At 44.9% G+C, this 288,358-nt stretch overlaps 2 protein-coding genes across 2 annotated transcripts; both read left to right on the top strand.

Moving 5' to 3' along the window:
* The first annotated feature begins 34,644 nt into the window (after window positions 1-34,644).
* Window positions 34,645-49,004, top strand: NPM1 (nucleophosmin 1). Its single transcript, XM_035110149.2, has 11 exons — window positions 34,645-34,894; window positions 36,275-36,354; window positions 36,988-37,107; window positions 40,082-40,175; window positions 40,317-40,420; window positions 40,837-40,904; window positions 42,040-42,094; window positions 45,734-45,817; window positions 46,290-46,391; window positions 47,618-47,692; window positions 48,667-49,004. The coding sequence occupies exons 1-11, from the start codon at window positions 34,831-34,833 to the stop codon at window positions 48,703-48,705; spliced, it is 885 nt and encodes a 294-aa protein (XP_034966040.1). The 5' UTR covers window positions 34,645-34,830; the 3' UTR covers window positions 48,706-49,004.
* A 21,410-nt stretch (window positions 49,005-70,414) lies between these two features.
* On the top strand, window positions 70,415-187,658 carry LOC118082516 (fibroblast growth factor 18). The gene is given in 6 exon segments (XM_035110150.2): window positions 70,415-70,883; window positions 70,885-70,926; window positions 71,236-71,272; window positions 129,006-129,186; window positions 164,144-164,250; window positions 186,602-187,658. Coding segments are annotated over 6 exon segments (870 nt in total). The 5' UTR covers window positions 70,415-70,647; the 3' UTR covers window positions 186,869-187,658.
* Window positions 187,659-288,358: the final 100,700 nt, after the last annotated feature.

The following is a 288,358-nucleotide window of genomic DNA, read 5'->3' as shown; positions in this document are numbered from 1 at the left end:
AGTGAGCACATCAGTGTTGAGGGGGTAGCTAGTGGGCAAGGACCCTACGCCCACTGTTGGTGCAATGTGAACAATTGGGTTAAATTACACAGTGCTTGGCTCATGTCTTGAGGAGCACATCCTCCACGTCTGGATGTCCTGAGATAAAGGATGCCAGGTGCACCGGGTTGCCATAGCAACACCAGCAAGTTCAAATTTATGATTTGCTGAGTCATCCATCCTCCCCATAGGTTCAGGAAATATGTCTACATGTAGAGATGGATATCATATTCTCTAGGGCATGGCTTTCGTTATGTCTTTTCTGGGCTGCATCAATAGGAGTATAGCATCTAGATCAAGGGAAGTAATAGTACCACTGTATCAGACCTCACCTGGAGTACTGTGTCCAGTTCTGGGCCCCACAGTTCAAGAAGGATACTGACAAGCTGGAACATGTCCAGAGGAGGGCAACCAAAATGGTCAAAGGCCTGCAAACAATGCCTTATGAGGAATGGCTTAGGGAGCTGGGTATGTTTAGCCTGGAGAAGAGAAGGTTAAGGGGTGATATGATAGCCATGTTCAAATATATAAAAGGATGTCATATAGAGGAGGGAGAAAGGTTGTTTTCTGCTGCTCCAGAGAAGCGGACACGGAGCAATGGATTCAAACTACAAGAAAGAAGATTCCACCTAAAGATTAGGAAGAACTTCCTGACAGTAAGAGCTGTTTGGCAGTGGAATTTGCTGCCAAGGAGTGTGGTGGAGTCTCCTTCTTTGGAGGTTTTTAAGCAGAGGCTTGACAGGCATATGTCAAGAATGCTTTGATGGTGTTTCCTGCTTGGCAGGGGGTTGGACTGAATGGCCCTTGTGGTCTCTTCCAACTCTATGATTCTATCCTGCCCTGTTTGCTGTCAGGTATCTGAATCTGTAAGAGTCAGGGGAAGAGGTTGTGGGTTTTATAGAGCAGCGTTTGCTAGCATGGCGATAGTGTTAGTGGATCTCTCTGTATATATGTGTGTGTGTGTGTATATATATATATATATATATATATATATATATATATATATATATATATATATATATATACCGTGTTTCTCATATTATAAGACATGTCTTATATTTATTTTTTCCTCAAAAAAACACACTATGGCTTATTTTCAAGGGATGTCTTATTTTTTTCCTCCTCCTCCTGCCGCGGCCGGCATTGCTGCTGCGCCTATCACTATGTCTTATTTTCGGGGTATGGCTTATATTCCTTGAATGCTTAAAAATCCTGCTATGGCTTATTTTATGGGTATGTCTTAAAATATGAGAAACAGGGTATATATATATATATATATATATATATATATATATATATATATGTATGTATCTTTACTTCAAAGAGCAGAGAACTGTATGTACAGTTGTCCTTTGGAAGTAGAATGGAATCTGTTCTGGAAGTTACTTTGACTTCCAACACGTTCGAAAACCAAATCGTGGCTTCTGATTGGCTGCGGAAGCCCCGTCAGACGTCCGGGTTCCGAAAGAACGTTTGCAAACCGGAACAATCACTTCTGGGTTTGCGGCATTCGGGAGCCAAAACGTCCGAGTTCCAGGGCATTCGACAACCAAGGTACGACTGTACCCGGTAGTAGATAGCAGTGTTTAGCTTTGTTTTGTGTCTGGAGATGGTAAACCCTTTGTTACTTTGAATTGTGTGGGAGAGGATTCTCCCCCATAACTTGGGGACTCTTGGAAGAAGCTGAAAACAGGAAATCCCTGAAGATTCTGCTGGGGCTCCTCATGCTCTGCTGACACATCGCTCTGGTTGAGGTGTGGTGAACTACGAAATGACTTCCACAAGTCACCAACATGCCCTGCTTCATGAACGCATGGAGCAGAACACGGTTTGTACTGAATCAGACCAGTATGGTCCATCTAGCTCGTAATTGTCTCCACTGACTGGCAGTGGCTATCTAGAATTTCAGGGAGGTTCTCGCATTCCCGGAGATGCTGGGGATGGAAACTGGGACCTTCTGCATGCAAAGCAGATGGTTTATCGCTGAGCCGCAGCCCTTCTCCCATGAAGGGAGCTTTATCTGCTGCACATGCCTAATGCTTACCTCCATTCCATGAAAAGTTTCATTCTGCAAATCACGCTAAGAAGTTAACAAGGGTCCTAAGAACAGGTCCATTCTGGCAGTTCCATCGTTCCATTCTGAAGGAAATCAGCCCTGAGTGCTCACTGGAAGGACAGATCGTGAAGCTGAGGCTCCAATACTTTGGCCACCTCATGAGAAGAGAAGACTCCCTGGAAAAGACCCTGATGTTGGGAAAGATGGAGGGCACTAGGAGAAGGGGACGACAGAGGACGAGATGGTTGGACAGTGTTCTCGAAGCTACGAACATGAGTTTGACCAAACTGCGGGAGGCAGTGGAAGACAGGAGTGCCTGGCGTGCTATGGTCCATGGGGTCACGAAGAGTCGGACACGACTAAACAACAACACAACAACACAACAAGAACAGGTCAGGCGGCATTTCTTCTCCTAGACAGCTGGCAATTCTAGTCCTGGTATGTGTCTCCTTTTATTGGTCAACCATGGAAACTGAGATGAAACTGGGCTGTTTATATAAAGTACTTGGAAATTCTCGAGATTTGCCAGTAATTGTCAGAACTGATTGTGCACCAGTGACCTTATTATGGACCTCCTTACAATAAACATTATCATTTACCAGCAACCATCCAAGTGCAGAAAGAAATTTGCTTAAGTATCATTTAGCCAAAGGCGCTTGATGCCGTTTATGATGTGTTGATAATGGTGAGGATTTTCTGTTATTTCCCACTGGCTTCCTGAAATGTTAACAGTTATCAGTGAAATCGGAGTTTTGTACAATGTTGAACGGGGCTGTTGGCAGTGCAATATCACCTGCAAATTCTGCTTTTCCACCACAACCTTCTAGGTTACTTCATAATGCTATGAGGAATCAGTGCACTCTAAAGGGTTTTTGATGAGATAATAAGATGTAGGAATGGGTTGGCATGGGTTGATACAAGAACGTCAGGGGAGACAGTATCCATCTATCTGCTCATCCGTTCTCTCCCATACATGTGACAAATAAGAGCAAGACTTTTTGTTCTCTGAAAAGCTGAGAGCAGCAAGGGAAAGCACATACCTGGTCAGAAATGTAGTGGTGAGACCATTGCCATGTGAGCAGCAGTCGCTGCTGGTGACTGGGAGTGGCCGCCGCCGAGACCATATAACACCAGTCCTGAAAGACCTACATTGGCTCCCAGTGCGTTTCTGGGCACAATTCAAAGTGTTGGTGCTGATAGCCTTGGCCCAGTGTACCTGAAGGAGCGTCTCCACTCCCATCGTTCAACTTGGACACTGAGGTCCAGCGCCGAGGGCCTTCTGGTGGTTCCCTCACTGCGAGAAGTGAGGTTACAGGGAACCAGGCAGAGGGCCTTCTCGGTAGTGGTACCCTGTGGAATGCCCTCCCATCAGATGTCAAGGAAATAAACAACTACTCTGGGCAACAGGAAGTGTTGTATTTGACTGCTTCAGTGATGATACATCCCACAGAATGGAGGATAGAGAGCAGGTGTGTGGAAGTCTGCATAAACTAGGCTACTGGGCAAAGGCAAAATTTGCATTAGTTGCTCTGTCTGCTTTTGCCGCTGAAGTGGCCCACCGACAGCATGTGGCCTCCAGAAGGTTGCCCGGAGTGGAATGTGGCCCCCTGTGTGAAAATGTTCACCCCCACCCCTGCCTACAAATGTGCATGGATTGAGGTGTGTGTGTGTGTGTGTGTCATTCCCATCACTGTGCTTTTATTTCAGGAGGAACGAAAACAAAACAGAATATCTGAAGGGGGAGAGAACAGCAAGATGACAGCTCAACACTCTCACCTGGGCGTCCCTTTGGCCCTTTAAATGACTTATCAATCCCATTTTAGAGACGAATGGGATGGACCCACACTTAAAGATGTGGTCCAAATGTCACCATGATCACATGCACTTGGAGCCTGAGGTCTGAATTTGTTGGCTGTCCTGATCTGATGTGCCTAGTGCTGGTTTTACTCCTCTTGTGATTTGTGCTAACAAGATGAGTGAAAAATACTTCTTGGGTTCGCCTCCATTTTGATAAGGATTTTATTGTTTTCTGCGGATAGTAAATAATGGATAGAAAAGCCTCTCTCCCTAATTAAAATGGATGCCCCTTGCCAGACACAGCTGATAGCTCTCCCAGTAACAAGAAGCCTAAGACACATGGAAAGCCAGGATCACGACCATTCATCTTTGGGGAAGCTGCAGTGCTGCATACAGATGGGCAGAAAGAGCAAACACAATAAAACTTCGGAGAGCTGAGCCCACGGAATAGGCCAAGTTTTTATGCTGTGTGATGAGTGTGATAAAAGGAAGTTTTTTTTTAAAAGAAAAGCATTGAATGAAGCCTCCACACCTTTCATGGTTGAATAGAACAGGGGGATGTGTGTGTGGGGTGGGGGGAACCTGCTGGGTTCCAGATTTTGCTGGACTTCAACTCCCATCAGCCTCAGCCAGCGTGGGCAGTGGTCAGGGATGATGGGAGCTGTAGTTAGGCAGCATCTGTAGGTTGTGCCTTTAATAATTACCTTGAGGAGGAATTCCCAAGCTATCTGAAGGACTGTGTTATCCCATACAAACCTACCTGGGCTCTGAGATCTTCTGGGGGAGGCCCTTCTTTCAGCCCTGCCTTCTTCCCAGGAATGCTTGGCAGGGATGTGAGACAAGGCCTTCTTGGTGGCTGCTCCCAGGCTTTCAAACTCTAAATTTGCTCTCTCCTGCTGGCAGGAGAATACTTTCTTGTCCCAATAGGCTTCTGGGAACTGACTGCTTTTAAGCAAATAATATGCTGTGCTGCTTTTGTTTTGTTTCTTACTATCTGTATTTTATTACATTTTTAAAACATTGCTTTAATTCCGTAGGTGCTTTAATTACTTTTGAGCAATAACCCTTTTATGTGTTTTTTAGCTGTGTGTGCGCTTTATCTGTATCTGTTTTAATTTTTTGTGAGCTGCTTTGGTCTGGTTCTGGTCGGGTTAGAAATAAAGAAAATTCCAGAGGTGGAGCTCTAATCACAGTCTACCGCAGTGATGGGCAATCTGCGGCTCCCAGATGTTGTTGGACTTCGATTTGCTTCAGCCTCAACCTGCATGGCCAATGTTCAGGGGTGATGGGCATTGAAATCCAGCAGTAACTGGAGGGCCGCCAGTTAATCAGCCCATAAAGAAGGGAGAGAAATGGCAACTTATCACGTGTTTGTGGTACAAGGGAGAGACAAGAACACTGAACCGCCAAAACATCAAATGAAAGGATGTGACTCTCCAAAGAATAAAGTGATGTCTAAAATGTAAAAGGTAAAGGTAAAGGGGCCCCTGACCATCAGGTCCAGTCGTGTCCGACTCTGGGATTGCGGCGCTCATCTCGCTCTATAGGCCGAGGGAGCCAGCGTTTGTCCGCAGACAGCTTCCGGGTCATGTGGCCAGCATGACAAAGCTGCTTCTGGAGAACCAGAGCAGCGCACGGAAACGCCGTTTACCTTCCCGCCAGAGCGGTCCCTATTTATCTACTTGCACTTTGATGTGCTTTCGAACTGCTAGGTGGGCAGGAGCTGGGACCGAGCAACAGGAGCTCATCCCGTCGTGGGGATTCGAACCGCCAACCTTCTGATCAGCAAGCCATAGACTCTGTAGTTTAACCCACAGCGCCACCTGGGTCTAAAATGTATAAGTTGCTATTAGAGTGGGAGACAAAAGACGAACAAGTGAAATCATCAATGATACATTGGGCAATAGATATTGGTCACAATATAGAAATGGAGGCATGGGAACGATTGTGGAATATAGATATTAAATTTACAGCATGTTACGGTTTAAGAGAATTTTTTTTTAATGAAAATGCTATATAGATGGTATCTAACACCTACCAAATTGGCAAAAATGTATAAATTGAAATTGAATAAGTGTTGGGAATGCAAAGAGAAAGAAGGTAACTTTTTTCATATGTGGTGGCCTTGCATTAAAGCTAAAGCCCACTGGGAAATGATATATAATGAATTGAAAAAGATGTTTAAAATAACTTGTGTAAAAAAACAAAACCCAGAAGCTTTTCTTTTGGGAATTATGGGATCAGAGGTACCTAAACAATAGAGAAATTTATTTATGTATGCAACAACTGCGAGAATGGTATTTGCCCCGAGATGGAAAGAAGAAGTCCTGACGAGACAAGAATGGCTACAGATATTAAAGGACTATGCAGAAATGGCAAAACTTACCGGAAGAATAAGAAACCAAGACAACAAACTCTTTAATAGGGAATGGAAATCTTTTATTGAATATTTGCAAACAAATTGCAAACAAATTAAGACATTAGCAGGATTATTGTAAAAACATGCAGTTGCTAAAACTTAGATGAGAAAAAGCGTAAATAGATTTAATTGGGAAATGCAGGGGAAAAGAGTGTAAAGTTAAGGAACCGCAGAAAGAGGTTTAAAATGTAACAATGACTTTCTTATTGTTAGAAATGTCTTTTCGTTATAAATGAAAATGATAAATAAAAGAATAAAGTGATGTGAACCACCTCAACAGCAGAGAACATTTGCTATGTGCGACGTGTTTTCTGAACCAAATGCAATTTCTAATCAGAGGCAGTAATGCAGGGTAGCGGCTGAGATTATCTCTCTCTCTTTCTTCTGTTTTTGGTCCAGCCGGAACATAGAGGAGGAGTCAGGCTCTGAAACCGATGCAACATGACTAGCTATAAGCAGAAAGCTGCTTTGACAGGGGGGCAGGATGCTGTTTTTCTCCCCCCCATCTGTCCCCCATGGTACATGCTCCCTTCAGTCTGGCCTTGGCTGGATGTTAAAGAAAGGAAGAAAGGATATTTTTATCTTGCTCTCCTATGTCTGAAAAATTGAGGGAATTTGTTCGAACAGACACATCATTAGGTTTCATTAAGACCGTATTGTTGAAATTTCATTATTTACATAAAGGTCTTCTGGGGAGAGAACAGTGAATGGAACACATTTGCTCTCTTTGGAAACAGAAGCACCAATAAGAATGCAGGTCTGCCTGTCTAGTACGCTTTGGAACCCAGGAAGGTAAGGAAAGCTGGAAGCTGGGGGGGGGGGGACGACGACGACGACGACGACTATTCGCCCTTATCATTGCAATATGAAAACTGGTGCTTAATTTTGAAAGCTCGTGAGGTGTAGAGTGAATTAATTTTGTTCAATTATTACGTGTACACCCCACTTTCCCCGCAAGGACCTGAAGATGGCGTACGTCAGGGGTCAGCAAACTTTTTCAGCAGGGGGCCGGTCCACTGTCCCTCAGACCTTGTGGGGGGCCGGACTATATGTTGGAAAAAAATATGAATGAATTCCTATGGCCCACAAATAACCCAGAGGTGCATTTTAAATAAAAACACACATTCTACTCATGTAAAAACACCAGGCAGGCCCCATAAATAACCCAGAGATTCATTTTAAATAAAAGGACACATTCTACTCATGTAAAAACATGCTGATTCCCGGACCTTTCGCGGGCCGGATTTAGAAGGTGATTGGGCCACATCTGGCCCCGGGCCTTAGTTTGGGAACCCCTGGCGTACGTGGTTCTCTTCCATTTTGTCATCACAACGACCTTGTGAGGTTGGTTGAGAGGCAATGACTGGCTCAAGGTCACCAAGCGAGGTTCATTTCAGGTCCTCATCCAACACACTAACCACTGCACAAAACCAAATATTACCCTAATGTTTGGAAAGATTCGTGTTGTTCATCCTTTGGCTGCAGTCCTAAATATACTTACCTGGGAGTAAGCCCTGTTGGCTCTAGAGGGGCTTAATTCTGATTAAACATGTGCTGGATTGGGCTATAATCTACACTTAAGACAAGCATGGTTTTGGAAATCCATATCCGTAAATAAGACAGTCATAGTAATTTCCAGTTTCACTAATAGGAATATGATTCTCTGTTTGCTGACTTTCCCCCCTCTGTTCCTTTCTTTCCAAGGCCCCCCACCCCGTGAGGTCCAAAGAGCAAATTAGTGTTAGAGGTGAATAATCTGTCGAGTTCAACAAGAATTCTCTCTAACACAGGCTAGCAGAAATCAATTTTTATGTATTTTTGACTGCTCTTCGGAATAGCCTGTAGAGATGACTATCCCTCTGTGCCAGCTTGCTGGATATTTTCTTCGTTCTTTGTGATCTACAGGTTATAACACTGTCATAGTGATTTTTTGATACTGCCAGGCTGGGAATGACAATTTCAAGATCTTTTGCTGTGTTTTCGACTCCATCACCTAACACTTCTCAGTTTTTTTTAGATGATCTCATTCTGGACAAGCACTAACATGCTTTTATCAGTTCCAGGGCACTATACAAAATGCGGGTTTTCATGTCATGATTTTTCTGAGGCAATGCTTGGGATCTTAAAGTCTCCCCCCACTGCCTAAACTAACCAAGCTTTAAACATGACAGGATCTCTCTTCCTTATTTTCAAGAGACCCTTTGCAGTACAGTGGTACCTCGGTTTATGAACACAATTGGTTCCGGAAGTCTGTTCATAAACTGAAGCGTTCATAAACTGAAGCGAACTTTCCCATTGAAAGTAATGGAAAGTGGATTACAGTGGAACCTCGGTTTATGAACACCTCGGTTTACGAATTTTCGGTTTACGAACGCCGCGGACCCGTCTGGAACGGATTAATCCACTTTCCATTACTTTCAATGGGAAAGCTCGCTTCAGTTTATGAACGCTTCAGTTTATGAACAGACTTCTGGAACCAATTGTGTTCATAAACCGAGGTACCACTGTAATCTGTTCCAGATGGGTCCATGGAGTACTCAACCTGAAGCGTACTTAACCCGAAGCATGGGTGTAATTGGTTCTGGAAGTCTGTTCATAAACTGAAGCGTTCATAAACTGAAGCGAACTTTCCCATTGAAAGTAATGGAAAGTGAATTAATCCGTTCCAGATGGGTCCATGGCGTTCGTAAACCGAAAATTCGTAAACCAAGGTGTTCGTAAACCGAGGTTCCACTGTATAGGCTAATGTTTCATCAGAGTACTTGTTACAGATCAAACGCAGTCAAAACAAAATAAATCATTTACAATCCAGGATTGCTACTGGAAGGATTTTTTTATTTTGTTTCATCAGAGGTTTGTGTTTCCACAACAGTGATGTCGGTAGAACATGAGACATGAGACTCTTAATCTAAGGGTCATGGGTTCGAGCCCCACATTGGGCAAAATACTCCTGAACTACAGGGAGTTGGACTCGATCAGTGTTTCCCAAACTTGGGTCGCCAGCTGTTGTTGGACTACAACTCCCATCATCCCTGACCACTGGTCCTGCTAGATGGGGATGTTGGAGTTGTAGATGGGGATATCGGAGTTGTAGTCCAAAAACAACTGGAGATCCAAGTTTGGGAAACACTAGACTAGATAGATTCCAACTCTACAGATATAGGATTCTAGGTATCTGGTGTTCAAGCAGAAGAACCTCTCCCTGTAAGACCAATTTTCCACGTCACCCCATTGCGTTTAAGTGCCTTTAGGGAAAGATGGGAAGTCAACGTTGAAAGAGAAATGTATAACAAATTTGGAATCTGTAATTTATATGCAAAGATTTTAAATTTTAATTGAAACCAAAAAAATGTAAAACTGCTGAGGCAATTTTAAAAATGTTCCTTGACATTAAAGGTGAAGGTAAAGGGATCCCTGACCATTAGGTCCAGTTGTGACCAACTCTGGGGTTGCGGCGCTCATCTCGCATTATTGGCCGAGGGAGCCGGCGTACAGCTTCCAGGTCATGTGGCCAGCATGACAAAGCCGCTTCTGGCGAACCAGAGCAGCACACGGAAACACTGTTTACCTTCCCTATTTATCTACTTGCACTTTGATGTGCTTTCGAACTGCTAGGTTGGCAGGAGCTGGGACCGAGCAACAGGAGCTCACCCCGTCGCAGGGATTTGAACCGCCAACCTTCTGATCAGCAAGCTCTAGGCTCTGTAGTTTAACCCACAGCGCCACCTTGACATTAGGACATGTTATAAGGCATGCCGCTCCAAGCGGGAAGGTAAACGGTGTTTCTGGAAGCTGTACGCCGGCTCCCTCGGCCAATAACGCGAGATGAGTGCGCAACCCCAGAGTCGGTCACGACTGGACCTAATGATCAGGGGTCCCTTTACCTTTACCTTTACGGGATACAGCAGTCTACATATAGGGCAAGCAAGTCATCTGTCTCAAAGCCAGCCTTGTCAAATGTTCATTCTTAAAGGGAGCTTGACAACTGCATTAGCATTATTGATGCAGATTTGCAAACACATCCGCTCCGCACATTTAAAGCTGCACTTCCTAGCACTCCTAAAAAACTACAGTTCCTAGATTTCTTTGAAGGAAGTCATAAAACCTGCTTTAAACATATGGTATTGCTGCGGCTGTTTAAACGTGCTTGAATGATCAAGTCAAACAAGCATTTAGCATTTTGTTCTTCTGTATGGAGACACCCCTAAGGATATAGCATACCCTCCAGCATTTCTCCGATGAAAATGGGGACGTCCCATTCCATAGTGATAATTATATTACTTATATCCCACACATCTTACTGGTTGCCCCAGCCACTCTGGGTGGCTTCCAACATATGTAAAAACATAATAAAACATAATACATTAAAAAGTCTTCCCTATTCAGGATTGCCTTCAGACGGCTCGGGGGCCAGATAACTCCACACCCTCCAACATTTCTCCAATGAAAATAGGGATGTCCTAAGGAAAAGTGGGACATTCCGGGATCAAACCAGAAACCGGGACGGCTTCTCTAAATCAGGGATGTCCCTGGAAAATAGGGACACTTGGAGGGTCTGACATGGCTTAAATGTTTCATTTTTCTTTTCACAGTATTACATGAGTAGACTAAGTTGCTTTAGTTGGGTACATACTTAAGGCACCATAACAGAAACTTCGTTTAAGTGCGTCTCACCCGAGCAATGAGTAGTCCAGAGAGGGCACTTTAATTCTGGATGAAATCTCAGAATTAGGCCCATGACATTCTAATCAATGCAGCAAGTTCCATAACACTACCTTCCCTCATTGGTTCACTTATGTGATTGTTTGTCTCAGAACTTCTATAGGAAAATGTAATAAATCATTCTGGTGAATTTCTATATAATTTGTTGACAATGTGTTATGCTCTGAAAACGCAGCTTTTGGTGAGGAACGCGCACGAGAAATTTCATTAAACTATTTTGTTGTCTTTTGGGGGGGGAATTGTAATTTTTTTGCAGGAACCTCCAAGTTCATTTTAAGATTATCTGGGCTGTGAGCCTATGAACCCCTTTGGGTAAATTACAATTGCTTGCTCATGCTCAACGGGGCTTGTAAAGTCTTACTCTCCCATTAACAGCAAGCCATTTTTCAAATTCTGCTGACTTTCGAAACTGGCTTATCAAACATTGCAGGGATTTCTACCAAGACTGGGGAGCCTTTGGCCTACCAGATGTGGCTGGACTCCAATTTCTTGGTGTTTTTAAGTGTCAGGTGTAACTTCAGCCTGAACACAGCAGAGTTTGCGCAGGTTTTTCCGGAAGCTTCTGGCGGTAACTTAAATGACTAGACGTCTGGACGCAGAATAAACTATATACAGGATTTATTAAAATAAAAGAAATCCAGAGTTTCTATGTACAACTTTAGAACTCAAAAACAAAGTAAAACAAATCCTTTCCTCTCTCTCTCTCTCTCTCTCTCTCTCTCTCTCTCTCTCTCTCTCTCACAACCGATACAGCACCTCTCCTCCTACACTGACCACACTCACCACACCACGTACTGTGCTAGCTTTCTCTGATAACAGGACTCAGTGCTGATCTCAACCAATGAGAGCACAGTTACTATGGCAGAAGTAGACCTTGGCTTTCTGCCCAGTGTTAATTGCTTGTCCTAGAGTTGATTGTGTGAAGAAGCAATCTGATGGTTTCTCATGCTACCAATTTTGCAAAACCCGAACACAATTCCCATCAGTCCCCACCAGGTTGGTCTGAGGAGTAGGAAATGAGTGACAGGTGCCTGAAGAGATGAGATTCACACACAACAACAACAACAACAACAACAACAACGTAAAGGTACCACAAAGCAAGTGTGTTTTCATCTCAGAAGTGTTCATCGGCCACACAGGTGTATACAGAGACTATACAGGTATATGACTTATCTGCCCTCGGTGCCCAAAGAGGATATTTTGCATTGCCTTTTACTAATGAAGCTATATTGATTCATGTCATAAAACATAGTTTATATCCTGGGAGCTTGAGACATTGTGGACATCCACAGCTGTATATTTACATTGATTCTATATTGCATTATCTCTTCATTACAACAATACATTTATGCAATGAATACCTGAGCAGCATCCACTGGAAGCAAGAGTGGCCCTGTTAGCTTAGGAACAGCCTTCTCCAGCCCGGTGCCTCCCAGAAGTTGCTGGATTTCAACTCCCATCAGCCCCAAGCAGCATGGCCAATGGCCAATGGTAATGGGAGCTGTGGCCCAATGACGTCTGAAGGGCACCAGGTTGAGGAAGGACGATACCGCACAATATACAAAGTCTGTTGCAGGCATGCAAGTAAAGCTGTTAATGGGTGGAAGTACTGGCACACAAGGGTTTGACACAGTATTGTGTGAGCTGTTTTAGATTTCTTTTTTTTAAAAAAAGCAATTTATTAAAATTTCCAATTAAACACATTTAAACAAAAACAAACCATACAACCACAAACACAACAACACATAATAAACACAAAATTTTTCTTCTTAGCATCTTATCAATTATTACAATTTTCTTTGCTCTGCCGAGCTTTGACTTCCCTCCTTCCCCCCATTCGGTTTTCTTGTCCACTCATATCTCGCAGTTCCTTCATTTCATCTACTTAAAGTCAATTCGTAGGATTTATTTCAGTCCTGCAAGTGTCTTTAAACTTCTACAGTTCTTCTCCATATAGTCCACAAATTTACTCCAGTCTTTTTGGAACCTTGACTCTCCCTGGTTTCGGATCCTGCTAGTCAGTCTTGCTAATTCCACATAGTCCATCATTTTCGTCTGCCACTCTTCAATCGTCGGTAACTCCTGAATTTTCCATTTTTGGGCTAACAAAGTCCTAGCCGCAGTTGTCACATACATAAATAATACTTGATCTCCTTTCATTATCTCTTGTCCTGAGCTTTTTTTAGATTTCAATGAGAAGGCAGTGTTTTCTCTACATGCACACAAATCTTGTGGGTCTTGAATGGATTCCCTTGCACATCACAATACCTTCTTGACACCTAGAGGGGATCTGAACATCCGGTGTAGGAACGATTTTAGGATCGTGTTGGCAAACCACACAAAAGCATAATTAATAGTATAGCACTGGCAGGCCATGAAATACATTAATATAAAAGTACAGGTTTCTGGAAAGAGGTTGAAGGGACATAGCAGGGCAGGAGGTCATGACAGATCCAGGGATAGCTGAGTCGGACCTGTCAGATCTGGAAGAAACGGGTTTGAGCAAGAGAAGCAGGACAGAACCAGAGGGGTCATGCCCAAGTCAGAGGGAGAACAAGGGAAAGGTGGAAAAACACCAAGAGTCACAAGATGGAGAGGAGGAGAATGTTTAAGGAGTAGGTATGTGACAGGGAGAGGTCTGAGGAGTATGTGAGGACCAGGCCCTTCCTCTATGGCGGAGTTTTAGGGTGTTGGCAGGATGTGACATACCCAGGAACACCACCCCTCTCGGAGTTGTCCAGCTGTCATTGGATGAAGGTTGTGCTGCCTGTTAATCATTAACTTTGTGACAAATTCTTAATAAAAGGGAGCTTCCGTCTCATTTTGGGGTCGCCTTCCGCAATTTCATCTCGTCATCACGGTTGCGTGGTTATTGCTAGTGTAGCACCCGCTGCTACATCTGGACAGCCATTGATGGGAGAGGGCCCGATGCTAGCCCAAGATATGTAGTTGCTTGACGTGGAACCCAAATGCTCCCCCCTGCTTGCCATAAAAGCCAATGTGTTATAAAGGCTTGTTGCACCATTTAGACCTCTTTCTCTGTCCCTGTGGTGTGTGGTCAGTGGACACAAGTGGGGGTGGTGAACTTCTGAAATGGAGACGTGGGTGGCGCTGTGGTCTAAAAACCACAGAGCCTAGGGCTTGCTGATCGGAAGGTCGGCGGTTCGAATCCCCGCGAAGGGGTGAGCTCCCGTTGCTCGGTCCCAGCTCCTGCCCACCTAGCAGTTCGAAAGCACATCAAGTGCAAGTAGACAAATAGGTACTGCTCCGGCGGGAAGGTCAACGGTGCTTCCATGCGCTGCTCTGGTTTGCCAGAAGCAGCTTTGTCATGCTGGGCACATGACCTGGAAGCTCCCTCGGCCTGTAAAGCGAGATGAGCGCCGCAACCCCAGAGTCGACCGTGGCTGGATCTAATGGTCAGGGTTCCCTTTACCTTTACCTTACACCAACCCTGCAACAAGGTAAAGGGGCCCCTGACCTTCAGGTCCAGTCGTGTCCGACTGGAGTTGCAGCGCTCATCTCGCTCTATAGGCCGAGGGAGCCGGCGTTTGTCCGCAGACAGCTTCCGGGTCATGTGGCTAGCATGACAAAGCTGCTTCTGGAGAACCAGAGCAGCACACGGAAACGCCGTTTACCTTCCCGCTGGAGTGGTCCCTATTTATCAATTTGCACTTTAATGTGCTTTCGAACTGCTAGGTGGGCAGGAGCTGGGACCGAGCAATGGGAGCTCACCCCGTTGCAGGGATTCGAACCGCCGACCTTCTGATCAGCAAGCCCTAGGCTCTGTGGTTTAACCCACAGCGCCACCTGGGTCCCGGCAACAGGGCGTACCCCCACTTAACTTTTTGGCCCCTGTCTTTCCAGGTGCAGGTCCACACTTAAAAGCTCTGTGTCTGAGCATGCGGGCTATTTTTAATTTTTTTATTGCCTGGGAGCTTTCCCCATGAAAACCTGCTCTTTAGCACTCAATTGGAGCAAGCCCCATTTAGAATTGTTGCTTGTAGCGACTAAACAAAAGGTTGCTCTTGTATAGCAGAAAGTTAATAAAATCTCTCCCCATCGCTTACCCATCATTTCTTACGTGGAAGGTTCCTATTAGCAGTCTATAGCACCCTCTGCTGCTTCTGTTTCAAAACTGCTTCTTCAAAAGAGAAGCTAGGCAAAACCAAAAGCATGTCTTAACAACAAGAAAGGGAGGCAAACAGATTGCGCTTTCTACTTACAGTGTCAGGAAACGTTACTTGTACAATCAAAAGTCAACGTTTAGGAAGCCTCCGTTCACCAAAGAAGAGTCTGTTTCGAAACGGTTTTCATTTACGCAGTGCTTTTGATATCCCTGTGAAGAATGGCTTGTTGTGATTGCACAGTAATGGGTAGTAGAGGCAGACACATCTCGACGGCTATCAATCAAGGCCAGTTAAAAACATCCCATCGCACTTTAGAGTGATGAAGAGGCAGAAGCCAGAACGGACCCATGCAGCGATGCAGATGAAAAGACCGGCCTGATTCTTAATAGCTGGGGTCACCAGGGGCAGGAAGCAGGTTTAAGTGGTTGGTGGGTTGTGTGTTGCTCCTGATGTTTCTTACGGATCATCACTCAGTCATTCTCAGTCACCTCAACAGACATCTGCAAGAGAAAGGCTTTTTCCGTTTAACCGTTTGGCGATAGCCCCTAAAGACTACCCTGAAATAATTTGTGGAGAGTCTCCGAAGGCTTCCATGAAGCATTCCAATTGACAGTCAGAAATGGGGTGCATTCCTACAGTCATTTGGAAGGAATGGGTGCTATTCCACAGCTATTCAGCATCACACTTGAGGGATGGAAGACCAGCAGCCCTCTGGACGACGTTGTTGGACTCCAGCTCCCATCAGACCCAGCTAGCACACCCAATGGTCAAGCATGATGGGAGTTCTAGTCCAGCAACACCTGGAGCAGAGATCCCCAAACTAAGGCCCGGGGCCCGGATGCGGCCCAATTGCCTTCTAAATCCGGCCCGTGGATGGTCCGGGAATCAGCATGTTTTTACATGAGTAGAATGTGTCCTTTTATTTAAAATGCATCTCTAGGTTATTTGTGGGGCATAGGAATTCATTCATATTTTTTTCCAAAATATAGTCCGGCCCCCCACAAGGTCTGAAGGACAGTGGAGCGGCCCCCTGCTGAAAAAGTTTGCTGACCCCTGACCTAGAGGAATGTTTTCTCATTAGAATCATAGAGTTGGAAGAGACCACAAGGGCCATCCAGTCCAACCCCCTGCCAAGCAGGAAACACCATCAAAGCATTCCTGACAGATGGCTGTCAAGCCTCTGCTTAAAGACCTCCAAAGAAGGAGACTCCACCACACCCCTTGGCAGCAAATTCCACTGCCAAACAGCTCTTACTGTCAGGAAGTTCTTCCTAATGTTTAGGTGGAATCTTCTTTCTTGTAGTTTGAATCCATTGCTCCGTGTCCGCTTCTCTGGAGCAGCAGAAAACAACCTTTCACCCTCTTCTATATGACATCCTTTTATATATTTGAACATGGCTATCATATTACCCCCTTAACCTTCTCTTCTCCAGGCTAAACATACCCAGCTCCCTAAGCCGTTCCTCATGAGGCATTGTTTCCAGGCCTTTGACCATTTCGGTTGCCCTCCTCTGGCCACGTTCCAGCTTGTCAGTATCTTTCTTGAACTGTGGTGCCCAGAACTGGACACAGTACTCCAGGTGAGGTCTGACCAGAGCGGAATACAGTGGTACTATTACTTCCCTTGATCTAGACGCTATACTCCTATTGATGCAGCCCAGAATTGCATTGGCTTTTTTAGCTGCTGCATCACACTGTTGACTCATATCAGGTTTGTGGTCTGAAGACAGGGATCCTTAGCATGAGCTCCTGAAAATCTGAAAGGCAGCTTTGCCTTTTCTTCCTGTCCTTGAAACATCTACACTCTGTCCCTTCCTATACTTGTGTCTTTCTGACTGCCTACATGAGTTTTGCTGTCCATGTGCTACCTAGATTCTTCCTGAATCTTTTCTTTTACATTAAGATGTACCTCACTCTGTAGCAGCAAAACCTGTCAGCCGAAGCTGCTATGTTTTAATACTCCACTATGTCTATTTTTGAACAGGACACTCAGAGTTTACCCCCCTGTTTCTCTTTCTCTTCCAGGGGTGTTTCTAGACAGGTGATACTTTTTTCTTCTGTAAGCTACCAGTCACCGTTGCTGTTACCTTTCCACAATGAGTGTGGGTGAGTGACAGCAACACAGCACTTGTCCCTGTGTGTACATCCCACTATAGGCTCCTCCAGGCAAGCTGCTTGTGAAGCATTCATTCTGATTTGCTAGCAAGAAGCTTACACAGAGGTTGGATCACAGCCAGTTTTCACTGAACATTCATTCTCATTTGTCTATGAGGAGGTTATATGGCAGCAAGTATTCATCCTGCATTTGTCCTGATCTACTTGTGCCGCGGTTATATGTCCTCCTATTAATCACCACCACACTTTTTCAATACACTTTCCTAATCACAAAAGTCCTTTTTTTTTAAAAGTCACCCAGGACAACAGAACATTTTAATTACACAAGCCTAAATTATTATTATTATTATTATTATTATTATTATTATTATTATTTGTTGTTGTTGTTGTTGTTGTTGTTGTTGTTGTTGTTGTATGTGATTGAATCTCTTCTGTGAAATAATGACAGTCTGGAAAGCAACCCAAGTTCCATCCTGGGTGTGCAACCATTTGGACAAGGAGGGTACAAGTGATTTGAGCAACTGTTTAGTCTTATTTATTTTGCTTTGGAGCTAGTAATACAGGCAACTCTAGATTTACACAGGGTTTAAATCTTGTTGTGGGGGAGGAAGGGAAAGGAGAATGCTAGCCAATTTGAGACTCCTTCGGGTAGTGATAAAGCGGGATATCAAATCCAAACTCCTCCTCCTCCTCCTCCTCTTCTTCTTCTTCTTCTGATAGCGTGTAAAGCCAGAATTGCGTATAGTCAAAACACATTGGATTAAATGACGGGTGGGATTGTCCATGTCTATTTTTCCTGTATGACTGCCCCCTTTCTGGCCCTTTTAATTATTGTTGTTGTTATTTGCTAAGCAGGGATCCAGGTGGCGCTGTGGTTAAACCACAGAGTCTAGGGCTTGCTGATCAGAATGTCGGCGGTTCGAATCCCTGCAATGGGGTGAGCTTAGACCTAGCAGTTCGAAAGCACGTCAAAGTGCAAGTAGATAAATAGGGACCGCTCTAGGCTCTGTAGTTTAACCCACAGCGCCACCTTGACATTAGGACATGTTATAAGGCATGCCGCTCCAAGCGGGGAGGTAAATGGCATTTCCGTGTGCTGCTCTGGTTTGCCAGAAGCAGCTTTGTCATGCTGGCCACATGACCCGGAAGCTGTCTGTGGACAAATGCCGGCTCCCTCGGCCTATAGAGTTGGATGAGCACTGCCACCCCAGAGTCGGACACGACTGGACCTGATGGTCAGGGGCCTCTTTACCTTTACCTCTATTTGCTAAGCACGGAAAAGTGAATTAAATGCACATGTTGTGAATTACCTGTAGTTTATTCTTTTGGATTCTTCTATTTCTACTTAGGTAAACAACCCAGTCCAAGATCTATTTCCAGTCTTTTGGTTAGAAAAATCTGGTTGGGTTAGAGAGCCCAGAGTCTGGTTAATTCCTGCCCTAAGCACTGGGACTGGGTTGTTCGAAATGAATGACAATATAGCACTGATGCCATATTCCACGCCCACCTTTCTTCCTCAAGCACGTTTCCAAAAAAAAAAAAAAAAAAAAGAGCCAGTGTGAGAGGTTGATGCCAAGATGGCACTTAATTTAGCCAGGTAAGGAAGAAACACAAGAGACCTTTCTTTGAAGTCGCTAGCGTCCTTCACTGTCAGTTTGATCAATCGACTGAAACCAATTACTGGTAAGTCTAAGAGGCTAATGCTCTTACCTCTCTAAATTTAGCGTGACTGGAATTGCTGGGTGGGAAATCTGACATGGAAAGCCGTTCTCACTCCCTGTAGCAGAGTTGGTAAATTCTGACAAAAATGTAGAAAGCTCATATAAGACTGGGTCACTTTTTGACCCTTATACTATTATGCCTTCCACAAGGCAAAGCAAGAGCATGGGGACAGAGAGACTTGCCTTATTCTGATTCAGACCTTATTCTGATTCATTGGTCTCCCTCCAGCTCTACACCAGGTGTGGGGAACCTTTGCCCCCCCCCCCAGATATGGCTGAATTACAGTTCCTATAATTGCTGGTCATTGGGCAGGCTTACTAGGGCTGATGGGAGTTGTGTTTCATTATTATTATTTTTAAAAAAACCATTTTATTGAATTTCTTGTAACATTTTGCAAAAAAATGTTTAATCAAATTTTACATTTTTCAATCTTCCCCCTCCCCATTGACTTCCCTCATCTTCCCCTCCTGCTTTGTTATGATTTTTTTTTGTTATCATCTGCATGTTAATATACATAAAATGCTATTGCATTTTCTCCATATTTTAATTAAATAAAATTGTGAATGTTTATTCAAAACCTGCCAACGAGTCCAGCTCTTGTTGTTGTTTCTGTAGATAAGTTGTGAAAGGTTCCCAGTCTTTTTTAAAGTCACTATTGTCCTTTTCATGTAATTTGTCTGTTAATTTTGCTAATTCTGCATAGCTCATCAGTTTTTATTGCCATCGTTATTTCGTTGGTACTTCTCCAGTCTTCCAACCTTGAGCTAATAGAATTCTCGCCGCTGTTGTAGCATACATAGAAATTTTCCATTTTTCTATCGGCAATTCTTGGCCTGAAATACCTAGTAAAAAGGCTTCTGTTTTTTTCTGTTCTTCTTCTTCTTCTTTTTTTTACAAATGTCATTTTAAACATCCCCCGCCCCAATTCATTATATATAATTTTGATTCCAGATTAATCAATCAATCAATCAATCAATATATCATTTCGATGGAAGTTGTGCTTCAGAAACATCTGGAGGGGCAAAGGTTCCCCCCTTGTGGGCCACAGTGATTGGCAGCCGGTCTTCAGACAGGCATTTCTCCCAGGTGCTGCTGGGTATCGAACCTGGGAGCATCTGAATGCAAAGAGGATGTTTTGCCACTGAGCTACAAGGCTAACCTGATCCCATGCATCCCTACCGTGTTTCTCATATTATAAGACATGTCTTATATTTATTTTTTCCTCAAAAAAAACCCACTATGGCTTATTTTCAAGGGATGTCTTATTTTTTTCCTCCTCCTGCCGTGGCCGGCATTGCTGCTACGCCTATCACTATGTCTTATTTTCGGGGTATGGCTTATATTCCTTGAATGCTTAAAAATCCTGCTATGGCTTATTTTATGGGTATGTCTTAAAATATGAGAAACAGGGTAGAAGTACGTCCTACTCATTTCAGTGGGACTTACCCCAAAGTAAATTTGCATAGGATTGTAACCAAAGAGTGGTTAAAAAACAAAAAACCATTCTCATGCCATAATTTTTATTTAGATCCCATTCCACCCCCCTTCCAAAGAGCTTGCAGGCATCCCCAAACTTCGGCCCTCCAGATGTTCTGGACTACAATCCCCATCATCCCTAGCCACTGGTCCTGTTAGCTAGGGATCATGGGAGTTGTAGGCCAAAACATCTGGAGGGCCGCAGTTTGGGGATGCCTGGAGGCAATAACATGGTTCCCTCACGCCAGGCTTTTATTCTTATAACAACCCTGTGAGGTTAGGATAAGAAATCGTGATTACCATCTGCTGAGCTTCATGACTGAGAGGGGTGCCCCCAGTTCTAATTCAATGCTCCGTTGCGACAAAATGTCTCTTTTCAGGTCCCCCTGAAGCTGCAAAACATTAGACTCCAACGCATGGTGTGAATTCCTTACTTATGTATGGGTGTGGAAGATAACCATCTTTAAGAACAAAACAGGACATTCTGACCAGCTTCACTTTCACATTATAGTAGAAGCTAATACACACAACACTTGGGGGTGTTATGTGTGTAAGCAAGAAAACACCACGGGATTGTCACTTGATTAATTTCCCCTACTGCCCCCCGTCTGTTCCTGGGCCCAACCAGGGCCGGCCCTAAGGCAAGGCTGGGTGGCGCAATGTGCCAGGGCGCCGGGCTGCCAGGGGGGCGCCGCGCTGCAGCGCCCACCAGACAGCCGCACTGGGAAACAGGGCGGGGGGGGGGTGCCGGAGGGATCTTCGCACCACAGCGCCAGGGCGCCAGATATGCTTAAGATGGCCCTGGGCCCAACTTAAAGTGTTGGCTTTAGTCTTCAAGCCCTAAATGGTTTGGAACCACGCTGCCTGAAAGACCACAATAGGGACCTACCCTAACCTTCTTCGGAGGCCCTGGGCTCTGAGCACCCCAGCTAAATGAAGCTAGTAATCACCAAGGAGAGGACATTCTTAGCAATGGTGCCCTGGTTAGAGAACAACTGCCCCAGAGAGCTTCCTCTGGCACCATCGTTGTGCTCCTTTTGGCACTAGCTGAAGACCATACGGCTTGCCCAGGTCTTTAAAAAAAACCTAAGCAACCTTATGTATTATTGCCTAAACTTCATAGTTCTAAAAATATGTGTTTCAAGTGCAGTTTTAGTTATGTTTGTGCTCCATTTTAATTTTGTGCCACCCAGACAACTTATGGTGGCTCAGGAGGAGAGCAGGTTTTATTTCAAGTCCAGTTCCCAACATTTCCAGGTAGGACTAGGAGACGCCATAGCTGCCAAGTTATCCCTTTTTTAAAGGGATTTTCCCTTATGCTGAATAGGCTTCCTCGCGAGAAAAGGGAAAACTTGGCAGCTATGGGAGACGCCCCCGTCTGCTAGCCAGTAAGCCTGATACTTATTTCTCCCACCCTTGTGGGCCACGTTTGACAGGTGGGTGGCTCAAACCATCTGATGGCACAATGGCGCCAGGTGGCCTGCTTTTGCATTAATCTGTGCATGGAAGCCCCAATGAGCAGTGATTCTCTGGGGCTTGCAGAGTGCAGTGCACAGTGCTAAGCAAGCTATGACAACCAGCTGGTTGTTGGAGCTTGCAAAGCACTGGGCCTGGGTCTTTGCAGAGGCCTCTGTAGGTGCTGCAAACTTCCTTCTGACTCAGCTGTGTCTTTACTGCATATATACTGTATATTGTTGACGTCAGAGCTGCGACATCGCAACTAAGAAGCTCAAATCATATGCATAGCTGCCAAGTCTCCCGTATTCCCCGGGAAATCCCCATTTTTCCAGCTGTTCCTAGCTGAAAAAATGGATTTTTTTGTTTTTCCCTGGTTTATTCTGGCGTGGTGGCCATTTTGGAACTGGGTGGAGCATGCTCAGAAGCGACTTTTGATGCTGCTCTGCCCAGTTCCAAAATGGCTGCAGTGCGACTTCTGGCGCGGCGGCCATTTTGGAACTGGGCAAAGCAGTATCAAAAGTCACTTCTGAGCATGCTCCGCCCAGTTCCAAAATGGCGGCAGCGCTACTTCTGGTCTGCTACTTCCAGCCCGGTCCCTTATTTCTACGACAGCAACTTGGCAAGTATGCATATGTATGGCTGACACTGTTCTTCGAAAACTAAACCAATTAAACCAAACTTTAACATTCAAAAATTTTACTTGCAGAAACGTATAGATGAATTAAAACATAATATTTACAGTCAAATGCTTGTCCAAGCATGGGCTTACAATCTCTTCTTCTAACTTCCAAACAACCGCATTTCCCTCTCTTTCAAAGCTCAGCACTCAGCCTTCTGTATCTCCTTTAGGTCATGCCATGCAGTTCCTAGGAGAGATTTCCTCTCCTGCAGCTTGGCTCTCTTGCTTTCAAGCAGGGAAGAAGCACTCCAACACTCTATTCAACATAGCAGTGTTCACAGTGGAATCTAAAACACAGTCATCTTGTGTCACATAAAATGGAATCTCCCATGTGACCAACGTTATTCCAATCACATGAGAACTCTTTAGAATTCATACAAGCATTGACAATTTCAGGGAATTTAATTACTATACTTAACTTATACGACACCAGCTACAGACCAGGTGGATGTGGAGTGGCCAAACAGAGAACTCCAGTGGCCCTGATAAGGCTCATGGGCCAGAAATTCTGAGTTTGATGGACCAATGGACTGACTCACTATAAGGCACCCCCCCCAACTCGGCCTTCCATATGTTTTGGGACTACAATTCCCATAATCCCTGACCGCTGGTCCTGCTAGCTAGGGATGATGGGAGTTGTAGTCCCAAAATATCTGGAGGGCCAAGTTTGGAAATGCCTGCTATAAGGCATCTTTCTAGGTTCCTACATTCTGTTATGTCTATCTAACTTACTTTGCTTTTTCGGGTATGCTTTTTTTGCTTGCAGTTGGAGAGATTAGCAACCCACCCTGGATTTTGAAATAAACTGTAAAATCCTGCTAATGGCCTCCATGACTCTTTCAGGTTCTTGCAGCCCCAGGGAGAACGTTTGCATTAACAAGATGACAAAATGCATAGTTGAACTCTCTGTTCCCTCTGATTCACATAGAAAAATCCCATTAATCCAGTGTTTTATTAGATTACACTCCAAGGAGCAGAGAGTTAATTTGGGAGGAGTCAACATACATTTAAGCAGAACATTAATATTTACCATTTGCATCTTTTCAGGTCTGTGAAGTGGGTGAAGTGATTGGCTAGAGATTATAACTTCAATTAGGTAGTGCTAATAGGCAAAGCAATGATGCCTCACTGAGGGAAATTGCTAAAATTGTACTTTAAGTATAGTCAATTAACTAGATTTTGACAAAGCAAGGAAAAGATGAAACAGAAGCCTTTGGATAAAATAATGAGAAGGAACATGTCTGTTTGGGGAATCCTAATATTTTGGTTGAAATCCATTAAGTGAAATTAAATACTATTTTAAACCAAAGCGCTAGAATATCTAATTAAGTTAGCAAAAGGCTCGGGGAAAATGGTATTGTTGGGGGAATTAGAGAGGAGGTTTACTAGCACATCAACCAAGATGGAGCCCATAGGGGTAAAATAAATAAATATATATTTTTGCACATTAGAGATGGGATGGGAAACTCCCTGGATAGTGAAACTAAAAATTTAGTGAAGATTTATTTAGGGGTAACTTTGAGGTTTGGAGCCTTAAGAAGGAAATTAAAGATTTTAGTTCAGGAACATAACTGAGTAAAATATTGGGGAGGGGAAGGAAAACCTGGATGTGATTTCTCAGATCAAGTGTTAAATGCCCAAGGGCCAAATAAAGGAGACTGAATTTATGCTGCGTTTGGTCCCGGGATTATGGAAGCAGCAGCCTAGTGCTATAGGGAGACTAATAAGAGCCTTTCCAGGTAAGATTTCATTGCACAACTAGGTATGCAAAACATTTAGCCAGTTGCAGCAATCCAGATGCAGCAGTTCCGGTGCAAAAGTATTTAGCCAAATGACATCTTCCACCTGGGGGGAAACCACATTTTCCAAGCAATGCACTGCTATTTTGGTTTGATGGGGGAAATGAATACTTGCACTAGCTAGCGGTTCCACTATGACAGTGAGTGCAGCCTGGAATGTGATTTCGTGCCAGATGGGCGGGGTATAAATAATAAATTATTATTATTATTATTATTATTATTATTAGGCAGCTATCAGTTAGTAGCTGCAACATCACTGGAAAGGATAGAGGCATCCTTCCATGCCCTGCAACCATGCAAATAGGATTTTTCAAACTTTTTCCCTCATGCCTCTTTTAAAGGCAGAGTTTTCGCCTAACTCCCTGTTTTGCTTTCCGGCCCCTTCCGTTTAGTCTCGGGTATTGTTAAGGTGCCAGCAAGTGGGCACACTGAAGGGCAGCAGACGGGGTCGGACAAGCCAAGGTCAATAGACTGGTCAGAGTCAGTTGAAGTCAGGCAGCTACATAGGAGTCAAGAGTAGAGAAGGTCAGTTCAAGCCAGAAGTCTTACTTGGAGTCAAGAGTAGCCAAAGGCAGTCAAGACAGGAGTCCAAAAGGCGAGGTCAGGGAAGCCAGAAGTCCAAAAGCCGAGGTCAAGGAAGCCAGATCAAGATCACAGGAACCAAAGACAAGATGAGCTAAGCAACTAGGCACTTCAGTACGACGTTGCAGACGCTGAGGAGTGGCCAGCCCGCCTCTCTCTTAAGTAGCAGGTTCCCTCCCCTGCTTTTTATGAACTGCAGCTGTTTCTAATTGCAGCCGGCATTTTTCAGCTCTGCGTTCCTTTGCAGAGAAGGGAGGAGGGGAAGGGGCCATCTGATAACCTGCCTGACTGGGGCCTGGTTCTGGATCGACTTGTTGCTGCAGTTCTGATCTTCCCTCCTCCCTGTCAGATTGCTCTTCCTCTGAGTGCTGCCACCTGTCTTCCCCAGGTGTGCATTCCTCAGATTCCTCTGTGGGGGCTTGCCTCTGTGGGGGCTCGTCAGGGGGGGGGGCTAGCCACCACTCTTCCTCGTCATCTGTCTCAACCCTGACAGGTATGGACATTTTTCTTCTGCAGCCTTTCTGTTTTGCTCCTCTAAGCTCCGTTGCTTACAAGAAACTAGGAAAGTTTGATGCTTAGTGGTCCCATAGCTGCCAAGTTATCCCTTTTTTTCAGGGATTTTCCATTATGCTGAATAGGCTTCCTCGCGAGAAAAGGGAAAACTTGGCAGCTATGAGTGGTCCCCAGATGTGGCGGCAGATAACTTCATGGACCGGGAAGCACATTTGTGTCTGCGTCACCTCAAAACGTGGAATGCGCATTTCCAATGGTGGATTTTCCTTGCTGGGATCAAGAAGCCTAATGTTTTAAGGTTTTATTGATAAAATATCTCTAAGCTGCTTTCATAGTTAAAGATGTCATTGACATATCACTGTTTTTCTGGGGTTTCCCCCTTCCAGGGGCGACCGAAAGCTAACCGACACCCAGGGCAGGGGAAACTGCCGGCTGCACATGCGTTGCGCCGCTACGTACAACACATGAGTGGCATCGCTACGTAGGGCGCATATATGGTGTCGCTACATACAGTGCATGTGTGCAACACTGCACATGTGTTGTACGTAGCAGCTTGCCACCGGCACTGCTCGAATGCTGTACAGACGGTGGTGGGATCCTATGCTCGCGGCTGCAGCTGTGAACGGAGGGTCCTCTACATGTGGCTGCAGCAGCGTGATGGCTGCTTGTGCCGCCGCGACAGGGTGAGTAGCCTGCGGGGCGCCTTGTCACCCCCCAGACGTGGCACCCAGGGCACACACACACACCCCGACCCCCTTGCGACGCCACTGCTCTTTTCTCTCTTGAAATTGGTCCAGGATCCATGTTGTCAGGAAAGATGGGATGTGACTGTTTCCACCTTTAAGGGGGTTTCCGGCAAAGTGTCATGAGCTTGGCTAATGGATCCATTACTTTGAAATAGGTCTACTTGAGCACAGGTGACCCAGGTAGCGCTGTGGGTTAAACCACAGAGTCTAGGGCTTGTTGATCAGAAGGTTGGCGGTTCGAATCCCTGCAACTGGGTGAGCTCCCGTTGCTCGGTCCCAGCTCCTGGCAACCTAGCAGTTCAAAAGCACATCAAAGTGTGAGTAGATAAATAGGGACTGCTCCGGCGGGAAGGTAAACAACATTTCCGTACGCTGCTCCGGTTCGCCAGAAGCAGCTTTGTCATGCCGGCCACATGATCTGGAAGCTGTCTGCGGACACACGCCGGCTCCCTCGGCCTATAGAGCGAGATGAGCGCCGCAACCCCAGAGTCGGACACGACTGGACCTGATGGTCAGGGGCCCCTTTACCTTTGCCTTTACTCTGAGCATAACAAACTTCTTAGCACCCAATTTCACCATCACTAGTCGCAAACATCCTCATTATGTTGGGCACTGCCAAGGAGCTTTAGCATCTCGACCTCAAGTCAACGGTTTGTCCCTGCTGAGCCTACAGACCAATAAAGTCCCCCCCGCCCCGCTTCTATGGTCAGACATTTCCTGTGTAGGCTTCTACAGACAGTTTAACAAACTGCAACGGCGATAGTAAGGGCTTAAAAGCCTTTCTTAAAGAATTTACTAAGTATTCTGACCTCCATCATCATCTTGTTAAATTCATTTTATATCTCGAGACGAGTTAGTGAAATATGCATGGGTCCATTGTATTAAAGCGAATTGTACCTTTCAATTGGCCTCTGATTTGCGCTCTGCAATAACTGCTGATAGTGTCTATACAAACCCTGGACATGATTTGATGTTATTTTATTACCATCCTATTATTCTCCTTTCTAACATGCAGGCAGGTGGTGACTGCAGGTTTTTGAGTGCTTACCGGGCAATATTTAACATGGGATGTTTTATTTATTAGCATAAAGAGACACAATGGATTGTTGATGATTAAAGGGTTGATACTGCTGCCACACTTGTCAAAAATATAGACTTAATTCAATAGAGAGGCGGCAGCTAGTCTCCGCGTTGATCTATGCTGAAGCCAACTGCATCTGAAAGCAGCATTGGCCTCTTAATTTTAAGCTCTAGGGCACAGCATAAAAAGGTTGAATTCTTACTAAGTGCCTATAATTGCATGCTACCAGCAATGAAAATACAAGCCAAATTTTCGAAATTGGAAAGTGTTAATCTTTTCCGCTATGGCCCATTTCCAGAATAAACAAACAAACAATCAATTTTTTAAAAAAACAAAACATCACATTGGTTGGAAGGCAGATTTGGGACCGTGTCTTTAAATATAGATTATCCCCTTTGGGCAATTGTAGACATTCTAATGGGATGTAGCGGAGCATGCGGTCTCTTAAGATACACAGGAGCCAAACCGTTTAGGGCTTAAGATCAACATCTGGAATTGTGAGCAGGTTCCAGGAAGCCAGTGGCAAACCCCGGAATATGCATGTTTTAATATGCTCCCAGCAACATGTTTCTGCAGCGACAGCCCCCGAGCTCTCCACGCTGTGCACATCACACTACGGTGGTGCTAGGAACGATGATCATCAGACCTGAATCCGAAAAAAGGGCAATTGGAAAGAGCCCATTCTACAACACAATGATGCTCAAGGGACAATGGCAAAAGCAGCAGATCTGAATGATCGATGGGCATTGCAATTCAAATGGTGGGCATGCACCATGTCTTGTTATCAATTATGTGGTGCAAGGTTTACCTGCCCCCCCCTGCCAATATTTTATTCAATTTTGTGCTACTGCTTTGTGGGTGGGATTCCAGTACCCCCCTGCCAAATTGTGGCTGTAAAGGGACATTAAAGGTAAAGGGACCCCTGACCCTTAGGTCCAGTCGTGACCGACTCTGGGGTTGCGCGCTCATCTCGCGTTATTGGCCGAGGGAGCCGGCGTACAGCTTCCAAGTCATGTGGCCAGCATGACAAAGCTGCTTCTGGCGAACCAGAGCAGCACACGGAAACGCCATTTACCTTCCCGCTGTAGCGGTACCTAATTATCTACTTGCACTTTGGCGTGCTTTCGAACTGCTAGGTTGGCAGGAGCTGGGACCGAGGAACAGGAGCTCTCCCCGTCACAGGGATTCGAACCGCCGATCTTCTGATCAGCAAGCCCTAGGCTCAGTGGTTTAACCCACAGCGCCACCTGGGTCCCAAAGGGACATTATCGTGCAACAAATCTGCTTTCCCCCTCCTCCCTCGCAAGACCGCACAGGCTTTTTGTGGTGGCGAGGGGGAGAAGGTCGGAGCTAACAGACTTTTGACAAAACATGGCAAATATTTGATTAGTAAATAGCGGCCACCAGAAGACTGCCCGTGTGGTTCTGCTTTTCTTCATCAACATTAACTGAACTATCCGTCAAAGAGCAAATGTGAATCCCGAGCCATGATATCACACTCATCACATGGGTATCCTCAGGGCTTTTTTTTCTGCTGGAAAAACTCACTTCCAGCGCCTCTCCAGGGGGGACTATTGCCATTCTAAGAGAACAAGGGAGCTGTGCTTTTTCTAGAAAAATAGTGCTGGGTATTCTCCTAGCTGCAAGAATAAAACATTGTGCTGTAGGAGCTTAGATGCTGAAGGAGAAGATAAATAGGAAGAGAAGGAAGAAGAAACAAGGGAGTATTTCTTTAGGAGTGGAGAGAATGCCTCTTTAAAATGAGATGGGGAAACAACTAGAAAAGGAGAGATGATTGTGGTGAGGGCTGAGTTAAGTGCCTGAGAGGCCCCCAAGAAGTGAAAGATGAGCAGAAGTCATAGAGGGAGGAAAATGAAAAGCAACAGGATCCAGTAGGCAAGCCGATTTATTTTATTGATCTGCAGATTTGTAAACCGCTTCACACCCAAAACCTACCGATGCAGTGTGAGATAAGATAAAAAGATAAAACATCATCATTATTATTAATTAAATTTATATACGTACCACCCTTCCTCCAACGATCACAGGACAGTTTAAAGTATAAAAACACATAATTTCTATATATTTATATATGCAAATGTTATGCAAATCTACATACCCTTTTTGGCAGGACGCCTTTCCTTTCCTTTTAAAGTGATACCTAGTTAGCTATCCTATGTCAGAACGGCCTTTCAGCTATAGTTCATGTAAGTTTTCATGGAGGATGGGTCAAGCTGTATCCGAGTCGTACCACTGCTTTTGTGGGGCTTGTAGGACTGAGTGTTATTCCATCCAACACACACAAACATATACAACTGGATGCCAGGAAGAAAGGTTCTTTCTAGTTCACCCTTCTCTCTGACATTCTAGATTTCTGTGTTGAGGCAATGCTTCTAGACAAAGGAACATTCCATCATATGAGCCCACAGCCAGAAAACTGAAGCGCTGGAGTCCAGATATAGGTTGAGCACTTTGGTCAAAATAAGGCCCCGTACTAGCCTTTAAAAATGGTGAACTGTTTTGTAGACCTGTATTATAGCATCTGCATTGTTCAGAGAAGAAATGCCTTTCTCCTGAGGTCTTTATTTGAATCAGGTTGCTGCTGCTGCTGCTGTATTCTTTAGAGAAGACAGCAGCAGAAATAGAAGATTAATCATTTTGTACACTTGATGGCTTCATTGGACAGGCAATAAATCAATTATATTGAATTGGGAAAGGTATTGTTCAAATGCTATTAGCGCTCTCTCTCTCTGTCACCATTATTGAACAGGGATTTTAGGCCTGATTTAAAGAAGTCTTCCACAAGCCTCTCCTTGGAAGGTGCGCAGTATTTTATCTATTCTACCACCAATTTCGGGGTTCCGTCCCTGGGCTTAATTTTTTACTTTTAAGTTTTATGACTTTGCTATCATTTGCTTCTCTTTTCCTTCTGATTTTTCAAACTAATGCATCATGCAATATTTATTTCTTTTAGTGTGTAAATGATCAGATTTGTAAAAAGGATTTCACTAATAGTGGAAGCATCATGCTGTTTGTTTAGTCGTTCAGTCGTGTCCGGCTCTTCGTGACCCCATGGACCATAGCACGCCAGGCACTCCTGTCTTGCACTGCCTCCCGCAGTTTGGTCAAACTCATGTTCGTAGCTTCGAGAACACTGTCCAACCATCTCGTCCTCTGTCGTCCCCTTCTCCTAGTGCCCTCAATCTTTCCCAACATCAGGGTCTTTTCCAGGGAGTCTTCTCTTCTCATGAGGTGGCCAAAGTACTGGAGCCTCAGCTTCAGGATCTGCCCTTCCAGTGAGCACTCAGGGCTGATTTCCTTCAGAATGGAGGTTTTATCTTCCTGCAGTCCATGGGACTCTCAAGAGTCTCCTCCAGCACCACAATTCAAAAGCATCAATTCTTTGGCGACCAGCCTTCTTTATGGTCCAACTCTCACTTCCATACAGGATCACACTTCAAAATGACCTGAACAGATTAGACAACTGGGCCAAAGAAGATGAATTTTAACAGGGAGAAATGTAAAGTACTACCGGTACACTTGGGCAAAAAAGGCACAAATACAGGATGGGTGACACCTGGCTTGAGAGCAATACATGTGAAAAGGATCTAGGAGTCTTGGTAGACCACAAACTTGACATGAGTCAACAGTGTGATGCAGCAGCTAAAAAAGCCAATGCAATTCTGGGCTGCATCAATAGGAGTATAGCATCTAGATCAAGGGAAATAATAGTACCACTGTATTCTGCTCTGGTCAGACCTCACCTGGAATACTGTGTCCAGTTCTGGGCACCACGGTTCAAGAAGGATACTGACAAGCTGGAACGTGTCCAGAGGAGGGCAACCAAAATGGTCAAAGGCCTGGAAACAATGCCTTATGAGGAACGGCTTAGGGAGCTGGGTATGTTTAGCCTGGAGAAGAGAAGGTTAAGGGATGATATGATAGCCATGTTCAAATATATAAAAGGATGTCATATAGAAGAGGGTGAAAGGTTGTTTTCTGCTGCTCCAGAGAAGCGGACACGGTGCAATGGATTCAAGCTACAAGAAAGAAGATTCCACCTAAACATTAGGAAGAACTTCCTGACAGTAAGAGCTGTTCGGCAGTGGAATTTGCTGCCAAGGAGTGTGGTGGAGTCTCCTTCTTTGGAGGTCTTTAAGCGGAGGCTTGACAGCCATCTGTCAGGAATGCTTTGATGGTGTTTCCTGCTTGGCAGGGGGTTGGACTGGATGGCCCTTGTGGTCTCTTCCAACTCTATGATTCTATGATTCAAATGGTTAGGGGTCTCTTTACCCTTTTACTATCAGATAAGAAACCATAACAGCTGCCTCTTTAATGAAAAAAAGATTGCAACTGACTTCGCAAGTAAAGTGCTGCAAAAACACCTTACTCTAAAACATTTGCTATGAACACTTCTGCTTTGGAAAAAGTAGAGAATTTGGGTGTTTCTTTTAATAACTTTTATAACTTGATTTACTTAAAGCATGGTCTTTTTATTTTAAAAAAATAGCAATTAAGATATTCATTTGCAAGTAAGAAGGAAAGAATGAAGCTATATTTTGATTAAAGGCAGAATGCAGTGCTTTAGGAAATACATTTTCATTGTTTGATTTGAATGAATACTCTCACTACCTGTGAACTTGCAAAACTCACTAAATCATACACTGGTTGCAGTTTTCAGTTTTGCAGATGAAATATAATAGTTTCCCCTTTGAGGTGATATCCATGTCCCTGGAAGAGGAATTAAAGATAATAAGACAGTGCAGTGAAATATTTGGCAATAATGTTAATAAGAATGCAGGAGATTATGGGCCTGCATATAAAAGAGGAGATGATGGAGATCGGGACTTATATTATCTGTACTATTGCTTGGAAAAATAAACTGCCTAAGTTAGGTGTATTGGAATATAGTTAGCTATAGAATACAATGAGAGAAAATATAAACCCCCAAAAGGAAAAATGATCCCCGGCTAGTAAGGCAATACCATAAAAAAAGTTAAGGATAACAAACTTAAATGAGCTTTATAATCAGTCTCTGTATTATCAAAATCTAATGGCTGTGTTGCCCATAAATATGTTTAACAAATTTTCTCCCTATATACATAAAAACGGAAGGCTGTTGTTACACTGTTATCATGTGGCTGACAATTGGCAAGCAAGCCAACTCCAGCATAGTGAGAGTGGCAATACCAAGCCCAAGGAATACAGAGAGAAAAATAAAAAACTAAACCACTCTGTTTAATTAATAATGTACAGCATTTCAACACCTTCTATTACATGAAATCTTAAGTAATTTATACAATGGCAAAATAATAATGACTTGCACAACTCAATCCTAATATTTCTGAAATACTGTAAGTCCATGAGAGAAATAAGTCTCTCTGTATATATTTGTGCGGTGCGGTCCCAACGGAACTCCAACAACGAGATACTTGGATTTCAATCTGTTTTGTGAATCGTCCTCTGGTCAGCCTGAAAAGGAACTCTAAATTATACATAGCTTATAAGAACCTCATACAATGACAAAAATTCTTAGCATAATAAAAACTCAATGCATTACACTTACATGCAATGGTAATTCAATACTACACCAAATACTTCAGCTCCAACCTTAGAATGGGCCTTTGGTCTTTTTTTTTGGGGGGGGGGGGAAAGGCTGATACGGCCAGTTATGTATACTATATATATGCCCCAAGGACCAGCAATTTGTTCAGTGAACAAAACACATGAAAACGGCTTAGGTTTGGTACGTCATATTTTATAATGGCTTGTAGCTCAATGGATACTGTGTAAATACAGAAGGTGCATTTTGCACACTCTTGAAGCACTGCGCAGACCCACCCGCCACCTTGTTTTTACAAGTAGGTCAGGGATGAACGTTGGGAGAATGAAAGAAACGGGAAAAGCAAATGAAACGGACACAAGTCCACATTCAAACATTTCACAAATGAGACTGGGGAATTTGGCGTCTGTAACCATCACTGGTAGTGTATGGAAGTGAGAGCTGGACCATAAAGAAGGCTGATCGCCGAAGAATGGATGCTTTTGAATTATGGTGCTGGAGGAGACTCTTGAGAGTCCCATGGACTGCAAGAAGATCAAACCTATCCATTCTTAAGGAAATCAGCCCTGAGTGCTCACTGGAAGGACAGGTCGTGAAGCTGAGGCTCCAATACTTTGGCCACCTCATGAGAAGAGAAGAATCCTTGGAAAAGACTCTGATGTTGGGAAAGATTGAGGGCACTAGGAGAAGGGGATGACAGAGGACGAGATGGTTGGACAGTGTTCTCGAAGCTACGAAGATGAGTTCGACCAAACTGCAGGAGGCAGTGCAAGACAGGAGTGCCTGGCGTGCTATGGTCCATGGGGTCACGAAGAGTCGGACACGACTAAACAACAACAACAACCATCACTGCCCCAGGGTTCTCTTTTCACCTACCGTATTGCACTCATCTCTGCTTTCTGGTTCCTTTGAGAAGCAAATTACGTCACTAGTGACAGACTGATCCTATGATGATGATGTCATAAGGTGCAAGTTTTAGAAAAATTGTGTATGTCCAGCACAAACAAAACAAGTTACTACTGTACTTTTAAAATGCATGCTTTTCTAAAGTTGCTAAAGGCTTTTGAGTTCTCAAAAACCAACACACCACTCCCTACCAAGGGGTCTGTTAGGTTTATGCAGTGCTTTCTTTTTCAAATGTTTAGGGGTGCTCTCATTTTGACTCAAGAAAACCACCATTTTATAGTTCAAATCGGGGAAAATAAATACTATACAGTAAACGGACAAAAGTACAAAGATTCACAAAATGTTTACGGGTATGTGCCCCCCCCGCCCCCAGAAAAAAGCATTGGGTTTATGACATGAAAATACTGCGGAGCAATTAGGAAGAACCCTAGTGCACGCGCTGTTGATTTCCTTGCAGTAAAGGAGCAGCAGAAACATAACGCAATTCTCAGTTGGGGACCAGCCTCATAACAAAAGAAAAAAAAACTAATCACATTTTTATTATTATTTAAAAAGGGCTCAACTCAATGCTCTTGACCCTGCACGGCTGCGTAATGCTCTAGAGCGCATCAAAGAGGCCGCGCGGAAGGATGACAGGGTGGAAGGCGAGAGCGCACGCGCGCAGCGACCACCCACTCGCGTCTACAGAACACTCCGCCCATCCTTTCAGGCGCATGCGCCCCTCAACCCGTCGGCTCCCGCCAGCAGAAGTTGATTGGAAGGGAGCCTTCGGCGCCGCAAAAAAAGGAAAAGGGGGTCCGGCGGAAGTTCTCGCGAGACCTGTGGATGTATATATGCAGGGTGGCGGGAAGGAGGCGGGCCCTTTCTCTCGCAGTGCGCTCTGCTGTTGCGTCTGTCAGTCAGTCCGTCCGTCCCCTGCACAGGCGCCCTCCGTCCTGTTCCGTCCCGTCCGTGCGGCTCCTGCGACTGACGTGACTTGAGGGGAGAGGAGGAGCAGAGCCGGTGATACCGACGACGACCAGCAGACAAGATGGAGGACAGCAGCATGGACATGGACAACATGGGCTCCCTCAGGCCGCAGACCTTCCTCTTCGGTAAAATGGCCTAGGCCGCCCGCGTGAGGGAAAGACGAGACAGAGGGATTATTTCCCCCCCTTCCGCAGCACCTCTTTGGCGCACGCGCACTTCCCCTTTCCCACGCGGCTTCTCCCCCGCCCCGCATTTCGAACGTCCCTCGACCGCTCCGCGTTCCTCCCTCGCGCGCTTCTCCCCTGCTTCATTGAGGGCGGGGCCGGGTCGAGGCTTCCATCCGCCGGGGATGGAAGCAAGGTGGGGGGGCTCCTTCCCCACGTGGCTGGCGCTTGGCGGGCTCTTGGTTGCGGTGGTGGTCGGAGGAAATGAGGGGGCCCTCCGCCGCCCGCCCTGCTGTGTTAAGAAATGCGGCGGCTGCTTCCTTTGTCCTCCTTTCCCACCCCCTTAAATGGACGCCGTCTCCGCCGCTTTGGCACCGGGCCCACCAGTTCCTGGCGACGCTCCCCCCCCTTTCCTCTCACGTGGCTGAAGGAGGAGGGAGTTGGGTGAGGGGCCTTTTGGCTCAATGTCGGCTCCATGTCTCCCCCATGCGCTTCGCCACGTGGCCGCCGTGGAAGGTTGGGGGGCGGGTCAGGTTCAATAAGCAAATGCGACTTACTCGGCTTCGAAAATAAAGGGAATGCGCATTCGACCACACAAATAGGGCAGGGAAAGAAAACCATACGATTATTACTATTTTTTTTGGCCCCGAGACGCCTCCCCGTGGAAATATCACCTCATGTCAGACCTAGGCCTGCTGTTGGGGGGGGGGGGGGAAGCGCAGAGAGCTGCTGCAGAGGCTGGTATTGCAGTGTGGCGCCAGGTGGGGAGGGGAGAGGAGAAAGAAGGGCCTCGGATGGCCATGTGCTTCAGTAGGCGGAGCATGAGAGCACCTTGCAAGATGATGAGCATTGTAATCGCAAGATGGCAACTCGTTCTTTGTAGCCTGCAGGAATATAAGTAGAATTGTGCGCTGTGCTGCTTAGCTGCTGACCCTCAGAAACTAATTGGTGCTCTACAACGGCATGGAGTTTGTGTGGTTTTTAACAAGAGGTGTAAGTGGAAGATAAATGCTTTTAAAGCTTTCCCTGTATGTTTAGTACTCAGGATTTCTTCTCTATTGGATATGATCCCAACTTGTGACTGATTACAACATAGCTATGAAGACTGTAAACTTCCAAGGGCGTTTGTTTTTAGTAGATGTAGAAGTGAAGCAGATAAGTTTATATGTGGGTGAAAAAAGGACACACGGGTTGCAGTCTTTTTTGGGAGTAAGGCCCATTCAGTGGGCCTTTTTTTTAGTAGAAGTGTAAAAGATTGCATATTACGTCTTCTCTGTTAGGCCTGTAAAGGGAGCTAAATATTCAAGCTATTTAATAGCAAACACATTGCTGCTTTTGCAGGTTGTGAACTAAAGGCAGACAAGGAGTATCATTTCAAGGTGAACGATGAAGAAAATGATCATCAACTCTCTTTAAGAACGGTAAGTGCTGATTCTTGGAAAATGAAGAACAACTGGAACAAGTGCTGCAAAAAATAATTGCAGATTGTGCTGATGCAAAACATGGTGGCAATTGCACCCGAAAAGTTCACTGATGTGGCCAGAATGGGTTTTAGATGGGTTCTAGACCAGGCATCCCCAAACTCGGACCTTCAGATGTTTTGGGACTACAACTCCCATGATCCCTAGCTAACAGGACCAGTGGTCAGGGATGATGGAAGTTGTAGTCCCAAAACCTCTGGAGGGCCGAGTTTGGGGATGCCTGGTCTAGACACTGGCTTGATATGCATTGGTATCACTGCTGTGGTATCACACTTTCTGTGGCTTCACCTCAGGCTACCATGGAAGACCTGTTAAAATATCACTGCATGAAATATAGAAGGCGGACCCCACCACCATTCACTTGATATGACAATTGTCAAAACTGGGGTGTTCTTGGACATCTCGATTAAACTTGGACTAATGAGTATATCTTTACATTATGGCACTGACTGAGAATAAAGTACCATAAGCTGCTCTGGTATACGGTACCATTCTTCGTGTTGGGTAGTTGTAGCACTAAGGCTGTAAGCCTCAGCTGTTCTCCTTGTCAAACACTGTACCTTGTTCTTACAGGTTAGCTTAGGGGCTGGTGCTAAAGATGAGTTGCATGTTGTTGAAGCAGAAGGCTTGGACTATGAAGGCAAGCAGATTACTGTCACTCTGGCATCCTTGAAGATGTCAGTGCAGCCTACGGTAAGTTTTTCGCTTATCTATTAAAATTGGTGAGATGAAATCTAAATAAACAAATACTATATAACGCTAGTCCCTTACACATTTTTCTAGTTGTATTCTCACATAGGATTTTGATTGTACAGTAACTACGTACAGTAGTTGAAAATTAAAGTGGATACTTAAGAGCTCTTCATAACCTGTGCTGAAGGAAGGTTGAACATGTGACCTTAACTTGGCTCTTACCCGTGGTTTAGTGTTGCATCTTAATTTGGTCAGCAAGTTTACTGGGTTACATGACTTAGCTTTCTCGTCTTTTTATTTTGTGTAGGCTTATTGGACATTTTTATGGTAATTAAATTGATATCAATGTTTGACATCTAGGAAACAAAAAGAAGAGAAAGACACTCTTGATTTCACAAGCTAATGATGTTAACAGTCCCCCCCCAAAAAAATAGAATTCATTTATTTAGGGAATAATTAATTAAAGCACCATTAATGTTGTGTAAACATTGGATGACATTCAGTATCACATGAGCAGACATCTCCTTCCTCTTCTCTCCATGGTAAGTGGCTCTCCCAACCCTTTGGAACGGATTTGGGGGAGGGGAAATCTGCTCTTTCAACTCTGATCTGCAGTTATGGATGGATTTTACCCATTACGTTTAAACAAACATGAAGCTTTACCCAACATACTAATGTTGAGCTGTCAACATACTAAAGTAAGTATGCCTAAAGGACTATTAGAATTTTGAAATACCTGCCCAACTTTTCAGGTAATGTGTTCATTTGTTAAAACTACTAATTTTATAAAACAATGCATTTCTGGAAATTTTCTATTCTGGAAAAGCTTTATCCTACATCACTGATTCTTTGTTACTTTGAGCCGAAGACATCTGAAGGCAGCCCTTTATTGGGAAATTTCAAATGTCTGATATTTTACAGTTTTTTATATATGCTGTAAGCTGCTCAGAGTGGCTGGGGAAATCCAGCTAGATGGGCAGGTTATAAATAATAGCAGTAATAATAGTAATAATAAATGCTCAAAGTGAAGTCCATTTGTTTACATATACATAGTCCTTTTTATTTACATAGACTTAGAAACGTTACATTTTTTGTACCATAAAACTTTTTATTCCACTGTAACTGGCAGAAGCTACATATAAAAATTGTGTTTTGTAGTTGTAAGTAGAATTATTTAATGTTCTGATCTGTTTGCATGGGGAATGGACAAAGGCTTAGCAGATACAGCCAGCCTTGGTAGCCAAGCATTTGTTTCTTGGAGCCAGCTGTGAAGTAGTCTTACCATTGCAGCTTTTTTAAAAAAGTGCTATCATACAATAGATAGATTCTTATTTCTGCTGAGATTCACATTGTTTTATCTGTATTAAGTGGCTTATGTTTCTAAAATGACTTCATTTGCATCTATTGTACAGGAATAGGGACCCCTTTTCAGCCTAATGGTATTCATTTTACTTAAGGGGTGTATATACACCCTTTAGTCAAAAAGACTGGGTGGCTTTCATTAAGATGATCCCTGGCCTCAGGCTCACAGTCTAATGATGTGATGACACAGTTGGAAAAAGGAACAGAAGAAGGCAAGAGGGAAGGCAAGGAGGCACAGGTTTTTTGTTACAGTTCTTACAGTGCAGTTACATAGGTCAGTTCATGCAGATTCTGGCTGTGTAGAGTAGCAGTAACTCCTCACTGATGTCAGTGCCAGTTCTGACTGTCTTGCCCTTAAGGGCAGCTCTCTCCAGAAGCACACTTCTCCCCAGATCAGATCTGTGAGCAGAGCTAGTGACAAGTGTCCACCACAGGAGGACACGGCAGCTCCTGCCATACGGTTCTTTTCTCAAACTGATGTATTGATGGCTGTTAGAATCCTCACAGGCAACCTTTTTATGTATTACGTAATTAAATTTGTATGCCGGAGATCTCAGAGTGGTTATAGGCGTGTGGACTGCATGTCAGTTGCAGGTGGGCCCAGAGGTAAAAGGGAGCAGAGCAAAATATGTGACTCCTCTTTACACAGCAGGCTGAACTGCATTCATGCAAGTGTCTGAGATTTCTACACCGCTCTTTGCCCAGGCAAGCAAGGACTTTATTACAGTTCAAGGACACATTGCAGCCTGGCACTTGAGGGTGCAGAGCAAGACCTTTAAGGGAAGTGGCTTTGGGAAGAGGGGGTGTTAATCTGGGGAGAGTACCATAAGCTAGATAAGAGAGGCTCTATGGGCCACATTTGACCTCCTGGCCTGAGGTTTTCCACGTCCATGTTTTTATGGTCTGTAAGCTGCCTTAAGTGCCCCCCCAAGCCTATTATAACTTTGTAAATAAAAACACACACATTTATAAATACAGTACAGATAAAATTGACAAAGTTACATAATCCAGCCTTTCGTTAGGTTGATAAACACATGAAATCCCTTTACCATTATTCATTATACAACCTTTGGCATTATTTTTCTCTCTGTTTTAAGAATATCCCCTCATTTAGGTTTTTGTACATTAGTTGTTTTGGTAGAAACCTTGTGAATAACGGGTTTTGGCTAGTCAGATGTCTATTGCAATTTTCTGTCTTACTCAGTTTTGAATGACCCATTTTTCAAGAAGTCTGTAACACTTCAAAGGCAAATGTTTTTTGTAGCTTGGCTGAAACTGCAGTTTCCATGGCCATTGCCTCCATTAAATGCATATGTTCAACTAAGAAAGGGCTGTCAACCAGCTGTGAAATATGTTTAGCTTTTATAAAGTTCTATCATTTTAAATACTGTACTAGTCTGGACTCTACCAAAGAAAATGGGAAAGAGGTTCAGCTTTTGCTTGATACAAGTTCTTCATGCAGAACCCTAGATCACTTTTGCTGGTTTGAGTAGAGACCTCAAACCCCAATGCCTTTTCTAGACCTGTTGGGAATTGTGAGTTCTGTAGCTTGGTAATACTGTCTATATGGTGCAAATATTTCAGCTATGCTTTGTACATTTCCCCCCTTCAGGTTTCATTAGGTGGCTTTGAAATCACACCACCAGTAATTCTGAGGTTGAAAAATGGCTCAGGACCGGTTTATGTCAGTGGTCAACACCTCGTAGGTAAGAAAGTGACCTCTCTTCTCTGTTTCACTTAATTTCTGTCTGAACACACAAATTTGGTAAAGTGAAGGCATCTCTTATGGCCTGCCAGAAAGTTGAAAAGTTGTGTGTAGTCTTACTTGACTTGTCCCTTATCTTTAGCTTTAGAAGAAGAACCAGAATCTTCTGAAGATGAAGATGATGATAAGGTGCTACCCAACACAGCAAAAAGGCCTGCAGGTGTGACATTGGCTAAAGTTCCACAGGTAAGCTGGGGGGGGGGGGAGAATAAATGACTGCTTTGGAATTGATAGTGTGTATAGGAATGGGTTTCCTCACACAAGCTCTTAAAAACCAAGCAACTCACCTGTGTTCCAGCTTGTATGGTTGGATTGGTGGGTTTCGATTTTTAAGGGAGTGCTGTTGTGCCCTGGGAAGGCAGAAAATAGAACTGAAAGAGGAAGTATGGCATATTGTCACTTTTCCAACTTACTACTTTAGCTCTACTTTTCAAGGAAGAAAAAGGTAATCCTCACAATTTCATAACTAAAGGGGTAGTCAGTGGAGGCCTTCTAGGTGCCAGCAAAGACTTCAGTGGTGAATCCTACATTAGCAGGTCTAAACTTAGAATCAAAACATTGGGCATATTTGTAATCCCTTCTATATGTTCTTTCTTTAAAAGAAAAAAGTAAAGCTGGCAGAGGATGATGATGATGATGAAGATGACGATGAAGACGATGATGATGAAGAGTATGTTACCTTTTGGAATATGTTCAGTGTTTTTAACAATTTGCCAATAAATGTTAGCTTCGCATCCAGAATACTTGTCTTTTTCAAAAGTAGTTATTTAGATTGATCGGTTTATAGTTTTATTTATAAATATTTGTGAGGCTACATGTGCCTTGTTAAAATGTTGCCATTAATAGCAAAAATTCAGTTTCTGCTAGTGAAAAAACAATCAGCAAATTTTTTTTACTTTTTATTTATTCAGTTGGATTTCCTTTCCTGCTTTAAATTCAGAAAGGATCTCCAGAGCAGCGTAAAGAGAACAGAATTAAACTAGGAACGCTTATACTGTATTTTTTGCTCCATAAGACGCACCCGACCATAAGACTCGCCTAGTTTTTAGAGCAGGAAAACAAGGAAAAAAATATTCTGAGCACGGGGCAACGGCAAACAGGCTGCTCACCGCTCCCAAACCTTCCCGGGGCTGCAGGGGAAAGGGGAGGCTGCTAGCGAGAGCCGCGCAGAGCATTTAAGTGGCTCTCACTTTTCAGAAAGCTGGGAGGAGGGACGGATGGGGCTCCCATCCGGCCCTCCTCCCAGCTCGCTGTCAACCCTAACCCTATTACTCCTTGCTGGCTGTCACACACAACTGTGCTATTCTGGTAAGGGTATTTGTAGCCTTATGGCTTGTGGGATTCCAGAATCTTTGTTTTGCTGTCCTGAGACTTACGGGTATAGGGCGGTATACAAATTTAATATATATAAATTTAATAATAAAATATAATCTGTTTGCTTTCTTGTGAGCTTTTGAAGCCACACATAGCTTCTAGTCTCTCTTTGTATTGTGGAACTGATGTTTATCATTGCTGTTTTCTTGCTGATATTTTAATTGACCTGTATTTTATTGATACGGATTTCCTTGTTGTCTGGAAACCGCTTTGAAGTCATATCTTATGGGGCAAAAAATACGGTACATACTCTGAAATTGGTATTGCTCTGGGTTAGTGTGTGTCGCCCCAACCCAGTTCACATTAGGTTGTAGTTGTTTCCACTTCAGTTTATCTCTTACTGGTATAATACAAGTTGGATGAGGGCCTTCAAAGATGCTTAAATTACCATGCTTTTGGGTGTTGATACTAATTGGAAATTTTAATTGTAGTGATGATGATGACATGGATGATGATGAGGAGGAAGAGAAGACTCCAGCAAAAAAAGTGAGCAATTATGTATAATTCAGAAACTACTTCACAACATATAACTTTGTACTTATTGAAGGGATTATTAACATTACAATGGACTGTTTATCTTATCGGAATGATGTGGTTGAATATAAAGGTGAGCATGTCAAATGTTTGGGCATAATGGATTAACCAGAAGCTGCAAATCCAGAGCAAGACTTTAGATGAGCATTTCAGCTGGTGGTGTCACAGCCTATTTTAATTTGACAGAGCAGTGTTTTAGATCTGCTGTTCCTGCATAGAGGGGCTTGAGAATGAGAATTCAGTAGTGAAGAATTGGAAGTGAAGGCAGGTACAGTGGTGCCTCGCTAGACGAATTTAATTCGTTCCACAGGTCTTTCCTTATAACGAAAAATTCGTCTAGCGAATCCCATAGGAATGCATTGAAATTTTTTTGCCCATAGGAACGCATTAATTGAATTTCAATGCATTCCTATGGGAAACCGCGATTCGCTAGACGAATTTTTCATAAAACGCATTCATCTAGCGAGGCAACCTCCGCTTGAAAAAACCTTTCGTTAAGCGGAAATTTCGTTAAGCAGGGCATTCGTTAAGCGAGGCACCACTGTATTGTATCCCAACCCACATAGCAAAGAAAACATTTTCCAGTATCTTGTCTTGCAGTTTTCACAATTTGGTGACAACAATTGCTGAAAAAGAACTGAGCTGTTTTTAACAGGATGATTTCTATCCCACTGAAATGATTGAGGTGATTTAAAAACATTAAAACAATTATTTTGTGAGCTCCCGCCTGCCATGTTGGTGCAAATAGTGTGAAAATTGCTATTTGCTTCTGATTACATGTCAAAACCTCCTCATACACCATCACCAATTCAGAAGGGGGTTTCTTTTGAGTTGACTTGGTTTGCGTTTCTGCTACCTTTGCTGAGCTCATGCTCTAGGTGTAAATTTCACATATTTTGAATGCACAGAAGGATGCTTTCAAGCATGGGTTTGAATCCGTCTCTGAGGGTTAATAATTACTAGCTGGTTCATATGCAAACATTGCCTGCCCCGTCTTAACACTGGTACTGTCCAATACCCTTGCACGGTCTCTTCCCCAAAATGCTGGTTCTGAAACATTTTTTTAGTCACAGGTAGGTAGCCGTGTTGGTCTGGATCGAAGTAAAATAAAAAAATTCGTGTGCATTTTTTCGTGTGATATCTGAAGAAGTGTGCATGCACACGAAAGCTCATACCAAAATAAAAACTTAGTTGGTCTTTAAGGTGCTACTGAAGGAATTTTTTTATTTTTTTAGTCCTCTGTGCTTCAGTTCTGGGTGCTTCAGAGCAACAACAGCTGCATTGCCAAATTAAAAAGCAAACATGTCTGTTGGCTTGTCAGCGTTTGAAGGGAGTGGGCTCTGAACTGTCCTAATCTTGAAAGGAAGCTTCTGAGTGAGGAAACTGAGGTTCCCTCCCTCTACAGTGGACGCTCTGGTAGCGAACATGATCTGTGTGGGAGGCACGTTCACAACCCACAGCGTTCGCAACCCGCAGCGCCACATCTGTGCATGCGCAGGTTGCGATTTGGTGCTTATGTGCAAAGCTCCGAAACCCAGAAGTAACCTGTAACAGGATTTCCAGATTCGGTGCAGTGCGCAACCCGAAAACATGCAACCTGAAGCGGCTGTAACCCGAGGTATGACTGTATTGCACAGTCCAGGAGCAACTGCTATTTGGCCCCTCCCCTCCTAGAACTGTCAGGTGTAGTATCCATAGTTCCTGAATCTTTTTTTCCCTCCCCATCGCCTTTTGCTTTCATTAATCAGCATTTGGCAGGAGTAAGTTGTAGCACTCTATTGACTCCTTTTCAAGGCCTGGGATAGACTGGGAAGTTGACCAGCCTTGACTCTGAGTGAATCTGTGTTTATGCCTTTTGAGTTGAGAGCTTTGGGATTAGGAGAGAGTGTGAATGTCTCCCCTGACATGGCACTTCCCATTCAGCTCCCTCGGCCTGGACTGTAAACTGAATCCACTTGTCTAAGTGGGGACAGAAGATTCCCTTCCAGAGGGAACTATAGCTTTTGCTTTTGGATAACTAGGTATAAATAGGAAGGTGCTTTTCAAATAAATCATTTTTGAAAGTAAAATTTTAATATGGAACAACTACAGTAAATTGACTCATTATGTAAAAAAAGCTATCACCCAGGATGGTGTTTTTTGTGGTAATACAATCTTACTCTTTGGAGAAGTTAGGTAAATGAGGCGTCGGCAAGGTTATCTGGCTATGGGCCGGATCGTTCCCACGGACGTCGGACATGGGCTGGAAATGGCGTCTGCGCATGTCCGCAGCGCCGGAAATCGCTTCTGTGGCTGCGCAGACTCTGGAAATTGTGCCTGCACAGAAGCGATTTCCGGTGTCTGGGCGTGCCCAGACGCGATTTCCAGCACCGCTTGGTGAGTCCCTGCACCACGCTGCGCCAGTTTAGCGCAGTGCATGGGGAACTCGCCGAGCGGGTGGCTCGGTTCACGGGGGGGGGGCGTGGGTCAGATAAATGGCCTTCGTGGGCCACATCCGGCCCATGGGCTGGAGGTTGCCGACCCCTAAGTTAAATGATAAAAACCCCATACTTTTATGTTACTTTGTAGACTTGGGGCACTAGGTGGCACTGTGTCTTGTTGTCTTAAAGATAAAATTGGATTAGATTTTTCAGCTATAACTTTCAGCTTCCATTAACAATTACTTTATCTGAGCCCATTACATGTCTGTATAACTTATGAAAAATAATAGAAAATATCTGAACAAGAGTTGGGGATTTTGTTAATATTTTTTTAAAGGATTTTTAAAAGATAGGATTTGTGATCTTGTATGATACTTAGATATTATATGATATTTAGAACCATTAAGGCTATTAAAATCAATTTAATTTGCATTACTAGGAATCTTAATTTAAAATTGTGAAGGTAAAAATGAATTTTGGGTACTAAGTTTTAATCAAGTATAACATTGTTGGTTGAATATGTTAGTAGAGTCTTATATTGTAGTTATTTTGTCTGTACCATTTGCCAATTTTTACTTGTGTTCATAGTGTGTTACTAATTAAGTTTATGAAGCAATGCATTAATGTTTCTTTCAGAAAAAATAAGGTGATATCCAACTAAGTTGTATTTAGTAGGCCCACTGAAATGAATGGACTTAAGTAATGTCAGTTGATTTCAAAAGGTCTGTAGCACTGTAAGGCAGGCATGTCAAACCTGCGGCCCTCCAGATGTTTTGGACTACAATTCCCATCTTCCCCAACCACTGGTCCTGCTAGCTAGGGATCATGGGAGTTGTAGGCCAAAACATCTGGAGGGCCGCAGGTTTGACATGCCTGCTGTAAGGTGTAATGTCAACCAAAAGCTTTCCTTTTCTAGGTTATCCCCTGAACAGTTATTAACACTGGGCTCCAGTAAAGCAAAAAAATTAATTAGACAGTGCCTATATGATATTGAGCTACAGAATAATCTGGCCATAATAAGGAAATTTTGTCCATGGTATGATTATTTTCCACCTAGTCATTTTGACACCCTATTTGCAAATGTGGCACTTGGCTAGTAGAGAATGGAATCTTTTGGCAGATTCACATAAAGTAGAGCACTGATGGAGTCTCATATTTATTCCTGTTTTAGCCTGCCCGAGATTCTTCTGCAAAGAACACACCAAAATCAAACCAGAATGGGAAAGATTCCAAGCTGGCAACACCCAAGTCAAAAGTAGGTATAAATTCCTTAACACCCTGGTGTTCATAATTTGCCTGCAAATTTGTAAAATAATTGGGAATTATTTGAACATCTGTTCACTACAAACTTATGGAAGTCAGCTCTGTAATTTTAATAGCTCTCACATGTAACTGGAGACAAAAACTAGAATTCACATTAATGTAGTTGATGAAATGACCATGCTTTTAGAAGGGCTGTATATCTGGACTTGTTGTACAAGCTAGACAGTTGTGGTTGTAAACCCTGACAGCTGTTAACCCCTGTCTAGTGGATGCAACTTTGTATTGGCACGAGGGCATTTGCTACTTGGTTTGCCTTACATGTTAGAATATAAATTGCTGTTAATAATCTGAATCTGGAACCAAAGCATATAGTTATGTAAACAGAAGGTATTGGGCACAATGACCAGATAGTAAATACTACATTGTCATATTGTTGAGAAATGTAATAAGTTGCTCTGTTTCAGACTCCGGAGTCTCATAAAGAAAAGAAACCACAGTCTCCAAAAACACCAAAAACATTCACTCTAGATGAGATGAAAGCAAAAATGCAGGCAACCGTACAAAAGGTAAGTTTACTGGCTACCTCTCTAGCAGAGATTGCCTTACTGAAAATCATGTTTTTGTTTTAATTGCTGCTGAGCTCATAGTGGCGAGGAAGATGTAAATTCTTTGGTCAGGTACTTAATGTAAAATTTTGGATGTGCTTGACTTTTAATATAAGTGGTGCATAAGCCCTCTATACAGACTGGTTGATGTACAAAAATCTGCTGATAGATATAAAATAACAGGAAACTTCATGATCTGTTTTATAAGAAAAAATGAGTTCTGGAGGGAAATAGCAAAATGAAATATTTTCTGAACCTAACATTAACAGTTGGATAAATTGTGTGTGTTGGCGAGGAGGTGGTGAAGTTGAATACTGAAACTCATCGTTGCAATAAATGAAGGAAGGTTTTATTATCTCAGCATTAAGCGGAAATAAACATGCCTTGCAGAAAAAACTCGCCAGTTTCTATAATGCATTTTAGTGGTAAATAACTACGCTAATCTGTTGCATGTTACCATTATACTCAAGCTGTATACAGTCCTGCCCTGTTGAATTCTGGGAACTGCTTGAGTAAATATGTACAAGCTGAAAATACCATAGTTGCTGTAGGTGCAAGATTAACAGTCCTGAACTTGCATGTTGCAGTCATGTCAGTAAAAACAAACTTAACAGTGCAACTTGGGTTTGTTTGTGAGAAATCCACAAATTCTGATTCCGATTCCGAACTTCCATTTTGAGTTTTGTGTGCTTCAGAAGCTTTGTTTCATTAAGCTTCTCACTTCTCTGTTAGCCCCTTGATTGTACCCGTACTTCTACACATCCAGTTATTTCATTTCATGCAAAAGATGGAGGAATCTAAGGCACGTGAAAAGCAACAGGAATCAGGCGAGTTGCTTGCTTCATTATGCAGCCAAATGCTAGAATCACAAGCATCACCACCCCGATTTCTGATTTTTTCCCCCAACTGGGCAAAAAAAATAAAATGCTGAGGAAAAAAATTCTCCCCTAGGCATTCACATCTTATATTTCCCCTGTTCCTGCAATCTCACTAGAACAAATGTCCTGTGAACAGGAATTGGCATGCTTTGTCTCTGATAGTAGCAAAGGTCCTCCAGAATGTTGCATGTGAATCAGATTATTTTAAAATTTGTGTAGTAATTTATTTCCATGTACCACACAGGCTAAAAGTCTTTTCAGTTCCTTGTGTCAATCTTAAGTTTCACTGTTGTTTTCTTTTTGCAATAGGGAACTAGTTTGCCTAAGGTGGAGGCCAAGTTTGTGAACTACATTAAGAATTGTTTCAGGACAGAGGACCAGAAGGTAATGGAATCAGATCTTGATAAAATTGCTAGAATAAATTGTTGCCCCCTTTCCCAATCACTTTCCACACACTTTAGAGCTTCAGCTACAAGCAGAACTTGGACTAGATAAATGGAAGCTGTTTGTGGGAAAGGAAACATTTTTCTCCATTATGATGGTCTGTGTCTCTTCACTTTTAAACCCGCAGGATTCTCCAGCCCCATTTTGACCAAGTAAAATGGTGTTGTGGTTTTCTACTGCTGAATTTGGCTAGCCTTCCCTTCAGTTTCCTTTTTGCAGAGAAAAGAACTACTGCACTAGAACCTTTGGCAGTCTTGATGCTTTCCTTTCCCAAAATCAACCAAATTACTGTGTGACAGCATGCCAGGAGGTGGTGGTGCTGGTATCAGGAAGCAAGCTGTATTGGGTTAGACCTGTAAATCTTAAATTTCACTATCAAAATTCCTTAAACAAAATTGTTATGCTTTTCTGCTTTCCACCAAACAGTTCAAAGCTGTCGGGAGGGAGGGGGATGGAAATTGTGGCCCGTTGAAGGGAGAATGTTTGAAAGCAGCTAGTTCAGCTACTGAAGTGGATTTGGACATAAGGCAGGGCAGGCAGAGTTCAGACAGTATTTGCCTAGCTGAGACACACCCTTCCTTTTGCTTTCATTTACTATGCTTTATAGGGTGTGAGCAGTCTTAAAAGGCAAAATATATTGGGTAATTTTAATCTTAGTGTACTGAGTGGTGTACTTGGTAAGCATTTTTTAAAAAATAAAATTAGCACAGACTTGGATTTCATATACACTTGTCCTGTTAACTGTACCTAGATGAAAGAAACTTTAGTAGAGAATTCCATGCCCATAAATACTTTTATGCAGACTTTACTTGATCATTTATTGTTTTAAATAGCTTTCCTGGTGCTTAATGCAATTTGTACTCTAAAGGAAGATCAGGACGGAACTAACCTTTTTTATTTTTGGTGTGTTTTAGGTTATTCAAGCACTCTGGCAGTGGAGGCAGACTCTGTGAGCAAGAAGTTAATAAATGGCTCCTTTTAAATTTCAGTTCTGTGTGCATAACCATTAATATCTGGCTGTCCTTTTTATAAATGCTAAAGCTTTCCCTACAGAGTCTTGATTAATGTCGTCCAGAATGTTTTGCCAAGAATGTGTTGTCCAAAATGCCTGTTCGGTTTTTAAGACCAGGACTCCACCCTTTTAATTTCAAATATGTATGGAATGTTTTGATAATGCATAGTAGTGGTGGTCAAAAATGGAAATGGGGAAACGTAAATGTAAATGTGAAAATAAAGTTTAGTATTTTAAGTAGCTTTGCTGCTTTTTTTGTTGGATTGAGCTTTTCTCCCATACAAGTTGCAGTACACTCATACAAACAGGCTTCCTTAATCACATTTACCCAAGAGCATGAGGTGTGGAATTCCTTTCAGAATGGTATCTGATCCTGCTGGTTTCATTTGTTTATTGAACATCAAGTTGCAGTATTGTTTGCACACGTCTGCCTTGAGAGACAATGAAGAGTGCAGCTCGGGTGTTGAAGTCAAATTTTGATTAGCATGTTTTGGCAAGGGTTTTCTAAATTCTGTATTGAGCTATATCCCAGTGAATGCCAAAACATCTTAGAAGCTGGCTAGGGCTAGGCCTCAACGCTGTGAACCAAGGAAGGGTAGGGTTTGTTTGTTTTGTTTTTGTTTACAGTTCTCTTATATAGCACGGTCAATGTACATGTGGACCATAGGTGGGCTTTTTTTTGGGGGGGGGGAATCCTTAACTGTTTGCTTAGGAGGTTGGATATCTGCTGATAATCTGTACAGGCTTTTATGCACTCATCCATTCCTGTTTATCATGTATTTGTAAAAGTGCCCCAAAGTCTTCCTGGCAAACTGAAACTTCTCATTCTGTAGTTCTTGTGCAAGGAGGCTAGACCCAAAAGAATGAAACTGCAAAGGGTTTTTTGGGGGACTGTAGGGACAATGTAGAACTTGAATGAAAATGCAGAACATCTCTTAAGAATAACTTGTACAGAGTGTTTCGGTAAGCAGAAAGTATGATTGGGAATTGAAGGGAGAAGGAGATGCTTGGCTGTGCCTTTCTCTCCAAGGGTCTCGAGTTTATGCTCAACTGCAGCCAGAGTGGGATATGTAATGGACATTTAGTGGTAGTAATGGAGGAAATGGGGTCACAGTTGGTCTAGTACAGTCAACCTGTCTGCCCCAACCTGCCAGATGGAGGAAGCTACAGTGACTGAGCAATTCCATGCGACAACCTAATTGTGGCCATAGTCTAGTGCTTCTTGCTTTGGAAGCAAATTTAGATTTTCTTTGGTGGGGGACTGAAGGCATCAAATTAACTTGGTATAAGCAGTTAGTATTTTCACAAAACAAAGTGTGTTCTTTTTACTGAACAAACTCCTGCAGAGCTCAGTACTGGCTAGTCCCTCTTGAAAATATGCTCACGGCTTTCTGCCCAGCTAAGGATCTTTGAAGCCTCTGCCACTCGTGCAATCCCTGCCTGTCTTGTAAAAACATGATTTGATTTACTCTTGAGTGCTTCAGTTCCAGCCATGTCCCTTTCCAAGATGCTGCATTTCGTTCCTACTTACCACCCTCTGGTTTTCTGTTTCCCTGCCCTCTTGGCATGTAGCATTCTCTGGCCACTTAGCATGCCCAGTCCTCTGGGCTGTTTCTAGTTTTGTTTTTTGTCCCCTTGGGTGTTCTCTATATTTGTATACTACTATGAATTCCTCCAACTGTGCTGATACCATTTTAACAGAAACAGGACCATGAGAAACAAAATTCTCACCACCATGAAAGCTACATAAAGACCAATTGGTCAGCTTCTTGTAGACCAGGGGTGGCTCAACTCCCAAGAGACTGCGGAGCTTTTTTTAGGAAGGAGGAAGGCCCATTTTGGGGGGGTTCGGGTCAAAGTTGTTGAGTTTTTTCAGAGACGGGGTAAAATGTTGAGGGTTTTTTAAGGGGAGCCACAGTTCCTTTTCTTTGGTTGGAGCCAGTGGTCTACCAGTGATCTACTGCAGATGTCCAGTGATCTACCGGTAGATCACAATCTACCTGTTGGACATGCCTGTTGTAGACCAAGCAATACAACTTTCAGGTTGGCCCTTCATAATGTGTAAAGTATTGTTTTATCACCCTGTTCAGAGATACAAAGCGGGCAGATGATATCTGTATTAAAAATACTTGGGGAAGAGTTCAAAGAATGTAAATAAATGGAAGATCTCATGATGTTAATATGGGAAGACAATAGTGCTCTTGGGGTGACGAGATGACTGCAATGGTTTTTTGGGTGGGTGGGTGTGGTAGAATATGGTATATCATTTCAGTACATCTTGAGGTATCTCTTGAGCATGTAGTTCAACACCATTAGGATGGATGTCTGCCTATTTGGCTGAAGTGGGCACTCTCAGTTGCACAGTGCTTTTTTCCAAAGGAAATCCCCAAAATAGGTGTATGGTGTGTGTGTGTGTGTGTGTGTGTGTGTGTGTGTGTGTGTGTGAATGAATTAATCATGCTGCCCAAAAGAATATCACAGTGGGGCTCTTTCCAATCATCCCAAACACAAATGTTGGAGATGACGTGTACAGTCCTAGTCTCTGGGTATAGAGCAGTATATAAATTCAACAAATAATGATAATATAAGCTGTAACCCAAATACAGCTATGAAGAGTCCTAACTAGTTTTTACCCACATTCGTTCAGAAGGTTCCCGAGAACTTGAATTTGATAATACGTACTGGAGCCCCTGGTTGTTTCTATCTGTGTGGGATGAAAATCAGTTATGTTAGAGCTATTGGGCGTACTTCCCCTCAAGTACTATATCATTCCTGAAAACAGCAGAAGATTGCAATAGGAAAATATTTTGAGTGCTCCACTTCTTTCTTGATTATGGGTTTTCCCTTGTGAAACACTAATGGTTTTAGAAAGAAAAACCTAAGAAAATATAAAAAGGGCCAGGGAGGGAGTTAGGGGAGTTTTTAAAGGAATACATGTGACCTCATTACAAAATGGAAAACTCCCTTTCCCCCCCATTCCTTGAGTTACTTAGTTGATGTTGACCACAATCTCATCAATCTGTTGGTGGAACATGCCACTTAGTAAATTAGTACTGTCTGAAAAACCTTAATTGTAAGTCCACAAGGGGATGAGGTTTATCTAAGATCCCACCTCTTGAATGTCAAGTTACAACAATAAAATGAACTACAAGAAATGGACAGATACACATGTGGTAAATTGTATTTGACGTCACTAATGGGTAATGATTCCGAAGACGGAAGGTAGCTGTGAATAACCCCTTGAAAGGATATGTGGATTTTGCTTGCTAGGAGAAAAGCAGTTTAAAAACACAGAGAGTCGATATAGAGGCAAATTTACTTAGGTGATACAGAAGCCTAATCACTTTGGATTAAAAAATAAAATCAAGCAAAATTGTATTTTGCTTTTTGGTAGCAGAAGGGCTCTGTCAGAAGGCTTTTGATCCAGTTGAAAATTCCACTCATGGAAGGAGGCAAATTTTGGTTGATTCCTGTGTCCCTGATTTGTGCCGCCTCCTAGCAGATTTTCAGAAGGTGCAAGAGGCTACAAGGAAGAATATTTGACATTTTCTTCCTTTTCCCTCAGCTGGCGGGACAAAGGGTCGTATTCAACGTAGTGCTGAGCAAAACATCACCCTTGCACACCCTAAATATGTTTTGGGTTTTCTCCCAAGCCTCCAGAGCAGATCTGGGGTCAGTGTGGGGCAAACATGTGAGTAGCACAGCTATTTAATTGAATACCCCCTTCAGTCTCTATCCAAGCAGCTGTTAACTTCCCTTTGAATGCATGCCCCTAGTTCCAGAGGTACTTTGGTATTTACAAAAGTTGAGCCGTTAAAAAAACAACAACCCAGAAGGGTAGCCATGTTACTCTGTTGGCAGCAAAAGTACAGGAAAACCATACAACTATAGATCTGTAGAGTTGGAAGGGACCATGAGGGTCATCTAGTCCAACCCCTTGAAATGCAGGGATCTTTTGCCCAATGTGGGGCTCAAACCCACAAGTCCCTGAGATTAAGGGTTTCATGCTCTACTGACTCAGCCATTCCAGGTGCTCTAGTGGCACCTTACAAACTGAGAAAAATATGGCATAAACTTTAGCGGGTTACACCAAATCCAATAAGTGTTACTCTTGAGTTGCTGGTATACATTCACAAGGAGGGGAAAAGTTAACATGGAGGGGACGGGTTGTAAACTGAGATCTCAAGGTCCTGCCCCCTGCAAACACACAATAGCAACAGCAACCTTCCCTGCATCTGGTAAAGCACAACAGCGTCAAGTCTTAACTCCCTTATTGATTTTTTAAAAAGTTTTGGGAGCTCCCTCCCGCGGAAGACTCTTCTGGTTTTTTCCCTTTAAAGTTTTAGGCAGCAGCAGTTCAAGACCATTCCTTTCTATCCATCCACTCAGGGCACTGTAGTTTACCCCTCGTAGAGTTACATACCCAGCAACCCTTTGCAAACCACAGTTCCCAGAATTCTTTGAGTGAAAGAAGGTGCTTTGAATGTGCTTTAACAGTGTATACCACAACCTCAGGGAGAAATCTCTTTTTCTGCTTCGTTTTCTGTCTCTTGCTTTGCTCTTGATCAGCTTTTGCACTTGTTCCTTTGTTTTCCATTGTTTCTATAAGTTGATGCGAGCCACCTTGTGGTTGTTGTTGTTGTTATTATTATTTAAAGGTGGAAATACAGTGCACAAATGTTTGAAATGAAACAAATTAGTTGTACAACAGTCTTTGGATATATTTAAATATTTAAAACAAAGCCCAAGGCGGGCATTAAAGTGAGAGAGCCTGTGTCTCTGTGTGTATATATGTTTTAACGAACTCTTCAAGTGAAGCCCTTCCTGTCAATAATTTGAAGCGTTACTTTTTTTAAAAAAAAATCAGGAGCATCAATGTTTAAAATTGCCAAGGAACTCCCTTTCCATTCAATAGGAACCACTTCCGAGTAGATAGTATAAGGGCTGCAATGTAAAAGAGTTACAAACTTCAAAATTTAGTATTGTTTAAAAGCTTGGGGGAATATTCTTTTTTAAAAAAACTGCATGGGTTCCTATGCCTTGCTCATAGGAAGGCTGATAGGAAAGACTAAAATGCTTTCATTTGTTACTCAAACCAGTGGCATCTTTTAGAATGTTCTGCGTAAAGGGAACACAATTTTAATTTGGGGTGGGGCAGAAATGGGGCAGTGGTGAAATGCTCGATGATACTTCAGGCAACACTGCTTCAATAGACAATTGAGCTTTCTTGCTTTGGTAGACATTTTTAATTTTTTAATTTTTTTTATTAAATTTTAGTAATACAGAAAAAGAAATGCACTCTACTGGTGCAAGGACATACAAAAACAAGGCTACTATTTACACACACACACACACCCTTCCCACCACCACACCCTTTGACCCCCCTCCACAACATCTCGACTTCCTTACCGTATAGATTTGATACTATCATTGAAATTTTTAAATTTTAAATTTGGTTTGGTAGACATTAATTAATCATTTTGCTGGCAGAGGTTGAGATGCGGGTGAGACCTTCCTGATTTGATTTGATGGGGTTTTTTTGGGTGTGTGTGGTGTGTGCTCACTAATATAGCTGAAAAGATGGAAGGTAGGTCTGGAGGCTAGGAGGAGGAAATAAAGTTTAAACTGGTGCTAGGAGAGGAGGAAAAAGATGGCATGATTGGATGACGCCCCTTCAAGGCTCTTCCACCTTCCGGACCCTCAGCTCCCAGGATGCCACACTGGCTCAGATAAGGTGCACAATTTACGTTGAGGGTCCTTGTAGGGGATTGCTGAGAGGCGAAATTCATGCAGAATAGTCAAAACTCAAATATGCATCATAATCTAATAAGTAAGGCTGCAATCCTGACCCTTCTGACCTGATAGTAAGTCCAACTGAATTAAATGGAACTTGTTCCTGAGTAGACATTGTTAGGATTGTAGCATTATTTGTATTAGATCAGGCATCCCCGAAATGCGGCCCTCCTGATGTTTTGGCCTACAACTCCCATGATCCCTAGCTAACAGGACCATTGGTCAGGGATGATGGGAATTGTAGTCCAAAACATCTGGAGGGCCGAAGTTTGGGGATGCCTGTATTAGATATTGATACAATGCTTTATTTTATTTTATTTTTACAAAATTTAAAAACAAATGCTCAGTTTTCCCAGGAACTTTGCAATTAACTGGCCAAAAAACGGCAAGACAGGAACAGTTTTGCTTCTTGTTGAGCAATTGGGTGGAAGGATGTTTGCAAATAAAAACCACACACTTCCATTCCACTGTAGGACTCCCGTGAGTTTTACAGCAGAAGCATCCAGGAACTCTGGTCATAACTGGCTGGATTAATTTCAGAAGTTGACATTTGAGAATCCAGATCCTCAGTGCATGCCATGAGATGCTCATTTGATCCTTGTACATCATGGCAAATGCTTGTTTATGGGAACACTAAAGGTAAAGGTAAAGGTAAAGCTACCCCGCCCTGACCGTTAGGTCCAGTCGCGGATGACTCTGGGGTTGCACGCTCATCTCGCTCTATAGGCCGAGGGAGCCGGCATCTGTCCACAGACAGCTTCCGGGTCATGTGGCTAGCATGACAAAGCTGTTTCTGGCAAACCAGAGCAGCGCACGGAAACGCCATTTACCTTCCCACCAGAGCAGTACCTATTGATCTACTAAACCACAGAACCTAGGGCTTGCCAATCAGAAGGTTGGCGGTTCGAATCCCCGTGACAGGGTGAGCTCCCGTTGCTTGGTCGCTGCTCCTGCCAACCTAGCAGTTAGAAAACACCCCAAAGTGCAAGTAGATAAATAGGTACCGCTCCGGTGGGAAGGTAAACGGCGTTTCCGTGTGCTGCTCTGGTTCACCAGAAGCGGCTTTGTCATGCTGGTCACATGACCCGGAAGCTGTACGCCAGCTCCCTCGGCCAGTAAAGCGCCGCAACCCCAGAGTCGTCTGCGACTGGACCTAATGGTCAGGGGTCCCTTTACAATGCCAAGGTACGCTTGTTTTTATGTTTTATGGCTTAAAAATAAAACAAATCCACAGACAGCACTCTACTTTTATAATGCTATGGAAGTGGGATGTGATTTATTTATTTATTTTTTTAAAAAACAAAGCAAGTTAACAAAAAAAGAGAGAACATGCTTTTTACAATTGTGAACTTGGTAGTACAAAGAGCAAACAGCTGCCTTCGATGCTGAATGATGTCAGGTGCAGGAAGGGTGGAAGGAGATGGAAGCCTTTTCTGTACGTTCTCATTCACATTCCTAAGCCCTGATGCGATGGGGCATCCAGTGGGTGTGAAGGGTTTTTTCACTCAAGCATGCTATTAATTCCTTGGGCCTATTGAATACATTTCATACTGTGTGAAATGCCTGGTAGTTCAAGTGACACTGCGGACCAGTGGAGCAGAGAAAGTGAATGGCTCCCCCCCCCCTCTTCACTTTTAGCAGGGGGATTCCTTAACAGCCATGTAAGCAGAAGGTGCTGTGGATCAGGCTTGGATTTGAATTTGTTGAGGAAGGGTTACTAATCCAACATGCCTTCAAAAAAAAAACACCCTTTGAACACAGTATTAAATCGGGACTTTTCAAGCTGCTGAAACAAATTAACACCTCTGCTGCCGAAGCCTTGGCCCTGGGTGAAATTTTACGGGCTACTGTAAGTTCCAAGCTCTCTGCCATGCGTTTTCTGCGAGGTGGAAGGGGGAATGAACCTGGTGTTCATTTACAAAGGCCTGGGAATACAAGTACTGTACTGTACCGTACAAGTACCGTACAAGTACCGTACTGTAAACCATTTTTTAAACTGTATTTGAGATCGTATGTTTCTTTGCCGATCATGCATAGGCTTTGCCAGTTCAAACCTCCATGCCAAGACGTCAATAGAGGCAGGGACAGCAACATGGCCGGATTCTGGGGTCATTCTGCAACACCATCCCTTCACACAGTTCATGGTTCACTCAGAATGATTCATGGAGAAGGGCTCTCCGGTTCAGTGGTACAGCCCTCGCTTGACATGCAAGGTCTCTAGCGTGTGGCATCTCTAGCGTGTGGGAAAGACCAGCTATTGTATTACAGTGGTACCTCGGTTTATGAACACAATTGGTTCCGGAAGTCTGTTCATAAACTGAAGCGTTCATAAACTGAAGCGAACTTTCCCATTGAAAGTAATGGAAAGTGGATTAATCCGTTCCAGACGGGTCTGCAGAGTACTCAACCTGAAGCATACTTAACCCGAAGTATGAGTGCAATTGGTTCTGGAAGTCCGTACTTAACCTGAAGCGAACTTAACCCGAAGCATGGGTGTAATTGGTTCCGGAAGTCTGTTCATAAACTGAAGCGAACTTTCCCATTGAAAGTAATGGAAAGTGAATTAATCCATTCCAGATGGGTCCGCGGCGTTCGTCAACCGAAAATTTGTAAACCGAGGTGTTCATAATAAACCAAGGTTCCACTGTATTAGGTCCAGTCAAATACGCATTTCTGCCTCTCCCATTCCACCTACTGCCTGCCCCCTTCCATATTCCGCCTGACTCAGCTGCCTTACTCTGCCTAATGGTAGGGCCAGGCCTATAGACGATGGCAGTGGAGAGTTCAGATGGCCATGTGTAACATTTCCATTGTGAAGCACACTACTGGTCTTTCTTTTTCCTCCATGTTACTCTGTGCCTTAGAACGGCGCGTTCCTGATGCATCAGGGCAACAAACAAAAAGTGTTTTGCTAACTCTGATTTAAAAAGAAAGAAAGAAATGCTCTGGGCACGGCACGCAGCTTCTGATTTTAAGCTCATTGAAATCATGGCATGATTAGAGGAGCAAAATAGAATTTGCTTCTCCTGTCCTAATGATAAACACATTTACTTGGAAATAATAATAATAATAATAATAATAATAATAATAATAATAATAATAATAACAACAACAACAACAACAACAACAACAACAACAATAATAATAATAATATACCTTTATTGTCAATGTACAACCTGTGTACAATGAAATTAACCGAGCCTCTCCACCCCCCGCAAACACTCAATTTCATTGCACTCCAACCCCGAAAGTCAGTTGCACTATATTATTTTCCATTCAGCAGCCTAACAGCCCACAGATAGAAACTGTTTTTTAGCCTGTTGGTACGACTGATTATGGACCCAGGTGGCGCTGTGGGTTAAACCACAGAGCCTAGGGCTTGCTGATCAGAAGGTCGGCGGTTCGAATCCCTGCAACGGGGTGAGCTCCCGTTGCTCGGTCCCAGCTCCTGTCCACCTACCGGTAGCAGTTCAAAAGCACATCAAAGTGCAAGTAGATAAATAGGGACCGCTCCGGCGGGAAGGGAAACGGCGTTTCCCTGCGCTGCTCTGGTTCGCCAGAAGCAGCTTCGTCATGCTGGCCACATGACCCGGAAGCTGTCTGCGGACAAACGCCGGCTCCCTCAGCCTATAGAGCGAGATGAGTGCCGCAACCCCAGAGTCGTACACGACTGGACCTGATGGTCAGGGGCCCCTTTACCTTTACCTTTTTTACGACTGATTATACTTCTATATCTCCTACCCGAGGGTAGAAGATTAAAGAAGTGCTGGCCGGGGTGTGAATCATCCCTGAAAATTTTTCTCGCTCTCCTAAGGCAACGATAACTTGTGATATCATCTAGCTGGCTCAGGGGACAGCCCATGATATCATGTGCTGTGTTCACCACCCTCTGTAAAGCAAGAGGTGTGCAGCAAAAATACGATGTGCCTTGTATCTGTAGTGTTTGGAGGCAGCCTGATCTGTTTTGGTTCTGTTCTGTGTCATTCTGATTTAATACATTCCCTCCCTCCCAATAAAATTGTTATTTCCCCAAATAATAGAGTACGGTAACTGAGTACAAGTCTAGTTATATAATACAGTCCCCACGGAAACATTACATTGAGTTTGTAGTGTCATTTCAAGCATATACTTAAGAAATTAATGGTTAATGTAGCCTCTCCACAAACCAGTTTGAGCAGTTGGTGGGAGAGAGTTGTTAACTTGCATTATCCAGGCCCCAATTTGATCTGTTAGATCTGAAGTGTTCTTTTACCCCTGTTGACTGTAATGTGGAATGTATCCTTTTTTTAAAAACTTTCGTATAAGTGGATGCAATTTTCAGGCACCGAGGTCCCTCCAGAGTAGACTAAGCATGCCAAATCTCAGGCAGATCCACCCCGTGGTTTTCATGTGGGAGACCTTTTTTAAAAAGGAAAGTCTTTGATCCTGTTTTAAAGCTTGTGCCCATCTCTACATCTGGTGGGAGTAAACTCCACAGTTTAACAGAGGCAGGCAACTGCTCACTGCAAACCCAGGAAGAAAGGAGGTCTAACCAGGACAGCTGATATTCCATATTTATTATCTTACCCTTTCTCCGCGAAACTTAAAAAATGTGAATTTAAAGTTCCCATCCAGCCTAATTCTCTGGCTTACAGCCAGAAGGCTTCTTAGCAAGAATCAAATATTGAAAGGTGGGCTGGATAAAGAGAAAAAAGAATAAACCAAAGGTACAGAAAAAGATGACAAAAGAGAACGATCTGCTGCTTGACCAGCAATACTGCATTTCATAGATGTTTTCTCTACCAAGAGAGAGTGTCAGGTCTTGACAGTTTCCTTCAATATTCAAAGGGCATGCCAAACCATTCTTCCTCTTGCACTAGAAATGTCATCTATTCCGCCAGCCCAAAATGAGCCCAAGCTTTCCTGCAAGGCTGACACTCATATTCATAAAACATCTAGTGCAGCCTTTGCCAAACTGGTTCAGACTACAGCTCCCATTGAAGGGAGAGAATTGCCAATTGCGTTATTGAGCTAAGTCTGATCATATAGTCTGCATTGTATAATCCTGAGTGCATGGCTTAGCCACCCCCCCCCCATTGCTCTCTTTGCCTCTCTGTGTGCCAAAGGGTAAGCCAGACAGAATGCCCTGCTAAGCTATCAAGGCCGGATGACTGTCTTGTCTGACGCTATCACACTATCAGTCTGACGCACAGAGAACAGGCACTCAAGGCTGCTGGAAGATGCTATCGGGGCAGCATGAGTCAGCATGTGTTTATGCACAGGACCGGACACAGGAAGATCCATATATGTACTTGTGACCCCCTTGCATGCGCACATTTACAGAGGAGGGGGAAAGGAGCCCAAGGAGTGTATAAGAAGCTTTGCAATTTGTGTTTCTTTACTCTTGTCGTGAGCTGATCACCTTGAGTCTCTTATTAATAAGAAATTAAATTCTTTCTCTGAATTCAACCCCCGGTGTCATTATTGACTATCTCTATCCTGCCTGGGCGCAACTTAAAGGACCCTTAGTAGCTGATAAGGCTACACCATCAGCTCCATCCAACACAGCTTTGCTGACTGGTGCGAATGGTTGTTGTAGTTCAAATCATCCGGTATACACCAGGATGAGAAAGGCTGGTCTGGTATATTTAGTATGGTTTTACAGAGGTATGCTATGTCTTAATAAAAGCCAATGCAATTCTGGGCTGTATCAATAGGAGTATAGCATCTAGATCAAGGGAAGTAATAGTACCACTGTATTCTGCTCTGGTCAGACCTCACCTGGAATACTGTGTCCAGTTCTGGGCACCACAGTTCAAGAAGGATACTGACAAGCTGGAACGTGTCCAGAGGAGGGCAAACAAAATGGTCAAAGGCCCGGAAACGATGCCTTATAAGGAACAGCTTAGGGAACTGGGTATGTTTAGCCTGGAGAAGAGAAGGTTAAGGGGGTGATATGATAGCCATGTTCAAATATATAAAAGGATGTCATCTAGAGGAGGGAGAAAGGTTGTTTTCTGCTGCTCCAGAGAAGCGGACACGGAGCAATGGATTCAAGCTACAAGAAAGAAGATTCCACCTAAACAATAGGAAGAACTTCCTGACAGTAAGAGCTGTTCGGCAGTGGAATTTGCTGCCAAGGAGTGTGGTGGAGTCTCCTTCTTTGGAGGTCTTTAAGCAGAGGCTTGACAGCCATTTGTCAGGAATGCTTTGATGGTGTTTCCTGCTTGGCAGGGGGTTGGACTGGATGGCCCTTGTGGTCTCTTCCAACTCTATGATTCTATGATTAATGGAAGGATACTCTTTTTTTTTTGTTTCCCTCTAGCCTTTGCCCTTCATCCTGATGAACAGTGAACCTTCTTCAGATCTGCAGGAGATTACTAATGTTCCTCCTGCATATGTTGGCCGCGGTTTTCTTGTTGATGTCAATGGATGCAAGATTGACGTCAATAGATTTTGGCTGGTCTTCTAGCCAAGTCTGGATAATGTTATGATCATTCATTACAAAGCCAGCTATGCAGGGTGAGACAGAAGTAATCAAATCTCACACTTCAAAGTCAGTAGGGAGTACTAGTTCAGGTGATATTATTAATCCCTTCTACTTTGCATTTTCCCAATGGCTTTGCATAACTGGCGCTGTTCAATGTTGGAGGGACGACTCCTGCGCAGGCTATTGATGAAAACAGGGCTATTTTCATAACGAAACTATGTGATGATGTGATCTCGAAAGCCTGGGAGGGCAGATTAAAAATATCTGGATAGATGGGGAATGTTAGTTTGGTATTCACATGGACACCATCCTCAGAATTTAGAAAGCAAGATATTTAAGATAGCAAGTTCATTGGCAGCTCGACCTGACGGAAAGAGCTTCCATTTCATACACAAAAGAAGAAGACCAATGTCTCCTTGTGACCTTTTCTTTAAAAATATAAATAAATCTCACAGTGAAGATGGATAAAAAAAATAGATTTGATATTTCCCTGCAAACTGAAAACATTACATCATGTCGCTGTATTATAGAAACCTAAAAGGTAAAAAAGGTAAAGGACCCCCGGATGGTTAAGTCCAGTCAAAGGGGACTATGGGGTTGCGGCGCTCATCTCACTTTCAGGCCAAGGGAGCCAGCGTTTGTCCACAGATAGATTTCCGGGTCAGTCATGTGGCCAGCATGACTCAACCGCTTCTGGCGCAACAGAACACCGTGATGGAAACCAGACCGCACGAAAACACCGTTTATCTTTCCGCCGCAGTGGTGCCTATTTATCTACTTGCACTGGCGTGCTTTTGAACTGCTAGGTTGGCAGGAGCTGGAACAGAGCAGCGGGAGCTCACCCCGTCGCCAGGATTCGAACCACCAACCTTCCAATTGGCAAGCCCAAGAGGTTCAGTGGTTTAGACCACAGCGCCACCTGCATCCCAGAAACCTAAAGAATCCTGTGGCACATCAGAGATGATAATATTTTTGGCACCACACCAGCTACTCCTGCTAAGATTAAACAATCCTATATAATAATGTGCAAGTGTCTCTGCGTCCAGATTCCCTGTGTCCCTGTGTCCGCGCTACTGCGCATGTGCCCCACGGACACAGGGACTGGATGAAGAGACTGCACGCACGTGCGCTCCCCCCCTGCCTCCTCCAACCGCCGCTCCCAGCCGGACACCGCCTCACTGCAGGGCACGTCGGGGAAGCGAGGGTGGAGGCTGGCGGAGGTGAATGGGGGGAGGAAGGGCGCCTTTGAGGAGCCCGGTCCGGCTCCCGCTGCCGCGGCGGCCGGCAGCTGGGGGAAAGGAAGGAAGGAGGAGAAAGGGCTGCTTTCTCCTCCTTCATTCCTGTCCCCCTGCTGCCGACAGCAAGGACAGGTCCACAAGGGTCAGCATTGATGCATCTTTCCACAAGGGTCAGCATTGATGCTGAAATCCAGCATTATCTGAGCTCTGTGAGTGCGGCTTTCTCCCAATATCTACTCTGAACTTAAAAATGGAAAGCGTAATGCTGGTGGTCAACAAAAGAGGTTTAAAGGCTGTCTCAAGGCAAATCTAAAAAAACCCATAGCATAAACACCGACAACTGGGGAACACTGGCCTGCGAGCGCTCCAGTTGGAGAACAGCCTTTACCAAAGGTGTCGTGGACTTTGAAGACACTCGAACTCAGAACGCAAGGGAGAAACTTGCTAAGAGGAAGGCCTGCTTGGCAAATCCACACCATGATCAAATCCCGCCTGGAAACCAACGTCCCCACTGTGGAAGGACGTGTGGATCCAGAATTGGCCTCCACAGTCACTTACGGACTCATTGTTAAAACTGTGTTTATGGAAGACAATCTTACTCGGCTACGAGTGATTGCCAAAGAATGGCAGATTCTAATGTTCCCGTGTTGACAAATCACAAACACCAGAAATGAAATATGATGGTCGTGCAGACAATATTGATCAATGCACAGTTGAGTGCTATTGCCATATTCTTACTTGATGTGCTAATGGGCATTTCACTTCTGAAAATTAAAATAGGAATGTAATTTGGGTAGTTTCCGGCATTTTTGTCTGCTGTATGTGAGTTTTCCAGGAATGGGGAATCGTTCCCATATGACGCCCAGTGAGATGTGATCATTGTTCTCATTGATTCTTTTTAAAGAGCTTTTTTAAAATATATATATATATATATATATATTAATGGGAGTTGAAGCAGACTTGCTTTCCCCCTGCTGAATAACATCAGTGGCTGATGTGAGAGTTGAAAACCACAGACGTTTGGTTGGTGCCCTAGAAGAGGATGAATGACTTACCCATTCCAGAGCTTGGGCTTGAATTTGTCATATGTTTGGATCTGGAAAAAAAAAAATCTTGTATTTTGTGCTGCTGCCAGCATAGGAACATAGGAAGTTGCCTTACACTGAGTCAGATGGTTGTTCCATTATGTCCAGCATTGTCTACACCAGAGGGCTTCAGCCTCTTGAGACCCAGGACCCATCTTTAGGCCAAACATGCTTTTAAACACCCATCCACTGTCTTGGACTGGTTGGACACAGAGGAATGGTGGAAGGAGCCCATTGGGGAACCACCAAGGGAAGGCGGCTCAGAGGCTGGTGAGATAATGAATGGTCAGAGGGAGAAGACTGGAGGTGTCGGAAGCTGAAGAGGTAAACTTCAAATTGCTTCATAAGTTGATTTCCCACCCTCACCTCCACAGTGTTTTTACTCACACCTTTTCTACTGCTTCTTATGATTATTATTACAGTGGTACCTCTACTTACAAATAACTCTACTTACGAATGTTTCTACTTACGAATAGAGCTCCGTCCGCCATCTTGGATGCGGTCTAGATAGGATTTTTTCTACTTACGAATTTTTAGATAGGGTTGCTTCTACTTACGAATTTTTTCTCCCAAAGCATTCCTATGGGATTCGACTTACAAATGTTTCTACTTACAAACGTGCGTTCGAAACGCATTAAATTAGTAAGTAGAGGTACCACTGTATTATACTGCAGGTCTCGGGGTGGTTCCAACAGAAAATCCCAACAGAAAATCCCAATATAAATCATATCTTCTTCTATGACAAAAGTTTCTCTATTACAATTACTTTGTCATTTTTCTTCCACTGCTTTTTATCTCAAATCCTGCCCATGATTTCATTTGACTGTATAAAAACCAAGAGCTCCTAAGCATGCCTTCCCTATTGCTCTGTTCTAGCCGGTTATAAACAAAGCAACTAAAAGACTAAAGAAGAATGGCAACTTAAGGGGACGGAATATGCGCAGCTTGCGGACTTAACATACAGAATAAGAGAACAAGAAGAACATATCTTTAGAGGAGATTGGAAAATGTTTATTGAATATACAGGGGGGAATTATGTGCACTTGAAAATGTTGCCAGCATTAAGATAAATTTAACTGTGTAAATAAGTTTCGATGGATGTAATAATGGAATGCTGAATGGTTTTAGTTTATGTAAAATATGCAGGGATTTATGATATGCAAAATGAACCATGGATAGAGAAGAAAGGAAGTCATTGGTATTTTAAGGATGTATGAGTATTCTAAATGAGTATTCTAAATTGTAAAACAGAAAACTGAATAAAAAATTTATATACACACACCAATGACAACCTATTACTATTTTTATTCCATATCTCGAGTTCTGAGAAGGAGAACCAATATTGTCTGAGAAGCCTTTGCTCTCAGTGTAATATAATTTCCCCCAAACTCTGCTCTCATGGAACAGTTGCAGGCTCAGGAAGAGAGCACATGGCTGATCCCTTCCCCCCCATCTCAAGCAAGGCAGTAGGTCCAGAACTTGCAGTAGCGTTGTTTCCCCACTAGATGGCAAGCGAAGTGTTTGGAAACTCTTTCAGATTGGCAGCCGGTGGAAAACAGCTGGGGTGTGGGAAAAATCTATCTGAATTCTTTTCATTTTTTTAAAAAAGAAACTTTGCTAGAAAAAGAAAAAGTGAACTTGAGCTCAGACGTAAATAATATCCCAAATGTGAAAGGGAGCAGCAAAGAATAGCTTGGCAAAAATTAACTACCCTACCATACTGATTTTACATTTTTACATATTCGTTTTAAGCATTTCTCTCTGCTGCTTTCCTACATGGGTTCAAACCGGCTGACAACAGTATATTATATATGTCCACACACACACACACACACAGAGAGCGCAAATAAAAGTACAATAAACAGTTACAAGAATGTTAAGCAGACAGTTAAAGTAAACTTTATCCAGAGAGAAATCCCGGTAGCCTGGTGTAAAAGGAAGAGCGGTCATTCCACATTGACAGGGCCTGCTGGTAACACATTTGGCAATACCCCATGTTTTTCATACTTGGAATAGCTCCATTGGAATCGCTGGACTTTTAGCCACTTAAGCCCATTCTTTTCAATGGGTCTGCTCCCAACACGACCTACTCAGTCGCGCACAATCTGGTTTTGATGAACGCAGCCAGCGGCGTATGATTGAAACATACTTTGAGATACACAACTGCCTCCTTCTCCTAGGACTTAACTCTGAACTGGAACGAGCCTCTGGAAGTCTTTGGGTAGGCAAGCCATACCTTGACTCCCCCCCCCCCCCAGATGCTCACCTGCCAACTGGTAATCTGCCAACTGTCGTAAGGCTGGGGCACCCAGCATTCAACGTTCAGCTGCCTTATGTCTTCTTTTGATAATTTTCAGGTAGCACTTGAATAAACACAGGCTCTGCAGGGTCAAGCAGACGGTCAGCTTCCAAAGGAAGCTTTTTCTCCTTGGCTGAGAACATGAGTCTGCAGGTGCCTTTCTGGCCTTTGAAGTGATGGAGGGCAGGAGGCCTCCTGTGGCTTGTTCCTCAGAGGCGAATGGATGCCAGCTTCCCGCACCTGCTGCCACATGCCCTCCTCTCTCCTACGCATACACAGGTAAGTCTAGTTTTCGCTGCATCTGGGCTGGACCGCTTGCGGCTGCGAGAGGAGTTAAATGATTAAACGACCTTGCGTCAAAAATAATCCCCACACACATTGAAAACTAGCAGGTCAGGCAGAAGAACCGGGCTAGAAATCTGATCTCTGACATGCCAGCTTTCTAATCACGTGGAGGGAATGTTTTCAATATGTAGGATCAGGAATCGTGGGTGCTTCCTGCTTGCAGTCTCAGACACAGGTTGACTTCCACAGAGAGTCCTAGTCTACAGCGACCTCCAGGTTGGCGCTGTGGTTAAACCACTGAGCCTAGGGCTTGCTGATCAGAAGGTCGGCGGTTTGAATCCCTGTGACGGGGTGAGCTCCCGTTGCTTGGTCCCTGCTCCTGCCAACCTAGCAGTTCGAAAGCACGTTAAAATGCAAGTAGATAAATAGGAACCGCTACAGCGGGAAGGTAAACGGCGTTTCCATGTGCTGCTCTGGTTTGCCAGAAGCGGCTTTGTCATGCTGGCCACATGACCTGGAAGCTATACGCCGGCTCCCTCGGCCAATAATGCGAGATGAGCGCGCAACCCCAGAGTCGGTCACGACTGGACCTAATGGTCAGGGGTCCCTTTACCTTTACCTTTAATCTTAGGGCCATAAACTCAGTAGCACAGAGCACATGGCAAAAGGTCCCAGGTTCAATCCCCGGAATCGCCAGGCAGAGCAAAATTCAGTCATTGCAGACAACATTTAAGATAGGCCAGGGGTCTGCATTTGGTACAGGGAGGGATGCAATTTATACCTCACATATTGCGTTCCTTGGAACTGTGATTTCTAGGTTTCACAAGGGCCAGTGATTCGTGGTGGAATTGGTGCCAGGTGACTGAACTTCCCACTCTGTGAACCTTTAGTTTTATTTTATCGATAGTGGCAGACCATGTCCTGTTTGGTGAACCTTGTGCTTTAGCTTCATTTATTTATTTCTAGGAATTTTTTTTTAAAAGGCAGCAGCAACAACAAGCATCCTTCGAGAGTGTACTCTCCTTTGAGCTTTGCTGGAAACGTGAAGAGGTGCAGGAAGACAGCAGCACCACTGTTTTGCTGTGGTAAGTCATTATTATAATTATTGAATTTGTATACCGCTCTATACCCGCAAGTCTTACTCTCCCTGTCGGTTATGCTAGTGGATATCACACACAGAAAAGAAGGAATGTATGTACATATAGCCCGAGCGTAGCTAACCTGGCATCCTCCAGATATTCTTGGACTCCAACTCCCATCAGCCCCAACTAGCATGGCCAATATCCAGGAATGATGGGAGTGGTAGTCCAGCGATATCCAGGTTGACTACCCTTGACATAGCAAAATGAAAACACTTGCACACTTTCAACAATTGGGCTGCAAGGTTCTCAATCTGGTCTTCTTCCATCCTCCAAGCCAGGCATCCCCAAACTGCGGCCCTCCAGATGTTTTGGCCTACAACTCCCATGATCCCTAGCTAACAGGGCCAGTGGTCGGGGAAGATGGGAATTGTAGTCCAAAACATCTGGAGGGCCGAAGTTTGGGGGTGCCTGCTCCAAGCCCTCAAGGAGCCAAGGAGAGGAGCAGTCAAGGAGAGGCCCCAGGCTTCTCACTGCTGCCCTGGCCTTCTTTATAACCCCTACACTAAAGTAGCAGCAGCACCACACGTTTTCTTTTCCTGGGCAATACATATTTTCTCCGTGTGCTGCCACCCATTTTGCCAAGGCCGCTGGCGGTAACGACTTTCACGCGCAGCAAACCCGTCGTGCAAGAGATGCTCAAGCACGCTTTGCAGTGCAAAAACCCACAAAGATATCCCTCACTTGCATAAGCACACGGTGCCACTTTGGGTGAGTCCAGAGAAGAAGACATTTCATGAGGTCAAAATCCGACAGGCATTGGGTTGACTTTGGGAGGTGATGTCTTGCAGAGAATCATAACCCGCAGAAATATTCTCATGTGCGTGAAAACCATGGAAGACTTTCTTTCTTTCCATAGCGCTTGTCAATATAAAGTGATGTTGCAGCTCGTAACAACTGTGGCGGAGGTTAAAAATCCATTCTCTCACCCCAAAACGAACAGGGATCTGAGCTAAGGTTGAAAGACAATGTTGAGGCCAAGGTGAAGATAGAAAACCAAGGCCATGTCCAAACATCCACTGGATCACACCAACTGAGAGTTGTCAGCTATCCCATCACCAGCTCACAACCAGGAATGGGAGGACAGGGCCATGACTTGCCTTCCTCGTGGCTGCATTGATACTTCTTACCTAGATGGTGCGGGGTTGGGTGGCAGCAAGATTCGTGCTGTGTGGGCACGCTGGCAGGAGAGTTGGGTTGGCTCTGCCAGTATGCCCACACAGCCCCAACTTTGCTGCCACCCTGTCCTGACTCTGCAGCAGCTGCCAGGTGGTGCTGTCAAGGAGGGCAGCTTTTTGGCACGGTCCTACCACCTTGGGCTGCTCCTGCCCCCAAACATCAATGTGGTGTGTTGGTCAGGCAGGTGCTACAGGATGGAGGGTGCCCTACATTTTTTTGCTTCGCGGGCTCATTCAGTTGCAAGCAAGCCAGCAGGCCGGTTGAGTTGGGAGGGCGGGGTGGGGGAGAGCCTTAAAATGAGCATGGGGGGGGGGGCGGGCAGGGAAGTTGAGCTAGTACATTGCAAGGGAGTTTGCTTCATGGACAGGGCAAAGTGTTTCTGGGCAAAGGAGGAATTAGAGTGGGCCAAGAGAAGGGAGAAGGGGTGGGGTGGGGGTAGGTCTGGATCCAATGTGATCAACGGCCCTGTGTGAAAGGAAGCCTCCTCTGCATGGCTCATAGCTCCCCCAAGACTTTTGAATTGCAGGGTAGGTCAAGAAGCCCAGGCTAGCTGCAGACTTTCCTGTAGGTGCTCAGGCAGGAGGCCTTGTACCTCCTAACTCAGACATAGGAAAACTCGGCCCTCCAGATGTTTTGGGACTACAACTCCCATCACCCCTAGCTAGCAGGACCAGTGGTCAGGGATGATGGGAGTTGTAGTCCCAAAACACCTGGAGGGCCGAGTTTGCCTATGCCTGTCCTAACGAAAGGCTGATCATTATGGGCTTCCAGACTTTCAGAAAGTGCTTGGCCTCTCCAGCTGGCCTTCCTAAAGCCAGCTGGCCAAGGAGGTTCTCCATTTGGGCGAATGAAGTGCTGCTCCCCCACTCCACCTGCCCCCACCTTCTTGCCTCCTTACAACCAGCGTGGGTGGGGGAGATGTGCCTGCCTGCCATTGTTGTTGTTTAGTCGTTTAGTCGTGTCCGACTCTTCGTGACCTGTCATTAGCTCCTGCTTAACTTACTGCTGACCCTCCTATCTTCCAGTCACCAGCTGGACACCAAACACCCCGGCAAGCAACGCACGGAGGTAACAGCGCCCCCTGCTGTCCAGCTCCCACCCGCACACTCCGAGAAACTTTTATCCAGAGCCGCAGCGCTACTTGGACCCTACAGGCTCTCAGTTCAGGACAGCCTTATTGGATCAGAATCTGCATTCCGCTCCAAATTCCTGTTTTGAGCAGTGCCCAACCAGATACTTCCGGAAAGCCCAGCCTTCTCCAGCTAAGTGCTTCCCCCCTCCCGGCACTTCCAGCAACTGCCATTCGGGGTGGGAGGGATAGACTGTCCCTGGATGTGGAGGCTCCATGGAGTTGCCATGATCTCTGCCTGCCTGCCTGCCTGCCTCCTTCCTTCCTTCCTCGGTTCCGCGTGTCCTTCTCTTGCGCCTCCGCTCCAAAAGGCGCTCTCTCGCCCGCTTTTGTGTCGCCGCGTCGCTGCGGTCTCTGGCTGCCGCGCAGGTACCGAGGCTCCCCCAGCGCAACGGGACTGGCGGAGAGGCGGAGGCCCAGCCGCCAGCTGGCTTCCCGAGCGCCCTTCGCCTCCAGCAAGTGCAAAGCAGCCAGCGCCTCCCTCCGCTGGCCCAGGATCTTCTCTCTCTCTCTCTCCGCCGCGCTCCCACTCCACCTCATTCTACCCCACCCGCCTCGCACCCCTTCTCTCCAGGTGGGGAGGATGCCGAGAGAAGCCGGGCGGGAGAGCGCAGAGGCGGGAGGAGGAGGAGGAGAAGGGGCTCCTTGCCCGCTTGCAGGTGGCCCTGGGCCAAAGCGACCCCGAGGGAGCCCGGCCCTCCCCTCCGATGACCTCGTAAGGAACCTGCCCAGCGACGGGGAGGGAGTGAGGGAGAGACCCGGAGGCTCGTCGTGCTGCTGCTGCTGCCGCCGCCGCCACACGCCCCATCGGTGGGGAGGGAAAGACAGGGAAGGACAGACAGACAGACAGACAGACAAAGAGACACACGCAGAGAGGAGGAGATCAAGGACCTGAGACGCATCCTTGGGCATCTGTCTGGGCAGTCTGATCCAGGGAAGAGCCAGAGAGAGGGAAGGAGAGGAGAGGGGTGGGGTGGGGGGAAGGTGGTGACGGCCAGACGGAGGAGGGGGGGGAAGGAGGGGTTGTTGCTGATGATCGGAAGTTGCTGACAACCGGGCAGCACCTTCTCCTCTCTCCAAAGGCGGAGAGACAGAGTGAGTGAGTGAGAGAGAGAGAGAGTGAGAGAGAGAGAGACGCGCACACACACACTCGCGCGCGCGCAGCAGACACACACACACAGGCGCGCGCGCGTGCTCCCTCACTCTCATCCAGCGAGCCGGAGGAGGAGGAGGAGGAGGAAAGACGGGGGGGGAAAGAGGAGAGCTGATGTCTAAGGGAGTCACTCGGAGGAGGCAAAGCAGCCGGGCGCTCAACTTCTCCGCCTTGCTGCTCAGCGCCAAGCGGCACCGCTGGAAACCGGACGCTGCAGCTGCCGCCGCCGCCGCCGGACTTGACAAGACGGGACCCTCCTTCATCTCATGGCCAGGCTGCGGCTCGGGGTTTGACCGCTCGGCCGCTCACGGGAAGCCACTGGATCTCGCCTCCGCCGTCTCCGCCGCCGCGCTCAGCGATGTATTATTCCCTGCTCTCCGCCTGCACTTGCCTGTAAGGATCCCGCTGACACTGCCCCACTTGGCGCATTTCTTCACCAACCCCCCCTCCCCGCCACCGGCTTTTTCTTTCTTTCTTTATTTTTTTAAAGTGTCACCTCGGGATCTTTTATCTCTCCACCCCACCGCCCCGTGACACCCTCCCCTTCCCCCCAAAAGAGAGTTTCCTGGCCCCAATATTGGATATCTTAACTGCGCTCTTTATCCAACAAAACCAGCGAGGCGCGCGTGTTGATTGTCTTTTGATGAACTTTCCGTCGCATCCTCTGATCTTTTGTTGCTTTTCTCTTCTTCCTCTCCCCAGATGTTTACACTTCCTGCTGCTGTGCATCCAGGTACAGGTAAGTGATCCTCCCCCTCCCAAACCTCTTCCCCTGGACGTCTCTTTCTCTCTCCGCCCCCACCCCCGGGCCCCGTCACTTTTATGAGCCAGTTTATTATAGCTGTAGTAGAGAGAGAGAATCCACTTGCTCTCCAAACCGGCATCTCCCGCCTTGCAGAACTTTTCAGCTCAGAGAGAGCGAGAGCGAGAGAGAGCACTTCATCCACCGGATTAATCAATCGGTTTTCAACTTCAAGGATTCCCTCTGATCCATCCGACCCCCCCTCCCTCCCTCCAACCGACCCGCACCCCCCACCCACCCCAACGCCTGTTCCCAAATGGCAGTTTCTGCTGCAGATGCCAGGAGCCCTGCATTAAGAAGGTATTCTCTGGAGCGCATTAGTCTGGCTAATGATGTGAGGAGGAGATGTTGGCCTCCGTTTTTCAAAAAAATGTTGATTGATGCGCTTGCAGGGCACGGGCAGAAGGTTCTGCTGTTGGAGCTCTCTGGCTCTCAGGAGGACTTGAAAAAAAGAAAAGAAAATATATCCTGTGCTTTGAAAACGCGCGAGATCCTTCATCTAATGAAGAAGGATGCCTGTGGAGAGAGAGGCTCTTTTAGGAGAAACGTACCCAGATCCAATTGGGTTGGTGGCGGGGAGGAATTAGGAAAAAAAAAACTCTGCAACTTGGAGACCATCGCTGTGTGATGCCTCGCCACACCTCTGCCTCTCTGGTTATATTATAGCAAAACTGGCGTGGCGTTAGGTGGAGTGGATCGCATTGTTTTCCGTGACATTCTACCGTTTTTTGTAAGGAAGGTGGGGGCGGGAAGGAGCCGGGAAAGAAGCGAGCAAGGAAAGAAGGTGGGTTTCTGTTGCGTAGCTGGAGCTGGTGTCGAAGCAGCACGTGCGTCCGGAGACAGACCCGCCCGCGATCTTGAATATTTCAGAGTTGGCAAAGCAGGTGCTTAGAGAGACCTCCTCCGTCTCGCGCTCGCCTTGGCTTCCCCCAGATTCTTTGCGCTTCGCTGTTTGTTGCTTTGGGCAAGCTTCCCGCGTGCATTGTAAGAAGCCACAATGCAGCAGGGGTAGGGGTAGGGGGGTTTGCCAGATCCCCCCCCCCAGACGCCCCACGACACCTCTACCTCTAACCAGCTTCCTCCTTCTTTTCTCTCCGCCGGCGCCCTCACCTTCTTCCCAAGGTCGCTTGCTCGCTCGCTCGCTCCAGCCGCCTCGCTCCTCTCGCTCCCTCTCCGCCCGGAATGCACCTGTCTGCCAGGGTTTCTGTTGCGGTTGTTTCATGTTGGGTAGGAACTGATCCTGTACAAACGGATTAAAGCCTCTGAAATCCGAGCCTCCTCCGAAAGCCAAGCGCCGAGAGCCGTGCCATAGCTTTACCTCCCTTGAAAAAAAAAAGTCTTTAAAAATCCCCAACATAGTAAGAGAGAGAGAGAGAGAGAGAGAGAGTAGGAAAAAACAACAAGGAAAGGGGGACTCAGAAGGACTGGGAGAGAAAAAGACTCCGAAATCTTCAGCTGTAAATTACTTTGCGGTTGGAAGAAAAAGGCGTTTGCTCACAGCGAAACGGGCACCCTTGGCAGAAACAGGCAGACACAGGGCGGGAGAGGGAGAGAAAGCCCTTTTCTTTCCTCCCCCCGCCCCGATTTGTACAGTAACTGAAGTTAATCAGCTCCTATCCCACCCCCTTATCTGTCCCGCTCCCCACCGCGCTCCCATCCCCTCGTTGCTTTTAGGGAATCAGAAGACTTTTGGCGTGTTGCCTCTAAAGCACTTGCTAAAAAATCCGATCTCTTACTTCAGCAGCAGCAGCCTTTAAAAAAAAACTTTGGGAAGTTATTGGCATCTATACAGTTGGAACTCTCAGGCTTTCCAAAGCAATAAAATAATGAAGAAGAAGAAGAAGAAGGGAGAGAGAGAGAGAGAATACTTTCTGTACTTTCCCACTATTAGAACCATACTTCACTTTAGTGCTGATTATGCAACATTTCTTGTACTCGGGAGATCTGACAGCAGGATTTGCAGCAGAGCGAAAGAAAGCTTGTAAGAGGCTCTTCTCCTTGTGCCATCAGCGCACGGGGCGCTTTACGGCCTCAAGATAAAAAAAAAGAAGGGTCGCTGCCCCGAGGCGATTGCAACCTTAAAAAAAAACGACGCTGGGGAAGCAACGGGCAAGCGATGTCAGGTGCAGAGCAGGTGGGCGTGGCTTGGTCGAAACAACATCGCAGGCCAAACGGGGCGGGGCGTGGGCAGTTAGACCCACGGGGCGGGATGAGGAGAGGGTAAAGCAGGGAAGAGTAGGTGCCGCTCAGTTCAGTTTCAGGATGCAATCTTGCACCCGCTCACTTGGGAAGTGATCCCCATTGAACTGAATGGGGTTTAATCAGGGGCGAAGCTTGGCTTTATTTCACCCAGTTTGGCACCCATGGGTGTAGCCAGGATTTTTGTTTGGGGGCGGGGCAGGCCTTTTGCTGAGAAGGCAGGCCTTTTGTTGGGGGGGGGGTTAGAACTTCAGTTAGTGATGTATTTTTATTGATTTTTATTTATTTGGGGTGGCAGCTGCCCCTCCCTGCCCCCTGGCTGTGCCCATGTTGGCACCCCCATGTGCATTTGGGTACACACTTGGGGCAAAAACCCTGCCTAGCCCCCCCCCTCTAGCTCCGGCTCCAGGTTTAATTCCTATGTAAAGTTGCATTGCCACATGCTTACCAGCACAGTCCTTTGCGTGCTTACTCAAAAAGCAGGCCCCCTTGAGTTTTGTTGCTGGCTTAGTCCAAGCATAAGCAAGCTTGGCCCTTTGGGACTACAACTCCCATCATCCCTAGCTAACAGACTCAGGGATGATGGGAGTTGTAGTCCGAAAACATCTGGAGGGCCAAGTTTGCCTATGCCTGGCATAGTCCCACAAGTATTATGTGCAATAGGATTGTGGTGTCAGGCTTAGTTTTAGCAGGGGGTGAGGACTGAGCGGTGGGGGAAGGTGAAGCCAGAGTCTTTAAAAATGTGTTTATTAAGGATGGGTTTGAAGGGAGTGGGGAGGAAAAAACCTGTTGCATGTGTGCTGCTCCGAGCCCATGGGATGGAGTGGGATACCAATCAATCAATGATAAGTAAAGGTGATGTCCTTCCTCTTCCTCCAGTTTTCTGGGTGGGACTTTTTAGAGAGGGTCCACTTATATGGGTTTCACAGCACAAAGCCAAACTCTTGATTAGTTATCTTCAGGACTTTCAAGTGCATGTGTACAGTGTTAATGAAATATATTGACCACTTTGCTATCCAGCGCGTCTGGATTGATTTGGGCTGGATTACATGTGGAGCTTGAATGAGAGAAAAAGAGTGGGAGAGAGAGAGAGGAGGAGGATTAGAAGCTTTTGATTATAATGATCATTTTCGGTAGAAGTTAACTTTTGCCTTTCATTTAAAGCATCACTTAGGCTTAATATTTATTTAGAGGAAATTGTTGCCTTTACTTTTAGAAGTCTATAAGGAGTGGATTCAGTCCTGCAAGTCTGCTCCCACCAAATTTAAGTATTCAGGCAAAGGATTTCAGCCCACTCATTGCATGTTACTTGGCGGTTCAGGAGTTAAACTTTCCCAACATCTTAAGAGGGTTGGCATCAGTTAGCTGTTGCAGTATTTATCATGGCTGGGGTTTGTCATTGTTAACCTGCAGAAAGCCCTCCCTGTTCCTCCCTGGCGTTACCAAATATACCAGGTGAGCAAATGACAATGGACCTAATCCACTGGGGAATTCTCCTGTGCATGCCACACCCAGTGGAGAGGAACACAGTAGACCGGGCTCAGGGATATCTGCCTGAAAAGAAGTGGGGGGGGGCATCCTTCCTCAGATTGAGGCACTAGGATGACCAGGTGAGATGGCCTTGGAGAGTCCACAGCAGGCACCCCCAAACTTTGGCCCTCCAGATGTTTTGGACTACAATTCCCATCACTCCTGACCACTGGACCTGTTAGCTAGGGATCATGGGAGTTGTAGGCCAAAACATCTGGAGGGCCGCAGTTTGGGGATGCCTGGTCCACAGGAATGCTAAGCGCGCCAGTTGCTTTGCTGAAATGACAAATACTGCTTCAAATGTAAACCTTGGAAACCTTTTTGCTCCTGTGTCAAAGTGGCAGTAGTGCAGGTAATCTCCAGGGACATTTTGCTCCACAACACCTCGCGATGAGGAAAAACTGTGTTGTGTGAATCTGTGTGTGAGGCATTGGGGTGAGATGATGGCCTTGGGCAGCGCTGTAGGTAAAACCGTTTTTGGAAGCCATGGCAGAGCAGCAATGGTCCTCCTTGCAGTGGCTGCTTGTGGCTGTTCCATAGCTGCCAAGTTTTCCCTTTTCTCGCGAGGAAGCCTATTCAGCATAAGGGGAAATCCCTTTAAAAAAGGGATAACTTGGCAGCTATGGGCTGTTCCATGGGCAGCAGACGCACATGGCTGGGCAGTGGGGGTGAATACACTCCTACTCCCAAACCGTTGCTTGAAAAAAGAGGCTCATCTTTTCTCATGGAACGGCATTCCCTGGAGGGCAGCCCAAGCTATCCCACCCCACTCTGAGCACCAGTCTAGACTAGCATCCTCTTTCCAACCATGGCCAGCCAGGTTTTTCCCAGAAAGCCCACAAGAAGGCAAAAGCTTGCAGCTGTTACCCTATGGTGCTACTCCAGTGTTGCTTTAAGCTTCTAACTGTGATAACAGTTACACCGTCTGGAATGCTCCTCTGAATGGTTTCATGTTTTATAATTAGAGGGGTGGAGTCAAGGAAGGAATTAACTTGTAACTCTGCTCTGTGCAAAGCAGAATCACATACAGAGCCCTTCCTTCATCCATCCCTTTGTCATTTGAGAGGCTTTAAGAAGAGGATGCAAGTAAAAGTGGTACCCGTGAACGTCAGAGGTTGAGCAAAAAGGTCAGATTAGGGGACCCTGATTTGAATCCAACTCGTCTAAGTTCACTGGGTGACCCTGGGCCGGTGACTATCTCTCAGCTTAATCCACCTGAGAGAGTGGTTGTTTTGATTAAAAGAGGGAGGTGAGCGTTAAGGAAGAGCTAGCTATACATGGTCAGTCATCTTGAGCTGCTTGGAAGGAAAGGCGGGGGATAAGTGTATCGGATGAAAAACAATGGAAGTTAGACATGCCTTCATGCAGTGGAAACAAGGTCAGAATCAAGCACAGCTAGAACGTTGCTTTGTACTTCATTGACACTGAAAGCCATAATTAATTCTCTTCCAGTTGGGTTGAGGGGGTGGGGGAGATTAGAAAAGAGCCACATAATTGGCTGTGCTTGCTGCAGTGACGAGATAAGGGATGGCTTTGACCCTGCAGTTTCATCACTCTCCTCATATCCTCAGTGCTTGGTCCAGCAGTCCTAGAACATGCAGCAAGAGAACTTACTTAGGTAGCCCTGGTGAAGTCTTGACACGACCTGCCTCTAGATCTCTTGTGGGATTTCCACAGCCATTAGACATTCTTTCTGGTACTAGTAACCATGCACCAAGCATACAGGCCTTGCCCATTATTCTATGGTGAGCATTCACCATCATGTTGTCTTAGCCAGAGTCTCTTAGCCATTCCCAGGACTGTTGATATTATGCGAACAGTAAAATATGTTGTGAGGTGCTTTTGTTGTTGTTGCAAGACTTCGGTCCAGTATACCTGAAGGAGCGTCTCCTCCTCCATCGCTCTGCCCGGACACTGAGGTCCAGTGCCAAGGGCCTTCTGGCGGTTCCCTTGCTGCGAGAAGTCAGGTTACAGGGAACCAGGCAGAGGGCCTTCTCGGTAGTGGCACCTGCCCCGTGGAACGCCCTCCCACCAGATGTCAAAAAGAAAAACAACTACCAGACTTTTAGAGGACATCTGAAGGCAGCCCTGTTTAGGGAAGCTTTTAATTTTTAAGAAATTAGTGTATATTTTAATATTTCTGTTGGAAGCCGCCCAGAGTGGCTGGGGAAACCCAGCCAGATGCGCGGGGTATAAATATATTATTATTATTATTATTATTATTATTATTATTATTATTTTCTCCTTGCCATCTGAGACTGACTTGTTGTTTGCTATTCTTTGGCATGTTGCAAGCCGTTTTGAGCATGGTTACAACTGTGGAAAGGTGGCTTGCAAGTAAAATTATGTATGCATGTATGTATGTATGTTGCACAGGGCGAAGGTGAATGTGAGGTGTGGTGAGCAAGGGGTCAGGAGCCTTAGTCTGTGTCAGGATTGGAGTCAGATGCAGGTCAACACTCAAGTAATAAACCAGTGAAGCTAACTCTTTATTCAAGTAAACCAAAACACAGCTCATGCCTGGTGGTCTCAGCAACCTGCCCTGGTAGGTCTTGCCCCAATGACACAGTTGCGAGGACTGAAGGTCCCCACCTTCTCACCCCACTCCCGGATTTTCCCCACACAGTTTGAAACTGTGCACAACTAATCCCTGTTCTGCTCTTTTCATTTCTCTGTGCATTCTTGGAGACCGGGGGAGGGGAGCTGGTCGCAGCAGGAGGGGGACACTCCCTTGATCTCAACCTTCTGACCCAACGACAAAAATGGAGATACTACTACTACTACTACTACTACTACTATTATTATTAATACCTTTATTGTCAATGTACAACCTGTGTACAATGAAATTGACCGAGCCTCCCCCCCACAAACACGCAATCTCATTGCATTCTGTGCGCTTGTCGCACAACACACCAACCCCAAAGGTCAGTTGAACTATACAGTGGTACCTCTACTTACGAATGTTTCTACTTACAAATGGAGCTCCGTCTGCCATCTTGGATGCGGTTTAGATAGGATTTTTTCTACTTACGAAATTTTAGATAGGGTTGCTTCTACTTATGAATTTTTTCTCCCAATGCATTCCTATGGGATTCGACTTACAATTTTTTTTCTACTTACGAATGTGCGTTTGGAACGCATTAAATTCGTAAGTAGAAGAACCACTGTATTATTTTCCATTCAGCAGCCTAACAGCCCACAGATAGAAACTGTTTTTTTAGCCTGTTGGTACGAGTGATTATACTTCTATATCTCCTGCCCGAGGGTAGAAGATTAAAGAGGTGCTGGCTGGGGTGTGAATTGTCCCTGAGAAATTTTCTCGCTCTCCTAAGGCAACGATCCCTTGCGATGTCATCGAGCAGTCTCAGGGGACAGCCCATGATATCATGGGCTGTGTTCACCACTCTCTGTAAAGACTTTCTGTCCGTGGCTGTCAAGCCAACGTACCACACTGTGATACAATATGAGAGGACACTTTCTATTGTTTAACATTGTTCTTTCGCAAGACCCAGAGAAAATGGAGTCTCTGTTGGGCCTTCCTAACCACCTGAATTATATTGTTTTTCAAACTCCCAGGAATTCCTCTCCTTTCAGGCTGCAGTCCCTCTCCCTTCAGGCTGCTGCAGAGAAGATAAGAGAATTATGGCACTGGGAAGGGCCTTGACTTGAATCTTCCCAGAGTTCCCTCTCTCTCCTATGATCCTATATCCGTGGCAGGGAACCCGTGGCCCTTCAAGAGAGCGTTTTGTTGCACTCCAGTCCTTATCAGTCCTAGCCTGCATGGCCAGTGGGCGGGAATGACGGTTTGGGGAAAATTTATGCGACCAGACTTCCTTCCAGTAATTCGCTTTTCTTCTCTTTTAAAAAAATAATAAGTTGGATTCTTTATTCCATCGGTCCCACTTGAGCTTGGATACTGGCGCCAAATCCCTGGGAATGTCCATTGGGGGTGGTCTGAGAAAGAACAGCCCTTCTTCACTTGGCAGTGTCTAGGCCTCAGCTGGAGGATGGTGTTCCGTTTTGATCACCACTTTCCACGAAATAGAAGAGATGGCTCTGAGGACAGGAGGAACGCAAAGACTTTCAGCATGCAAGGCAGGCATCAGACCAGGCGAAGCAGGTTTAGAAAAGACAACAGAAGGCAAAGAGGCGCGACCTCACTTCTAGGCTCTTAAGGCTGCTTTAGAGAAGCTAAGAGAATAATTGTGCCACAGGAAAAAGGACCTGGGTGGAATAATACTGGAGTTCTCTCTCTCTTCTACGATCCTTTGTCAGGGAGAGAGAACCTGTGGCTCCTCTTCACTTCTTAGACTCCCAATTCCCATCTGCCCCAGCATTAGAGATGAGAGGAATTGAAAGTCCAGTAATACTGGGAAGAGGGCATGGGTCCCCCACGCCTGCCCTGTGTGCACATAGGATCTATGAGGATGTCTTGAAAAATGAGGGAGAAATCTAGTGTTCCCCCCCCCCTCCTGCATGTGTTTTGTGCAATTAGGGAGGATACAATGGCAATATTGTTGGAGGCAGAGACCCTCAGGGGTGGATTGGTGAAAGGGCTGACACAGGGCAGTGCCAGCTCCCACCTGGCAAACATCCTTGTTTCGCTTGCTGGTTTGTCTCTTCTACTCTCCTGCATCAGTTTCTCATATCGCTAGAGCGGGTGGTTTTGGTTTTCGTCAGACGTAGCAAGGGGAACGACGGTTGCACATCCAGCCAGACGGATGATTTAGCCTGCCCAAACAGCTGCACGCTGGACAGAGCAAAGAGTGTGAGTGAGCAAAGATCAGCTTGTATTCTTGCAGCCTTTGGGACTTCTGCGTGTGGGGATGGGCCAAAGGCCATATTCCGTTCAGTCATTCCAACAGCAAAATGCTTTGCGAGAGGGAAGAGCTCACCCCAGCTACATGCTGAAAGAGATGGCCTTGTTGGTTCCGCCGAGCTCCATGGGCAAAACAGATAGGAGCATGTGTGAAGAGAGAAGGAGCCTCCTAATTGACTCTGGGACGAAAGATGCTTCTTGTTTTGGCTGAGGATATTCCCGGTCTAGAACAATTAAGAACTTAGGAAGAACCCCTCTTCTCTCACAGTGGCCAGTCATGGGAAGTCTAACAGCCCTGTAGCCTCCATGGGTAGCTAGGTCATTGAAAACCTTACCTCCATGAATTTGTTTATTGGCCCTTTAAAGGTCCAGCTCTGAGGGCCTTCTCGGTAGTGGCACCTGCCCTGTAGAACGCCCTCCCAGCAGATGTCAAGGAAACAAACAACTATCTGGCTTTGCGAAGACATCTGAAGGCAGTCCTGTTTAGGGAAGTTTTTAACGTTTGATGTTTTCTTGTGTTTTTTATATTCTGTTGGGAGCTGCCCAGAGTGGCAGATAAGCGGGGCATGAATAATAATAATAATAATAATAATAATAATAATCCAAATTAGTGGCCATTGCTACTGGGTGATGTATTGATGCAAATGTGACTGAAAACTGAAATCCACTCTAGGAGGCTGGTTGTGTAGGCTTTTTCGGATGTTACTTATTCATTGTTGTTCTGTTGTGTTTGTGTTGTGTTTTCGTATATTGCTTAGAGATTTGCAATGCTTTTAAGTAAATAATACAGGGAAGGGGGTCTACGTTTAACAACTACGTGGCGAGCTGAATTTAAATAGATGCAACTTCTGCTCTTGTGGAACTTTCATATGTATGGAGCCTGCAAACAGGTGCCACTCCTAAGGTGTTGTGGATTGCAGAGTAATGCACACCAGGATATCCCTCTGCTACTAAACTGCCCATCTCCCATCATTCTGCCCGGACACTGAGGTCCGGCACCGAGGGCCTTCTGGCGGTTCCCTCGTTGCGAGAAGCCAAGTTGCAGGGAACTAGGCAGAGGGCCTTCTCGGTGGTGGCGCCTGCCCTGTGGATGGGCGGGGTATAAATAATAAATTATTATTATTATTATTATTATTATTATTATTATTATTATTATTATTATCTCCCTAGAACCAGGCCATCTCCCCAGGTTTATGCGACTGAAGGTTTCATGCAAACACACAACAGGAGAAAGTACAAGATATAACCGCTCTTCCTGAATGGCTAGTTTTCCATTGGAAAGGAATTTTTAAATGTTTGTTAAACCTATTTTGGTAAATACGGTTTGGATAGAGATGAGATTGCCAGTGGCTAGTTTCATTAGGAAAGTCTGATCTCAAACTTTCCCAGAAGTCACACTGTCCCTAAACCCAGGTCTCTGTGTGAATATGTGTATGAGAGAAAGAGTGATTAAGTTAGCATCTAGACAAGCACAACTGGGAATGAGGCTTGTAATTTCATTTATTCAGCAGCTACCTAATAAGATGATGTGAATTGCATGGCTCAGTTGTGGGGAAAAGGTGGCCTGGCAGCCACATTTCAGCTTCCACCCCAACTCCATGCGGCCCTCTGACTTGGCAGTTTCATTTTGGGTCTCCCCTTTGAGAATTGTTTCCTCTTCTGCATTGTGTGTGTGCAAGAATGGGTGGGGTGGGGTGGGGAGGAGATGCGGCTGTTGTACAGTGAGCCTGGGGTGGCAAAAGCGTTGGAGGGAGGGAAGCCTTATAGCAAGGAGACTGGAAAGCCAAGAGGGAGATGAGGATGGTGGGAGAGGGAATTCCCACAGAAATGGGCAGAGCAGAAATGGATAGGGGCATGGAAGAGAAGTAGGGCAAGCCCTCTGCGAGCAATCAGTCCCAACAGTATTATTGGAGGTGGGGAGGATGGGGGGGGGAGCTAAAAATAGATGGACTGCTAGAGAGTGGGGAGACTCCAGAGAGAGGAATGAGGTGGCACAGAGGGGGCTACACAATCCTGAAATATTGCCTATGGATAGCTCAGTTGGTTACAGCATGATGCTGATAACACCAAGTTTGCAGGTCCAATCCCCCATGTGGGTCAGCTGCATATTTCTGCATTGAAGCGGGTTGCACTAGATGACCCTCAGGGGTCCCTTCCAACTGTACAAGTCTATGATTCTATTCCACTTACGTTTGATTCTGGCCTTCTGGGATGTGGCCCCTGACTGTTTACCCTGAGGAAAAGTGGCCCTTGTCAAAAAGAAGGTTTCCTGTCCCCAAGAACATAAGCAGAGCTCTGCTGGGTCAGAGCAAAGGCTCCTCTAGACCATCATCCTGTTCTCACAATGGCCAACACAATGCTGATTGGACGCAGAAGCATCCTTCCCCCTTGTGATTTGTGGCAACTGCTATTCAAAGGCATACTGCCTCCAACAGGGGAGGGTGAACATAGGCATTGTGGCTAGTTAAGTCATGGAGAGCCTTATCTTCCATGAAATTGGAACCTGTCCATCTTGTTAGCTATCACTATTATCTTGTAAAATAAAAAAAATCCTTCAGTAGCACCTTAAAGACCAACTAAGTTTTTATTTTGGTATGAGCTTTCATGTGCATGCACACTTCTTCAGTATCTGAAGTATCAGTATCTTGTATCAGTATCAGTATTGTATCAGTATCAGTATCAGTATTCAGTATCTCGGTATCTGAAGAAGTGTGCATGCACACGAAAGCTCATACCAAAATAAAAACTTAGTTGGTCTTTAAGGTGCTACTGAAGGAATTTTTTTATTTTACTTCGACCCAGACCAACATGGCTACCTACCTGTAACCAGAACTATTATCTTGTGGTAGTGGATTCCATAGTTTAAATATGGGCTGTGTAAAAAAACTACATTCTTTTTGGCTGTCCTGAATCTCCCGTCATTCAACTTCATTGGATAGTCTCAAGTTCTAGTAAAAGGTAAAGGACCCCTGGGCGGCTAAGTCCAGTCAAAGGCGACTATGGGGTTGCGGCGCTCATCTCGCTTTCAGGCTGAGGGAGCCGGTGTTTGCCCACAGACGGCTTTTCTGGGTCATGTGGCCAGCAGGACTAAACCACTTCTGGCACAGCGGAAGACCGTGACGGAGCCAGAGTGCACGGAAATGCCGTTTACCTTTCCGCCGCAGCGGTACCTATTTCTCTACTTGCGATGGTGTGCTTTTGAACTGCTGGGGCAGAGCAATGGGAGCTCACCCCATTGAGCAGATTTGAACTGCCAACCTTGCAATCGGCAAGCCCAAGAGGCTCTGTGGTTTAGATCACAGTGCCACCCATGTCCCTCACCCAAGTTCTAGTATTATGAGAGAGGGAGGAAAATGACTATCTATCCCTTTCTCCTCACTGTTTATAATCTAATACAGCGGAACCTCGGTTTTCGAACGTCTCTGTTGACGAACGTTTTGGAACCCAAATGCCATTAACCCAGAAGTAAATGCTTCCGTTTTTGAACATGCCTCGGAAGTCGAGCTTCTGAGGCGGCTTCTGTTTTGAGTTTCCCTATTGTATTGAGGCTTACATATTAAGTTTTTGGTTTTCGAACGTTTCGGAACTTGAATGTCTTCTGGAACGGATTACGTTTGAAAACCGAGGTTCTGCTGTACGCCTCTGTCATATTCCCCAACCTTTCCCTAAGCCGCCACAGTTGTAAGTTTTCCACCGGGGGGGGGGGGGACTGCTCTAGCCCCCTGATCATTTTGGTTGTGCCTTTTCCAAGTCCACCCTGTCTTTTTGGAAATGCTACAGTCAACACCAATGCAGTACTTTTAATTATTAGAACCTAAGTACCTTTCCAGGGAAGTGTGCTTAATTGAATGGTGAAATGTCTACATGATCTTATTTGTTAATTTCACAAAATCCCCGTTTGCAGTCACAGAAAGAGGAGGAATTGCACCGAGTCTTATAATGCAGAGCATTATTGGACAAGTCTCTTGCACTTTTGCTGGGACATCTGCTCAGCATTCCTTTTTTATATATCAAGAAGGATTTATATGGAGGACAGTTGCCTGCTGCAGAACTTGTTACTCCTCCTGCTCGGAAGACTTAATTACACAGTGCCAGATTTTAAACACTAATGAGTGAAAACAGAAGGACAAGCTGAAAATAAGCCACAAACCACCACAACAAATGAAATGCTTTGGTAATAGAGTTGGTTACCGCATAGTAAATAATGGCTTATTTATTTATTTTAGCGCTCTCTCTCTCTCTCTCTCTCTCTCTCTCTCTCTCTCTCTTTCATAAGCAGAGCTGAGCCTTCCAAAGCGATATCATTTATAGAATCTTCCAATAAACGACCTGCCTTTTAATGTCCTGTGTTAAAATGACAGGATCGCAGTACAGTTTTGTAAAAAGACCCCTGGAATCTCAAGACTTCAAAGTATATTTCATCGTTTTGGGGTATGACTCAGTAGAGACCCCGAAGCCCCTATGCTGTGTAAGACATGGCGTGCAAGTATGTCAGGATTGTTGGACACGGGTCTGGCTCCCCCCAAAGCCTGGCATCCAAAATTTAGGCGTCTGATTTGTACAAGGGTCTACAAATTTGTGCACCAATGGACTGGGGCTCCAGATGTGAGATTTGCCCCTCCAATTTCCAGGTGTGCAGATCTGTGAACAGAATCACACAGGCACAAACATACTGTGCCTTTGCCAGCAGCCTAGTGAGAGAGCCATTTAACAATAAATGGGCTAACTTTGAGAGCATTGTTCAATCAGGTGTTTTTTTTTAAGAGTATGTCAATAGGCATGGTAATATTTTCTCTCTTTGGATAAATCACAAGAAGACAACCAACAGGTGTTGCTATTATTCATAGCTGCCAAGTTTTCCCTTTTCTCGCGAGGAAGCCTATTCAGCATAAGGGAAAATCCCTGTAAAAAAGGGATAACTTGGCAGCTATGATTATTATTGGGTGATAATGAACTAGATCATATTCAGAGTAGACCCATTGAAATCAATGGACTTACTTTTAGTGAGTAAAATCTTTAGGCATCATCTACGAAAAACTTGGTATAGATTCAGTAACATTTACTGTTCAGAACACCATGCCAGAAATACAGTGTTTATTGCAACTATATCCATGTACGGTATGATATAGACTGAGACATGACCACATCATTGTCTAGCAGTGGTTGCCTTGGGCCAATCTAAAAATAAACATTTCATAGCAAACCTTTCGAAGGCTGCAAACATCATCATGGCCGAGCTCAGGAAAACTACACCTCCAATTGTTCAGTCAAAACACGGGGTAAGCGTGAAATAGAAAAGTGAGTGAGTCTGGCACATTTGTGGGAAGGGAGAAGATCTAACAATGTTTGCGTTAAAGAGCGTGCATTGTTTTTGAGTCGCTCGATTAATTTGCATGGCAATGTTTGGCTTACCAATGTTTGGTAAAAATAATGTGCATGCCACTTCTTAAGGAAAGGGAGCTGAACTCAAATCTAGCTCGTCAAAGGCTCCTCATCCCCCCCTTTGCTTTGTTGTTTCTGGGGAGCCTCGGACACCCTGTCTCCCCCCCCCTTTGCCTTCAAGGAGGCCGACTAGCTTAAATGTAGCGAATCCCTGCGTTTAGGTTGAACTTATCTTGCGCTGCACTCCACTAAACCCAATGTGAGGCTAACGCGTTGATTAGCAGCAGCGACAAAGGCCTATTGTACGCTCATTTCTCCTGCTGTAAACACATGCATGCGAGATTTGGTCATGCTTCCTAGCTGACCAGGTGCAGCCGGAATGCATGCCTGCTCCAGCCTACCTGACGCCCCCCCCTCCTCCCGACATGTGCAGGAGACCCGATATCTAAAGAAATTACAGACTGTCTGAGGCTGCTAAATGACTTCCTTATTGGCATTCAATGGCACCACCTTAGGATGGAGAGTAGCATAAAAGGGAAGAGGAAGGCTGAGCTTAGGCTGTCATGGTCTGGGTATTTTCTTTGTGATAGTTCCTTCCAGTGATCAGAGTCTGGGTGGAGGTGGGGGGGGGGGCAATACCTTTCTTCCTTGTCCAGGAAGGAGGCTCCCAATTTTCAGGGCTCCAGAGGCAAATCCCAACTTTGCTTCTATTATGTGAGCAGTATTCTGCCCCTCCCTCCCTCCACACACATTTTTTTTAAAAAAAGAAAGTTCTTTTTGCCACTGCTGCACATTGCCTCTTTAAACATTTTACAGTGCAAATCTCAGACATGTTCCATGTCTAGGAATATGAAATTAAATTGAGTGGAGAAAAATCTGTGAATCAGACAGGGAAGAGAAACCAAATCAATGCACTTTCCCACTTCTTAAAAAAATATCAGATTTTGGTGCAGAGCTCTTGAAAAAGAAGCATGAGATCTTTCAAGTCACAAAGAGGAATTTTTGCAGGATTTGACACATTTCATTTCATGGGGACTTGGAATAGTCATGAAAATGCAGAGCTTTTGCAGGCATTAACCCATAGCAGCTTCATATGCTGGGCGAGAGATCAATGTTTGTGGGATCATTTCCCCCCCTTGTTTTGAACCATTACATCTGAGGATCTTCCCCATTTGCTCACAGAAATAACTGATAAAAAAAACTTAGAGATGTAACCAAAGAACCTTGAGACACCTTAAAGACTTTATTTATTTTTAAACCACAGCACAAACTTGTGTGGATTACAGACAATTTCATCAGATTCATTGATTTTGAAAGGTATTTTTAAAATATCACAATGAGTTCTCCTGATTTTTGTGTGTGACTATTTTCAATGGGTCTCCTCTGAGCAACAGTTGAATACCAACCACCCCAGTGTTCTCTGGCCAGCTTTCAATAAATAGGGTAGGATTCAGGAATCCCATCAACAGAAGCCCTGTGCGAGGAGGACTTCTGCTTTGTCCCCCCCCCCCCAATACATTTTTATTATTTTCTTTTTCCAATTATTCAACTTCATACAAAACATAATTGACAACTGTACAACAAGTAGATTTGTCAAGCTTTGACTTCCCTCCTCCTCTCAGCAGGTAAATTTTTCCGATCTAATTGCGTATTTCCTAAGTCTTACTTAACATCAGGGATGTAAGGTTTATTTCAATCCCGCTAGTGTCTTCATATCTTTATACTGTAGTTGTCTTTTACGTAATCTACAAATTTACTCTTTTCAAAATCTCGTATCGTCCTGAACTCGGATTCTCTAGGTCAGTTTGGCCATTTCCATACAGTCTAGCATTTTCGTTTGCCACTCCGCTATCGAAGGTATCTCTTGTGATTTCCACTTTTGGGCTATTAATGTTCTTGCCGCCACAGTGGCATACATAAACAATCTTTGGTCAGATTTTAGAATTTCCTTACCCATCAGCCCCAGCAAAAAGGCTTCTGGTTTTTTTTTAGGGAAGGTATACTTAAATATCTTTTAAAACTCATTATTAAGTCGCTTCCCAAAATGTTTTTATCTTATCACACGTCCACCACATGTGGTCAAATTCACCACCTGATGCCTTGCATTTCCAACATGCCTTATTTTTCATTCTGTACATTTTTGCTAGCTTTACCCCAATGTTCTCTGGTCAGCTTGCAATACAGTAAATAAATAGGGTAGGATTCAGGAATCCCATCGACAGAAGCCCTGTGCGAGGAGGACCTCTGCTTTGAGATAATTTTGTCTGGCAAGCTGAAATATTTGCCCTGATAGAACGAACGCCTTAGAATGCTGTTGAATTCCTCCCATAATATATATGATACATATGGGGTTATATGTTCATGCGTGCATGTGAAAAGTATGTAAATCTAAGTGGCCTGAGCAAGAGGCTCCATTCTCTCGAGTGAAAGGGGGCAGCTCTCTATAGCAGGGTATTTCAAATTTCAGTGGCACCCTGTGTGACGCCTAATAATAATAATAATAATAATAATTTATTATTTATACCCCGCCCATCTGGCCGGGTTCCCCCAGCCACTCTGGGCGGCTTCCAACAAAACACTAAAATACAGAAATCCATCAAACATTAAAAGCTTCCCTAAACAGGGCTGCCTTGAGATGCCTTCTAAAGGTCTGGTAATTGTTGTTCTCTTTGACCTCTAGTGGGAGGGCATTCCACAGGGTGGGTGCCACCACCGAGAAGGCCCTCTGCCTGGTTCCCTGTAACTTGGCTTCTTGTAGCGAGGGAACCGCCAGAAGGCCCTCGCCGCTGGACCTCAGTGTCTGGGCAGAACGATAGGGGTGGAGCCAACCTTTGCGCCCTCACCTCTTGCCTTCCATTCTGCTCAACCCACTAAGTCAAAGGTTGCGACGCTCTATGGCAGCCCCCCCCAAGGTTCAGTGCCCAGTGCGGCAGAACTGGTCATGCTGGCCAAAATCCACCTCTATCTATAGGCAATTATTTGTGCTCGATGGTGGGGGCTGGTGCCCACTGGTAGGGCGGGAGAACAATAGTGGGCGGAGCCAGAGCTAATTAACGGGGAAGAGCCCCACCCCCTTGAAATGGGACTAAATAAGAAGACAGGCAGCTTGGGGCTGGCAGAGGGCAGAGTGAGGTTGGGCAGGGCCAGGGCCGGATTTAGGTTTGATGAGGCCCCAAGCTACTGATGGTAATGGGGCCCTTTATATGTCCAGCTGCCCTTTGTCAACAACAAATTGTCACTGCTTTTTCTGTTGGATATATGCTATATGGTTATTTAAGGACCTAATAGGCATCTACCTGTAAAGCCATTTGCACATAACAATATATGTATTTTATCTTTTTTTAAAAGCAATTTATTAAATTTTTCAAATAAACACATTAAACAAAAACAAAACATTCAACAACAAACACAACACACACAATTTTTCTCTTTTTAACATCTATTCACCTATCTCAAATTCCCAATGCTCTGCCGAGCCTTGACTTCCCTCCCTCCCCTCATTTGGTTTTCTTATCAACTCTTAACTCGCAGTTCCTTTACTCCTTCTACTTAAGGTCATTTCGTAGGATTTATTTCAATCCTGCAAGTGTCTTTAAACTTCTACAATTCCTCTCCATATAGCCCACAAATTTACTCCAGTCTTTTTGGAACTTTGCCTCTCCCTGGTTTCGGATCCTGCTAGTCAGTCTTGCTAGTTCCGCATAGTCTATCATTTTCGTCTGCCACTCTTCGATCGTCGGTAACTCCTGGGTTTTCCATTTTTGGGCTAACAAAGTCCTTGCCGCGGTTGTCGCATACATAGATAATACTTGATCTCCTTTTACAATATGTATTTTATCAAAGTAATTGTTGAACTGAAATACAATTAAGAAGTATGTTAATAGTGAAATAATTATTAAGCTCTAGCGTGAAATTATTATTATTTAATTCATAACAAACTTAAGAATGCAAACACATTGGCATTTGGCAATAACAAAAGTTCCTTTAGAAGCACAATTTACAAAGACTCATAATTCCCTCCCCCCCCCCCCGAGAGTGGGGCCCTAAGCTATAGCTTGTTTAGCTTATACGTAAATTTGGCAGTGGGCAGGGCAGTGCCCCATTTGCCCTAATGGACTAGCTTCTACTCTTCCTGCTTATAGACCTGCTCTACCACCATTGCTGAAGTAGCTCAGTCAGTAGAGCATGAGACTCTTAATCTCAAGGTTGTGGGTTCGAGCCCCGCATTGGGCAAAAAGATTCCTGCACTACAGAGTGTTGGATTTTTTTTTTTGACCCTCGTGGTCCTTTCCATCTCCACGATTCTATGAAGCTTTCAAAATGGTGTAGTTCTATGCCTGAAAGGAAGTGCTGGATCAATTAGGGCAGGCACCCCCAAACTGCAGCCCTCCAGATGTTTTGGCCTACAACTCCCATGATCCCTAGCTAACAGGACCAGTGGTCGGGGAAGATGGGAATTGTAGTCCAAAACATCTGGAGGGCTGAAGTTTGGGGATGCCTGAATTAGGGTGTTTTCTCCCAATGCTTTCATGCTGATGATCTGCAGTGTTTTTCAATGGGGAATATGCTCCCAACTGATGGCAGCAAGACAACGAAGTGCTTTAGATTATTTTACTTGCTGGTGTGGCCTGTAATGGTATTAAAGAAGCATCTCCAGGTAAACCATGAATAATGAATTATACGTTGAAAATCCTTATCAATAAATAATTATTACAGTAGCAGTAATATGAGCCAGACATCTGTACTAATAGGCTATATGGCATGGTTCAGCTGAATAAACTGAGGGAGGGGACATGGCCTATCGACAGAACACATCCTTTGTTCACTAAAGGTCCCCGGGACCTCAGGTGACAGGACCAGGAAAAGCGACGCAGGATCCTGTTGTTTTCTCCCTTCACAGTTTGGGGGTCCTTGGAGCAGCTCGGCGGTTGCTGCACTCTTTCAAATGACCTGTGTAAAAAGCATTTTCGAAAATGCCACCGGGTCTTGGGTAAACAAGTAGAGAAAAAGATGGCTCCCCCTTCGTACCTATGAGGGCAGCCATTTTATTTTCCCATACAATGTCCCTGTAAAGCACATGGGGTAAAAAAAGGATGGCTGCCCCCAAATCCTTTCCTCATTTAGGCTATTGAGCTCTGAGCCTTCAGGTTGCTTTCTCGAAAAATATATATTCTGACCTTTTTGTTCTGCGTCGCGTCCAATGCCGTGTTTGTTATACTCTCGGCTGTTGTGAGGGGCTGTCGAAGGCTTTGAAGCAGCCACAGGTGTTGCAGACTAGAAGCCTTTTAGCTCTACTTAACCACTCGGAAGGGTTCCTGCACCATAGTAACAGTGTGGAATGCTTCCGATATTGTAAGTTTGGGTGGATTAGGGCTGCGCTAAACCTGTTCCCTCAGAGGCTAGAGAGAGTTGAAAGCGTCGCCAGACAGCCACGGTCACTACAGCTCACTGATTTTTGGGGACTGGAAAGCCCTGCTATAACATCCCATAATATAAGGCACCGCTGGGACAGATGGCCCCATGAAAGAGGTGAGTATGTGTTGGTTGCAAGGAGAAAAAATAGCTATAAAAGGAGAATTTCTGGATGCCAGGATCCAAGTTAGGGGCAAGGACTCTTTGGTGAGAGAACCTCAGCAAATATTTTGAATCACAAAGCATGCAGTGAAGCAAAGTGTGGAAATACAGGTTGTTAGACCTTTAACATATGCCCTTCTAAGCTCGTTCCAAAGTTTCCCTCTTCTGCTAGGACAGTGGGAGATCGGTTTCCGAACTTAATCCGTTCTGGAAGTCCGTTCTTAAACCAAGGCGCGCTTTCCCTAATGAGGCCTCCCGCCGCCGGTGCCCTTCCACTGTTCGGATTCCATTCTTAGACCAAGGTAAACTTCTCAAATCAGGACACTATTTCTGGTTTTGCGGAGTTTGTAAACTGAATTGTTCTTAAACCGGACTGTTCTTAAACCAAGGTACCATTGTATAGAAAAAGACTACATGTTTGGCAAGTTAAAAATACAACGGTACCTTGGTTTATGAACACAATTGGTTCCGGAAGTCTGTTCATAAACTGAAGCGTTCATAAACTGAAGCGAGCTTTCCCATTGAAAGTAATGGAAAGTGGATTAATCCATTCCAGACGGGTCCGCGGAGTACTCAACCTGAAGCGTACTTAACCCGAAGCATGGGTGTAATTGGTTCCGGAAGTCTGTTCATGAACTGAAGCGTTCATAAACTGACGCGAACTTTCCCATTGAAAGTAATGGAAAGTGAATTAATCCGTTCCAGATGGGTCTGCGGCGTTCGTAAACTGAAAATTCGTAAACTGAGGTGTTCATAAACCGAGGTTCCACTGTAGTTTACTTAGAAACTTTCTAAAGGTCAGATTCATGTGCATTTCCATACAAAATTCAGAAAATGTTGCATAGTCAGTAAAACTTGTCTTGGTTACAGTGATGAAAGTTCCTAAATTACTGGTGTAGGAACTAAAGAAAGGCTTGTTAGAGCCATGTGGTTTGAGCTTGGAGCAACCACCTCAAACTTCTTTATAGGCTGCGCATCTCAGGTAGACTGGAAGAGAACAAGAGGCCTGAATATTCTGTTCCTTGCAAGGTGAAGTAAGCTTGACAGGAAAGCTTACTCTACTCCTATGGACTTAACCCCTTCATGCATTAATTAGACTTAAGTGTGTTGTTTATCCCACATGTAGGAAAACCTGAGAGATTTTAAAAATTCAAAAGAAATAGACAAACGTTCCTTGCCATGATCTAGTAATTCCACTCCCAATATTGCACCAAACTACCCATTCTGAAATAAAGGTTGGCTAAGTATTATAGTTGTGTTGATTTGAGTGTTGGATTAACCAACCGTAGCTTTAATTGGCAGGGTGCACATTTTAATTGGCAGAGGTGAAAATTATTTGTTTATTTAGAAAATTTATAAACCCCCTGCTCAGAAATCAAATCAAATGCTGTATAGTCTGCAAGCTGAATTGTAAACGTGACTAAAATGCCCAAAAGAAATTAAAAGCAAATATGCACAAAGCTGCGACTGAAAACAAAATAAAAGCATTTAAAACAAATGTAACTAAGAGGCTTGCTGAAGGAGAAAAGTCTAAGCAGGAATCTTAGACAGCACAGGAAGGCATCTGGCTAATTGGTGAAGACCCTACTGGTTTAGGGATTTCCCTCCCTGTTATGGTGTTTTACTTAAAAAAGAAAAGAAAAGAAAATAGGAAGGAGAAGTGGAGTAGGGTCGTAATGGAAATGAATATTGGGAAAGCTCAGGAGCTCTGCCTTGCAGAAGCGGAAGTGTTTCCTGCTAGTGCACAGCCACCATTAATACAACCTAATTGTTATTACTATTGAATTGGATGGATCTAGGCATAGTCATATATGGAGCAGAAGACCCATTGAAATCAATGGGTCGCATGCTAGGCATGCTTTCACTGGATCTCTTCTGACTATAGCTGCAAAGTATTCCCATCTATAAGCTAATACAGTGGTACCTTGGTTTATGAACACAATTGGTTCCGGAAGTCTGTTCATAAACTGAAGCGTTCATAACCTGAAGCGAACTTTCCCATTGAAAGTAATGGAAAGTGGATTAATCTGTTCCAGACGGTCCGCGGAGTACTTAAACTGAAGCATTCATAAACTGAAGCAAACTTTCCCATTGAAAGTAATGGAAAGTGGATTAATCCGTTCCAGACGGGTCCGCAGAGTACTCAACTTGAAGCGTACCTAACCCGAAGCATGGGTGTAATTGGTTCCGGAAGTCTGTTCATAAACTGAAGCGTTCATAAACTGAAGCGAACTTTCCCATTGAAAGTAATGGAAAGTGAATTAATCCGTTCCAGATGGGTCCGTGGCGTTCGTAAACCGAAAATTCGTAAACCGAGGTGTTCATAAACTGAGGTTCCACTGTATACAGTTCAGCAACTATTCCTACCAATGATAGTATTGCTAGGATCTTAGTTAGAATGAAAGCAATAACGAATACATAAATAAATTGCACAACCTACGAGCATTCAGATTTTATTCAGGTGAATACAGTATTCACATGCATTCCGAAAAAGTACCATAAGTTAATTATTGCAGGCATGCATGTAAAATGTATTATGTTAATCCTGATAGGGTATGTATGTACATCACTTTTGTTTCGGTGTGAATTGAGAAGTTAAGGCACTGTGATTGTTTTTCTATTCACTACACTGCAACTTGAGGCTACATATAACAGCATTGTCAAACGCTGACTGTGTCTGTATCCATATCTGCTGGGATTGCTGTCTCCACAGTACTGAAATCTTGCATCTTAAATCACTGGTGCAATCAAGGAGATAACAGGATATGGAATTCCATTAGTTCCAATAACTGTCCTGTCAGTTTTCATAAAGGAAAATTTAATTATGTGGTCTAGGACTCTTTAAAAAACGAAACAGCTGGTAAAACAGATATAGCTGCTAAATGGGAAGGCAGGGATAAGCCAGCTTTCTGCGACAGATATAGAAGAAAATAGCAGATTGCATCAGTGAGCTAGTTAACAAATTTCATTAGGTGTTATGCTTGGATTTTTGCTTTGCTACATAAGATACAGAACTGTCTTTGGGTGGCCTTAATCACCGGGTGCGACGTTGTACAGTATTGTGTGCTACAGAGCACAATTTAGTATTGATCCTCTGTAAAGTAAATTATGATTAATGTAGTACCGGTTTATGACCCTGTGGTCATGACCTTACTTCGATTGGCTAGACTTCCTCCTAGGTGAGATCAGAATAATAAACAGCCTCGCTGCAATCAATAGATTGATAAACCCGATATTCTACATGTTGGTGCAATGGCTTGCCCTGACGTCCGGTATAGCTTGATGTGTTGAGGCATAAGATGTGAACCGGAGCAGTTGAAGGAGTGGAGGAAAGCACTCTAGTTGCATTGGGGGGACCAGAAGGAAAGGAAGTCTAGCTTCCTGTCTCTTCCCTAATTTTGACAGCAGGGGGGATTTTGAACAGCGCAGCACCCCCCCCCCCCTGTGTGCTGTGTCTGTTCAAATGTCCTCATCTAAAGGAAAAGGAGCCCCTGCCTTCAGTGGTGTAGCGTGCATTGCCGGTGCCCGGGGCAAGGCAAGAATTGCTCCCCCTAACCTCATTGCGGGCATTGCATGGGAGGCAGCAGGCAGACTTCGCTCGCTGTGACCCTATGGTGGCCGTTCCTCGTGGAGGTTGCCTGGCAGTCACCGTGGTTGCCCTCTGAGCGCGGCAAACTCCCTGTGGCAGAAGAGATGGCGCTCCTTGGCAGCGTCCCAGCAGCCCCGGAGCCACAGCTCCAGCAGGAGAACAGGCCGAGGTTCCAAGTGCAGCCCTCTCCTAGTCGCCTCTCCTTGGCTGGGAGGGAGGCATGGGTTCAGGTCGAAGTTGTTGAGCTTCTTTTAGGGAGGAGGAAAGCCACATTTTTTGGGGGGTGCAGGACAAAAATGTTGAGCTTTTTTTAAGGGGAGCCAAAGTTGTTGAGCTTCTTTGGGGGGGAGCCAGTGCTCTACTAGTGATCTACCACAGACGTCCAGTGATCTACCGGTAGATCACGAATCTACCTGTTGGACTAGAAGATTGCTCAAATGGAGATGTGGCCCTTGTGTTCCCTAGGTTCTCTAGAGGGGCCCTTCTTACTTCACATTTGCAGAATCATGGAATTGTAGAGTTGGAAGGGATCCCAAGGGTCATCTAGGCCAACCCCCTGCAATGCAGGAATCTCAGCTAAAGCGTCCATGACAGGTGGGCTTCCAACCTCTGCTTGGGAACTTCCAAGCAAGGAGAGTCCACAACCTCCTTAGGGAGTCCGTTCTACTGTGGAACAGCTCTTGCTGTCAGAAAGTTTCTCCTGATGTTTAGTCGGAATCTCCTTTCTTGTAATTTGAAGCCATTGGTTCGAGTCCTACAGAGATCCACCACTTTTCATGGTTTTCAGAGCAAGATTCCAAACTCCTTCTGCACTGTGTACCCGTGTTGCTGTGCAATTGCACAAGGATGTAGCCAAATGAACAATTAAACGCGGCACCTGACTCCGAGCCTCAGTAACTACCTCTGGGCATGCCCTGCACCTAAGTTTGTAGCGTCAAAACTGGCTGGATGTATTTTTTCCCCTGTCCTTTGTGAAAACAGGATAACATAAATATCGCCTAAAATAGATGGTAGCCTGTTGGGATAAAAGCGATTAGTCTAATGCACACTTAGGGGACGCAGTGTCCAGAGGGAGCAAAAAAAGAGCTGAGAATAATGGGAAGCTTTGCCACCTGTTTCCATTCACAGTTGCTTGTTTAGGCTCAGTTCAAGGTAACTGGCATTTAAAAATTAACCAAGCAAAGGAAGGATTTCCCTTTTCATCTGCTCTGCTGTTCTAGTCTGATAGTAAGAAGTTAAAAAAACAAAAGCAGAGCAAAAAAGGCTGAGAATTTTCCAAACCCAGACTATTATAAAAAATAAATATTCTGCGCTTCCAACACGCCAGGCATCAGTAACGCTGATTCCTGTACCGTCCGTGGGCCGGATTTAGAAGGCGATTGGGCTGGATTTGCCCCCCCCCCAGCCTTAGTTTGCCTACCCATGCCCCATCCTATTAAAACTGAGGCAGGCAATGTGGTGTCTTCCAAGATGTCATTAAAAAATTATGATGATGATGATGATTTACCCAGTTCACTTTTATTCTGTTTTTCCCCAGCGTTGATTGGCATCAGTAAATTAATTTTTTTTTTAATTAAAAAAAAACGTGGCTTGCGATCCAGAGAAATACCCCTGTGATTCAGTTCATTTGGAATCAGAGAGCCTAAGAGTCCAATCCTATGGTCTGCAGTGCATGACAAAAATGGATAGGATGGAGCATTGTGAGCTGCGGCGTTGCACCGGGACAAGGATGACTTGTGCTGCACTCTGTCCACTCATATGCATTCCAGCCATTTGCAACCCACCAGAGGCTAAAGGTTTGTTTAGCTTGGCCTGCCTCGCTCCATCACTTTAAAGACTTGGGTGAGAGCCTGGCCACACTTTGCCAGGAGAAGTTGGCAAGGGCAGAGAGCTAGTAACTTGAGTCTCCTTGCCCGGTCTTGCCACTGCAGTTCAGCTTGCCAGGGTCTGTGCTTAGACTCAGTTCTTGCATTGCCACTGCCGACATCAAAAAATACACCTGTTTGGTGGCCAGATTCTCTAGATGGCAGCAGTATTGTGGGCTAAACTGGGCTGCATGGCTGATTTCTCCCATCAATATCACTATGCAAGCTAGGCGACTCACACAAAAGTTGCATGTTCAGAACCAGAGACCTCCCCCCTAGATAAAGACACATTTGACTCAAATTTTAGTTTTGGTTTTTGGCAGAATTTAGGCCACAACCTTTTTGATTACAGAAAAGTGAGTGGTTGACCTTTAAAGCCCTAAACGGCCTCGGTCCTATATACCTGAAGGAGCGTCTCCACCCCCATTGTTCAGCCCGGACACTGAGATCCAGCGCCGAGGGCCTTCTGGCGGTTCCCTCACTGCGAGAAGCAAAGCTACAGGGAACCAGGCAGAGGGCCTTCTCGGTAGTGGCACCCGCCCTGTGGAACGCCCTCCCATCGGAGGTCAGGAAGATGAACAACTACCTGACATTTAGAAAACACCTAAAGGCAGCCTTGTTTAGTTTTTAATCTGTGATATTTTAATGTATTTTTGTATTTGTTGGAAGCCGCCCAGAGTGGCGGGGAATAAAATAATAATAATAATAATAATAATAATAATAATAATAATAATAATAATTGCATAGGCTCTGGTTCGACTAGCTCCCTACACCCTTGCAGGTTGCAGGTGACCATCATAGGTCAGCCAAGGGTGAACACCTGAGGCAGGTGAAAAGCCTGGGGACAGACTCTGTTCACTCCCTAGAGCTCCCCTGGACTCAGGCATGGGCACCAAACCATGCTGAGTCCCTGGATTCCTTTAACAGAATACCCTTCACATAGAGATGGCGAGAGCGTTTACCCATCCCTATCACCTGAACCAGTGCTTATCCGCAACCTTACAAGTTGTGACTCTTTGCTACACGGCAGGCAAAACCCAAATGGCACCAGCCAATCAGCCAAGTGGGGAGAATTCCTGCCGTGCCCCTGTCCCAACGACAGACGTCACACGGCGGCATAGCAAGGTCGATCGCAAAATGCCCTAAAAGTAGGGAGAGGTGGTCGGGTGTTCCGATGCACGAGCCGAAAGAGGAAGCTCTGGGACATGTGCATAGGTGTATATATAGGTCGCTCGATCCTTTGACACTGCACCCATTGGCCAGATTCACCCAGCAACGAGGGAGCTACAATTGGGTGTTGTGGCTATCCAATAGACCCACCCACAACCAGGAAGTCAGTCTCCAGATTTCACCACAACACGTGCCCTCTTTTAGGGAGGACACGATCTCTGTGTGCAAATCCAGGGGCAAAACTAGACTTTATTTCACCTGGGTCAAAGACCCAATTTGGCTCCCACCCAATGCGTTTGCATACACACACAGGCTGGGAGCCTCAACGGCGCCCCTCTGGAAGCTTCAAGTGGGGCAAAAAACCTGGCTAGTCCCCCCCCCCCCGGTAGCTACAGCAACCTGAAAATCCTACCATGGTGACATTTGTCCAGCTGCTTACGGTCGACCCATCGAGTGAGTCAGGATCTGCCTCTCAGTGCTTTATTGTTATGATATTTGGAGAAGAGTTTGCGTGTCCTACCAGCAAAGGACCTGCATATATATTGTTTATATTGAATTTTACTTTTTGGAAGGGAGGGGGAAAAAACAACACCACCAGTCGGTTTTCATTTCTTTCCAGAAGTCTGATTCCCCCAGCATGCAGCAGAATCTAGCCTGTGCCAAGAATCTGAGTAACACCGAGGCCAGGTAGCGGGTTTTCACTTCTGAAGAAATCTGTGCCAGGCTCTGAAACAGGGTCTATGCTGGCTTTAACTCGCCGAGCTAACTGCATCAGCTCCACAGCCAGTCAGCCAGATTGAGGATCAAAGTGAAGGTCTAGACCAAGCATTAATTTTTAAAATATTAGTTGCTTAGTTTTGCATAATGTTGTTTGTTTATAAAGATTGTCGGCGGGATTTATTCTGAAGAAATAAATGGAAAAGAACTGTAATCTCCCAACGAATTGCAAGCTTTCTCGGGAGCTGTGGAGGAAGTTTTGCAGCCAGAGGCAACTGGGCAACTTTCCAGGGACCAAATACCAGTGTGGGTGGGGCCAGAGCTAAAAGTGGGCGGAGCAAGAGAGGTTGGCTCCTGGGCTTAAGGTTCCCCACTCCTTTATTAGGTAACGACAGACCTCTTCCTGTGTCCTGCATCATAGAGAAGATGCTCGGCAGCAGCAGCTGTGAGTGATTGCTTGGTACATGGTGGTATGTAGTAAAATTCAACCCAAGGTGGTGCAAATATTTCAGTGAGACATGACTTTGTTTGACTTTGCTAGGCTTGGCATGAGACTGTGGCTTCACCACAAAAAATGTACGGCTCTTAATATTTTAGCAAGGAGTAACTAGCTTCTTTTGAATGTGTGAAAGACGTGCTTTTCTCCAGGAAATCTTTTTATGCCATTACAGTGGTACCTCGGGTTAAGAACTTAATTCGTTCTGGAGGTCCGTTCTTAACCTGAAACTGTTCTTAACCTGAAGCACCACTTTAGCTAACGGGGCCTCCACTGCACAATTTCTGTTCTCATCCTGAAGCAAAGTTCTTAACCCTAGCTGCCAAGTACCCCGTTTTTCCCGGGGAAACCCCGTATTTTCTTACCGTTTTCCGCTGGTCTCCCGAATGGATTTATATCCCGTAAATCCACCAGAAAGCAGCTCCTGCCGGCGGCCATGTTTCTGGCGCTGCTCTGCCCATTTCCAAAATGGCCACAGCGCCAGAAGTCACTTCTACGCAAATCAGTGAGACCGAAAGGGTCTCACCATCTGGGTCTTGCCATCTGGGCAGCCCTGGACCCCCATACATACTGCCCAGGCTTTCATCCCCGGGGGAGTTCATTTTGCTGCTGCTAATGCAGCGGTTCGACTTCACCCCTGGAGGCGCACTCCATTCTCTCTGGAGACAGATTGTTGCCAACCAGGAACTGTTCCCATACCATGACTAGACATGGTGAAAACAGAGAGCAGGGGGAGGGGAGGGCAAAAGTAAGGAATGCAGCACAAAATCCGTCCAACACCAAACAGCACTCTGGGTTGACTCTGCTGGTGTTCAAATGTCCCTGCCTCTTGCGAGACTGACAAGTAAGATACTTTGATTGAGAACCAAGCCACGGCCTTTGTGGTGCATGGCGTGTTGGTTAAAGTGACATTTATTTTGCCTGCTCCAGAGAGCTGAACTTGCATCCTACGTTATTATGAGAAAATTGTGCCCTATGCTTGGACATTCTCTGGTTAGGGAAGTGGTGAAGAGCCAGTCCTCAGCCCGGCTGAATTATTTGAAAATCCAATACTGAAATTAATCATGGTTAGCCAGTGTTTGTACAATTAACCAGGGCCCCTTCTTCTCCTGGAAGGAATCAGGAGTGTCTATTGATTTCTTTAACTTGCTCACCCCTGCCTATTCAGAAGGGGTGACCCTGCCTCTGCTCTGAATTATCTTTGCTTGGCGCACCATTAAGACCCCCTAATCATTGGGGTTGTCATTAGCATTTATGAATTTGAAGGCTTATGATTTGTCGGAAGCAGCTGCCAAAAGGGCTTTTATTTATCTCTGCGCTGGGCCACACAAGGAGCTTCCTTATTATAGCATCATGTTCAAGATGCTGCAGTTAAGGATGTGTCAGCACTTGTTCGCTTTGAAAAAGCACGCCATTGAGGGATTTTCTTCCTATAAAAGCGTAGTAGAATAAAAACTAGCACGCCACCTCTCAGCACACACAACAACAACAATAACAAGGCCATGAGCCATTTAAGATTTTTGTTTGATGGAGCACACCCTGCTTGTGGCTGGGGACAGGGACAAATACACCTTCTTCATAGCTGTGTTTGTTTTTAGAAAGGTGGTTCCATTAGGCAGGCATAGAACGTCTTTGACCCCAGTGCACTTTAGGGCGTCCCTATTTTCATTGGAGAAATGTCAGAGGGTATGGTTATGCAACCCTCGAGCCAAGGAGATAAGTCACTATGCAACCTTTAATTTACATCAGAAGGCAGCCCTGTGTAAGGAAGTTTTTTATGTTTAATGTTTTTTAATCTTTTCATTTTTGTTGGAAGCCACCCAGAGTGGCTGGGGCAACCCAGTAGGGACCCAGGTGGCGCTGTGGGTTAAACCACTGAGCCTAGGGCTTGCTGATCAGAAGGTCGGCGGTTCGAATCCCTGTGACGGGGTAAGCTCCCGTTGCTTGGTCCCAGCTCCTGCCCACCTAGCAGTTCGAAAGCACGTCAAAATGCAAGTAGATAAATAGGAACCACTACAGCGGGAAGGTAAACGGCGTTTCCATGTGCTGCTCTGGTTTGCCAGAAGCGGCTTTGTCATGCTGGCCACATGACCTGGAAGCTATACGCCGGCTCCCTGGATTGCGAGATGAGCACGCAACCCCAGAGTCGGTCACGACTGGACCTAATGGTCAGGGGTCCTTTACCTTTACCTTTTACCCAGAGTGGCTGGGGCAACCCAGTCAGGTAGGTGGGGTATAGAAATTATTATTATTAGGGGACGTGGGTGGCGCTGTGGTCTAAGCCACCGAGCCTCTTGGGCTTGCCAATTCAGCGGTTTGAATCCCCAGGCTGGAGTGAGCTCCTGTTGCTCTGTCTAGTGTGAGTAGATAAATAGGTACTGCATTTCCATGCGCTCTGGTTTCCGTCATGGTGTCCTGTTGTGCCAGAGGTGGTTTAGTCCTGCTGGCCACATGACCCAGAAAGCTGTCTGTGGACAAACGCCGGCTCCCTCGGCCTGAAAATGAGATGAGCACTGCAACCCCATAGTCGCCTTTGACTGGACTTAACCGTCCAGGGTTCCTTTACCTTTTTAAAAAACCTATTGTTATTGTTGTTGAATAGAACATACCTATTTTCATTGGAGAAATGTTGGAGGGTATGGGGTGGCTGCTTCCACTTCCCCCCAAAAGAGGAGAAAGAAGACATTGATTTGTATAGTAATCTATAAGTATAAATGCACATTTAGAAAACAACCACAACCACAACCACAACCACAACAACAACAACATAAGAGCTATGGCCAGCCAGATGCATGTGGGTGGGGTAGCCTGAAAGCAGGATCATTATAGCGCGCTGCCCACCTCACAACTCATTCCCACTTCATTTTGCAGTATGTCTTAGATATATAGCTTAAGTCTTAAGACAGTCCACCTTTCTCCCTCACTGAGAAATGGAAATACTAAAATTCAGTTACTAGGGTGTAAGTGCAAGGTGGATCAGGGTATCTTCCCTCCACCAACCCATCCCTGCATTTGAGATACTCCACTATCTTCTGTTGCATTCCTGCTGCATAGTTTCAAAACACCTTAACACCGTCTGGATTCAGTGGCATAGCAATGGGGGGGCGATGGGGGTGGGTCGCCCCGGGTGCCACCCTGGAGGCGGGGTGACACTTGGCATTTTTGTCCTCTGTTGCATGAGATTTTTTTCCACTGTTCTTATATGTTCTTTCAATGCTGATTTCATATCTGAAGTCAGTTTTGTTCTATAAGCTCTAGGGTTTTTTTTGTAATTCATGTCATTCACTTTTCACCAGAGCTAGAGCCAGAGCTGCGGGGGGGGGGGGGGGGTTGACGGGAAAAAAATCCACATCGGGTACCACCTGGGCTTGCTATGCCTCTGTCTGGATTTAATACATGGCAATGGATGATGGCAAGTGGAACCTGCAACAAAAGGGCACAGCATAAAGTGTGGTTCAGGAAGCCAGCCAGCCAGCCAGCCAGCCAGCCACACCTTTTCTGGGTTATTCCATTCCATTCCAATCATTCCATTTCCCCCTCCCACAAAACCCAGTAAGTATTCCACTGACCATGTCTGGTTCTCATTGGACTATTTGGGGGGTATTTTCCCACCTTAGATTTCTCCCCCCCCCAATTGTTTTTACTTCTGTCAGACTTGGGGAGACTGATACCTCCCTCTTGTGTGTGGGTAATACTGATTTGTCACGCCTGGGCTGGATCTACACTGACCTGTTTAACATTATATAACATTATATCTAACATTAGACGTGTCGTTCTAAAACGTCACAGAGCATACTTGTAAATTAAAACCCTTTCCGGCTTTGCCCCCCCCCCCGACAAATAAAACATATAGCCGGCCACACCATTTCCCAAAGTGCTGTTTTTCTCCATGCTGCTGGTGGCTCGCTGCTCTGCTCCACCCTTTAGTGTCACATTTTAATTCTCCCTCCCTCCGTGTCCTTTGTTATCTGCCCCTCGAATACCATTGGGGGAGTGGGTGGGTGGGAGTTTGAACACAGTAAAAAAAAAAAGTAAAATGCTACATAGGGACATATGAGCAGTGTTTCACCGATACAGCAGCATAAAACGATTAAAATTGAAGCGATTAAAAAAGACAAGCCAATAACGCATTTTGAACATGAAAAGTAGGACGTCATGGGTCCATCTGCACTATCGAAAGCATTCCTTAACCCTTTCTTAACGTTAAAAACCATGAGTGTAGATCTGCCATTTGCAGAATGAGTTTGCTGTTAGCATATACAGTGGAACCTCGGTTTTCAAGCATTTTGGAAGCCGGACTATTTGGAACTTGGACACTGAAAGCCCGGAAGTACCGTCATACCTCAGTTTAAGTACGCTTTGGTTTGAGTACTTTCAGTTCAAGTACTCCGCGGACCTGCCTGGAACGGATTAATCCACTTTCCATTACTTTCAATGGGAAAGTTCACTTCAGGTTAAGTACGCTTCAGGTTAAGTATGGACTTCCAGAACCAATTACACTCATACTTTGGGTTAAGTACGTTTCAGGTTGAGTACTCTGCGGACCCGTCTGGAACGGATTAATCCACTTTCCATTACTTTCAATGGGAAAGTTTGCTTCAGGTTAAGTACGGACTTCCGGAACCAATTGTGTACTGTAATTGCTTCTGTTTTTGAACGCGCCTTGGAAGTCGAACGACTTCTGAGGCGTGGTTTTCATTTTTCCCCATTGACTTTGATCCTTGGTTTTCGAACGTTTCAGAAGCCGAACAATCTTCCGGAAGGGATTACGTTTGAAAACCGAGGTTCCAACTGTAAAGAATGATTAGTGCTGTCTGGCAGGGAGATTTGGGAAGTGTGACGTACGGAAACACAGGCCTCTCTGCTTCTTACTGTATTTAGCGCTACTCCACTTAGTTCAGAGCCAGGAGCATGATGGAAAGGGGTGGCTAACATGCTCTGTACTGTAGGTGATATAGTATATAAATATGATTGATAGTTTTCTCATGTGTGGGAGCTCGCAGGCTTCCAAGCCTCTCCTGGGAGGGTTTCATTTTCACTAGGAAAAGACCTCAGGAGAGGCTCGTTGACTTCGGTCGTTTGAAAAAAAGAGCTGGCCTTGCTGAACGCAAGCCCTCCTCGTTCTCTGTGCATTTTGGGGTATATGTAAATGATTCCATACGAAAGAAGGAGGGAAGATTCATTCGTTTTTTTATAGCATTTGGCATTTGCTGATCATTTTTCCAGCGAGCTGACAAACGTTCCCCTGTGGCATTATCTCAGCGTTCACCATTTTCCTGCACAGTGGGTGCTAATCTCGGGTGGGAGGGGGGAATGGGACAGGACACCCGATATAAAGAGGGGATAGAGTTTTGTACGCCAGGAGCGAAGCACTCGCAGGACTAATAAATAGCTCAGTCCTGAGGGCTTGCCCTGGTACACAATGCTTTCTGTGGGTTGGCGCGTTAGAAATGTAGTGCACGGCATCGCAATACCATCTGGCGAGAAACCCGGCGCATAAAGACACAGAGGGACACATCATTAGCCCATTAGGTATCAAGGGCTTGCAAAGCTGAACTCTGACCTTAAAAAGAAAATTGAGGTAAGCCTGGAAATATGTGCTGATTTCCCCAGTTAACATGCTTGCGGTGGAGAGGCGGGGTCGTGTTCCGTACAGAAATCAATCATAAGTAACTGTTTCGGATTCTTTTCCCCCACTGTGAAATCCTCTAGGATTTCCTTGCATAAAGAAACACAGAGCAGAATGTATCATTCTTTGACATCATTGATTCCATTAGTCTCACCGAAGCAGTGATGTCATGAATTTCCTCTTTGTGACTTCTCGCTATCTAGCATGACGGATGGGGACAGCGAAAAGCAGAAGACCATGAAGGGGGCTGGGAAACCTTGTGAAAATATTTCAGAGGGAGGAAAGCGCACACACAACTTTTACATGTTAATTTATAACAATTCTACCAACTGTGCCTTTGCTCTTTCCAGCGGACAGTCGGCACAGATTTCCTTCCTTCCTTCCTTCCTTCCTTCCTTCCTTCCTTCCTTCCTTCCTTCCTTCCTTCCTTCCTTCCTTCCTTCCTTCCTTCCTAGCAGTGCTTTTTTCTTAGGGGGGGGGCGCAGGGGTACGCGTACCCCTAATCTAAGTTTGGCCTCATTCCTACTCAATATGAGTAGGAAAATGAGAATACCCCTCAACATGTTTCTTTTTAAAGAAAAAAAAGCACTGCTTGAAAGTGTAAAGTTTGTATGATGTGTTGTATATGTGCTGCTGATTCTTATGAAGTCATGACAAAATGGTACCTTCTAAGACAGCAAGGTTCTAGAGGCTGTTTAAACAATGAAACAGATTTTCTAGTGTCACAAATGTAGACACTAGAGGGTAATAACAAATTGACAGGCCTCTGCCTTGAAGAGCTTACACTTCAAAATTTAATGCAGAGGAGGCAATAGAGAGAGGGGAGGCATATTGCGACTCAGTGGCAAGAACACTGGGTTTGCAGGCTGATCATCTCAGTTTCAAATCTCTGGCTTATCCAGTTTGGGAATAGATGACCAGGAGCTGATGTGAGATACCTCCCTTGAAGATTCTAGAGCAGGCATCCCCAAACTTCGGCCCTCCAGATGTTTTGGACTACAATTCCCATCTATCCCGATCAATGGTCCTGTTAGCTAGGGATCATGGGAGTTGTAGGCCAAAACATCTGGAGGGCCGCAGTTTGGGGATGACCTGTTCTAGAGAGCCTCTGACAGGCAGACCAGAGTTCTTCAACACTGGGTTGGACTCTAGCAGGGCTGTCTTACCCATAGGCGCTAGAGGTGTGGGGCACCCGGGCGCCGGGCTCTCAAGGGCGTCAGGCTGAGAGTCCAGGGCCCAAGAGTTGAGTCCGGGGAAGACCCTGCCTGTTCGTCGGAGCACCACGGTGGGCTCTTCTGCTGCGGGTGGCTCTGCGGAGGCAGCTGGTCAGCTCTGCCCTCCTGCGTGCCTGGAACTGGGCAACAGGGGGGGGGGAGCGCCGGGCGTATCTTTGCACTCTGTCGCTGCATATGCGTAAGATATCCCTGGACCATAGCTGCCAAGTACCCCGTTTTCCCCGGGAAACCCCCGTTTTTACTTACCTTTTCCCGGTGGTCCCCCATATCACTTCGTCTCCCGTTTTTCTCCGTTATTTTCTCCTGCCGGCGGCTATTTTTTTCTTTCCAATTTGCCCTTCTATGGGCACCAAAAATGGCTGCCACCGGCTTCAAAAGTCACACCTACGCATGTCCGGAAGTGCATAGACGCATTTTTGGTGCCCATAGATGGGTGGAGCGACACCGGAAGTTGTGTCGACGCACTTCCTGACATGCGTACAAGTGCCTTTCGAAGCCGGCAGCGGCCATTTTTGGTGCCCATAGAAGGGCAAAGCGACACCGGAAGTTACGTCGACGCAACTTCCGGTGTCACACGGCTGCCGGTCCCGGATTCTGCAGTCCGGGACTTGGAAGGTAAGTCCTGGACTCTAGCTGCCATAATCTACAGCTGGCATGGCCAAGGTTCAGACATAGCTTGGGAAAGGAAAAAAGAAGGCAGCCTTTGGAATCATGTGGCTGAATCTCTCAGAGGACTGCTGGTTTCTGGTCATTCCCTCTCAAGGGCTGTGCACCCTGAAGCTTTTTCCAGAAGGGCACAGTAGTAGCAATGTGTGTTTGGGTGATGTTGGTGCATCTGAAGAGAAAGCCGCTCATAATTTGCACCTTCAGAAACACAGCCCTTTGGATCTGCACAATCAGTCCCAGGTTGGGAGATTCAGCTAAAGAATGGCGCTTGTTTCTGGAGCATCAAAGGTCGGGGGAATCTAATAATAATAATAATAATAATAATAATAATAATAATAATAATTTATTATCTGGCTGGGTTTCCCCAGCCACTCTGGGCGGCTTCCAACAAAAGATTAAAAATACTTTAAAACATCAGTCATTAAAAACCTCTCTAAACAGGGCTGCCTTCAGATGTCTTCTAAGTGTCATACTGTATAGTTGTTTATTTCTTTGACATCTGATGGGAGGGCGTTCCACAGGGCGGGTGCCACTACCAAGAAGGCCCTCTGCCTGGTTCCCGTAACTTCGCTTCTCGCAGGGATGGAACCGCCAAAAGGCCCTCGGCGCTGGACCTCAATGTCTGGGTTGAACGATGGGGGTGGAGACGCTCCTTCAGGTATACTGGGCCGAGGCCGTTTAGGGCTTTAAAGGTCAGCACCAACACTTTGAATTGTGCTCGGAAACGTACTGGGAGCCAATGTAGGTCTTTCAAGACCCGTGTTATGTGGTCTTGGCATGCTTTTGCTCCACTCTAGTAACAATGGTATCACTTGTCTATTTCACCCTGTTACTTTGCAAGCCACCTTGATAACGTCCGTTGTTAGGTGGGGGATAAATACGCCGAAACAAATGAAATGGATAAATTGGTGCATGAGGCTACTGCAGAGGCTATTCCATCAGAATGTGATCTGATCAAAGGATGATAATTAGGTTAGCCATTGGCCAAGGTTCAACCCTCCCTCCCTCCTGCCCTCTCTCCCCCTCTCTGTGTGTGCACACAACCTTGTTCATCTGATTATGTTTATTGCCACAGGGACCTTGCTCCAAAAACCTCCTTGCTACTGGCTCTGTGCAAAATGCAGGTTCAGAGATCCATTTGCCAAATGCATACTGAATAGCTGCCTAGGTTGCTGATGGTTAGCCACCTGCAAGAAAGCACGGATTATGTGGTTTAATTCAGTTGGAGCGCATTGAAAGGAAGCTCCATTAAGGTCCAAACCTGTGGCACACAGATCAAACGTCCGTGTTACTCCCACCTGCCCTGCCTTGTCTTTATCTCTCTCACGCAGAGCTGTTCATCTTCTCCGATACTGCAAAGAATTTGGTGTTTGGCACATAATTTGGATTCCTAAGAACATCGGCTTTTATTTTAAGTAAGGAGGACGTTCATAGCCCCCAATAGTTTTGGAGATGAGCTAAAAACCTACAGGCAGTGTCTCCCAGCATTAAGGGGGGTGGTATCCTATGCACTTTCCCGACCTTTGTTTTAGTGCTATGGGCACTGCCGGATTTATGTATAAGCTAAACAAGCTATAGCTTAGGGGCCCACTCTCTTGGAGCCCCCAAAAAGTTTAAAGGAAAAAAAACCCTGGATGTACATTTCCAAAAGATAGGATAAAAAACAAATAAAATAAAACCTATAAACAGCAACAGTGTTTTGTGTTGTGTAGGCTCCTATGATGTAAGTCATGGGCCCCGCCTGCTAGCCTGCTCTCTAAAATATCACTGGTTTGCTCATTTCTATATAGAAGTGATACCTTGGCTTACAGGCATAATCCGTTCCGGAGGTCCGGTTGTAAACCAAAACAGGTTGTAACCCAAGGTGCGCTTTCGCCGATGGGGCCTCCAGAAAAAAAATGGGTTGTAATCCAAAAAAAGGGGACACACACTTCAGGGTTTGACATGGTTGCGATCAAAACGGTTGTAATCCAAAACGGTTGCAAACCGAGGTTACCACTGTATATAGGGTGCCTACATTCTGCATGTGCAAATGGCTTTAGATACCTATTAGGTCCATAAATTACCATATAGCATATATTCAACACAAAAAAACAGTGGCAATTTGTTGTTGACAAAGGACAGCTGGACAATATAAAGGGCCCCATTACCTTCAGTAGCTTAGGGCCTCACCAAACCTAAATCCGGCCCTGGCTATGGGTATTATTTCTGTGCAGGAAAAAACCTGAAAGCCATTGGAGATGGTAATGTGTTTTCACATGTCTGTTTTATTGCATGCAGAACAACATTGCAGCTTGGAGGGATGGACTTATTTTCTCATTTTTCCAACCATAAATTCACTTTGCCACATTTTCTTTAAAAAAAAATCCTGGTGGAAATATAACATTCTTTGTTATAACATTCTTTGCACGCAGTTTTGCTTGATTTAGTGCATACTGTAGGTTGCTTTTGTTAATCTGTGCTTTTTAAGACACATGTTGCCTAATGTGTGCATTGTTGTAAATTTTTTTAAAAAATATGGCGGCTGGAGAACAGCACCGCTAAACGCGAAGAAGTGTGACTCTTGAATGATAGTTGCATTTCAGTCCATGCATTGTTTTGGAGAGTACAAACTGGGAAGGGGTTTCATTAAAATACATGCCAAACAAAATCCCGCCCCTCCCATCCCTTGCTCCTTGTTAAGCACACTTCTACTTCTCCCAGCATGCACCACTCCATGTGAAGCATTCCAAATCCTGTCAGATCACAGTTGCGCAGAACACAAAAGAACGCACACCTTTTGCAAATCTGTGCAGAAAATAAGCACCGCTACCACCACTGCACCCATTTTCAGAATTTATTTAAGGCAGAACACGTAATTTGGGTGTTCTTCCGTCAGATATTTGGGGGAGGTTTCTACTGCCTAACAGACCCTTGCAATTTGGGTCCCACCCCCCTCTGTTTCCATCATCCCTTGAGAGAGGGTTGCAGCATTTTACCATAATCTCTCCCCTCCCACCAATCTATTTCTAGAAGCCAGGACAGTTTGGCTCCCAGAAATGAAGGTTGCGGACTTTCGTGGGTTTTAAACCCTTGTCCTGTAGTGCCAGGACTTACGTGTGAAAGAACAGCAAAGAAGGGCTTCAGAGAGATCTGCCCAAAAGATATTAGTTTGGAAGAGAAGTTGTGTCTAGTACTGAACTATACTTGGGGTGGGTGGTGAATGCTGGGGGAAGCGGCAGGTAATTCAAGGAAGGATTCTTCCCTCCCCCGCTGTGTTGCAAAAATGCCTTGGTCATGAACAATCTCCGTCCCTGATATATTTATTCCTGGTTCTCTTCATATATTATCAGGTCAGGCATGCACAATAATGTATTTATGTGGGGACTTCCCCTTGCACTTTTCCAGCTCCCTCACGCCTGTCGAAAGCGCATTGCTTGTAGATGCCTTTGCCAATAATGCAAACCAGGTGCTGTCCCTTGGATGAGCTTAACAACGTCCAACTTGTACAGCTGGCTCGCAATGCAGTACATTCTGGTAAGACGCCGTGGGTTGGGGTGGTCTTCAGGGATCAAGCTGTTTGATTAATGCACAGGGCTTGCCATTTGCCTGGTGTTGTCTTTAGCACCTTGCACAACCGGAGCTTTTTTTTTTAAAAAAAAACACCAGGCAGGCAACACATAAGTTTGGACCTGCCAGACCTGGGCTACCTTAGAAACCTTTGTGCTTCTAAGTACACTTACTGGGTTCCTGGTTGTGGGAATAGGGTGGGCCATTTCCTAACTGGTTGCAGAAATCATAGAATCTTAGAGTTGGAAGGGAACACAAGGGTCATCTAATCCAACCCTCTGCAATGCAGGAATCTCAGCTAAAGCATCCCTGACAAATTGCCACCCAACTCCTGCTTAAACACCTCCAAGGAAGGAGAGTCCACAACCTCCTTTTTAAAAATTTTTTTAATTTTTAATTTTTTTTTAAATTGCAAAACGTTTCAGTATATACATATATGTTTTCAATAAGGGTACAGCATTAATACAATACAATATTTACAAAGAATCAAAAGAAGGGGAAAAGAAAAAAAGAGAAGAAAGAAGAAAAAAAGAAAAGAAAGAAAATTGGGGAAATTAGAAGAGAAAAAGAAGAAGAGTGCACAACCTCCTGAGGGAGACAGTCCAGAAATTTTTTCCTAATGTTCAGTTGGAACCTCCTTTCTTGTCATTTGAATCTGCTGGTTCAGGTCCTACTCTCCAGAAGCAGGAGCTTGCGTCATCTTCCATGTGACAGCCTTTCAGATATTTGAGTATGTTCACCAAATCACATGGCATGGAAGCGGTTCTTAAATTATTCTCTCTCTCTCTCTCTCTCTCTCTCTCTCTCTCTCTCTCTCTCTCTCTCTCTGTGTGTGTGTGTATGTGTGTGTGGTGTAGTGGTTAAGAGCGGTAGACTCGTAATCTGGGGAACCGGGTTCGCTTCCCCGCTCCTCCACATGCAGCTGCTGGGTGACCTTGGGCTAGTCACACTTCTCTCTGAAGTCTCTCAGCCCCACCCACCTCACAGAGTGTTTGTTGTGGGAGAGGAAGGGAAAGGAGAATGTTAGCCGCTTTGAGACTCCTTCGGGTAGTGATAGAGCGGGATATCAAATCCAAACTACTACTACTACTATTCTTCTTCTTCTTCTTCTTCTTCTTCTTCTTCTTCTTCTTCTTCTTCTTCTTCTTCTTCTTCTTCTTCTTCTTCTTCTTCTTCTTCTTTCTCTCTCTCTCTCTCTCTCTTTGTGTGTGAGAAGGGCCTACTGTGCAGTGATGATGTAATAATAATAATAATAATAATAATAATAATAATAATAATAATTTATTATTTATACCCCGCCCATCTAGCTGGGTCTCCCCAGCCACTCTGGGCGGCTTCCAACAGAAAAATAGAACACAGTAATCTCTTAAACATTAAAAGCCTCCCTGAACAGGGCTGCCTTCAGGTGTCTTCTAAAAGTCTGGTAGTTGTTTTCCTTTTTGACATCTGTTGGGAAGGCGTTCCACAGGGCAGGCGCCACCACCAAGAAGGCCCTTGGCCTAGTTCCCTACAACTTGGCTTCTCACAACGAGGGAACTGCCAGAAGGCCCTCGGTGCTGGACCTCAGTGTCCGGGCAGAATGATGGAGGTGGAGACGCTCCTTCAGGTGAAACACAGAAACCCCCTAAAATCGCAAGCCTTTTAACTGGTGGTTTGTAAAGCCAGGTTAGCATCTTTTTGACTCAGCTGGAAACACCAGCGCTTTTCTGGGGCTCATGTAGTCTGGCCCAATAACAATTTATGCTTGTCTCATCATGTTTGCTGGCTCCCATTTCCTTCAGTACCAAACAGTAACTTGCATTTTTGAAGTCTCCCCATTGTATTGGATGCATGGCAGTCAGCCTGCCACCAGAATCACAAATAGACGCAAATCAGCAGGGTTACGTGCTGTGTATGATATAACAATATGCGCTCCAATGTGATAACCAGAAGATGCCTTTGAAATGACCACCAGCTGCTTAAATTATCAGTCCCGCAACTAATGGAATATTTTTACTTCACATCTTACTATCCCTCAATCGCAGTTTTCTGCCTTCTGCATCATAGGAATTATAATGCCCAGTCCACAGCCACACATACCTCAACGATGCCATTTAGACAGTTCCCAGCAAAAGATAAAAATGGGCATTTCTCAAGAAGTTTTGGAAATCACAATCAGTTAATGAATATCTCAGCTCACACCGTTTAAAGTTCAGCAAGGAATGTGTTTGCTCATAAATGTGCTAACTGTCAAAAGGAGAAGTTAGTTTCAGGAGAATATTGCATCAAGTTCACATATTTTAACTTGCCCAGCACTGGGAATAACTCCAGCAATGTAGATTCTTGATGGATGTGCATTGACCTGTATGGTTTCATGTAAACCCAAGGATATTTAACTCTGTGCTTTGTGCACCTCCTGCCTTCAGGAAGTTATTTCTGTGAGTCTTGAATGGCGGTAACTACAAGGAGGGTTAAGTGGGAGCAATCTCACTTTTTATGGGGAATCCTTATGCCCTTCTCAAAATTCTAGAGCCAAGAAACCCCACTATGGAACTTGGCACAGTCCTCTTCTCCCCTATAACTGCTTTCTGTTCTGTAAGAGCGGCCAGAGGTTAGCCTTGGCATGTGATAGCTAATACTCCTATTGTTTTTCCATTCCTCCCCCCCCCCCCTGCAATAAACACACTGTGGTTACTCACTTGTTGCACACAACCCAGATGTCTTCCTACCGAGTGGCACGTGTGATGAGAGCTCATCGTGTTTTCCGAACACTCAAAGGTCATATTGTTGCATGCCACCCCAATACCTGAGTGGCGCAAGATTCCAGGGGTTCCAGGAGCTTACACAGGGTTTGTTTATCCTTTTGGGAATGAGGCACGGCAGACACTGTGGCGTCTTTAGGACATATGGCGTATTTATACACGCATATATAACCTGAGTCTACAATGGTGGGGTTCACAGCCTTAACATCCCCCAAATGGTCTTGTTTCTCCCATAGCTGCAGCCTTGGATTCAAGCAGAAGCCATGGCGTTCTCTCTCTCCCTTTCCAGCCTGCAGCTTTTTTTCTCTAGGCCACATCACAGCAAACTCTGCTTCCAACTCAGGCTTTATCCTTCTAACCATCTCAGAGCTGGAGGAGGCCCACCCATTTGCCATCTGGCACAGAGCGCCCTTTCATTTGCTCTCTTAATGGCCCATCACCTTTTCTTTATTCTCTTAATGGCCCGTCGCCCAGGTGATTCCCTCATCAGAACGATAGCCTGTCTTGATGAGCTATTAACACGTGCTAGGATTATAGGAGTCTGGCACTCAGAGATCCATCACAATATATATCTGCACCCTGCCAGCAACCCTGTTAGCACTGCAAGTGTTCTGTGGCATGTGGCTGTCCCTGTTGTGACATCACGCACGAGGGCGGGACAGGGAGACTGCTATTGTGATTGGATGCTGATTGTGAGGTTCCTGTAAGTATCTGGTTGGCTATTGTGAGAACAGGATGCCAACCAAGATGGGGCATTGGCCTAATATAGCAGGCTCTTCTTCTGTTCTTCTGAGATGGGGGAAGTTCAGGATACTCTTATAGGATCTCTGCTACAACCCTCTTGCTTTTTGTATCTGTATGTCTTTGTCTCTGCTTACCTTCACACTGTATATAAATGCTAGCAGATGAAAGCACGGGTTAAGGATCTGTGAGTGTGTGATGTTATGGCATTTTATGTTTGGATGCGGGCAACCCAGTTCCAAATCCTAGTATAACCAGTGCTTTTTTCTGGGGGTATGCAGGGGTACACATACTGCTAAACATTCTGTGAATCTAACGGGAGAAGAAACTAAAAATCTAAAACAAATTAGTTTCTTCTCTAGCACGGTGAATCGTCAGTCCCTTTGCTACCCCCCCCCCCTGATCAGGGCTGTCTTAAGCACCTCTGGCGCTCTGGCGCCATGGTGCGACGGATCCCTCCGGTGCCCCCCTGCCCCGTTTCCCAGCGTGGCGGGCGGGCGCTGCTGCGTGATGGAGCCGGCGGCGGGTGGGCGCAACTGCGCAGCGCCTCCCCTAGCAGGCCGGCACCGTGGCGCCCTGCGCCACCCAGCCTGTCCGTAGGGCCGGCCCTGCCCCCGATGGCAGCCTCATTTCCTGTCACGGTGTTTTCTGAGTCTCAGATGGAAGCGAGCGTCTAATGTGTGAAGTAGGAGTTGGAATCTAGCACAGTGATTGGTCAGTTTTGTTGTATTTACTGTATTTACTTTCCCCAATGTGAACTATAAAATGGTGATTTTCTTGAGTCAAAATAAGAGTACCCCTAATTAAAAAGATAAATAAATAAAAATAGAGAAAAACCGATCAGAAGGTCGGCGGTTCGAAGCCCCACGACAGGGTGAGCTCCCATTGCTCGGTCCCAGCTCCTGCCAACCTAGCAGTTCGAAAGCATGTCAAAGTGCAAGTAGATAAATAAGTACCGCTCTGGCGGGAAGGTAAACGGTGTTTCCGTGTGCTGCTCTGGTTCGCCAGAAGCGGCTTTGTCATGCTGGCCACATGAACTGAAAGCTGTACGCCAGCTCCCTCGGCCAATAACGTAAGATGAGCGCCGCAACCCCAGAGTTGGTCACGACTGGTACCTAATGGTCATGGGTCCCTTTACCTTTACCTTTATAGCTAGGAAACCTACTGGGTGCACTTAACTTAGTAGACAGTGAGTGGCCTAAGTTGCCTCACAGGATTTATTTACTTTATGATTAATAGGAAAAATTTCTGCAAGGATTTAAAAAAGAAAAGAAAAAAGAAAGCAGCAAACTGGTAGGACAGGATATCATATGAATAAATTGCAGAACATGAAAAGTCAAGGTAGCTATGCTGAAAAATTAAGAAAAATTCCAAGGTCAATATTAGGGCGATACCTTTATTTGGCCAACCAAAATGTTACAAAATGGTGTGCAAGCTTTTCAATTCCCCAGTACTCTTCATCAGGGCTCGATGGTAAACAGAGCAGGGTGGGGTAGAAGAGAAAGGTTGGCTGTATCTGGTCATAGTCTTAAGACAGAATGAAGAATGTGTTTCTCCCTAATCAAGCCAGACCTCTACAAAAATGTTACAGAATTGTAGAGTTGGAAGGGTCATCTAACCCAACCCCCCTGCAATGCAGGAATCTCAACAAATGGGTCCTCATCCAATTTGAAACCACAGCGGACCCTGCTTAGCTGTGCAAATAGTGCTAGCAATTTTATCGCTGCACCACTCGTCCTGACCCCCCCCCTTCCTCATTGTTAAAGGAACTTTGGGGAGCTTTTCTTCACCTCCCTCCCTCCTGAAGACTCAGCCAGCGACTCCCCACGGATGCAGAGTCTATGGAGGTTTACTCAGAAGTTCAGTGGGACCTACTCATAACTTTATGTAGGTCTCCAGCCCCAGCCACATTCAGGCTGATGTGACTGTAGCAGGAATGTGAGATTTAGGAAATCATGTTTGATTTCCAGATAATAATAATAATCAAGGTGCTTCGTATTTCTGGATAGCTCAGTTGGTTAGAACCTAGTGCTGATAACACCAAAGTTGCAGGTTTGATCCTCATTTTCCTGCATTGCAGGGGGTTGGACGAGATGAACCTCAGTTTCCCTTCCAATTCTACAATTCAGTGATTCTTTGAATTCTGATGTACTGCAATGTTATTTCCAAGCTTTCAGCAGACAGATGTACGGGCCGGGAATGCCATTTATCAGTTAATCCCCCAAATCTACAGTATTGTTTAGCTGCATAGTTTTTGTTGTCGTTAAGCTGCTAGTATAATTTTGGTAACAGTGAAGTGGCCCTGTTAGACTTATCAAAAAAACAAAGAAACAGACAAATGCAACAGCTATACAAGGGATGAGGAAGGACCCCCCCCCCCAAATGCATCAGCAAAGACAAAACAGAACAGGATTCCGATTTGCATTAAATTTAAAAGATTTACACATCTTTACTAGAATTTAAGGGACCCAGGTGGCGCTGTGGTTAAACCACTAAGCCTAGGGCTTGCTGATCAGAAGGTCGGCGGTTCGAATCCCTGTGACGGGGTGAGCTCCCGTTGCTTGGTCCCAGCTCCTGCCAACCTAGCAGTTCGAAAGCACATCAAAATGCAAGTAGATAAATAGGAACCGCTACAGCGGGAAGATAAACGGTGTTTCCATGTGCTGCTCTGGTTTGCCAGAAGCGGCTTTGTCATGCTGGCCACATGACCTGGAAGCTATATGCTGGCTAACTCAGCCAATAATGCGAGATGAGCGCGCAACCCCAGAGTCGGTCACGACTGGACCTAATGGTCAGGGGTCCCTTTACCTTTACTAGAATTTAAGTAGAAATTGTTGTTGTTGTTGTTGTTTATTGAATTTATATACCACCCTATACCCGGGGGTCTCAGGGCAGTTCACAGAATAAAATCAAGATACAAACCCACAAAAATACATAATCAGAATAACAACAACAACCCAGTAGGCTCCCCCCCCAAACAAAAAAACCCCAACACATTTTAAAAGGGCATGGGATGTAAATCAGATCAACAACGTTTTTGCCTGGCGCCTAAAGGTGTATTATGAAGGCACCAGGCGAACTTCCCCGCAGAGAGCATTCTGCAGACAGGGAGCCACTGCAGAGAAGGCCCCGTTCTTGTGTTGCCACCCTCCGGAACTCTCGAGGAGGAGGCACATGAGGAAGGGCCTCAGAAGAAGATCTCAGGGTCCAGGTTGCAAGGTTGGTTCTCTTTTATTTATACATACATGTTATCAGTTCTTGACTCTAAAAGGATGTTCCTGTACCCTCAGCAGGTGTATGGCAGGACAAAATTCAGGAGGTGTGTCTTCTTCCATTATATAATATTGTGCTTCTTCTTCTTTGGTGATCACTCGTAGCCAAGTAAGATTGTCTTCCATAAACACGATTTTAACAATGGGTCCGTAAGTGAATGTGGAGGCCAATTCTGGATCCACACGTCCTTCCACAGTGGGGACACTGGTTTCCAGACGGGAGTTGATCACGGTGTGGATTTGCCAAGCGTGCCTTCCTCTTAGCACGTTTCTCCCTTGTATCCTGAGATCGAGTTTCTTCAAAGCCCATGACACCTTTGGTAAAGGCTGTTCTCCAACTGGAGAGCTCGCAGGCCACCCTCCGGACCTCTCAAGGAGGAGGCACACGAGGAAGGACCTCAGAAGATGATCTCAGGGCCCGGGTAGGTTCATATGGGAAAAGGCGGTCCTTGAGGTATTGCGGTCCTGAGCCATTTAAGGTTTTATAGTTCAAAACTATGCAATACATTTCACCATAGTGCAGAAGACTATAACCGGGTGACCCATATATTCCTGCTCGGTTTGCTGTCCAGATACGGCTAACTCTCTCCCAGCCTTTCCTGGAGATGCTAGCAAGGATTTTGAACCTGTGACCTTCTGCTTACAAGGCAGAGGTTATGGTCCCCCTAGTACTGCTAACTGTTGATGGACAGATGCAAGGCACCTGCTCCCTCTTCTCACGGTCCTCTGCCTTTAAACCAGGCTGCAACCAGACAGTCCTTCAAACAGAGGACTATTTCCATAAAGCAGGAGAGATACGTGTCTACTCTACAGCTGTTGCTTCAGTATCTGGGCAAATGATTTCCCCCTTTAAAGGGGGTGTGTCCTTGTGTTTTTCAGCTGGTGATTTGTACATGGTTAAGGGTTGGCAAAGGGCACCGAGAGCTTGGAGGGATGTTGCAGGAAAGAACAACCTCTGTGGGTGGCTGTGTAGAGCATCCCATTACCTCCTTTCAGAGGAGGGGTCTAGGCTGGGCATGCAGAAATGAATAAACAGTGCGACTTCTCCAATCCAGTTTATTCTTATGTGCTTTCCAGATTTTTTTTTTTAAAAAAAGAGAGAGAAATATTAGCGCCGTACTAAATAGGCACTTTGTATATTGGGGAGAATTTCATGTGGAATTTTGGAGTGGACTTGGAGCTCTTAACATTAGACTATTCACATTCTGTCTGGCCAATGTGAAGCTACACAATTAACTCTTTGCGGCGCTCTGAAACACACAGGGCTTGCAGGCTCTCTCCCTTGGTGTCTCTCATGTGCCAGGAAGCATGTAATCCTGAAATGACCTTGGGAAACTATCGCGGGGTTTTAATCCTCTCCAGTAAACAAGAGGGATTTCGGTTTCTTTGGAGGGTTTATTACTTTTAAAAAATAAAATTTAAAAAGGCAACCTTTTCCTGCTTTAGGTCAGCTTTATCCTTGCTCTTGTCTACAGAACGTCGCTTCCTTGATTTCCACCTAACATTATTTAAGGTGTTTTCCTTCAGCTTCCTCCCATCTCTTTCCCGCAAATGATGTCTCAGATTGATTTCAAGGAATTGCAAAGCTGATCAGGTGTTCTTCATTAGTATGAATTCACACCGCTAGAGCCAATTTATAGATGCAGAGATGCTTGTTGTATTTGTAACTTGAAGGGGATCCCCCCCCCGTCTTTAAGATACATAGCTGCATAGCTGCCAAGTTTTCCCTTTTCTCGCGAGGAAGCCTATTCAGCATAAGGGAAAATCCCTGTAAAAAGGGGATAACTTGGCAGCTATGCATAGCTGCCAAGTCTCCCGTATTCCCCGGGAAACCCCCGTTTTCCCAGCTGTTCCCAGCCGGAAAAACTGAATTTTTTTGTTTCCCCCCCGGTTTATTCTGGTGCAGCGGCCATTTTGGAATTGGGCGGAGCATGCTCAGAAGCGACTTTTGATGCTGCTGTGCCCAGTTCCTAAATGGCTGCAGCGTGACTTCTGGTGCGGCAGCCATTTTGGAACTGGGCACAGCAGCATCAAAAGTCACTTCTGAGCATGCTCCGCCCAGTTCCAAAATGGCGGCAGCACTACTTCCGGTCTGCTACTTCCGGTCCGGTCCTTATTTCTCAGGCTGGAACTTGGCAGGTATGTTAAGATATGGTCCCTTGCAAGCAGCAGCAGTTGATGTGAGCTCTTTTTCTTTTTCTTTCTTTATTATAGGGAGCCACTAGCGCCTTTCCTTGACTCCAAGCCACCCCAAGGCACCCTGTGCTGCCTTTCCAGTGCTGCCTCCCCATTCCTATTTCATACCTCCCAACTGTACCTATTTAGCAGGTACAGTACTGGTTTTTTCATTCTGGGTACCAGTTAATGGATAGACTGAATTTGCACCTCAATAGAGTCAAACCCACTTTCAGCTCCTTTGTATAAAACGGATAGATCAATTATACCCCCCTTTTTAAAGTTACCAATTCCATGTTCCTCAGGGTACAATAAGAAGGAAAAGGTGTTAATCCAAATGTCAAGATTTCTTTGCTTTCAAAATAAGGAAAAATCTTATTTTAGTTTAGCTAAAATCAAGCGTAATCCAATTAAGCACCGCCTGTAAAAATGACAAAGCAAAGGCTTTTTCTAGAGGGAAGCACTTCGGACTGTGTTTCCTTTAAAGTTTTGCAGTCTCCTCAGCTTTCAGGATGGTTTTCTGTCAGGCAAATTTCTCTGGTTTAGTGAGGATTATTGTGGCCATTTATTGAGTCTCATTTCTGGGCCAGTGTTTCGCTTGTCCTTTTCACTTGTAAATTGGTTTAGTCTTTCCTGCACAATAAGGTGCTGCGGGGCAGCTGAAATTTGTTGGCAAAAGTCATATGAGCAAACACGCCCATCACAAAGAGACTCCATTTCTCCAGGCCACCCCATCTGGTAGTTTTCTGATTTACAAACTTTTTTTTTCTGAATCCTGACAGCTTTGCATCAAACCTGCCAAGTTTTGAAATTCTGAAACTGATAGTATTCAGGATCTAAATTTGTTCAACAAATGCAAAACAACAACAACAAATAAATAAAAGAAATGCATTTCTAGATGGTAAGGGAATGTTTCAGAAATGATTTAGTTGGGACAGAGAGGAACCATTAGGCTTCACTGGGTTTGCTTGTTCACCGTGTGTGTCCCACAACAAAGTAGTATAGAAATAATAATAATAATAATAATAATAATAATAATAATAATAATAATAATAATAATAATTTATACACTATACTAGGATCATCTAGTCCAACCCCCTGCAATGCAGGAATACACAGCTGTCCCATACTGGGCTCGAACCTGCAACTTTGGCATTATCAGCACCACACTCTAACCAACACGTTCTAGGTTTCATTGAAAACATTGTGAAGTCTTGACAAGATCAGTATAATTGATTTTAGTGGGAACTAAGCACGATTCAGTCCAGTGTATCTTAGCGGGTCCATTGCTCTTAGGTAAAGCAATTTTTTTTAAAAAAAGTTTGGTAAAATAAAAAGAAGAGAGAGAAAAAGGAAGACAATATGCTGTCACTGACATCTAGGGACACGAGGGCTTTCCTTCTAATATCCAGAAAATTATTATTAATGGCTGGGGAACAGAAGATTTAATACATTCCTAGTGTTACTTAAGTTTTTGGCATTTCAAAATATGCTCTTGGTCCAATGTGATAAAGTTAAGCAAGTGCTGGAATGACATCACTCTTTTGAGCGCTGTTCAGTTCTTACTGAGATCTGTCACCTTCTCTGTACTCCAGAGTGCCCCTTCTGCTTCTGTCCCATCTCATATTTCCGAATTCTGGCAGCTGGAGGGAAGTTTGACCCAATCGTCAACCTTTCCTTCCTGTTCAATTTCAGCTTCATCCCCTAAGTGCTTTTTTACTTAGGCTGCATTAACAAAGACTTTTCAAGGGAACATCATTGAATTTCACTTATCCAAAAGCACTCCAATCAATTATGTAGCAGGAGAGACTCAAATTAGATTCCAAATTGGCTCCGAATAGATTCGGAAAGCCATCAACAGCGATGAGAGATCTGGAAGTAGAAGGACACTGTGTATCAGAGTCCCAAAACGTCTTTGAGGGGATGGCATTTTTCCATAGAAGACTCATTAGGGACTCTGGAAAACTGAGCCTGCTTGTAGTATGCCATGCAGAAGAGTAACACTCTTTCCAATATTTCCAGTGTCCTTGTCAGGAGAGTCCCCAGAAGGCTGGATGCTCATCCAATGCACATTAGACCCCTGTCATCAACATTCACTGGGGAAATTTTACAGTCCACACTGATGAAAATATGGAACATTTCAATTCGCTTTATATGGAATCTGACCACTGGCCTAACTAGCTAAGTAATCATAATAATACCTTTATTGTCAATGTACCTGTGTACAATGAAATTAACCGAGCCTCCCCCCAAACACTCAATCTCATTGCACTCTGTGTGCTTGTTGCACAACACACCAACCCCGAAAGTCAGTTGCACTATATTATTTTCCGTGCAGCAGCCTAACAGCCCACGGATAGAAACTGGTTTTTAGCCTGTTGGTACGACTGATTATACTTCTATATCTCCTGCCCGAGGGTAGAAGATTAAAGAGGTGCTGGCTGGGGTGTGAATTGTCCCTGAGAACTTTTCCTGCTCTCCTAAGGCAACGATCCCTTGCGATGTCATCTAGCGGTCTCAGGGGACAGCCCATGATATCATGTGCTGTGTTCACCACTCTCTGGAAAGACTTTCTGTCCGTGGCTGTCAAGCCAACATACCACACCGTGATACAATATGAGAGGACACTTTCTATTGTGAACCGGTAGAAGGAGGTCATCAATTGTTGTTTGACATTGTTCTTTGGCAAGACCCTGAGAAATGGAGTCTCTGTTGGCCTTCGTAACCACCTGAGTTATATTGTTTTTTCCAAGTGAGATCTTCACTAAGGTAAACTCCCTGGAATTTAAAGGAAGAGACTCTCTCCGCACAACCCTCTGATATACAACGGGGTTAGTTCCCCTCTCTTCCTCCGAAATTCCAACACCCTCTCCTTTGTCTTGCTAATATTTAGGTGCAACTTATTCTCTAAGCACCATGTAGATAGATTCTTTTTGAACCTCCCCCCGTCTGCTTCAGGCTCAAGACATTTTGCAGCCTGAGGCAAAGGACAAGATGGCGCTCTCCCCCAGGCACATACAGAAACTGATTGGACTGGTAGTTGAATCTCACCCCAGTGCTGGTGAAAGGACAGAGTCTTTCACTGCACTTGAGGGCAGGAGGCTAGCATGGGAGGAACAGGGCAGGACACATGGCACTCACAAGCTCTGGCCCTTTCCTGCACCTCATCATCTGCCGCCTGAGGCAGCTGCTTCACTGTAGGGGTGGCCTCGGCCTGCTTTGACTGACGGTTGGGATCTTTCCTAGCTCTGTAACTCAATAGCCATTAATCAGAGATGCCCAGGATTGATTAACCTTGGGTTGTGTTCTTGTGAGTTTGGAATCTGTTCAATAAGTGTATGTTTTTATTTACAGATGGTACAGTGTTATCACTTCATGACTCTTAAAATACAATACAATATTTTTTAGCCTTCATAATAGCCTCAGCGGCTGCTGATTCCATAGTTCTTTTTATAAGTTTGTCCCTTTAAAGGCACTGTAGTCTGGTTTCTACGATGATTGGGAGAAGAGTTAGTTGGAACAAAGAAGGGAAGGAAGAAGTGTGAGGAAAGATAGAAACAAGTTCCAGAAAATTTCCACAGGTTAAATACAGAAATGCCTGTTGTAAAGATGGATCCACCAGAAAAAGAAAACATATTATCACAGTTGCGAGCTGGGGGTTTCAGCGTTGCATGCAATTGGCACCGTTTGTCAGTCGGGTGAGTGATGTTATGCATTCCCCCCCCCCCCCAACATAAAAAGCTCAACAACTCTGGGTCATCTCTCCCCATTTTCTTAAACTGGACTCCCCCCAAATAGGGGTTTTCTTATACATGTGCAGATGCCAGTATCAGAAATGCAGCCATTAGGAAACTGGATACAAGTGTGGTTTCCATTGTCAGTGGGAGAGGCCTTGTAAGCTTCAGAAGCAGAGGCTGAAGGACCACCTGTCATGTATGATCTAGCTGAGATGCCTGCATCGCAAGGGTTTGGACTAGATGGGTTTTGGAGTCCCTTCCAGCCAGCGTGGGTTAAGAGCGGTGGACTCATAATCTGGTGAACCGGGTTCACTTCTCTGCTCCTCCACATGCAGCTGCTGGGTGACCTTGGGCTAGTCACACTTCTCTGAAGTCTCTCAGTCTCACTCACCTCACAGAGTGTTTGTTGTGGGGGAGGAAGGGAAAGGAGATTGTTAGCTGCTTTGAGACTCCTTAAGGGGACGACAGAGGACGAGATGGTTGGACAGTGTTCTCGAAGCTACGAACATGAGTTTGTCCAAACTGCGGGAGGCAGTGGAAGACAGGAGTGCCTGGCGTGCTATGGTCCATGGCGTCACAATGAGTCGGACACGACTAAACGACTAAACAACAACAAGGGGACTGAAAGGCGGAATATCAACTCCTCCTCCTCCTCCTCCTCCTCCTCCTCCTCCTCCTCCTCCTCCTCCTCCTCCTCCTCTTCTTCCTCCTCCTCCTCCTCCTCCTCCTCCTCCTCCTCCTCCTCCTCCTCCTCCAATTCTATGATTCAAAAGTGTTGCTGATTACCGTATGTTAGTTGCAGAAGTCTGCCATTTCTGCCGCTGGTTCTATTATAGTTTTGTTAAGAAATAAATACAGGCTGTGGTGTGGGTATATTGGCATTCATTGATAGCTTCTGGGAGGGTAATCAGTTACACACAGTTTGTATCTTTTTATAAGCTCTTTTTTTGGGGGGGGGGGAGGGGAGCTGCTGTAATGCTGAAGGGGACATGTCTTTCCCGGTCACCCTCCATGCAGTAGCCTCAACCTAACGGCTTGGGTCTTGCAGTCAAGGCTAAAAGAGGAAATGGCAGCAAATAATGGGGTGTTACATTTCAACACACGCCTAAAGAAACACCACTCTGGGGGTGGCCTTGCAAATTTTCTAATTGGCAAAGTGGAAGTTTGCCAAAACCATAGAAACAAAATAGTGATTAGCCTTCTTTCCAGACCTGGAAAAGCGACATCTTAGATATTTCTTGTTGATCTTGCCAAGATAATTTTATATGTTTGGAAGGTCATGAAGGAAATAATTACTGGGAGGTTGGTTCACTGGCTGAAAGGTTCTTTTAAAAATGTCTTTTCAATGTATCAAAGAGACTTGCATTTGTTTACTTTTTGAAATCAATAAGGGCCCTAAATGGAGGAATATTTAATTCTTGCAAATGAATGTCCTTTCAAAGCCCAGGGACTTCAAAAAGCTGTGTATACTATGCTCCGGTTTACAATTGTTTTGCTAAAGTAAGATGATCCGTATGTCCTGCATGGGACCTAATTAATCTTATATTTTTATTGTTGATTTTAAAGCCATTCATATTCTCCCTTTCATTCAAGACTCGAGGGGAATAGCAAAAATGAAACAACAATAATCACAAATTTTGATGTAACTTGGGTTATGTCAATAAAATATAGGCAAAGAAAGAGGTGGGAAAGAGAAAAAGCATTAGTTGCTTGATAACTCCTTCTGCAAAAAGGAAGACGATTATATAGAAAGCAAGAAGACAGAGATTTGCTATAGGGGGAAATTCTGCTCGCCAGTTTTGTTTTCCTGATTGAGGGCTCTTCTCCTGTTGTAGTACACCTCTACATATTCTCACCTATGGCTACATATAGATGACTTGATCCAACCAGCGTAAACATACACAGTGGTACCTCTGGTTACGAACTTAATTCATTCCGGAGGTCCATTCTTAATTTGAAACCGTTCTTAACCTGAGGTACCACTTTAGCTAATGGGGCCTCCCGCTGCTGCCGCCACGTGATTTCTGTTCTCAACCCGAGGTACTACTTCCAGGTTAGCGGAGTCTGTAACCCAAAGTGTTTGTAACCCGAGGTACCACTGTATGTACACAGCAGGGGGGGGGGTTCTTTTTTATTTTATTGCAACAACAGCAATATATACAGCTGAAGAGGCAAGCAACCTTTCAGTTTAAAAGTGAAAAGGGGGCTAGTTGACATTTCAAAGAAAACTCCAGTTCAATATTTTTTACTTTTATTTTCTTTGTTGCTTCTCCCCTGAGAAAAGAATAGGGACCACTGGTCATTCGTAGACCCCCATTTAAGAACTACCGCCCTGGAGCCACAGAAGTCAGCAGTATTGTGAAACTGATTGGAAGCTGCTTTTGGCATCCTTCATTGGCTCCCAGTACGTTTCCGAGGGACGCGGGTGGCGCTGTGGTCTAAACCACTGAGCCTCTTGGGCTTGCTGATCAGAAGGTCGGCGGTTCAAATCCCCGCGACGGGGTGAGCTCCCGTTGTTCGGTCCCAGCTCCTGCCAACCTAGCAGTTCCAAAGCATGTCAAAGTGCAAGTAGATAAATAGGTACCACTACAGCGGGAAGGTAAATGGAGTTTCTGTGCGCTGCTCTGGTTTTGCCAGAAGCGGCTTAGTCATGCTGGTCACATGACCCGGAAGCTGTCTGCAGACGAACACCGGCTCCCTTGGCCAGTAAAGCGAGATGAGCGCCGCAACCCCAGAGTCATCTGCGACTGGACCTAATGGTCAGGGGTACCTTTACCTTTACGTTTACGTTTCTGAGCACAATTCAAAGTGTTGGTGCTGACCTTTAAAGCCTAAAGCCTAAATGGCCTCAGCCCAGGATACCTGAAGGAGCATCTCCACCCTCATTGTTCAGCTGAGGTCCAGCACCGAGGGCCTTCTGGTGGTTCCCTCCCTGTGAGGTTACAGGGAACCAGGCAGAGGGCCTTCTCAGTAGTGGAGTCCACCCTGTGGAATGCCCTCCCATCAGATGTCAAGGAAATCAACAACAAGGAAATAAACAACTATCTGGCTTTTAGAAGACACCTGAAGGCAACCCCATTTAGGGAAGTTTTTAATGTTTGATGTTTTATCATGTTTTTAATAATTCTGTTGGGAGCCACTCAACACTGCAGGGCGATATTTTCACCAACAGTTAAATTTGCCACTAAATTTTGTGTAAAGTGATACTTAACGATGAATATGCTTTGGCCAAACGAATGAAGGATTCCTCAGGGAAATTTGGAGAAATGCATTAGGAAATGCCTGTTAAAAGGGCAGTGCATAAATTCATTAAACAAAAACCTTTTTTTAATAAAAAACCCCAAGATGAGCAACATCTCTCAGGGAGCTTTTCTGCTTTCTTGGTAACCACCAAATTGGGCCTCGATGACATTTGACATGAGTATAAAATGAATGCCCTGCTCAGCTGAAATTTGCGGGAATGTTGAGGAAAGCTTAAAAATAAAATCATCAAAGGGTATACTGTACACCCCTAGGGAGCTGTTGAATTTCACCAGAAGTGAAACTCGAGGTAAATTTCAAGGATTCCCTTTTTAAACGCAAAATATGCAAGAGTTTCAGAGGGCATAATTTTGAATGCATTGCTCTTAAATTGTTGAGGTGGGAAGGGTAGCATTCACACGCCATTAACAGTATTCTTTCTATGTGAGATAGATGGTTTGGTGTGTGTGTATGTGTGTGTGTGTGTGTGTGTGTGTGTGTGTGTGTGGATAAAATATTGTCAATCTGAGTCATTGTGCCAGCCTTTTTTCCAGCAACTTGCACCTGACCTACCTTCAAAGACTGCACTGGAGATTGTTGTCTTTTAAACGTGCTTGAGGCTTCTGAAATAAGTTGAGAACCATCCACTAAGTTAAAAAGCCACCCTGCCTCTCAACCACACATTTTCTCATGTGCATAACAATGGGCTGTGTTAAATGCATTTCAGAGCATCTATTGCTCTGAAGTCCGCTGACTGGGTTGAGTGGCCACGGATTGAACTTCAAGGAGGGGAAACAGCTCTACTGAAGTATGAAGAAAATATCCAGTGTTTAAAATGCATGTTTCTGCTGTGGCATTTGGTGCAGTGACAACAGTTATGGTATCTGAACATTCAGGCAATCATGTAGATCGTGCAATTTTGTGTTTAAGGGGACTTTGTGGCTGCATATTCAGCGGCCAAACTACAAATACCAGCAGACTGTTACTTTGTTGTTGGAGGGTGTGAGGAAGGCAGGAAGCTGTGGGTTTGTGTGTGTGTGTGTGTGTGTGTGTGTGTGTGTGTAACTACAAAAAGGAAAGGGTCAAGATGCCTCTCTTACAATGTTGACGCTTTGCTCTAGATTATAGCCCCTGTGGCTTCATTTCATTTCATTTTTATATGGAGGAGGTAGAGCTAGAAATGAGGGAGAATTTTGTTCTGTTTTAATGCAATTTTATCTGATTTGTACATCAGTAGGAACACAGCTGTCTTTCCAAAGTTCGCACTTCTCCAAATTTTGTGATGCAGTTCTTCAATTAAAAAAAAATATACAAAAAGCATCTACTATTAGGGACCGGTGTGCAGAAAAAAAAAGGCATATCAGTGGAAATAATGTGTAAAATTCCTTGCAAAATGTATACGAATTTCCTACTACTACTACTACTACTACTACTACTACTATATTATTTATAGCCCACCCATCTGGCTGGGTTTCCCCAGCCACTCTGGGTGGCTTCCAACAGAAAAATAAAACACAGTAATCTATTAAACATGAAAAGACTTATAGACCTATAGAAAGAAAGTTTTCAAGTTGGTGCAGAAATCTAGGAACCGAAATTGACAATCAAGCTACACTTTCCTGTTACATGTAAAAGGGATGGTGTAAGAGGTAGCATTTTATTTTTTTATTCTCTCTGCAAATTGCTAGAATCCTGACCAAGCTGTCTGTCTGACTGATGATTTCTCATCTCCAGTGCTTGCATTCACGAGGCAGAGATGCTCCCACCAGCAGCCAGCAGGAGTTAGAGGGCAGCCATCTCCTAAAAATGCCTATTGGGCAGTGAAGCCACTCTGAGGGGAGGAAATATAGGGGGATAATAGGGGGATAAACCAGAAGCGGTTTAGTCCTGCTGGCCACATGACCCAGAAAGCTGCCTGTGGACAAATGCCGGCTCCCTCAGCCTGAAAGCGAGATGAGCGCCACAACCCCGTAGTTGCCTTTGACCGGACTTAACCGTCCAGGGGTCCTTTACCTTTTACCTTTACCTACCTTTTGTATACAAATAAATGTGTGTTGATTCATTACCTTGTTATTATAGACCTCTGGTAAGGGAACCTAATATGCAGGAACAGGAGAGTAAAAGCAAGTTAAGAAACCCAAGTCTGGTCCAAGGTGCAAAGCACGTAATTCTCATGAACATGGTGAGCAGTATGTTGGTGTGCCAGGCAGTGTCTCCTTGTTATTCAGGTGGACAGCACTTGTGGGCTGGTACATTGGCCAGTTTCTCTCTCCTTCAGCATCAGCATGACATCACAATGGCCTGTGTCTCTCCTTCTGGTTGGACACATCCGTGTGAGAACACAGTGGCCAGTCTGTGAAATAGGCAGCATCAGCATGAGATCACAGTGGCCAGTTTTTCTCCCTCAGGTGGCTAGCATGGGCCACAGTGGGCAGCCCCTGTCCTTCAGGCAGGGAGCATCATCTTGTGGGGAGAGGCATTCATTCGTCTTCGTTCCTCTTCCACTCAGGCAGGCAGTAGCATGTGGGCAGAATATTTATTTCTCTCGTGGAAGCTGCCAAAAGCAGGTACATGTCAACACAATCTCTTTCTCAATGAGGTGGGCTTAGTTGGGAGCAGATGGTGGACCCTGTATGTTCTTCTCTTAGTGAGCTGGTCAGCAGAAGTATGAGTGTAGTGGTCGTCTCTCTGAAATGGGCAGCAGCACGTGAACAGAGAAGTAGCAGGCTAGGCAAAGAGCTGGCAAGTAGGCAATCCATCTATTACAAGGCCTCTCTACTTACAGGAAGTGGACGCAGGTGGCGCTGTGGTCTAAACCACTGAGCCTCTTGGGCTTGCCGATCAGAAGGTTGGTGGTTCGAATCCCTACGACGGAGTGAGCTCCCGTTGCTTTGTCCCAGCTCCTGCCAACCTAGCAGTTTGAAAGCATACCATCGCAAGTAGATAAATAAGTACCGCTGTGGTGGGAAGGTAAACGGCCTATCCGTGTGCTCTAGCTTCCGTCACAGTGTTCTGTTGCACCAAAAGTAGTTTAGTCCTGCTGGCCACATGACCCGGAAAGATGCCTGTGGGCAAACGGCAGCTCCCTTGGCCTGAAAGTGAGATGAGTGCCACAACCCCATAGTCGCCTTTGACTGGACTTAACTGTCTAGGGGTCCTTTACCACCTTCTTCCTCTTCTTCTTCTTCTTCTTCTTCTTCTTCTTCTTCTTCTTCTTCTTCTTCTTCTTCTTCTTCTTCTTCTTCTTCTTCACCTTTTTATGTGTTACTTGCATTTGCGAATGAACAACATTGCCCTAGTTGACTGTCTGCTTTCCCCCTTCTTTAAAATAAAAATAAAAATAGATGTTTGTCGCCGAAGAAAATGTGGATTTTCGGATACACGTGGAAAATCAAACACGAGCGCGAGACGATGTGAGCAGGAAGCAGCTCAGACTCTATCAGCTGTACAGCAGAACAAGTGGGAAGCATATTCAAGTTCTAGGTAGACGGATCAGTGCCAAAGGAGAAGATGGAGACAAATATGGTAAGAGGATTTCTGTTTATTTGCTATGCCAGCTTCCAATGTGTGAATATGGGGGGCGGGGAGGCAGGGGGAGGCAGGCCTTCAGTGTCATCCGCCACAATGAGGAATATATTAGGCCTAGCCAATATATATATATATGATATTGAACGGATTACAGATGCCTGTGTAGGCATAGCCAGTTAGAACAGAGGCAAACTGGACGCCAATTGCTTAGGTGAACTGGTGAATTTTACGGTAAGAATAAAATGGCTGAGGATGAGACATGAGATGGTTTTGCCCTAATTGAACCACTTAATTTGCCTCCAGCTTGAGTCAGTCGTTGCTACTTTAGGTTACTGTGTTGCATGCTCTTTTTTACACTTATATCATGACTTCCCTGACATCCTGAATTATTGTACAGTGGAACCTCGGTTTATGAACACCTCGGTTTACGAATTTTCGGTATGTTGTTAGATATAGAGAGATTGTGTCTTCGGTGGGTCAGTGTGTTTCGCTGTTAACCAGGAGATTGATGGTTCGAGCCTACGCAGGGACTGCTGTGGCCAGTATCCCTGCATTGCAGGGGGTTGGACTAGATGGCCCTCAGGGCCCCTTCCAACTCTACGACTATGATTCTGCACTCAGATGGACAGGCATGTTCTATACTACCCATCTCCACCCCCTGACCATAGTTCAAAAGGCTACTCTCTACACCATGTAGCCACAGTGAAAAGGCTCTTTTCATGCCACGAAGCTGACTGATTAGTTAACTGGACATGTGGGATTAACTTTTATGTCACCTGATCCCTCTGATCAGATTCTGTGCCTTTGTAGTATACCTTTCCTAATGTGATTATTGTGTTTGCTAAAATTAAATGCGTGTGAAGTGATCATGGGCATTTTTCTTCCTTTAAAATTGCATTCAGTCACATAGCCACAAAAGATATTTCATCCAAGGGTGGCTAATGAATTTAAATAAAAAGTACATTTGCCCCCTTTTGCGCCAGGCAGCTTTGCGGGTGGGTCCCGGGCCTCCCTTGAAAACCAGCCTATCGCAGGCCAGATCCTATTCCTGCTGCCAATGGCGGCAGGAGTTTGGTGGGCATTTCCCTGGGCGCAGGACCAATTGACCAACTTGGCACCGTGCCCAGAGGAAGTTCAAATTACCAGCTTGCAAGGATGGGCAGGAGTGACATGCGCCATTGCTTGCCACGATGCCTATGGCCAAACCTCACATCTGTAACCAATAAAGTTGTGGCCTTATTTGATCCCCAAAAGCAATATGCCGTGTGTTGTCTAGTTATTTGCGCCTTAGGGAATAGGATGGTCACGGGGCCTCGATACGCAAGAACAACAATGACACAACGCCTTAAATATTACAAATTCTGTTTGTAAATATTACAACAATTCTGTTAAAATAGCTACTATCTGTTTTGGCTTCTGATTGCTGGTTGAAAAAAGCACGTATTTTATTCATTAATTGAGAAATGCCCATGAATATTCAGGGGCAGGGGGACATCATCATCAGCAGACAGAAGGAAGCAATTGCAGAATCACATTCAGTTTTAGTAGTGCAGCTGAGGCTCCAATAAAGTACTTTGGCCGCCTCATGAGAAGAGAAGACTCCCTGGAAAAGACCCTGATGTTGGGAAAGATTGAGGGCACAAGGAGAAGGGGACGGCAGAGGACGAGATGGTTGGACAGTGTTCTCGAAGCTACCAACATGAGTCTGACCAAACTGCGGGAGGCAGTGCAAGACAGGAGTGCCTGGCGTGCTCTGGTCCATGGGGTCACAAAGAGTCGGACACGACTAAACGACTAAACAACAAAAACCAGTGTTTATAAGGCATAATTACACAATTATGTAACACACTGTTCAGCTGCAAACATCTCTAGTATTCTGATCCTCTATCAGTGTTTTGATAAACTAGAAGCTTGACCCAAAGTAAACAATTCCCAAAGTTTCCCCCTTAACCATTTTGATTCCCTAGCAAAGATATTTCCTTTGTCTACACGAACCTTGCCATGAGCAGAACATGTCATCTAGGATCATGAAATGTTGCTGAAGAAATTGAGGATTTGCATGAACCTTCTGCTATTTGGGTAGATAATTTTGGTGGCCTTGTGGAATAAGAAAGCCCTACAGTCCAAACTTAAGCCCTACAGTCCAAACTTAAGTGTGTTTATTCAGAAGTAAGTCCCATTGAGCTGAATGGAGCTTACTCCCTAGTAAATGTGTTCTGCATTGCAGCCTTAACTGCTTTCCAGAAAGTACGGATAGCGCAAACCTGATGGATCTCTCTGGGAACAGTGTTCCAGGGGGATATCTCTACTGCACCTATTCTCTGTCAATCTGCAGGCAAGGTCCAGCTCTGAGGGCCTTCTGGCGGTTCCCTCACTGCGAGAAGTGAAGTTGCAGGGAACCAGGCAGAGGGCCTTCCCATGGTGTCTGCCCTGTGGAATGCTCTCCCATCAGATGCCAAGGAAATAAACAACTACAGCCATACCTCGGTTTAAGTACGCCTTGGTTTGAGTATTTTCAGTTTAAGTACTCCGCGGACCCATCTGGAACGGATTAATCCACTTTCCATTACTTTCAATGGGAAAGTTCGCTTCAGGTTAAGTACGCTTCAGGTTAAGTACAGACTTCCGGAACCAATTGTGTTTGTAAACCGAGGTACCACTGTATCTGGCTTTTAGAAGACATCTGAAGGCAGCCCTGTTTAGGGAAGCTTTTAATGTTTGATGTTTTATTGTGTTTTTATATTCTGCTGGAAGCCGCCCAGTGGGGTGACCATTGCAGCAATATGGCCCTCGGTCCCATATACCTGAAGGTCTCCACCCCCATTGTTCAGCCCGGACACAGAGATCCAGTGCCGAGGGCCTTCTGGCGGTTCCCTCACTGCGAGAAGCAAAGCTACAGGGAACCAGGCAGAGGGCCTTCTCGGTAGTGGCGCCCGCCCTGTGGAACGCCCTTCCACCGGAGGTCAAGGATATAAACAACTACCTGACATTTAGAAAACACCTAAAGGTAGCCCTGTTTAGGGAAGTTTTTAATCTGTGATATTTTAATGTATTTTGGTATTTGTTGGAAGCCGCCCAGAGTGGCGGGGAAACCCAGCCAGATGGGCGGGGTATAAATAAATAAATAATAATAATAATAATAACAACATAGCAGCTGCTGATGCCATGCTCTCTCTCTGTGGGCATGCTCATAGCATCAATCCATGCCTAGTGCAACCAGACAGAGAGGAAAACAACCTTGCTTACCTCTTGTTGGGCTTCAGAGCAGGGCAGAAGCAGCCAGTGGAAGACTATAGCTTGACAGAACTGGAGAACCGACTTTTCACGTATACGTATGATGGCTTTCTTCAGACAAAAGTGGCAACCGGACACCAAAATCTTTCTGAGATGGTTCCTATGGCCATTATTAGCTTTCGTGTCGCTGCCGGAGTTAAGGCGACACCCTTTTCTCCCCCACTTCTGCTTGTGTCAAGAGAGTTTCTTGGGATTTAGTCTGTCTCATCAACATTCCAGTAGCCCTATTGAGCCTACTAGTGCCCCAGAATTGAGCCTCAAAGGTGAGGAGTTTTGAGACATTAACAGGGTGACTACTGTCATACTACTTCTAAGCATTAAGTGTTTACAAACCCACTAAAGCCATAGCTGCCAAGTATCCCGTATCCACCGGGAAAACCCCTTTTTTTCTTACCGTTTCCAGCGGTCTCCCGTTTGGCGGAAAATCCCGGCATTGTCCCTTTAATTTGCTTCTTCCCGGCGGCCATTTTTCTGGTGCCGCTTTGCCCTTCTATGGGCACCAGAAAATGGCGGCGTCGGAAGTCGCTTCCGCGCATGACCGGAAGTTGCGTGACGCGACTTCCGGTTGTGGTTTGCCCTTCTATGGGCATCAGAAAATGGCGGCGCCGGCGTCGGAAGTCGCTTTTACGTGTTTCCGGTCATGCGCGGAAACGACTTCCGGAGCTGGCACCGCCATTTTCTGGTGCCCATAGAAGGGCAAAGCGCCACCGGAAGTTGCGTCACGCAACTTCCGGTTATGCGCGCGCTGCCGATCCCGGATCTTTACGATCCGGACTTGGCAGCTATGCTAAAGCACATTGTGAAAGCATCTTTGCATTAAATTCTCAAATAGAAAACACCGGCCAAAAAGAGATGAAATTGAGTTTGTGTAATGATCGTTTTGATGTATTGCTTCTGAAAGGAGCTAGGATCCATTTAATCAGATATTAATCAGGCTAAGTCTAAATGCCAGCTACTTTCGAGATATTTCACAGTGGCAGGATGCATAATATTTCCGAAGTGCTTTTAGATCATTGATAAACACAAGGAGGATTACGTCTGGACAGATTACTTAAAATGTGACTGTTCAATAATTAGATTTCCATCTTTTAATTCTCTAAGATGTTCTCCACCCCACCCCACCCCATCCAGGATAAGAATGTGAAATGGTTTACTAATTCTTTTTCATGCCCTGACTTTTTTAAATAAAATAAAAAAAACAAAGCTTGGGGGGGAGAGGACAGGAGGAGGAAAGGAGAAAAGATACACATTACATGGTATCTCACACTGATGGTACAGATAGGAGAGCAGGCAGTATGTATTTCCGAAACACTAGATTTTTCATTGTACAAAAGAGGGAAGACATTCTATACTCTTTGTTCCCTCTTTGTGTGTGGTTCTCTTGCAGAGCTTTATCTGTATTTCACAGCTCAGAGATTGTATTACCAAGTATCAGACTTAAGTGTTTGGCTAAGAGGTAATTTCAAAGTTCCTCTGTGCTGGGCAGAATTGTTTTGTGCACGGTTCAACTTCATACCTGAATGGTCTGCCGAGAGCCAAAACATTTGGGGAAATGACAAATTACATAGAGGTTGCATGGCTGTAATACTGCACAGGACATGTTGAAGTTGAATGAACTAGATTTTTGGATAATGGGGTTGGGTGGGTCAGAACTCGGTTGGTAAAGCAGGTCATAGGTTTGATTCTGAGCATCTCTAGATAGAGACATCCAAAAGGCTGACAAGCTAATAATACCAGTCGGTGTAGACCATGGGTCGGCAAACTAAGGCCCACGAGCTGGATCAGGCCCAATTGCCTTCTGGATCCAGAATCACCGCATGGATCGCCAGCGTGTGTGCGTTCTTTCCCTCTCCCTTCCTCTCCCTCACACGGCAGTGGTGGTCACGCCTCCTCCTCCTCCTCCCTCCTCCCTCTGGGCTTCTTCCCGCCCTGCCTAGAGGAGGAAGGAAGGGGGCTGGGCTTTGTTAGTGCCAGCAGGAGCAGCAGTGCTCGAGTGGCCACCATTTTAAGCAGCCCCTCTCTGGAGCCCTTTCGCGCGGCGCTCATCGTTCCTCTGCCACCACCAGCCCCTGCCACTCGCAAGACACAGGTAAGCAGCCACCGGGGCTCGTGGTGCTCTTGCATCATTTCCCCCCCTCAAAATATAGTCAGGCCCCCCACAAGGTCTCATGGACAGTGGACCGGCCCCCTGCTGAAAATGTTTGCTGACCCCTGGTGTAGACCATCTGAAGCTAGCTGACCAGTGGTCTGCTTTAGGATAATGTGATGGCCTAGGTTCCATTTCATCATTTGAACTTGTGCTCATAGTCTTGTGGTTGTTGGGTTCATATTATAAAGCAGCAGTAGAATAGACACATCCATACTTCAATTTAATGTGGATTGCACCTTCTGTCCATGCAGTGTTCTTCTCCAATGGCTGCTGTCTCTCACTTTCTCCTTCCTTAGTCTGGAGATTCTCTATGTCAGGGGTGGCCAACTCCCAAGAGTTAATAACTGGCAGTGATTTACCCCCTTTTTTGGGGTTTGGGTCAAAGTTGTTGAGTTTTTTTCAGGGAGGAGGTAAATGTTGAGCTTTTTTTTAGGGGAGCCACAGTTGTTCAGCTTCTTTGAGGGGGACCGATGATCTACCAGTGATCTACCGCAGACGTCCAGTGATCTACTGGTAGATCATGATCTACCTGTTGGACATGCCTGCTCTATGTTTTGAAAATCTGGAGAGCTGCATGGATGCATAGATCTGGTTCTGATCTGTGCCCTGGGCAGGAGATGGAAATCCCCTGCATGTCATTATGCATTTTGTCATAAGTGGGATAAAAATAGATATGATGATGATGATGATGATGATTTTGATGATGATTAACAATCCCACTTCCCCTACCTACAATCCATTACAAACTCAGGAGAAGAGGAGGAAGCAAATGGTAGCAATTTTTTTTCTGCCATCAGAAAACAAGTGGTAATACGAACTACTGGAAGGTAATACAGAGCCCAAGCAAAGACATGGCTAGATAATCACAAGCCTCTTTTTTGGCAGGTATCAATTAAAGAATGTTATTTGGAAATTGGTACTTCTCCCTAAGAACTGGGTGCACACAAACAGCCTGACCGTTGTGGATCAGTCAATACCCTCTATGAGCTGGATCTCTGATCTGTAATTTATTTGGCGTGGAACCAGTCCTATGGCTATTTTCTCTTTAAGCCAAGTATTTCTGCTTGGGTTCGCCTCCCTTTTGCAGTCTGAGAATGGCAGGAAGACCAAATAACTTTAAAAAGCCCTCTGTCTCCCTCTCCCCCCCCCATTTTCTTCACAGCCATTTATTTTCACAAACTTAGCCTCAGGACAGAGATGACCTCAACATAATGATGATCACTCACTGTGGCAGCTGTGCGGTCATATGGGGGAACCCGCAATTGGGCCGAGGCAGGGAAGCTTGCGTTTGGGCCAGCTGCTTGCTGGCCTGCCTCTCTTCTGCCCAATGTTTGACTGTCTCCACCCATCTCATTCTCTCCCGTCAGATTTGGGTGGTGTGGGTGGGGATGGCAGGAAAGTTTCTCCTTGAAAGCGGCTAAGAAGATGTCAGGAATGACGCTGCAGCAACGTGAATTAGAAGCATTGGGCAAGGCTGGCTTTGTTTGAACCACAAACAGCAAAGTGAGCCGGACCTCCCAGGATTCTCTGGGTTAGGGGAAGGGCTCAAATACCATCACCTTGGATTCTGTTCTGAAAGGTTCAGCAACCATTTAAAATGTGCCGTAATCGTCTTATTTGAAACATCTGTGCTTTTAAGGTTTCATTCTTTATTTAATCGGCTGTGTTTCTGCCTTTGTGAGGCAGATGGACTCCAGGGAGGAAAATGTGTTTGTCTAGAAGGGAACTTCTACTTTGAGCAACTTTTTGGGGCACGTGAACTCCTGGATTGCAATATTTGTGTACCTCCCCCACCCCCAAGGTATATCACATACATAAGAAATTTCACCACCCAGAGAACTGCTTCATGCCTAATGGGAGACAAGCATTTCTTTCTTTTCTTTTTTTTTCTAACCCCCCCCCCCAAAGTGTGTACTTATCAGCCCCCACTACTGTTGGCTCGCTGCAAATGTCTTAAAAATGTGCTTGCATCCATTGCCTTCTAATTCTAATGGATTGTGGTTGTAAGGAGAGGTTCCACTGTATTTCATAGTTCTGTGTAATATCTCTTAATCTGCTCGTCATCACTCTGGAGGTCTTTGGGTCAAAAAGCGCTATTAGGCAAAAGGGAATTGGGAAAAAGATGAATCTGGGTGTGCGGTGGAGTTGACAGTCCCATAAAGACTGTTGTGGCATGTAAGGGGGAGAGAATACAGAGATCCCCCTCCCATCATCAAGAGCAGCTCCTCCAATAGCAGCAATGCCAGCGGGGAGGGGGAGGAGTCCAGTGAGGAAGGAGGAAGAGGGATGCAGGGCTCTGGCAACACAGAAGAGCCCCTGCTACACATGAGAGAGGAAGAGAAAGAGGGGGAAAGGGGGGGGGGGAAAGGAAAACATGGAGCGTAGACCCTTCTTCCCCCCGGTTCCGGAATTACGCAGGAGAAGGAGGGGAAGAAGGTTTGGCATCCCGAGACTCTTATGCTGGAAGAAGTCAAGGGGCGGTCCATTCCCGGATTCTGCCTCAGACTAAGCAGACATGTTCTACACACCAATTCCACTGTAAATAGACTGCACTAAATAAAACTGTCTAAAGACAAGAATGTGGAGCGTCGTTACTCTAGAGTAGTCGCAACAACAACCTCTGACATGGCAGGATGCCAGCTAGGGAATACTTGAGGAAATGTGGTTTTTTTGTGAGTTGTCCCCAGGTACGTTCTACTCAGAGTAGACCCAATGATATTAAGGGACCTAAATTAGATGTGTCCATTGAGCTGAAATCAGCTTAATGGACTTTCACCAACGCGATGGGTTGTTGAAAGAGTTTGGTCATCTAGGGCTGTTGTCCTATACACAGTTCAAATGAAGCTCCTTTGTAGTTCATGGGGCTTACTTCTGAGTAGACATGTATAGGCATGTGAGTGACAAATGTGAGACACGCGCCCCTCCCTCAGGCTTAAAAAATAAATAAATGACGGCTCACTTTCTCCTAACTTTAATTGCCTTCTGCACCTGCAGAATGCATCCAGCAGAAGTTTTGTATGGTCCAACTGTCCCTGTCGACTGGGAACAGTCTGTCTTTTCCAGTCCATGTCTCTGGCAAATCACCATTCCTCCTTTTGACTTTTGGGAATAGCTTGTCTGAACATGGTTTGTATGAGTTGCTAGAGTTGTCCAGCTCTCTTCTCCCACCAGGACTTTAAGATTTCTGAACAGGAGGGAGATGTAGCTTGTGGAAGGCATCATGCAAGGCCTAGCCTGCCATTTCACATAGCCTGCTGCATGTGATGTACATTGTACATTGTGCAGAACAATTGTATTCCCCCTGTATATCTTTGGTGAGAAAACACCATTACGTTTGACGTTTCAAACCAGTTGAGATCAGGGCATTGCAAAGTAAATGAATGGAGCATTGATCTGGTGGAGTGGTGCTTTCAGCAATGAGTAATCGTTTGCACTGCTTTGGCAGTGACCCATGCTATAACACTAGGAGTAGACAAATGTGTCCCTGTGAGCAATGTTGGAGGATGTGCAGGTAGATCAGGTGTCCTGCCGTGTCGTCCTGTCTTCCTCCTCCCGCAAACTCCCATTTATTTCCCCTAGGCAGACAGATTTCTCTGGGAAATCCTAACCTCTTATTTTCATGTAACGAGCATGGCAGGGGGATGCCAAGTTTGAGGCATAACACTAATTTTGCTTGTTAAACCTTTTAATGTAGGAAATTATGAATGGAAATGCCTTGAAGATAATTGAAGCCCTTTGAGTTTTGAGTCTGCGTCTGTGTGTGCAAGTTCTAGGCAGTGATTTAAGTGTTCCCTCTAGAATTGCAGCGTTAGAAACAGGATCCCATCTGCGAGCAATTTGAGAGGAAGTGAGACAATGGAGCCAATTGCAACTCCAGTTAGATAATCAATACAAATATTGTTAGCGTCGTGATTTATCTTGCAAGGGTTTTTTTATTTTATAAAAATGTGAATGCCAATCCCCTAAAGACAAGTCAATAATATAATGTTGTCCAGCCTTAACTTTACCATGGCTGAGGCTGCCTCATGCAGCTGCTCTTCTGAGTATTATTATTATTATTATTATTATTATTATTATTATTATTATTTGATACCCCGCCCATCTGGCTGGGTTTTCCCCGCCACTCTGGGTGGCTTCCAACAAATACAAAAATACATTAAAATATCACAGATTAAAAACTTCCCTAAACAGTTCTCTTAGGATGCTGTATAGCTGGCTCTGTAATTGTCAAAATGCTTTTGTAGATGAATCAGGGCCGGTCAGTCCATGAGGCAAGGTGAGGCAGTTACCTCGGGCGGCAGATCTGGCCTCCTCTGCCACTGCTTCCCTCTGCGACTGCCTTTGCCACACCATGCCCGTTTCCTCCATGCCCAGCCGCGGTGCTGGGTTGGTGCAGAGGAGGTGGCAGCAGAGGGAGGGGGTAACAATATCGGTTTTCCTTGAAGCTACAAAATGTCCTGGGCCACCCCTGAGGTGTATCAACCTTAGTTGTCATATCTCTGTCCTGGAGCTGTCAAGTGAGCCCAGGTAGACCACAGGGCAGGCAAGCACAGGAGGCATGGAATGCAATTAGCTTTCCATTAACAGAAAACAACAACACAGTAGAGTCCTCTGGTTTGTCTTAATCCAGCTGAGACTTTGCTGGACCTCTTCCCCCTCCAGCCTTTCAGTCTGGATCCTTCCCAAGCAGACACAATGTTGAGGGGGTGGTCTCCTCCTATGGACTCTCCTCTGTCTGAGTCTGCACTCACACTGCCACTATCAACCTGTAACCCTGACCTGGAAGGCCCTCCTTCTCCTGACGCACGCCCCGCCCTTGATTGCTACAGCTTCCATGATCCCTAGCTAGCAGGACCAGTGGTCAGGGATGATGGGAATTGTAGTCTCAAAACATCTGGAGGGCCAAGGTTGAGGAAGCCTGATCTAAGTCATCATCTTCTGTGTCCTCCCTGTGGGGCTCTTGGCTCGGGTGGCTCCCACCACTCTTCCTCATCCAGCCAGTCCCCGACAAACCCTATCTGGCAAGGCAGCTTGGCAACGCTGACTCCAGCTGCTGTGCCGGCACAATGCTCTGGATCAATCCACAACGCCAAGACAACTCTGTTGCCTGTCATATTGTTGTGCTGGTGCAGTGACGATTGTGAGTGCTTCCAGACCTCCTGTTTGTTGAGCATTCATCCTGATTCATTTGTGGGGAGGTTGGATGATGTTGTGTCAAAGCAAGCGTCACCCACACTTTACAATGCGTTTCCCCATCAGAAGTCGTCCAGTCTTTTGAGGAAACAGGTTTGTTGTGCAAGACCTCTCAATGAACTGTAATTGTGCTACCTGGATTTGCCAGCATGTGATTGAATCCCACCCAAAAACAGAGGCCGTCTGGAAGCTGTGTTCCACTCCAGTACTGATTGACTCGAGCAGCGGTCCCCAAATGTTGTCAAAAGTCAAACTTCAAGGTGAATTTGCACTGGTTCTTGATCAGGAGAAGTATCAAAACATGAGCATGGACATGCAAGTTACCGTAGTTTCTAAGGCAGGGGTGGGGGAACCGGCTGCCCTCCAGATGTTGCTAGACATCAACACTCATCAGCTCCAGCCACTATGAACCAAAGATCAGGGATGATGGGAGATGTAGTCCATCATTAAACAGAAGGCCACAGGTTTCCTCACTGCTGTTCTCCAGGGAAGCAAAAGGAGTTTCTATAGGAGTGGTGAAATTTCTTGGAAATGATGTGGGAGATCTGCACATCCTTAGATCATTGGTTTGGGCCATTTGTCTTAATGGTATTTTTCATTGCACTAGAACAGGAAATGGGATGGTCGGCTTGTTCAGCCTTGAATGCCGCATCAGAGATGTGTAATGCCCCCTGGGGGGAGCAGCTGGCATGTGTGTTTTAGTGACATCTCTTTAATATAACACACGAGGCCTTCCTGGTTGGACAAACACTGATAAGCATGGTGCATTCACCTATCAGTGTGATACTCATGTTGGAGCTGTTTACTGTAAATCTTGTGCCTATTTACTCAGAAGTAAGTTGTGCTGTGTTCAGTAGATGAACCTAGTAACTCCTGGACCCTAGTAACTGTATACAGTCGAACCTCAACTTACCACCACCTCTTCTTACGGTCGCTCCAAGTCACGATCGTGGCAAACCCAGAAGTAACCGGCGGGTTTGCTGCCGTCCGCGCATGCGCAGGAGCGACGATTGCCATTCGCACAACGGCGCCTCTCCCAGCGACCCGTTTCGACCTCCAGACAGACCTCCGGAATGGATTACGGTCGCAGATAGAGGTTCCACTGTATAGGACTTCAGCCCAAATGTTTCGAGAATTCTGGAGCGTGCTTGGAGGTCATGGAACTTTGGAAAAAGCAATTTAGTTTGAAATCCTTTACACATTACTATGGAAATAAGATCCCTTTGGCTCTGTGGGGCATATGTAGGACTACACTGTAAGGGTGGAAGTAAAGGTAAAGGGGCCCCTGACCATCAGGTCCAGTCGTGTCCGACTCTGGGGTTGCGGTGCTCATCTCGGTCTATAGGCCGAGGGAACCAGCGTTTGTCCGCAGACAGCTTCCAGGTTATGTGGCCAGCATGACAAAGCTGCTTCTGGCGAACCAGAGCAGCACATGGAAACACCGTTTACCTTCCCGCTGGAGCGGTCCCTATTTATCTACTTGCACATTGATGTGCTTTCGAACTGCTAGGTGGGCAGGAGCTGGGACCAAGCAACGGGAGCTCACCCTGTTGCAGGGATTCGAACCGCCGACTTTCTGATCAGCAAGCCCTAGACTCTGTGGTTTAACCCACAGCGCCACCTGGGTCCTCAAGGGTGGAAGTATGTGATACTTATCAATGGCAGTTCTGTGAGTATAGTGAGCCTTCCTTACTTCAAAGTAGACAGCAATAGGTTTGGGATGCATGGTTACAGTCCTCCATACACTTATTAGAGAGTAGGACTGCAACCGTCTACCTCCCCAATTACCTAGGAGTAAGCCTTTGAGTAGGACTGAAATCAGACCTTTGAGTAAATATGTATAGAGTTGCACTGTTAAACTAACTGGTGTCAGAAAGGCTTACTTCTAAGTAAAGATGCCTAAGTTTTGACCACATGTCATTTTTAACCTTCTGTCCGTTTTTCAGAACCTTTAGATTTAATGGTGGTCACACACACACTTTTTAAAGTGTAACCATGAGGGTTAGCAACTTGCTATATTTTTTTGAACCTCAAAATAGGCTCTCTCGCCATTTTGATAAGGGCACAAATGTGGTGCATAGCTAGGGTGGGCAGCTGAAAGAGATCACAAGAGTCCTGCATCTTGTCAAAGCTGTGAGATAGAGGTTTTTTTTTAAAAGCAGGAACACCTTTGTCACACAAGCTACTCCTCCTGAAATTTCCTTCCACAGGAAAAAGGTGCAGGAAACCGCTTTTCCTCTTTTGCCTATAGCCATCGTGTATGAAACACTTGGTGCAGCCTGATCAGCAGTTAACATATTTTTCCGTGTATAAGACTAGCCCCCCCAATAAATTATGTCAAAAATTAGGGGGCGTCTTATACAGTCATACCTCATGTTGCGTTAGGTTCATGTTGTTTCTTTCCGGCTTGTGAACGCAGCAAATACACTTCCGGGTTTCACTGCGTGTGCGTGTGCATTCGCAGAAGCGTTCTGTGGACTTCGCACATGCGCAGAAGCTCTCTATCACACCGTGTGCGTGCGCAGAAGCGGCGCTCTAGTTACGGACTTTTCGGGGTGCGAACGGCACCCTGGAATGGATCGAGTCCATAACTAGAGGTACCACTGTACACCGATAGTGCCGAGGCCATTTTCTTAAATCTGAGCCCCCCAAAATAGGGGGCGTCTTATACACGGGGGCGTCTTATAGACAGAAAAAAATGGTAGTTTTGTGTTACATATTATTGGAGAATGCAGTTGCATTTGCAATTGACTTTACAACTTTTAATTTTTCATGGGTAACACATTAGCTGGCCAATAGCCAGTGTGGTATTGAATTTCCACCTATTCTATTGACAACTAAATTTAAAGCTCTGTAGCCACTGGAAAAATCAATCCAAACCAGGGTAGGGGGGGGGGATGTGGTGCTGGGATTTAATTGCACTTATTTCCCCAGATGCTTCCCTTACACATCATTTTTGTCACACTGATTTACTAAAGAGTTTCCTGTTTGCGGTCAGTGTTCCAGGAGGATGTTAGGCTCTTGTACTAGAGAAATTTTAGGTTTATTTTACAGTGGAATAAACCTAGGCTTGTGGAATCCAATGAAAGTTTCATTGAGTTCAATGGGATATACTCCCACGTAAGTAGACAGTGGCGCAGCGTGTGGCTACGCAAAATGGTATGGCAGGAAATGACTGAGGAAACTCTGCACATTTCATCTCTGGGGGCTAAATTGGCATGCCCTTTAAGCTGTGACCTGTGTTAAACTTATCGATGGCCTGCTTTAAATATAATTTCTGATCAATCGGGGGCATTGATTTATTTTCCGATCTCCTCCCATCCTTTCCAAACCCTGAGCAGCCTCACTTCTTCCCGGCGAGCAATGGCCTCAATGCAACGAAACAGATAGGAGGATGACTTGACAAACTAAGAACGGCGGGATTTGTTTTGCTCTCCTTTGGTGGTTAAGACGCTCACCACGAGAGTGATAAAAGAAGGTCCACCCCCCCCCCGATGCCTCTGAAAAGAGGGGTTAGCATAAAGACAGTTTAAGAGAGCGCTCTATTGATTTTGTTTGACCTCTAAGCACGCTGCAGTCAGTATGATGTTTTCCCTGTTGGGGGTGATTCAGAGGCCCTGAAGATTTTGCTTCTTCAGTAAAAAATAATGTTGGGCTGCAGGAAAATTGTCTTACTGGAACACCCTGTGAAATGGTTCTTTCCCCCTTGTTTTTCGGATCCACCTGGGCTACTTTAGTTCACTACAGAGGGAGGGATGTGAAATATAAGTGGATAATTATGATGCCGATTCTTAGCAAGGCCCCCAGTACAGTTTGCCTAATGAAAATGCATGACATTGTGCCGTTAGTCTCTTCCAAACTCATGCCAGGCTGCTATCATGCAGAAAAGAAAGAACAAGACAAGAATACAAACCTCTTCTTCTCAAACAGCATCTGGGAACGCAACTGGCAAGGGGTTGTGCTTTTTTTTCCAAATCAGTTCATAGCAGCCAAGTTTTCCCTTTTCTCGTGAGGAAGCCTATTCAGCATAAGGGAAAATCCCTTAAAAAAAGGGATAACTTGGCAGCTATGAATCAGTTGGGTGCAAACCTACTCTCCACTTTTTTTGCTTTTAGGAAATACGCACTGGGGTTTGCCACATGATAGGTCTGGTATCTCTCCCACCCCCCAGTCCCATGATTATCCCTTTCCTGTGTACAATAACCCTCCAAGGATCCACTCCCAGTCTTATTAAACTCCCCCTGAGACTCAGCCTTTAACTGGGAAATGTTTTGCAATTTGCACTTAGTATCCTGCAATTAATCCAAGCATCATTTTTTATTTTTTTATTAAAAAACACCTATGGTATATTGGATCGCTACAAAAATAAATGGTTTGGTGCTAGATAGAACCGTTAAATGAACAAGAGAGAGAGATATTTCAGTAGTATGATCACATTTATCCATCGCTTATTGAAAGGGTGGTTTAAAAATGGGGGGGAAACACATGGGACAGAGATATTGCATACCCTCCAAAATGAAAATAGGGATGTTCTATTCCATTATTATTATTATTATTATTATTATTATTATTATTATTATTATTATTATTTCCTGCCCATCTCACTGGGTTGCCCCAGCCACATAATAAAAACATTATTATTATTATTTTAATTCTCTATACAGGGCTGCCTTCAGATGTCGTCTAAAGGTTTTGTAGTTATTTGTCTCCTTGGCTCAGGGGTCACATAAATCCATACCCTCCAACATTTCTCTAATGAAAATAGGGACGTCCTAAGTGGGGCATTCTGGAAAAGCCGGACATTCTGGGATTAAATCAGAAATTGGGACAGATTCTGTAATTTTGGGAGTGTCGCTGGAAAATAGGGACACTTGGAGGGTCTGATATCGCAACAACTGTTGTGGTTTCCTTTTCATTTCCTTCATAGCCATAAAGGCAAAATTACAGCGCAACACAAGATAACTATTAGCTTATGCTTATGAAGTGATGTTGGAAGGGGCTGAGCCTCAGTGGTAGAGGTAGAGCATTTGCTTTGCATGTAAATAGGTAAGGTAATGGGACCCCTGACCGTTAGGTCCAGTTGCGGACGACTCGGGTTGTGGCACTCATCTCGATTTACTGGCCGAGGGAGCTGGCATACAGCTTCCAGGTCACGTGGCCAGCATGACTAAGCCACTTTTGGCGAACCAGAGCAGTGCACGGAAATGCCGTTTAGCTTCCCGCCAGAGTGGTACCTATTTATCTACTTGCACTTTGACATGCTTTCTAACTGCTAGGTTGGCAGGAGCTAGGACCGAGCAACGGGAGCTCACCCCGTCGCGGGGATTTGAACCGCCAACCTTCTGATCGGCAAGCCCTAGGCTCTGTGGTTTAACCCACAGCGCCACCTGCATCCTTGCTTGTAAATAGTTGCAGGTTTAATCCCTGGCATCTCCTGGAAAGGCTGGGAAAGACCCCTGGCTGAAAGCCTGCAGAGCTGTTGCCAGTAAGTATTGGCAGCATTGAGCTATTTAGACCAAATGTTTGACTTGGGGTCTGTAAGGCAGCTTCCTTCCTAGTCTCTGGGTGTGTCCAGATCTGTTGTGTATGGGCGCCACTGATACTTGGATGAGTGGTGTGCAGTCCACAGTAGTGTGTGTTTTGCATGTAGATTATGCTCCAAAGATTCCTGGTTTAGACTTGTTAGGAAAATGCTTTATTCTGCAAATAATTAGTACAACCAATGCTTTTTAAAATTTATTTAAATGTTTAGGGGTGCTCTCATTTTGATTCAAGAAAACCACCATTTTATACTTCTAATCGGGGAAAATAAATACAGCAAATACAACCAAACTGACCAATCACTGTGCTAGATTCCAATTCCTGCTTCACACATTAAACGCTCTCTTCCATCTTTGACTCAGGAAACACCATGACAGGAAATGAGGCCTCCATCAGGGGTAGCAAACGAACTGACGATTCACTGTGCTAGAGAAGAAACTAATTTTTTTATATTTTTGTACATTTATTCCCCCTTTAGATTCACAAAATGTATAGGGGTATGCATATTCCTGTGTCCCCCCCAAGAAAAAAAGCACTGAGTACAACTCTAGAACTATTGAGTTGCAAGGAAGCTGAAGGTAACTGTCTGATCCTTGGAATCCTTGCACTGAGGAAAGATCTTGCAGTCAGGCCCAGCACCTCCAAGAGCCTACAGTGGCCTCCCCCAATCTGGTGCCTTCCAGACGTTTTAGGCTACTATTTTCACTGTCCCTGACTTTTAGCACTGTTGGGTGGGGCCGATAGGAGTTGTAGTCTGAAACAACTGCAGGGTACCATATTGAGAAGGCTGGATTAATCCATGATCATTATAGGCTGGCAAAAGCAGACGGAGAAAAGAACCAAGACAAGGCTAGATGCCACATGTAAACTAGCGAAGTTCTATACTGCTGGAGCTGTGGAGTGTGTGTGGGGGGGAGGGAGGGCTCCAAAGACATTATATGGCCAATCGCCTATATCACTTACAAGCAGACTACTTTCCAATCCCCAATGGGTCTAGCTGGAGAGCAACTAGAGTCGACCTTCCGAAGAACAAAAGCCAAATTACCTCAGTCGCATGGAACCAAGTGGTTCAGCTCTGCAAAGTTTTGGCAGAGAGCGATGTGCTTCCATTCAGCTCTGCCAAAACTCCTTCTGCCGTTCTCTCTGGACATGTGCAAAGAGAAGCAAAGCAGGTCTCTCTCTCTCTCTCTCTTTTGCACATGCCCTTTTTGGAGCGTGCAAAGTGTGGCTGCCTAGGAAACCATCTTGTCTGCTCCAGGCTTCTGCCTGGTTTCTGTGCCAGAGAAGTGAGACATACAAGGTGGTCCTGCCTTGCATGCTCCAAGCCCCTCGTGTTGTGGGCAAGGTGCCTGCTGGCCTCACTAGACAGGATCAGGGCATTTGAAGTTGCATCTTACTGGGTGTCTAAGCGGGGTCAGCATCTAGTGCACTGAAGGTGCTGTGTTTTCAGTGCTTGCTTGTAGATCGGACATAATAGAGACATATGAAGCAAACCTCCTCAGTAGAGATGGACAGCTTATATTTCTGGTACATCTTAATTTCATATGTGCGTGCTCCTCAGCCTATTCCATTCCTGCATTTATCTGCAAACAGTCTGCATGAAAATTCAAATTTTAATATACCTATCATCTCAGGGTTCACACGCCCAAGCATATTTTACTGTAAGCTATGCATTTTTAACTCAGTTTGGCACTGTGTCACAACATTTGAAAGCGAAGGGTCGGAAGGGGAAGGTCAGGAGACGGAGAGGGAGTGCCAGAGCTCTGGCAACATCCAAGAGCCACTGCTCCTCATGCAGGAAGAGAGGGAGGAGGAAAGAGAGGATGGGACTCAGATGGGCCGCAGACCTTTCCCCCCCCCCCGACGCCGGAATTAAGGAGGAGGAGGAGAAAGGGGAGGAGGTTCGCAGTCCCGCGACTCTTATGTTGGTCCAGATCACGAAAGGGGGCAGTGCCGGATTCTGATTCGGACTGATGAGACAGGAAACCAGCAGCTCACTTCACTGTAAATATTGTGCACTAATAAAAACTTCTGAAAGACAAGCATGTGGGGGGTCGTTACTCAAGAGTAGTCTCAACAACCCTGACAGCTGCCTTGCACGGAGAATGGCGCAGAGAACTTGCAATGTACACAGCTTGCGCCAATAATTGTTGTAGAGAGGGGAAATGCCGCCAGATGGAATTGCCTGTCTGCACTCTTGACCACCAGCAGCAGGAGATCTGCTAGTCACTGTCGCTCTTTTCCCCTTCCCTGTACCCAAGGAGGAAACTGACATCCTAAAGGGGGAAAAAGTTCACTAGGTACGACTGCCTGCCAGTGACTAACATTGATTTGAGAGGAGTTGGTTGACAGACACGGAGTGAAGAGTGAGGACTGTAAGCCCATGCACACTTACTTGGAAGTAAGGCCCATTAAACCAAGTGAGGCATACTTCTGAGTAAACAGAATTTGACTGTTAATTGGGTTCTTTCCTCCACCTTGTTGGTTTATCGTCCTGCCCGGACACTGAGGTCCAGCGCCGAGGGCCTTCTGGCGGTTCCCTCGTTGTGAGAAGGCAAGTTGCAGGGAACCAGGCAGAGGGCCTTCTCGGTAGTGGCGCCCGCCCTGTGGAACGCCCTCCCATCAGATGTCAAAGAGAAAAACAGCTACCAGATTTTTAGAAGACACCTGAAGGCAGCCCTGTTTAGGGAGGCTTTTAATGTTTAATAGATTATTTTATTTCATTTTTCTGTTGGAAGCCGTGCAGAGTGGCTGGGGAAACCCAGCCAGATGGGCGGGGTATAAATAAATAAATAAATAAATAAATAAATAAATAAATAAATAAATAATAATTATTAGAAAACCCTTGCAATTTAAGTTAAAGCCTTTTTGAGATGTTTGGCCCAGGCTGCTGCTCTCTGTCTACAGAGAGGTGTGCACTGCTAAAACGATTCCTATGCATGTACTTTTTAGGGCAGGACTGGGCATAAATTACAAACGCAACCTTGTTGCCCCAAACAGTAACCCCCACACTGAGGTCCCTCGCCTCTTCCCCTAATTCAGGGATCGAAGCCAGGGCTGGATTTAGGTTTGATGAGGCCCTAAGCTACTGAAGGTAATGGGGCCCTTTATATGTCCAGCTGTCCTTTGTCAACAACAAATTGTCACTGTTTTTTTGTGTTGAATATATACTATATGATAATTTATGGACCTAATAGGTATCTAAAGCCACTTGCACATGTTGCCTGGCAACCAGTGCATGCAGAATGTAGGCACCCTAGATCAGGCATCCCCTAACTGCGGCCCTCCAGATGTTTTGAACTACAACTCCCATGATCCCTAGCTAACAGGACCAGTGGTCAGGGATGATGGGAATTGTAGTCCAAAACATCTGGAGGGCCGAAGTTTGGGGATGCCTGCCCTAGATATAGAAATGAGCAAACCAGTGATATTTTAGGGAACAGGCTAGCAGGCAGGACCCATTACTTACATCATAGGAGCCTACACAACACAAAACAGTGTTGCTGTAATGTAGGTTTCATTTTATTTGTTTTTTAATATTATTTTTTGGAAAGGTACATCCAGTGGTTTTTTCCTTTAAAGTTTTTGCCCCCCCCCCAAGAGAGTGGGGCCCTAAGCTATAGCTCAGGCATCCCCAGACTTCGGCCCTCTAGATGTTTTGGACTACAATTCCCATCATCCTTGACCACTGGTCCTGTTAGCTAGGGATCATGGGAGTTGTAGGCCAAAACATCTGGAGGGAAGCAGTTTGGGGATGCCTGCTATAGCTTGTTTAGCTTATGCGTAAATCCAGCACTGATCGAAGCACATGAGATAATGTCACTATATCAAGATTTCTCCCCTCTTCCCCCTGAAGCAGCAGAAAATACTGTGGCGTGAATGAAGTCAGTGGATCTGCTTTTAGCTACAAACCTGCATGTATTGTCATGCTTGGTTCCACAGTCACAATTGCATAAGGGAGCTGTAGGCTGTAGGAGGTCCTTTTTGGGGAGGCGGGAGTTTTTCAACTCTAAGGCTGTTTTTCAACTCTTAAGACTCTAAGGCTGCAATCCTGTATACAATTATCTGGGAGAGTAAGCTCCATTGAAGTCAATGGGGCTTGCTCCTGAGTAGGCATGCATCAATTGTCCTGCAGATGTTGAATTTACTGCCATTACAGCTGTGGACATATACTACGTGCATACAGACGCACAAATAATTCTGATACAGTATGGTTGTGTGTCTGTTTAGGGATGAGATTGTTATGTAGCTGAGATGGTGCTAGAACTTAAATATCTCCTTCACCTCCTCAGAAAACTGTTAGCAAAAATAAAATAAAATTACACAACGGACTATATTAATGGGAGGGGTAGACCTACACTGTGTTCTTCCCCAAATTTGCTCTGGAAGATGGAGAGACCCCCTGGAACACTGTGGCAGGTCTTGGGATCTGAAGAGGGGAGGAGAGAGCAGCAAAACCTGGCCCCCTCCTGCGGAAGCCTCCACTGAACCCAAGGACCTGTATTTTAATTTACTTTTGCATCCACTTGTCATAAACAAAAGCTGTTTCACATTTTTAAGGAGATAGCAAATATACCTGAAGGAGCGTCTCCACCCCCACCGTTCTACCCGGACACTGAGGTCCAGCGCCGAGGGCCTTCTGGCGGTTCCCTCGCTATGAGTAGCCAAGTTACAGGGAACCAGGCAGAGGGCCTTCTCAGTAGTGGCACCCACCCTGTGGAATGCCCTCCCACCAGAGGTCAAAGAGAACAACAATTACCAGACCTTTAGAAGGCTTCTCAAGGCAGCCCTGTTTAGGGAAGCTTTTAATGTTTGATGGATTTCTGTATTTTAATATTTTGTTGGAAGCCGCCCAGAATGACTGGCGGAACCCGGCCAGATGGGCAGGGTATGAATAACAAATTATTATTATTATTATTATTATTATTATTATTATTATTATTATTATTATTATTATACCCAGCCTTCATTGTGCATAGATTGTTACCGTCCGCCCCCCACCCTGCAACCATGCGTACTTGAATTCCAGATCCACAAGAATCTTTCCTGCTTGGTGCATAGTGCAACCTTCGTTTCAGGATATTTCTCACTTTGCTGGGGGAAGAAGAAGAAGAAGAAGAAGAAGAAGAAGAAGAAGAAGAAGAAGAAGAAGAAGAAGAAGAAGAAGAAGAAGAAGAAGAAGAAGCTACAATGAGCTCCTTTGAGCAAATATACAAACACGCATATTCCCACTCGTAAAATGAATCATCATAATTTCAACTTTTATTGGAGGGCACAGAGTAATAAAACCTGCTCACCATACAGAGCAAATAACATCTTTTTATATTAGGCACAGCTTGTAATCTGAATTCAACCAGTGCTTTTTAATGTTCAACGAATTCCTCCAGATTAACTTCTGCTTGGAGCGCTCACAAGCACAACAGTGTGACCTTGAAGAGGCTTACTTTTGGACAGTGTCGAACCTGGCACATGGAGAGATTGATGTGGGAAGAGAATACAGTAGTGCTGAAATCTCTCCTTCTTGGCCACTGGAGACGAGCAGCCAGTCACTGAAGCTCCAAAGATGGATTGGCAACGTGATTTTGAGTAAATACAAATCAACCGAACCGCTGGCCAGGAGTGGGACCATTTTGAAGATGGAAAGTCAATATGTTCCCATAATTTGGGTTTCTCCGTTTTCGTTATTTATTGTTTTCTCATATATCATGCTTCTTTGCCTTTGCCTCTAGCAATGAATCTATAAAAGACATGCTATTTAGTAGAAGTGCTGGAATATTCTAAATGTGCCTGGATTTTCTGCTTGTATTCTGCAGGTCATGGTAATAGAGAGGGCCGTTAGACTCTTTGAGAGGGCAATGAGATCGAGGGCCACTATTCAAACAATTATTCTGCCTATTTAGGGTTCCTGTCTGGTTTTATTTGTGAATTTGTATGTCTGCTTATCTGATTGGCCTTTATACCTAGTGTTTTTATTTGTTATATTTGTATTCTTTGATGCTATGGCCTGTTGGCTATGCGAATAATGTTTTGATTTGATTTGCAGGCCATGGATGCCCCAAATGGTCCATGTTGCTTCCTCGGGCAGGATAAGACCTGACCTTGAGGTCTCTATCCCCAGAGATTATGACTTTCAAATGAGAATTGCGCCCTCAAAATCTGAGCAGTACATATGGAACAACAAACTCTGGACCAAATCATACCTCTTCAAAACAGACACAAAATAAACCAGGCTTCTAATATGCACATGTTTGTATGCAATTTTACCTGATGTACACATCTTTGCAAAGCAATTTTCTTAATATAATGAATCTGTGTATGGTATTTCCATTAAGATGCATTTATATGCAGAATTTACTCTACTGCCGTGTTTCTCCGAAAATAAGCCATACCCTGAAAATAGGCCATGCCCTGAAAATAAGCCACCGTGTTTTTTTTGGAGGAAAATTAAATATAAGACGGTGTCTTATTTTTGGAGAAACACGATATATGCATTTTTGTACGCATTACTGGAGAACCGTGTTGCAAAATTCAGAGGCGTGTGAATTTCGAAGGGCGGTTGGGTTTTGTTTTGTAAAGTGTGCATTAAGTAAGTTCATCTACAAATGTGAACTACATTCCTGCCTCCCCCATCCCTAGTCCCTGCATCTTCTCTTACACCCATTTCATGCTGCAAGTAGCTTCTTTTCCTTCAAGAACGTCAACAACATCTTATGTATCCTAGAGCGAGCAACTGAAATATCAGATGATGGAGCTATATGTTTATATGGATAAGATTTCAATATGTAGGCAATATAGATTCTCTCACTTGTTCATAGCCTGCAGGTTTTATTACTCCCCACAGACTTTACATAATTTTGGCATAGCTCCCTCTTCATTTATGTCATGATTAAGGAGTGGATGCAAGGTCATTCTATCATGTATCGTTGGAGTCAATGTTTGGATTGTAAAAAAAAGGGGGGGGGTGCTGTATTTGGATATATTTCAGCAGTTCTATGGGCTGTTTTGCACATTAGGCATTTTCTACACCCAGGAAGTCTGTTTACTCTTCACAACAAAGGTGGCATACCTTTGGCACTCCAGATGTTGCTGTATTACAACCCCCCACCACCCCTGACTGTTGGTTATGCTTGCTGGGTCTGATGGGGTTGTGGGTTTGGAGTTCAGTAACATATGGGACATTGCAGGTTAACCACACCTGCTCTAAAATCCAGCCATTTTTTGACCCGCAAATATACGGAGGAGCTGTTTGATTTGTTTGGACTTGATTATATTTCTTTCTTGGGTTCCATGATCACTGCAGATGGTGACTGCAGTCACGAAATTAAAAGACGCCTGCTTCTTGGGAGAAAAGCAATGACAAACCCATGACAGCAACTTAAAAAGCAGAGACATCACCTTGCTGACAAAGGTCCGTATAGTTAAAGCTATGGTTTTCCCAGTAGTGCTGTATGGAAGTGAGAGCTGGACCACAAAGAAGGCTGATTGCTGAAGAATTGATGCTTTTGAATTATGGTGCTGGAGAAGACTCTTGAGAGTCCCATGGATGGCAAGAAGATCAAACCTATCCATTCTGAAGGAAATCAGCCCTGAGTGCTCACTGGAAGGACAGATCGTGAAGCTGAGGCTCCAATACTTTGGCCACCTCATGAGAAGAGAAGACTCCCTGGAAAAGACCCTGATGTTGGGAAAGATGGAGGACACAAGGAGAAGGGGACGGCAGAGGACGAGATGGTTGGACAGTGTTCTCGAAGCCACTAACATAAGTCTGACCAAACTGCAGGAGGCAGTGGAAGACAGGAGTGCCTGGCGTGCTCTGGTCCATGGGGTCATGAAGAGTCGGACACGATTAAATGACTAAACAGCAATAACAACAAATATTTCTGTGCCACTTACATGCAATAAAACAACAACGTGACAGAACAGCACAAATACAGCCTAAATCAAATGGAATGATCAACAAATCAGCAGTGAAACAATTATAATATCCAAAACATAGCTAATAAAGCAACAAATAAAAAAATAAGCTAAAGCATCACAATTAAAGCAAAATTCATTTTATATTATTAACAAATCAATACAGTATTTATGTACTCATGGCCAGATATCACCCCCGGAAGTGTGATAGCACTCTGTCCTCTTGCGATTCCCAGCAGCTTGCATTTGGGGAAATGGTGTCTCCGGGAGCGGAAGTAGAACAAAACCATCTTCCAGAACGGAATCATAGGTTGTGGTGGTTTGTGTTGTGAGGGTATAAGAGAAGAGGATTGTAAAGCACTTTGGATATTGCAAGTGATATAGGAAAGAATGATGGGAAATAATAAGTACGGTAGTTAATTATTTCTAGATCTAGAACTGACCTGAGCATCATAGTCAGTTTTCAGATGGCAACTGGGTGCAGACTGAGGAAGTGTGTGCGGCGTTGCAATGTGGGATGTTCTTGTTCGGGATTCCAACTGGCCAGTTGTGCTGCCTCCGAAGATTCTCCTGTCCATTTCTTGCTTGTTCCCCACCCCAATTTCCATTTCCTCCTGCCAATAGTCAGAGAGCATTCTGTGCCCGTTGAGCATGCTCAGTTCTTGTTGAGCTCCTCCCCCATACTTCTTCAAACTTTGCCTTCTGATTTCTCTCCCTTGTGTGTGGATCTTCTTCTTTGGCATTCAGTTGCAGCCAAGTAAGATTGTCTTCCATAAACACGGTTTTAACAATGAGTCCGTAAGTGAGTGGAGGCCAATTCTGGATCCACATGTCCTACCGCACTGGGGACATTGGTTTCCGGGTGGGAGTTGATCACGGTGTGGATTTGCCAAGCGGGCCTTCCTCTTAGCACGTTTCTCCCTTGCGTCCTGAGTTTGAGTGTCTTCAAAGCCCATGATGCCTTTGGTAAAGGCTGTTCTCCAATTGGAGTGCTCGCAGGCAAGTGTTTCCCAATTGTTGGTGTTTATACTACACTTTTGCCACACGAAGACTAACCCTCGGAGAACGAGTTGGCGGTTCATAAACAGCAGGGGTAGAGAAGTTTCTCTCAAGTGCCACGTTTTCTCAGGAGTAACCCGTTGGTCGCATGCTGTCGGTGGGCGGGAATGAGCCCAGAGGCGGGTAAGGCCAAAGCATGCGCTTTAGCTTGCTCTTTCATCCTTTATAAAAGGTAAAGGTAAAGGGACCCCTAACCATTAGGTCCAGTCGTGACCGACTCTGGGGTTGTGTGCTCATCTCGCATTATTGGCCGAGGGATCCGGCGTATAGCTTCCAGGTCATGTGGCCAGCATGACAAAACCGCTTCTGGCAAACCAGAGCAGCACATGGAAACGCCGTTTACCTTCCCGCTGTAGCGGTTCCTATTTATCTACTTGCATTTTGACGTGCTTTCGAACTGCTAGGTTGGCAGGAGCTGGGACCAAGCAACGGGAGCTCACCCCGTCACAGGGATTCGAACCGCTGACCTTCTGATCAGCAAGTCCTAGGCTCAGTGATTTAACCCACAGCGCCAACAGCAAAAGTGTTTTTGATGGTGGGTTCAGTCCTGCACTCGTGGAGAGCAGGCCAGCAGAGTGGTTTCCACATGGTCCTTTCATAGCCCTACTCTTTCCAGCCGCTCCTCTTCTGAATGTACCGCAGCTTGGCATCGCCATTCAGTTGGGTGGGTGAGAAGGCCCGTCTACACCCTATTGCCGGCACCCAGTACCTCACCCTTCCCCAAGGCCCCATGGTGCAGAAGGAGTGGTGAACGCAGGCGACACAAATGGCATGTGATCATTTAAGGTGAAGGAACACCCCAGTTGCAACTGAATGGCTCTGCTGAGTCACGCACCACTTGGAAGAGCAGCGGCGTGCCACACACAGAGCCATAACCCTAAAGCTGGGCAGGCACTGATATTATCCACCTTCTTGTTACTGGTTCAAGACCTTTCTCTTCTGCCAGGCATTTCAAGTACGATTTTTATTGGGCTGTGCTGGGAGAGATGGAAGGTAGATTGTGCTGCACTGTTTTATTTGACTGCGTTTTCCCGGTTTTTATTGTGTTTTAAATTGTTGTTACCCAACCTTGAGATCATCTACGATGAAAGGCGGGACAGAAATTGTATAAATAAGCAAATAATAGGGCTCTGTGGGAAGCGTACCACACCCTCCTCTGGGCGGGTGCAGAATTACACTCTCTTGGGATGGAATATGTGACCCAGCAGAGACCAGAATAATTGGATCTTCGATTCGGCTGGGAAATGTGTTTCCATGAAGCCAGTTTTTCTATCTAGCCAGACGTATCGAGGCATCCCTTTTGATTTAGCCCAAAGAGGCGAGATGGAGTTATTTGATACAGACAAATCTCAAGTCATTTTGTTTTGCAGTTTCCTGTTACGCCCTCCTAATATCTTTTCATTAGCTTTCTGGTTCCCATCCTCTCACTCCAGGGAAATCTTTGAAAGATAATTGGCATCACCACCATCAAGTCTTCCTCTGACTTAATGTTTTCATAGCTGGACTATTGCTTTTCAGCACTCATATAGATATCCATATACGTATAATCCCTTTCACCTAGATGTTTAAGGAATTGCCCTTTTCTCCTTCTCCAGCGGGAGTTCTCAATGAAGTTTAGGGAAAATGGACCAAATATGAGGAAAGCTTGCTAGCAGAAGATTTTCTCTTGTAAGGGCAGAACCCGAGTTAAAGAGATGGTATTTCTTCCACAAGATCCCCCGCTGGGAATCTAATTAAGATAACTACCTACATGGAGAATAGGCTGATGAGCTGTTTTCTTAAATTAAGAAAAATAACCAGACATGTGACCTGGTTATGTCATTGGTTCAGAATTGCAGGGAGCCGTAGCTTGCTGGCACCAGAAGGTGGTACAGTTGGGCTATGAAGCCACTATAGAACCCACTGCCCTAGCAATGGAAAATGCAACATGAGAGAACTCCTCCAAAATTAGTGATGAATGGGTATTTCATGGATGCTTTAGCTGAGATTCCTGCATTGCAGGGGGTTGGACTAGATGACCCTTGGGTCCCTTCCAACTCTAAGATTCTATTTCTAGGAATAGGATTAAAATTAGGGCCCATTTTTACCCCACCTCTTTTTTTTTTACTCTTGGCACTCATTTACAGTGCAACCCTAACCACGTCTACTCAGAAGTAAGTCCTATGGAATTCTATGGGGCCTACTCCCAGGTTAGTGAGGATAGGATTGCACCCTGACTAATGACTGAAGATTGAATTGAACAGGCCCCATTGGCTACGAAACCAATGCTTACCCTTGCATCTACCTCCATTTTTCAACTGCCTCTAGAATAGACCATGAAAGGGTAGCCCTGATCCCGCTTTCCTAACACCAGGTAAAGTCTCTGCGTGACATCACCACTTTGCACTTAGCACAGTATCCCATATGGTTAGCATTACTCAAGTAGTTGCAACTTAGTCCCATAAAACAGAGGCTGGCTTCTCAGAAAAACAATCTGCTGAACGAGAAAGTGCTTATAGGAAAACACAAAGGGGTGGGACAAGTGCAAATGAAGAGGCCTCCCTCTTACTTACTTACTTACTTGTCTACACAGGGCTTAATGCCTGGCTTGAGTGTTGAAAGAGAATCACTTCAGCACCCTGGAGTATTCTTGTGGCTCTGTCATTTTGTAGTGGCACCTCCTAGTCTAGCTGCTCGTTGCCTGGTGCATCAAGGCTTTTTTGCCTCCGAGTGCCGAGTGGTGGGTTACAATGTGTAAGCAGGAGCTGCAAGAAATGTTAGAAGTGTTCCCTCACTTCCCAACAGGAGTATTGCTGTTCAGGTTCATAGCCAGCCAACCACTTATTCCTCCACAATGCTCCATTCAACACCCACCCACCCCGCCAAGTTTTCCGTTGTTTCCACCAACTGACAGTTAAACGGTCCGTGGCTACTGCTCATGCACAGTCTTCCCTGGGCTGCTTTTTAGGGCGGGTTTTCTGTGTGTGGCCTCCCTTAGATTTTTTTTTTTTATAAAAGACTCTTTTTGCATATCTCCGTGCCTCAGAGTTTCCCTGCATGCATGCTGATGCCTCTGCCTGACTTCCTGGTGGTACCATTCTGGCAACAAACTCAGCTCCACCTGAGTTTGATGTTAGAAGGAGCGATTTGCAGTTGTTTTCATTCTCCAGTAGAAGATGATTTCAGGGCAAAACGAAACATTTCCTTACAGTCACGTGGAACCAAATATGGTCAACCCCTTCATCCAATGAAATGTTCCCTCAGGAGGGGTTGGTTTTTGCAATAGAAAAAGGCACATAGCACGTCCCTCAAAGCTTCACCTCTCTGCTACTTTTACCTCAGCTCGTTTGAGGCTCTCATGTCATCTTACAAGCAGGGACGGCCTGTGTGCACGAACTGAAGTGAAGTGAAGCCCTTTGCAGCTGATCTGCCGGCTCCCTGACCCTGTTGTTGTGCCATTGCCAGGCTCACTAGGGCTTCCTGCGCCACTGACACAGTGCTGTTGATCTTTCTGCTGTGCCCATCATGGTGGCAGTATGGGCACAGCAGCAGGTGAGTGTGCAAGATGCCGTGATGGGGTTGGCAGAAGTGCAGGCATGATGCCGGGGTCAGAGAGCAAGTAGGGTGTGGACCTAGATCTGTGTTTTCCCTACAGCAGGAAAATGTCTCAAGCCTGCCCTGCTCACCAGGCCCTGGATGGATGGATTAGCAGTTAAGACCAGCTGGGATGGTGTGTTGTGCTAAGCCCTCCTTTCCCTCTCTCTCTGGCACACATCTCACTCTCCTAGAACAGGCATGTCCAACAGGTTGATTGCGATCTACTGGTCTTTCGTGCAGTATTCCTGGTCGATCCTTGTCAATCTTAGGTCCCTGAGCAATCTCTGGCTCCCTAAAGAAAAGCTCAGTGACTCTGGCTCGACAACACTGGTTCCCCCCCCCCCAAAAAAGCTCAACAACTCTGGCCCATCCTCCAATGACAATGGGTAGATCACTGCCAGTTGTTTTATACTTAGAGTAGATCGCAGTCTCTTGGGAGTTGGGCGTTGCAAGCTTCAATGGGGCCATTACAGCTTCAGTACATGCCGCTGCAGGGCAAAATGTAGGTCTTCAATTGGCTGTGATGAACAACGAAGGAATACAATACTTTTTCCGTTCTTTCTCCAAAGCTTTATGAGGCATTACAGGTATTGTTGTTGTTGTTTAGTCATTTAGTCGTGTCCGACTCTTCATGACCCCATGGACCAGAGCACGCCAGGCACTCCTGTCTTCCAGGAGTGGAAGCAGTTTGGTCAAACTCATGTTCGTAGCTTCGAGAACACTATCCAACCATCTCGTCCTCTGTCGTCCCCTTCTCCTAGTGCCCTCAATCTTTCCCAACATCAGGGTCTTTTCCAGGGAGTCTTCTCTTCTCATGAGGTGGCCAAAGTATTGGAGCCTCAGCTTCAGGATCTGTCCTTCCAGTGAACACTCAGGGCTGATTTCCTTCAGAATGGATAGGTTTGATCTTCTTGCAGTCCATGGGACTCTCAAGAGTTTCCTCCAGCACCATAATTCAAAAGCATCAATTCTTCGGTGATCAGCCTTCTTTATGGTCCAGCTCTCACTTCCATACATCACTACTGGGAAAACCATAGCTTTAACTATACGGACCTTTGTCGGCAAGGTGATGTCTCTGCTTTTTAAGATGCTGTCTAGGATGCTGTCTATTACAGGTATAGACCATCTTAAAACATCCATATACAACAATTTTAAAAGATATACAAAGAAACAGCCATATAAGATATAGTAACAGAAATTTTCATTGGAGTCTCTTCCCGCTAAACTGGGTCATTTACCACTCTTAAGAGATACTATTGACAGAAACTCAGCCAGCCTTGCAGTTACCCCTGGGTTAATATTAGACCTGTAGAATCTGATATTTTCATTGTGCCATGATGTTAAGCTACCCAAAAAGGAGGATAACATGTGTTTACGTAGCTGGTTGTACAGTGGACAGTAGAAAAGAATATGTGTTCTACAGTGTCCGGCACATTCAAATAGCACCCCCAATGTCTATCATTTCTAGGGATGTTTAAATATCTGCCCTTAACAAAATCTGAGGGGAAAATGTTCAGTCAGGCTAACAAACATGCCCTGTGTTGGGCGGGAATGATTAACTTTGAGATATAAATGATCCTGTTATCGGTTGTATTTAAAGCATAGAACTTGGGAAAGCAGATTTTATTTACAGCTGACTCAATGTTTTGTTTTTCAATATCCCTTAATCTAATACAATACCGATGTTTTTTTTTAAAGTAGGCAGTTAAAAAGAAACGTATCACAATATCTATTTTAAGACGTTTGCCCACAGGCTGGGTGGTAGTTTGGGTAAGGTGATCAAGGCTTTGGAAACTAAGCCTTATGAGGAATGGTTGAGGGAGTTGGGTATGCTTAGCCTGGGTAAGAGGAGACTAAAAGGAGATATGATAGCCATCCAACTATCTCAAGGGCTGTCACATGGAGGATGGAGCAAACTTGTTTTCTCCTGCTCTGGAGGGTAGGACTTGAACCAATGGCTTCAGGTTACAAGAAAGGAGATTGCAACTAAACATCAGGAAGAACTTTTTGACAGGAAGAGCTGTTTGACAGTGGAATGGTCTCCTTTGGGAGGTGGTGGACTCTCCTTCCTTGGAGGAATTTAATCAGGGGTTGGATGGTCACTTGAGACGGATGATTTAGTTGAGATTCCTGCATCGCAGAGAGTTGGACTAGATGATGGTCCCTTCCAAAACTATGATTTGATGATTCTATAGCGTGGTGTAGTGGTTAAGAGCAGTGGACTCATAATCTGGTGAACCGGGTTCGCATCCCCGCTCCTCCACATGCAGCTGCTGGTTGACCTTGGGCTAGTCACAGTTCTCTGAAATCTCTCAACCTCACTCACCTCACAGAGTGTTTGTTGTGGGGGAGGAAGGGAAAGAAGATTGTTAGCTGCTTTGAGACTCCTCAAGGGGCGTGAAAGGCAGGATATAAAGTCCAAACTCCTCCCCTCCTTCCCTCCTCTTCTTCTTCTTCTTCTTCTTCTTCTTCTTCTTCTTCTTCTTCTTCTTCTTCTTCTTCTTCTTCTTCTTCTTCTTCTTCTTCTTCTTCTTCTTCTGTTGTACCTTGGATCCTGAACAACCTGGAACTTGGACATTTTGGCTCCTGAATGCTGCAAACCCGGAAGTGATTGTTCCGGTTTGCGAACATTCTTTTAGAACCTGAACATCCAACAGGGCTTCCGTGGCTTCTGATTGGCTGCAGGAGCGATTTGATTTTCGAATGTTTTAGAAGTTGAATGGACTTACACAACTGATATGAAATTATGCCAGCTTTGAGGAGATCCAAAGCTTGGGCCCAATTTCGTGCCATGTAAAATGCAGCAAAAATGACAAATAATTTATCTGCAATCACTCTAGAAAAACCCCCAGCAAATGTTTCCATTGTTGGTTTATTCCTTTACCCTGTTCCGAATGGGTTTCAATAGATCACAGGATTGGATCTCTATCCCATGTGACAGCCTGGCTCTGGTTACGTTCCATTATCATTATTATGCTTAGTTATTTGGGTGCCTAGGAACAAGTTGACACCACGATTCTTTACAGTGAACTCAGTTGCCTTTCCTTCTATGTAAGCAAGTTCATAGTTGTGGTCTTGGAAATGTTATTCTAAATCTTTCCCTTTAAATACCTTGCATTTTGCCTTTAAGACCCATTGCACCGTGTCTACTACTAGTCCTTGGTTTTTGTGTGAATGAATGTTGTTTGCTGTTGCTACCTTGAGCCTGCCTTGACTAAATTAGTTCTTGTTAGCAGAAAAGGTACAGCCACAGCATTTTTTTTTAGCCTGCGCAAGTAGGAGGAAAGGTAATTTTCATTTATTTCCAAAAAATTATTACATTATTTTATTAGCTCTTTAAAATTTATTTAAATTCTTTACTTGAAAAAAGGGGGTATCGTATTTTAATTAGTAACAGTGTCAAAAGAGAGCTAGATTAATTATTGGAAATAACGCCATCCAGATGGTTTTAATTTTCACAGCAGGGAACCGACATCTTTTTAAGGTGATATTTTTCAAATTAAAATCAGCCCGGGTATTACTCATACTTGTTTTAGTTTGAGGGTGAGGTGATGTATCTTGTAGTTTTGAAACTACCCAGCTTTCATGGGAATGTTTTGGAAAAGGGAGACAAATGTGAATTTTAAAAGATGCAGACCTGCTTTACATACGTGATTGAAATCCACCATTTGGCTCAGGATGCAATGGGCGATGTGAAATCTTTTTGTCATTATGTTTCATTGTTGAATCCCTAGGACAAAGTTCACTGAAAGTTGTTTTTAATCTGACAATCAACATTATGCATAGCACAAAGACTATATTCCCTCCCCCCCTTGACATATGAATACAGAAACACGAGAGGACAGAAGCCGTGAGAAAAACGAGAATACAAAGCTGCCTTATACTGTCTACTCTGGCTGGCAGCAGCTCTCCTGAACCTCTGGGATATGTCTTTCTCTTGGGCAAAGGTCTTTTCCTGCTCCCTGAGAACCTTTAACAGGAAATGCTGGGCGTCAACAGAACATGGGATCTCTTGGAAGCACAGCGCCTGCTCCATACCTGCCAAGTTCCTCTGTGAAAAATAAGGGACCGGACCGAAAGGAGCATACTGGAAGTAGCGCGGTGGCCATTTTGGAACTGGGCGGAGCATGCTCAGAAGTGACTTTTGATGCTGCTGTGCCCAGTTCCAAAATGGCCGTCACACCAGAAGTCGCACTGCAGCCATTTTGGAACTGGGCAGAGCAGCATCAAAAGTCTCTTCTGAGAATGCTCCGCCCAGTTCCAAAATGGCCGCCGCGCCAGAATAAACCGGGAAAAAACAAAAAATCCGTTTTTTCGGCTGTGGGCAGCTGGAAAAATGGGGGTTTCCAGGGGAAAACGGGAGACTTGGCAGCTATGGCCTGCTCTGCCACAGGCCTGTGGCTCCCCACTCTCTGCCCTCTTACTAGGGCTGGCCCAAGACATTTTGATGCCTGAGGTGTTGGGTGATTGACAAGTGCATAACCCCGCCCACCGACAAACTTGGTCTGCAGGGTGTGTCCCTTCATCTATCCTATCCCAACCAAGGTGTCACCTGAGGCAGCTCACATTACCATGCTGCTTCTAACCCTGTTCTTTCTTATCAGTACAGTCGTACCTTGGAAGTCACAACACCAAAACCGTTTATTGTGAGGATCATGCCTGTACACAAATATCAACACAACAATAATTAAAAATATTAAAATTCATTACATACTATCCCAACAAAACCTTCATCCCACAAAACAGAAAGAGAAGGAAAACAAGCAACGAGTTAAACAGATGATGAAGGGGTCTTTACTTTATCATCCATAAATCTTTCCCTGGCTTTCATGGCCTTCATCACAAAGACCGCTACCACATGGGTAATTTGTTGGTTAGCATCAACTAACAAAAATGTTACTCTATCTTCAGGATTGATTATAGAGTTGGGTATAGTTTGCAGCATCGCGTCTCTAAAGCCCAAGTAAATGGGGCAATAGAGGAGGTAATGTATAAGATCCTCTTTAATTTTCATGAAGCTTGGTACCTTGGAAGTCGAATGGAATATGTTCCGGAAGTCTGTTCGACTTCCAAAACATTCGAAAACCAAATCGCGGCTTCGGATTGGCTGCAGGATTTGGGGTGCAAAGGAACGTTTGCAAACTGGAACAGTCACTTCCGGGTTTGCAGCGTTCGGGAGCCAAAACGTCTTGAGTTCCAGGGTGTTTGGGATCTAAGGTACGACTGTATTCTTATCATTTAATACATCTATACAGTGTCCTTCATCCACAGATCTTATACCCTTGAGTACCCCCAGAAAAATAGCACTGGCTTTGCCCACCAAGCTTCCCCCCTTTTATTTACTTCCTTCCAACAGGACCTATAGTCAGTAGGACTTGCTTTTGGGATGTGGAACCTGAAGGCAACGTTTGCCAGGCAGAGGCGTGGTTCGTTTGATAGAAATAATGCATCATATTCCCAGCTCTACAGGGTTCTGTTGACTGTCGTGGCAGCCTTATCCTATATAATAAAGTCCCTGTGTCTCTGCGTCCAGATTCCCTGTGTCCCTTTGTCCGCGCTAATGCGCATGTGCCCCACGGACACAGGGACTGGACGAAGAGGCGGGACGTACACACGCACTCTCTCTCTCCCCCCCTCAACCCTCTGCCTCCCGTTCCCCTGCAGCGGTGGACCAAGATGGCGGCATTGGGCTCCGGGGCCGCGGTGGCGGGAGCCCAGTTCGGCTCCCGCCACCCCTGCCGCCGCGGCCCGCGGCCCCGGAACCCGATGCCACCATCTTGGTCCGCCGCCTCCGCCTCCTGACAACCCTACCTGGCCCGTGGGAGGAGCGGCGGGGCCACGGCCTTCCCTCCCTCTCTGCGCTCGGCTGCGGGACACGACGGGATAGCGCTTTGTTTAATTGCGTTCCCGGCGCACCCCACGGCCGAGTGCAGAAAGGGAGGGAAGGCCGCGGCCCCGTCGCACCTCTAGCACCCATTTTCTTAACGGGCTGAATGAGACGAGTATTCCTATAAAATTCCAGCTTTATAATGCAGCATAAGCAGTCATGTAATGGGTAGCTCACGAGGGCTAGCGCGTCTTCTTCTTTTTGCTTGTCTTCTCCTCTGCCCCAGGGATACAGCTCTGTCTCACCTCACAAGATTATGTGAAAACGGGTATCTTCTTCTTTACTCATTCGCTCTGTGACCGGTCTGGTAAATGCCTGTTTTCTTCTTCTTCCTTTACAAGCCCAGCTTCTAGTGGAAACAGACACATTTGGCAGTCAAGTCCGGATCAAAGGGAAAGAGACAGACTTTTACCTTTGCATGAACAGGAAAGGCAAGCTAGTAGGGAAGGTAAGTGTTTTCTATTAATTCATTTGTAATATGAGCGTTACCTTTAGCAGTGACTGCGAACCCCATAATGATGTGTTCTGAACTTTGCCTGTCAACCCCAAATGAAAAGCAGGACTTGAGGAATGTGGAATTCTTAAAGCATTCAAGCCTTTACTTTAAAAAAAAGGGGGAGGGAGAGAAAAAGAACCCCCCCCAACCCATAAAATTAAGTACTGTGGCTAACCACTGGGGTTTTATTACTGATTTCTTTGGGTACACACAGGTTTCCATTTTACAGTTGCATAAATTGATAAAAGATGTGTGTATCTCTCCAAAACAATTGAGCGCTTGCGTTACATGATATAAATCTCTCCTACCTTGGTGGTTTAAATAAATAAATAAAAAGGCACACAGGCAGACATAAAAGGAACTGCTGTAGCCTCAGTTTTTAAAGAGTTTGGCTGTGCTATCCCTGAGTGAAGAGGAAAAATATAATGCCATAAAGTTAATATTGCAATCTTGAGATCTTATTAAGGATGGGCTTTGTGGTTCTAGCATTACAGAAATATTTTGTTACCTTTGATCATGCCCCCCCAGCAGATGCATGCAACAAATGACACAGCATTTGCCTACGGAGCTGAGCATTGTTGCTGGTATTAGATTTAAACGAATTCACTTGTTTTCGCAAGTTTCACCGTTTCCCACACACCAGCATTGTTGGCAAGCCTGGAATTTGACGCAAACAGAGGAATTGAAACTTTTAACATTGCCATCATGGTGAGAAAAATAAAAAGGGCAGGGGTATAAGTGAATTTATTTTTGAATCAAGAAAGGCCTGGAACTGCAAGCTACATTCCCAAATAGAAACCAGGTGCCAGAGTTGCTGCAGTGGGACATTGCTGGCTTCTGAGAAGACAGCTGTGTGAGATGCGAGCGTCTCACAGTATTGAACCCGGCGGCCTATGCTCATGCCAGCTGGACTAGCTATGGGCTTTTGAGATGATATGTACAATCAGTGACCAGAAGTGGCAATAGGATTTTACTGGTGATGCATTATCTAATGTTAACTCACAAACCTCCGCTGGCTTGTATCCGCTGCTGTTATTGCCTTAACATCTGTGGAACCTACGATTCAAATCTGGTTTTGTGGGTTAGCCTCTGCTACTGCTGCTTGCATGATGGGCAAAGGGCAGAAAACACCCTCAGTCCAAACAGGGTTCTAGCCACACTTTTGCACACCGTCCTGGAGTCTTTTGGTGTTGTTGTTGTTGTTGTTTAGTCGTTTAGTCATGTCCGACTCTTTGTGACCCCATGGACCATAGCACGCCAGGCACTCCTGTCTTGCACTGCCTCCCGCAGTTTGGTCAAACCCATGTTCGTAGCTTCGAGAACACTGTCCAACCATCTTGTCCTCTGTCGTCCCCTTCTCCTAGTGCCCTCAATCTTTCCCAACATCAGGGTCTTTTCCAAGGATTCTTCTCTTCTCATGAGGTGGCCAAAGTATTGGAGCCTTCTTTCGGTGAAGGGAGGTTAAATACTTTGCACAGATAAATAAAAGTTTGGGAATGGCCAAGTTTCCATATGCCCTATTGTCGCATGATGTTTTAAGCATATCTGCTGCTGTGGTGCAAAGCTCCCTCCAGCATCCCCCCCCCATTTCCCAGAGTTTTTTTTTAGGGAGGACAGCGCTGTTGGCAGGGCTGGAGGAGGTGGGCAGCGGCTGGAGGGCAGCTCCTCTGGTGGGGAAGAGGCGGAGTATGGACGTGGCACCTCCCAGCTCAGCTGGCCGCTTTGTGCCTAGGTGGCCACGGCAGATGGCGGCTCCGGGCACGGCTGCTTTGGCACAGCATGGCGGAGGCGGGTGAGGGCGGCGAGCTGATGCCGGGAGGCGCCGCATCCAGCCTCCGCCTCTTCCCTGGTGCCCTCCAGAACATGGCGCCCTGGCGCCCTGCACCACTAGCCTCTATGGGTAAGACGCCCCTGCTTGTATAATTGAAGTACTTGTTTCCGAGCTTAAAACTGGAAATGGGGTGCTGTATGAAATGTCAAGGGGTAGCATATTCTGCTACAAACTAGTGGAAGAACAGCTGGTGTTAGTATAGGTTAGCTGTTGAGAAATGCAGATCAGAGGACACGTGGCTTTAGAAATGGAAGGAATTACAACATTTTAGTTCAAAGTCTCCAAAGTGAAATCTTTTAATTTCATTATTTGAACCCCAGCCAGGATGTAATTCTAGTTTTCAATATAAGTGGAAGGGTTTGTTCCTTCCATGTGACTTTTCACGGTGTCAAATTATAAAATTATAAGCCTGAATATGTGTGTGTGTGTGTGTGTGTGTGTGTGTGTGTGTGTGTGTATCACATTAGATTATTTTTCCTCCCCCCCTCCCCCCTTATCCTACCGCAATTGCTGACAAGTTCATAAAATACATTGGCCTGAGCAAGAGGGTTACTGTGTGAACATTCCATTTTGGAAGGAAAATCTTCCCGTCCAGATGCATTGCCCATTATTAACAGCTTTATTAAGAAGAAGAAGAAGAAGAAGAAGAAGAAGAAGAAGAAGAAGAAGAAGAAGAAGAAGAAGAAGAAGAAGAAGAAGAAGAAAGAGAAACAAATATTAGCGATACCAAAGGTTATGTTTTTAATTAGTATCATGGTTTCAGCTCTTTTTGTGGCAATAGCTTGAGTAACTGCATTTTTAATATACCAAATGCTTTCTAAACAGCCAGTAAACCCCTGGGTGCAAGTTTGTGCCTGTGTTATGATACAAATATTTAAGTCTACCCTGGGAGCGAAAGAAACCCATAAAGCTCTTTTGCAATCACCCCGGAGTGTTCGCTTGCCAATAATGAAACTGTGGGCTGCGATTTCCCTTCCCCTCCCACTCATTTCCTATCGACTTACTCTGTGTAACTCTTAACTATGCCAACACATGCCATCTGGCTTTCTTCTCCTTCTCAGCGAACATCTTTGGATGCTCCCCCAGTGGAAAACCTGGTTTGAGTTTAAAAATCTTTGTTTCATATAATCATCTACAAAGGGTATTACAAATGAGAGCAGGTTGTTGCTATCCTCAATTTGGGACGCCTGACGAAAGTTAACCGTTTCAGAAACAGGGGGTGCTACCTATCTTGAAGCTTGCTAGACTGACTCCCCAGGCATGGGTGTGAATCCTCGGACCTCAAAAGGGCAGGCTTCCTTCCTTCCTTCCCATCTTTCCTTTGTCGGAGCTAATTTACATCTCCACCAGCTAGCTCTTCTGTGCCAAGCCTTCCAATGGAGCCGTCTCAGGATCCTGGAATGTAATCTCCTTGGAGTCTCCCCCCTCCCGCCGCCCCCCGTTCATTATTGTTTGTCACTTCGCAGCTAGATTTGGCTATAATATTACGAACAGGATTCTAAATCTGTTTATTGTATGTTTGTGTTCCGTGCATACACACAGCTGGTCTACATTAACGGAAAAATGTAGCCAAATCAGCCAACGTAGCAAATATAGCTAGTGTAGACAAGGCTAATAGTTTTAAACATGAGCGGGCTAGTCAAGGTCAAGGCTATATATCACTTCGTTTATTCCAGTTTAAATGGAGGCAAGCCTGTATGCACTGCCCATTCCCCCTCTCTAATATTGAAAACATGTATCTAACCCACCCCTCTAAGTTTTGATTTTCTTGTTGAATTTTGCATATATATATATATATATATATATTTAAAAAATCTTTCAACACACATGCAAAACACAGGAAAATTGCTGGAATAATTGTCACCCAGAGGTCCTATGCTCAGAGAAAGCTGGGCAAAAGCCCCCAAGGGCTGTTTTTAAGACTTCAATGACCTGCACAGTCCCTGTGTTCGGTCTGTACAGAGGGTTTTTCAGGAATATCCAGCTGGATAGTCAGGAACAATATATTCCTTACTTCCAGCAAGTTGTGTCTGCTTCTCTGTGGGACTTGACCATCATTGGTTAACTAGGTGGGAGTTATCCTGGAATGATGGACTGCTAATCAGATTTATATGAGCCACACCCTTTGGTAATAATCTACAGCAAATAGCAAACAGACAATCATGGAAAATATAACCAAACATGAAACAAAAAGCCGTGACAATAGACAGTGAAAAATATTAAATATATTAAAGCAACAGTGTAAATAATAACAAAATATCTATGCAAATGCAATGGCCTGACGCTTACATTCAATGGCGCACAAACATTGCTAATCTCTGTCAGTCTATAGTGCAATAGTTCACTTGGGAATCATAAATGTTCCAGAGATTAGCAATGTTTATTAGCATAGATATTTTGTTATTATTATTATTTACACTGTTGCTTCAATATATTTAATATTTTTCACTGTGTATTGTCACGGCTTTTTGTTTCGTGTTTGGTAATAATCTACAGTATTCACAAATATCATAAAAACTATGGCCTTCCTAGAATTTTGGGACAGGAGACTAGTTTCCTCCCCTTTTCTTTTTAAAGCAGAGCTCCTGTTTAGCTGAGAATGCCACCAACCCTGTGAAAGGCTAACAGGCCATGTTCAATTGCTAGGGGCCATGGATCTGACTAGCAAGTTTGGAATGGGAATGCAGAGACCCCAGCAGCACCTTGGAAAGCACTGTACTAGATAAGTCCAAATTGCCCTCATTCAAGGCAAGGGAGAAGCAGACCAGGGAGGAAGCAGCACAGATCCAGGTTCAGCAGCTCAGTGGAGCAGGCAGCTGGAGCCTTCCTAAGGAACAATCTCACCAACCAGCCAGAATGCCAGGGGCACTTAGTCCTCTTTTTCTGAGATGCCAGAGGATCACAAAGCTTACACATGACTCATTTGAATGATTCTGGGAAATGTATAGTTTCCTGTAAACTATAGCAGACCAGAATGCTAGGCTCCAAGGCAGAGCATCGTCCAGGAAATATAGGGTTTGGTGCATCAGAACCTGCACTGTTATACCATCAGTTTGGTTGGATCTGGTGGTGGGTGGCAGGAGCAAGTTGTCTGCCTTGGAGCTGTCCGTGGTGCTGCAGTTTATCTCCTGTTCTGATATCTAGTTTCATATGAAACCTTCTGTCTCCAGCTGCCCTTCTTTGACTCCCTCACAGCTAATCAGCTCTGAATTGCTGCTGCTTACTACAAATTGTATGTCCCATGTAGCTCCACTTGGTCCCCAGAGGACTTTGTTCCATTCCTGCAGGCATCAAATGGCCAAGAAAGGACACTAGGGAATTTTCAGTAGCTCTGTAGCAAATACAGTCAGTAGGCTGCGACAATACACTAGGCTCCTTTGGAAGGAATGGTGGAATAGAAATGTAATAAATAAAAACAGGTTTAGTAGTAGTAGTAGTAGTAGTACCAATTTCACCACTAAATTTTAGGTAAGCAGCTTGGGATCCAGAAGGTGAAGCATTGCTGAACTCTGTTGGCTGAAAAACTAGAAATCAGACCTTGGATATCTCTCAAAGACACTAGTGGATTACTTGCACAATGGACCTTTACTAGCTAGCTCTCCAAATTTACTAAATGGAATAAAAACACCCCAAATACTGGTGCTTTCATAGGTGAAGTGATTTGGGGGGAAATGAATACAAGGGTTCCCTTTCCAGCACAATCATTTCTATTGGACTGACCGTATCAAGGAACTTACAGACTTTTCTTCTAGTTTTCTGGTTGTAGGGTTTTTGGTTTTGTTTGGTCTTGCTAACCTTTTTCACTTATCTATTTTAAAATATAATGCTAATATATATGAAGGAATTGTATTTACATTAAGCAGCACACTGTTTCCACACCAAATTAGCTCCCTAACTTTCCCCATATTTGTTCAAGATTTTTTTAGAAGCCGCAAGGACTTGAAATTCAAACCATCCAGGAAATCACCTTAATATTTTCATTATTTTTTTGAGATAACTTTTTGGAATTTTAAATGTTTTATTATTTCCACCCTTTCTTGCATCTTTCATGAGCAGTTCCCCCCCTGCTCACATCAAGGCCTGAAGCACATAAGTCACTCACTCCGCATGGTCTGAACTTGAACTCGCTATACAACGAAAACAGATGAAGCAAGGTTTTTCACTGGGAAACTTTAAGATTTTCTGGTGAGATAACTGCTTCCCAAGCCAATATATATTTAAAGTTACCAGAGAGTTGCTACAGTAATACCAGATGGTGGGGAATCTCTGTAGTTTTGGAGGACCACAAACAAATTGTTGCTCGATGCCAAAGACTACGCTGGCTAAACTTTAACACTGACTCCTGCCAGAAGCATTTGTCGAAGGGTAATAGGGATTTGGGATTGTTTACATTGCAGCTTTAAAATGGAGGCTATTTTGCAGTGTGTGTGTATTAATGCAGAAAGCATTCATTATGGAAACCCAAAGAGCAATCATCCCTTGGAAAGGAATGACCATGATCTCCTGTTTAACATGGTTGGGTCTACTGCCATGTCTGCGGACATCAAATTACAAGACACTGAATAAATAATCTAATATGGCCCAGTAACAAAATAACCCCCCTGTTTCCTGATCGAGGTGATAGGAGCGATATTTTTTTCAGATATAGAAAATGAAGGGTTCTTTTAATTGTTATTATTCACAAAGAGAAAGGAAGAGCTTGGTGCCCCTTGTTTCAGGCAGATGGGCGATTTCACATTTGGATGTTCCTCATTTTAAAACGAGGACCCAGGTGGCGCTGTGGGTTAAACCATTGAGCCTATGGCTTGCTGATCAGAAGGTCAGCGGTTCGAATCCCTGTGACGGGGTGAGCTCCCGTTGCTTGGTCCCAGCTCCTGCCTAGCTAGCAGTTTGAAAGCACGTCAAAATGCAAGTACAGTGGTACCTCTACTTACAAATAACTCTACTTACGAATTTTTCTACTTAAAAATGGAGCTCTGTCCGCCATCTTGGATGCAGTTTAGATAGGATTTTTTCTACTTACGAATTTTTAGATAGGGTTGCTTCGACTTACAAATTTTTTCTCCCAATGCATTCCTATGGGATTCAAGTTACAATTTTTTTCGACTTACAAATGTGTGTTTGGAACGCATTAAATTCGTAAGTAGAGGTACCACTGTAGATAAATAGGAACTGCTGCAGCGGGAAGGTAAACGGCGTTTCCATGTGCTGCTCTGGTTTGCCAGAAGCGGCTTTGTCATGCTGGCCACATGACCTGGAAGCTATACGCCGGCTTCCTCGGCCAATAATGCGAGATGAGCGCGCAACCCCAGAGTCGGTCACGACTGGACCTAATGGTCAGGGGTCCCTTTACCTTTACATTTTAAAACAGTGGCTCCCAAACTTTTTCTTTTCTTTTTGGCCTTGCCCCACCTAACCATCTCTAAAATCCTGACGCCCGCCCCCTTGACATATAATTCTTATTATTCAAAAAGGGATCTCCTATTCACTTGGAGGAAGCCTAAAAGGCCATTAACTGTTAATAACTCATTCTCAAATTGCTCCCCTGCGGGGCGTGTGCCCCATGTTGGGAACCATGGTTTTAAAAGCATCGACAGCACCCCAAACCCAAATACTGGGGTGAAAATTCCAAACCTGTGACTCTTCCCCCACACATAAAAATACATGACTGAAGCATATATTTACAGCCATTTCTGGTAACAAATATACCAAACCACTGAAAAGCAGATACAGGGCTCCCTCCCTGTTTTCAAAGTGTGAAGCAACTCATAGTTACACCTCAATTAGTCTGTCAAATTAAAAACGATACGTGTTCCACCTTCGAAACTAAATGTGATTGCAAAAGAGATATGTCTTCCTAGATGAGAGAAGGTCTAAGAAAGTTAGAGAGAATGACTTTGTTAACTGGTAGATATCTCCAGATTCCGGTAGAACAGAGACTATGTCCTTGTGATAACAAGGAGATTGAATCTATAAGTCATGTCCTCCTCCATTGCACATTGTATCGAGACATGAGGAAGGAGTTAATTGATCCCTTGTTAAAAAACTTACCAGGCTGCTCAACTGAAATGCTTACTAGATACCTACTAGCAGATTTTAATCCAGAGTGCACTAAGAATGTAGCCAAATTTGGTTACTACGCGTCAAGACTAAGACACGCCGTGACATCAATCAATAACAGTGATAAAGCCGCCTATTAATTCATAGCGGATAACAGTTAAAGGGAACTATCCCTCATTAACTTTTAACCTAATTTTAATTTAAAATAGGATTATGAAACAGTATTGCTCAAAGATGATACTTAAGAACTATCTATTTTACGTATTATTGGTTTTTTGTTTTTTTTTGCTGGTCTATGACCGTAATAAAGATATTATTATTATTATAGAGAGAACGACTGGAGGAAAAACACCAGGGCATTTTACTTAGATTTACACAATACTTTGTATGGCTCAGTTGTGAATTCACTGGGGAATCTATTCAGTTATGACGAAACGTTTTAGCTTATAATTTGCTTTTGGATGCGTAAGTATGGCACTAATGAAAGGAAAGCCCTACACACACCTGGTAAAGTAAAGATTCAGGTAGCAAAATAAATTGTCCAGTAGCACCTTAAAGACCAACTAAGTTTGTTCTGGCTATAAGCTTTCGTGTGCATGCATCATTCTGAAGGTATCTGAAGAAGTGTGCATGCACATGAAAGCTTATACCCAGAACAAACTTAGTTGGTCTCTAAGATGCTACTGGACTATATGTCCGAATGTGGATGCCGCCTGGGTTCTCCATTGCTTTCAATGGGATGTGTGTCTGACTCCACACCCGACTGCACATTCCGTAATGATTTGTCAACTTTCCGGGTAGCTTGTGCAAGCATTTTCCTTCCCTAGATCGTGATTTCAATGCAAATGCAAGAATTCAAAACAAGTTAATAGAAATGACTGCTGAGGACCAGCCCAATGCCAGCTGACTTAATCCTTCATGGTAAAATTAGCTGAGCGTTTAGTTGAGGATGTTTTCAGGACAGGCTATTCTGCCTTGGAGCAAAGGGCTGGACTAGATGATCTGTGGAAGTCTTACATCCGAATCAGTGTTCTTTGGGTCCCATCATCTCTGCCCATTGGCTAAGCAAGCTGGGGCTGATGGGAGGGAGGTCCACCCAAGGATTTTCATGCAAGGAACCTTACATGAGGTCCAGCGCCAAGGGGCCTTCTGGCAGTTCCCTCACTGTGAGAAGTGAAGTCACAGGGAACCAGGTAGAGGGCCTTCTCGGTAGTGGCACCCACTCTCTGGAAGGTCCTCCCATCAGATATCAAGGAAATAAACAACTATCTGACTTTTAGAAGATATCTGAAAGCAGCCCTGTTGGGGGAAGTTTTTTAATGTTTGATCTTTTATCTGTTGGGAGCCGCCCAGAGTGGCTGGGGAAACCCAGCCAGATGGGCAGGGTATAGATAAATTATTATTATTCTCTCTTTTAAATAAACGACCTCTTTTTTTGTATTTTTGGCCAGGATTTGGTGCAAATTGCAGGCATGGCCACCCTTTCTGAGGGGATGAAGCCTGGAATGTTTCAAAAATATAGGGCAAACGTTACCATTTTAGGGAAAACAGAAATCACATTCTCTCCCTAGGTTTTTAGGGGGGCAGCTGAGGATATGTGGGATTTCCAAAGTCCAGACAAAGAAGTAGACCACCCCAGTCATCTAACTAGGTACTATGGAAGACTACCCTGAATATCTCGGATTTGCCTCGTTATTTGGGACACACACCCCCCTAATACCTACATCAAAATTTGAATTTGTTCAGCAGTTTATTGCAGCATCACTAAAGGAAACATATGAAGCAAGTAAAGGTAATAGGATTTTTCACACACTCCACTGCTGACATTTGAAAAGCTGCAGATCATTCTATCGGTGACTGTAAAATTCAGTAAAGGCATCATTCTTTCAGGGCATACATTTGCTCTGTCAGTTGAGCTGGATTTTGATTTTAAAAATGGAAAGTTATTAATGTATATAAACCATGACCTTTCTGTTGTGGTTGAATTCCAAATTGATTACTCTGCCAGGTAGGTAATTTTTAAAATGCTATGAAATGTTAATCTGACATGCGGTAGAACAAAAATAAAATAAAATAAAATAAAATGTAAATATTTAAGATCTCTGCTAAGCTGTTTTATATTATCTTCAGTTTGTGCTGTCTTCAAAGTGCTTCAGATTTTTCCGAAAGATACAGGTTGCAGGTTTATTGAGGGTAGGAATTTTGCTAACTCAGCCAAACCATGGACACAGTTCTCTTCCCATTCTGACACCCCACGGTCCTTATCTGAGCGCCATCTTCAATGAACAGGACTTTTGATGATATCAGGGGCAGCTTTTCACATCAGATTGCTGGAGGAGATCACAAGGGAGACTTTTAGCACATAGAAGTGAAGTGGGCAGAGTCCAGGCTTTCCAGATCGGCTTTGGGTTTTTGTTTGTTTGTTTGTTTTTCACCAGGACCACAAGATCTACCAATAAGGGCCAGGCATAAAAGCTAGAATTAATGAACAGGATGCCTCATTGTCATTTCACACAGAAGTCTGTTTCTGGTTAGCTGCCCTCATTTTAGCACTCAACTGGGGGAGAAGTCGTTTTGTTGTTAAACTGTTGGGAGTTAGGAACCCTTGCAGATCCCTGAGTCCTACCAGTTGATTCCGATCTACGTTTAGGAGAACTAACAGCAAGAGGTCCAAATGAGGCCTCAGTTGTGTAACCTCAAAAATGGGGCTAAACACCTGTCTGTGCAGCCCTGCTGTACCTGTTTTGCCTTAGAGTGGTAGTGCCTGAATAGGGCTTTTTAAAAATACTTCCTATCTTGGGTTTTGAGAAGATTTCCCTCCCTTTGCCCTCCTCTCTGCCTCTTCCTCATTCCACATTCATCGATAGAGCAATTTGACTACAGATTAAGAGTAGCATTTTTCAGTGGTGGGACACAGCTGCACCAAGTTTTTCTAGGAGCTGTTTGACAGTGGAATGGACTCCCTCGGCAGGGGGTGCCCTCTCCTTCATTGGAGGTGTTTAAGCAGAGGTTGGCTGGCCACCTGCCATGGATGCTTTAGTTGAGATTCCTGAATTGCAAGGGGGTTGGGCTAGATGACCCTTGGGGTCCCTTCCAACACTATGATACTATGATTCCATGATTATCAGCACCTGGGGGAATATTCTCCAGTCTGATTGTAATCAGCACATGGAATCAGCACAGGTACCATTTCCCTGATTTCTGCCTCCCATTCAACAGGCCATTAGAGCATCCGTTCATTGAGTTCTTCCCTCTGTTCTTCCCTGTTTTTGTTAGAAAACGTGGAGTTGTTTTGTTGTGCAAAGTTTTGCACAAACAGATGGATATTGTGCACAAATGGAGATCATAGAATCATAGAGCTGGAAGAGACCACAAGGGCCATCCAGTCCAACCCCCTGCCAAGCAGGAAACACCATCAAAGCATTCTTGGCATATGCCTGTCAAGCCTCTGCTTAAAGACCTCCAAAGGAGGAGACTCCACCCCACTCCTTGGTAGCAAATTCCACTGCCGAACAGCTCTTACTGCCAGGAAGTCCTTCCTAATGTTTAGGTGGAATCTTCTTTCTTGAAGTTTGAATCCATTATTCCGTGTCTGCTTCTCTGGAGCAGCAGAAAACAATCTGGTGGGCCAGTGTAAAACTCCATGATTATACGACCTCTCTTGTTTCCCGTTCAAATGGATATTCTGTGCCTGCGTAGCTGTTGCAGTGCCCCTCCAACATCTTTGCTGAGCTCTCTGCCAAGACTCCCGAGTATGCGGCTCAGAGGATTCTTCAGGTTCAGAGGCCAGCATGCTGGAGGAAGAATGCATGTAATGAGTAACACTTGGCATTCATTTACTGCTAGGGATGGCCTGGCCTTCAGTGCTATGAAGCAGCTGAAAATGCATAGGCCATAGGGAATCTCGATGGTAATATTTTCAGGATTTCTTGGCACGGAGTCAGACAGCTGAGAACGGAATATTCTTACGACAGTTTGATGCAATGGCTTCATTATGCAAAAGATGTAGCTCCAGATCAACAATCTTCCCTGACACCCACAACAATCTGCCAAGATTTTCGATAGATTTATTAGTTGTTATTACTCTGATGCCGTAGTGAGCTGGGTTTAAAATTTTTTTTTTTAAAAAAAATCGCTTCCTTTCCCCTGAAACATCTGATAATGGTACACAGAACATAATGCTGGTGTAATGCACATAGAATTTTAGGGTTTGATCCATAGGTACCCTTCTGGACCCAGGAGGTAACATCTGCTCAAGGAAGAGCTTTTTTTGGGGGGGGGGTTCTTTTCATGAGAGTGTTGTGTGAGGAAAGGGAGACTAGATCCAATTTCGATTTTCCTCTCAGGGCTAGCTCAGTACATTTTGCTAGTCTACAAGTCTAGCAGAAAATCCCACAAGCACTTGCGTGCCGAGGTACCAAGACTTCCCACCAAATAATTCACACTTCACACGAAAATTAAGTTTTGGTTTTTGGCATTAATTTTGGCCACAGCTTTATTTAAATACAACTGAACGTGAGTGGTTGCTTAGGCATCGGTTCCCATGCCATCTGTCCCCCGCCTGGGACAGATCTGACTCCCCATCGAACTGGGGAAGTCAGGATAGGTAAGCACCCTCTGAGAGAGGCTGGGGCAGGGCACCACGCCCTATGACAGGCATCCCCAAACTCCAGATGTTTTGGACTACAATTCCCATCATCCCTGACCACTGGTCCTCTTAGCTAGGGATCATGGGAGTTGTAGCCCAAAACATCGGGATGGCCGCAGTTTGGGGATGCCTGCCCTATGACCTCTCCCCCAGGTGCTCCCCGATGGGGCTCATGCGCGGTCCTAGCCCCTAGCGGGGGTACGGACAAACATGTGGATCCCCAGGATTCCTTTAATGGAATACCCCTAAAGGCAGCAGCAATTTTGAGGGGCAGGCCCAGCCAAATCCTTACCCCTCCACCATCCAATTTGAACCAATGCCTAACCGCCAACCTTACAAGTTGTGACATTTTGCTATGTAGTAGGCAAAAACCACCTGGCACCAGCCAATCAGCCAGATGGCAAAATTCCTACTAGGCCCCCGCAGCAATACGTACGACCCCATGACAGGCACAGCAACGTCAAGCGCAGCAAAAAAAACCTAAATATAGGGAGGGAGGGAGGGAGGGAGATCTGTTGCAAGCACCCAAAAGCGAAAGCGCAAGCTGCTTGCACCCATATATAGGCTGTGGCTGTCAATCAAAGTTAGCAACATAACATTCTCCCCCAGCAACATACCCTCAGTGGCCATCCAAACTGACCCACCCCTACTGACCAGGGAACGTCTTGTTAACCCTTCCGCAACCCATGCTCTCCTTAAGGGGAGAACCTGCTTTCTCCTTGGGAGTCAAGATACAATATAAACAAATTAGTTTGCTGCGCTTTCATGTCAGCCCAAATCAACTGCCTGAGGCCACCGCTTCACTCTGCCCAATGGTGGAGCCTGCTTTCTGGCCTATATGTGCAGCAGAATGAGGTGGTAGAAACTTGAGGGGGTTGAATAGACTGCAAAACATTAGGCTACAGTTGAGGAAGCCATTGTTTTTTTAAAAAGCACCTTATGATTAAAAGCCAACGGTGTTTTTCAAACAGAGGGCTGGGATCCACCCTTTCAGGTGGGTTTTTTAGTGACACATCCTGCCCAGGGCTTCCTCGCTTGCCTGATCAACCTCCTAGAGGTGTCATCACCTTTGGTTGGACCACAGCAAGCATCAGGAAGTTGCATGCTGAATTAAGGGAGGGGGAGGGAGGAAGGGGCAGAGGAAGTGTTGAAAGAAATGAGAGATGAAAGGTTGTTGTTGTTAATAAACAAATTAAAAAGTGATAATTACAATTAAAGGAAGAAGAGCGTCAAGCTATTATAAGAGGAAGAAATGAATACAAAAGGACCAGGGAGGAGGAATGAAATAAAATGCAGGATTTCTCTCTCTCTCTTTTTAAAAATATATTTATTAAATTTTATAACAGAAAAACAAAAAGAAATAAAAACAAACCATATGGAAAGCAAACTATAAGTACACAAAATACAAGCATACAAAAAGAGTAACATTATATATAAAAAACATCAAAAGAGAGAGAGAGAAAAAAAGAAAAACATTGACCCAAGGATTTTTTTTCCCTCACGGGGGTGGGTGGGTGATGGGGAAGTTGAGTGTGAAAGGAGAATGGGAGACGAAATTACAGAAGATAGGTAAAAATACTTTGAGAGGCAGGTGAGGGTGGGAAGGAAGAAATATGAAACAGCTTAGTCTTTCAATCAGAAAGTTCTGTCTAAATTCAGGACGGGGCCAGGCTGTACTTAGCTTGAAGAAAGCGGAGTTTTGGAACCCCTTACTGCAAGGAAAATGCAGTGACAAAGAATGTAGCCATTAGATATCAGCAGAAAATGATTTCAGCAATTGCCAACTGATTAGGTCTCCATCTGCCACCATATTATGCCCCTGAACCACCATTTTGTCACTAGCGGGCCTCAACAATTTTCAGTTTCATGGGCCCCTGGGAGTAGAAAGTTGAAAGAGCCTGAGTGAGGACATCAGAGGAAGGCATGCTAGTTTTCAATTTACCTGTATTTATTTTTTTATCTAAAAAAACAACAACAGGTGTATGCGGGGGATTAAAAACATGATTCCTGCACCACATCCTGAAGTAGTTGGGTCCATTCAACCACTGCAGTTTTTGACATCTCATTCTGCCCCTTGTGCAGAACAGGCCATATCATCCCCATAGTAGCCAGTCAGGCTAAAGTGGAGAAGAATGTAAGCAACATCCATTAACTAAGTAATGGAGATAAAGGTGAAGACAGAAACGCTGTTGAGTGTCGGGGTGTTTTCACTGTTCTCTGAGGTAGTATCTTAAAAAACAAACAGCACAGATGGACCTCTGTTTTTTCACCAAACAGAGCATTCTGAAAACAAGTGGAGAGTATGCTGTTGAAGGGAACAAGGCAAGAAGTTCAAATTTCAGCTTGCTAAATGGCTTATGACGGTCCATTATCCCCGTAGTTTACAATATTGCAATATCAGTATTTGACTACCTTACAGGACTGTTCGAAAGATTACTGGAAATCCTAGCATGGGCTTGGTGATTTGAGGTTTCGTGCAACTGTTTAGGTCAGTTTATAAAAGTACTGTATACTGGTTAACTGATTGTTTTCTTAGAAACCCTGGTCGTATCCCCCTGGCAAGAAATAGAGTGCATGATCCAAACTAGGGTAACAGGAAAACAGTCTGCTAAAATTCTCCACATTGTTTGCAAGTGGCAAAGTTGCAGGGGAGGGTGGAAGATTTCACGGATTATTCCTGAGGGAGGGGAAGTGAAGTTCCCTTCTCAGACACCCCTCTTCTCGGAAATTTTGGGTCACTCGTCATTGAATGAAGCTCTGCTATTCATATTGGCAGAGGAGGAGAGAAATGAAAGGAGAAGGGATCAAGCCCATAGCTTCCTTCAACAAAATTAAAATGCAATATTAGAACCTGATTTTAAAATATCAGTATACCTGAAGGAGCATCTCCACCCACGTCGCTCATCTCACTGAGGTCCAGCTCTGAGCGCCTTCTGGCGGTTCCCTCCCTGCGAGAAGTGAGGTTACAGGGAACCAGGCAGAGGGCCTTCTCGGTAGTGGCACCCACCCTGTGGAGCTCCCTCCCATCAGATGCCAAGGAAATAAAAAAACTAGCTGACTTTTAGAAGGGAAGTTTTTAATAATTGATGTTTTAATGTATTTTTAATATTTTGTTGGAAGCCGCCCAGAGTGTCTGGGGAAACCCAGCCAGATGGGCGGGGTATAATAATAATAATAATAATAATAATAATAATAATAATAATAATTACCTATGTTCAAGTGGGGAGGCTAGGATGGCCATTTCACTGAACGTTTCCCAGCTGCAAGGATGAAGATTTCTTCTGCATTGTTTACCCTGTCCTTTTCTATATCTTTTCAAAAACAGCTGCGTTACACAAACATGCCAAATTTGATGTGAGTGTGGCTGAGGCCTTTTTCTTCCCATTTTTTAAAGAAACACCTTCTAAGATGGCTGAATGTTTACATTTTTTGAAATAATAAGTCAGTACAACATTGTCACTGCTGCATTTCCTCTGTGTTGGCTCAGGCTGCTATTTCATGTACACATAGTTGGGAGGAAGGTGTACATAAGTATGCAATTCTTTTCTTTTTTTCAAACAAAAACCCTCATGTAGGGGTGCCAGACTCAATAGAGGACAGGACTTCTGTGCCTTTAATTGCCCTGCTCTCTTTTGAGCAGGCATCCCCAAATTTCGGCCCTCCAGATGTTTTGGACTACAATTCCCATCATTCCTGACCACTGGTCCTGTTAGCTAGGGATCATGGGAGTTGTAGCCCAAAACATCTGGAGGGCCGCAGTTTGGAGATGCCTGATTTTGAGTCTGGAAACCTTAAAGAGAAACCAGCAGACCCTTTGTTTGGAAATTAAACAAAGGGTCTGCTGGTTTCTCTTTATGGTTTCCAGACTCAAAAGAGAGCAGGGCAATTAAAGGCACAGAAGTCCTGTCCTCTATTGAGTCTGGCAACCCTACCCTCATGAAAACCCACCAGCATTTTAAGTGTGCATATCTTCTAATAAACACTTTTGTGTATGCAGTTTTGCCCAACAGGCACATTGTGCAATGAATTTTTCTTCATGCAACACGTTTTCGTATTTTATTTTCACTAATATATGCATCCCCCCCCCACTTATTTGCATTTTTGTAAATGATTTATCTGGCTGGACAGCTGCATCTCAAAATTTGGAGAAGCACACATTTCGAAGGATTGTTATGCTTTTTGCATGCTGTTTCGAGAAGCGTGAATTGGAGCAGTTGATATTAAAAAGTGAAATGAACTGAATTTACCACCCACCCCTTTAAAAAAACCAGTATAAACAAGTTAACAGATTAGCAGGACTTGAATAAATTCAGCAGTATAAGAGGGAGTAGGAGATAACTAGCAAGAAGTATAGAACTTTGTAACTTGGAATAAATGGAGAGGGAAAAGAAAAAAAAAGATATCAGAGAAGGAAAAGAAGTCCTTAGGTGTTTTGTTTTGTTTCCTTAGTTTGTTGTGGTTTTGTTTTTATATTTCTTATATTCTTTACCTATTCTTTTTGAATTGTATGTAAAAATGCAAATAAAAATTACTTTTTTAAAAAAATGAATTTACCCCGCCCACCAAAAACACAATCCCTCAACTTGGGAGTAAGTCCTTATGAAATCTGCACGACTGCCTTCAGAGTAAATTGTGGATACCCTTCTGATGGCCCCATAGTTTAAGAGAAATTCTGCCGAGCGTCTTCAACTAAAGGCACTGCTTGGAAGAGAGCATTTGTGCAGTCGCAACAGACTGTCCTTTGATCCTTCAGATTAGAGAACCTACAACGTAAAAGCAAAGCTCCAAGTAGACCAAATTGGACTATAAAAGGTGAGGAGAGTAGCTGGCCGATTTGCGGAATGTAAATATAAGAGTAGCAAATGTTTCAGCAGATTTGCCTAGTCTCAGTTCAAGATGTTCCTTGTTTACTACCGGAGAGATAATTAACCAAATGCTCCGGACAAACAATCCAGTAAGTGTTCCAGGGGCTTTTCAAAGGGCACTTGCTCTTTTTCAACTCCATTTCCTTCCTGTCGGATATGACCCATCAAGGTGCTTAATTTATCCCCATTACTATGTTGTAACATAAAGTCAATGTTATCTTGCTTTTTTAAAAAAGCAGTAGCCGTACAGGCTTATCACCTCATTGCCCGGTAGCAATTGAAAAAATAACCCCCTTCCAAAAACAACAACCACCACCAGGACTTCATTCTCTGCTGTCATTGAGGTTGTTCTTCTGAAACAGGCATCCCCAAACTTCGGCCCTCCAGATGTTTTGGACTACAATTCCCATCTTCCCTGACCACTGGTCTCCCTTCCCTTCATTGTCCCTTCCCCTCTGCTGCTGGTGGTACTGCCGTGAGAAGGAGAGAAAAGATGTCTGCAGGGTGGGAAGGAGTTGAAGGAGAGAAATCAACTTAATTTTCTCCTCCCCACTCCACTGCCACAAAGAGATACAAAGAGAAAGAAGGAAGACTGCATTTTCATATGCAGCCGCTGCCATTGTAAGAGCATGGGGGAGGATGATGATGGAGGGAAGATATTTTCCCCGTTGTTTCCCTCCTTCCCGGCAGCGGCGGCGGCAGCAGCAGCAGCAGCAGCAGGTGCGCAGGGAGGCTTGCAAGCCCGCTTCGTACTGAACCTTTTTACTCCACTTACAAGCCTGCCTACCTCCACCTGCCTCTGGTTCCCTCCTCTGTGCTCACCCACCACCCTGCTTGTTTGCCCCCTGCCAGCTTGGCCAAATCGTAGCTCAGGCAAACTGCAGAGGAACGAGCATTGTAAATTGACATTATCAGTGTGAGGTGTGCAGTAACTGCAGAGCAGGGTGGCTTCTGGGAAGCTGCCCCAGCCTGTCCTTGCTGCTCTTCTGTGACTTGCCTAAAACACCTGCTTCCTTCCTCACCTGCATGCCTACGAAACCTGCCTGCTGTTCTGCCATCATGCAGCAGTCCGTGTGACCGCCTGTTGGTGGCCGTGGGAACTGCAGCATGACCACATCCTTACAATCTTATTATACAGTGGTACCTCAGTTTAAGTACACAATTGGTTCCAGAAGTCTGTACTTAACCTGAAGCGTACTTAACCTGAAGCGAACTTTCCCATTGAAAGTAATGGAAAGTGGATTAATCCGTTCCAGATGGGTCCGCAGAGTACTTAAACTGAAAGTACTCAAACCGAAGCGTACTTAAACCGAGGTATGACTGTATACTAATTAAGGATTGGACAAGGCGATCCTATACATGTCTACTGAGAAGTTCACCCCATTGAGTTCAACAGGATTACTTCCCAGGCAACATTGCAGTCTTAAATGCATGGATGTATGAACAACATTTCTTAATTGGGTTGAGTTATAAACCAGAGACTGGTTCTAGGAGAAATCAAGAACACTTTTTCTACCGAACTTCCTTCTAAAAGCGGAAGTGCTATGGGCATAATCCTTGAACAAGCCTGATTTGTGACATACTTCATTCCCAGTAAAGGTACTAAGCATTTGTCCTAGACCAATATTTGATTGAATTTGCATTTTGGTTATATTTGTATGGAGATCTGACTCAATTCTTCTATACTGTTTTCTTTCTTTTTCTTTTAAAAAAACCTCATTTAATCCAGGACTCAAAAGATAGCAATCATAGTTTTGAAGTTTGCTGATTTGGCAGTATTAGGAAAAGCTCGACTGAGCTAAGTTGTCCGACCAAAGGAGAGATGACGGATTGCTCCAGATCTCTGGACTCATAACACTATGGTTCCCCTGTATATTTCCGGCAGAGAAGCAATCGATCCATTCCAGAGACACGCTGAAGAATTTTTCCCCCCTTGGCTCCAATTTGGCAGAAACAAATCCTGAAATCCATTTGTGCTATTCAGCACAAAGCAAGACAATTATTAAATTTATCTGAGCACCAACATGTGCTCCTCAAGTACATGACCTGACTTTGATCTCTTCACTCAGTGTGCACGAATCCTGCAATGCATACTTTTGGTGGCTAATGCAATTTTCCAGGCTCAGACCCTAACCTTGCCTGATTCCAGTATTTTGACTTCTGATCATTGGGGTTGCAAAACTCTTTGTTCATTGCCTCCAAATAACCCAGATATTTAGTAGAAAACACACAGTTTTGTTATTTTAAAAAAGCAAGACACATCAGGAGACTTTTTATTTCAAGCTTAACTTCGCATATGATTACAACCACTTAGGATTTGATGAAATTTAAGCAGAGGAGGAAACAGCCAGCCGTGGAAGCAGATCCTTACAGGCCTAACATGTTTGGCTGTCTCCAGCCATGCTTGGCAGCCCTGATGCAGTTATAATTTCATGCATGATGTTCTGGACTGATTTACAAATAGCAGTCAAAAGGAGCCTTTGACTATATTATACTTATTGTAACACAGGGTTGTGTATACTCTGTGCTAAACAAAGGAACAAGCCAGGTACATTATGTGGCCAGACAATCAAATTCTGCTTGAAGAACAGCTAGATTCTGCAACCTGTATATGTTATGGACAGTTGCACGAATTTTCCATTGTTCACAAAATATATTCTGCATTTTGTTCTTGTTGCTATTTTCTGTTTCAATGTGGAGTTGAGTGGAGGTTGTTACACCTGCCCCTCCAATGCACGAAAGGGTATTCCTTTAAAGGAATCCAGGGGCTCGCCTTGCTTTTGTCCGATCCCCTTCCAGGGGTTAGGGCCACACCAGAGCCCCTGGGAGCATTTGGTGTGAGCTTGAGACTCCGCCTGGTCCAATGTTCCCCCACGATGTTTACCTGTACTGACCTGCCGGTGTCCAGTCGTCCGTGTTGCCCTGCTGAGGTCAGGTGCAGCTAGTCGGGAACCAATGCCTAAGCAAAGCACTCGCAATCTGTAATCAATAAAGTTGTGGCCAGAATTATGCCAATCACCTTAAACTAAATCCTGTGTTTTGGGGAGGTCTTGGGGTCTTAACACGCAATCATGGCATACAAGCAGCCCTTCTTATTAGATAATAATAAGAATAAATGGCTCAGGACGGCAATACCTCAATGACCTCCTCTCTCCTACCCAGACCCTGAGATCATCTTCTGAGGCCCTTTAAACTATGAAATGTAGGAATGAAATTTATGGCATGTACAATCTTAAAAGAAAATATTAAAAAAATGATTTACAGGTGGTACCTTACACCAAATAAGTCACACAAAATGTACAAGTCAGGAGATACGAAATGCTGGAAATGTAAATCTAAGGAAGGCAACTTTATACACATGTGGTGGTCCTGTGAAAAAGTCAAGGAATATTGGGAGGACATATATAATGAGATTAAAAGGTTCTTAAATACACAATAAAAAAGAAGCCGGAGGCATTCCTGTTGGGAATGGTGGGGAAAGATGTTGCAAAGGATGATGTCAAATGGTTCCTATATGCGACTACAGGAGCGAGGGTAATTTTAGCTCAGGTCTGGAAACAAGAGCTAATCCCATCAGTAGAAGACTGGAGAAGAAAAATGGTGGAATAAATGGACATTGCAAAACTAACATTGAGAATAAGACAACAAGGCAGCAGGGTGTACATGAAAGAATGGGGGAAATTTATAACATATATAGACAAGATAGTAGAAACAAAATAACATCTTAAACAAGAAATTACTCGCAGAAGGAAATAAACTCACAACAACAAATTAGAAATCTTTATTGGACATACAGCTAGAAAATACAAGTACAATGTATAGTAAAAAAGTATACCTTACATGTATATAAAGATGATGAAGTTTCAGAAATGATATAAAGAATGTTGAAAATAGACTGAAACTATAAGGAATGTTATACCATGCAACCAAACATATGAATTTAAAAATAGCAGAAGAAAGTAGTGTGGAAGTTGATTTTTGGATTTTTTTTGTAATTTTAGGTTTGAGGCTTGTTTTTTTTTCCTTTTCTTTCTTTTCTTTCTTTAATACCAAGTTGAATTTCTATTTGAGAATTATAGATAATTTGTAAAGATAACGAATGTAATGAGACTAAATGTTTGATAATGTAATATGTTGTATGAGAAAATCAATAAAAATTAATCTAAAAATAATAAGAATAAGAATAAATGGCTCAGGACGGCAATACCTCAATGACCTCCTCTCTCCATATGAACCTACCCAGACCCTGAGATCATCTTCTGAGGCCCTTCTTTGTGTGCCTGCTCCATGAGTGGTCCGGAGGGTGGCAACACAAGAATAGGGTGTTTTCTGCAGTGGCTCCCCATTTGTGGAATGCTTTCCCCAGGGAAGTTCACCTGGCCCCTTCATTATATACCTTTAGGCACCAGGCAAAACTGTTCTTTTTCAACTAGGCCAGGCATCCCCAAACTCAGCCCTCCAGGTGTTTTGGGACTACAATTCCCATCATCCCTGACCACTGGCCCTGTTAGCTAGGGATGGTGGGAGTTGTAGTCCCAAAACATCTGGAGGGCTGAGTTTGGGGAAGCCTGAACTAGGCCTTTGGATAATTGACATCCAATGCTCTTTTAAAATGTGTTGGGGAGGTGGGGAATTATTGGGTTGCTCTTGTTTTTGTTTTTATCATGTATTTTGTGTCCATGTATTTGGAGACCCGCAGGTATAGGGCGGTATACAAATTTTAATAAAGAAGAGATAATAACATAATAAACAGGACCAAATCGTCCTAAGCTTCCTCTCCTTCTATAGAACCAGCTATAGGAATGGGCATCACCATTGATGTTCCCAGAATGAAGTGTACTTTGGCTGTGTGAGCAATTTGCCATTTGGGTTGACTTTCTCTTCCTCTTTCATTTGCAGCCGGACGGCACCAGCAAAGAGTGTGTCTTCATTGAGAAAGTCCTAGAGAACAACTACACGGCGCTGATGTCGGCAAAGTACACGGGCTGGTACGTCGGCTTCACCAAAAAGGGGAGGCCCCGGAAAGGTCCCAAGACACGGGAGAACCAGCAAGACGTTCATTTTATGAAAAGATACCCGAAGGGTCAAGTGGAATTACAGAAACCTTTCAAGTATACGACAGTGACCAAGAGGACTAGGAGAATACGACCCACCAACCCCAGTTAAAAGATAGACAAAGACAGGGTCATGCAAATGAACTACAAAAGATAGACTGTTCCAGAGAAATATTTTTACACTAAAAATAAGGGAGAAGCTCTATTTTTGTACATTGTGTTGATTTTTTGTTTTTAAAGACTGGATTGAAAAAGAAAAGAAAAGAAAAAAAACCCACTGGGGAAGCTGTAAAAGATTTATTGTGACTTGAAGACAAACAAAAATGAATGGCTCTATTTAAATTGACTCCGCCCCCTTCCCCTCCCCCTTCTGTGGATTGACATATAGGTGCTTATTTCTCTTTTGGAATGGGTGACTTTTCCAAGCCAATCCCTAGAGGGGAACGAGTTCACCTTGAAATAAGAGTAGAAACCAAAACCACGAACCAAAGAAAACCGACGCTCACCTTTCCCAAAGTCCCCGAAACCCCTCGGATGATTCTCTGGTGTTGCGGTGATCTGTTTTTTTATTGTCTGCTGCGATCTCGACCGAGACAGGATGGTCTGCCAATCAGTCGTTGAGCTTCCGTGGAGGGCTCAGTACCTCAGTCCTTTGTAACCCTTTCTGACGACATAAGGTGTCACAGCTCTGTGATCCTGCATTTGTTTCGCTCACTTCTGGAGAATGCTGCTATCGACCTTCGAGTGACTAAGTAAAATAACCTAATACACCAATGATAAGGGAATATTTTAAAACCAGCTCTATTATATATATAAATATATATTATATATATATAAGCTATTTATTTCACCTCTCTGTATATTGCAGTTCCATGAACCAAGTATTACTGCCTCAACAATTAAAAAAAAAAGGAATTATTTAAAACACACACATGTATTACTGCTGTTCACACATTTCCCCCCCTCCCTCCCACAACCTCAGCTTTTCACCGAACGACACTTGCTGCCTGGGGTTGAGCTCATGGAATTTAGGTTATCCAGATTAGAGTTCGGAATTTATTATCAGACATGCCAGGAGCTCGGTTGCTCTTTTCCTGGATTGTAGAATGGATTTTTTATTTTCAAATTCTGTAATTTTGACTTCCTGCAAAAATGTCCTGCCTTATCTCAGTATGGGTGGAGTTTTAAAATGCGGCATGCAAAGGATTCTTGTTTTGTGTATTTGCTCTCACAGACACCTTGTTTTGCCTGTGCCAAGCTGCCCTGGGAGCAACATGGTATTAAATGCTTAGCAGGGTTGTGGGGTTAACTCGTATGGCATTCTTTCAGTTGCCCTAGGTGGGATCTTGGGCAGCCAGAGGTGACTTGATTCCTCTGTCTGAGCTGGAGCCGACCAGTGTTGGGAAGAACTGTCATTAAGAACAGGAGACCCTGTTGGAGGGTTGTGTTAAATCAACTCCACCGACTAAATGTGTGTTAGAATGATCAGCGTTTCACCACCCCATTCTGGGAAGACATTTACGGGGATATAAGCGCCAGCGGGGTTGGGTGGGGCAAATCACTTGCCTCTGAGTGTAAATGTATTTAGGATTGACGTGAAAGTCCAGCGTAAGCATCTCTGTATAGTCCATATGTAAGCTATAATGGGGAGTGCACTAGAACCAGCCATGTCCCAAGGACGGGGGCAAAGGGGACAGCCAGACTAGGTGACAAAGGGGGCAGGGAGGCTATTGTGCTTACCTTTGGAAGTTGATGTACTTTGTTTAAAATGCACTCTTAGTCAAAAGCCTTTTTAAAATAAACTTTATTTTCCTTAAATAAGAATAAAAAAGATATTTGTGATTGTTCAGAATACATATACGGCGTTAGTAATTCTCCTAGCAAAGAGAGAGAAGTTGTTGTATCAGGCAAACTATTCACTCGTGTAAAGGTAAAAGGTAAAGGACCCCTGGATGGTTAAGTCCAGACAAAGGCGACTATGGGGTTGCACGCTCATCTCGCTTTCAGGCCGAGGGAGCCGGCGTTTGTCCACAGACAACTTTCCGGGTCATGTGGCCAGCATGACTAAACCGCTTCTGGCGCAATGGAACACCGTGATGGAAACCAGAGCACACGGAACCGCCATTTATTGTCCCGCCACGGCAGTACCTATTTATCTACTCTCTTTGGTGTGCTTCTGAACTGCTAGGTTGGCAGAAGCTTGAACAAAGCAACGGGAGCTCACCCCGTTGCGGGGATTCGAACCGCCGACCTTCTGATCGGCCAGCCCAAGAGGTTCAGTGACTTCCTCTCTGTCTCATATTTCCACCTCTCTTTTCAAAGGTCTTAATCTGATTTTCCATCCCAAATTATGGTTTCCCTCTCTTCACCCCGATGCAGCAGCGGCAATCTATATGTCAAAACATGTTTTTGTACATGAGTTGGCTATAATGCAAGCCCCAAAACAACCAATGTAAGGGGTGTGGGTTTGATGGGAAGTCCACATCCAGAAAGTGGTCCATGCATGGTGTGGTACTGCTGCAATAGTGGAAGAGGTAGAGTTGCTTGGACACCTACATGGCAGCAGAATAATTACATTGGAAACTTCAGGATGACTGATCAAGGAGAAGGGGCTGAGGAAGAAATGGACACCGAGACTCATACATTGCCTTTGTGATGATATGGGCCATAGCTCGGTGGCAGAGCTCATGCTTTGAAGGCAAAGTCAATGTCTGAGGTTCACTAGGCATCTGATTGAATGACTCTTAAGCAGCATGGCTGGAAAAGACCTCTGCCCAAGACCATGGATTATTGCTTCCAGTTTGGACTAGAGAAAAACAGACCAATGGTCTATCTTGAAAGGTAGCTGCTTCTTCACTTTCCTATTGGGTTGGGCTAGGTGGGTAATAGCCATCAACACCCCCCCCCTCATGTGGTTCTTCCATTTACTTATTAGGACCATACAAATCCTAACCACCACAGCGAGGGTATATGCCAGAGGGAGGTAGATGGTAGATGTTAATGCAGAAAAATGGACCACCTGCCACTGTGATAATCTGCAGGGGTGGGGGAGATATTCATAAAAGAGACCAGACTCCTCAATGCTGATTTCCCCAACTGGTTCCGGTAAAATAAAGGTGGTATTTATTACCATTGTGGCTTGGGACTATGCTGCAGCAGTTATTGTGCTGAAAACAAATATGAATCGATTGACTCTGGCAGGGCAGAGGAGAAAGTGAGGTACACAGGAAGCCCTCTGCCCTTAAGTTATGTGAGTGCAGCAGAATGGGCAGAGCTTTCTGCTCTGTTCCGATTCCTTGGCTTGGGTTAAAGCAGGCATCCCCAAACTGCGGCCCTCCAGATGTTTTGGCCTACAACTCCCATGATCCCTAGCTAACAGGACCAGTGGTTGGGGAAGATGGGAATTGTAGTCCAAAACATCTGGAGGGCCAAAGTTTGGCGATGCCTGATTTAAAGCATTTTGGGAGGAAAACATTTGGTTGTATCTAAAGGAGCCCAGTGTGAATGGACAGACATTTCCACTATGCGAGATAGCCCCCTCCCCCCCCAAAACCCCTGCAGTTCCTCCATCCTGACCCAGCACCCCACCCCAGGATTTTCCTCTAGGTTTCCTGACCTCCAAGGGTGAGGTTTTTTTTTCTTCGGGGGGGGGGGGGAGGAAGACACAAGATGTTGCAGTGGGGTGGGAAAAGCAAGACCATTCAGTTATTCCAGAACAACTCTGCTTGTACAACATTGGATGCAACCCATTCTAAAGAAACCGAATAACAGAAGTGGGCGAGAATGTTTGATGGGCTGTCACATAAAAGACGAAGCGAATTTGTTCTCTGATGCTCCAGAGAGGTTCAGATTGCAAGGAAGGGGATTTCAGCTAAACATTAGAAAGAATTTCCAGATGATACGGGCCGTTTGACAGTGGAGCAGACTGCGTGGGAAGGTGGCGAACTCTCCTTGGTTAGAGGTTTTAAAACAGAAGCTGCCCACCTAGGATGCCCATCTAGCAGGGTGTCCTGGATCAGCAGAGGGCTGGCCGTTGAGGTCATTTCCAACCCTATGATACTCTTATCATCTCATCCTCCAGCTGGACATGTCAGGATGCCGTCAGCAGTTCCCGGCTGGTTGCCCAGGAAAAAGTATAAAGACAAGGAAAAGTTTCTTATTGTCTTTTTTTTATTTCACATTTTACAGAGAGAGGCTATAGAACTCAGCCTCTTGGATAATGGCATTGTCCTGAGTGAACCTATACAGTGGTGCCTCACAAGACGAATTTAATTCGTTCCGCGAGTCAATTCGTTTTGCGAAAAATTCGTCTTGCGAATCACGGTTTCCCATAGGAATGCATTGAAATTTCTTTTTTTTTGCCCATAGGAACGCATTAATTGAATTTCAATGCATTCCTATGGGAAACCGTGATTTGCAAGACGAATTTCCCACAAAACGAATTCGTCTTGTGAGTCACCATCAGATCGCAAGACGCATTCGTCTTTCGAAAAATTCGTCTTGCAGGGCATTCACCTTGCGAGGTACCACTGTTCTCTCCCACTTCCTCATTTGTCATCATCATCACCTCCTCTACGGGTGCCGCTAGGTGCCCTCTGTCTATGAGCCCTTTGCTCTCCTACTTTTTAGGCTCACCAGGTTTCTGGGAGATGGTGGGTCTGGATTGTTTTCTAGTGACAACATGTCAGCCAGCTACTGCTCCGCCTTGACCTGCTCCTCCTCTCCCATGATTTCCCAACTTCTCCCCTCATCTGCCTCTGAGCTGTGGCCTCCCTCAAGCCCCTGTTGTAAATCTATACTGTCTTCCTCTTCCTCCCCCCCCCCACTCCTCCTCCTCTGCTCAGCCCCTGACACCTATGCTTCAAGCATTCCTAAGAGTAGAACATGGCAGGAACGAAACCAACCAATCTTCTCAGAAGAGGACAGAGGCTGTTATTCAAAATAGCCAGTGAATGCACTCAGGAACGTCAAGCCTTGAGGACATTAGCAACAGACCCATAACAACTACCCCTCAATTTGTTACAGTTTTTCGTTTATTATCCTACCTGTGAAACTAAGGGGTTGATCCAAGACTGAAGTAAATTGGAATCAAAGGAAAGAGCCCTAGTGGGTTAATTAAGTGCTTTTGAATGGTTACAACATCACTTTAGGACAGACAGGGGTGAGAAATCTCAGACTTGGGAGCCAAAGGTTGCCCTCTTGGTCTCTCTATGTACCTTTAGTACAGCAGTACCTCGGTTTATGAACACAATTGGTTCCGGAAGTCTGTTCATAAACTTGAACCGTTCATAAACTGAAGCAAACTTTCCCATTGAAAGTAATGGAAAGTGGATTAATCCATTCCAGACGGGTCCACGGAGTACTCAACCTGAAGCGTACTTAACCTGAAGCATGGGTGTAATTGGTTCTAGAAGTCTGTTCATAAACTGAAGCGTTCATAAACTGAAGCGAACTTTCCCATTGAAAGTAATGGAAAGTGAATTAATCCGTTCCAGATGGGTCCGCGGCGTTCGTAAACCGAAAATTCGTAAACCGAGGTGTTCATAAACCGAGGTTCCACTGTACTCTCCTTAGTCCACACCCCTCACTCACCCTACTTCATACTCCCAAGTGCTTTTGCCCGACTGCAATGTATCCTTGAATTCTGAAAATATATCTTGAGTCTCTGGATACAGGACAGAAAGAGAGATGGGTCTGAGTGTGTGTAGAAAGTAGCCTGTTGCACAAAGGTAAACTAAATGTTGCTCTGTCCACTTTTGCCTCTGTCCATGCCTCAAAAAGTTGCCCAGAAGGGAATGTCTCCCTGGGGCTGAGATATGTAATAGCATAAACCCAGGCTATGTTGGTTATTTCAGGTATGGCATTCACTGTGTGTACAACTACATGTGAAAAGGATCTAGGAGTCTTGGTAGACCACAGACTTGACATGAGTCAACAGTGTGATGCAGCAGCTAAAAAAGCCAATGCAATTCTGGGCTGAATCAATAGGAGTATAGCGTCTAGATCTAGGGAAGTAATAGTACCACTGTATTCTGCTCTGGTCAGACCTCACCTGGAGTACTGTGTCCAGTTCTGGGCACCACAGTTCAAGAAGGATACTGACAAGCTGGAATGTGTCCAGAAGAGGGCAACCAAAATGGTCAAAGGCCTGGAAACGATGCCTTATGAGGAACGGCTTAGGGAGCTGGGTATGTTTAGCCTGGAGAAGAGAAGGTTAAGGGGTGATATGATAGCCATGTTCAAATATATGAAAGGATGTCATATAGAGGAGGGAGAAAGGTTGTTTTCTGCTGCTCCAGGGAAGTGGACACGGAGCAATGGATTCAAACTTCAAGAAAGAAGATTCCACCTAAACATTAGGAAGAACTTCCTGACAGTAAGAGCTGTTCGGCAGTGGAATTTGCTACCAAGGAGCATAGCTGCCAAGTTATCCCTTTTTAAAAGGGATTTTCCCTTATGCTGAATAGGCTTCCTCACGAGAAAAGGGAAAACTTGGCAGCTATGCCAAGGAGTGTGGTGGAGTCTCCTTCTTTGGAGGTCTTTAAGCAGAGGCTTGACAGGCATATGTCAAGAATGCTTTGATGGTGTTTCCTGCTTGGCAGGGGGTTGGACTGGATGGCCCTTGTGGTCTCTTCCAACTCTATGATTCTATGATTCTAGTGGGCAAGAAATGTGGCTGAAACTTGTGGGGACTCTTTGTGGAAACGAGAATCCTTAACCTTGAATCATAGGCCATCCTCGATTGGGAAAACAATAACAACATTTGTAAAGAGGTGTGTGTGTGTGTGGGGGGGGGAGAAACGAGGTGCAGAAATACATAACGGTGCTGGAGATTCCTGCACAACATGGTTGGCAAGGGCAGCAAAATGAAGAGGCGATGGCATGCTGTACTGGTGAGTACCATCACAAAAAACACTGTCCCAAAGTAGGTCATGATACAGCTGCTGTAGCCAGGCGCCCTCCAGATGTTGTTGGACTCCCACTCCTATCAGCCCCAACCAGCACGAGCCACGGTGAGTGATGATGGGAGTTGAAGTCCAAAAACATCTGGAGGGCACTAGGCTAGCCCTCTAAGCTAAGTTAGTATGATTCCCATGAATGCATGGAGGAGAACTGGCTTCCTAAGGTATCTCTTGGCAACGAGCTCCCATCCTCCCAAATTTAAAATGTTCTATAGTGCTTTGGCACCCATGCTGTATTCAGGAGATGTACTTTCCAAGGAGAGTCCTGTCACAGGTTTGGATCCCTTTCACTCCTTTTTTGTTGTTGTTGCAGCCATGTTGTCAATCTTCATTCTCTCTTGCGGTTCTCTTTCCTAATGGAAGGCTGCCCTGCTGAGCTCCAATGTACTTTCGCAGGCCAGACAGAGCTTCAGGGCTCCAATTAATAAGCTCAAAGGCTTAAAAGTATAAATCTAGGGTCCCATTATAAGGGCGGGAAATAATCTAATCAAATTAACTACACACTCGAAACCTTTACAGGCATATACAAATATTTGAGCTGCTGCTATGCTTGGCATATACAAACAAAGAATGTCCTGGTTATTATTTTTCCATCGATCCATGTGTGTCGTGGCAGCATTGCTAGGGTAAATGTTCCCCGTTCAGCTTCCAAAGCTAACTCATGCCTCTTCCACAGCTTCAGTTTGTGATTAGATTCTTATCTAATCAGACACAGTGTCTGCTATCAAATCACCTACTTAGCATCCACACCATTGTCAATGAATCTGGAATCTGAAAACCACCGAACAATTAAAAAAAAGCATTAAATAAGTCCAGCTCCTTGCCATTCATTAACTACCTTGAGCGTGTGTGCAACAGAACGGTGTAAGGATGTTGCTAACCACCTTTAAATGATCCTGAATGTTCGTTAGGTATGGCGCGACAAATGGACGCAAAAATGCTGGAAGGAAATCAGCAAGGATTATTCCCTTGGTTATATAATTGTCTTGACTAGAACTGAGTGGTACACTCTTTGAAAAGGGAGATTTCTCATGAGATAGGAAGAATCCACAGCTCAGATTACCGGTTGGAATGGCATTCAGGAGAACCTCTGCAGAGGTGACAGTTTGATTTATATTCACTTCCTTCTAGTTCACAAGAAACCCCCAAGCTTTTCCTCTTCTCACAACAGATAAAGACCGTGGGTAAGTAGTTGATCCTTCCATGAAGAACAAGAGGTGATGTAGGCAATGAAGTTTGAGAAATGCAAAGGCTTCCGCAATGCCAATATTCCCACCCGCCAGGTAGACTGGGGTTCTCATCAAGCTACAAAGCACACAGTTGCTGTGCTTTTCAGGGCCGGCACAGCTCTATTTTTCCTATATAATATTTCTATGTTTCTTCAGGCTTTGCAAAAAGTGCACACTCAAAAATGTTTCCTGTAGATAGTACAGAAGAACTTGGGATAGCGGATTGTTAAAACCAGTGCTTTTTTCTGGGGGGGGGGAAATACAGGGGTACGCATACCCCTAAACATTTTGTGAAAGTACACAAAATGTTGAGGGACGCGGGTGGCACTGTGGTCTAAACCACTGAGCCTAGGGCTTGCCAATCAGAAGGTCGGCGGTTTGAATCCCCATGACGGGATGAGCTCTCGTTGCTTGGTCTCAGCCCCTGCCAACCTAGCAGTTCGAAAGCACATCAAAGTGCAAGTAGATCAAAGCACCGCTCCGGCGGGAAGGTAAACGACGTTTCCGTGCACTGCTCTGGTTTGCCAGAAGCGGCTTAGTCATGCTGGCCACATGACCTGGAAGCTGTTCACCGGCTCCCTCAGCCAATAAAGCAAGATGAACATGGCAACCCCAGAGTCGTCCGCAACTGGACCTGACAGTCAGGGGTACCTTTACCTTTACTTTTAAACAAAATGTTTAGGGGTATGTGTACCCCTGCGTATCCCCCCCCAGAAAAAGGACTGCTTTTACTTCCCTCACAAAGAGCCTGTGGACCTATTTGTGATTTTGCAGGCTTAATCCAGTCCGGAGGAGCTCCTGTGCCTGTAAATGTAACCCACTTTGGCCCCCAAAGGTGTGTGTGGGAAATATAGCTATTTTTAGATCCACCATCGATTGCCTTGAGTGAGGGTACATAGAGCTTGTACAGAGTGACTCAGAAGCCAAACTTCAGGTTGAAGCAGACAGTGCAGGTTGTGACTATAGCACCATTTTCTCAGCTAGGGTTGAATTCTTATGCCCCACAAATAACCCAGAGATGCCTTTTAAATAAAAGCACACATTCTACTCATGTAAAAACACCAGGCAGGCCCCACAAATAACCCAGAGATGCATTTTAAACAAAAGGACACATTCTACTCATGTAAAAACATGCTGATTCCCGGACCGTCCGTGGGCCGGATTAAGAAGGTGATTGAGCCGCATCCGACCCCCGGGCCTTAGGTTGCCTACCCCTGGCATAGACCCTTGCTGTGAATGTTTTCTGCCTTAGTGTTGCTTTTTTTTAACATGCACATATTGTAGGTAAATAGATACATAAGTTGCTTTGCAATATCTATTATTTGCACATCCACTAGTACTGTATATATCAGTAATTGCCACAGTCCCAACAGATGCCTCATTGCTTTTCTCTCCCCTGCACCCCCCCCCGCCCCCGGAAGTGTAGTTTGGTGTATTTACTGTCTAAGTTGTTTCATTGCTAGAAGCAGCCACTGTCCACCAAGGCAGCAATTCTAACCAGGTCTACTCAGAAGTATGTCCCACTGAGCTTGATGGAGCTTGCTCACAGGTAAATGGGGTTACGACTGCAGCCTTAATCCGCTTCCTACTGTGACTTTTAAGAACCAATGGAATGCGCCGGTCATTGTTGTCCTTTTCACATGGAAAGAAATGGGCTCTTTTGTTACCTGTGTGTGGACTATAACTGTGTTCCTCGGCTGAAGTCTGGGGCTCTTTGTAAAGTGAGGAGAAGCATCCATCTCCTCAACTGATGCTTTAAAATCTCACTCCACTCCTGCCCAAAGCCCAATATCAAAAATATAAAATAGCTCGTGTGAGTTTCAGCAGATGCGCACACAACAATTTTCTAAATAAAATGCACATCCTCATGCTTCTTCTTAATTTTATTTATAAGTCCATGGCATCACAGCGTCATACAGTGCAAAATCATACAACAGTACTTTAACATAACCGCAACAATTACAGTGTAGCATGCAACAACTTATCATGTGTTAAGAGAAAATTCACAAATGCAATAAATACATCCACTTAGCAACAACTACCAGGGACTGCTTAGCTAAGGAGGTGCATTGGTAATTTATTTAAATGATACAGTTATGAAAAAAATTGTTGCAGTATACATATAGGACTTTTAAAAAGGTAAAGGTAAAGGGGCCCCTGACCATCAGGTCCAGTCGTGTCCGACTCTGGGGTTGCGGCGCTGATCTCGCTCTATAGGCCGAGGGAGCCGGCGTTTGTCCGCAGACAGCTTCCGGGTCATGTGGCCAGCATGACAAAGCTGCTTCTGGTGAACCAGAGCAGCGCACGGAAACGCCGTTTACCTTCCTGCCGGAGCGGTCCTTATTTATCTACTTGCACTTTGATGTGCTTTTGAACTGCTACGTGGGCAGGAGCTGGGCCCGAGCAACAGGAGCTCACCCCGTTGCAGGGATTCGAACCGCCGACTTTCTGATCAGCAAGCCCTAGACTCTGTGGTTTAACCCACCGCGCCACCTGGGTCCCTACATACTGTATAGGACTTAGATGTGGTTAAATAGCACTGTAACCGATTGAAGGAATAATTCAAACATCCAGGACTGCTCTGTGTTCTGGCTGTATGTCTGACAATTGAGGACAATGAAAGAATGTGATTAGATATACCTATTATACTACCTACCATATATGTTCTTTCCTACTCAATTTGCCACCCTGATAGGATGAAAAGCTGGTTTGTCTGTCCATAATGTGCCAAATTAAAACACGTCAATCTGAGAAGGAAGGGGGAGGAGCTGAGTCTTACGGAAACCAAGGGTGATGGGAGGATGGCAAACCCTGGCTAGGGTTACACCAGGCAGGCCCCATCAGTAGAGCATGGGATTACTGAATGGTAGGTGGTGGAGGAGGAAACAGACTTCTTTGTCTTTGGACAGCAACTCAGGCTTTGTCTCCGTCCTTCAGCGCTATGGATCCACACTTTTGTTTCTCTTAAGATCGCACAAATCTTTTGCTTTGAATTCAGAGCGGTGGTGACCTTCAGTTCCTAGATCTTTGAATCAGATCATGATCAACCAAATTTAGCCAAGGTTGGTTGATTGATTTCTGCCTATAGACCATGGGAACAAAAATGCCCATGACGACCTAGTTGTGATCCTATGCATGCTTGCTTGGGAATATGTCTTATGGAACCCAATGGGACTTCTAAGCATGCTTAGTATGGGGCCACAACAGATTTTGGCCCAGAATTTGTTCCAACCCCCTCCAAAACGAGGAAGATGTGACATTTTGTTTGTGCTACAGTTGATTCCTGCATCTGGGCTTTTTGCGGGGGCTAGTTGGAAAAAAAGGATCTTTCCCAGGGTGTCAGCCACATTGCGAAAAGGGAGGAATGCTAGACGTGTCTGTGCTGTGTGGCTGATCAAACCGTGTGCCTGCCTGCCTGGCCTTTACCACCCAGTGTGCAATCTCTGAACCAGCTTCCAATTAGCCCTCTCTGCTCATAACATTTTTCATCCCTTGGAGACAGCGTTCTGAGAGCAGTTTTGACGCGGTGATTTTGCACATACCTTTATGTGCTTTCCCTTCCTTAATCCCCCTTTGCTCACAGAAGCCAAAAGGTCTTCCAGCCAAAAAGGAAATCAAAACCTTTCGTTGGCTGCTTCATATAAGAATCGAGGGTGGGGTGAAGAGTTGCAAGTGGGATCTTAATTAGCCATTGTAAATAACAGGGGAATGGCATTGCCTGCAACCATACCACCTTGGGGTGTGCTGCGGCTGGACCACACAAAAGCTAAGCAACTGGGCCGGCTACACACAATGGGGGTGAAATCCACTGCTAACAAAGGCGAAACACGCTGGAAAGAGCCGTTTGAAGTATCCCATACACAACATGCTGCTTCAAATTAACTGTAACTACTTAAGGATAAAGGCAGGGGGAGTAGGAAGGGAGAGAACTACTGCAGCCAGCTCCAGGAGAAGAAAAGGGAAATTCCTACTCGGATTGATGTTACAGCTCCAAAGGACACAACATGCTAAGCAATACAAAGAAGAGGCTTATCGTGGATGCTGAGTGCTGCTTCACACTTCCAGTTCTGGTCCAGATGCAAGGGTGGCTGTATAAACAGAACACCATCCCAGTTGTGGTTCATCACCAGCCTGTGTGGAGTGACCCAGGTTGAAATAAACATTTGGCTATGAAACTCATTGTCCTTCGGTCTGTTATGTTTTCTCAATCTAAAGAGGTAAGAAGAGCCCTGTAGGATCAGACCAGAGGTCCATCTTGTCCAGCAACCTGTTCTCCTGGTGGCCAACCAGAGGGCCATGAGAACCCCAGAACATACCAGCCAAGTTGCTGTCAGAGAAATAAGGGACCGGGCCGGAAATAGCAGACTGGAAGTAGCGCTGCCGCCATTTTGGAACTGGGCGGAGCATGCTCAGAAGTGACTTTTGATGCTGCTTTGCCCAGTTGCAAAATGGCCGCCGTGCCAGAATAAACCGGGGAAAAACAAAAAAAATCCGTTTTTTCCAGCTAGGAACAGCTGGAAAAACGGGGATTTCCCGGGGAAAACGGGAGACTTGGCAGCTATGCCCCAGAACCAGGACATGAGAAAAACAGCAGCCTGCCCACTTGTGATTCTCAGCAAGTAGTATTCAGAGGCATAATGCCTCTGGCCATTGCAACTAGCACCCATGGATAGGCTTATCCTCCATGAAGTGAGTGGTGCTGTGGTCTAAACCACTGAGCCTCTTGGACTTGCCAATTAGAAGGTTGGCGGTTCGAATCTCCGCAATGGAGTGAGCTCCCGTTGCTCTGTCCCAGCTCCTGCTGACCTAGCAGTTCAAAAGCATGCAAGTGCAAGTAGATAAATAGGTACCACTGCAGTGGGAAAGTAAACGGCATTTCCGTGCACTCTGGCTTCCGTCACGGTGTCCCATTGTGCCAGAAGCAGTTTAGTCCTGGCTGGCCACGGGACCCGGAAAGTTGTCTGTGGACAAATGCTGCCTGCCTCAGCCTGAAATTGAGATAAGTGCCGCAACTCTATAGTTGCCTTTGACGGCACTTGACCGTCTAGAGGTCCTTTACCTTTTACCTTTACCAACCTTTTGTGCACAAATAAATGTGGTTGATTCATTACCTTGTTATTATAGACCTCTGGTAAGGGAACCTAATATGCAGGAACAGGAGAGTAAAAGCAAGTTAAGAAACCCCAGTTTGGCCCAAGGTGCAAAGCACGTAATTCTCATGAACATGGTGAGCAGTGTGTTGGCGTGCCAGGCAGTGTCTCCTTGTTATTCAGGTGGACAGCACATGTGGGCTGGTGCATTGGCCAGTTTTTCTCTCCTTCAGCATCAGCATGACATCACAATGGCCTGTGTCTCTCCTTCTGGTTGGACACATCCGTGTGAGAACACAGTGGCCAGTCTGTGAAATAGGCAGCATCAGCATGAGATCACAGTGGCCAGTTTTTCTCCTTCAGGTGGCTAGCATGGGCCACAGTGGGCAGCCCCTGTCCTTCAGGCAGGGAGCATCATCTTGTGGGGAGAGGCATTCATTCCTCTTCATTCCTCTTCCAATCAGGCAGGCAGTAGAATGTGGGCAGAATATTTACGGTATTTCTCTCGTGGAAGCTGCCAAAAGCAGGTACATGTCAGCACAATCTCTTTCTCAGTGAGGTGGGCTTAGTTGGGAGCAGATGGTGGACCCTGTATGTTCTTCTCTTAGTCAGCAGACGTATGAGTGTAGTAGTCGTCTCCCCGAAATGGGCAGCAGCATGCGAACAGAGAAGCAGCAGGCAAGGCAAGGAGCAGGCAAGTAGGCAATCCATCTTTTACAGGGCCTCTCTACTTACAGGAAGTGGACGCAGGTGGCGCTGTGGTCTAAACCAGCGAGTCTCTCATGCTTGCTGATCATGAGGTCAGCAGTTCAAGTCTGCGTGAAGGGGTGAGCTCCCGTTGCTGTGTCCCAGCTCCTGCCAACCTAGCAGTTCGAAAGCACGCCAGTGCAAGTAGATAAATAGGCACTGCTGTGGCAGGAAGGTAAATGGCGTCTCCGTGTGCTCTGGCTTCCATCACGGTGTTCCATTACATCAGAAGCAGTTTAGTCCTGCTAGCCACATGACCCGGATAGCTCTCTGTGGACAAACACCGGCTCCCTCGGCCTGAAAGCGAGATGAGATAGTTGCCTTTGACTGTACTTAACAGTCCAGGGGTCCTTTACCTTTTACCTTCCATGAATTTGTCTAATCCTTTTTTTAAAGCCATCCAAATTGGGGGCCACCACTACCTCTCTCAATTCGCTTTCTCAAATACCAGGCATAATTCCATACACCTTTACCATAGGGCAGTTTACCCCACTCAGAGTTACAATTCCCATAACAAACCAGTTTCTGGGATTTGTGTGTGTTAAATGTGATTTAAGGGTATGTTGTGGATGGGACCTTAGTCACGAGTGTAGCCCTTTGTTACTTGCATTACAAGTGCCACCCCCTTCCCTACGGACCCTCCCAGGTATTAAGATCAGCAGAGGTGGCCCTCTTAGCAGTTCCATTACCAACAGAGGTACAGAAGTGGTGAACCCAGAGAGGGAGTTTTCTGTGGCAGCCTCTAAGTTGTGGAATTCCCTCCCCACAGCGGTGCATCTGGCACCCTCATTGTACCACTGTCTCAGTATGTTTCTGAGCACAATTCAAAGTGTTCAGGCCCGTCCTAGCCATAGAGGCTCGTGGCGCGGAGAACCACGGCGCCGGGCGCTGGAGGGCGCTGGAAGGGCACCAAGTGAGCGCAGGGTTCCGGCGATCTGGCCAGGACTGCGCTCCACTAGCTGAGAGGCTGCGCTGCGTCTCTCTCCTTCTCCGAGGACTCCGCGCTGCGCCTCCTTCTCGTTTCCCCAGCACTGGGTTCCGCTCAGTGGAGCTTCGCTACCAGCACACGCACAGCGCCCAAGCAGCTCTTACTGGTCCCGTGGTGCGTGCGCTGGTGGCGAAGCTTGACTGAGCGGAACCCAGCGCTGGGGAAATGAGAAGGAGGCGCAGCACGGAGTCCTCGGAGGTGGCCTCCAGCTGCTGCCGCGGTCCGCTTGGCACTCCCGGGCCCTTGGAGAGGCTCTGGAGGGGGGCGCTGGAGGTACCTAGCGCCAGGGCGCTGGATGGGCTTGAGACGGCCCTGAAAGTGTTGGTGCTGACCTTTAAAGCCCTCAACAACCTCGGCCCACTATACCTGAAAGAGGGTCTCTACCTCAGCGCTGAGGGCCTTCTGGTGGTTCCCTCACATTGAGAAGCGAAGTTACAGGGAGCCAGGCAGAGGGCCTTCTCGGTAGTCATGTGGAACTCCCTCCCATCAGATGTCAAGGAGATAAACAACTTTCTGACTTTCAGAATACATCTGAAGGGAGTCCTGCATACGGAAGTTTTTAATCTTTGATATCTTACTGTTTTTAATTTGTGGGAAGCTGCTCAGAGTGGCTGGGGTAACCCATTCTGATGGGTGGGGTATTAATACTAGTACTAATACAGTGGTACCTCGGGTTACAGACGCTTTGGGTTACAGACGCTTTGGGTTACAGACGCTTTGGGTTACAAACTCTGCTAACCAGGAAGTGGTTGCTCTAGATCAGGGGTCAGCAAACTTTTTCAGCAGGGGGCCGGTCCACTGTCCCTCAGACCTTGTGGGGGGCGGAATATATTTTGGGGAAAAAATATGAACGAATTCCTATGCCCCACAAATAACCCAGAGATGCATTTTAAATAAAAGCACACATTCTACTCGGGTAAAAACAACAGGCAGGCCCCACAAATAACCCAGAAGATGCATTTTAAATAACAGGAAACATTCTACTCATGTAAAAACATGCTGATTCCCGGACCGTCTGCGGGCTGGATTTAGAAGGTGATTGGGCCGCATCCGGCCCCGGGCCTTAGTTTGGGGACGCCTGCTCTAGATTAAGAACTTTGCCCCAGGATAAGAATGGAAATCGTGTGCCTGCGGCGCAGCGGCAGCAGGAGGCCCCATTAGCGAAAGCACGCCTCAGGTTAAGAACCGTTTCAGGTTAAGAATGGACCTCTGGAACAAATTAAGTTCTTAACCCGAAGTACCATTGTACTAATACAAATACTACTAATAAAAATATATAATTATGCAACGTTCATCATATGTTGAAGATGCTCCTCTTTATCCTGGCCTTTTACACACACACACACACACACACACACACACACACACACACACACACACTTTAATGCTGTATTTTATAATGTAACCTGCCTTGGGGCCTGATTTCTGGGGGTAGGTAACAGCAGCAGCTGTAACATGGTGCTTTTGTTCCAGGGTGATAGGAGAGCAAAACACCCTTCTCTTCCCAGTGAAGTAAATGGTCTTAAACCCAGGTGCTCTGGGCTTAACTGGTTTGCGTGCCATAAGCTAGGAGAGCAATTAACGGTGCCCTTTTAATGTTGCCTCTCAATACCTTGCTGGCTCCCCTCCCCACATGGCTCCTGACCGGGGTGGGGGGCGGGAAGGGAAAGAGGAAGGTTGTCAAAAGCTCTCTTCTCCTTGTTCAGCAGTTTTCTGGAAAACAGGATAAGTGCCCAGCCCGTCTCCCATCAGTAAAAAATTAGCCAACTGAATGTAAAGTTCAGCCCCCTCCCCGTGAACTCTAAGCCTCCAGACTATTCACTTTCCCAGCTGCTGAATAATAAATACCAACACTTACACATGCAGGGCAGGACAACATGCTGATGTAATCCGACAAAAGAACAGGCTACAGCTCTGCTCAGACAGGATTTCTCTTTCTTTAGAATTTAAAAAGTCACATGCAGAGAGTCCTTCTAGGCTCTCCGTAGTGCTGACCCTCTACATGTGCTCTGAGCTGGAGGTACGTGATTATTTTGCCAGTCGTGTCATATCTGGATAAATCTGCTCCCTTGTTTTTCCTACTCACAGCCAGCTAAGGATAGGAGGGGAACTTTGGTTCACATCACATTTTAATGCCAACCTATCTAATTTTAACTTCTCGCAACGAGACACGAACGAAAAAACACACCTACCTTTTGAAGTTCTTCAGCTTTTTTTTTTTTTGCAAAATTGTGCATTTTTTTAAAAATGAGTATATTAGTGAAAAGTGGGCATGAAAATGTGTGTATTAGTGGGAATGACATACAAGGCTGTGTTGTATTAGCGAAGATGGTTTGAAAATCTCCGTGCGCAAAATTTATGAATTTTCAGGCAAACTTGCTTTAAAACAATTGCGAAATGCATTGCAGTAGTACCTCGACTTACGAAGACGATCCGTTCCGCGGCCATCTTTGTAAGTCGAAGTCTTCGGTTGCCGATGCGCCACTTCTGCGCATGCGCCGACCACGCGCGGCGCTTTGCGCAGGCGCAGAACTTCCAGGGTTGTCAACTTCGGAAGTCAAAACCTTCGGAAGTCGGATCATTCGGTTGTCGAGGTACCACTGTATATGAGTGGATATTGTAGCACTGTGAAACTGCTTTGTTCTGGGCCAAATAACAAGGCAAATCAGGAGCTTATGCCTCTCTCCAAGTCAACCTACAAAGTGCTCTGTGTCAGATCAGGCCCCTCACAAAGCCTTGTGCTGCTCTGGGGTGTTTCATTTTTTGTTCTCCCTCCTTTTCTGTTGCTATGTCTCTATGTTTCTCTATTCCAGGCCCATAGTTTTGCAAGAAGTAAGTGTGTCTAAATGTTGTCTACAGATTGGGAGAGGTTGTGGAAAAAAGGAATTAAGTTTTCTGCATGTACTGTTTTGAGAGAAAATATGATGAAGAAGATGGTATTTAACACCAGTAAAACTTGCAAAAATGTATCATACATCTGATAACAAATGTTGGAAATGTAAAGAAAAAGAAGGAAACTTTTACCACATGTGGTGGACGTGCCCCAAAGTAAAAGACTTCTGGCAAAAGATTTACAATGAGTTGGAAAAGGTGTTGAAAGACACTTTTATTAAGAAACCAGAAGCCTTTTCACTGGGAATAGTAGGGGAGGAAATCCCCAAAAAGGACATTATATTCTTTCTGTATGCCACAACTGCTGCGAGGCTACTACTTGCGAAGATGGGAAGAGTCAAGACATACTAACAATAGATGAGTGGCAAATGAAGATGATGGACTTTATGGAACTTGCCGAACTGACTGGGAGAATCCGTCACCGGGAAGAACAGGAGGTGGAGGAAGATTGGAAGAAATTTAAGTTATAGCTTGGAAAATATTGTAATATTTAATAACCTTTAGTGAAAGTGTTAGAGGCTGTCGGTGTAAATGTAGAGTAAAGGTTAAGTTTAAAGAAATTCTTTTTTATTTTTATAGGTAGATTTTGATGAGGTATTGAATTTTGGAACTGCCAAAGATGATTTGATATCCAGATGGAGGGGATTGGTGGGAGTCACATACTACTGTTTAAGAAAATATTTGTGTTTATTTGTTTTTATGTTTGTTTGTTTTTGCTTGCAAAATGAATAAATATTATTATGGAATAAATGTTGTCTATAGAGCATTGGAGAGCTCTGGACAAGTATTAGTTATTGTTGGTGTAAAAGCAGAGCAGCCGAGAATTTTTACAAAAAGTTAAACACTTCATTTAATTCTTTTTTTTAAAAAAAGCCCACTGCTCTGTTTGAACCCCCTCCCCCGAGCTCTTCAGCACTCCACATGCAGTATTAAGGACAGACTCACCTTGTAATTCCTACCGGAGGATGCCTTACCCCACCCCACAAGCACCAGAAAACTAAACTTTCTGGTCTGAAGCTGCTAATGTTTTTGCTTTTGTTTTAAAATATACCTGCAAGAATGCACAGCACTTGGCCATCTCTTAATTATTTTAAGAAAAGAAAGAGCAGGAGGTAAACTCCTCCTCCTTCCTCAAAAGTATGAAACTAGTACAGATTTTGGAGGTTTATGGAGGAATCTAACGTCACAATATTATGAACATTCTGTCAGTACAAGGATTTTTGCTTGCGAGATAGAATTGGTTCCTCTCTCCTCCATCAATACACTGTTCCGGGGCTTCTTTCAACCCCCCTTAGCTGGGAGTGGGGAGCTCACAGGGGAATGAGAGCAGGAAGCCTATTGAACTAGTGGGATTTGTTGCTCTGGCTCCTGTAAGCACAACTGTTGAGTTGAATCCGAGCCATAGTTTGTATAATAAAGGTATTGCCCTAATGTGGAATATAGAGGAAAGTGATTGCCTTGCTCATAGAAGCCCCTGACCCTGCAATCTGGCAGGCTTAACCCACCATGGAAGTTCTCCTGTGCCTTCAAATTTCACCCGCTTCTGCCAAGAAGCGGTGAAAGTTATAACCCTTTTTAGATTCCCTAAACGGGAACACAGAGTTTTGTTTTATACAGAGCACCTTGGAACACAAATCATGGCTTGAAGCAGGCAGAGCTACTCAGAAACAGTCTGACTTCTTGTCTGCTCTGATTGAGCAATAAAGTGTTGGTTTTCACAGGGAAAGCTCCATGGCAAAATAATAATAATAATAATAATAATAATATGCTCAGACATGGAGCTTTTAAGCGTAGACCAGTGCCTGAAAAGAGTGGGGCAAAAAGTAAACCTGGATAAACCCTAAGATGTCAAGAGTCATCCAAGTGCCAGTGTCATGGAAGTCTCCTGAATTCTTGCAGAGGTATTTTTAGCTTTCTTCCTCACGTCTTTCCACACAGCCTCCATGTTGGTTTTAACCCTTGTCCTTCAGCATACCTGAGCTCCAGCATCAGCCTATATATGGAGGAGATCACTCCCCTTGCTCCTCTTGAGTCCTCCCTACAAAGGTTTTTTATATAATAATAATAATAATAATAATAATAATAATAATAATAATAATAATAATAGAACAATGAGCCCCTTCTGTCCATCACAGACATGCAGCAAATGATTGAACCTGCATTTTCTGAAACCAGCTAATTCTTTTTCTACAAAAAGTTTTTTTAAAAAAATTAATATAAAATCACAAGTACAAACAAGCAGAAATAATCAAAGTTAGAAAACATGGGAGCAGTTACAGAAGTTGCATTCTCCAAATAGAGAGCAGATAACGTGGAAAAACAAAGCTGTGAAACACATCATGAGAGCCACATTTCACACATAAGAAATGATATCTTACCAAATGGCATAGAAATGTTCTGGGTCTTCCTTAGAAATGTGGTAATTTGTGAGTTATTTTCCTTGCAATAGCCAGAGTCCACATATTCTTGCGCCACAACGAGAGGTTTAAATCCTGGTGGGTGTGTTGTCTTCCATTTCTGGGCCAAAGAAGTTCTCACTGCAGCCAGCATCCATGTCAAAAGTTTCTTAGATTGGGAAACTGCTGTTTGATCGTCCCACAAGTTCAAAAGGGCAAGTTGTGGGGAGACTTGAATGGGTTATTTAATTTTTTTATAAAAAAATACATCTTCAAAAACACCAGTCTGAAATTTGGATGCCAGGGGGCATTCCCAGCATAAGTGGAAAAATGTCCCCCTGCCGCCGCAACCATGCCAGGAATCCTGTGGGGTATTTGATGTCATAGGAGAAAACAGCACAGGAGTGTGGTGTTTTTAAAAGGAATATTCCCTTACAATAAGCAGAGGTTGATTCATAGAGCTTATATGTCCATATTGCATCCCAATTAAAGTCAACTTTTTCCTTCTCCCAGGTAAGTTTGAGACCTTGTAATGGGCCCATAGAGATATAAAAAAGATCCTTATAAAAACAGATGCTGATCCCCTGTCCCTGGTTTAATGAAAGTCCTTCAGTAGCCAGCTAATTCTGAAACACTGAAGAAATGTGTCCCGCTTCTCCTCCTCCTCCTTGCTCAGAGAATTCACAAACTCTTCTTTTTTTTTAAATATATTTTATTAATTTTCCAATTAAAACCAATTATATCACATTCATTATTTCAAATTATACACATATATATATCAATCAAACCGAATGTTATGCCAAATCGTCTAAAGAATTTTTTATTTGGGTTCCCATGCTTCAAGAAATTGGGGATTCCTCGCAACCGTCCACTGCCGTCTTTTTTCTAAAGTTCAAATCGTCCTCCAAATTCATAATAATCCAGATCTTCCCCTTACAGTCACATAGATGTTTTCCACTTTCAACCGATTGTTTCCCAGCTGCTGAGATAAATATCAAACGAGGTTTCACAAATGTTCTTTCTCCTGTGTGGGTTAATCAGTCCAGCCTCCCCATAAATCTTCTTAGTCTGTAGCTCCCTGTTGCGTCGAAGCAGCGCCATCTTGAAAAGCTCAAATCACTTTCGTTTTCTCTCATAGCCATGAAGATTAACGATCTTTATAAAATTTACAGCTTTTCCAGGCAGAAGACCCAAACATCAAACCATAAACTCTTGGTAAATTAATGGATCTCCTTGCCCTATAGCTGAACTTAGCTTCAGGTCGCTGCTCCAATTCAAAGTGCGTCACAGCTCATAAATCCTCCGAACGCGTCCAGGACTCCTTCCGTCCGACTAGGGGGGGGGGGCTTTTCTCATCGGCAACTCCACATCTTTAAAAAATATGCTCAGTAACAACAGTTTATAAAGTTCAACTCACACAGTCTTTTGCTTCTCTTTCACTCCAAACAAGCCAGGACATCGCGTCTGGGAAGGTACGAAGTAACTCATATGAAGAAAAATAAAACTCCATTCCCTTATCGCTCCGTCCCCATCAATCCTTCTTCCAGATGATATACAGCCTTTAACTCCTCTCCCTCAGCAGCATAGATTTCTCAGCAGTAAACAGCGCTTCTTCCCCTCCTTCTGAAGTATGTCCATAGATTTAAGCCTAATTATCTTCTTTAACCATGGAAATCCCCGCCATGCAGATTAGCGTCCGGGAGTCCTGGCCCTCGTAAGTGCTTTTCAGCCCAAGCTCCCCCCACTCCATAAACAGTCGGAGTGGGTCTGGGGGCATCGCGGGCCAGCGGCCCCTCTCCGTAACCCCCGGAGAGGGTAGGGGGTTGCCATTTACTCCCCTAGCAACCGCCAAATTCCTTACGAAGGTCAGAGGGATGGAAAACAGGTCCGCCATTCCTGCCGGCGGAAACCGGAACCTAGAATTCACAAACTCTTCTATAAGGCCTGGACTCCTACTCATTATATTGCTTGCATTTATTTCAATCTGCAAACCTATCAAGATTTAGAACAACATCCATATGGCCTCCCCTTCTTATCCTTTCACCCCACGACCATTGACAACATTTCCCCAATATTTAATGTGAAATATTTGAATTTGAGAAACATAGAGCCCAAATTTGCCAGCCTTCCAAGAGATGACAAACGCAGTGAACAATTTCACGAGGAGGAATTACAGATGTGTATGACGTGGGACCCAGGTGGTGCCCAGAGTCTAGGGCTTGCTGATCAGAAGGTCGGCGGTTCGAATCCCTGCAACGGGGTGAGCTCCCGTTGCTCGGTCCCAGCTCCTGCCCACCTAGCAGTTTGAAAGCACATCAAAGTGCAAGTAGATAAATAGGGACCGCTCCGGCGGGAAGGTAAACGGTGTTTCTGTGCGCTGCTCTGGTTCACTAGAAGTGGCTTTGTCATGCTGGCCACATGACCCGGAAGCTGTCTGCAGACAAACGCCGGCTCCCTCGGCCTATAGAGCGAGATGAGCGCCGCAACCCCAGAGCCGGACACGACTGGACCTGATGGTCAGGGGCTCCTTTACCTTTACCTATGACAAACCCACCAAGATCTGCACTCAGTTTTTGAAACCTGTTCCCTCTTAACTCTGAAATCAATGGGAAAATGGGCTTTGTGCAAAGGCAGAGTCAAATTAAGGATCCAGCCCATTCTTTGGGACATTTCATCAATGGGAATCTTTCATCTGCAGGTTCTCTTTCCTCACCAGTTGCTTTGCCTCCTCCATGTATATAAGGCTTCTGTGTAACCGTGCATTGTGAAGGAGCCAGGAGTAGGGACTTTGTGACGGGGCGCATACCTTTACGGTACGTGCTTCATTAAACACCTTTCCATCGAAGCCAAGAGCTTTGCAAACCAGAACGGAAATCAAAAGCCCTTTTTTGGCTGCTTTGCAGCCAGACGAGAAAGGGCCGTGTTGTCTCTCAACACACAGAAGAAAACAAACTTGGAAAACTTCTGGCAACCAATAGGCCGAGCGTCAGTTAAGCTCGAAGTACCTGGAATGGCTTCATTTTAAGTGGCAAACATTCTGGTAAACAATTAATAAACTGCAGTTACCAGATGCTGTGGGAATTGCGGGGATCAGAGTGCCTGAAAGAGTTCCAGATTCTGTGCTCTGCTAATGTTGTTCGACTTTGATGCCCAAGGAGGGGGGCATCTCCACAGTGAGCTATAATGTCAGGGTCCTTGTCACTCAAGATAATGGAAGGCTCCACAGGGATGTTAGCCTGGGAGTCCAAGCCAAATCCTTCTTGGAGTAAGTTACACATTCTACCTCCATTACGTTCCACTAGCAGTATCAAGTGTGCCACGGTTTATCTCCAGCTGCTCTTTTGGAACACAGTTTCATCAAAGAGGAGGCTACATTTTACTAGCGAGTAGACTGGATTCTACTTTTTTAAAAACAAAACAAAAACAAAAATCACAATACCACAAACGCATCCATGCCAGCAAACCTTGCATGTCGTTCTACTAAACTTAGGAGAAGACTCTAGAATCATCTGACATCAAACTTGCTGGAAACATTGTGAATCGTATTGATGCTTGTCCATGAGCAGAACAGAGTTTATTCATTCAGGTCAATCTTGTTGTTTTTTTTAAAGATATTTTAGTTCAAGTCTGCTTTCTTATATGATTTTCGGGAACATGTACCTGTGTTGATTTTATCAAGTTTTATTTGCCAGTAAGAGGAATGAGGATAAATAATAATAATAATAATAATAATAATAATAATAAGAAGAAGACCCAGGTGGTGCTGTGGTTAAACCACTGAGCCTAGGGCTTGCCGATCAGAAGGTCGGCGGTTCGAATCCCTGTGACGGGGCGAGCTCCCGTTGCTTGGTCCCAGCTCCTGCCAACCTAGCAGTTCGAAAGCACGTCAAAATGCAAGTAGATAAATTGGAACCGCTACTGCTGGAAGGTAAACGGCATTTCCATGTGCTGCTCTGGTTTGCCAGAAGCAGCTTTGTCATGCTGGCCACATGACCTGGAAGCTATACGCCGGCTTCCTCGGCCAATAATGCGAGATGAGCGTGCAACCCCAGAGTCGGTCACGACTGGACCTAATGGTCAGGGGTCCCTTTACCTTTACCTTTAATAATAATAATAATAAAATTTTTATTTATACCCCGCCCTCCCCAGTCAAAACCGGGCTCAGGGCGGCTCACACCAATAAAATTACAATAAAACATAAAAAGCAATTAATTAAAATACAGATTAAAATACAGTATTAAAATTTAAAACGCAGCCTCATTTTAAGTAATCCATAAATCCAAGCCATGAGGGAGGAAAACACAGGGGTCAGACTAAGTCCAACCCAAAGGCCAGGCGGAACAGCTCTGTCTTGCAGGCCCTGCGGAAAGATGACAAATCCGGCAGGGCCCTGGTCTCCTGTGAAAGAGCATTCCACCAAGTTGGGGCCAATACTGAAAAGGCCCTGGCCCTGGTAGAGGCCAATCTAGCCACCTTATGGCTCGGGATCTCCAGAATATTGTTGTTTGTGGACTTTAAGGTCCTCCGCGGGGCATACCAGGAGAGGCGGTCCCGTAGGTACAATAAGAGAGAGAACAGAACTGGCCATGTGGTGATCTGAAGCCACCACCTCAGGCAGCTGGTGGGGTTGTGTGGCAGCAGCTTTTGACAAGATCTTGGAAGATCTCCCCAGAAGCTGCTGTGGTGTGACCGTAGAAAGTGAGGCTTCGGCGGGGGTGACATCTTTCCATTTCACCTCAGGTAGTGGGCTGCCTCTGAGAGAAAGAGGATGATCAGTGCTAACATTTCTGCTTGCCAAATGGAACAATATCCCCTCTCCTCCCCCTGTGCACTGTTCTGGAGGGGTGTGTGTCTCCCAACTTTCCAGGGCAGATACAGGGAAGGGGGGAGAAGTCCCATTGCGTTAGATAAATCTGGCTCTTTGGCCCAACTGCGCTATAGATTTAAAGCAGTACCATACCACTTTAAATAGTCATGGCTTCTCCCAAAGAATTCTGGGAGCTGAACAGTGTTAAGGGTGCTGAGAGCTGTTAGGAGATTGCCTATACAGTGGAACCTCGGTTTATGAACACCTCGGTTTACGAATTTCCGGTTTACGAACGCCACGGACCCATCTGGAACGGATTAATTCACTTTCCATTACTTTCAATGGGAAAGTTCACTTCAGTTTATGAACGCTTCAGTTTATGACCAGACTTCCGGAACCAATTACATGCTTCGGGTTAAGTACGCTTCAGGTTGAGTACTCCGCGGACCCGTCTGGAACGGATTAATCCACTTTCCATTACTTTCAATGGGAAAGTTTGCTTCAGTTTATGAACGCTTCAGTTTAAGTACTCCGCGGACCGTCTGGAACAGATTAATCCACTTTCCATTACTTTCAATGGGAAAGTTCGCTTCAGTTTATGAACGCTTCAGTTTATGAACAGACTTCCGGAACCAATTGTGTTCATAAACCGAGGTACCACTGTATTCCCCAGTGAGCTACAGTTCTCAGTGTGGTTTAACTATCAGGCCCTCCAGGGCCGTCTTACCCATAGGTGCTAGGGGTGCGGGGCACCTGGGCGCTGGGCTCTCAGGGGTGCCAGGCCAAGAGTCCGGGGCCTGAGAGTTGAGTCCGGGGAAGAGACCGCCTGTCAGTTGGAGCGCCGCGGTGGGCTCTTCTGCTGAGGGTGGCTCTGCGCTGCGAGTTCGGGGGCGACCAAGCCAGCGAGCCACTGAAGCGGCCTGCCAGCTCCACCCTCCTGCACGTCGGGGACTGGGCAACCTGGGGGGGGGCAGGCGCCGGGCAGATCTTTGCACCCCGGCGCCGCATATGCTTAAGGCTCTCTTCTCAGATAACTCTGTAAATTGTAGTTCTCTGAGGGGAATAGGGGTCTCCAAACAACTCTCAGCACTCATAACAAAAACTACACCTCCCAGGATTCTTTGGGGGAAGCCATGACTGTTTAAAGTAGAATGATACTACTTTAAATGTATGGTGCAGATTGTAGGGTTGCCATATTTCAGAAGGTGAAAATCCAGGCACAAAGGTTGTTTAGCTTTTTTTTAGGTTTTAGAGCTATTTCCCCCCAGAAATCTCCAAAAACCACCACTTCCGATACGAGTTGCCATATGTCTGGATTTTCCCAGACTTCTCATCGATTTCTGGCTGGATGCTGTTCTCAACAGCCAAATTCCGGGTGTGCCTGGGAAATTCCGAATGTATGGCAACCCTAGGAGATTGGGCCTTTGATCAGCAACGTATATGTAAAGGATTTTGTGTGAGAGAGTGTGACCCTCTTAAAACTTGTTCAGCTATATTTAGTATCTGGCGATAATAAAACAAAGAGGAAAAGGACAATTAGTCTTCTCCAGTTGCTTTTATTCCAGAGACGTAACCACTGGCTGTAATGGTTGCCCTTAATTCCCCACACCCCTTTCTAAACAAATGAATGGGGATTGATTCCTTTAACTGTTAGGCCTTCCCAGAAATTTCCCGAGCTGTAAGAAATGGTTTAATTATACACAGCTGAACATTTCTAACAGGTGTTGCTCCTAGCTTAAATAATGCCCTTATGAATGTTTCCAAAGGTACATATTAATAATAATAAAAAAGACTCATTCAAGTCTACTCAGAAGCTTACTTTAAGAAAAGAGGGGCTGCCTTTAAAGAAGGGGACTGAACTTTCTGGGGCCTGGAGAGTTAGCGAAGGCAGCATGAATGGCCGAGAGGTTGAGTGACCCAGGTGGTACATTTCCATCTTTGGCCATATCCACAGGAGGGAGGAACGAGAGGCTGCTCTTAATTGGGGAGAGCGAAAGTCCAGTCCATTGAATGGTTCCTGTTTGCAGACCTGTCAATGCCGAAATGAACGTGTGTGTGTGTGTGTGTGTGTGTGTGTGTGTGTGTGTGTGTGTAGGCATTTAGAGAGACGTCGGTTCTTTCTCTGGCCTCAGAGTCTCACCCTTATCGTTATTTTGGTTCTGTCGAAAGCAAAAGGCCAAAGTAACGTTCACATCCCTGTGTACAAATAGGACTGAGCCAAACAATGCTCCTGGCGAGCGAAATTTAAGCTTGAACTTCAAGGACGATTAAACTCCCACACCTCACAAATGGGAGTGACATGGGAGGGGGGTTCTTCAGAAAGCACTGAGGGTCTCTGGTAGTAGCCTGGCTCCCTTTGTTTATTTGCAGTGGTGGCCACAGAGCTCCTCTCGGTTGCTATTGTCTTCCTCCCCTGTCAGGGCATGCTTGGGGAAATGGCAGCTATTAGATGGCAGTTGCAAAAAGAAGGTCTGTCCTCATAGGCAGCCCACCGGTTTCTTTCAGATTAGGTAAAGGTAAAGGTAAAGGGACCCCTGACCATTAGGTCCAGTCGTGACTGACTCTGGGGTTGCGCGCTCATCTCACATTATTGGCCGAGGGAGCCGGCGTATAGCTTCCAGGTCATGTGGCCAGCATGACAAAGCCACTTCTGGTGAACCAGAGCAGCACACAGAAACACCGTTTACCTTCCCGCTGTAGCGGTTCCTATTTATCTACTTGCATTCTGATGTGCTTTCAAACTGCTAGGTTGGCAGGAGCTGGGACCGAGCAACGGGAGCTCACCCCGTCGCAGGGATTCGAACCACGGACCTTCTGATCAGCAAGCCCTAGGCTCAGTGGTTTAACCCACAGAGCCACCTGGGTCCCTCTTTCAGATTATATATCTGCAAATCTTGGAGGTTCCCCAAGCCTGATGATTCATCTCTCTTAAGTGTGGCTGCTGGTGCTTTGACTAAAAAGCAACAGGATGCACTCCTGAACACTGGCAAGAGAGGGAAGAATAGAATTATTTAGGAAATTAAAACATAAAGAAACACTTCCCTGGATGAATCTCGCAACAACGAAAGCAAGTTAGAACCAGAAACTGCCCCATTAGTTTTAGGACCAGGTTTTAGATATCTTAAAAAATAAATGTGTTGTCCTAAGGTCATAGCTGCCAAGTTTTCCCTTTTCTCGCGAGGAAGCCTATTCAGCATAAGGGAAAATCCCTTAAAAAAAGGGATAACTTGGCAGCTATGCCTAAGGTAGCCTTTATATATTTGAGATTTCAAATGAATTCACCATTGAATGTGGCAAGTGGATATAGCTTGTGATCTGCATGAGTAGAGATCCGCTCACTTTTCTTTGGATCCCAACCTTCATAAACAGGATAGGGGAATGAGGATTCAGGAGTTCTTATGCTGGATAATTCATCTCTGGATACTGATATGCTACATGATGAGACCAGATGGGTTTTTACTGCAGATAATGGAACTACATAATGAACAACAGTCACCTACATATTTTTATTAGATTTAGGTGATATGGGAATGGGTGGGTCTGATTTCAGTTTCAAGGACCTTTTTTTTTAAGAGAGAAAGAGAGAGAGAGAGAGAGAGAGAGCGAGAGAGAGAGAGCTATGGGTGGCATTGTTTAAAACCTTTATGGAAGAAGAAAAGAAGGAAAATCCATTCAGACATACTTTTTATACTTTTTATACTTTTATATTTATTGAAACTATGCAATTATCATATACGTAGGGTTGCCATATTTCAAAAAGTGAAAATCTGGACACAAAAGTTGTTGAGAAGAAGAAAAAGAAGTAGCTTAAGGAAATTTGCCAAAATCTATAAATTCTGAACGTATGGCAACCCTAATTGTTGCCTAATTGTCGATGTTTTCATTTGGGATCAGTGCTGTTCATCTATACATTCGTTCTGTTATGAATTTCTGATCATTTAATCCTTCCATTATTATTATTTTGATATAGTATTGTTTATTTCTATGTGGGTCATTATAGACATTTGCACCCCCAGGACAGAAATGTGATACTGGTGTTAATGATGGCCTTTTCTGGTTGAACACTGTTGGAAACAGAATATTGGGCTGGATAATCTTTCCCTTCCCTTGGGTCTGATCCAGTGGTGCTCTTCTGTCTTCCTTGTTAACATAAGAGCATAAGTGGAGCTCTGCTGGATCAGGCCAAAGTAGTGTCAGATTAAACCTCATGGAGGCTCCTAGGCAGTCAAAATCTCTCACACCCACCCAATTATCTCCTAATACTTGATTGTAATTCCCCCCCAGGATCAAATCAATATCTGTTGTCGTGGGGGCCCTAAAAGGTGTGGAGCCCCATAGACAGGAGCCTGTTCTGCCTATTTGGTAATCCAGCTCTGGTCTGAGGTCCAATTTAGTGCAGCATCCTGTTCTCACAGCAGCCAACCACTTGCCTGTGCAACGTCCTTAAGAAGGACTTTCAACACCCGTTGCTTCCTCAATACAGCTATGAGCTTCTTTTGCTGGGCTCCGTTGAAAACTGCTTCTCCATGTGAACCAGGATGTTGACCTCTCCAGACGATGGAACATCCCTTCCTTACTTATCTCTGCGGCATCTCCTGGGTGATGCAGATGCCATTAGGCAATTGAATGCACATGCATACTCCGTTTCCCATCCTCCCACCCCATCCCTCCGTGTGGTCCCAGCCACTGGCAACCCATGCTATACCACTGACCTGAGTGTAACAGTGTTCTCTCCACTTGTGTTTCCCATCAACTAACATTCAGAGCCATACTGCCGGCGATAGCGGAAGGACAGAGCCCTTATGTTCAGTAGCCATTGATTTCCTTGTTTTCCATGAACGTTCCACCTTGGCCCCTTGTTCTTGAGTCATCCTGACTCTTGCTGAGAGCCTCTTTGGGAAGCCGGCTGCACAGCTTGCTTTGTAACTAGTAAGCTTCTGTACATTTCGTATTCATCCTTATAAAAATCCTTTTGGGTCAGGCCTAGCTTTGCTGCAGCTGACACAGATTAATGCAGCCCGGTTCCTTTACAGGGAAAACTCGAGATGAAAAGGGTTTTACATTACCATGTGAGCACTTTCTGAGTTTATGAGTGAGGATACGATTGATTCTGATAACCCCCCCCCCAACACACACACCAGGGTCCAATATTTGGACTTCATTAAAGCTATTATAGAATTACATATGGACCCTGAACATGTGTTTGGAGATGTATATGAACCTTTTTATTGTTCCAAGACCAACAACCAACATAGCTGCCAAGTTATCCCTTTTTTTAAGGGATTTTCCATTATGCTGAATAGGCTTCCTCGCGAGAAAAGGGAAAACTTGGCAGCTATGACAACCAATCCGGGTGACCAGATGTAATTCAAAGAGTAAAGGTTGCCTTCCTTTCTGGGTAACCTTCTTGGGTGTGTGTCACATGTCTGTGGTGGGTGGCTCCATCTCTGACTAATGGCCATGGTCTGATGAGTGTTGGAGTTCAACAACATTTGGAGGCCCCAGGTTCCCTGTTCATGCTCTACAGGGGTGGAGACCCAGTTGCTTGAAGAATCCCCTTCACTGAGGTCATCTTTGAGGGCTTTCCTCTGGGTGCCCCTGCCATCTCAGGTGAGGCAGGTGGTATCCAGAGAACACCTGTCAGGTGAGGTAGCAACCTGTCTGGGGAATGCTTCTCTTAGGGCAGGCATCCCCAAACTTCAGCCCTCCAGATGTTTTGGACTACAATTCCCATCTTCCCCAACCACTGGTCCTGTTAGCTAGGGATCATGGGAGTTGTAGGCCAAAACATCTGGAGGGCCGCAGTTTGGGGATGCCTGTCTTAGGGAGGGAGGTTGCGTATTTTTTAAATTCCTGTGCTGGGAAAATAACCTTAAAAATAATTTCAGTAGCACCTTTGTTATGTATTGGTTTAATTTGTGTACATGAGTTTCTCTGCTAGTCCTGTAACTACCTTTCCCGCTCTTGGGCGATTCAAATGGGTGCGGTGACAGTTGCTATTGGTTAACTTGTTAGCACAATTTGGATCCTCACTCTGATAGGTTTCCGCCAAAATCTAAATGTATCCTTTCCCCAACCCCTGCTCCTGAGAGTATAGAAGGAGCTCACCCTTTCCCTCCAGTTCAGTCAAGATTCCTACTGCAATAAAGAAGACTGTTCTTGTTATACTTGACTCCTAGCAGTTCCTTGCTAGTATGCTGAATCACTATTCTGAGCTCACTTCACGAAGAGCTGAAATCACACTCACGACATAACACCTTAAAGACCAACTAAGTTTTTATTTTGGTATGAGCTTTCATGTGCATGCACACTTCAGATACATCAGATACTGATGAAGTGTGCATGCACACGAAAGCTCATACCAAAATAAAAACTTAGTTGGTCTTTAAGGTGCTACTGCAGGAATATTTTTATTTTGTTTCGACTCAGACCAACACGGCTACCTACCTGTAACTTAAAAATAATGAAAATCTCAAGTCTTTTAAGCTCTGATGACATTGTTTTAATGATGAAATTAAATTGCTCCTTTTCATTCATGTTCTCTCATTTTTAAAACAACAACAACAACAACAACAACAACAACAACAGTTTTAAGATTATGTACACACAGAGACATATTGTAAATTGCATTGGAAATATTTATATGGAAGGGCTGGGGACAAATCTGCCTGATAAATAAATAAGGCATTCAATTGATCTTGGCATGCAAGAGCAGACCCTAAATCATTGGATGCCTTCTCATAAAAATGCACAAAGTTGACAGCCAAGTCTTGGAATGAAGGAACACTTTAAGACGGGTAGGCAACCTAAGGCCCGGGGGCCGGATGCAACCAAATCACCTACTCAATCCGGCCCGCAGATGGTCCAGGAATCAGCATGTTTTTACATGAGTAGAATGTGTCCTATTGTTTAAAATGAATCTCTGGGTTATTTGTGGGGCCTGCCTGGTGTTTTTACATTAGTAGAATGTGTCCTTTTATTTAAAATGCATCTCTGGGTTATTTGTGGGGCCTGCCTGGTGTCTTTACATGAGTAGAATGTGTCCTTTTATTTAAAATGCATCTCTGGGTTATTTGTGGGGCCTGCCTGGTGTCTTTACATGAGTAGAATGTGCCCTTTTATTTAAAATGCATCTCGGGGTTATTTGTGGGGCCTGCCTCGTGTCTTTACATGAGTAGAATGTGTCCTTTTATTTAAAATGTATCTCTGGGTTATTTGTGGGCATAGGAATTCATTCTCCCCCCCCCCCACCTCAAAATATAGTCTGGCCCACCACATGGTCTGAGGGACGGTGGACCGGCCCACGGCTGAATTTTTTTTCTGACCCCTGCTTTAAGAGAATACCAGAGCATCAGCAGAGGAATAGGAAGAGTCAGCGATCCCCGATTTCTTTTATTTGAATTGTGCTGCACTGGATTATCTTTCAGAAGCAACTTTGTGACAGAAACAAGGTTTTAAAAAAAAAACACCAAAAGCACAACGTCCACATCTAAATTATTGAGGAACACATGAGCATCACTGCAGAAGCCCTTGGATCGCATCTCTTATTCTTGCCCTCCTGCTCTGAAGTGGCTAGCAGAGGGCAGAGTATATCTTATCTTGAAATATTATCAGACATGGAATGTGGAAATGTATGCTTGCCCCTACAACCAGCCCTGAGCACAGCAGGGTTGTCAAAAAGTAGAATTTGTGGGTCAACGTGTGGAGGGGGGGGGCTTTTGCTGCCCCTAGTTCCTCCTCTAAAGAGTTTCAATCCTGAAAGAATGACGGGGGCATAGGGTTAATTTACCATGGTGTTGATGGAAGAGTGAGTCTCTGTTCCCTTGGCAGGTTTGCCACCTGTGCCACTTTGGGATTATGGTTGAGGGCAGGGTGGTCCTCCAGACGTGATTGGGCTCCAAGTCCCATCAGCCCTGAGCAATGGCCAATGCCCAGGGATGATGGGGCGTGTGGTCCAGCAATATCTGGTGGGCTATGGATTTCCCACGTCTCACTTAGGACCAGACAGCCTCAGAAACAGACTTCTTCCATTTGAACCTGCCTTCCTTTCCAATCTGCCTCAGAGACTCAGTTCCCATTCACTTATGAGAATATGTGGGCAGGTTCAAGAGATAGGGCCTGTTTAGTGGTGGCCCCAAGATTTTAAAATTCTCTCCACAATGAGATTCACCAACATTTTTCCCCTCTATTTTTAGATGATTAGTAAAGCTTCCTTCCTTCCTTTTAAAAAGAGAGAGATGGGTCTTTTTGGTGTGTTTTTCTAAAACTATATACTGTACCAATTGCATGGAAATTAACAAAAATGGATTCTATACACCCTAATGGTGGCCGAGAGACTGATATTGATGAAGTGAAATAATAAATATATGATACCCTTTAATCAATGGATTGACAATGTGACAAAACTTGCAACTTATGAACGGACTGCTTACAGATGTAGACTTCTGTTTGGATAAACATGACAGCATTTGGAATGAGTTTATACAAAATGTAGTAGGCTATTAATATCTACATATATATTCGGATAATAACACTAAATAAATTTATATAGAAGTGTATTCTCATACACCCCTTTGTCCTCCCCCCACTTCCCCTTTTTTCTTTCTGTATCATTTATTTCTTTATAATTGAAATTCTTAAAATAAAATATTAATATTTTTTAAAAAAAACCAATAAACTTTTAGTGTATGACCTGCTGTTTTTAAACTATTAGTGCGATCAGCTGGAGCTTTATTGAGTTGCTATTCAGATGTACTTCAGCTGCTTTGACGGACTGAACAGAGAAGCAGGATACAAATATTAAACTGAACTAAGCAAAGCTAAACTAAATTTAGCTGCAGAAGTCCCAACACAGTGACTGCACAGAAGCCCAGCTGAAGAATAACATTTAAAGGTAAGCAACCCTCCTTTTAAGCCCATCAAGCATGTGAGAAGTCCTTTCTTTCCATACTTCAGCTGAGCATCCTGGATCCTTCCTTATTTCAGACACCACAGCTCTGGAGTGTCTCTTAAGTCTGAAGTGATAGTCTGTCAACAGTAGAGGAAAAACCAACTTCATGCAGCCAGACCCACACACAGAAAATCTGCGGAATGGGCATAAATCAATCAATAGGGCATCCCTATTGAACACTTTAACTCGGAGAGGAAGAGATAATCACCACCACTAACAAAAACGAAGAAGTGTTCCTGACCTCCCAGGAGATGGAATACAGCTACTGTGAGCTGGATTAGGTAAATGCACAAGCATCAGAAAAATCACACAGTTCAGGGTGGGAGCTAACTCTTTGTTCGCAAAACCATGATCTCCACAGACTTGGCTGTGTGTCAGGCCTAATGAGAATGGCAGCTCATTCCTGGTGGGTCTTCCTCCATGAAATTGGTAGTCGGGACTAAAGGTCCCTTCCTCCCCAAGGCTGTCTGTGCCTTCTCCTCTCCAGGGCTTTCCTCAAGCAATTAGAGACTGTGCCTGTGTGCAGCCAACCTCTCCTCTCCCCTTTTCATTCCTCTTCTGGTTCTGGGAGAAAAGGCGGGGGCGGGGCGCTTATTGCAGCAGAAGGAGGAGTCAGTCATGACTCTTCACCAGCCTGACTCAGCTCTGCCTCTTGACATCTCTCCTCCACTCTCCAGCTTCAGCTTCTAGACTTCTCTCTGCCACAGACTCTCACAGCTCAATAAACCCTGTTACCTCTTCGTCTCGACACCTCCTCTTCCCAGTCTTCTCCCTCTGACCGGTCATTGTCATCCCACTACCACTCCTTGGGACACGGGTGGCGCTGTGGGTGAAACCACAGAGTCTAGGGCTTGCCAATCAGAAGGTCAGCGGTTCGAATCCCCGCGACGGGGTGAGCTCCCGTTGCTCTGTCCCAGCTCCTGCCAACCTAGCAGTTCGAAAGCACGTCAAAGTGCAAGTAGATAAATAGGTACCGCTCCAGCGGGAAGGTAAACGCCGTTTCCGTGCACTGTTCTGGTTCACCAGAAGCGGCTTAGTCATGCTGGCCACATGACCCGGAAGCTGTACGCCGGCTCCCTCGGCCAGTAAAGCGAGAAGAGTGCCACAACCCCAGAGTTGTCTGCGCCTGGACCTAACGGTCAGGGGTCCCTTTCCCACTCCCTGGGTTCTGAGCCTTCTTCCTTTGGTGGTTCCCTAGCTGATTCCTCCCACCATTCCTCTGTGTCCAATCAGTCCATGACAAGAGGCATGGTTGGGAATGCAGCCTAAGTTAGGTCCTGGTGAAATCAGTGTGGATACTTCATCACGGTGACTTAAGACCCATTGAGCAGGAAGTGAGATGAACCTAGCCTAGATCCATCCTGTCGCTTCTCATCGTTTCTTTCAACTTCCCTGATCTTTTATGCTGCTATTTTTATTTTTAAAAGATCATAGAATCATAGAGTTGGAAGAGACCACAAGGGCCATCTAGTCCAACCCCCTGCCAAGCAGGAAACACCATCAAAGCATTCTTGACATATGCCTGTCAAGCCTCTGCTTAAAGACCTCCAAAGAAGGGGATTCCACCATTTGGTAGCAAATTCCACTGCCGAACAGCTCTTACTGTCAGGAAGTACTTCCTAATGTTTAGGTGAAATCTTCTTTCTTGTAGTTTGAATCCATTGCTCCGTGTCCGCTTCTCTGGAGCAGCAGAAAACAACCTTTCTCCCTCCTCTATATGACATCCTTTTATATATTTGAACATGGCTATCATATCACCCCTTAACCTTTTCTTCTCCAGGCTAAACATACCCAAACATGAAGATCACCTTCATGTTTGCTGTCTGCCTAACTCATTTGCTCTTTTCTGGCCTAATGGCATCAATATCATAGCCTTAGCTGACACCAAAATGAATATTTGCAGGGGGAAAAACAGTATATTTCCCTGCCCCACCTCCTTCCCTCCTGGTGGCAAGGGTGTGTGTGTGCCTGGAAACTTGTCCCTTTGAACTCCGAGGCTGGGAGGGCAAAAAAAGAGAGAGGGGGGGAAACCTTTTCCAGGGAAAAGAAAAATCATCCCAGCAGCTTCCAAAACATTGGCAACTTTGTTATTTTTAACTGCAAAGAGAGGAATTTGGGACAAGGGATGAATGCAAAAGGAGCGTCAACGAAGAGAAGAAAACGATGGAGACATTAAGGAGGAAACCACAAGGCCCGTAATGAGTCTATTGACGCAAAAATTAAAGAAATGCAAATTATTTTGCGGGGCGGGGTGGGTGGTGGGTGGGGAAGAGATGGAGCCTGCCTTAATCTTATAAAGGGAATTCATGGGCCACCCCAGGGAGAAGGTGAAGTAAGTGTTCGGTGATGTGTTGACTTTAATGCAGGAAAGAAGTCTGCTGCTGAGAGAAACATTAATCCTACCGGTATGTCTGTGTTTGGTTTCCAGTTGTTTCTTAGCATCCTCCCTGGTCACTGGGATGGAAGACTTAGATTTAAAGAGGTACGTTGCACGTCAGGTACCAGGCCTCGGTTGATTGTGCGAATTGGCCAGCAGCCCCCTCAACGCCGCCATTTTATTATTATTTGACGCAAATCCTCTGAGGAGCTCCAGGTGGCCAAGGGGTTTCCCCGCTTTCCGTTTCATCCCATCAACATTGGTGGGAAGGAGGTAAGGCTGAGAGGCAGTGACTGGCCCCAGGTCGCCCAGCGAGCTTCGTGGCCGAGTTGGAATTTGAACCCTGGTCTCCCAGGTCCTAGTCCAATCACTCTAACCACTACATCATGCCGGATCTTTAGCTAGATGAAGGGCACAGTTTCCCTTCCAGTTAGTTTTCTGAACCCTGGTAATAAAATCAGTCCTACGCTATTCAGAGATGGAGTAAATATGACCCATCTCTCATGTAAAAACACAGACACATTTGGCAAGACCTTTGGATTGTTCAGCACAATTTGCCCTCAGTTAGTATCAACAAAGAGACACGGGTGGCGCTGTGGGTTAAACCACAGAGCCTAGGGCTTGCTGATCAGAAGGTTGGCAGTTCGAATCCCCGTGACGGAGTGAGCTCCCGTTGCTCGGTCCCAGGATCCTGCCCACCTAGCAGTTCGAAAGCATGTCAAAGTGCAAGTAGATAAATAGATACCGCTCCAGTGGGAAGGTAAACGGCGTTTCTGTGTGCTGCTCTGGTTTGCCAGAAGCGGCTTAGTCATGCTGGCCACATGACCTGGAAGCTGTATGCCGGCTCCCTCGGCCAATAATGCGAGATGAGCACCGCAACCCCAGAGTTGGTCACGACTGAACCTAATGGTCAGGGGTCCCCCTTTACCTTTACCTTTAGTATCAACAAGTATTGTCATTACATTAACCAGTTTCTATGCAGCCAATTTTCAGACATGGTTGTCCAGTCTGAGAAGATGGATCCAGCCAGCTTTCAGAATGATGAGGACATTGGTGCTTCTGTAATGACAGACTTTACCATTTAGAGGTGGGTGAAAGAGAAATCACCCAGCACCTGGTGTTTGGTGGGCAATTTGTCCGAAAACATGAAGGACTGACAATGGCTGACAATGAGCAGCACACCTGAGAACTTACTTTAAGGGAGGCAAAGGGAAAATAAACACTAATAAAAAATATTGGACAGCAAGGAGTCACAAGAAGAACTCTGCAACTGAAGTGTCAGAGAGGGAAATTGTACTGAGGTTGAGTGACTTAGGAATTTAAGGAATCCCTGATCTGATTTCAGGTGCCTTGCTCAAAGTGCAAGCTAACTTGGGAATGTGATAACCTCATCCAGATCACCCCTATTTGACTTGTAATTCAGGCTGTGCGCAGAACCAATGTACACCTCTTTCAGAGTTCCCTGCTTACTTCCCTCCACTGAAAACTGCCTGTTGCAAAGACTGCCCCATTGCCTGAATCCTTCATTTGTCTATTTGCAAATCCATAGAAGGATTCATCCTCTTGTTCCATGATCCCTGTGCTTCCTTGGGGCCAGGGATTTTTTAAAAATGCCTTTCGAAACTCCCAACAGATAACGTTCATCAGATCACACAGGATGCACTCTTCTGCGCAATTTTGTTAGCTTTCCAACAGAATTCTAAAACATAGTGAGTTAGCAAGCGAGCGAAGGATCCATCACAGTTTGCTCTTGATTCCAACAAAGAAAAATAGCTCATTTAGCACATTCATCATACCACCCAGGAACTTCCAAGAACAAACATCCCTCCTACCTTATATTGTGCACTATCAGGCTCTCTGCATTGATGTGATGCCAAGGGCAAAATAATGTTTGCCAAGGGCAAAATAATATGAGCCAAAGACTCTGCGTTTAGCTATGGGAAGCTATTAATGGATTGCATTAGGATAGAGGTGGCAAGACCTCTTTTAGTAATCTTTGTTGGGTATGATAGAAATTACATTATTTGCTAAGTGATCTCATCAAAGAGATTCAAGGTGGTTAACAAACAGTTACAAACACAGAATGAAAACAAACTAAGCATAGTATTTACTCAGAGTAGACTCACTGAAATTAATGATCACAGTTTAGGTCCCTTAATTCCAATGGGTCTACACTGAATACCTCCCATAATCCCTAAATATTAAATTAACAATATCCTTGGCAAATGATTCTGCCTTGTAAAGCCAGTGACCCAGAACAAACCATTGACTCTTTATGGCAGGCACCCCCAAACTGCAGCCCTCCAGATGTTTTGGCCTACAACTCCCATGATCCCTAGCTAACAGGATGAGTGGTCAGGGATGATGGGAATTGTAGTCTAAAACATATGGAGGGCCAAAGTTTGGGGATGCCTACTTTATGGCCTGACCTTAACGGTTTGAATCTCTTTTTCTGCTTTTCCGCTCAGGTTAGTGAGAATCAGCATTATTCTCTTATTTTGACCCTGTTTCTTCTTGCACTTGAGATTGCATTTTGTATGTACAATTTGTGCATTTCTGTTGTGTTCTTGCCCGTTTTTATAATCATGAAATGCTGGTCCTGAATCTGATACGTTTATGCCTGTGATTCGGAGGTATGGAATAGTGTGGAAGGTTATCCTTTAAAAAAAAGAGGCTAAGGGGACTGGTTGTTAAAGTACTATATATAATATGAATAATAGTTGTCAATAATTACATACCATTCAACAGCTGTAGAACAGTAACATGAACTTGTGAGCTTCCCTAATAAGACTCATGATCCAGGAGTTTAGGATATCCACAGATTTAACAATCAGTCAGCCAGGAAGGAAGGAAAGAGAACCAAATCTACTTTTGGATTCGATTACAGCATGACTTAGATTGCCTTCCTTCATTGCATTATACTACACCAGAGTGGCTGAGCAGAGCATCATACAGTATTAAAGCCAAGCTACCGTACTTTTCCGTGTATAAGCTGAGGGCTTTTTTTTTTTTAACTGTAAAATAATGCTCAGAATCGGGGCTCGTCTTATACAAGGATAGTGCAGATGGGGGATTGGTTGCAGCTGGTAGCAGGAAACTTGTCAGCAACGATTGTGTGTGTGTGATTGGTTGCTGCGGCAAGGGCTGCTTTGATTGGTCATTGCTGCGGCAATTGGTTTTGTGGTTGGTGGTTGGGGTCAGATGTGTTTTGCAGCGTTTGTCAGTCGGGTGAGCGATTCTTGGCATTCCTCTCCAAAAGCTGCAATACCCTGGGCTCTGGGGAACCCCCCCCCAAAAAAGCTCAACAACTCTGGGCACCCCACTCCCCATTTTCTTATATTTGAGCCCCCCAAAATAGGGGTCATCTTTACATGGGGTGGGTGTTATACATGGGAAAATACGGAAATAATGAATGTTAAATGGCATACATGTGCTTTAAATGTACAGCAAGGAATAAATGTACAACATGTAACACAAGACCCTTTCCTATCCCTCGATCATGATGTGAATTTTCGGCTTAGCCTCTCTTCCCCCCCCCCAAAAAAAACCTTTTAGAAATTACAGTTAAAGAGAGGAAGAATACAGAAAAGTGGAAAAGAAAAAGCAAAGCAAATATACATAGACTAATAACAGTTTAAGTCGTTATAACAAGAAGTAACTACTTGTTTCATAATAGACTTTAAAACATCACCACAATAAATTAGAATCATAGAATCATAGAATCGTAGAGTTGGAAGAGACCACAATGGCCATCCAGTCCAACCCCCTGCCGAGCAGGAAACACCATCAAAGCATTCTTGACATATGGCTGTCAAGCCTCTGCTTAAAGACCTCCAAAGAAGGAGACCACCACACTCCTTGGTAGCAAATTTCACTGCCGAACAGCTCTTACTGTCAGGAAGTTCTTTCTAATGTTTAGGTGGAATCTTCTTTCTTGTAGTTTGAATCCATTACCCCGTGTCTGCTTCTCTGGAGCAGCAGAAAACAACCTTTCTCCCTCCTCTATATGACATCCTTTTATATATTTGAACATGGCTATCATATCACCCCTTAACCTTTTCTTCTCCAGGCTAAACATACCCAGCTCCCTAAGCCGTTCCTCATAAGGCATCATTTCCAGGCCTTTGACCATTTTGGTTGCCCTCTTCTGGACACGTTCCAGCTTGTCAGTATCCTTCTTGAACTGTGGTGCCCAGAACTGGACACAGTACTCCAGGTGAGGTCTGACCAGAGCAGAATACAGTGGTACTATTACTTCCCTTGATCTAGATGCTATACTCCTATTGATGCAGCCCTTAACATAAATTCTATCCCTTAAGATAATTGTGAACTAGGTACAAGTAAATTCAGTGCTATTTTTCTAGAAAAAGAGGGGCTGGAACTCACCATGAACACCTCACCTCCCTCGTTCTCTTTGGAGGGCAATGGTGCCCACCTGAGAGGTATTGGAACTGAGTTTTGGAGAGTTCCGGATGAAAAAAAAAGCCCTGAGTAAATTCAATATGTAAAGTTCAACCAATGGAGTCCCATTTTCTATAAAATCACTCCATTTTTCACACCTTTCCTTTGTGCTTACAAATAAATTCTTTATGTGAATTTTTTAGCTTATTGAAATTAAGTAAGCTTTTCTCTCTCTCCTTATTTTTGTTGGGTTATTTCTCTTCCAAGACTCATCTGCTCCCATATGAAACGCACAGCCCGCTAAATATTTTAAGAAAACAACTGTCCCTAATGCAAGGAAACTTGTCTCCCTACCCTCTCTATAGGGTTGGCCATACAGAGCTTCTGATTGAAGTCAGTTCTGAGTAGACATCAGAGGGCGACTTATACAAATATGGGAGCGGCAAAGTCTTCCAAGATTGCCTGTTTTCTTCCATGAGCTAGAAAGCTACAAGTTGCAGTTTCTCAGTTCTCCAAATGGAAGAGGGTGAGCTCATGTTGGCTCACTGCTCCCATGTTACGCTGCTCGTGCAAGGAAAAGTTCCATTTTTGTGCAGGTTCCGTTGATGTCTCGCTCCTGTCGCCAGGTCAGCCCCCTAGAAATGAGAGTGTATGGGAGTCTTGAATGGAAATGCCATTCATGCCCATTTGTGCATTCATTTTGGAATAATTGAAAATTAAACCAAATGTGCCTGATTCGGTTCATTCCCCTCTCAGCCAGTGCCAGATTTACATATAAACTAAACAAGCTATAGTTTAGGGCAGGCATCCCCAAACTTCGGCCCTCCAGATGTTTTGGACTACAATTCCCATCATCCCTGACCACTGGTCCTGTTAGCTAAGGATCATGGGAGTTGTAGGCCAAAACATCTGGAGGTCCGCAGTTTGGGGATGCCTGGTTTAGGGCGCCACTCTCTTGCCCCCCCCAAAAAAAATTAAAGGAAAAAAATAACTGGATGTACATTTCCAAAATATAAGACTAATAAAATAAAACCAGCATACAGCAACAGTGTTTTGTGTTAATAGGTTCCTATGATGTAAGTAGTGGTCCCCGGCACCTGCTAGCCTGCTCCCTAAAATATCACTGGTTTGCTCATTTCTATATATAGGAAGCTTGGGAGAAAAGCGATGACAAACCTAGATAGCATCTTAAAAGGAAGAGACATCACCTTGCCGACAAAGGTCTGTATAGTTAAAGGTACAGGGACCCCTGACCATTAGGTCCAGTTGTGACCGACTCTGGGGTTGCGGCGCTCATCTCACATTATTGGCCGAGGGAGCTGGCATACAGCTTCCAGGTCATGTGGCCAGCATGACTAAGCCGCTTCTGGCGAACCAGAGCAGCGCACGGAAACAGCGTTTACCTTCCCGCCAGAGCAGTACCTATTTATCTACTTGCACTTTGATGTGCTTTCAAACTGCTAGGTTGGCAAGAGCTGGGACCAAGCAATGGGAGCTCATCCTGTTGTGGGGATGTGAACCGCCGACCTTCTGATCGGTAAGCCCGAGGCTCTGTGGTTTAACCCACAGCGCCACCCATGCCCCATAGTTAAAGCTATGGTTTTCCCAGTAGTGATGTATGGAAGTGAGAGATGGACCACAAAGAAGGCTGATCGCCGAAGAATTGATGCTTTTGAATTATGGTGCTGGAGGAGACTCTTGAGAGTCCCATGGACTGCAACCTATCCAATCTTAAGGAAATCAGCCCTAAGTGCTCACTGGAAGGACAGATCCTGAAGCTGAGGCTCCAATACTTTGGCCACCTCATGAGAAGAGAAGAATCCCTGGAAAAGACCCTGATGTTGGGAAAGATTGAGGGCACAAGGAGAAGGGGACAACGGAGGACGAGATGGTTGGACAGTGTTCTCGAAGCTACGAACATGAGTTTGACCAAACTGCGGGAGGCAGTGGAAGACAGGAGTGCCTGGTGTGCTCTGGTCCATGGGGTCACGAAGAGTCAGACCTGGCTAAACAACTAAGCAACAACAACATATATAGGGTGGCTACATTCTGCATGGACTTTGCATACTGCATGGACTTTTCAAAAATTACTTTGATAAAATACATATTTTGTTATGTGCAAATGGCTTTAGATACATAAAGCCATAAGGTAATTTAGGTCCATAAATTACCATGTAGCATTTATTCAACAACAAAAAACACACAGCAACAATATGTTGTTGACAAAGGACAGCTGGACATATAAAGGGCCCCATTACCTCCAGTAGCTTAGGGCCTCATCAAACCTAAATCTGGCCCTGCTCTCAGTCATTCTGAAATGAATGCATATTCTAATATCAATCAAGCGGCACCCATAATGTGGTGACAAAGGAGGTATAAAAAAATGCAGGTTCAAAAGGTTTAAATGCTTGTGCAATACAATTCCCATGAGCCAATAGCACCTAAATATGCACCTGGAGAATGGGTTGTTTGAAATGCCAGAATTGCCCTTCTTGTAAGATGGTGACAATTGGGAAATGTCTCTGGAGCGGGGGAGATCGGCAGGGCTAATTGAAGGAACACCCCCATCCAATCCAATCTCCCACTACAAGACTGGTGCAAAGGGGGCTTGGATTGCCCTGTTGTAAATTTTAAGGATATATATATATATATAATTGTTCATAGACATGTACATGAATGTACAGGCACATGTCTGAAGCAGCACAGGAAGACAGGCCTGACTGACACCATTTTGACTCTCTCTGACCAGAATCACACACACATTTCCACATGACTATCAACTTGGGAGCCATAATCCTGTAAGCCGGAGGCTCTGCCAACTGGACATTTCCCCATCAATTGTACCAAACTACTAGCCATCTCATTCACAAGAAGACTCCTCCGAACAAAAGATAGTGATCAACTTTTAGGAAACTGTTAATTTCTCTTTGTGTTTAGGAATTCACACCTGGGAGGGGTGAGAGGAGGACTAGGAGAGGTGTCAAAGGTGCTCAGATTTCTACCTTGAACCCTCCCTTTTCGTGAGGTATTGATTACGTAGCGGTGATGTAGGAATGATGTATTGGGGATGTTTCTTGGTGATGGGAAAACTGATAAAAGTGGAGGTTCTCTTTTGTTCTGGGTTCCTTCCTTGATCTCTTGTGTGAGGGGAAGGACCCTGTTGCAACAGCAAAAATAAAGGCTTTGCCTCTCAAAATTCTCTGGTTGGACTCTGTTATATTCTCCGACCAATAAGGGCTCTTGTGTACCCCATAAGGGAATAAGAGCAGATTTTTGCTTATTACAGCCCCACTTGTGAAATTTAATTCTGAGCAGACATGCATAGGATCACATTTTAAAGTACCAACTAAATATTCCAAATCCGTATCTTTATCGATGAGGCAAGGTCCATCACGAAAATTGTACAACAGTACAAAAAAAATGGTACCCTACTCAAAAATATAATTAAAAACTAATAGCACAATCTATTATAATATATTTTACAACAATGATAAAAACTACAACACTCGTTATCCTCAAATGTATCCTACTCATTATACAATTCAACTCAACATATTGACAACAGAGTTGGCAGTCCCTGACTATCTGACTGTCTTCGTCCATGTTTATTTTGATAAATTATGCTACCCAATCCCTTCTGTCCCACACAAAATAAAATAATATGTACTTTGACCCTATTTCATTTCTGCCTCTTTCAAATTCGGAACAAATATACTACTCTCTACAAAAATTCAGCAATACGAGTTGTTGACATAGTATCAGGAATTTGGCCATCTCTCCTGCAACTTGAAAGCTTCGCAGTCAGTATATCATTGCTTGCCTTCATGTTCAATCTCCTTCAAAGGAAGAAAATAAGGGGGAAATTGGACTTCTGTCACTAATAAAGTGCTACAAAAATTGCTGCTCAAAGGGTCTAATTGCCCCATTGGCACAGTGGTGTTATCTTGCTCAGCAGGAAGAGATCGGGTCCCATGTTTTCCCTTGCACCGAATTTGCGAGGGGACTCTAAGTAGGCCTCAAGAATACTTGCATGCAACGCAACGCAACACACAGAGAGAGCCATAAAACAGAAGAAGGAGCACAAAAGCCACAGGGAAGCCAAACACTTTAAAAGAAACAATAGCAAATTAGGTGTTAAGGATATAAAAGCCTGTTCCCTAACAATTTAATTGGGTAGCATGTCTGTTGCAGGCATTACGGTTTAGGGCCCCATGGTTCAGACCAGCTCTCCAGAGAGAAGGACTGAGCTTAATTTTTTTTTTTATTAGCAGCTGATATATTGTTGCATTAAACATGACAGGGTAATCGAGTGAAAACTGTAGGCTGCCCTAAAAATTTATATTTTGTGAACTTTGCTTTAATTTTAAAGTAGGGAAAGCAAATGTTTGCAGAACAGTTTGGTTCACAGCAGGTGTCTTTCAAGATGTTTCTTTCCTTCTCCCCCCCCCTCTTTTTTGAAATCTGCAGGTATGGGTTCAACTTCTATTTGCCCAACACCTGAATCCATTCTTAGAGGACAACCCACATGTAATGTATTTTCTCACAATCTGGAGGAAGAGGAAGCAAACAATCGATACCATACATTTATCTCACATACTCGTTGATCTGGAGCAGAATATGCCCTGGGTTGATTTTTTTGCCTTGAAAGTCAGGATGGAGAACACACACACACAAAAACACCCAACAACCTTGATCAACATGTATGCCATTTGGGGCTGGATCTAGGTTTACCCTTCTGTGAACGGAATAACTCATTCTATTTGTGTGGCGGCGGTGGGGGACCCTTTTGAATCCTTTATGTCAGTGGTAAAAGGTAAAGGGGCCCCTGACCATCAGGTCCAGTCGTGTCCGACTCTGGGGTTGCGGCGCTCATCTCGTGTTATTGGCCAAGGGAGCCAGCATACAGCTCCCAGGTCATGTGGCCAGCATGACAAAGCTGCTTCTGGCGAACTAGAGCAGCGCACGGAAACGCCGTTTACCTTCCCGCCGGAGCGGTCCCTATTTATCTACTTGCACTTTGATGTGCTTTCGAACTGCTAGGTGGGCAGGAGCTGGGACCAAGCAACGGGAGCTGATCCCGTCGTGGGGATTCGAACCGCCGACCTTCTGATCAGCAAGCCCTAGACTCTGTGGTTTAACCCACAGCGCCACCTATGTCAGTGGTGGGCAGAAGCAAAAGGCCACTGAGCAATAAATGTGACTTTTGTACAGTAGGCTAGTTTCTATTCATATTCTCACAAACTTCTCTGTCCGTCATCCAGGCAATCCTCGACTAGCTGCCACATCTACGGCCCGCTTCTTGCTGATGTAGGAAACCTGTTTCACACTCAGTTCCACCTCAAAGTTTAAGTAGTGGATCATTTGAGGAAGAACACACACACACACACACACACCCTTGCAAAATAGAAAACGAGCACAATGAGGAGAAGGCTAGGTTGGGACCCTTCTCCCTAATTATGTAGAGGCCTTTTTAAAAATATGGCTGCATTTATTTCATCATGTGACTTTCAGACCTTCCATCTGAGATGGTACAGTCCAGGCAGTTTAGTCACCTCAGTGAGGTTGCAAGAGTGTCAATTGTGACAGGATTCTCTCTCCTTTGGATGAATGAATACATCAAATTTGGCTTCTCTGGTGTTTACACTTTTCCAGTCTTAAATTCTATTATCTACATTGGCACATCCGTTTATGAATTTTTGCCTCTCACAATTTTTTCAGTATTTTTGCACGAATTTCTCTTACTATGCACATTTTATGTTCAATTTTCCAAAGTATACTTGGTTATTTTTTGGACAAACCCAATTTCCCCTGATAGGCACAACGTCCCCTAATGTGCACTTCATCTTTTAAAATGTATTTCTTATTTAGTTTTAAAACAAAACATAAATAGCATACAGAGTAAAACCATACTAATGTCAAAACTCAAAAAAACACCAGTACTCCTTCTTCCTTGCAGCATCTACTGACTCTTCCTCACAATTCTATATGCACACCTTATTCTTGGGTATGTATTTTTAAATAAACGTGTTTCTTGGTTAGAGAACTGCATTGCAAAGTTCAGAGAAATGCGAATTTCTGAGGATGGCATGTTTTGGTTTGATGTAGTTTCAGAAAGTATGGATTAGGTAAGTTCACCTTTAAATGTGAACTGAATCAAATTTCCTCCCCATTCCTACTCTCACTCCACCCATCCCTATTTCCATATTTATTTCAAAGAAGCCTGGATACTATCCGCCATCCAGCTGCCCAAATATTAAGACCAACATTTGCCTCCCTCTGCTTGGGCCCACCAGTCAAAGTGGTTGGACTAGCTAGTACCAAGTACTGGATCTTTTCTGTGGTTGAGCTCCCTTCCTAGGGATCTACAGCCTCAAAACTATAGGCTTCCAAGAGAATGTCAATACATAACAAAACAAAAAAGAGAGGTTTTTTTTACCAAACACTGGCCTTCTTCAGTGGCATAATGAAATAAAAAAGAAGGTCTCGCATATACAAATGGAAATGGACAAGATGAACCAAGCCTCATAGGTCATAATGTGCAAGATAATTGTAACTGTGTCACAATGATTTACCTGTAAATGAAAATACATTTTTTTTTTAGAGTAAGTAACTATTCCGGTTCAAAAAGTGGCCAACAGTTACTGAGGCTGTAGTTTACACATCACAGAGTTACATGCCTTATGAAGAACGGATTAGGGAGCTGGGTATGTTTAGCCTGGAGAAGAGAAGGTTAAGGGGTGATATGATAGCCATGTTCAAATATATAAAAGGATGTCATATAGAGGAGGGTGAAAGGTTGTTTTCTGCTGCTCTAGAGAAGTGGACACGGAGCAATGGATTCAAACTACAAGATAGAAGATTCCACCTAAACATTAGGAAGAACTTCCTGACAGTAAGAGCTGTTCGACAGTGGAATTTGCTGCCAAGGAGTGTGGTGGGGTCTCCTTCTTTGGAGGTCTTTAAGCGGAGGCTTGACAGCCATCTGTCAGGAATGCTTTGGTGGTGTTTCCTGCTTGGCAGGAGGTTGGACTGGATGGCCCTTGTGGTCTCTTCCAACTCTATGATTCTATGATTTCCCATAATTCCTTTGAGGGAAATATTGTGCTTTAAAGGTAAGGCGCGCGCACAAACTTTGTGAAAATCAGGCTCACCACCCAACAACAACTTGCCACACCCATCGGAAGGGCAAATTTGATCAGCATTAAAAATAACCTTTGCAGAACCCCAAATCTGGGGAATAAATCAGAACGTAGGGGAAAAAATACCCAAATTAAACCCTCAATAAAAAGTAGTCCAAAACAAACACTGTTAATCACCCACCCACTCACTAACCTCAGCTCTCTAAGACACTACAGAGTGCTTAAAAATAGGCAAAGAGATTTGAATCAAACCTAAATCTTTGGATTGTATGGATCAGGCATTGGGAGGGGGGCAAAGAACACCCCATGGCTATGTGGTAGGCGCAATGCTTATCTTTCACCAGCATGTCACTGTATATCTGCCTCACCCTAGCGAAATCCTTGAAAACTCTATCAGAGGAGCAGAGAGGTGGCTGACAATGTGCCAGTCGGCACTTTATTATCTGCAGATCAAGAATGACGAGAGATTGGCTTGGCGGTGGCATCAAACCTTTTCCTCCCCAGGCCGCTACTGCTGCTGCTGCTGTTGCTCCTGTTGTTGTTGATTTTAGTCAGCCCCTGTGTTTATTTTTGCTGAACCTTCCTAGCTGGCCACTGTGGCGTTGTATTGGACTTCTGCTCAAATTGAGATTTCCAGCGACAGCTGCACAAATATGCACAAATTCAAACGAACAGAGTCACAGGGATATTGACTCTGTTCTTCCCAACGCCCTTTAGATGTGAATTTAGATTGAAGGAGCAAGCTTAACACTTCTGTGCTTGTCTTTACGAAGGAGGGGGTGGGGGTGGGGTGGAAGCATGTTTTTATACGGAGCTGTGTTGATTTAAAATCCTGCTCAACTTTAAACTCTCTTTGGCTAAAAGGATCTTTAAACATTTACCTCTTCACTGTGCGGCTGGCTTAGCAATTCATTTATGCATGGACATAGTTTTTTATCATTGATTTAGCACTGGAGCTGCTGCCAGAGGTTTTCCCCTTGTCACTGTATTGCAGAGAATAGCAGCTGGCTGACCTTGGGCCAAATATCTAGCTCCTTAAAAGGGGGGAGGTTTGTCATTTGCTAACCTAGACAAAGTTGTGGGTGGAGTGTTTTTAAGAAGAAACAGAAACTGTTCCGGTGAGAATGAGCTATAGGCTGCTTTTGGTGGGTGGTGGATGAGGAGTTTGGGAGTACATAGCTGGCTGTGTTGGACTCTGCTAGATATATACAGGGCTTTTTTTCAGCCCGAACTCACTGGAATTCATTTCCGGCACTTCTCAGGTGGGTGCCATTGCCATTATAAAAGAACAAGGGAGATGTTCATGGTGAGTTCTGGCACCTCTTTTTCTAGAAAAATAGCACTGTCTAGATATACATATTGTTTCTATTTTACCTTACCATGTTTCCCCGAAAACAAGACACCGTCTTATATTTAGTAAAGGGGCCCCTGACCATCAGGTCCAGTCGTGTCCGACTCTGGGGTTGCGGCGCTCATCTCGCTCTATAGGCCAAGGGAGCCGGCGTTTGTCCGCAGACAGCTTCCGGGTCATGTGGCCAGCATGACAAAGCTGCTTCTGGCGAATCAGAGCAGCGCACGGAAACGCTGTTTACCTTCCCGCCGGAGCGGTCCCTTTTTATCTACTTGCACTTTGGTGTGCTTTCGAACTGCTATGTGGGCAGGAGCTGGGACCGAGCAACGGGAGCTCACCCCGTTGCAGGGATTCGAACCACTGACCTTCTGATCACCAAGCCCTAGACTCTGTGGTTTAACCCACAGCGTCACCTGGGTCCCTGGGTTATATTTATTTCCCCTCAAAACACACACACACTATGTCTTATTTTCAGGGGATGTCTTATTTTTTCCTCCTCCTCCTCCTGCTGCACCTATCACTATTGCTGCTGCACCTATCACTATGTCTTATTTTTGGGGTATGGCTTAAAAATCCTGCTATGGCTTATTTTATGACTACGTCTTAAAATAGGGGAAACAGGGTACAAGAACAAATTCTCCCAAGGCAGCTCACAACTCAGAGGATAAAACACACACAACTCTACAGTTCTATGATAATATGAAATTACAAATTACCACATAATAAAAAAGAATGTTCTGCCGTGAATGACTTTTTACGTTTCAGACAGCTCCAGTGGTCAGTAATGTAGCATGCTTTAAAGAATGGCAAAGAGACATAATGAAATTTATCTGGCAAGGGAAGAAACCAAGAATGAAATATAAAATTTTGATTGATGCAAAAGAAAGAGGTGACTTCTTCCTGCCAGACATAAGACTATACCATGAGGCATCCTGTCTTTGCTGGTTAAAGGGGTGGTTTATATTGAAGAACTCACAGATTTTGGATCTTGAAGGACATGATAATAAATCTGGCTGGCATGCATAGTTGTAGCATGGGAAAACTGGAATCCATAAAGGTTTCAACTATATAATTAGGAAAAATCTATACAGAGCATGGGATAAATATAAAAACTTGCTGGAAAAGAAAACACCAATGTGGCTCTTGCCAACTAAATGAGACTTTAAAGACTGATTTAAAAATTGGCTTTACAACTCAAACCTCACAAGACCTTCTAAAAGATAAGCAAAAGGTAATGTCTAAAATGTATAAATTATTATTAGAATTGGAAACAAAGGATGAAATGGTTAAATCCTCAATGATACATTGGGCAATGGATACAGATTGTAATGTTGATATGGCAGTATGGGAAAGACTTTGGAGATTTAAAATTTACAGTGTGCTATGCATTAAAAGAAAACTACGTGACTATAAGGTATATAAATGGTATTTGATGCCTAGCAAGCTGGCAAGAATGTATAAGCCTAAATCCAATACTGTATATGTTGGAAGTGTAAAGAGAAAGAGGGTACTTTTTTCACATGTGGTGGCCCTGTGAGGTTGCAAAAGCCTTCTGGGAAATGATTTATAATGAATTGGGGAAAAATTGTTTGAAATAACTTTTGTTAAAAAACCAGAAACTTTCCTTTTAGGTATACTTGCAGAAGAGGTGCCGAAAGATTTTTTTTAAAAAAAAAAACCCTGCAACTATTTATGCAGAGAACATTATTGAACTATTTATCACAGAAAACATTATTGGATTTGTATGTGATTTGTATTTATTGTTGAATATTTTAAAATGGAAAATGGAATTTTAATTCAATTTCAATTTCAACACCTTTATTGGCATATATATAAAATATAAAAACAAAGACAAAACATATAAAACATATAGGACATTAGTATAAATAGTAACTCTACATCATACAGAAATAATGGTGAGCAGGAGGAGGAAGAGGCACACAAGGGATCCTCAGCTATCATTGTTGAAGGCTAGATGTACTGATTTTAATTACATAAATTCTGGACAAGTAGTGGGCCATAATTCTGGTAATTTCGGGGAAGTCATCCCTCAGCAAGAGCTGGACCACTGTTTCCTTGTTGGGGAGGGTTCCAGGTCTCATAAAGGATAAGAGGGGGCCAAAATAAAAGAAATTAGAAAGGGGACAGTCCAGAATCATGTGAGCCATAGAGTCTACCTCTTTCTGGCCACAAGGGCATAATCTATTCCAGTAGGGGATGCCTTTGAGTCTTCCGGCTAACACAGAGGATGGAAAAGCATTTAGACGGGCCAACATAAATACTCTGCGATAAAAAGGAGATACCAGGTCATATAAATAATTAGGTATCAATCCTTGGTGCGGCGGCAGCCCCAGGAAGGCAGGCGAGCATACTAGAGGTTGGGCAGGATGAAGTTTCTGGAATTCAATATCAAGCAGTCTCTGCTTAATAAGAGTAAAGATATATGAATCCTCATATGTCAGGAGGGAATCCACTGAAAGGCCTAGTTGCCTAAGTTTGTTGGAAATATTAGAGAACCATGTAAAGCTGTGGCTATCTTTCAGAAGATAGGATATCAGGCTATCTGGATCGGTATTAAAATGAATTTTTAGCCAATATTTAAAAGTAATGATCCACCCTCTTGTCTCAAGAAGGTGTTGGCCCAATTCTGCACAGATAGCCAGGTATGGCACACATTTTGGTACTCCAAGGATTTGCCGAAAGAAGGATGATTGGACTCCTTCTACTTTGTTGTTAAAGCTAGATATCCATAAGGGGATCCCGTATAGAAGCTGGTGACTTCCCAGCGGTCGACCCTGGAAATGGAATTTTAAAAAGAAGAAGAATCAAAGTAAGTCCCTTAAATCCTTATGGAGTGAGACCATTTGTTTAAAACTGAGTCCAAAGGCTGGCAGAGAGGAGCCTTCACTAGGGAGGGAATTCCACAACTGTTCGGTCACCGTACCTCAGGATTGGCATGGGATGGGATTTTTAACATTCAGCCTGACATTCCTGAGCTCATGGTAACAATATTAGCAGAAATCAAATTTAGTTAATCCCTGACCCTCATAGTTACAGGCAAGTGAGCTAAGATAGCTGAGGATCAGTCAGAAGTCATAGACCACCATGTATGAATCGTAAATTCAGACATCGTCAACCAGACCCACTTTGCTGCTCAGGACATTTGCCCTGGAAAGAAACAAGGAACAGATGTAGTGTTCTCTAGGTTTAAGAAAAACGCAGGCACAAAGCCTCAAACTGGTGTTTCCAAAGTAGTAATTTATTACTACATGCAATTTGCTCGATGCATTTTGATAGCAGTCTTACCGAGGGGCACTGTAATTAAGTCCAGACGAGAAACCCTGCAGGATCTGGCCAAAGATTAATCTAGCCCTGCATCCGGACTGGAACAGTGATCAAACCAAATACTTCTGGGAAGCCCAGAAGCAATGCATGAGGGCAACAGTCTTCCCCTGCTGTGCCCCCCCAACAGGTATTTGGGGATAGGCTACCTCTAAACATGGAGGTTCCATGAGCTCCCAAGGCTAACTCGGCATGGATCTGCTGTCCATGAGCTATATAAAATATGGGTTGTATCCAAATCTGCTTTGTACGGTTGGGAAACACTTTGGAAGAGTGCCTGGGAGGTTGGTGGTGGCTGTAGGAGTGGTGAGGAATCACATTCTTCCCCAGTTTATTGATGGGGACCTCTAACTGAATCAAAGATCCTTCCATCAGCTGCAGGATAGCATCGGATACACCCTGATGTAAAACAACATACAGTGGTGCCTCGACTTATGAATTTAATCCGTTCCGAAGGCACCTTCGTAGGTTGAAAAATTCGTAAGTCGAGGAGGACTACATAATATTTTTATATGCGACAATCGCGGCTAGGACTTTATTAGCCCCAAAATGGAAAACTCAGGATTTACCGACGATTGAAGAGTGGCAGACAAAAATGATAGACAATGCGGAACTAGCGAGACTGACTAGCAGGATCCAGAACCAGGGGGAAACAAGGTTCCAAAAAGACTGGAGTAAATTTGTGGACTATATGGAAAAGAACTGTAGAAGTTTAAAGACACTTGCAGGACTGAAAAAAATCCTACGAATTGATTTTAAATGGATGGAATAAAGGAACTGCGAGATAAGAGCTGAATAGAAAACCAAATGAGGGGAGGGAGGGAAGTCAAGCTCGGCAGAGCATTGAGAAGGAGAAATTTGGGAAGAATTGTTAAAAAGATAGCTATGTGTGTTATTTGTTTTTGAATGTTTGTTTGTTTTGTTTAGTCTTTTAAGTGTGTTTATTTGGAAAATTTAATAAAATGCTTTATTAAAAAAAAGAAAAATTCGTAAGTCGGAAAGCACCATTGGAAACGCGATTTCCCATAGGAATGCATTGGAAACGGAAAAATTCGTAAGTCGAAGCAGCCCCATCTAAAAATTCGTAAGTCGAAAAAACCCTATCTGAAACCGCCGCGGTTTCCGTTCGGATGTCGAGAAATTTGTAAGCGTACGGCCATTTGCCCCATTCGTAAGTCGAAAAATTGGGTTGTCGGGTCGTTCGTAAGTCGAGGTACCACTGTATGCAAATGAAAAACATGTACGGAAAAGACAGCCAGTAGTGGTTGGAGCATTGGGTTAAGACTTGATAGACCCAAGTTCAAATCCCTGCTCAGGCCACAAAGCTCACCAGTTCCTCTTGGGTCAGGCACCACCTAACCTGCCTTTGCAGTTTTTTGTTACGAAGACAGGAAAGGCAGGGAGACTGCCTTGAGTTCCTTGGAGGAAAGATGGGATATAAACGTTGTAGATAACTTAAAAATAGATGTTAAGATGAATGCAAGATGCTAAATGGATGAATAGAGTTTATATTCAAATAGAAGATAGCTATGACACAGTATGTAATACATAAACAATTCAGTTTACTATTTCTTTTAGAATTTGCATTCATTTTGACATCTTATGTTATTCTTTCTTTTCCTTTCAGTCACCCTGATGAAGATTTTTGGGAATCAAATCCCATTGTCCAGATGATGCAAAACAATCAATTCCCACTTAGCATCAGTTTGGAGACTTTACTTTTTAATTTCAGTTTCCTGGTGTTAACCACCTCTCCCTTTTCCTTGTTCGTTCTCTGGACAATGTGCCCTTGGAATTTGTAGATCTACAGTACGAATGCCAGAGAAAGCCAGCAAAATGTGGGCAGGAACAATAAAACCTCAGAGAAATTTTGATTTTGTTTGCATTTAAAGGCAGAGCTTCCAAATTTGCACTTTCTTATGCAATAACTCAAAATTTGCACTTCTCCGAATTATCCGAAGCATTCATGTAATTCTCATGAAAAGGCACTTATTGGGGTAACATGTGCACAAACACACATATATTAGAGAAAATAACATGCCAAAAAAATGCAGTATATTGGGGGGAAATGCTTTGCAAAAATGTGTATATTAGGCAAAATTGCACGATGGGGAGAAATTCGGACTAAAACGCTGTTGAATTTTCATGGTGGATTTTTTAAAAATGCTGCAAATGAATGTGGAAATATGAGGAACCTAACTTAAGTCTGGGAAAATGAGTAACAAAAATTGACAGAGTCACCCATTCCTAAAGTAAGGTCTCTGTCTGACCTTATTTAGGCAACAGAGGTGTGAAGTGCTGAATGCCTTGTGATCTAAACATCAGCACCAACTCTCTCTCTCTTTATCCCCCAACCTGTATTTTGACAGATGTCTTAATCTCTCAAGTGGCCTCCGTCTTCCTCGGGTCCCTCTAGGCACCATCTGCTCCCTGTTTCCAAAGTGGCACCTGACCGCCAACTGGGTGCCAACTGTATCATTTCAAACCTGTAAAAATTAGCAAATGGCGGACAGATCCTGGGAATCCAACAGGGAAGCCGTAAATGTTTGTAGCTGTTCCTGAGCGACACCTATGTTTTTTGTACTGCTCAGCTAGCCCCGCGGGACATGGGTTAGAAGTCATTTCTGCACAAGAGTGTCTTTTATGAGGCACCAAAGGGCAGAACAGTCTCAGTTTGAGATTTGAATTTGATCGGCAAATGAATTCTGATATGGAGAAACTTTTTTTCTTTCATGTGCATTTGTTCCACAGCCCAATGTCGAGATAGGTTACAAATCCAGAAAACCAGGACTGAGGAAGACCAAGGCTGATGCTTAGCTATTCGTAGTTTTCTGCTCTAGAGAGAAGTATGAAGACAACATTGCTTTGGCAACATTCTTGTAGTCCTTATTGCTCAGAGGTATCAAGGGGCCCAAATAATCTTAATGAAGAACTGCAGGACTTGGATGGTCATTCTCAGTTAAAATAAATTAAAATGAGCAGAGCAACATAAAGAGTAAACATACTCGGTCCAGTATACCTGAAGGAGCGTCTCCGCCCCCATCGTTCTGCCCAGACACTGAGGTCCAGTACCGAGGGCCTTCTGGCGGTTCCCTCGTTGCGAGAAGCCAAGTTGCAGGGAACCAGGCAGAGGGCAGAGGGCCTTCTCTTTACAGTATAATAATAATAATAATAATAATAATAATAATAATAATAATAATAATTTATTTATACCCCGCCCATCTGGCTGGGTTTCCCCAGCCATTCTGGGCGGCTTACAACAGAAAAATGAAATAAAATAATCTATTAAACATTAAAAGCCTCCCTAAACAGGGCTGCCTTCAGATGCCTTCTAAAAATCTGGTAGCTGTTTTTTTCTTTGACATCTGATGGGAGGGCGTTCCACAGGGCAGGCGCCACCACAGAGAAGGCCCTCTGCCTGGTTCCCTGCAACTTGGCTTCTCGCAACGAGGGAACCGCCAGAAGGCCCTCGGTACTGGACCTCAGTGTCCGGGCAGAACGATGGGGGTGGAGATGCTCCTTCAGGTATACTGGACCGAGGCCATTTAGGGCTTTAAAGGTCAGCGCTAACACTTTGAACTGTGCTCGGAAATGTACTGGGAACCAATGTAGATCTTTCAAGACTGGTGTTATGTGGTCTCGGCGGCCGCTCCCAGTCACCAGTCTAGCTGCCGCATTCTGGATTAGTTGTAGTTTCCGGGTCACCTTCAAAGGTAGCCCCATGTAGAGCGCATTGCAGTAGTCCAGCGGGAGATAACCAGAGCATGCACCACTCTGGCAAGACCATCCGCGGGCAGGTAGGGTCTCAGCCTCCTGAGTAATCTGTATTCAATTGTTAAACAAGAAAATTCCCTTATATCTGCGAAATTAATCTAAGCACAACCAAGTGTTGTTTTTGGAACCATGTTTTATCAGGGAGTTTTTGAAGCAATCCCATTCTTTTTCAACCTTGTCACCTGAGTGATTTCTTATTAACTCAGTCATTTTGGCAAGTTCGAGGTACTCACACAACTTTAACTGCCATTCCAGACTGCTGGTTCTGGGAGACTTCAACATCCATGCCGAGACAGCTGGTTCTGGGGTGGCTCAGGACTTCATGGCTGCCACGACAACCATGGAGCTGTCCCAACATGTCACCGGCCCAATGCACATGGCAGGCCACACTCTGGACTTTGTTTTCTCTGCTGGGCAGGAAGAGGGTGATCTGAAGGTGGGGGACATTGACATCAGTCCCATGTCATGGTCAGATCACTTCCTGTTGAAATTTTGGTTGTCAGCTAAGAAGCTGCAGAGACTGGGGGACCTATTAGGAAGCTCCACCCTCGGAGGCTGATGGATCCAGTAGGATTCCAAACAACTCTGGGGTTTATCCCAGCTGGCACCACTGTCAAAGCCCTGGCTGACCTCTGAAACACCTGAATGGTTTGGGCTATTGACACAATCACCCCTGAGCACCCTCTCCCACTTTGCAGACCATCACGGTACCTTGAGACAGACAGGTTGTGTATCCACAGTAGTCACCAGTGGAGGAATGACCACTGGGAGGAGCACAGACAGAAGAAACACCATGATACACCTGCCCTAGCTGCAACAAAAAATGTATCTCCCATTTCTACAGCCCCAGCCTTACCTTCCAAGTCCCGGACTGCAGAATCCGGGACCGGCAGCCTTGTGACACCGGAAGTTGCGTCAACGTAACTTCCGGTGTCGCTTTGCCCTTCTATGGGCACCAAAAATGGCCGTCGCCGGCTTCAAAAGTAGCTTCTACGCATGACCGGAAGTGAGAACGCAATTTCCGGTGTCGCCCCGCCCATCTATGGGCACCAAAAATGGCTGCCGCTGACACCAGAAGTCGCGTCTACGCACTTCCGGTCATGCGTAGATGCGACTTTTGAAGCCGGCGGCGGCCATTTTTGTGCCCATAGAAGGGCAAATCAGAAAAATAGGCTGCCGGCAGGAGAAAATAATGGAGAAAAACGGGAGACGAAGTGATACGGGGGACCACCGGGAAAAGGTAAGTAAAAACGGGGGTTTCCCGGGGAAAACGGGGTACTTGGCAGCTATGGCCCCAGCAGGCCCTATAATTCTCCAATGGTTTGACTTCACACCCAAAGGTGCATGTCTCCACTGTCCCCCGAAACAGGCGGACGCCAACAATAGTGATATTGATTTCAGTGGATCTACTCCCATTTCATTGAGTCTTATTAAAAATCCCAGAGATATAAAATGTACAACATGGTTTACATTACTGTAAAGGCAATATATAGCATTTTTTTAATCTAGAGATTTATTTAGTTCTCAATAGAAATGCATGCTGCTAATTATTCTATTTCCTTATACTACTTGGCTCTTTATGAGCCTAAGAAACATCAGGTAGCTGTCCCATTCTGAAAAGAACATAATGATTTAACAAAGGCCAATACGGAATATTTTTCATAAAATAAAACGTACCATTACTCTGAAGGTGACTAATCAAGACTTTTAAAGTATAATCTATGTTTAAATATATACTAATAATAATACCCAACGGTTTCAATATCTTGTTAAGGTCTGCAAAATATTTGATGATCCTGCTGTGAGCCTGAAGCCTTTCTGCCTTATTAACAGCTCATTCATTTGGAAGCTGGCTGAAAATTTGAGAACCGTACTTTCCGCTGCCAATGTTATCACATCGCTCAGTGATCTCCTTTGCTCCAAGAAGCTGAAAATTTAAGATGCCTCATTGCCTCATCAACCTTGCTTAGCAAAACTTGTTTCCAAGTGGTTAAAAAGCGCAAAGTAGCAACTTGGCAATAAGCGAAACCCCAAACCAGTATCAGATTGCCCTGCAGATCCATCTTGAATCATTCTCTTTTCACTATTACTTCAGCATAGTGAAATGTTATTTATTGGGAGAGTCTGCTATTCAAGTCATGCCTAAGAGGAAAAGGGCAAACCTCTTACAGATCCAGGAACTGTGGTGTTGCTAAACCAGAGGCTGGAACCACACGCTTCCCGCAATCAGACCAAATATGAGCCATGACTTTAAAGGTGCAAGAGTTAAAGACAGGGCTGTCTTTAGCATATGCGCCGCTGGGGTGCAAAGATCCACCCAGCGCCCCCAAATTTAGTTTAGGTAAAGGTAAAGGGATCCCTGACCATTAGGTCCAGTCGTGACCAACTCTGGGGTTGCGGCGCTCATCTCGCGTTATTGGCCGAGGGACCGAGGTCATGTGGCTAGCATGACAAAGCTGCTTCTGGCGAACCAGAGCAGCGCACGGAAACACCGTTTACCTATTTATCTACTTGCACTTTGATGTGCTTTCGAACTGCTAGTGGGCAGGAGCTGGGACCGCGCAATGGGAGCTCACCCCATTGCAGGGATTCGAACCGCCGACCTTCTGATTGGCAAGCCCTAGACTCAGTGGTTTAACCCACAGCGCCACCTGCACCCCAATTTAGTTTAGCCGTCCCCAAATTAATTTTATTGAGCTTTTTTGGGGAGGGGGAAAGCCAAAGTTGTTGACCTTTTTTTAGGGGGGGACTCTAAGTTGTATGGAGTAACAGAGTGATGGAGGAGGGGGCAGGGACTTTCGCTCCATTGCTTTTCACTGCCACCGATAGAGAGGGACCGATATACAGTAGGTATACATTTGCCCCGCACCCCTTGCACCCCTGAGTAAAGACGGCCTGGTTGAAGAGGACCCACCAGATTTTGTACTGAGACCCCAATCTAGGGCATAAAACTGAGCTATGGGGCTCTGCCCACACCCCAGTTATAACCCCATCTAAGGAACATCAATGTTTCTGCTTATTTCTAACCAGAACAAATGTGGTTAAATGATCTGCTCCTCTTTTGCATCTCACTAGGCTTCTTGCTCCATCTCAGATTTGACACAAATTGGAAACGGGCCTCCTGATCACCTCCCTGTTTGTTTTATTTAGGCCTATCCTTGCTACTGCTTTTCTGCATTCAAATTCTCAGCTGATAAACACAATATTCGACCATGGAACAAAATCCCTTGGGAAGTTGTGGACTCTCCTTCCTTGGAGGTTTCTAAGCGGAGGCTGGATGGCCATCTGTCAGAGATGTGTCTGTTGAGATTCCTGCATTGCAGGGGGTTGGACGAGATGACCCTTGGGGTTCCTTCCAACTCTACGACTCTACAAATCTATGATTTCATGACCCCAAGCAAAACTGCCCGCTTGCATCAATTTACAGGCAGGAGCTTACAAAGAGCTATGGAAACAGAAATGGTGTGGCTCTTTGTCCCCTGCTGGTTTGAAGGTAACTTTGAGTTTTCAACTCTAGCTCACATTCTAAGGTGTCTTAGAACAATTTAGGATTCTTTAACCTGGATCCCTAAGCTTCATACTGACCATTCATCCCTGTAAGTTACGAGTGGGGAACCTCTGGTCCATGGGCCTAATCTGACCTGGCAGACGTCCCCATTTGGTGTGAGGCTGTTTTGGGCGTACTTATTGTCACATTTGGGCATAATTGTTGTCATGAGGTGTGGCAGAGCTTGGCTCAAAGGGGTCCAATGGGTAGTGGCCGGAAAGCCCCTTTATGCAGAACTTCCCAAGCATCAGCTGACTGCCAGGTACTTAGCAACTGCTGTGCAAAGTGCTTTGCCGGCCCTATGGGACTTGCAAAAAGCTTTATTCAGTACCTCCCAAATGCCAAACAGCCACCTGGGCTTTTAGCAGGTGTCAATCACCTGACAGCATTATGCCATTAGATGACTGACAAATGACTTGTCCAGCCCACCTGTCAACGTCAGTCCACGTGCTGATGGAGGCTCAGAAGCCAATTTTCCATGCTGCTATGTTTTTCAACATTGGATGGGGTCGGTTGTGTGGGTTCTTGCCACCTGTTTGCCACTTTCTGTCCTTGCCAGGTGAAGATCTAATGAGAAGGGTCCATGGCATTCCACCACCACTGCCACCACCACCAAGCGATCCCAGTGTCCACACCGCAGCAATATGGGTTCTCCCACAAGTAGCTCCCACATCAGGGTGGGCATCTGTGAATGGAGCCTATATATTGTAGAAAGAGCATCAGGCTGCGATCCAAAGTCATGCAAGCAGGTGCATGCAAAGACAACGTGACTTCTTTTTCTTCTCTTTCCCTGAACAGGCCCCTTTGTGCACCCCCAAATCTGCCTCGGAGGGTTGGCTTGTTCTATAGGTCTTTGTCAGCCCAACCATGTGTAGCAGGCTCACCCCCAAGATGGGAAACCTGCTTGGCTAGGGTTCCCAGTCAGGAGGACAGCCTATGTACATACAGCAGGATCTCCTCTGCAGATCACAGAATCATAGAGTTGGAAGAGACCACAAGGGCCATCCAGTCCAACCCCCTGCCAAGCAGGAAACACCATCAAAGCATTCTTGACAGATGGCTGTCAAGCCTCCGCTTAAAGACTTCCAAAGAAGGAGACTCCACCACACTCCTTGGCAGCAAATTCCACTGCTGAACAGCTCTTACTGTCAGGAAGTTCTTCCTAATGTTTAGGTGGAATCTTCTTTCTTGTAGTTTGAATCCATTGCTCCGTGTCCGCTTCTCTGGAGCAGCAGAAAACAACCTTTCTCCCTCCTCTATATGACATCCTTTTATATATTTGTTGTTGTTGTTTTTTCTTTTGAAAGCCAGACAGCGCCCGCGGGGTATCGAACTGCTGTTAAGCAATTTGGTGTATTTGCAAAGATTGTTCTGAAGTAACTGATAGGCTAAGCTGTCCCCCTTTTATATATTTGAACATGGCTATCATATCACCCCTCAACCTTCTCTTCTCCAGGCTAAACATACCCAGCTCCCTAAGCCGTTCCTCATAAGGCATCGTTTCCAGGCCTTTGACCATTTTGGTTGCCCTCTTCTGGACACGTTCCAGCTTGTCAGTATCCTTCTTGAACTGTGGCGCCCAGAACGTGTTTGCCCATAATGTGTGGACAATATCACAAGGATCACAGATTCTTCAAAGGCTGTGGGATGACCCGGCTGGGTGGATCAGGCTTGTTTGAGTCTTTCAACTTTTTGTTGGTTTTCCTGTAAATACAAGAACAATATATAACTACAGTAGCTTGTCGAAAGGTACATTAAGTTTCATATGCAGTACACAGTACACAAGCAATATGTTTATTTATGCATTATCAATTCAAGTATCCTCTCCACAGAGATTCTTGTGTTGTGGGTGGAATCAAAGTATCTTCTGTCTCATTTATAAAGGAAAAGAATGGAAGCCAAGTGTTTAACCTTGAACTGTCTTTCTGTGGCGAATAAAGCGTTCTGATAGAGCCACATTCCAAATATTATTTACCCATATTTCAATGGGGATTTCTATAGGTTGCTTCCAGAATTTAGCTATTGTTATTTGGACTGCTGACATTAGAAAAAAAAATATTAAATCTCTGCATTTAAGGTTATTGTTTAAATTTGAGTCTAATGATAACAAGGCAAGAGCCAAATTGTGTAGAAGGGGTCTTTTGACTTTTTGGAGAGCTTACAAAATCTGCCTCTTCCAAAATTCCCATGATTGCTGCCTGGCTGCTCTGGGCCGTCTGTTGATTCAATTGTGCTGGCTGATTCTTGTTGTACATTTGTTTTTATTGTTACTTTTATTGTTTAGGTTTTCTGGAAGCCGCCATGAGCCTTAGGAAAGTAAAGTAGAAACAACATAAATTCAATGAGAAATAAGCATTAAAAATCATTAACTTTTAAATTCATTGAAAAGCATCTAGCATGACATCACTTGAAGTGTCTCTCTCTCTCTCTCTCTCTCTCTCTCTCTCTCTCTCTCTCTCTCTCTCTCTCTCTCTCTCTCTCTCTCTCTCTCTCTCATTTATGTCCTGCCTTTCTATAAAGATAATCAAGGCAGCTGTTAAGATGAGCATCAATTGCACTGGAAGCAAAGTAATGGCTCGGGAAAAGAATTCAATTCACAATAAGATAATGCCACCACACACTTTTAGGAACCACCCAAGAGACCTTTGGCAACAAGGTCTTTTTAAAACCCTTTATCACAAGATAAGCATATCATAAATGTTTGCTGGTGTCTCGAAATCAGATAAGGGGTATAAAAAGGAGAGACTTCTGCCATTTTACATCGGCTTTTCTCCGTCTCAGACTTTCCATTTGGACTTGGCTGTTTTGATAATTTGCCATGCCACTAGAACAGGGAGAAGTATTTATCTTGCAACTCTCTTTATTAACTCGTTGTGTTTACGTATTTTAAATATTCTCTACAGATGGGACATATGGCAAATGTTGGCAGCCTGTTCCTCCGTTGCCTCTAAGATCCAGATGCTAATATCATTTCATAACTTGGCTTCCACAGCTCAGATCTGTACCCAGAAGATTCTGTTTTGAATTACCATCGTATTTGATATTAATACTAAGCATACTCACAGCTGTCCTAGATTGCTGTTTCCACCCCTCCATGGGATTCTGCTCTCAGACAGTGGACATAACACTCTTCTGGGCTTGCCTCTCTAAAGTTCTCCACTTCAGCCAGAACTTGAATGTCGTGTCTACATCAGGGCCTAGTGCAATGTTACATACAGGTGCTTGCAATAAAATCCCAAGCAGCCTTAAAAACAGCACACTGGAGGGGGTGGGCAATTTAGATCAGAGGAGCAGTAGTGTCAGAGCCAGCTCCAGGCTTTTTTGGGGGGGGGGGGGCTTTGCACAGTGGCTGATTGGAGTGCAGGTCAGTAGACCGACCTCTTTGCTTTTAAGGATCCTCTAGGAAGCCATCAGTTGGGCAGCGGTGGCTTGGCAATTGGGAAGCCAGGCACAACCCTGCCCTCCCTTCTCCGTTCTGCTGACAACTGCTGGAATTACTCCAAGAGAATCTTGAAATGGCAGTGAGTAGGATCAAAGGTATAGAATCATAGAACTGCAGAGTTGGAAGGGACTACGAGGGTCCTCTAGTCCACCCCCTGCAATGTATGAATCTTTTGCCCAATGTGGGGCTCAAACTCACAACCCTGAGATTAAGAGTCTTGTGTTCCACCGACTGAGCTATCCCAGTCTCTTTCTCTTCCAGCCCCCTTTTTCCTGCTGGGTGGCCCTTATTTAGCTGGTCAAATCTCTCCTCCCCTGTGATGATCGATCCATGCTGCTACTCTCCTGTGCTTAGTAGGGATTTCTATTAAAATCACAGGAGCTGAAGTGTAAATTTCTCTTCTCTCTGCCATCCCACTTGTGCTACGGAGCAGGTGAGAATGGTTAAAGTGGGACTGTTGTTGTTTAGTCATTTAGTCGTGTCCAACTCTTCGTGACCCCATGGACCAGAGCTCGCCAGGCACGCCTGTATTCCACTGCCTCCCGCAGTTTGGTCAAACTCATGTTCGTAGCTTCAAGAACACTGTCCAACCATCTCGTCCTCTGTTGTCCCCTTCTCCTTGTGCCCTCCATCTTTCCCAACATCAGGGTCTTTTCCAGGGACCACCTCTTTGGCCACCTCTCTTCTCATGAGGTGGCCAAAGTATTGGAGCCTCAGCTTCAGGATCTGTCCTTCCAGTGAGCATTCAGGGCAGATTTCCTTCAGAATAGATAGGATTGATCGTCTTGCAGTCCATGGGACTCTCAAGAGTCTCCTCCAGCACCATAATTCAAAAGCATCAATTCTTTGGCGACCAGCCTTCTTTATGGTCCAGCTCTCACTTCCGTACATCACTACTGGGAAAACCATACATTTAACTATACAGACCTTTGTCGGCAAGGTGATGTCTCTGGTTTTTAAGATGCTGTCTAGGTTTGTCATCGCTTTTCTCCAAAGAAGCAGGGTTGTTGTTTTTTAGTTTCATGACTGCTGTCACCATCTGCAGTGATCATGAAGCCCAAGAAAGTAAAATCTCTCACTGCCTCCATTTCCTCCCCTTCTAATTGCCAGAAGGTGATGGGACTAGGCTACAGGAAAGGGCTCTTTTGGAGGAAAGGTAGGATATAAAATTAATAAGTTAACAATCATTATCTGGAACACCCCCCTTCTTTCTGCTTATCAGTGAGAGGGTATGTTGTGGACCATGTAAGATCAGACAGTGGGTCAGAAGCAGCCCTGGGAGTGCAAACTGTGCACTTCAGAACAAGAAATAGACAACGCTTCTCAGATATTATACATACTGTCTGGGGAATGTGCACATTGCCCCAAGAATGTTCAAAATGCAATCAAGATATGCACATTTCCCAAAGCCTATTGGAGATTATGCACGCTGGCCAGAGAATGTAGAAAATTCAGTCACTGTATGAACATTCTCCTAGGCCTGTTGCAGATAATGAACATTGAGTGGGAAATGTGCACAATTTCCTCTTTGTGGGAGGGTTATGTGCACATTCTCCATGAGGCCTGGCGAATGTGCACAATGGCTGGTTATTATGCACATTAACTTCTTAGCTTACACTCCCCTAAATGAAGCCACACAAACGCACACACACAAACTGTAGTAAAATAATATTGCCTATTTGGATGGATTATATTGCTTTCTCAATACTCATGAAAATATGTCTGGTTTTCCTGAAATGTGTCCCATTTTTGTTTTCATTCATTCATGTTAATATAATGCATTAATTATACCATAAACACACAGAGAGTCTTTCCGACTGGTGTTGTAATAGATAAAACCAACTTAGTTGAGCGGAGTCGATCTTTCTCCTAGATACTTTTACAACGTATTTATTTTCCTCTTTTCACAGAGTTGGAGCATTTAAGGAGAGAAAGAGAACTACTTCACGAGTTGCAAGCAAGTGCAAAAGACAAGATTGATTTCCATTTGGTGTCAGAATCCCAGCATTTTATCTGTAGGAAACAGTAAACACAATTATGAGGATTTCCCTTTATCCTTTTTCAAGTGCTGTCCTTCCACTCCAAATTGCACCGGGAGTTTGCTGCAGTAAGGAAGTGCCATAAATGGCTCTGCAAGGGCAACCAGGAAGACACCTGAGAAGTACAGGACACCAGAGAATTAAGGCCCCGTGAACCTCCCTGAATTCAATAGGATTTACTTTAGAGTAGAAATGGTTAGGCTTGTGCCATTAGTCCCCAGTGGGTACATATAGGTTGGTAACCTCTAGGATAGTGTTGTAGAAGCATTTTAGGGCCTTAAAACAAATGTGTGTAGCCTGGTGCTAAGTGTTATTCTTAACACAAAACAAATTACAGAGGTACCTCGGAAGTAAAACGGAATCTGTTCTGGAAGTCTGTTCGACTTCCAAAACGTTCGGAAACCAAGGCGCGGCTTCCGACTGGCTGCAGGAAGCTCCTGTAGCCAATCGGAAGCTGCGGAAGTCTCGCCAGACGTTCAGGTTCCAAAGAATGTTCGCAAACCGGAACACTCACTTCTGGGTTTGCGGCATTCAGGAGCCAAAACGTTCGGCGTTCAGGATCCAATGTACGCCTGTATCTAAAATGTATAAGAAGTTCCTAACAATTGCTGGAAGTGTAAACGAGGTAGATGGATCTTTTATATATACCGTATTTTTCCGTGTATAAGACTAGGTGTGTGTCCCCCCCCCTAAAAATAATGTCAAAAATTTGGGGGAGTCTTATTCACGAGGTCATCTTCCCCCATTTTCTTAAATCGGAGTCACCAAAAATAGGGGGAGTCTTATAAATGGGGGTGTCTTATAGATGGAAAAATACAGTATACAGTGGTACCTCGGTTTACGAACTTAATCCGTTCCAGAAGTCCGTTCTTAAACCAAAACCATTCTTAAACAGAGGTGTGCTTTCCCTAATGAGGCCTTCCACCGCCGGTGCCTTTCCACCATTCGGATTCTGTTCTTAGACCGAGGTAAAGTTCGCAAACCGGGACTCTACTTCCTCTTTTGCGGAGTTCATGAACTGATAGTTCATAAACAGGGCTGTTTATATGTGGTGGACTTGCAAGAAAGTGAGGGTGTTTTGGGAAATGATTCATGACCAGATAGAAAAGATGTTTAAAATGAGTATATCAAAAAAGGCCTGAAGAGTTTAGGGATTTATGGGGGTTTTCTTGGCTGGAGTGCTCTAGTTATAAAGGTAAAGGTAAAGGGACCCCTGACCATTAGGTCCAGTCGTGACCGACTCTGGGGTTGCACGCTCATCTCGCATTATTGCCCGAGGGAGCTGTCGTATAGCTTCTAGGTCATGTGGCCAGCATGACAAAGCCACTTCTGGCAAACCAGAGCAGCACATGGAAACGCTGTTTACCTTCCCGCTGTAGCGGTTCCTATTTATCTACTTGCACTTTGATGTGCTTTCGAACTGCTAGGTTGGCAGGAGCTGGGACCGAGCAACGGGAGCTCACCCCGTCACAGGGATTCGAACCGCTGACCTTCTGATCAGCAAGCCCTAGGCTCAGTGTTTTAACCCACAGCGCTACCTGGGTCTCTAGTTATGGAACACCCCAACTCCCCAAATCAGGCCTGTCCCTACCTTGGAAATGTCAGTATAAGACGTTTTTGTTTGATGGGGCCTTTGAACAATGGTAGGGACTTCTGGTGTGAATTGTTATCAGGGAAAGGACTGAATTATACACTAATTTTAATTGGAGCTCTAGTGATTTGTGTATGTTGGTTTTGTGTTTTTCCCATACCCTCCCTCTGAACATGTGGCAGAGGGTGGGATGTACATTGCTTAAACGATAAGTACATAAATCTATGGTGTCATTAAACCAACATATGTATTTGCGTTAGGAAGAGGAGATGCTTCCAAACCTCAGGTGGCTGGGAAATGAATGTCATCCGAAGCTCTGCATGGTATCATGTGCTCACTGCAGGCTTTGAAGAAGCAGTTTAACAGGATCAGGAGCATTCAGCTGGTTCACTTTTGCAAATAATAATAATAATAATAATAATAATAATAATAATAATAATAGTAGTAGTAGTAATACATTTTTTGTCATTGTACAACCTCTGTACAATGAAATTAAATGAGCCTCCCCCCAAAAAACACTCAATCTCATATCAAACAACACACCACCTCGCAAGTCAATTTTGCTATGTTATTTTTCGTTCAACAGCCTAACAGCCCACAGTTATTTTTTAGCATGATTATACTTCTATATCTCCTGCCCGAGGGTAGAAGATTAAAGAGGTGATGGCCGGGGTGTGAGTCACCCCTGAGAATTTTTTCCGCTCTCCTAAGGAAACGCTCCTTTGCATTGTCATCTAGTAGTAGTGGCGCCCACCCTGTGGAACGCCCTCAAGGAGATAAACAACTACCTGACATTTAGAAAACACCTAAAGGCAGCCCTGTTTAGGGAAGTTTTTAATCTGTGGTATTTTAATGTATTTGTGTATTTGTTGGAAGCCGCCCAGAGTGGCGGGGGAAACCCAGGCAGATGGGCGGGGTACAAATAAATAAATAAATAAATAAACAAATAAACAAATAACAAATAAATAAAATAATAGCAGACTCAAGGGACAGCCCATAATATCATGTGCTGTATTCACCACCCTCTGTGGAGACTTTCTGTCCGTGGCTGTCAGGCCAGCATACCGCACCGTGATACAATATGAAAGGACACTTTCTATTGTGGACCTCCTTACTTGACATCAGCTAACACATGATGGCAGCCATTATGGTAGTCGTCTATTGAAAATAGCGTCCGGGTGGAATTGCTGAAGATCAGTTAAAATCTCCGGGGAAACTCAGGTGTATGGCAACCCATGTAGAAAGTGTTGGGTTTTGTTGTTGTTTTTTGCCAATTTTCCTTAAAAACAGCTCAAAAACTTTTATTTTTGTTTTTTGGGAAATTACACACACACACACACACACACACACACACACACACACAACTTTAGTCCGGATTTTCACGTTTTGAAATATGGAAACTCTAGTCTAGACTCTTTTTCAGCTTCTGACTGTGATGGATATTCTAGAATTTTATTTTTATCTGAACATTTTCTGTTCTTTTTATTGTTTATTTTTGTGCACTTCCTGAAAATAGCAAAATGGCAGGCTGGGTTTAAATATTTTTATTGGTACCTAGAACAAAGAGAAACGAACACTGTCAACTAATAAATGTGCTCCTATAACAACCCAGCAAACAGAAAAGTCAATCTTTAAAACAGCCAAAACTAAATACATATTTGTAAAAAAAAACGAAAACAAAAGACATCATTTCAATTAAAAAAAACCACACAGCCAACAACCTCCCAGTGGCTTTTAAATGGCAGCTCCTTTTCCCCCAGTTCAACAAGATCCTATCAGCCTATCTGGCTGGTGTTTGCTTAGATATGCTTAGATGCAATCAAGTCTGTTTAAAAGGAAACAGCTCTCTGTTTCCCAGGATCCAAGCAAAGCTCAAATTAAGTCCATCATCAATAAGCTTCTTCCTCAGCCTCCACGGCAGAGCTCCTCACCCTCACCATCAGACTCTTGGCAGTATCACCCTCCTGGGTTTGTTGTATTTGGATTCGAGATTTTCCTTGACCCCCAAAGTGACCGTGAAATGCTAAAAGTATTTTCTTTACTTGCTAAGGAAAACACGGCGGACTTTATTTAGTTATTCAGGGCTCCTCGACCATTCATCTGTCACTTCGTGATTTCTAGAGATTGTCGTATTTGTGGCATTGTCTCTTATCTTAGCTGGGGTCTCCCTTCCACTCTGCTCTGGGTGCGAGGAGAGTTGTTCCATTTCTTTGTCCTGAAATTGGGGGAAGAGAGAGGGGGTGGGAGGGGTGGAGAAAGGAAGAAAATTCCATTCAAACTCCCAGTCCAAAGTCTTCTACTCTAGACATTCTTTGGAGGCCTGATACCATATTTCATAATGTAGGTTTTTCTACAGTTTTTAAAAACAACAAGCTAGGCTAGCCATTTTCTTGCTGATTTTTCGGGTGGTTTATGCATACCCTCCAACATGTCTCCGATGAAAATAGGGACGTCCTATTCCATGATGATGATGATGATAATACCCCACTCATCGGACTGAGTTGCCTCAACCACTCTGGGCAGCTTCCAACACATACAACATAATAAAACATAATAAAAAATTATAGGTAAAGGCAAAGGACCCCTGACAGTTAAGTCCAGTTGCAGACGACTCTGGGGTTGCGGTGCTCATCTTGCTTTACAGGCTGAGGGAGTCGGCGTTTGTCCACAGACAGCTTCCAGGTCATGTGGCCAGCATGACTAAGCCGCTTCTGGCGAACCAGAGCAGCGCACGGAAATGCCGTTTACCTTCCCGCTTGGAGTGGTACCTATTTATCTACTTGCACTTTGGCGTGCTTTCAAACTGCTAGGTGGGCAGGAGCTGGGACCGAGCAACGGGAGCTCACCCCATCACGGGGATTTGAACCGCCGACCTTCTGATCTGCAAGCCCAAGAGGCTCAGTGGTTTAGACCACAGCGCACATCTAACAAACTTCCCTTTGCAGGGCTGCCTTCAGATGTCTTCTAAAGGTTGTATAGGTACTGACTAGACTCATATCTCCATACCTTCCAACATTTTTCTGATGGAAATAGGGACGTCCTAAGGAAAAGCGGAACATTCTGGGGCCAAATCAGAAACCAGGGCAGCTTCTGAAAATCTGGGACTGTCCCTGGAAAAGAGGGACCCTTGGAAAGTCTGGTTCATGCATCTTCCAAAAACAAGGCTGAAAGCCTTACATGGGCAGGAGCTGTTCGCCAAGTGGCGATAGGTAATGCTCTACAGTGGAAAGGGTGGTGGTGGTTCTCCACAACTAGCTTTAGAATTGTCTCAGTCTGCCCTTTACTGATATATTTCTATAGACTAGGCTGAAATCCAGTGTGGAGTAGTGGTTAGAGCAGGGGTCAGCAACCTTTTTCAGCCGTGGGACAGTCCACTGTCCCTCAAGACCATGTGGTGGGCCGGACTATACTTTGGAAAAAAATAATGAACAAATTCCTATGCCCCACAAATAACCCAGAGATGCATTTTAAATAAAAGGACACATTCTACTCATGTAAAGATACCAGGCAGGCCCCACAAATAACCCAGAGATGCATTTTAAATAAAAGGACACCTTCTACTTATATAAAAACACGCTGATTCCTGGACTGTCCGAAGGCCAGATTTAGAAGGCAATTGGGCCACATCCGGCCCACGGGCCTTAGGTTGCCTACCCCTGGGTGAGATCCAGTCTGGAGTAGCGGTTAGAGTGTCAGTGTACAACCTGGGAGACCAGGGTTCAAGTCCCCACTTGCCCATGAAGTTCACTGGGTGACCTTGGGCCATTAAATGGGCCAATCACTGCCTCTCAGCCTAACCTACCTCACAGGGTCGCTGTGCGGATTAAATGAGGAAGAACCATGTACCTTGAGCTCCATGGAGGAAAAGTTGGGATTTTAAAATTTTAAAATATATCATCATCATCTGTATTTCATTATTATCATTTTTAAAAGCTCTAATAACATTTCACCCGCACTTTAGAGTGCTTTTCTCCTAACACGCACATATGCAATTTTGTCTCATGTGCACCTTTTTTTACACACAGCCTCCCCCAATATAATGCAATTTAATGCGCCCGTTCCCTAATATGCATTTTTATTTTCTTGGTTCGTGTTATTTGGTTATTTGGTGGAAGAAATGCACTGCAGAGCACAGAGAAGGGTGAGTTAGAGGGATGTATATTAGTATTAATATACAAGATTGGCTTGTATATTAGTATGTGAAGCGCAAATTTGGTATGTTCCCATTAAAAGGCAACCCAAACCATATTTCCCTGCATTCCTATCTCTTGTTAATGAATGCACTTTTAATATAACGCCATGGTCTTATTTTGACATGAGCTTCTTCAACAGCCTTCTGTCAAAGTGTTAATATAATGGCTGCTCACCCTTCTCAGGTGGGCGGCGGTTATGGACCTTCGCCCTATCTGCCATCCCCAGCAGCAGAAGCCCATGTGTGTTGGCCATTAGGGGAATCCCACCCCACCCCCCACCAGCAGAATTACTGAGCGGGATTTCCCACCAGAAGTAAACGGGCCAATCAGAGACCTCGCTGCAGGGACAGTGCCTTGCCACCTGGCTAGTCCTTGGCTGAGGGCCATGCCCAGGCAGGCGGCAATGCATAAAAGCCAGCTGTGCATGGCAGATAGGACAAAGGTCCACAACCTTTGCTCCCAGTACGTTTCCAAGCACAATTCAAAGTGTTGGTGCTGACCTTTAAAGCCCTAAACGGCCTCAGTCCAGTATACCTGAAGGAGCGTCTCCACCTCCATCACTCTGCCCGGACACTGAGGTCCAGCACTGAGGGCCTTCTGGTGGTCCCCTCACTGCGAGAAGCAAAGCTACAGGGAACCAGGCAGAGGGCCTTCTTGGTAATGTCGTCCGCCCTGTGGAACGCCCTTCCATCGGAGGTCAAGGAGATAAACAACTACCTGACATTTAGAAAACACCTAAAGGCAGCCCTGTTTAGGGAAGTTTTTAATCTGTGATATTTTAATGTATTTTGGTACTTGTTGGAAGCCGCCCAGAGTGGCGGGGAAAACCCAGCCAGATGGGTGGGGTATAAATAATAATAATAATAATAATAATAATAATAATAATAATAACCGGCACCCACCTGAGAAGGGTGAGTAGCCATCATTATATTAACACTTTGACAGAAGGCTGTTGAAGAAGCTTATCAATGGTCAAAGAGCAACACCCCCCCCCCCCCGATTAACTGTTTTGTTACTTCTAAGGTCTATTCCTCATTACGCTTTTCATTGTAATTTTCCTTTTAGGTTTCTGCTTTAAAGTCGTTATTCCCTGCCTAGGATGTTCCATTCATCCATCTTTTGGGGGGTCCTGTCCTTGCTATGGTTGCCAATGGCTGCCATATTCAGAGCTGGGAAGGAATTTGCCTGTAGACAATTTGGCCGGTTGAGAGGTTTTGCCTTTCTCATAGTAAAACGTCACAACTTTTGGTGGTTAAGGCATTGGGGGGGGGGGGTATCCTAGTGTCCGAGCATTTGGGTGAAGTGGTACACCACCCAGTCCTGAACCAGTGGTGTATTTAGGGTACCTTGTTAGCGGGATTTGGTGGAAGCCACATTCATTTGCATGACCCTGATGCAGTTTCAGCCTTCTGGCAGGAGGATAAGATTCATATACGCCAAATGCCTGAGCCAAAATTCCACCTATACCTGTAATCAGTAAAGTTGTGGCCATTTTTAATCTCCATCATTGTCTGTTTGAGTTTGTTCTTTCACACCACTTAGGACTCACTGCCTGGGGGAGGGTGGCACTGCGACTGGTACCGCAATAGTTTATCCACTTTGTCGGCATTTTCTCTTGATCATACAGAGCAGGGGTGGCCAACTCCCAAGAAACTGCGATCTACTCACAGAGTTAAAGACTGGCAGTGATCTACCCTCTTTTTTGGGGTTCAGGTCAAAATTCTTGAGTTTTTTTTTAGGAAGGTGGAACGCCCATTTTTGAGGGGTGCAGGGCAAAAGTGTTGAGCTTCTTTTAGGGGAGTCAAACTTGTTGAGCTTCTTTGGGGGGAGCCAGTGATCTACCACAGATGTCCAGTGATCTACCGGTAGATCACAATCTACCTGTTGGACGTGCCTGATATAGAGCATCTGCCTGGGGACAAAGAATCACAGTGTCAACATCTGGCAGCTAAAGCATCCTGGCAGCTATTTGACCAATTGATACCCATTGGCCAGGCCAGGCCTCCACTGATATAAGCCACCAGTGAAGTCCTGCTAGCAAAATAGATCTCTCGTTCCCAGAGGAGAAAAGCAACTTCTGGTGAACTCTTAATGGCCACTGCTTGCATCAGCACCAGCTTCCCTTAGAGAACTCCTGCGCAAAAACGGAATGCAACATTTTACAGCTCAGTTACAAGTGCTGCACCAAATCCTTGGCAACATCCTGTCCATTCAGAATTGGCTCTGACTCCAGATCGGAGTTTTATAGCTAAACAAACCCCCGAAGTCCATTCCAGTGATGGATTGGGGAGATGGAAATTTGGAAGGACACTGCTGAGGTTCACAGTGCAAACCTATAGGTTTCTACTCGGACGTAAGTCCCAGTGAATTCCATGGGACTTACTCCCAACTCCCAAATAAAGGCATATAGGCTGAAATCCTACACCAACTTACCTGAGAGTGAGCCCCATTAAACTCGATGAAGCTTGCTTCTGACATGCTCAGTTAGCTTAGCTTAGATAACAAGAACTGTGGTGGCAGAGAAAGTACTATTTAAAATCCTTAAAATGATTCATCTCGAGGGACAACTCCTCTGTTATTTGAATCACACCAGCGTCCATTCCTGGCTTTTTATGTGTATTATTTTTTTAAAAAACTCCTGGAGATTCACTCCACCCACTAGTATTTTTCTGACCTTTTAGCCTTTTCTATATCATCTACCCCAAAGCTCTGTTTCTCCCTCCTGTTAACCCTCCAAGATAGGGTCATGTTCCCTTCCTTGTAGTTCATCCTCATTCTTTCTCCCCTTTTCATCCCATTTCAAGTCACCTTCTCTTTATCCATCTCATCTGTTTTGCAGCTGCTGATCAAAACACAGCAGCCTTTCAAGGTGAGCATTTCTAAAAGAAATAATGGATTTAAAGGGGAGGGAGGAAATAGCCCTAAAGGTAAAGGCAAAGGACCATTAGGTCCAGTTGTGGATGACTCTGGGGTTGCGACGCTCATCTCGCTCTATAGGCCAAGGGAGTCGGTGTTTGTCTGCAGACAGCTTCCGGGTCATGTGGCCAGCATGACTAAGCCACTTCTGGCGAACCAGAGCACCGCACAGAAACACCGTTTACCTTCCCGCCGGAGCAGTACCTATTTATCTACTTACACTTTGACGTAGTAGAAACAAAATAAAAAAAATCCTTCCAGCAGCACCTTAAAGACCAACTAAGTTTTTTTATTTTGGTATGAGCTTTCGTGTGCATGCACACTGCTTCAGATACTTTTTATTTTGTTTCGACCACATCAGACCAACACGGCTACCTACCTGTAACTACACTTTGGCATGTTTTCGAACTGCTAGGTGGGCAGGAGCAGGGACCGAGCAATGGGAGCTCACCATGTCACGGGGATTCGAACTGCCGACCTTCTGATCTGCAAGCCCAAGAGGCCCAGTGGTTTAGAATATATCACCCATTGTTCCAAAATCCTGAGATGCATGGCGGGTATTAATAATGAACACTACCTTGTAACAGACTCCCCCCCCCAAAAAAACCAAGCTTTCCTGCACTGCATGCCTGCAACAGGTAATAATACACTTTCCCCATTGCTAGCTCTTTGAAAGCATCTGTTCCGGGACTATATAAAAGGTGCCATGTTGACTCCTAAACTTGCACTGCCGTTACCAACAGCATCAGCTGCTAGGCCAACAGTCTCCAGAAGATTTCTTGAGTTTGTTTGAAAAAGACAAGACATTGGACATTCCCCAATGGTTCATGCATTTAATAAACCAGCAGAGGGAGCCCTTAGTTTCCAATGCGTTAAAAGAAACATGTTTGCATTGACAATATAGCTAACCCCTATAAGGATGACGAGACAGTTCAGGGTTTTGGTACTACGAGCCGCTGTGGTATTCTGACAGGTCTGAGGATTAGAAACAAGTCAAATACTGTGGATACCCAAACGTCCCTTTAAAAATAAGCAATTATGCTTTAAAGGAAATAGATGGGACAAATTTGCAAGTCTCCCAAACTTTAGCTCCTTTTAAAGGCTTTGTCTATGTAAAGACATGAAAGCTATTGGTTTTTTAACTAAGGATGCATGAAAACTAATGCGTTTTTCTGTCTGCATTCAATAGCACAGAACTATTTTCTTGCATTAAATACAGTTTCTTTTAAATAGTTAGTTATTTTCATCACCCCTCCCCCATCCTCTAATAGGCGAGGATAGTCTACAAAGGGCCACATTCCCTTCTGGGAAACATTCCAAAGGCTACAGGCCAGGGATGGGCAGGGACAGAGGGAAAACTGGGAGGAGCAACAAATGTAAAGTTGTGCCTTCCTACAGTAGACTAGTTTCTACACCCCCTGCTCCTGCCCTCCATCCAGCCAAGTGAAAAGCTTTACCTGTCATGGACTAACTGGAAGCAGAGGAATGGTGAGAGGAACCAGCTAGAGAAACTCTAAAAGCAGAAGGCTCAGAGCCTGGGGAGTGGTGGCAGGACAACGATGAGAGGCCAGTGGGAGCAGAGGGAGGAGACTAGGAGGTGTCAGGAGGAGACTAGGAGGTAACAGGGCTTAGTGAGCTGGGAGAGTCTGTGGCAGAGAGAAGTCCAGAATCAGAGGCAGAAGCTGAAGCAGGAGGGTGGGAGAGAGGTCAAGAGGCAGAGATGTGTTGGGCTGGTGAAGAGTCACTGGTGTCTCCCCCTCTGGCTGCGACAAGCTCCCCTTCCTCCTTGTCTCCCAGAACCAGAAGAGGCATAAAAGGGACAGAGGAGAGGTTGGCTGCGCGCAGGCACAGTCTCTGATTGCTCAGAAGAAACCCTGGAGAGGAGGGGATTTAGGCAACTGTGGAGAGGAAGGGACCTTCAGTTTCAGCAACTGCTAATAAAGAGTTAACAGCAACTTGCACAGTGTGATTTACTGCTGGCTCACCTCTGACATTATCCTAGATTAAGAATACATTTTGCCAGGCAAAAACGCTTGGAGTGTCAAGCCAGGCTGATGAGGGATAGGGTGGTGGGGTGGGATTCCAAGTGCCAGAAAGAGCCACAGTCAGCCTATAGACCATAGGCCAGCCCCCCCCCCCTGTCCATTTTATCCTTGCAACAGGGCTGAGCGAGGGTACGTGTTACATTGTGGGGAAGTTATTTGGAAAAATGTGCATATTACATGTGATGCAAGTATTAGGAAGCATGTGTGTGAAAATGTGCATTGGTTGTATCAAACGAAGCAAATGGAATCTATCACATGCATGCAAATGGAATGTGTGGGCCTGAGATTCAGTGTCTCTTTCACATGGGTGCCACCCTCAGAGGGACGAAAGAACCCACTTCTGTCCTTCAAAATAGGCAGAATCAGTATGTGGTCACAAAAAATTCTAGCAAGCAGTAGTGTGTGATTGATGGACTAGGGCAGGCTTCCTCAACCTCAGCCCTCCAGATGTTTTGAGACTACAATTCCCATCATCCCTGACCACTGGTCCTGCTAGCTAGGGATCATGTGAGTTGTAGGCCAAAAACATCTGGAGGGCCGAGGTTGAGGAAGCCTGGACTAGGGGGATGAGGCCAGTCCCCTAAATTGGAACCTCCTCCCCAAAGCCCAGGAATCTTCTGCCTGGCTTAGGGAGGGAGACGCGATGCTCTGATGGGTCTAAGAGCCCTCCCAACACCTTCCCAAAGCCCGTCCACGCCACTGCTAGCAAGACACTTTGTGTCTGCGATGCACCTGTGCTCTGTTACCAGCTGGGGCAATTTAGATAATTTGCAAAGGCATAGCATTGCATTTTCCCCGTCCAGAACAATACCATAAACTTCAAAAAGGAAAATAAATGAGGGGAGACTCACAACACAGAAATCCTAAAAGCGCTGCTTACCATGAGGTAAGTCTGGTTAAACAGAGTGGATTTATTTCTTAAGTAAACATGTTTAGGATGGGGCTACATGGCTCCAATCCTAAGACTTTTCTGTTGAAATAAGTGGGATTTGTTTCTAAGAAAACATGTTTCTGGTTGGAACATTCATTACACAGTAAATATCTCTATTTGCTTTTTTAGCTTCAGACCTCATGGTCCACACTGCCCTGTTTCAAGTTTTATTCCATAACTGTGATAGCTGAGGATACTTTTTCTGGGAGTGAAAATTGAGTTCCCGCAGGGCCAAAGTTGATGCTATGTTAGCTACATACCTGGGCCCTTATGTGTGGGGTATTGGGTTGTTTTTTTGCACAGATTACCAGGGTCCCAAACAGGGTTCTCTGCTTTTGCGGTTTGCATTGAGGGAAACAACTAATTTTTGTTTCAGTGGGTGCTTTCCTCAAAGTGCAAAATCACAGATGTGGAGCCTGATCCAGGTCACAAACCTACTTGGGGCAAAGGATTGGGTCCCCCACACTGGCAGTTTGTGTGTGTGTTGTTGTGTATTGAGTCAAAGGATTTTATATCTGCATTACTATTGTCTGTATGTGCTTTAGGGTAAAGTAACTGCCTTTTGGTTCCAGGGGGTACAGCTACTATTGGTTCATTTAAGCTGCTGTATTTGGATCCTCTGTCTTATTGGTTCCCTCCAAAAGGCAGCACTGTGATTGCCTGATATTGTTCCCTCCAAAATGTATCCCTTTCTAGCTAGTCCCCTGTCCCTATAAATGTAGCCTTCCTGCCCTCAGAGTCAGTCTTGTTCACTTTAATAAAGAGCTGTTACTAGAGAACTGTCTCCAGCATGTTTTGTCAAGAGAGCTGAAATCACAAACCCCACGTCACAACAACTGGCGACGAAGGTGGGATCCGGAATGCTGAGGAGCGGTTAAACACAGCCCTGCCTCAGAGTCCGGATTGCAGCTGAGAACAAGACTCACTGGCCAGCTGAGAAGACGACCCTGCCCGCTAGGACAATGGAGAGTCCAAGGGTATTGGAGCCCTTCCAGCCATCAGAGCCCCACACATGGGAAGACTACGTCGAACGCTTCGAGTTCTTTGCAGTGGCTCAAGGGATCACCGATGCCAGCAAAAGAAGGGCCACATTCCTGAGCTACTGTGGGCCCGAGACCTTCAAGCTGGCCAAGGCATTACTTGCTCCAGCGAAGCTGAGTGAGACATCTCTCAAAGATATTCTTGCCTGCCTAACAAGCCACTTGGCGCCTACTGAGACCAAGATGGCCCGGCGGATGGAGTTCCATAAGAGGCAGCAGCGTGCTGGGGAGTCTGTATCCACATTTCTGGCTGAGCTCCGGAAGCTCGCTCAGCATTGCGGCTTCCAAAATCTGGAAGAGACTCTCCTGGATCGGTTTATTGGTGGTCTGAGCAGCAAGAAAGCCAGAAGACGCATCGTGGCTAAAGAAGAGGTTACCCTTGCTTCAGCCTTGAAGGAGGCCACCGCCACGGAGAATTATGAAAGAGAGGAGCTTGATGCCAGTCGCAAGGCCACTAAGCCACAGATAGAAGTTGCGCATGCCATGGACGAGCTAGAGGCTACTCCGAGCCAGAGCCCAGTCCGTGGGGTCGAGTTGGTGCGTCAGGCCTGCACAGTGCACAAAGATCGCCGAGGCAGTTGCCCAGGTTGTGGCGGAAACCATGGGCGGAAGAGTTGTCGTTTCAGGGATGCTATGTGCCGGATGTGCGGGAAGACAGGTCACATCGCCAGGGTCTGTAGATCGGCGGCGTCAGGAGCAACAGGAGCACCTATACTGGAGCATCGCAGACCGCCCACAGCAACTCATTTTCGAAAGGACTGCCACTACATAACGGAGATCAACGGGAGGGCCGTGCAGTTTCCAGCGCAAGGCAAGGCACACGTCAAGGTGAAGATTGAGGGTCAGCAGTGCGACATGGAGGTGGACTCTGGATCTGCATTCACCATTGTGTCGGACCAGACCGCGAAGACATTCTTCCCCAGGGGTAAGTTGCCCCCTCTGGAGCCCTTCCCGGCAACCTTGCAGTCGTACTCAGCAGGCCGCATCCATGTTATGGGAATGTGTGCCGTGAGAGTACAGTTCCGGGACAAACAGGCTGTACTCAAACTGGTGATTGCGCAGGGCAGTCGCCCCAGTCTCCTGGGCACTGACTGGTTCCCCGCCCTGGGACTGAGTATCTCAGGGCTTAATTCAATCCAAACCTGCCCTGAGATGAGTGAGACATTATGCAAGGAATTTGCTGGTCTCTTTAATGGAAAACTGGGTTGTTATAAAGGGCCCCCAGTTGACTTCGAGTTGGACCCCGGGGTGGCCCCAATCCGACTCAAACCAAGGCGAGTGCCATTTGCACTGCAACCCAAGATCGAGGCAGAGCTGCATAAATTGGTCAAGCAGGGAGTTCTCTCACCCGTGGACTCTGCTAAGTGGGAAACTCCAATCGTCACGCCCCTTAAAGCAAATGGGGAAGTCAGAATATGTGCAGATTACAAATGTACTATCAATAAGGCACTCAGGGGAAACTCATACCCCATTCCAGTCGTATCACATCTGTTGGCTAAACTGGCTGGGGGCAAGGTGTTCGCCAAAATTGACCTGGCACAAGCTTACCAACAGCTGCCAGTAACCCCACAATCAGCGGAAGCACAGACTATTGTCACACATAAAGGGGCGTTCAGAGTTAACAGATTACAGTTCGGAGTTTGTGTGGCCCCAGGGATTTTTCAAGGGCTCATGGAACGCCTGTTAAGGGGTCTGCCGGGGGTCTTGCCATTTTTTGATGACGTTTTGATTGCTGGAAAAGACCCACAGGAACTGGTTGCGCGTGTCCGTGCAGTGTTGCTCAAGTTCAAGGAGGTGGGGTTGCAACTGAAAAAGGAAAAATGCAGTTTTGGGGTGCCAACTGTGGATTTCTTGGGGTTTAAAATTGATGCATCAGGCATCCACCCCACAGATGCTAAGATTAAGGCCATCATCGAGGCACCACGACCACAGAACAAGACGGAGTTGCAGTCATTCCTGGGACTTATTAACTTTTATCATTCATTCTTACCCCAGAAAGCTTCGGTAGCTGAACCATTACATAGACTTTTGCGAAAAAAGAATGTGTGGCGATGGGGGCGGGAGCAGCAGAAGGCTTTTGACTCCTTGCGAGAAATGCTGAGTAGCAGGAGCGTCCTTGCTCATTATGATGAGTCGAAGCCGCTGGTCCTGGCATGTGATGCCTCTCAATACGGCCTGGGGGCTGTGCTGAGTCATAGGGAACCGGATGGGTCGGAAAAGCCCATCTCTTTCTATTCCCGTACGTTGTCACCCACGGAGCGCAACTATGCTCAAATTGATAAAGAGGCACTAGCAATTGTGTCAGGAATCAAAAGGTTCTATGATTATATGTACGGTCGCCATTTCTCCATTGAAACGGACCACAAACCACTGTTAGGGTTGTTCAACCCAAACAAACAAACGCCACAAATTCTCTCCCCCAGAATGTTGCGTTGGTCAATATTCCTGAATGGGTTCCAGTACACCTTGACCCATGTGCCGGGGAAACAGTTGTGCCACGCTGATGCGCTGAGTCGATTGCCCCTTCCTGGCGGGAGCAATGAGGATCCTGCTCCGGCAGAGCACATTATGATGCTAGAAACACTTCCGGGGGCTACTGTAACAGCTACTGATATAGCTGAGAAAACGAGGAAAGATGCTGTTCTCTCCCGTGTGCTCACTTGGGTGGGGAGGGGGTGGCCAGGTGGTCCGCATGAAGAAAAATTCAGGCCTTATGCGACAAGGCAGCACGAATTGTCCATGCATAAGGGTTGTCTCCTATGGGGAGATAGGGTGATCATCCCAGCACCACTGAGAAACAGGGTTCTTGAGACGCTTCACATGGGACACCCGGGAATGGTCAGGATGAAGTCGCTAGCCCGATGTTATGTGTGGTGGCCTGGAATGGACCAGAACATAGAACAATGGGTACGAACATGCAAGGCATGCCAAGAGGTGCGGCCAGAAGTGGCCAGAGCACCAGTCCACTGGTGGGAGCAGTCCAGGACTCCCTGGAGCCGGCTGCACATAGATTTTGCTGGGCCATTCCAAGGGAAGGTCTTTTTGTGTCCTGCAATTAAGGGCACAGACATAGTATTAACAATAGGAAATAAAAAACAGTGTCGAGGCAATGATTCTTCAACATCAGCTTTGTTGGACTGGTCATGTTGTGTGGATGCCTGATGATCGTCTTCCATAGCAACTACTCCAGGGGTCAGCAAACTTTTTCAGCAGGGGGCCGGTCCACTGTCCCTCAAACCTTGGGGGGGGGCGGACTATACTTAAAAATAATAATGATCGAATTGCTATGCCTCACAAATAACCCAGAGATGCATTTAAAATAAAACAACACATTCTACTCATGTAAAAACATGCTGATTCCTGGACTGTCCACGGGCCGGATTTAGAAGGCGATTGGGCCGCATCTGGCCCCCGGGCCTTAGTTTGAGGACCCCTGAACTATTCTATTCCGAACTTAAAAATGGAAAGCGTAATGCTGATGGTCAACAAAAGAGGTTTAAAGACTGTCTCAAGGCAAATCTTTTAAAAAAGAGTAGTATAAACACCTACAACTGGGAAACACTGGCCTGCGAGCGCTCCAGTTGGAGAACAGCCTTTACCAAAGGTGTCATGGGCTTTGAAGACACTCAAACTCAGAATGCAAGGGAGAAACATGCTAAGAAGAAGGCACGCTTGGCAAATCCACACCGTGATCAACTCCCGCCCGGGAACCAATGCCCCCACTGTGGAAGGACGTGTGGGTCCAGAATTGGCCTCCACAGTCACTTACGGACTCATTGTTAAAAACCGTGTTTATGGTTTAAACACGGTTTACTTGGCTACGAGTGATCACCAACAAAGAAGAAGAAGCCCATTATTCTTGGTGAGGGAGGTTTGCTGTCATTGTTGATTAGCTATAAGCCTGATAGTATTGGCTGCTCTACAGAGTCACCCAGGTGGGAAAGATCAGAGCAGGCATAGGCAAACCCGCCCCTCCAGATTAGGCTTGCCAGACTCAATAGAGGACAGGGCTTCTGTGCATTTAATTGCCCTGCTCTCTTTTGAGTCTGGAAACCTTACAGAGAAACCAGCAGACCCTTTGCTTGGAAATTAAACAAAGGGTCTGCTGGTTTCCCTTTAAGGTTTCCGGACTCAAGAGAGAACAGGGCAATTAAAGGCACAGAAGTCCTGTCCTCTATTGAGTCTGGCAAGCCTACTCCAGATGTTTCGGGACTACAACTCCCATCTTCTCTAGCTAACAGGACCAGTGGTCAGGGATGATGGGAATTGTAGTCCCAAAACATCTGGAGGGCCGAGTTTGCCTATGCCTGGATCAGAGCCTTCCCCAACCTGGTGCCCTTCAGATTAATTTTGGACTCGAATTCCTATCAGCCCCAGTAAGCATGGTTGGGGGAGTGATGGGAATTATGGCCCAACAACATCTAGAGGCCACCAGATTACCTTCGACCCTTCAGCCCAATGTAGGATTGACAGTACAAATGGACCAATGCTTGGTGATGTCAGGAAAAAGGGGGGGGTGAGTTTAGACGTTTTGACCCAGAGCCAACATTCTCCAACTGCTCATCCCCTTGATTCATATTATTCATTTAATGAAAACAAAATACAGAGTCATGTGACAGTTCTCGAGAATGAGTCATTTATGACACAACTTCCACCAAGAGCACTGGGTAAAGCAGCTCCCCAAGGGAAGCAAATTTCCCTTCGCAACTTTCTAGACCTTTAAAATATTTGTTGTGATTATGGTACTAATTAGATTCAGCTGTTGCAGGTAATATAACTCCCTGGCAGCTTGAGAAAGGGAGGGAGGAGGAGAAGGAGAAGGAGAAGGAGAAAGAGAAGGCCTTAAAGGTTACATGGTTCTGTTTGCTGGGATGGCATTTGGAAATGGTTCAGAGAAAAGAATTCCATATTTCTCAGGGGTCCAGTATACAATTTTGCCAAAACACCACATTGGAAAGGAGATATGCTTAAGTAGACACACATAAGATTTTGCTTTAATGATCATTTTTCATTTCTAGAAGCAAGTAGAGATGGACAAACTTGTCAATCTCAGTTTTGGTTTCTCATTTTTCCAATAATGAGATCACTTCTCCACATTTTCACACCAATTTGTGGATATATATATTTTTAAAGTCCTCATGAAGCTTCATCAGCATTTTAGTGTGAATTCATCCTAATGTACACATTTTTGCAAAGCAATTTCCCCCATTTATGCATGGCATTTTCACAAATAGATGCATTTGTATGCATACTTTGCTCAAGTAGACACAATGTTGTACACATTACCTGTCTAGAGAACTGCCCTGAAAAACATTCAATTGTGAGTTTTGAAGGATGTCTGTGTTTCAATATACAAATTTAAAGATGGAGAGGTTGAGAATAACATACAATGTGAATAAGACTAGATAGATAAGGGCAGATTCTTAGTGTAGCTAAAGGGCTGCAAATAAATTTGTATATCTCATTGAAAGTGCTCATTCTTTATGGAAGTTATGCTAGGATGAGGGAGAAATTCGTTCATTTTGCATTTTAATACAAACTAACCTAATTCACAGATCCCAAAAATAATGTACAAAAATGTAATACACATGGGGGAATTGCTTGCAGAAATACTTATATTAGGGCAGTGGTTTTCAATATTTGTGGCAGGAGAGGATGGCAGGCGTGGTGGGAAGATTCAAGGACAATATATTTTGGGAATGATTCATATGCTTATGTAGCTGCATTGCTTTATGTTTTCTGGATGTCCCACGATCCTATTATAAAGCAGTGACATAATGTTGGTTGCCAGTGCCCAGGGAGAGGAGGGACCAGACTGGAAGGAGAAGGTGTCGGAATCCAAAGAGGCAAGCAGGGTTTAGTGAGCAGGAAGAGGCTGTGGCAGAGAGCGGTCCAGACTCAGAGACAGGGGAAGAGGGGGACCATAGCTGCCAAGTACCCCGTTTTCTCCAGGAAAACCCCGATTTTACTTACCTTTTCCTGGTGGTCCCCCGTATCACTTCGTCTCCCGTTTTTCTCCATTATTTTCTCCTGCCGGCGGCCATTTTTTTCCTTTCCGATTTGCCCTTTTATGGGCACAAAAAATGGCCGCCGGCGGCTTCAAAAGTCGCATCTACGCATGTCCGGAAGTGCATAGACACGACTTCCAGTGTCGGCGGCAGCCATTTTTGGTGCCCATAGATGGGCGGAGTGACACCGGAAGTTGCGTCAACGCACTTCCTGACATGCGTACAAGCGACTTTCGAAGCCGGCGGCTGCCATTTTTGGTGCCCATAGAAGGGCAAAGCGACACCGGAAGTTATGTCAATGCAACGTCCGGTGTCACACGGCTGCCGGTCCCGGATTCTGTAGTCCGGGACTTGGAAGGTAAGAGGGGGACCAAGAAACAAAGATGAGGCAGGCTGCAGACAAATCCAGTGAATCTCTCCCTCCTGCTGCAACCAGCTCCCTTCTCCTCTGGCCTCCATAGCTGCCAAGTTTTCCCTTTTCTCGCGAGGAAGCCTATTCAGCATAAGGGAAAATCCCTTAAAATAAGGGATAACTTGGCAGCTATGCTGGCCTCACAGAAATGAAAACGGCAGAGCAATGAGAGGAAAGACAATGGAGCCTTAGGATGCTGGGGAAAGAACCATGGGAGGGCCGTTAGAGAACAGTGGGAGGGCAGGGACCCTCAGTCCTCACAACTGCCTCATTGGGGCAATACCTACTTGGGAGAGTTGTTGTGATCACTAGGCCTGTGCTCTTTGGGTTTCTTTGAATAAAGAGTTAACTTCCCCGGCACCAGTGTTTTTTTATTTATTGCTGACCTGACTCCACTCCCGGCTGCTTTTTCTATTCTTTTTAAAGAACCAACAACAGCAGAGGTTCGAGCAAAGCAGGGATGGAGTGACTGAGGAGCGTTTTTAAGAACCACCACAATCCAGTTTTAACAAAGAGAAATAGTAGAGATAAAATACAGCTAGCACAAAAACTACCACAACACAGCCTTTCAAAACTCCCTTCTCACTGTACCCAGACCTTGTTTCAAATTCCCACTTCTCCTCACTCAGTGTTACCCCCTGACCAGTCTAGTCAAAACACTGTTGTTGCTGCTGTTGTTTAAATCCTTCTCAGTGTGTCTTCAAACCTGCTTTATTCAAACCTCTGTCACTGTTTACAATGGTCACTTTTTTATTTCAGTATTTCCACTCCAGCCATGGTTTACTCAGACTTCTGCCATTGTTGAAAACCATTGTTTTTCTCTCATAGTTTCTCCATCTTTGCTTTCTGTTGATATTTAAAACAGCTACTTTTTTCCCTTCCAGTGTTCCTCCCTTCTTACCGTACTCACAATTTCTCCCTCTTCCATTCTTCAGCTGCCTCATATGAGAGAGATAAAGAATGCACAGCCCTCGACTCAAATCTCTTCTATTGTTTAAAACTGCCATTTTCTCCTCAGAGCCTCCATCCCTGTTTTACTCAAGATTCTGCTGTTGTTTTCAACTTCCACTTTCACCTCTCAGTGTTCCTCTCTTCTCCCCCCCAACACCACCGTCGCGGCCATTGTGCGTGCTGCCTCCGCTTTTGTTACCCTACCCTTTCCTGATTTCATGCAAATCCAGGATTGTGATGTAGCACTTCAAATCCTCCAACGAAGGCTGTGTTATGACATTCTTACATTTTCATTACACACAGAGAGATATGAATCCACAATTAAAATGTACAATAAAACAATCCCATTAAAATAAAACAAAACCTACAGCCATTGAAACAGGACTCAAATGGAAATATTATGAGAATATATGTTTACCACATTAAATATGAGTGTGCCTTCTGAATAGACCATATCATCTACTATGCCTTGGAGGGTGTATTATACTAATTCTCAGTTCCAGTGGCTCTGTGGGTTAAACCACTGAGCCTAGGGCTTGCTGATCAGAAGGTCAGCTGTTCGAATCCCTGTGACAGGGTGAGCTCCCATTGCTCGGTCCCAGCTCCTGCCAACCTAGCAGTTCGAAAGCACGTCAAAATGCAAGTAGATAAATAGGAACCGCTACAGCGGGAAGGTAAACAGCGTTTCCATGTGCTGCTCTGGTTCGCCAGAAGTGGCTTTGTCATGCTGGCCGCATGACCTGGAAACTGTACGCCAGCTCCCTCGGCCAATAATCATAGCTGCCAAGTTATCCCTTTTTTTAAGGGATTTTCCCTTATGCTGAGTAGGCTTCCTCGCGAGAAAAGGGAAAACTTGGCAGCTATGCAATAATGCGAGATGAGCGCGCAACCCCAGAGTCGGTCACGGCTGGACCTAATGGTCAGGGGTCCCTTTACCTTTTTTACCACCAACCTGTGCTGTCCAAGACAATTTTTTGGTTTCTCATTTTGGAAAGAAACTTTGGGGTCCTCCGTGTATTTGATAAACCCAGCAGCCCTTTAGACATTTTTGATTCAGAGGGGAAGTTTGAATGTTTGTTCAAAGCGCTTCACTTTAAATAAACAACCTTATCCTGTGTCAGGGATGGCCAATGTTGTGCCCTTCAGTGCTTCTGGACTACAATTCCCACCATTCCTGACCATTGCCCATTCTGTCCGGAGCTGATGGGAGTTGGAGTCAAATGACACCTGGAGAGCCACATGTTTGTGACCCCTGACATGTCAGGGGTCTTGCATCATGTACAGGCATTCTCTGGCTTCAGTGAATCAAGACTGTTTGGATCAGGACAAACTTTTGAAAGTGGCATCATATATCTCTTTCATGTTACATACTCTGGTTTCAAACAAAACAAAGCCAGAGGTGTTTCATTTACCAAAGGGTGGGAAGAGTCAACAAGGCTGCTGTTAGCAACAGGAAATAAAAAACAACAACACAGGAAATAAAAACGATACCATGACTCTGCTACACTTGGAAGCCATCCGAGGGCAGATTTCTATCTGATGCTCCATATTGCAAGGCAATCTTATCTGTCCATGCAGATTTCCCCCAAATGATGGTCTGACTTATTGCTAGCCTAATTCCATCCCAAACTTGTGCCAAGGAAACTAGTTAGCAATGCTGAAATTCTGTAATTTTTGTTTTTTATCTCCTGCCATTTTATAGTTGCTTGGCTTTCCACGTCGTGCATCATAAAAATGTATTTATTATATTTTCCCATCTGTTGTATTTTGGGGGCCTGTTTACTAGGGGATATCTCTCAATGTATGTAACAGTCATTGTAGATTGCATTTCTTTAATCCCTGAGGTTTCTTCTTAGGAAAGGATACAGAGGTCAAAGGGTAGCACAACTGTGATCCTAAATACATTTTCTGGTGGTAAGCATGGAGTGTTTGGAGTGGCCCAGAGGGGCCGAGACTCAAGTCTTTTATGGTGCACACCTGAACTGCTCTTTCGCCCTTCCACATCTGTTTGCAAATTTCCTTTTTTTTTTTAAAAAAAGAAGTCCTGATGAAAATTGATCAAGGCTCTAGTCTGAATTCTCCCGGTAGACATGTTTTGCGTGCAATTTTGTATGTTATTTTCATCTAACTTGCATGCATAATTTCCCCAGACATTTTGGGGTGGGTGCATAGGAGAACTGCATTGCAAAATTCACAGAAGTGTGCATTTCAGAATACCTGCACCCCAGTTCCGTCAATTGTATCAGGAAGTGCAAATCTTTCTCTGACTGCAGCCGCCGCCACCCACATTGATGCCAAAGGACAGATGAGTTTGCTAAATTCTTCACCCACACCCAGAAGCACAGATTGGGAGGTGGAATTGCAGTCGAAACCAACCTGCTTCCAACAAGCATGTTTAGGAATCTTGCCTGAAATTGCTTTGCTGTGGTTCAACCATGCTGATAATTTGGAAATCAAGTTCCACTGAAATCTACGAGAACTGGCATGCACGCAATGGCACAGCCAGCTGCCAAGCAGACAAATAAAGGACAAAAGTCACAAATTTTATTGCTGCTGGCCAATACCACCATTTGTGGTGGGCTGTTGTGCTTTCGTTTGGCAAGCCGTATCACTGGTGTCCAAGGGTGGGGTCCAGATTTCCATTATACCTTTTGTGCAATGCTTCCTTACTCCACTCCTGCGTTCCAGTGAGAAAACATCTGACCTCTGCAATTACTGTCCACATCTCGCCTTTCCTCCTCCCTCCCCCAAACACCCCACCACAAACAAGGCACACGGGCTCATAAGCCAAGATTTCCTTAAAGCTTATGTTCTTGTAAAAACATCTCCAAGTACACACATTCTGGTCTTCAGTCAAGTCAGGGACTCGGCATGCCAAGTCAAGTATTTATTTTCATTACTTTTGAGACCACCGAAATTAATGTATCTTTCAGACAGGAAGAATTTTATTTATTATGGTGCATTTGGATCCAAGAGATGAAAGAGGAGCAGCCCTCGTGTTGGAGGAGGGAACGAGGTTGCAAGCCCAAGAGAGACCGCATGATCTGGGGCACTGTGCTGCCTCTCTACCGAGAAAAGCTCACCCAGACACACTTGCCTACAGATTGACCACAAGGCCTCAAACACATATACAAAATAACCACACTGTACCCACACCAGTGCTTGGTTATAATTAAATCAGCAGGGACTTAAGATACAGGGTTTTTTTAAAAAAAAACAAAGCAAAACACCAAATTCCTTATCCCCCCACATTCCTCAATGTATGTCGTCACTGATAACTTTGTGATGGGATGCCCTATGGGAAGACTCTAGGTTTTCTTGGGAAATAGAAGCATGCTTGTTATATTGACATTTCCATGTCCTAAGCTATGTGGGATATGATGGTCAGCTGGTGAGTTGGGATCCAGGTCGCAGCCTGATCTAAAGTATGTTGCAGTAGCAACATGGCCACCATATAAATATATGGTACAAAATAAATAAGTAGATGCATGTTTGGGTTGAAGGTAGGTCCCGAGTCTGGAAATATTGATGGCCAATTCTTTAAAGTTTTGGTTTTCAACTGCTCCATCAGTATCAGTTTGTGGGCCAAAGGTGTCTGACCTATGGTGGGTTGTAACAGCACCAACAGCGCCATGAGGTCCAGCTCTGAGGGCCTTCTGGTGGTTCCCTCACTGCGAGGTTTCAGGGAACCAGGCAGAGGGCCTTCTCGGTAGTGGCACCTGCCCTGTAGAACGCCCTCCCAGCAGATGTCAAGGCAATAAGCAACTATTTTTACTTTATAAAGACAACTGAAGGTGGCCCTGTTTAGGGAAGTTTTTAATGTTTGATGCTGTATTGTTTTTAATATTGGATGGGATATAATAATAATAATAATAATAATAATAATAATAATAATAATAATAGAAGTGATGGATCAACTGAAGAAGTTGGAACCAGGAGCAGGACATTGTAGCTTAAGAGGCTTGGGGGAACCAAGAGAAGCCAAGAGCAGAGATCATTGGCTAGAGCCAAAGGAGGCGTATGGGAGAAACCAAATGTCCCCAGAGGCAGCCTTCAAGGGAGCTGGGAAACCAAGAATCAGGAGTGTTGCTGAGTGCCTGAGGCAGTAAATGTTGTTATAGCAAAATGAAGACTTCAGTAGGGGTCCAGAGAGAAGCCAAATAATCTTCAGAGCTTGTGGGAACTGAAGACTGCAAGTTTAGTCCTCAGGACCTAGTTGTTGAGTGTTAACTGTGGGGAGTAGTGTAGGGTAATTGGGTATTGATTTAAGTACATTTCCGAGCACAATTCAAAGTGTTCGTGCTGACCTTTAAAGCCCTAAATGCCTCAGCCCAGTCTCCACCCTCATCGTTCAGCCCGGACACTGATGTCCAGCGCCGAGGGCCTTTTGGCAGTTCCCTCCCTGCGAGAAGTGAGGTTACAGGGAACCAGGCAGAGGGCCTTCTCGCCCACCCTGTGGAACTCCCTCCCATCAGATGTCAAGGAAATAAACAACTACCGGTATCTGACTTTTAGAAGACATCTGAAGGCAGCCACGTTTAGGGAAGTTTTTAATGTTTGATGTTTTATACTTTTAATATCCTGTTGGGAGCTGCCCAGAGTGGCTGGGGGGCCCCGGCCAGATGGGCGGGGTATATGTAATAAATTATTATTATTATTATTATTGTTATTGTTATTGTTATTGTTATTATTATTATTATAGTTTTTATTAAGGGTTTTCTTGGTTTACAAGGATGCGTGCAATGTCTCTCTTAGCATTTTTACATATCAGTTTCAATTGTTGAGACATTGGTGAGGAGGGGGGAAGGAAAGTAGATGGGGGAGTGGGGTGACAATGTTTCTATTTTGCTTAATAAGTGTGGGGGTTGTCAGCCTTTTTCACATACACAGCCCAACAAGACAATGACAAAAAATCCACCAGCAGTATTATTATTATTATTATTGAGGAATCCCTCACCGCTGTCTTCTCAAATCAATTGTAACCTACTAGAATAAGCTTTCGGATGCAAATAAACAGTAGCCAGGTTAGGTTTAATACGTAGAAACCTTTCAAGCTATCAAAACTACCTGCTTTTGTTAACTCTTATTCAAAAGTAAAAGATGGTTTACATTGTTTTATTACTTTAAAGTGGAGCAGATTTGGGGATGGGATGGGATGGACAGAGGTGGGGGGGGGAGTGGAGAAGTCTCATTGCAGAAGCAGAAGTCATTTCACTGGACAAAGGTGCGGTTGAATCAAGGGCCGGCCCTACCATGAAGCAGAGCGAGGCAGCTGCCTCGGGTGGCAAATTCTGAGGGGTAGAAAGTGGCTAGGAATGGGTGCCATATGGTCTTCCCTGTAGTCCCTAAGGAAGCTTGCTACCGTGTGGAGCGGTGGAGGAATCTGTTCCATCACCAGTGCTGAAGGAAGAGTCAACTGCCAGTTTGGTCAGATTTCATGCACAGAATTGTACCATTTTGGCCTTCACCTCAGGCAGCAAAATGTCTTGGGCCTCTCCTAAGTCGAATACAACCCTTGAAGTGGTAAATCTGTGTCACATACCGTTTCACATACGGAGCACACCTAATCATGGCTGCTCATAAGTACGTCCTACTGAGGTCAGTGAAGGTTACTCTGGGGTAAATGGAGTTAGGATTGCAGCACAAGAAACTCCATTTCTCCTATCACATTTCTCTGATTCTCAATAGGAATTGCCTGCCCTACTCTGGTTTAATGTGGGTTGCAGATATTATTTAATGAAGTTCTTATGATATATATCGCATGGTTGCATTTGTCCACTCTTTCTGTTATTTTATCACTTTGGGTCAATTCAAAGAACAGTTTTGGGATGAGTTACTCCCACTATAAATATGGCAAATGAAAGGAGCCACATGGGATAAAAGGTCGGTGGTTCGAATCCCTGTGATGGAGTGAGCTCCCATCCCACCTAGCAGTTCGAAAGCATGTCAAAGTGGAAGTAGATAAATAGGTACCACTCCGGCGGAAGGTAAACGGCATTTCCGTGTGCTGCTCTGGTTCGCCAGAAGTGGCTTAGTTATGCTGGCCACATGACCCGGAAGTTGTACACCGGCTCCCTCGGCCAATAAAGTGAGATGAGCGCCGCAACCCCAGAGTCGTCTGCGACAGGACCTAATGGTCAGGGGTAACTTTACCTTTATATCTAAAGGTAAAGGACCCCAGTCAAAGGTGACTCTGGGGTGCGGCGCTTATCTCCCCTTTCAGGCTGAGGAGCCGGCATTTGCCCAAAGACAGCTTTCCGGGTCATGCAGCCAGCTAAACTGCTTCTGGCCACAACAGAACACCGTGATGGAAGCCAGAGTGCATGGAAACACCGTTTACCTTCCTGCCACAGTGGTACCTATTTATCTACTTGCACTGATGTGCTTTTGAACTGCTAGGTTGGCAGGAGCTGGGACCGAACAATGGGAGCTCACCCCATTGCAGGGATTCGAACCGTCAACCTTCTGATCAGCAAGTCCTAGGCTCAGTGGTTTAGACCACAGTGCCACCCGCGTCCCTTACCTTTAGATATAGAAACACAAATTAAATGTTTTATCTTTTTTAAAAAGAAGAAGAAGGATACTATCATTCTAGAATAAGGAAGCACACACATATTAAAAGCAAGGAAAGATTTGTTTTGGGACATGGAATTGCAAAACTGAAATTAAATATGTCTGCATGAGTGCTGGTCTGGATAGCATCTAGGGAAGCTTGCTGTATAATCCTAGAGGTTGTATGGTGAGAATCAGCAGCAAATTCTCCTTCCACATTTTTGCCTAGTGGCTCCAAGGTTCTTTGTAGCCTGCTTTGTAGCTTGCCTGCTTTGTAGCTTGCCTCTCAGGGGTCAGGTTTCAGAGAGAAAAGCTGTGAATTGGACACCTAATAAAACAGGATTCATGCTTTTTGAAGTTCATTTGAATCTGGCTTGATTGTTTATTACTCTGAGATCTCTAAAGGATTCCGAATATTGCGGAGGGGGATAGCCCCAACTTGGCTTTAGTGAAAACATTTGCAACCTGCTAAACCTTGGGGTTAGTAACGGCAATGATCTCACAATTCCGTTTCATTATTTTTTAATTGTAAATGATATGTTCCAGGACCCACGAAGGGTAAATGGCTCGGTATCGGAAAGACAAATTAAATGTAGCTTAATTCACGGACCAGCTGTAGTGCCGGCAGGTGCAATCCAAATGTTCTAGGAGCCAGCTAGCATAACTGAGGCTTGCCCTCAAAGGCCTGAAAGGGCTTTTGAGCCAACACACATTCCTTTTTTTTTTTCGGAGGGGGTGGGTGGGGAGGGAATCAACATGCAGACATACCACAAAGATGGGAGATCCATATCCAGGACTTCCTCTCCTTCGCCTCTCTCGGTGTGTCCCCTGCACTCTCAAAATCTGCTCTGGGGAGTTGCAGTGACAGGGACTGCCTGGTTGGATGAGGAGCAGAGCTGGGAGGCGCCAGCCCGAGAGATCCCACAGGGAGGACTCAGACTGGCTAGATGAAGAAGAGTGCCTCCCCAGAGCCCCCCAAGGAGAGCTCTGAAGATGACACCTTAGGGCTCAGATCCCTGGTGGTGGGACACTGAGGAGCAGCCAGAAGAAGAAGGGATGAGCCAGGAGCTGATATAAGCAAGACTTTTGAGTGATCAAGGGGTGTCAGGAGAAGGAGGGTCTACCAGGACAGAAGTTGAGAGTCACAGCATGCCCTCAGACCATAGCTGCCAAGTCTCCCGTATTCCCCTGGAAACCCCCGTTTTTCCGGCTGTCCCCAGCCGAAAAAAATGAATTTTTTTTTTGTTTCCCCCCGGTTTATTCTGGCGCGGCGGCCATTTTGGAACTGGGCGGAGCATGCTCAGAAGCGACTTTTGATGCTGCTTTGCCCAGTTCCAAAATGGCTGCAGCGTGACTTCTGGTGCGGCGGCCCTTTTGGAACAGGGCAGAGCAGCATCAAAAGTCGCTTCTGAGCATGCTCCGCCCAGTTCCAAAACGGCGACAGCGCTACTTCCGGCCTGCTACTTCCGGTCCAGTCCCTTATTTCTCAGGCCAGAACTTGGCAGCTATGCCTCAGACAGCCCCAGTGCTGCTGACTCTCCTCCCCCTCTTTTCCCTCACTCGAGGAGAGTCCTGCCCGTTGCTGAGCAATGCACCAGACAGACCCAGAGGAGGAGCTCACCCCCTTGACACAGCGTGGGAGGGATCCAGAGTGAGTGGTGAGAGAGAGCTGAGTTTCAACAACGCCTCCATCAACTCCATTGTTTTCTGCCAATAAAATTGCATCCCGTGCCTTCTCTGTGTGTGCCTGCCCTGTGGATGAGCTGGCTCCTTGCCAGCTCCTTGACGTGCAGCAACCCCCAGAACAGATTTGGGTGGGGCACAGGGGCACACACAAGGAGAGGAGAGGAAGTCCAGTTGGAAATATTTGCACTAATGGCTTGATTTCATTGGATATGACCCAATACACTTTTTAAAATTCCAATTATCTATTTAATTCTAAGTGGAGAAGGGAACCCTTTCTTAATACTCTAAAGCAGGCATCCCCAAACTGTGGCCCTCCAGATGTTTTGGACTACAACTCCCATCATCCCTAGCTAACAGGACCAGTGGTCGGGGAAGATGGGAATTGTAGTCCAAAACATCTGGAGGGCCGAAGTTTGGGGTTGCCTGCTCTAAAGTGTTGCATTAGATATAATTTAATCAAGATAAGCAACTTGCTCACCTGAAAATGTAATGAATGTAATATGCTATACAGTAGTATCTTGGTTTATGAACACAATTGGTTCCGGAAGTCTGTTCATATACTGAAGCGTTCATAAACTGAAGCGAACTTTCACACTGAAAGTAATGGAAAGTGGATTAATCCATTCCAGACGGGTCCGCGGAGTACTCAACCTGAAGCGTACTTAACCCGAAGCATGGGTGTAATTGGTTCCGGAAGTCTGTTCATAAACTGAAGCGTTCATAAACTGAAGCGAACTTTCCCATTGAAAGTAATGGAAAGTGAATTAATCCGTTTCAGATGGGTCCGCGGCGTTCGTAAACCGAAAATTCGTAAACCGAGGTGTTCGTAAACCGAGGTTCCACTGTAATGCAAAAGCAGAGGTCAAAATGAGTCAGGCCTGAGATAGCTCAGTTGGTACAGCAAGAGGCTTTTAATCTCAGGGTTGTGGGTTTGGCCCCACATTGGGTAAAGGATTTCTGCATTGCAGGGCTGCGGAATAGATGATCCTTGTCGTTCCTTCCGACTCTACTGTAGTGGAAGTGCTTCAAATGCACTTTTTCTGCATTTAGGAGCAGCTGTTTTCAGGGTAGCAGATGTGGGTTCAGACCACTAACACATTCAGAACGGTTCACCCAGCACTGCCCTTAGATGCAATGGTACTCTCATCATAGCCAGAAGTCAGGGTGATGGGAAGTGGAACGACCAACATTCTTTATTTCCTCTAAATAAATAAATAGCTGTGTATCGTTATGTGCAGTGGTACCCAGGGGTCCCCAAACGAAGGCCCGGGGGCCGGATGTGGCCCACTCACCTTCTAAATCCGTCCCGCGGATGCTCCAGGAATCAGCATGTTTTTATATGAGTAGAATGTGTCCTTTTATTTAAAATGCATCTCTGGGTTATTTGTGGGGCATAGGAATTCGTTCATATTTTTTTCCCAAAATATAGTCCGCCCCCCCCCCAAGCTCTGAGGGACAGTAGACCGGCCCCCTGCTGAAAAAGTTTGCTGACCCCTGGTGGTACCTCTACTTACGAATTTAATGCGTTCCGAACGCACATTCGTAATAAATAAAAAAAGTAAGTCGAATCCCATAGGAATGCATTGGGAGAAAAAATTCGTAAGTCGAAGCAACCCTATCTAAAAATTCGTAAGTAGAAGAAATCCTATCTAAACCGCATCCAAGATGGCGGACGGAGCTCCGTCCGTAAGTAGAAACATTCGTAAGTAGAGTTATTCGTAAGTAGAGGTACCACTGTATTGGGGCTTTGAAGCTGAGGCTCCAGGACTTTGGCCACCTCATGAGAAGAGAAGACTCCCCGGAAACGACCTTGATGCTGGGAAAGATGGAGGGCACTAGGAGAAGGGGACAACAGAGGACGAGATGGTTGGACAGTGTTCTTGAAGCTACCAACATGAGTCTGACCAAACTGAGGGAGGCAGTGGAAGACAGGAGTGCCTGGCATGCTCTGGGTCCATGGGGTCACGAAGAGTTGGACACGACTAAACAACTAAACAACTAAACAACAACAACAACAACTTTGTGTATGACTAACCCTGGAGGGAACCCAAATACAAGAAAGTCGCTCCTCCTACAAATGAATCATGACCGTGGAATTTTTCTGTGGTTTTGAACTACAAAGCAAGATACCTCACAACATCCCCCCGCACTCCTTTCTTATTGTCTTGGCCAAGGTACATACAAAATAGGGGAAATGCCAAAAGCCTAATAGACTGGGCAAATTGGGTACAAAACAAAACAAATTCTTTGGCCTAGGCTAGAAATTAAGTCCATGTTTGTTTTCTCATGCTTTCCACTATGGCTGGCATTTATTCAGAAAGAAGGGAGCAAGCGTTATTAGATTTCGTGGAATGTAAACAAACAGTTATTGGTAAATAGATTTTGGTGGTCTACTTGTTACACCACATGTCAGAAAAAGCATAGGGAGCTGGCCCTCGTTCAGACGCCTTTCAGGCCTGGAGAAAACAAGACATATTTTATTAATTAAAGTTAACAAAAATACTCTGAGATTACAGCTAAATTGCATTAAGACCTAACTCACTGGCAAAGGCTGTAAGCAAAAGGTTGCCTCCCCCACCCCCTTCCCTAGCTCTCCGTACAATATTTGACCTGGACACTGAAGCAATAGAGGGAGATTCTGATTTGGTACTGTATAAGCCATGCACTGTGCCCATGGCCTCTCTGTGTATCTGCTAACATTTAGCTACCAGGCATTCTGCAGCTCAACAGGGATGTTCAGCTACTGCTCACAGTTTGATATAATTGTCTACCTCAAAGCCCAGTGTGTTCCAATCGCATTCCCTCACACTAAATTGTTGTGCGTCAGGGCAGGAGGGATGCACCAAGGGGGAAACACAGCTCTAGCGTGTTGCTTTGTAGAGCAACAAGTGGGTCTTTGGGCAGGAGACAGAGGTGAGATGTCCTTCAGCCCATATTTTGTTTTGTTTTGCTAGGAGTATCACTTCAAGGTGGGGACCCAGGTGGCGCTGTGGGTTAAACCACAGAGTCTAGGGCTTGCTGATCAGAAGGTCGCCGGTTCGAATCCCTGCAATGGGGTGAGCTCCCGTTGCTCGGTCCCAGCTCGTGCCCACCTAGCAGTTCGAAAGCACATCAAAGTGCAAGTAGATAAATAGGGACCGCTCCAGTGGGCAGGTAAACAGCGTTTACGTGTGCTGCTCTGGTTCGACAGAAGCAGCTTTATCATGCTGGCCACATGACCCGGAAGCTGTCTGCAGACAAACGCTGGCTCCCTCGGCCTATAGAGCGAGATGAGCGCCGCAACCCCAGAGTCGGACACGACTGGACCTGATGGTCAGGGGCCCCTTTACCTTTACCTTATCACTTCAAGCAACCTAGAGGAACCCGTGGAGCTCAGTGGCAGAGCACACTTTTCATGCAAAAGGTTCCAGGGTCATTCCCTGGGATCCCCAAGGACAAATGGGAATGTCCCCCATCCAAACCCCGCAGAGCCACTGCTAGTCAATATGGTGTATGTAGAGAAAATACAGAGCTAGATAGATCAGTGGTCTGACTTGGTTTAAGGCATCTTCCTATCTGAGGCGCTGGGTCGCCCCCAAGATTGAGGGGGCCTGGCGTGTGTTGTGCATGTGTGATGTCACATGCATGTCATCTTGTTGTCTGAAGGTGCGGCGCTTGACATGCGAGGCATCACACATTTGTGATGCACACCTGGCCTCCTCAACATTGAGAGCACCCGGCACCCGTCTAACAACTATTGACTGAGCCGAAGACACCTTGGCCCCCTAGAGTTGGCGCTCCCGCTTCCTATGTTCACCAGAGCCAATTTCTCTCTCCTTCTTCCCTACTGGTGGATCCAGAAATGGACGATTCAGAGTTTGCTTGGTGAAGGAGCAGAACCTTGCCTTACCAGAGGTTTTACTTGTAAGCAAGCTCCTCTGCAGACACAAGTAATTCCTGTGCTACTCTTCGCGTGTGGAGGCCCATCTGAAAAAGAACAGGACAGTAATCTCCCTTCAGGGGAAGGACCACAGTGGTAGAGCACATATTTTGCATGCAGGGGGTCACAGCTGAGAATGGGGCAATTGCAGTGGCGTAGTGTGGGTTGCCAGTGCCCGGGGCTGTGTAAAGGGGGAAGGAACAGAGTACACATGGGCATTCAACTCCCCAACGATGTCCATTTCACCCAGGAGATCACAGCTGCAGAAACAGGAAAAGAAGAATTATTCCGTTGTCTGGAGAGGTGACTTCCTGGTTTGCATGGAGAAGCTGTTTTCAACAGAGTCCAGCAACAGAAGCATGCAGTTGTACTGAAGCAACATTGGCTATTGAAATTTTGCACTGCTAACAATTTCACACCCCTGTGCCCACCCCACCCCCATGCTACACCACTGGGCAATTCGGAGAAAGCTTGCCCTGCTCCTGGTAAGAATTTGGTCAGTGTGCATGTTTCCTTAGCCTCTGGATTTTTTAAAATAATTATTATTATTTTAATAAAAAAAGCTGATTTTCGAAAAAACAAATTCTGCTGCAGGATGCTCTCAATAGCTGGGCATGTAATCTGAGAATCCAGTGCTCTTGGTGCCGATGTAACTATCCAAACCTAAGCATCGCTTTAAGGCATCCATGACTGAAAACTAGGCTCTCATAGCCAAAACAAACACCTGACTCTGGCATGACACACAAAGGGCTTAATGTAAACACTTAATGAAGATATGCACAATGTGTACTTCATGTACAGATCCCGGGCATGGCAATCGAAAGCTGCCTTTAATAGCCTGCCAATTAAAGGACCTGTTCCCAATTTGCAGATTTGGCCTGTTGCGTTCTGAGAATTGTTTAATATCCTTGATGCCTGTTTGTGTTAATGTTTGTGATTGAAGTTTTTCATTATTTGATGTTATATTTGGCCTTAGAATCAGAATTCTATTTGGATGGGTTAAAATCTACATTAGCAGGGAAGCCAAAGAAGTGTCTCTCTGATGGCCCTTTAGTTCCCCTCCAGTTAAAAGGTTTAAAAAAACAAAAAAACAAAAACCAACCAACAACAAAACCAATAACTTTCTATTGTAGGTCTTTGAGCTGTGCTTCATTTTGCCAAAGAATTACAGAAACACTTTTTTTCATATATAGAAAAAGAGAATTCTAAAAGAGGGATGTGGAGCCTGTGGCCCCCCAGTTGTCATGAGACTCTAACTTTCATCAACCCCACTCTGCAGGCCCAATGGTCAGGGATAACAGGAGCTGTAACACAGAAACATCTGGAGGTCACAATCCTGGTTTTAATAATAATATTATAACCAGTAGGAGAACACTTCAATCTCCCAGGACATTCTATACAATATCTCAAAGCAGCTGTTTTATTACAGAGAAATTTCAGGAACAGACTGGAAAGAGAAGTTTCTGAATTGGAACTCATTACCAAGCTTAAAACCATGGAGCCACCTGGACTGAACAAAGACATCGGATTCTTATCTCATTATACATGATCAAGCTTTCTTTGGCGCCTCAGCCCTTGCTCCCCCCCCCAGGACTAATTGAAGTCATCAGCAGTTGTTAACAGCCATCTACAGGTTTACCACTCCCACTCCCACCACCCTCTGTATATATATAAGGGTCTGACATTCTGTTTCAAGTGTATCTAAAGGAGTGTGCATGCACACGAAAGCTCATACCAAAATAAAAACTTAGTTGGTCTTTAAGGTGCTACTGAAGGAATTTGTTTCTATTTCGCTTCGACTAAGACCAACACGGCTACCTACCTGTAATAATAATAATAATAATAATAATAATAATAATAATAATAATAATTTATATCCCGCCCTTCCCGGTTCAGAAACCCGGGCTCAGGGCGGCTAACAACAAATTTAAAACACTTAATTGTATTATTATTATTTATATCCCGCCCTTCCCGGTTCAGAAACCCGGGCTCAGGGCGGCTAACAACAAATTTAAGACACTTAATTGTAATACAACATAAAAGCAGCGTAAAATACAGTATAAAAGCACGAATAGCAATAAAATCCAAAGTTCAAAAATCAATTTGGGGGAAATCCATCCAATAAACATTAGATAGTCACCAGGGCTGGCTGGCTAAATTAGTCCTACTTGGGGCAGCAAGGAGGCCAGGGGGAGAATTAGCTTTGGGGTCCCAGAGTGGGAAATCTTCATAAAAGGGGGGGAGGGGGAAAGAGAAGGGAAATAAAAGATCAGGCTGAGTTCAAATTAAAGGCCAAGCGGAATAGCTGTGTCTTACAGGCCCGGCAGAAGGAGGTTAAATCCTGTAGGGCCCTAGTCTCGTGGGACAGAGCATTCTACCAGGTCTGAGCCATCACTGAAAAGGCCCTGGCCCTGGTGGAGGATAGTCTGACTTCCTTACGGCCCGGGACCTCTAAACTATGGTTATTCATGGGCCTTAAGGTCCTCTGCGGGGCATACCAGGAGAGGCGGTCCCATAAATATGAGGGCCCTAAGCCACAGATCTGTGTCACTCCTAAGTGCAAATCTCGCTTTACCGGCCGAGGGAGCCGACGTTTGTCCACAAAAACAGAGATAATGGGCTAATGCTGCCAATTTCTTCAAAAGTCCAAAACAAAACAAGCAGCACGCAAAGGCACCAGATTCAATCAAGTTTCAATCAAGTATTATTAATCCAAAGAGAAAACAATAAGAGAACCATATACAAGTGCTGACACAGGAGCCAAAATCAAACGCCGGCAGCCTGTCTACTACCATTGACACCTCGCTCGACCTGCTGCCACTTTGCTGACCGCTATATAGCCTCAAAGACTATAAAGACTGGTTTGCCTTTAATTTGTACATGCTATCTGTTTAACGTTTGATTTTGGCTCCTGTGTCAGCACTTGTATATGGTTCTCTTATTGTTTTCTCTTTGGATTAATAATACTTGATTGAAACTTGATTGAATCTGGTGCCTTTGCGTGCTGCTTGTTTTGTTTTGGACGTTTGTCCACAGGCATTTTTTTCTGGGTCATGTGGCCAGCATGACTAAGCTGCTCCTGGCGAACCAGAGCAGCGCACAGAAACTCCGTTGACCTTCCCGCCGGAGCGATACCTATTTATCTACTTGCACTGGTGTGCTTTTGAACGGCTAGGTTGGCAGGAGCTGGGACCGAGCAATGGGAGCTCACTCCTTCACGGGGATTCGAACCGCCAACCTTCCAATTGGCAAGCTCTAGGCTCAGTGGTTTAGACCACAGTGCCACCCGCGTCCCTTAAATGGAACATAGCAGGTAAAAAAGAAAAAATGCTCACGGAAGAATTGTGGTTGCTTTAGAATCGCCAACTCACTGCATAGTCATGTGGACAGATTCATAATATGCATGCTGTGCCCTTAGACGGCATCCTGTGGGTGCTGCATAGACCCGGGAGCTGTGAATTTGTCATGGCAACAGCAGGAAATTGCTTGCAACTTAAGAATATAACCGAGCAAAAAAACATTGGCACCAAATACACTTGCAAAACCTCATCCAATGAAACAAACTTTTAAATATGTGGTCAGAAATAATTTGCTTTGTAAAGACTTGTGATGCTTTTACACTACTACATTATTCTGACTGTGGAATTTGGATCTGGGTTACTATTTAGGGATCCGGATTAATTAAACCTATTGGCTTCTGGAACTTTAAAACAATTGCGGCATTTTTACTTGCTCTGTAAGCAAATAACAACTACTAATAGCCAAAAGTGCAGCCAGCAATATCTAAACGGCAAAGTCATCAGATTTTTTTTTTGACATGTACAATATTGACTAAATTAGCGCTAACACATTCCCAGGCATTGCTGTGGGGAGTTTAAAGCCATG

This window comes from Zootoca vivipara, chromosome 3, assembly GCF_963506605.1.
Source record: "Zootoca vivipara chromosome 3, rZooViv1.1, whole genome shotgun sequence".
NCBI lineage: Eukaryota > Metazoa > Chordata > Lepidosauria > Squamata > Lacertidae > Zootoca > Zootoca vivipara.
This window is presented reverse-complemented; position numbering and strand designations above follow the sequence as displayed.

What these genes read in the sequence shown, in the direction of transcription:
- NPM1 (XM_035110149.2), top strand. Translation starts at nt 34,831, where the DNA reads ATGGAGGACAGCAGCATGGACATGGACAACATGGGCTCCCTCAGGCCG. An exon ending in GCCGCAGACCTTCCTCTTCG is followed by an intron (nt 34,895 to 36,274) that starts GTAAAATGGCCT and finishes CTGCTTTTGCAG; the next exon opens with GTTGTGAACTAAAGGCAGAC. An exon ending in CATTGGCTAAAGTTCCACAG is followed by an intron (nt 40,421 to 40,836) that starts GTAAGCTGGGGG and finishes TTTCTTTAAAAG; the next exon opens with AAAAAAGTAAAGCTGGCAGA.